General features: G+C 56.0%; 8 protein-coding genes across 11 annotated transcripts; 2 read left to right on the top strand and 6 right to left on the bottom strand.

Annotated features, from left to right (window-relative positions):
- Positions 1 to 23059: 23059 nt before the first annotated feature.
- Positions 23060 to 115671, bottom strand: LOC307108636 (ATP-binding cassette sub-family A member 13-like; the record flags this gene model as incomplete). Its single annotated transcript, XM_079786778.1, has 43 exons — positions 23060 to 23213; positions 24601 to 24738; positions 25591 to 25693; positions 28202 to 28294; positions 34597 to 34700; positions 37073 to 37207; positions 37506 to 37656; positions 43388 to 43497; positions 44744 to 44927; positions 46779 to 47032; positions 47582 to 47738; positions 47974 to 48089; positions 49092 to 49269; positions 49718 to 49772; positions 51764 to 51872; positions 54625 to 54712; positions 55453 to 55571; positions 56689 to 56758; positions 59620 to 59709; positions 63818 to 64040; positions 69046 to 69154; positions 72384 to 72614; positions 72710 to 72867; positions 73625 to 73821; positions 76881 to 77099; positions 78540 to 78720; positions 79516 to 79653; positions 84008 to 84139; positions 85469 to 85538; positions 87006 to 87335; positions 88636 to 88750; positions 91327 to 91633; positions 92580 to 92756; positions 94163 to 94253; positions 96131 to 96244; positions 100429 to 100568; positions 102262 to 102439; positions 103430 to 103594; positions 103754 to 103948; positions 110527 to 110645; positions 112270 to 112387; positions 112893 to 113011; positions 115572 to 115671. The coding sequence occupies 43 exons, from the start codon at positions 115669 to 115671 to the stop codon at positions 23118 to 23120; spliced, it is 6276 nt and encodes a 2091-aa protein (XP_079642904.1). The 3' UTR covers positions 23060 to 23117.
- A 1610-nt stretch (positions 115672 to 117281) lies between these two features.
- Positions 117282 to 121719, bottom strand: LOC307108635 (ATP-binding cassette sub-family A member 13-like; the record flags this gene model as incomplete). The annotated part of the gene is made up of 3 exons (XM_079786777.1): positions 117282 to 117290; positions 117537 to 119094; positions 121283 to 121719. 3 exons carry the CDS (start codon positions 121717 to 121719, stop codon positions 117282 to 117284), a joined length of 2004 nt encoding a protein of 667 aa, XP_079642903.1.
- An 89-nt stretch (positions 121720 to 121808) lies between these two features.
- Positions 121809 to 126363, bottom strand: LOC307108634 (ATP-binding cassette sub-family A member 13-like; the record flags this gene model as incomplete). Its single annotated transcript, XM_079786776.1, has 3 exons — positions 121809 to 121821; positions 122186 to 125977; positions 126287 to 126363. 3 exons carry the CDS (start codon positions 126361 to 126363, stop codon positions 121809 to 121811), a joined length of 3882 nt encoding a protein of 1293 aa, XP_079642902.1.
- Positions 126364 to 128874: 2511 nt separating this feature from the next.
- On the bottom strand, positions 128875 to 155415 carry LOC307108633 (ATP-binding cassette sub-family A member 13-like; the record flags this gene model as incomplete). The annotated part of the gene is made up of 10 exons (XM_079786775.1): positions 128875 to 129045; positions 130221 to 130385; positions 130618 to 130751; positions 132981 to 133111; positions 134938 to 135101; positions 137936 to 137964; positions 139732 to 139874; positions 145821 to 145944; positions 154659 to 154824; positions 155401 to 155415. 10 exons carry the CDS (start codon positions 155413 to 155415, stop codon positions 128875 to 128877), a joined length of 1242 nt encoding a protein of 413 aa, XP_079642901.1.
- Positions 155416 to 156632: 1217 nt separating this feature from the next.
- Positions 156633 to 171012, bottom strand: UPP1 (uridine phosphorylase 1). The gene is made up of 8 exons (XM_079785880.1): positions 170878 to 171012; positions 165617 to 165681; positions 163722 to 163845; positions 162397 to 162555; positions 161913 to 162027; positions 161317 to 161526; positions 160999 to 161145; positions 156633 to 159807 (listed from the first exon to the last, which is right to left on the bottom strand). Exons 2-8 carry the CDS (start codon positions 165658 to 165660, stop codon positions 159638 to 159640), a joined length of 969 nt encoding a protein of 322 aa, XP_079642006.1. The 5' UTR covers positions 165661 to 165681; positions 170878 to 171012; the 3' UTR covers positions 156633 to 159637.
- A 1107-nt stretch (positions 171013 to 172119) lies between these two features.
- LOC307108146 (uncharacterized protein C7orf57 homolog) lies at positions 172120 to 184240 on the bottom strand. 2 transcript variants are annotated; one of them, XM_079785882.1, is made up of 9 exons: positions 184144 to 184240; positions 183849 to 184016; positions 181591 to 181776; positions 179003 to 179114; positions 178343 to 178496; positions 175326 to 175423; positions 174723 to 174928; positions 174354 to 174368; positions 172120 to 173165 (listed from the first exon to the last, which is right to left on the bottom strand). In XM_079785882.1, exons 2-9 carry the CDS (start codon positions 183901 to 183903, stop codon positions 173119 to 173121), a joined length of 873 nt encoding a protein of 290 aa, XP_079642008.1. In that variant the 5' UTR covers positions 183904 to 184016; positions 184144 to 184240; the 3' UTR covers positions 172120 to 173118. The 2 variants fall into 2 exon arrangements, with proteins under 2 accessions (XP_079642008.1, XP_079642007.1); XM_079785881.1 differs by lacking the exon at positions 184144 to 184240 and having other exon boundaries at positions 181591 to 181897; positions 183849 to 183921.
- An 8249-nt stretch (positions 184241 to 192489) lies between these two features.
- SUN3 (Sad1 and UNC84 domain containing 3) lies at positions 192490 to 203422 on the top strand (the record flags this gene model as incomplete). The annotated part of the gene is made up of 8 exons (XM_079786774.1): positions 192490 to 192549; positions 193782 to 193822; positions 194688 to 194859; positions 195270 to 195354; positions 196416 to 196531; positions 198759 to 198926; positions 199822 to 199914; positions 203303 to 203422. The coding sequence occupies exons 2-8, from the start codon at positions 193794 to 193796 to the stop codon at positions 203420 to 203422; spliced, it is 783 nt and encodes a 260-aa protein (XP_079642900.1). The 5' UTR covers positions 192490 to 192549; positions 193782 to 193793.
- Positions 203423 to 204590: 1168 nt separating this feature from the next.
- Positions 204591 to 211865, top strand: HUS1 (HUS1 checkpoint clamp component). 3 transcript variants are annotated; one of them, XM_079785371.1, is made up of 8 exons: positions 204591 to 204729; positions 205380 to 205507; positions 205594 to 205770; positions 205964 to 206071; positions 206955 to 207029; positions 208588 to 208687; positions 209834 to 209953; positions 211591 to 211865. In XM_079785371.1, exons 1-8 carry the CDS (start codon positions 204678 to 204680, stop codon positions 211671 to 211673), a joined length of 843 nt encoding a protein of 280 aa, XP_079641497.1. In that variant the 5' UTR covers positions 204591 to 204677; the 3' UTR covers positions 211674 to 211865. The 3 variants fall into 3 exon arrangements, with proteins under 3 accessions (XP_079641497.1, XP_079641498.1, XP_079641496.1); XM_079785372.1 differs by having other exon boundaries at positions 204598 to 204729; positions 205289 to 205507; XM_079785370.1 differs by lacking the exon at positions 204591 to 204729 and having other exon boundaries at positions 205130 to 205507.
- Positions 211866 to 218774: the final 6909 nt, after the last annotated feature.

Genomic DNA, 218774 nt, shown 5'->3' with positions numbered 1-218774 from the left:
GATGTATGGTTAGGGTTAGGGTTATGGTTAGAGCTAGGGTTAGGGTTAGGTTTAGGGTTAGGGTTGGTGTTATTGTTAGGATGTATGGTTAGGGTTAGGGTCAGGGTTAGGGTTAGGGTTAAGGTTAGGGTTAGGGTTGGGTTAGGCTGTATGTTTAGGGTTAGGGTTATGGTTAGGGTTAGGTTTAGGGTTAGAGCTAGGGTTAGGGGTAGGGGTAGGGGTAGGGTTATTGTTAGGATGTATGTTTACGCCGAGTTGGGGTGCCATCCGCCGTGGACCTCCAGAAGACCTCCAGAGCTCTCCTCCTTCTCCCCTGTATTCTGACACAGGATTAAGCCTCGGGCTGAGGACGTAGCTCATGAATTGGTTTTGCCTTTATTTCTTTCGGTCGTTAAATGTCCTAAAGGGGATGATCAATTTTCTTGACGTCAATATATTTCCCTGACAGAGAAAGTACCAGAAGGGAATTAAAGTTTCATAAAATCTCTAATGTGCACTGTACACACTTCCCTGTCAGACAGGCTGTTTTTAGTAAAGACTTGCAGGAGATTCAGGTTCAATCAGTGGAAATTTAAATAAATTCATTCCGATCGCCGCTTCCCTTCCAGCGATGAATCTGGGGAGACCTGCAGAATTAATCTGAGCTCATTATGGGGCAAGATCCATGGGGCCAACGTTTTATTGATATTAAACCGAACATTATGGGAGGCGGTTACACTAAGTCTCTGGATTGGAAGATAAAATAATAGAACTAAATCAAAGTCTGTCACCTTAAATCGGGACATTTAAATGTAAACCTCTGCTGTTGGAGAAAGGAAGTGCTGCATCAAGGATGGTTTTTAATGCATCGTACAAAGAGGGTAGTAAAAGGCTCTTCTGGTGAAGGGGATGGGCAGCCTGCACGAGGAGAGCCAGCTTGGCTCGGCATGCAGATCATCCAGGTTTATTCCCAAGGCATCGAATGTTACCTTTATGTCGTTTCTTTTTCGATTATTATTTTTTGTTAATTTAACAGAAAATTTATTTATTTTATCTTGTTTTTAAATGTGATTTTTCTGTTCATTTCATGGCAGTGTTGTTTTCTGTCATTTTCACTTGCTTGTTTTTGTTTCTCTGTTAATTTGACAGTGAAGATTGGGTAGCCCAGAACGAGGGACGCTGAGCGTCACTGTCAGGGGTAAACTGGCCTCCAGCACCTCCCGGCTCTGACATTCTAGGAGGAAAACTGCACCAGCCACAGCGACCAGCCAACTTCTCCACCACCTGTGGGCCACAGGCACCCACAAGGTCTGGAACTCGGCCCGGGAGGGAAGCCTCAGGGCCTGGGCTCCTTCCCCTGGGCCTCCCTTCTGGCCCAAGGGTCTGTTCCAGGGGCCTCTTTTACTCCTCCTCCCCGGATAGGAAATCTGGAAAATTACCTGGAGTGAATGCCACTGAGTGGGACCAACCACCAAAGAAAAAGCATGGCTCAGCAAAAAAAATCAAAACCATGACTCAGCAAAAATCAAAACCATGACTCAGCAAAAGATCAAGGTTAGGGTTAGGTTGTTAGGGTTAGGATTAGGAGTTATGTTGTGTCATAAATCAGTGAGTGAGATATAAGACGCCTTAATGAGCCAATTAACCCTTTGCACTCGCTTTTTTCTCGATTCCTTTATTCTACTTGGGATTTAATTTTTTAAATACCTCAGATTTTACAAAGCGCGGCAGTAAAATAAAAACTGGAGTTTCTTTTCATACAAACTTATTTATTTGGATTTTTTATATTTCAAATTATTTATACATTCAATAACCGTCACACTCGACATCCGAGTGCAAAAGGTTAATTAGGAGTCGTTTATTGCGCGAGGCCCAGAGGGAGGTGTTTCTTCCAAATCTCTGAGCAAAGTCACACAGGAAGTTTCCCATATTTATAACTTTTGAGCTTCTGTGTCTGCAGATTTTACAACGAGCTCTGTGTGAGTTATTGTTACAGACAGTTTGTAATCTTGGATACATGAAGAACAAACATTTGGCATAAGAATATGGGAATTATTATCAGTATTAGTCCATTACGTTAGATGGCTAGTTTGCAAGGTCAGACAGTTAAGTTTTTCTCTTTTTCTATTATTCAGACTCAAACAGTTATTTTATAGACTGAGAGACTGTCTAAAAATGACAGAGTTTGCAGAATAAGGGACTATATAACAATAGCAGAGAATTTCAAACAGCAGTTTTTATACAAGATGGAGGTTACTATGCTTCATTCCCCACTGGTTTTATGTAAATGAGTCAAATCATTGACTCTTGGGGGTTGTTAACATTGTTAACCTACTCAGTTTTGAGGTTTTCTTTACTGAGTCCTATAAAGAGAATTAATAATATGGCGCATGTGAAAGTTTTATTTTTAGAGAATTGCTGCCTTAACCTTTTGCACTCGGATGTCGAGTGCAAATTACTCTTTGAATGTATCAATAATTTGAAATATAAAAAAATCCAAATAAATAAGTTTGTATGAAAAGAAACTCCAGTTTTTTATTCTACTGCCGCGCTTTGTAAAATCTGGGATATTTAAAAAATTAAATCCCGAGTAGAATAAAGGAATCGAGAAAAAAAGCAAGCGAGTGCAAAGGGTTAAGCCACGTTGGGATCCCGTCAACCTTGAGTGCCATGGGGGAGGTCAGGATGATGGTATGTGGTCCCCTCTAGGTAGGAGTCAGTCCTTGGGTGGTAAATTTCTTTACCCAAACAGAGTCACCAGGGCGAAAGGGATGAACCAGATCAGAAGTTGGTACAGGCAGAGCGTCTCGGACGTGCTTCTGGATTTCTTCCTGGGTGGACTGTAAAGCCTGTAAGTACTTGAGTAAAAATTGGTTATGGAATTCAGCTTTTATTTTTTTCTCTAAGTTTTGGGAGTATTGGAGGGGGCCTCCCAAATATGATTCCATATGGAGAGAACCCCACTTGGTATGGAGTGCACCTTGCCCTGAGCAGAGTAGAAGGGGAGTAAAGTGGCCCAATTTTCACTGGTTTCTGGAGTAATTTGGTGAGGACATCCTTTAAGGTCCTATTCATGTGCTCTACCTGCCCAGAGATTTTGGGGGCCGGTAGGCCCAATGTAGCTTCTAATTAATATTTAATGTTTTTGCTACATTCTGTGAAATTTTGGGTATAAAAGCAGGCTTATTGTCTGATCCTAAAGTTACAGATAAGCCAAATCTGGGGACTATTTCCTGGAGTAACTTCCTAGCTACTATGGTGGCTGTTTCCATCTTAGTCGGGTAGGTCAGGGTCTGGAAGAGTCACTAGAATCTGTAGAGGCCCCACTGGCTTTAGGGCAGCCTCCTGTGCTGCTTCGTCTGCTTCCTTGACAAATATAGTAGCGGCTGCTACTGCCCGGAGGCAGGCGGGCTACCCGGATGCAATGGGGTCTAGTCTTTTGGATAAGTGGGCTACCGGCCTTTTTTAGGGACTGAGACTTTGGGTAAGAACCCCTTTGACTATGCCCCTTGTCTCACATACGTAGAGGTGGAAAGTCCTAGTTACATCTGGTAGTGCAAGGCCCATCGTCCTTGCTCTGCTCATGTCTGTCTTACTGCCTAATACATTACCTCAAGGATCCTGGCTCTGAATTCTGTTAGGGGAAATGGACGTCAGTGGGGCTCCTCTATCTACTTCCATGCTGAATAGGGGCGAAGTTTTCTTTCAGAGCCAAGAGATCCTTGCTGTCTGTCAGAGGGACGATGAGGCCTGAGCACAGAAGGAGGTGGGCTTGTGACCTGGCAGAGAAAAACTGTAGCAATTAGAATAGCAAGAGTTACAACAAATGGTCTGGTGCAATGGTCGGCAAACTCATTAGTCAACAGAGCCAAATACCAACAGTACAACGACTGAAATTTCTTTAGAGAGCCGAAAACCGACTTCTGCACATGGGCCACGAAGTTTCAATCGCACTGTACGTGCGCGCCCGCACGTGGTATTTTGTGTAAGAGCCACACTCAAGGGGCCAAAGAGCCACATGTGGCTCGCGAGCCGCTGTTTGCCGACCACTGGTCTGGTGGAAGGGAAAGAAAACATTTCAGTTTTAATAACTTCCATTGAAATAGAATTTTTCTCCTTAAAATTACCCTTAGGTTTATTAAAAGGGCTAAATTAAGACTAATTGATCTATTGTATTCAATTTGGCCTGATTGTTTTAAACACAGTAAGGATGGTAACTGACTACCTTTGCCGGAATTTCGTAATAACCTACAATTAATGTGCCCCGTAGGGCCAGGAAGCCAAGCCATCCGGCTGCCGTCAGGCCTGCCTTGGTATCTGCTGAGTTAGGTGAATCCTCACCTGCAGTGGCTCTACCCGGGCCCATGCCCTAGGCTTTAAGGCCCATCTCAGCAGCCCTCCTACCCGTTGTGACCTAGAGTGCGTGGGGGATCCGCAGGGACGCAGAGGCGCCCTTATTGGTGCCCGTCTACTCGGACCAGCCGCCAGCGATGGCAGGGTTTGGGCCTGACGCTCTAGTGCCATCTGTTTTCAGGGCTACCAAGCAGGATGCCAGGCTTTCTCCATGGCACTCTTATTGGCTTCACGTCTTCAGAGTTCAGGTAGGGCTCTTTAAAACATGATACTCCAGTCAAAGTTTCCGGTCAATAAAACCACCATTGGAAACCGGTCTTATTGAATTTATGCAAAGAAATGTATTGCCATGATTTATTAAGCATTGCCAGATTTCAGAGGAGAAAAATATATTGATCTGCTTTAAGATCTTCTGATTTTCCTTGTCAGTCCTTCTTATGGATTCTTCAGAGTAATATTTTTCTAAATGTATTATAACAAAACAGTAACTGTCTTTAAATGGCAAGAAGAAATTTAAAATGTGTTTACACTCAAATAGACAGTCACAGCTGTCCCTGGAGTAGGGTTCTCCCTACTTGACTTGTCCTTAAACTACATATGGTCTCTGGGAGGGGTGACATGGCCTCTCAGAACGAACTAAGGGAGTAGCTGCTCCACATGAGCTTTATTCCTTCACAGGGTCTCACATGTCACAGGACCTCACAGGGTCTGTAACTCCTGTGACAGAGGGCTGGTACTCACCACTCCCCTCCGTTCCATACAGACCTCCCCCACTTTCCTAAAGTTGAGGTTTGTGCCACCCCTGACATGGGCACGGCCACACAGGCCTGCAGGGCAGTACACAGACTGCCACTGTCTCTCAATAGAGACCAAAACCTGATGGGTACTTTTCTTTGCCCATTTGGGCACCTGCCCTTTTGGCAACTGCATTCAAATCTGCAAGAGAAGTAAAGGTTCATATAATATATTTACATAATGAAGTATAACATTGGCACTGCGGCCACTTCTGGCAGCTAAATCTTCTGCTACCAGACATGACACGTGGTAGGGCTATACAAACATCTAGGGATGTGGCTAGAGTCCGTTTTTACCTTCCCACACAGAGCAAAACTGTCCTTGTCTCTCTGGAGTCGTGTCCATGAAGACACAGGCGTCATCTAAGTCTATTATACAGTTTTCTGCAGGCCACTGTCAGGGCTGTGCGTGGCGGCCTGTTCTTTCCAGCCACAAACACTGTCCAATTTCCCTAAAATGTATTCTGGCACAGGGGAAAGTTGTTGTGCTGTACACAGGCAGCTTAACCCCTACACAACTGGGCCTGGACCTCTGCCCAGCAAACTGCAGTCTGTAAGTTCAATCTGCAGCCTCCGGTCCTCCTAACCCTTTAAATTACCAGGGTGGCTGCGGACTTTAGCTCCTTCTCTTCTTTGCCTGGCTCCTGTTTTGACTGCTGCTTTTCTGCCTGTTACTGAAACCTTACTCTGTCCCTTCTTATTATATACATAACCTTTATAAATTTTACACTTTTAAATTAGTCTTCAAACTTTCTTTTCTATGTTCTTTAAAAATGCATAACCGTGCCTCAGACCTTCTATTCAGTAATTTCTTATTCTTAGAAACCTCAATTCTTTGATGATTACCAAAAAGTAGACAGTCAGCATTTCTTAGATTAACATTTATGAACACATTTTAAATGTACTTTTTCAAGAAAATATAACTAGTCTTCTGTGATAAAACTAAGAACAGGTAAATTAAAACTTGTCTAGTAAAAACTGCTATGTTTTTCCTTATGTAATTTCAAGTATATTGTATCAGTCTAATTTAGTTCAAAAATATTTCTTTTTGAGAGAGAGAGGAGAGAGAGAGAGAGAGAGAGAGAGAGAGAGAGAGAGAGAGGAGAGAGAGAGAGGAGAGAGATTTTTGTGTTACCTCAGGGCCCTTGAGATCCCGCAAAACTGCCTTTCAGTTAAATTCTTGAAATATTACATTGGAAAAGCTGTTAAATATACTTAATCTAAATATTATTAAAACTTAAATCAGTTGTAACTTTAAAGATTTGGTAGAATTAATTCCTTTTAATCCAGCCAATAAAATATTGTATTTCCAAGTTTCTCTGCTTGAACATTCCGACCAGCCCAAGAAGCACCCAGTAGCACCGCCCTACCAGGCTTGGAGGCAAACTTTTTTCCCTTGGAAACTCTGTCAGCCAGAGGGGAGATAAGAGAACTGTAAATAACAGGTCTTTTGTTCCTTGAAATTTACTACTTTGTTGCAAAAAGTTAATTTGAAAAAACTCCTCTCTTGCTTTTCTTACAAGCAATCTTGGAACCTAGCTGGCCTTTGTTTTCTTTGGGCTACACCCTTCACAAATTTATACCTTTAAATCTACCCCAGAATTCCAAAATTACAACCTAATACAGTAAAATCACAAATCAGGGAAAAGCAAATTAAAAGTTCTCTACTGTACAAACATAGACAGAAATTTCATAGCGAGGTTGGATGATTCCCTCCTTGACAGAAAGCGAACGTCTCTGGGGTGGGGGGGGGGGTGGGGGGGATCCAAGCAATAGCTCAAAGCCTTGGCAGTCCATCACAGCGTTCAGCCTTCAATAAATCAAACGTTTTTGGCCAGACGAATCAACAGAAGTGCAGAATAAATCAAAATAGCTTTCGCTTTTATGCAGGCTCTCACACTTATATTTATAGACCAGTTAATGAACAGATAATTATGCCAAAACAGACAGACAAACATCCATACTCACACTCTCTCAGCAGACTAGCACTCTTGGGAGCTGAGCAGATAACCAACACACTGCCCAACTCCCCTAATGGACATGGGGGCACTCCCGGCATCCACGCCCCAGAACAAAATTCTTGACCAACGTCTCGGTGAGAACCTACCGGAGGAGTTAAGATTGCATCCAGTCCCCCTTCTCAGTAGCAAAGTGGCTAGTCCCAAGCAAACAAACAGAAAAGTGAACTCAAAATTCCTTAATCGAATTTGAATTCCCTTACCTCAAGGTTTTTTTCTGATGACTCCAAAAGAATGCAGGGACATGTCAGGTGTCCCTTGTCTGGCTGTCACACCACAGAGAAGCGTCTCTGTGGCCCTGGAACTTCATCGGGTGGCACCTTCCCTAGAGATCTTCGGGGCCTGGCAGCCAGCCAGGGGAGGCGTCCATCCCAGGTGTCCGAGACCAGGTGCCCGTAGGCACCTATCGCTTATCTCAGAACCTCCAAATGTTGTGTCCTAAATCAGCGAGATACAAGACGCCTTAACGAGCCAATTAATTAGGAGTCGTTTATTGTGCGCAGCCCAGAGGGAGGAGTTTCTTCCAAATCTCTGAGCAAAGTCACACAGGAAGTTTCCCGTATTTATATCTTTTGAGCTTCTGTGTCTGCAGATTTTACAACGAGCTCTGTGTGAGTTATTGTTACAGACAGTTTGTAATCTTGGATACATAAAGAACAAACATTTGGCATAAGAATATGGGAATTATTATCAGTATTAGTCCATTACGTTAGATGGCTAGTTTGCAAGGTCAGACAGTTAAGTTTTTCTATTATTCAGACTAAAACAGTTATTGTATAGACTAAGAGACTGTCTAAAAATGACAGTTTACAGCACAAGGGGCTATATAACAATAGCAGAGAATTTCAAACAGCAGTTTTTATACAAGATGGAGGCTACTATGCTTGTTATGTTTAGGTTTAGAGTTAGGTTTAGGATGTATGGTTAGGGTTATGATAAGGGTTAGGGTTAGGTTTTCAGGTTAGGGTGAGGGTTAGGATTTGGGGTCAAAGTTAGGGTTAGAGTTAGGGTTAGGAGCTATGATTTAGGGTTTCGGTTGGGGTTAGGTTTTAGGGTTAAGGGTTAGGGTTATGATTTAGGGTTGGGGCTAGGATTAGGATTTAGGGTTAGGATTTCGATTTCAGGTTAGGGTTAGGGTTAGGATATCAGGTTAGGGTTAAGATTTCCATTTAGGGTTACGGTTAGGATTTTAGGTCAGGGTTAGGATTTCAGATTAGGATTAGGATTTAGGGTTAGGTATTCAGATTATTTTTAGGTTTAGAATTTTAGGTCAGGGTTAGGGTTTCAGGTTAGGGTCAGGGTTAGGATTTCAGATTAGGATTAGGATTTAGGGTTAGGTATTCAGATTAGGGTTAGGGTTGGGTTAGGGTTTCAGGTTAGGGTTAGGGTTTCAGGATAGGGTTAGGGTTAAGGTTTCAGGTTAGGGTTAGGGTTTCAGGATAGGGTTAGGGTTAGGGTTTCAGGCTAGGGTTAGCGTTTCGGGTTAGGGTTAGGGTTTCAGGCTAGGGTTAGGGTTTCAGGCTAGGGTTAGGGTTTCAGGCTAGGGTTAGGGTTAGAGTTTCAGGCTAGGGTTAGGGTTTCAGGCTAGGGTTAGCGTTAGGGTTTCAGGCTGGGGTTAGAGTTTCAGGCTAGGGTTAGGGATTCAGGATAGGGTTAGAGTTAGGGTTTCTGGCTAGGGTTAGGGTTTCAGGATAGGGTTAGGGTTTTAGGCTAGGGTTAGGGTTTCAAGATAGGGTTAGAGTTTCAGGCTAGGGTTAGCGTTGCAGGCTAGGGTTAGGGTTAGGGTTTCAGGCTAGGGTTAGGGTTAGGGTTTCAGGATAGGGTTAGGGTTAGGGTTTCAGGATCAGGTTAGGGTTAGCGTTTCAGGATAGGGTTAGGGTTAGGGTTTCAGGATAGGGTTAGGGTTAGGGATTCAGGATAGGGTTAGGTTTAGGGTTTCAGGATCAGGTTAGGGTTAGCGTTTCAGGATAGGGTTAGGGTTAGGGTTTCAGGCTAGGGTTAGGGTTTCAGGCTAGGGTTAGGGTTTCAGGCTAGGGTTAGAGTTTCAGGCTAGGGTTAGGGTTAGGGTTTCAGGCTAGGGTTAGGTTTTCAGGATAGGTTTAGGGTTTCAGGATAGGGTTAGGGTTTCAGGCTAGGGTTAGGGTTCAGGCTAGGGTTAGGGTTTCATGATAGGGTTAGGGTTAGGGTTTCATGATAGGGTTAGGGTTAGGGTTTCAGGATAGGGTTAGGGTTAGGGTTTCAGGATAGTGTTAGGGTTAGGGTTTCAGGCTAGGGTTAGGGTTTCAGACTAGGGTTAGGATTTCAGGCTAGTGTTAGGGTTAGTGTTTCAGGTTAGGGTTAGGGTTTCAGACTAGGGTTAGGGTTAGGGTTTCAGGCTAAGGTTAGGGTTTCAGGATAGGTTTAGGGTTTCAGGATAGGGTTAGGTTTTCAGGCTAGGGTTAGCGTTCAGGCTAGGGTTAGGGTTTCATGATAGGGTTAGGGTTAGGGTTTCAGGATAGGGTTAGGGTGAGGGTTTCAGGCTAGGGTTAGGGTTTCAGGCTAGGGTTAGGGTTTCAGGATAGGGTTAGGTTTAGGGTTTCTGGCTAGGGTTAGGGTTTCAGGATAGGGTTAGGGTTAGGGTTAGGGTTTCAGGCTAGGTTTAGGGTTTCATGATAGGGTTAGGGTTAGGGTTTCAGGATAGGGTTAGGGTTAGGGTTTCAGGCTAGGGTTAGGTTTTCAGGATAGGTTTAGGGTTAGGATTTCAGGATAGGTTTAGGTTTAGGGTTTCAGGATAGGGTTACAGTTAGGGTTTCAGAATAGGGTTAGGGTTAGGGTTTCAGGCTAGGGTTAGGGTTTCAGACTAGGGTTAGGATTTCAGGCTAGGGTTAGGGTTAGGGTTTCAGGTTAGGGTTTCAGGCTAGGGTTAGGGTTTCAGGCTAGGGTTAGGGTTAGTGTTTCAGGCTAGGGTTAGTGTTTCAGGCTAGGGTTATGGTTTCAGGATAGGGTTAGGGTTATGGTTTCAGGATAGGGTTAGCGTTTCAGGCTAGGGTTAGGGTTAGAGTTTCAGGCTAGGGTTAGCGTTAGGTTTTCAGGCTAGGGTTAGGGTTTCAGGCTAGGGTTAGCATTAGGGTTTCAGGATAGGGTTAGCGTTTCAGGCTAGGGTTAGGGTTAGAGTTTCTGGCTAGGGTTAGTGTTTCAGGCTAGGGTTAGGGTTTCAGGATAGGGTTAGGGTTAGGGTTTCAGGATAGGGTTAGGGTTAGGGTTTCAGGATAGGGTTAGGGTTAGGGTTTCAGGATAGGGTTAGGGTTAGGGTTTCAGGATAGGGTTAGGGTTAGGGTTTCAGGCTAGGGTTAGGTTTTCAGGATAGGGTTAGGGTTAGGGTTTCAGGATAGGGTTAGGGTTAGGGTTTAAGGCTAGGGTTAGGGTTTCAGGATAGGGTTAGGGTTAGGGTTTCAGGATAGTGTTAGAGTTTCATGATAGGTTTAGGGTTTCAGGATAGTTTTAGGGTTAGTGTTTCAGGCTAGGGTTAGGGTTTCAGGCTAGGGTTAGGGTTTCAGGATAGGGTTAGGGTTAGGGTTTCTGGCTAGGGTTAGGGTTTCAGGGTAGGGTTAGTGTTTCAGTCTAGGGTTAGCGTTTCAGGCTAGGGTTAGGGTTAGGGTTTCAGGATAGGGTTAGGGTTCGGTTTTCAGGGTTAGGGTTAGGGTTAGGGTTAGGGTTAGGGTTAGGGTTAGGGTTAGGGTTTCATTTTAGAGTTAGGGTTTCAGGCTAGGGTTAGGTTTAGGATTTCAGGTTATGGTTTGGGTTTCAGGATAGGTTTAGGGTTACGGTTTCTGGATAGCTTTATTTTTATGGATTCAGTCTAGGCTTTGGGTTGGTTTTCATGCTAGGGTTTTGGGTAGGGTTTCAGGCTAGAGTTAGGGTTAGGATTTCAGGTAAGAGTTAGGGTTAAGTTTATGGTTTCAGGGTAGGGTTAGGGTTTCAGGCTTGGTTTATTAGGGTTAAGGTTTCAGGCTAGGGTTAAGGTTAGGGTATCAGGCTAGTGTTAGGCTTTCAGGTTAGGTTTAGGCTTTCAGGCAAGGGTTCGGGTTAGGGTTTCAGGCTAGGGTTATGGTTTAGGCTAGAGTTAGGGTTGGGGTTTCAGGCTAGGGTTAGGTTTAGGGTTTCAGGTTAGGGTTAGGGTTAGTGCTTCAGATTAATGTTTCAGGCTAGGGTTAGAGTTACGGTTTCAGGATAGGCTTAGGGTTAGGGTTTCAGAATAGGGTTAGGTTAGGGTGTCAGGTTAGGATTATGATTTAGGACCGGCGTGTTTATCCTGAGACTCTGTGCGGGTTTGCTTGGATTTCTCTGTGTTGGCTTTTTCTAGGGATTTTCCTAGGAAGCCAGCCAGGCTGCCTTGCTGTTCAGGCAACATCAGAGCTGAGACTGCCCACATCTGCAAGGAGGCCCTGGCCCTGCTGGTGGTTTTGCTTTTCATAATCTCCCTGTGGGACCAGCAAAGCTCACATCCTCGGTCTCAGTCACCCAGGATTTAGGAAAATCCTCCTCCAGGTGCAAGGAAAAGGACAGCCAGCGCCGTGGAGACACGCGGAAGGGATGTTTGGTGGGTGGGGAGGGTGGGGGGTAGGGGGTGGCTGCGCCTGGGGGTGCGGGGGGCGCAGGCTTCCTCCACGGTGGTCAGAGACACTGGGCCTTGAGTGCCCTGGAGCCAGCGTTGACTCCACGTTTGCTTCCGCATAAAAGGATGAAATGTATGTGCACACACATACGTATCCCATTGTTCCAGGCATGTGGCATACAATCGGCACATTTCTGAGGTGGGTTATTATAGAGCAATTCTTGTTTATCCAACCCGTTTTCAGAGCATTCATTTTATGTCCAATACGACAGCAGTCCTCATTTCTACAACAGGTTTTTAGAACTCTTCTTGTCCAAGACTGCGCAGAACACCTGCCTTTTTTTCTGTTTTTGTTTGTTTGTTTGTGTGTATGTTTTTGTGTGTTTTTTTCCTGCAGCAAATGTAAACTTGGAGAAGCAAACATATTCAAAATATTTAAATTCTGAATTCTCATTGTATGTTCGGACGGGTCAAACCACCAGGTTGGTTCCCTTTCCCGCGAACAACCTTGCTGGAGCGTAGACGCTGGTTCTTAGGTGTCCACGGGTCCTGGGGAATTCAGGAGCCGAAGGCGCAGTGAGCTGGCAGGTGCCGAGCTGTGGCCTCCAGGCGGCACGGAGCCCCACAGAAGCCCCACAGAGCCCTACGGAGCCCCAGAGAGCCCCACGGAGCCCCACAGAGCCCCACGGAAGCCCCACGGAGCCCCACAGAGCCCCACGGAGCCCCACAGAGCCCCACGGAGCCCCACAGAGTCCCACGAAGCCCCACGGAGCCCACAGAGCCCCACGGAGTCGCACAGAGCCCCACAGAGCCCCTCCAGAGCCCCACGGAGCCCCACGTATCCCTACGGAGCCCCACAGAGCCCCACGGAGCCCCAGAGAGCACCACAGAGTCCCTCAGAGCCACACAGAGCCCCACGGAGCCCCACAGAACCTCCACGGAGCCCCACAGAACCTTCACGGAGCCCCACGGAGCCCCACAGAAGCTCCTTAGAGCCCTTCAGAGCCCCTCAGAAGCCCCACGGAGCCCCACAGAGCCCCCCGGAGCCCCTCAGAAGCCCCACGGAGCCCCACAGAGCCCCACGGAGCCCCACAGAGCCCCACAGAGCCCCACAGAGCCCCACGGAGCCCCACAGAGCCCCACAGAGCCCCACAGAGCCCCACGGAGCCCCACAGAGCCCCACGGAGCCCCACGGAGCCCCACAGAGCCCCACAGAGCCCCACGGAGCCCCACAGAAGCCCCACGGAGCCCCACAGAGCACCACAGAGCCCCTCAGAAGCCCCACGGAGCCCCACGGAGCCCCACGGAGCCCCACAGAGCCCCACGGAGCCCCACAGAGCCCTACGGAGCCCCACAGAGCCCCACGGAGCCCCACAGCCGGGGAAATGGCACGTGGCCGGGAGGTGGGGATGGGAGCGACGCAGCTGCAGGCCCAGGGCCCACGGATCCCCCGGAGCCGCCGGGGGCTGGGAGGACAAGGAAGGAACCCACCAAGACCCTCAGACCGCACGGCGCTGCCGACCTTCACTGGGCTTGGGGAGAGAATAGACTCTGCTGTTTCAACGACCCAGGCTGGCTTGTCACAGGGACCCCGGGACACGGACACGCGCGGAGAGCCGTGCGCTGGTCTCCAGAGCTGATTCCGTCACGAACAGAACGCCTGCCGCCTGCCGGGCGCTTTCCCGGCGGTGAACACGCAGCAGAGGAAGGAAGACACACCTGCAACAGAACCAACTCTGGAGAAGGCAATGGGCAGATAGAGCTGGAGAACAAGAGTGCTGGGTGCAGCGGTTGCAGTGCCGCAGCGTGACCACGGCGGGCACTTACACCAGGGCCTGTGGCAGGTCAGGTGTGGCCGTGTGGACGCCTAAGGGAAGGGCTTCCCGGGCAGAGCAGACAACAAGTGCAAGGCCCTGAGGTGAGGATGAGCCTGGAGTGGCCGGGAGGCCTGTGTGGCCGGGTGAGCAGGGAGGTCCCCGTGGCGTGGTGGCTGGGTCCGGCGCGGGCACATTGGACGGGACCCCTTGTGTTGGCATGCAGGCAGATGGCGGGGAGAGCAGATATGATAAACTGCACTCCTCATTTCTGTCCTCTGCTTCCCTTTTTCAGGCAGATTTAAGCTACTCATTTAGGACAGAAATCATGAGAAAGGGGATGATGCCTCATAGTAGGGAAAAGTCCTTTAGAATCAGAGAGATCTTGTTTGAGCTGCAGCTCCACTATTTCCTGAGTAGCTTGGGGAACCTTTTTTTCTGTTACATCATCTGTGAAATGACAGCACGTCCTGGCAGTGCTGTGGGAAGACTTGACTAGTGAAGGTATAGACAATGCCTTTTCAGGGCAAGCAGCAGAGAGGATTGGTCAGTATGTTGGTTTCCGCTCCCTAGGTATCCCCCTTGCAGGTGGATTTCATGTCTATTTACCTTCACAAGCCCCTCTGCATCCTCAGCTCTTTACCTGGTACATGTCATCACAGTACAAATATTTAATTACTAAAGAAAGAGTGAATGGATGCATGAATGGGTGGATAGATGGATGAGTAGATAGGTGGGTGGGTGGGTAGATGGATGGATGGATGGTTGAATGAGTAGATAGGTGGGTGAGTGGATGGATGGATGAGTAGATGGGTGGGTGGGTGGATGGATGGATGGATGAGTAGATAGGTGGGTAGGTGGGTGGATGGATGGATGAGTAGATAGGTGGGTGGGTGGGTGGATGGATGGATGAGTAGATAGGTGGGTGGGTGGGTAGATGGATGGATGGATGGATGAATGAGTAGATAGGTGGGTGAGTGGATGGATGGATGAGTATATGGGTGGGTGGGTGGGTGGGTGGGTGGGTGGATGGATGGATGGATGGATGGATGGATGGATGGATGGATGAATGAGTAGATAGGTGGGTGAGTGGATGGATGGATGAGTAGATGGGTGGGTGGGTGGGTGGATGGATGGATGAGTAGATGGGTGGGTGGGTGGGTGGATGGATGGATGAGTAGAGAAGTGGGTGGATGGATGGATGGATGAGTAGATAGGTAGGTGGGTGGGTGGATGGATGAGTAGATAGGTGGGTAGGTGGGTGGATGGATGGATGAGTAGATAGGTGGGTGGGTGGGTGGATGGATGAATGAGTAGATAGGTGGGTAGGTGGGTGGATGGATGGATGAGTAGATAGGTGGGTAGGTGGGTGGATGGATGGATGAGTAGATAGGTGGGTGGGTGGGTGGATGGATGAATGAGTAGATAGGTGGGTGAATGGATGGATGGGTGGATGGATGGATGGATGGATGGATGGATGGATGGATGAATGAGTAGATAGGTGGGTGAGTGGATGGATGGATGAGTAGATGGGTGGGTGGGTGGGTGGATGGATGGATGAGTAGAGAAGTGGGTGGATGGATGTATGGATGGATGAGTAGATAGGTAGGTGGGTGGGTGGATGGATGAGTAGATAGGTGGGTAGGTGGGTGGATGGATGGATGAGTAGATAGGTGGGTAGGTGGGTGGATGGATGGATGAGTAGATAGGTGGGTAGGTGGGTGGATGGATGGATGAGTAGATAGGTGGGTGGGTGGGTGGATGGATGAGTAGATAGGTGGGTAGGTGGGTGGATGGATGGATGAGTAGATAGGTGGGTAGGTGGGTGGATGGATGGATGAGTAGATAGGTGGGTGGGTGGGTGGATGGATGAATGAGTAGATAGGTGGGTGAATGGATGGATGGGTGGATGGATGGATGGATGGATGGATGGATGGATGGATGGATGGATGGATGAATGAGTAGATAGGTGGGTGAGTGGATGGATGGATGAGTAGATGGGTGGGTGGGTGGGTGGATGGATGGATGAGTAGAGAAGTGGGTGGATGGATGTATGGATGGATGAGTAGATAGGTAGGTGGGTGGGTGGATGGATGAGTAGATAGGTGGGTAGGTGGGTGGATGGATGGATGAGTAGATAGGTGGGTGGGTGGGTGGATGGATGAATGAGTAGATAGGTGGGTGAATGGATGGATGAGTAGGTAAGTGGGTGGGTGGATGGATGGATGGATGAGTAGATAGGTGGGTGAGTGGATGGATGGATGAATAGATAGGTGGGTGAATGGATGGATGAGTAGATAGGTGGGTGGGTGGATGGATGGATGGATGGATGGGTGAATAGATAGGTAGGTGGGTGTGTGGATGGATGAGTAGATACTGGTCTCCAGTCTGCTAGGATGTCCTTTCTCTGTGCTCTTCTAGCAATTTCCACCTACCTCTCTGACAGGCTGTCTCTTTATTTTGAGGCCTCATGAACTCTTTCTTCCTCAGTTCATGAGCTGCTGCAGTGTTGCTAGCCAATGTCTTAAAATAGGTTAAGGCTCAAAAAAAAAAGAAGAAGAAGAAGGAGCTGGTGTTAGCACAGTACAAATTGGGAGTTTCTTAAAAGCAGTTGGGTACATAATTGAAAACTAATTGAATGTTCTAATCCATATGCATGAAAAACAATTTGCATTGCTTCATTATCTAAAAGCAAAATAAAGATGAGGATGTGGTGGGGATCTGCATGAGGAGCGTTCCTCTGAGAATATTCACAAAAAATACAGCTTAGCTCCTTAGATCTCGGAAATATAGTTTGGAAATACCCAGATGCTGCATAATGTATGTTTTGACATTGATTCAGATTAATAAAAATTGCATTAGAGTAGGTATATCCACATTGTAAATTACAACCTAGTTCCAATCTTAAGCTTGTTTCCCATAGACAAAGAAAAACAGACAGCTCGGTGGTCCGCATAACTCGCATCAAAACCTCTGTGACTGTGAGGCTAGTAGTTCCAGAATCGTTACTGTCTCCGAAAAACAAGAGGAATGTAATGGAAGAAATGAACACCTCCCCCAGTATCAGTCTTCAATCTGGCCGAACCCTGTGCTGGGCATTTTGACGTAAATTTTGCTACTTAAGTGAGATGGAATTCAAATAGTCATGTACTCTCTGCCAGTGGTCTCGCTTATTCTCTTGCTAAAGAGGCCCATTGCAACCACAAAGTGAGACCCATCACTCCTTAATAGTGAGAAAGCCCTGGTGTTCTGACTGTCTGGTTTTCACTGTCCTGGATAAAAATGGTATTTACAGGGAGGCTGATTTCTGATACGCCCGGAGGAACCAGGTACCAGATTTGCCTTCCCGACTTAAACAACTAAAAAGAATGAGAAATGCCCGGCCGGCGGGCATGGCTCAGTGATTGAGTGTCGACCTATGAACTAGGAGGTCACGGTTCGATTCCTGGTCAGGGCTCCATCCCCAGTGTGGGGTGTGCAGGAGGCAGCAGATCCATGATTCTCCTTCATCATTAATGTTTCTCTCTCTCTCCCTTCCTCTCTGAAATCAACAAAATTATCTATAATAAAAGAGTAATATGCTAATTAGACCTGATGGCATCCCAGATGTCCTTCTGGACGAAGCTGGGGCTGGAGGGAAGCCCCGGTCCCGGGTGCCAGAGGGAAGCCAGTGCCAGCAGCCAGGGGAAGGAAGGCCTACTCTTGCACGAATTTCATGCATTGGGCCTCTAGTATTTTAATAAAATAAAATAAAATAAAATAAAATAAAATAAAATAAAATAAAATAAAAAGAATGAGAAATCACGTCTGAAACAATGGTTCTCAGGCGTGAGAGACCCTCTGTGCTAGAGACGCCCGATGCCCGTCAGAGACGTGGAGCTGAGGGTGAGAGGCGGCAGTCACGCCAGCGGCCCCCCATTTCCAGCGAAAGAGGCGCGACTTAGGAATAGGTCCTTCTGATCCCAGGCCCACTTCCTCCCTCCGCCCTGAGCGCCCAGCACTGCCCGCAGCAGGACGAGGGAAAAGCTTTCAACCCGAGGAACTATGGAGAGCCGGCCCCCTGGGAGTGAAGCTGGCGCACTCGGGAGGGGGTGGGGGCCACCTGAGGTGGCGGGCCCACGGACACGCGTGGTCTGCAAGGCTGGGCCAGGCCGTCTGCACGTGCTCTGTGGACCCCGGCACCCTCTTCAAGGGCCTGAGCAAGACTCACTCACTCAGCCACACTCACCGTGGGCTCCAGGGAAGGGACTTGGGAGGAACGGAACCGCCTGGCGTCAGGGCGGGCTGCGGGGCAGCTCTCTGGGGCCAGCAGAAGCCACTGTCCGTGGTTTAGCGCCCCCCCACTCCCCCCCCACTCCCCCCCACATGCACACACATGCACACACACAGCGTGCGGGCCCAGGTGCAGACAGACCAGATCCGAGTCTCCATTAACCTGCTCACACGGCTCTCCCCGGCCCCAGCCGTTCACAAGCTCTGCGGACTCTGTCCCGGGCTAGTCCACACGACGGGCCAGCCTGGACTCACGCGTCAGCTTCCCTAAAATCTCTCCAAGTCCACAGCCCCCAACAGCGGCAGCCGCCTCGGTCCCCAGCATGCCCTCCCGGGTGCTCCCAGCCCCGCAGGCAGGTAACAGTCACAGGGAACTCTGGAGCTCTGACTAGGTGCCCCGGGCCTGCCACCTGCCAGCTGCACGCGACCTTCTCCTGGGACCCCGTCTGGGCAGAAGGCGCGGGTAGGACACGGGGTGGGGGCGGGTGAGAACCCGGTCTCACCAGCCGTCGGGGCACCTGCAAAGGTTCATCTGAAGCAGGTCCCAGTTCTTCCTGCACAAAACCAGAAAGCGAATCTACACCCACAATTGGGTAGCAGATAAATCCAGCACCACAAATGCCGTGGCCAACGTATTCCAATGTCGCCTTCTGCCGGAAAGAAGACGCTCCTGAGACGCCGAGGCTGGTCTGTCACCAGTGAGTCCTGCGGGCTGAGACGTGGTTGAACTCGGAGGACCCGTTCCTTAAACACTGTAAAGAGAAATGGGAGGACTCAGCGAGGAGGTCGTGAGGGGTCGCCTGCGCCATGACCAGCGTAGCCAGTACTTCAGGAAGATGCTGTGACTCCCACCGGAACCGCTGTGCGAACGGGCGGCGCTGCTGGCGTGGGCCTCATGGGAGACCGCCAGCAAGCCCTGCTTCTCCCAGTCCCGAGTCTGTCGCCCTTGATTTGGCAAAGGTGCGTGGAGGCACCGAGGGCATCTGACCGACAGACCGTGACGTGGCGCTTTCATCCGAAGGTGGAAACTGGTGTACGTGGCACGCCCCAGCACCCCTCCCTCCTCCCGCTGGAGGCAGGCCTCTGTCACGGCCCACACCCCTGCAGCCGTGGGTGGGCGCTGTGGGGGTCCCTGGCCGAGGCCACAGCCTCAGATGAAATGAACAGCCGGCAGCCGCCCAAGGCTGGGCCCTCCCCTGCGTCCAGTTTCTCCTCTGGCTGCTCCGAGCACTGCGACGGCTGAGCTGCAGCAGCCACTGCGGCCGGAGGCACGTGACGAGGTGGCAGAGCGGGCCTGACGCCGTGCAGCCACCACATCGCTCCTGGGGCGAAGGCAGGCACCCGCTTTCCCGGAATGGGCTGATGTGCCCTGGCAGCCTCTGTCCCTCCAGTGCTCCCTCTTCCGTGAAGTCGGCTCCCTGCCCCTGGCTGGAAGAGCCACAAGTGACCACTGGGCCCGACGTCTCCCCGTGCCTCCCCCTGGCTGTGCGTCTCAGGGACAGAGCTGGTGGCGTCCTCACCTCTCCTCTCACCCAGCGCCGTGCTCACGGTGCCCACCGTCCCCAACGGCACAGAGCGGGCTCAGTGGGGCTGACTGACAGTGTGTGTGTGAGAGTGTGTGTGTGTGAGTGTGAGTGTGTGTGTTTGTGTGTGTGTATGAGAGTGTGAGTGTGTGTGTGTGTGTGTGAGTGTATGTGTGTGTGTGTTTGTGTGTGTGTGTGAGTGTGAGTGTGTGTGTTTGTGTGTGTGTATGAGAGTGTGTGTGTGTGAATGTGTGTGTGTGAGTGTGAGTGTGTGTGTGTTTGTGAGTGTGTGTATGACAGTGTGTGTGTGTGTGAATGTGTGTGTGTTTGTGTGTGTATGAGTGTGTGTGAGTGTGTGTGTGTGTGAATGTGTGTGTGTGAGTGTGTGTGTGAGTGTGTGTGTGTATGAGTGTGTGTGAGAGAGTGTGTGTGTGTGTGTGAGTGTGTGTGTGTGTGTGCACGCCTAGGAGAGTTCTGAAAGGGCTTTGAACTGTGCAGTGTGTGACATTGAGCTGTAACACCACAAACACCACGGAGCTGAAACAATGCCGACCAACGAAAAGCCAGAGGTGGACATGCGGTCAAACCCGTCTGAACATGTTAAATGTCTGCATCCCACGTGGGCAGGACACGGGGTGACACTCAGACACTGACTGGCGGGGTCGGCGCCGCGTGCACGTGTGAGGTTTCGCTGTGAGCGTGGGGAGCTGCTTTTCCACTCAGACCCACAAGCCACGCTCGCTGTGGCCTCCCGCCCGCTCTGGCCACCATGAAGCTATGGTTTTCACCCGCCTGGCACGGTCTTGAGTTGGCACGACGGCTTGGACACTCTCTGTTTAAATGCCGGGGACAGATCCACCCTGCCTGGGCCCCCTGGGGCGGGGTGGCTGCCCTCCACGCAGAAGGCAAGGCGCGCCCAGAGCCAGTTGGTGTCTCAGCTGCGTGACCTTCACCCCCAGGCCTTAGACAAGCAGTGAGTCCTAAGCCACGGAACACCTGCATAACGCACCGATGTGGTGACCTTCTCACAGGGAGCACAGGGCCTGACCTCTGCCTGGAGCGGCTCCTCCTCCCTGTTGGCTCTTCAGAGGCGCCTCCGGCCAAGGCCAGGCCCGGGCGCAGGCCCAGGAGGAGCCGCGAGCAGACACAGCTGAGGGAAGCGCAATCAGCGGGAGCCTTCTGGGCTGAGTGCCGGGGCACGAGGCGTCCGCTTCCCAAGTGACCCCCTCCCCCCCCCCCCCCCCCCCCCCCGCAGGTGCAGCCCGTTCGGCAGGCGGCCAGGAGTCAAGGCTCAGCTTGGTCTCAGCAGGCGCGTTTCGACTTCCTTTATTGATTCAACAGCAACAATAACAAAGGATAAAAGATTACATCTCCCATTTGACAAGGAGCCCGTGTGGATGGGGAGGAGTCACACTCCCTCCCGTCCCAGGCCCGCGGGTAGGCGCCCAGCCCCGTGCTCAGCAGACAGGCCTCCCAGGAGCACTCCGGAGCCACTGGCTGCCACTCCACTTAAGTGAAGGCGGGCGCCCTGCGCCGAGGCTCGGGAGTGTCCCTCAAAGCGGACTGAGCGGCGTCAGCGCAGACCCCCCCAGAAGCAGGGGACACGTACCGCGGACTGACAGAGAGGCCGGGCGTGGCCGGTCAGCACTCCGCACCTGAGGACAGACTTGGCACAGCGTTCCAGGCCTCCGGAAGGTTGTAAAGGCCGCAGTGAATATCCAGCGCTGCACGCCGTGCTGGCTGTGTGTGTAGCTGGCATGCGCGTCAGAGTCACTGGGGGGACTTATTTAGAATTCAGGTCACGGGGCTCCCCGACGTCTCAGACCCATGGCCGCTGGGCCGGGCCACCTGCCTTCGAACAAGCGCCAGGAGCTGCTGATGCCGCTGAAAACTACTGACTTAAAGGATTTAAAAATGGTGACTATTGATCCAAACTAAGAAAAAGAAAACGCATTTACATCCTACCACTCTGTATACTCCCTAAAATTATCATCTGTGAAAATCTGATAAAACTTTTATAAACGATACAGATTACCAAGTTCAAATTACTTAATTTTGCGAAAGCATGAATCCTTTTTACAGCATCTTTGAGATGAAAAGAAAGGCAATTTTTTCATGTCATGCCACATACCATCACCCAGTGCGAGGGAAATGTGCCTTTAACCCACTGAATTCTCATTTAGACACTGGAGAGCTTACCCAGTAAAAGGATGACAAATTAAGCTAAAGAGAAAATTAACAAATGGGACTACATCAAAATAAAAAGCTTTTTCACAGCAAAAGAAACCATCAACAAAACAACAAGAAGGCCCACTGCATGGGAGAACATATTTGCAAATGGCATCACTGATAAAGGTTTAATCTCCAACATCTACAGGCAGCTTATGCAACTTAATAAAAGGAAGATAAATGATCCAATAAAAAAATGGGCAACAGACCTAAATAGAATCTTTTCAAAAGAAGACAGAAGGAAGGCCAAGAGACACATGAAAACATGCTCAACGTCACTAATTATCCGAGAGATGCAAATCAAAACAACAATGCGGTACCATCTCACACCTGTCAGAATGGCTATCATCAACAAATCAACAAACGACAAGTGTTGGCGAGGATGCGGAGAAAAAGGAACCCTCGTGCACTGCTGGTGGGATTGCAGACTGGTGCAGCCACTGTGGAGAACAGTATGGAGTTTCCTCAAAAAACTGAAAATGGAACTCCCATTTGACCCAGTAATCCCACTCCTGGGAATATATCCGAAGAAACTAGAAACACCAATTAGAAAGGATATATGCACCCCTATGTTCATAGCAGCGCAATTCACCATAGCTAAGATTTGGAAACAGCCTAGGTGCCCGTCAGCAGATGACTGGATCAGAAAACTGTGGTACATCTACACGATGGAATACTATGCTGCCATAAAAAAGAAGGAATTCTCATCATTTGCAGCAACCTGGGAGGAATTGGAGAACATTATGTTAAGTGAAATAAGTCAGTCAATGAAAGAAAAATACCACATGATCTCACTCATTTATGGATAATAAAGAACATTATAAACTTGAACAAAAAGATAGATACAGAGACAGTAAAGCATCAAACAGACTGTTAAATTACAAGGGGAAGGTTAGGGAGAGGTGGGGGAGATAAGAGATCAATCAAAGGACTTGTATGCATGCATATAAGCATAACCAATGGATGCAAAACTCTGGGGGGTGGGGGCATATATGGGAGTGGGGTGTGGGGAGGGCAATGGTAAGATATGTACACATATAATACCTTAATAAAAAAATTGAAAAAAAAAAAAAAAAAAAACAGAATCCGGGCCTGTTTCCTGGACCAAGCTGGGAGGGGGCGTGGCCTCGGGGCCTCAGGCTGGTAAGGGGCGTGGCCTCGGGGCCTCAGGCTGGTAAGGGGCGTGGCCTCGGGGCCTCAGGCTGGGAGGGGCGTGGCCTCGGGGCCTCAGGCTGGGAAGGTGAAGTGTGTGAGAGCCCTCTCCGGCCTCTCCAGCGCCCAGCCATCTGAGTCCAGCGCCCAGCCAAACCAGCGTCACCAAGAAGGGCCCCCGGGACACCCCCCCCCCCCCCCGCCCCGAGCTCACACAGGGGTGACTGTGCTGGAGGAACCACCCAAAGTCTTGGTTATTAATGAACAGAGGTCAGAGTGGAAAATGCAGGAGACAGGGGAACCCCAGGCCTGGTGTCCCCGAGCTCCCTGCGCCGGCCTGAGGACTGACTGGGGCTGGGATCTCCTTCCTCTGAAGCAGCGTCCTGGGCTCAGACAGGCAGGGGCTGTGGCTGGCGGCCCCGGGCGGGCGGGTCAGGAGGGGCTGGAGGAGCCGGCTGCTGCTCAGCAGCAAAATCAACAAACACCTGAAAGGAAGCGTGAACAGGATTGTTAACCCACCAGAACGCTGGCCACTGGCTCCTAAAGGTCCTAACAAGGAAACCTCCCACAGCTCCGCCCAGCTCTTCCTACACCTCAACCCTCTCCCACCCTCCCAGACCCTCTCCCCCACCCTCCCAGACCCTCTCTCTCACCCTCCCAGACCCTCTCCCACCCTCCCAGACCCTCTCTCCCACCCTCCCAGACCCTCTCTCTCACCCTCCCAGACCCTCTCTCTCACCCTCCCAGACCCTCTCCCCCACCCTCCCAGACCCTCTCTCCCACCCTCCCAGACCCTCTCTCCCACCCTCCCAGACCCTCTCTCCCACCCTCCCAGACCCTCTCTCCCACCCTCCCAGACCCTCTCTCCCACCCTCCCAGACCCTCTCTCTCACCCTCCCAGACCCTCTCTCTCTCACCCTCCCAGACCCTCTCTCCCACCCTCCCAGACCCTCTCTCCCACCCTCCCAGACCCTCTCTCCCACCCTCCCAGACCCTCTCTCCCACCCTCCCAGACCCTCTCTCTCACCCTCCCAGACCCTCTCTCCCACCCTCCCAGACCCTCTCTCCCACCCTCCCAGACCCTCTCTCCCACCCTCCCAGACCCTCTCTCCCACCCTCCCAGACCCTCTCTCCCACCCTCCCAGACCCTCTCTCTCACCCTCCCAGACCCTCTCTCCCACCCTCCCAGACCCTCTCTCCCACCCTCCCAGACCCTCTCTCCCACCCTCCCAGACCCTCTCTCCCACCCTCCCAGACCCTCTCTCTCACCCTCCCAGACCCTCTCTCCCACCCTCCCAGACCCTCTCTCCCACCCTCCCAGACCCTCTCTCCCACCCTCCCAGACCCTCTCTCCCACCCTCCCAGACCCTCTCTCTCACCCTCCCAGACCCTCTCTCCCACCCTCCCAGACCCTCTCTCCCACCCTCCCAGACCCTCTCTCCCACCCTCCCAGACCCTCTCTCCCACCCTCCCAGACCCTAGGTCCCCCTAAGCAGGTAAAACCCCTGAAATCAAACCCCAGGGAGGACCACCCTCTGGGCAGGAAGGAATGGCCGTGAGTTCTTGGCTGTCCAGCCTGGAGGACGAAGCTGGGGTTTATCTGACACCCCGACTCTCTTCCTGACCCAAGCACCTGTCTTCCCAAAGTGAGTGCCCACCCCGTTGTAGGGGCGTCCCCCGTGACTGGCAGGTGGGTCCGGGGGACAAGAAGGCTAACGGGTGCCATTTCCCTACTCGGGGGGAGGGGGGGTGGTAACTATGAGCAAACGGCAGCTTTGAGGCCGGGACCCGGGGTGCAGAGAAGACAGTAACAGGCCTCCCGCTCGTCACCCCTAGGGCGCGGGGACGGCACAGCGGCGTGGCCTGGCCCACCTGCTCCAGCGTGGCCTGGGCCAGGGCGTAGTGGCGGATGCTCCCGGTGGCCTTGCTGTCCTCCAGCACCTGGAGCAGGTCGGCCAGGCCGGCCCAGCCCGCGGGCACCTGGTACTCCAGCACATTCGGGCGCTGCCCCTGGAACCAAACAGTTCGCCTGACACACAGCAGCAGCACCGCCCATCCCGCAGCCACCACGCAGGCACCGCCGGGCGAGGGTCACCGTCCTGCCTCCCACGCGGGGCGAGAGGACAGCTTCCCGCGAGGCGCACGACATGCAGCAGCCCCGCTTAGCCCCGCTGGCCTCCCACCGGCCGCAGCCCCAGGCGCCACTGTGTCCGGCCTCTAGAGCGACTGGATGGGGCCCTGCGGCCCGCGTGCTCTGCCTGGCGGACCTCCTCCGTCACGGCGGGAATCGGTGGGTCACAGCGGCCGGCGGCCCCTCCTGGAGGCAGTGCAGGGGGAGCTGCCACCCCTGGAGCCAGGGGCCCGGGGCTGCCGCGACCTGGACTCAGAGGCCGCAGGTCCCGCCAGTCCCGCGGAGCGGCTGCCGTGTGGCTCACTGCGTCCCCGGGGAGCGGCTGCCGTGTGGCTCACTGCGTCCCCGGGGAGCGGGTGCCGTGGGGCTCACTGCATCCCCGGGGAGCGGCCAAGTGGCACAGGGGCTGCAGGGAAGCAGGCTGAGCCCTCGGCCGGTCCCACCCTAGCGCACGGAGGAGGCAGCGTTGGCCGCTATCTGTCCTGGATGGAGGGAGCCAGGCCGTGAGCTGTGCCCAGGACAGGGTGTGACTACAGTCTCCTCGGGCACCCACCCCGGACCCGCAGGGAGTCCCCTTCTCAGCGCCACCAGCTCCCGCCCGCTCACACCTGCAGGAGCGAGGCCATGGCGAGCGGCATCGTGGGGCAGCGCGGGCGGAAGCAGGAAGGAGCAAGCGCGCCTCTAGGAGCCTTCGCGCAGACAAAGGCTCAGAGAAGGTCACTTGGCGCTACCTTGAGCCGGGCTCCTGGGAAGCGGAGCTGCAGGCGGTCGGAGAGCTCGCGCTGACTTCCTCCCGCGCTGACCCACACACGGACGGTGTAGCCGGCCCCGAACCTGAGCAGTGCACAGGGAAAGCGTGTTACTGCTCGGGACCGAGACGGCACCTTCTGAGCCCACTGCTCAGGAGGCAGGCAGAGAAGCAACCACTGCAAATGCTGGAGTCTTGGATGCTCAAAAACAGATTCAGGCCCGGCCGGCGTGGCTCAGCGGTGAGCGCCGACCTAGGAACCAGGAGGTCACGGTTAGATTCCCGGTCAGGGCACATGCCGGGTGGTGGGATCAATCTCCAGTGTGGGGCGTGCAGGAGGCAGCCGATCAGTGCTTCCCTCTCATCACTGATGTTTCTGTGTCTCTCTGCCTCCCCCTTCCTCTCTGAGATCAATAAAAAATATATTTAAAATATATCTATATATATAAAAGGCTAAGTGACCGACTGTATGTTCATCCAACCGACCGGCCGGCTGGTACACATGACACGCACTGGCAATTTAATTTTGTATTTTAATTTTATAATACTATGTTATATATACTATTCTGACATGTAATTTTTTGCAGTAACGTAATTACCACATGAATCTTTCTTCTAATTAATTTCCTTTCAATATGCACAAATTCATGCACCGGGCCACTAGTTTATGTATGTGTGTGTGTGTGTGTGTGTGTGTGTGTGTGTGTATGTATATATATATATATATATATATATATATATATATATATATATTCAGAAATTAATTATAGCCCAGTTATGTAGTTTGCTCTAATTCAACTTATATTGACACAGAAATGAAGTTAATCTTTTTAAAAATCATCAAATCCTGGAAGCAACACCCATTTGATAGAGAGGAAGGTGAAAACGCAAACTGTGAGAGTGAGCGCTGAGGTGGGAGCTGAGCTGTGGAGCGCCCCCCCCCCCCCCCCGCCCCCCGGCCAGGGCTGTCAGGTCCGCAGTGACTGAGCTGGGCCGGGGAAGGACAGAGGGAGGAGGGAAGGGGAGCAATCAGCCAGCACAGCTGTTATTGAATCAGCACCCCCCCTGCTGTGAGACCACCAACCCCAGGAGACTCTGCGGCCCCAGGGAGGGCAGCCCTGTGGAGCCCAGGAGGCCCCGTCGTGGCCTGAGGGCCACAGCTGAGGAATCAAACAGTGACTTCCAAATCCGTGGGCCTCCCAAAGCTACTGCTACACACAGCCCAGGTGCCAGGCCTGGGTGCATAACAGCATCTCCAAGCTGAGTGCAAAGTGCAGCTTCAACGCCGCATCACAAAATAAGAACAGTCACAAGACAGTAACCTAGTCCCTCTCCCAGGCACCAGCAAAGGAGAGTGACCTGAGCCTGCAGCAAGAAGCAGCACGGAGGTCATCACGAGCAGGTCGGGATCAATGGGACAGAAAGAGAAAATCGGTGAGACAAACCCTGATTCTTTCCAATGACCAGCAAGATTCACAGCCGTTAGCCCTACTGACCAGGAGGACGACAGAGACTCCGACTCCAGGATCAGGACTGGGCGCAGGACTACTCCCGGCCTCATGGGAGGGAGGGAGGGAGGGAGGGAGGGAGGGAGGGAGGGAGGGAAGGAGCAGCTGGGTCTCCAGGCATCGCTGTCAGGCACACACTGCTGCACACGCTGCTGAACCCGGCTCAGGACGAAAGGGGAGAGAAACAGACTCGCCACAGGAGAAGAGATCAAACTGGTGGTTTACACCAGCCAGGAAGGAAGTGCCAGGCTGCGGTGGCATCATGAACAGAAGGCAAGTTTCAGGACACAAAGGGGAACGCACACGGACGTTACACGTCACGCGGGAGGGTGACCGACCCAGCAACACCCACCCGGGCCCGGGAAAGTGGCCTTCGCTCCCCAACACGGCGTCCCAGGCCAAGCACCCAACAGGGTTTTCTCCACAAAATAAAGCATATTCCCGACATCTATGGCTATTCAACACATCTCTGCTTGCCAATCAACGTTAAAAACATGGAACAATGAAAACAAGAAGAGATTTATCAACTTAATAAATGAACCTATATAACAAACAGGTTAAACAAGTTAAAAGGAAAAGAGAGACTTTGAAAACAATTTGGGCAACACCGGATTTTTAAGACGTTATATTGGGACATAAAATACTCATGGAAATTGATGACAAAATCGCTAACATTCCAACAAGGAGCGGAAAGAGAACACCGAGAGGCTGAGCCAGGAGAGGCTGCGGGAGGCGTGGGCGCCGAGGTGCCTTCGGCTTCACCTTCAAACGGGAGCACCCATGGCGCCCGGCTCCCGCCCTCCCACCCCGGGGAGGCCTTCCGAGGCCAGCACATGCCAGCCTCACCCTGGGCCAGGGGCACGGCACAGCCTTGCAGGACAGCCTGTCCAGTCTTCATCCCGGCTCTGCCATGGCACTGCCAACCCTCCCGGAGCCCACAGCGGGTCCCTGTCCCCCGGGAAGGAGACAGCAGGGCAGCAGGGAAGGGCCGGGCCCCGAGCTGAGGCCATCATCACCCCCCCTGGGCCTTCACCTCTTTCCGGCGAGGAGCCACCTGGCCGGGCTGGCGGAGAGAAGCGGACGTACCTGTCCTTGATGTGCTGGGGGGAGCCCAGGCACCTGAAGCTGCCGTCCACCATGATGGCGAGCCTCGTGCATAGGGCCTCGCACTCCTCCATGCTGCAGGGAGGAGGGAGCACGTCAGCAAAGCAGCAAGACGCTAGACTGCAGGTCATAGGTCAGCTGGCACCCACACCTGCAGGTCAGCCAGCACCCGCAGGTCAGCCGGCCTGTAGGTCTGTCATCACCCACACCTACAGGTCAGCTGGCACCCACAGGTCATAGGTCAGCCGGCATCCGATCAGCATCACAGGGAGCACCTCTCAGTGGTGGGCGCCGACCCCACAGTAACCAAGCGCCTGAGCGTTTCCAGCCCAGGAAGTGAGGTGAGATCCGCGAGAACCTTCCAGCAACAGCACCAAGTGCGACGCAGCGAGGAGGCCTCCCAAAGCGGTGACATTTATGGAAAGAAACGAGGGGGGGGCAGTTGGGGGTGACCAGGCTGACGGGGGTGGGGGAGTTAGGGGCAATTGGGCCGGCAGGGGGCGGTGCAGTTGGGAGCGACCAGACTGGCAGGGGGGGGGGGGGGCAGTAAGAGGTGACCAGGATGGTGGGGGGGGGGCAGTTAGGGGCAACCGGGCAGGAAGGCAGTGAGCGATTAGGAGCCAGCGGTCCAGGATTGTGAGAGGGATGTCCAACTGCTGGTTTAGGCCCAATCCCTGGGATCGGGCCTAAACCAGCAGTTGGACATCCCCCAAGGGGTCCCAGATTGGAGAGGGTGCAGGCTGGGCTGAAGGGGACCCACCCCCCATGCACGAATTTTGTGTACTGGGCCTCTAGTATAAAAATAAATATGTGATATTTAATATACAATATAACATATGATGTAATATAATAACAATGTAATTATAATTCATTTTGTAATATAAGTTAATACAATTTTGATACAAAATATTTAATGAAGATTTATAATTTTTAATTGTATTCTTATAATTATATAAAATGTAACATTAATTATAATAAGGCTATGGTACCATGCCCATCAACATTTTATCACTCCAGATGAGAAATTTAGAGTAATCCTTACACTATCTTTAGAAACATTTCTGAGAGGCAGGAAGACTGAGAGGGGACGGGGGGTGGAGCTGTTTAGGGACCATATCGCGTGGGGCGGGGACAGTGACAGGAGCGGATAGCACCGAGGAGACATTAACATCTCAGAATGCGTGGCCTGAGGACAGGGAGGGGTGCAGGCCCGGTCACCCTGGACTGACTGTAGCTCCTCTCCGTGACCAAGTGAGGCCGTATTCCCACCCGCACCTCCTGCCCCGGGGTCCCCAGGACCAGGGTCAGGAGTGAGGAGGGAGTCACCGAGGCCGTCCTGCTGGCCACGACAGGCCTTGGACCTGTGGGCATGGACGTGGACAGAGGCATGGACCGAGGCTATGCCATCGCTGTGAGCAGGGGATGCAGGAGGAGCTGCAGCGGTGGGTCCTCTGGGACGCCGGAGTTGTGTGAAACGTGGGAGCAGGAGGGAGTGTGGCGCCCAACCTCAGAGCCCGGGCCTGAGGCAGTGGGGGAGGGCAGGGCGGAGTTTTCAGAATTGGCCAGCAAAGGGGTCATATCAGGCAAGAGTGCATTTGTCACATTTAATTTGTTTAAACGTGAAATTCTATTTTCTGAAGACAAACCAGTACAGAAAGTTATAAGAAAGGCAGAACTTATGGCCACAGCCAATGGAGAGAACTGAAAGTCCCTTCCCCCAAAACAACTCTCAACGGGGCAAAATGAGCACCAGCAGCCACTGAGAATTCTGCATATGAACCAAGGCCCAAACCACCCGAGAAATGCAGCTGACAAGCTCTTAGCCAGGGCAGGAAGGTCTGCTCCGAGGCCTCCAGCTTCCCCACACGGTCCCTGAGAGAGTCAGGCACGAGGACTCACGGCCGAACCACTGGGCAATGTCCACGCCCCACTCCGTGGTCAGTACCGTGACTGTCTTAGAGCCGAGAGGGCAGTCAGCGCCAATGGCTCCAGCCCCGGCCTGAGCTGGGCTCTGCTGGACGACACGGTGCGGTCAGGGTCACACCTGCTGGACGACACGGTGGGGTCAGGCCCACACCTGCTGGACGACACGGTGGGGTCAGGCCCACACCTGCTGGACGACACGGTGCGGTCAGGGTCACACCTGCTGGACCACACGGTGCGGTCAGGGTCACACCTGTTAGACGACACGGTGGGGTCAGGCCCACACCTGCTGGACCACACGGTGGGGTCAGGCCCACACCTGCTGAACGACACGGTGGGGTCAGGCCCACACCTGCTGAACGACACGGTGGGGTCAGGCCCACACCTGCTGGACGACACGGTGGGGTCAGGCCCACACCTGCTGGACGACACGGTGGGGTCAGGCCCACACCTGCTGGACGACACGGTGGGGTCAGGCCCACACCTGCTGGACGACACGGTGGGGTCAGGCCCACACCTGCTGGACGACACGGTGGGGTCAGGCCCACACCTGCTGGACGACACGGTGGGGTCAGGCCCACACCTGCTGGACGACACGGTGGGGTCAGGCCCACACCTGCTGGACGACACGGTGGGGTCAGGCCCACACCTGCTGGACGACACGGTGCGGTCAGGCCCACACCTGCTGGACCACACGGTGGGGTCAGGCCCACACCTGCTGGACGACACGGTGGGGTCAGGCCCACACCTGCTGGACCACACGGTGGGGTCAGGCCCACACCTGCTGGACCACACGGTGGGGTCAGGCCCACACCTGTTAGACGACACGGTGGGGTCAGGCCCACACCTGCTGGACCACACGGTGGGGTCAGGCCCACACCTGCTGAACGACACGGTGGGGTCAGGCCCACACCTGCTGGACGACACGGTGGGGTCAGGCCCACACCTGCTGGACGACACGGTGGGGTCAGGCCCACACCTGCTGGACGACACGGTGGGGTCAGGCCCACACCTGCTGGACGACACGGTGGGGTCAGGCCCACACCTGCTGGACGACACGGTGGGGTCAGGCCCACACCTGCTGGACCACACGGTGGGGTCAGGCCCACACCTGCTGGACGACACGGTGCGGTCAGGCCCACACCTGCTGGACCACACGGTGGGGTCAGGCCCACACCTGCTGGACGACACGGTGGGGTCAGGCCCACACCTGCTGGACCACACGGTGGGGTCAGGCCCACACCTGCTGGACGACACGGTGGGGTCAGGCCCACACAACCTGCTAGACCACACAGTGGGGTCAGGCCCACACCTGCTAGACCACACGGTGCGGTCAGGCCCACACCTGCTGGACGACACGGTGGGGTTAGGCCCACACCTGTTAGACGACACGGTGGGGTCAGGCCCACACAACCTGCTAGACCACACGGTGCGGTCAGGCCCACACCTGCTGAACGACACGGTGGGGTCAGGCCCACACCTGCTGGACGACACGGTGGGGTCAGGCCCACACCTGCTGGACGACACGGTGGGGTCAGGCCCACACCTGCTGGACGACACGGTGGGGTCAGGCCCACACCTGCTGGACGACACGGTGGGGTCAGGCCCACACCTGCTGGACGACACGGTGGGGTCAGGCCCACACCTGCTGGACCACACGGTGGGGTCAGGCCCACACCTGCTAGACCACACGGTGGGGTCAGGCCCACACCTGCTGGACCACACGGTGGAGTCAGGCCCACACCTGCTGGACCACACGGTGCGGTCAGGCCCACACCTGCTGGACCACACGGTGGGGTCAGGCCCACACCTGCTAGACCACACGGTGGGGTCAGGCCCACACCTGCTGGACCACACGGTGGGGTCAGGCCCACACCTGCTGGACGACACGGTGGGGTCAGGCCCACACCTGCTGGACCACACGGTGGGGTCAGGCCCACACCTGCTGGACCACACGGTGGGGTCAGGCCCACACCTGCTGGACGACACGGTGCGGTCAGGCCCACACCTGCTGGACGACACGGTGGGGTCAGGCCCACACCTGCTGGACCACACGGTGGGGTCAGGCCCACACCTGCTGGACGACACGGTGGGGTCAGGCCCACACAACCTGCTATACCACACGTTGGGGTCAGGCCCACACCTGCTGGACGACACGGTGGGGTCAGGCCCACACCTGCTGGACGACACGGTGGGGTCAGGCCCACACCTGTTAGACGACACGGTGGGGTCAGGCCCACACCTGCTGGACCACACGGTGGGGTCAGGCCCACACCTGCTGGACGACACGGTGGGGTCAGGCCCACACCTGCTGGACCACACGGTGGGGTCAGGCCCACACCTGCTGGACGACACGGTGGGGTCAGGCCCACACCTGCTGGACCACACGGTGGGGTTCGGGTCCACACCTGCTAGACCACACGGTGGGGTCAGGCCCACACCTGCTAGACCACACGGTGCGGTCAGGCCCACACCTGCTGGACGACACGGTGGGGTCAGGCCCACACCTGTTAGACGACACGGTGGGGTCAGGCCCACACCTGTTAGACGATACAGTGGGGTCAGGCCCACACCTGCTGGACGACACGGTGGGGTCAGGCCCACACCTGCAAGGCTGCACCCCATGGGGCAGGGCAGAGCCTGCGCAGCCACACTCCATGTTGGTCCCAGGCTCTCCGCACACATCTCGGGACCACAGAACCCAGGAGGAAGCAGGCTGGGCCGGCTCGGAACGCCTGAGCCCGGGGGTCCTTCCCTGCCCACACGCAGATTCCCTGCCCGGGTCAGAACCCTGTTGCTCGAGGTGGCTGAGCACAACCTCTGCCCAGGAGGCGGCTGTGAAAGCGGGGGAGGACCTCAGACTCTAGGTTTTAAAAACGACAGCGACACTCCCTGGCTGCTGTGGCTCAGTGGATAGAGCATTGGCCTGCGACTGAGGGGTCCCAGGTTCGATTCCGGCCAAGGGCACATGCCTGGTTGCAGGCTCGATCCCCAGTGGGGGGCGTGCAGGAGGCAGCCAACCAATGGTTCCCTCTCATCATGGATGTTTCTCTCTCTCTCCCTCTCCCTTCCTCTCTGAAATCAATAAAAATATATTAAAATAATAACAACAAAATAAATAAGAATGACAACATTTAGAAACACACTTGGCGGAGGCGGAGGTCGCTGCTCGCCCACCTCGGGGCGTTTCGGAGACTTACCCCAGGCAGGAAACCCCACAGACACTCCAACGACCCCAAACACCCTGGCCACACCAGCCCTCGGAGAGGGGAGGAGTCAGGTCCAGAGGGGGACATTTATTACCTAAACGTCCACTTCTCCACAAACCTTGGACAAGAAGAAACAAAGAATGCCGTGGGTGCTCAGGCCACGGGCACAGGCGCCATTTCCACGTGACCAGATGCCAGACGAGCAGAAACTCTTCAACGAGGCCCCTGCGAATACGCCCAACGACCAAAAGGAGCCACGTTCAAAGAGCGACAGAGGAGTCCGACACTGCACCGCAATGACATCACAACAGACTCTGAGGGAGACGGACATTCCTCTCTAAAGGAAACGAGGGGCAATCTTTTAGGCGAGCAGTGCCCGCAGGGCCACCCGCACACCTGAGACGGAGGAGGCTCAGTGACCGTGAAGATGAGCCGATGGAGATGGTCAACTCGAGACGAGGGAAAAGCGGGGCTGAAAAGAAAGGACAGAACCCCCCGAACGTGGCACCCCGAGAGGCCTGCAGAGCAGCCTGCAGCCAGCACGGAGGGAGAGCCGGAGTCTGGCCCCTCTCGGGACCTATCAGCCCAGCACCAGCCCACTCGCCGTGAGCGGCTCCGTGTGTCTCACATCCGGGTGCTGCGCGGCCAGGAAGGTTCTGACATGAATTATAAGATGAGTTCTGAGAGGAAGAAACTAGGAGACCAAACTCAGGGGCTGCTGTCTTCATGTCAGCTCATCTTCCTGCTGGGGACGCGGCCTGAGACGGAGGGACCAGCGGGCCCAGGAAGCCCAGAGGGCCCAGCTCTCAGTGACCTTGGGCCACGCAAACAGGAAGCCCGGAGGGCCCAGCTCTGTGACCTTGGACCACGCAAACAGGAGGCCCGGAGGGCCCAGCTCTGTGACCTTGGACCACGCAAACAGGAGGCCCGGAGGTCCCAGATCTCTGTGACCTTGAACCAAGCAGACAGGAAGCCCCTGGGGGCCCAGCTCTCAGTGACCTTGGACCAAGCAGACAGGAAGCCCTGGGGGGCCCAGCTCTGTGACCTTGGACCAAGCAGACAGGAAGCCCGGAGGGCCCAGCTCTGTGACCTTGGACCAAGCAGAGCCCAGGTGCGGATTCCAGCCGTGCCACCCGCTGGCCGTGGCCTTGGCTGTGCGGCTCACCTTCCCTGGGTCAGTGGAGGGCAAAGGCTGCTGCGGACACGGAGGACCCCGTGGGCAGCCGGAGCCCTGCCCCAGCTCACCTGTGCGAGGTCAGCACCACGGCGCAGCCCTCCCGAACTTCCTCGGCGATCGCTTTCCACAGGAACCGCTTCGAGCGGGGGTCCATCCCGGAGCTGGGCTCGTCCTGAGGGAAGAAACAGCGATGGGCCAGGGGCCCGGCCATGAGGAGCCCGCTCTGGCTCCGGGGCCACTGTCCGTGCCGCCTCACCGTGCTCCCCACGGCACCCCATGCCAGCTCCTCCGCGTGGAGCAGAGGGGTGAGCCCCTGATGTTTCTAGAACGCACCCTCAGCTGCGACAGTCTCAGAGGAGACCCCCAAGAAGGACGTCTGGCGGCAGGAAGAGGCTCCACTTGCTCAGCAACGTCAAGTAACGCGCCCCTTCCTGGCACCGGACGGCCTGGCCAAGGCCTGTGGAGCGTCTGTGAGGGGAACGCTTGGCGAGGGGAGCATCTATGGCTGTGCGGTCGGGGAGCCCCCAACACAGGTCTCTCCAGAGCTCAGGCTGCGCTTTTCCTCGGGCGGGCGCCGCAGGGGGTTAGACAGCAGCCCCCCATGTGGTCAGGGCGCCGGCCTCTCCCCGAGACTGGGCAACGGGGCCGCAGCCAGCGCAGCAGGTGCCCATGTGCAGGGACCCGCGGACACCTGACTTCCTGTCAGGCCGCAGCACGAAGGGACCGAGGACACCTGACTTCCTGTCAGGCCGCAGCACGAAGGGACCCGAGGACACCTGACTTCCTGTCAGGCCGCAGCACGAAGGGACCGAGGACACCTGACTTCCTGTCAGGCCGCAGCACGAAGGGACCCGAGGACACCTGACTTCCTGTCAGGCCGCAGCACGAAGGGACCGAGGACACCTGACTTCCTGTCAGGCCGCAGCACGAAGGGACCCGAGGACACCTGACTTCCTGTCAGGCCGCAGCACGAAGGGACCCGAGGACACCTGACTTCCTGTCAGGCCGCAGCACGAAGGGACCCGAGGACACCTGACTTCCTGTCAGGCCGCAGCACGAAGGGACCCGAGGACACCTGACTTCCTGTCAGGCCTCAGCACGAAGGGACCGAGGACACCTGACTTCCTGTCAGGCCGCAGCACGAAGGGACCCCAGTGACACCTGACTTCCTGTCAGACCGCAGCACGAAGGGACCCGAGGACACCTGACTTCCTGTCAGGCCGCAGCATGAAGGGACCCGAGGACACCTGACTTCCTGTCAGGCCGCAGCACGAAGGGACCCGAGGACACCTGACTTCCTGTCAGGCCTCAGCACGAAGGGACCGAGGACACCTGACTTCCTGTCAGGCCGCAGCACGAAGGGACCCCAGTGACACCTGACTTCCTGTCAGGCCTCAGCACGAAGGGACCGAGGACACCTGACTTCCTGTCAGGCCGCAGCACGAAGGGACCGAGGACACCTGACTTCCTGTCAGGCCGCAGCACGAAGGGACCGAGGACACCTGACTTCCTGTCAGACCGCAGCAAGAAGGGACCCCAGTGACACCTGACTTCCTGTCAGACCGCAGCACGAAGGGACCCGAGGACACCTGACTTCCTGTCAGGCCGCAGCACGAAGGGACCCGAGGACACCTGACTTCCTGTCAGGCCGCAGCACGAAGGGACCCGAGGACACCTGACTTCCTGTCAGGCCTCAGCACGAAGGGACCGAGGACACCTGACTTCCTGTCCGGCCGCAGCACGAAGGGACCCCAGTGACACCTGACTTCCTGTCAGGCCTCAGCACGAAGGGACCGAGGACACCTGACTTCCTGTCAGGCCGCAGCACGAAGGGACCGAGGACACCTGACTTCCTGTCAGGCCGCAGCAAGAAGGGACCCCAGTGACACCTGACTTCCTGTCAGACCGCAGCACGAAGGGACCCCAGTGACACCTGACTTCCTGTCAGGCCTCAGCACGAAGGGACCGAAGACACCTGACTTCCTGTCAGGCCGCAGCACGAAGGGACTGAGGACACCTGACTTCCTGTCAGACCGCAGCACGAAGGGACCCCAGTGACACCTGACTTCCTGTCAGGCCTCAGCACGAAGGGACCGAGGACACCTGACTTCCTGTCAGGCCGCAGCACGAAGGGACCGAGGACACCTGACTTCCTGTCAGGCCGCAGCACGAAGGGACCCGAGGGCACCTGACTTCCTGTCAGGCCGCAGCACGAAGGGACCGAGGACACCTGACTTCCTGTCAGCCCGCAGCACGGGTTCAGAGCCCCAGAATCCCGCTCGCGGTCTGTGGCCGAGATGGAAAAGGTGGCGACCGCTGGGCAGAGGACAATCTCAGGTGGAGTTTAGCTCCGGGGAATTCGGGTTTTAAACGCTGTTCTTCACGCTGCAGTCTATTGAATCTTCCATTTGACGAACGGAAGGGACCATCGAGAAATAAAGGTTACTTCTGTAAACTCCCGGGGACGTGTCCGACTGGGGGACCTGACCCCTGAAGAGTTACTCCAGCCCGCCCGGCAGCCTAGGACGCGCCCCCGCTGCTCACCAGCAGGAGAAGGTGGGGCTTGCCCAGCAGGGCCAGGGCCGCGGACAGCTTCCTCCTGGTGCCCCCGCTGTAGGAGGCCACCGGCTTGTCCACGTGGGCCTCCAGGTGTAAGCGCCTCACCAGGTCCCCGGCCACCTGAGGAGAGGAGCCTGAGAGCCACCACTCACGGCCCCCCTCCCGCCCTCCGCCCCCTCTGCCCGCCCGGCTGGGTGGTGAGAAAGAACAGACAGGGCTCACTGGGGCTCCGCGGGGCGCTCTGGGCCTGTGCGCCCTCAGAGGGCTGGGCTGGAGCCCAGGGAGCCTGAGCGCCGGACACCCGGACAGACAGCCCTGAGTGGCAGACTGGAGCCCGCGCAGCCTGAGGGGGGCCTGACGGGGAACAAAGCCCTGGGGCGGGAGGGGGTCTCGGGGAGCAGAGGTCCCGGGGCCTCACCTGGGGGATGTGCGGCCCCGGGATCCCGCGCAGGCGGCAGTAGTAGCGCAGGTGCTCCCAGCCCGTCAGCGGCTCGTCCAGCGCGTCCTGCTGCGGACAGTAGCCCACGCGCACGCCGGCCGCTCCCGCCGAGAACAGAGGCACGTCCTCCCTGCGGAGGCGGCGGTCAGGGGGCTCCACTGGGACAGACCAGGTCTGGCTCGGCCTCCCAGAGGGGCACCGGGGTCTGCCTAAGGGAGGAACTCGCAGCAGTGAGCTCCGCTGGGCAGCAGCTGCGGTCAGACTCCGGCCGCGGCTGCGTGTTACGGGAAACCGTGAGTGCGCGCTGAGCCGCGGTCACGGTGTCTCCCCACCAAGACGGCTCACAGGAACACCTGGCTCATCGGTGACTAAACTACCGTTCGGTGTCAGGTTTAAATTAATATTAAACCAGGAGGGAGCACTGCTCCTTGCGCTGGAACCTTGAGGGGCAGGAGCTTCAATAGGATGTGTCGGGTCACATGCTTCCGTCCGGAGGACGCGCTGTGAGCTGCGCGGGCAGGAAGGTACACACACTGAGTGCTTAACACTCCATTGTGTCCTAATCACCCATTTAATTCCTTGAATACCAATGAACAATTCGCATTACACATCATCCAGGTTGAAACTGTAATGAATGCAAGGGAGCTTTCCTTAAATTAAAGTAGTTGCACAGACATGCAGCCTAGTAGGGGCTTGCCGACCATTATGGAGTGTGCACTCATGGCTGCTTTCGAGAGCAGCGATTTGAATTTCATTTCCCAATTATTTTAGAAACGATGGACCCAGATTACAAAGGAGACAGCCTCCCAGGAATGAGAAAATAAACCATATATTTTTGTTTCCTTTTGAATTCTGATTATTTTGTCCTTTTGTCCTTGTACACAGAGAAGTTACAAAACAAAAAACAAAAACACCACCCAATCAACAGAACACCTTCTGACTCCTGTGACAGCAGGGAAAACGGACCACACAGCAGCCTCACCTCCACACAGCCACCTGGGTCTGCAGCACGATTCACTCCACTCACCACACACGCCCTCAACCAAACTGTTACAGTTCTTGCACACAATTAGTTTGAAACATTGACTTGTTTCCACTGATATGGACTAACCTAAGTGTAACTGTATCCCCTGCCTGCAAGCAGCAACATTGTTACAGCTGATTGCCAATAGGCAACAGTGTTACAGCTGAGAGCCAATAGGCAACATTGTTACAGCTGAGAGCCAATAGGCAACATTGTTGCAGCTGAGAGCCAATAGGCAACATGTTGCAGCTGAGAGACAATAGGCAACATTGTTACAGCTGAGAACCAATAGGCAACATGTTGCACTGAGTGCCAATAGGCAACATTGTTACAGCTGAGAGCGGATAGGGACAGTGGACTGCCTGGCGGTTAAACATGGAGGTTTGACAAGGAGTGAGGCAGACAAGGTTTCCTGTCTCCCACGTTCTTCACCTCAGTTAGGAGAGGGGATCACTCTTAAATGAGAGGAGCATCCTGTGACTGGATAGGAGGCTTTCCTATGAGACGCCACTGAACCTTCATTCACACCGAGTTGTCATCATCCCAGGACACAGACGAGGGGAGGCTGGGAAAGCGGCCAGAAGGAGCAAAGGGACAGGAAGCAGGGCAAAGTCTGTGACCTCTCCCACATCTGTCAGAATGAGCCCAGAACGATGTCACCAAAACACACCCCCCCTAATGTCTCACACTGAGGGTGGCTGGAAATCAGTTATCTTGCAACTGGATAAGTAAGAAGGGGAATAATGAGCATCCATCTGTCCTTTTTCATATAACTACAGCTCTGAGTAATCAAATAAAACAGTGAGAGCAACTCGTTGTAAAATTATTCAAGCTCAGAAGTGAAGACAGGGAGTGGGAGCATCGCCATTCTGCAGTCCGCAGTGAGTGAGTGCCTGCATCAACCAGCCGCAGGCTTCCAAGCTGCCGCCCCAGAAGAGGAGTGAAGACAGGCAGGTGCCTCGGGCGGGAGGAGCAGGGCAGCTCCTGTCGGTTCTGCCGAGGGATTAGCCGAGGGGCTGGTCACCCTCCCTCAGCCCTCAGGCACCAGCCACACGGACAGTGCTCTCTCCAGCCCTGGGCCCGGACCAGCAAGCAGACTGTAAAGAAAGGAGGAGATGGAGAGAGGGACCCTGAGAGCCAGAGGCTCCAAGCCACACCAAGTGCTGGCAAAGGAGCGAGATTAAACTGTGGTGTCTTCGGACGCCCCTGGTAATGAAGCCACACAGAATCTACTGGTGGGAATGGCTAATCATACACAAAATGGCATTTTTTAAAACCAGGAGAGGTGTTACCCAGAGGGGAGACCTGACCGGGAAGGGATTTAATGGGATGGCCTTGTGCTGTTTCTTGAGCTGGAACAGATTATAAAAGAATATTACTTTGTGAAAACGCATCAAGATGTTCTTTTCTATGTGTAACTTATACTCCAACACTTTTTACGGAATTTCAAAAATCTTAAGCCAATTTCATTGACTGTATTCCTTATGCTATACTGTGCATCCCCGCATATACCTGAAATTAATATAAAGTATAAAAGAAAAAGAAAAATATTAAGCCAAGAAACACAAGATTTGAGCATCTAGAAATACTCTTACGTGTAAATTTTTGAAAGACTAAATCAAACTTATATGTGTCATTTAGAGACTATGACACCAGTAATATCACTTATCAAATTTTTAGGATCCAGGTTAAGCTGTACCAAGAATATTTATAAACTTAATGATTTGATCATTTATTTTTTGAAAAATTTTAAGTCATTCAAATCAACAGGTCAAAAACAAAACAAGACTGAGAAAAGCATGGTGGAGAGCTTAATGAGAATGACAACATTTCATAAATTTGGAAACTAAAAGACTTGAATTGCTGAAGAAATTCAATCATTCATTCTTTTTAAAGTAAAATGGTTAAAGCTGAGAAAGTATACAGATAATTTTATAGGAAATCTCAAACATATTGGTATAGGGATAGAATGAAAATACAAATTTTATGATAATTATGACTACTGAAAAGTACTGAAAAAATTTAAATTGAGTTTTTGTAAGAAAATACAAATTGTCAAAATACAATGAAAATAAGAATCCTATCTAATAATAGACAAATATGCAAATTGACCATACCTCCGACACAACAAGCCACGTCCACAAGCCACGCCCACCATCCATTCAGAGCAAGTATGCAAATTAACCCAAACCAAGATGGCTACAGCCACAGAGAGCAAGGTTTCCTAGGTAACAGAGGAAGCCAAGCTTTCCGCCTGCCCTTGCCAGGCCTAAGCCTCCACTCAAGCTACAAAGTTTCAATTATAGAAGGTAAACAAATTCAAACAAATGGCGGCAGAATGGAGCTTGAGAGAGCAGGCCAGGGTTGCCGCCGGCAACAGGGGAAGCAAAGCTTTCCGCACACCCTGGCCGGGCCCACCCGCTTAAGGCAACAAAGTTTCAATTATAACCCCAACACAAATGGCTGCCGGCCTCGGAGGGAGCCCCAGGCTTGGCTCCGCTCCAGGCTACAAAGTTTCAATTGTAGAAGGAAAATAAATTCCAGATACCAGGGCCTCCACTTGCATTGCCAGGGGGCGTGGCCCGCCTGCAAACCACCACAGGCCCCTCACTCAGGCTGCCCCACACCCCAAGGGAACCCCCACCTGATCCGGGACGCCCTTCAGGGCAAACCAGCTGGCCCCCACCCCTGTACTAGGCCTCTATCCTATCTAATAAAAGAGTAATATGCAGATTGATCATCACTGCAACACACAATATGGATGCCCCCATGTGGTCAAAGATCCTGCCCCCATGTGGACACAGGATGGCCACCACAAGATGGCCAGCAAGAGAGGGCAGTTGAGAGGGACCAGGCTTGCAAGGGAGGGCAGTTGGAGGCAATCAAGCCTGCAGGAGAGGGCAGTTAGGGGTAACCAGGCCGGCAGAGGAGGGAAGTTGGGGGCAAACAGGCTGGCAGCAGAGTGGTTAGGGGGTGATCAGGCTGGCAGGCAGAAGTGGTTAGGGGCAATCAGGAAGGCAGGCAGGCAAGCAGTTGGGAGCCAGCAGTCCTGGATTGTGAGAGGGATGTCTGACTGCCTGTTTAGGCCCGATCGGGCCTAAACGGGCAGTTGGACATCCCTCCAGGAGTCCCAGATTGGAGAGGGTACAGGCTGGGCTGAGGGACAACCTCCCTCTGTGCATGAATTTCGTGCACCGGGCCTCTAGTAATTTAATAGTAAGGATTGGAAATGAAAGATTTTAACAACAAACTAATTTTTCTTATGACTCATAAATTTAAAATATTACGTAAAATTCAGCAAATAGGAAAGATTTAAATCCATGAGAAAATAGTTTTTATTGCAGAAAGGGAAGGACAGATCAATAATCAGAAATGTTTATTTATGATAGTAGAGGCCTGGTGCATGAAATTTGTGCATGGGGGGGGTCCCCTCGGCCCGGCCTGTCCCTCGGGGGATGTCTGACTGCGGTTATGCACCCTCTCACAATCTGGGACGCTGCATGCACCAGTGACCATACTTTTCATACAGGTGAAAGGCATCTTGCTGTTGTATGGGCAGCTGCATTTTTTGCCCTGACTATAAAAAGCAGCACATAACACGATCCTCCTGAGGCAGTGGTACCATTTCCCCATCTGATGGGTGGAAAAACTGAAGCAGAGAGAAGTTAAGTAATTGGCTTTGTCACACAGTTATAAGTGTCAGAATCAGGGCTGACGACAAAATGTGCAAGCCAGAGCCCATGCATGTCATCGCTGCATCATCCTGTTTTTTCGTGTTAGAGCAGCCTTGCCAGGTTTCACTGTTTAAATCTAAGAGACTGTTCCCAACATACAGGGTAGGGTCCCTAGGCCTCGCTGGCGATCAGGGCCATCTGTGGGGCGACGGCGGGCGAGGCAATCAGAGGGCCGTGCTGGCACCCGTCTTGGCTGGCGGCCGTGGTGCCACCCGCTCACCGGCCCCACCCCCCGCTGTCGCCACTGGTCACCTCCCTCTGCAGGGCGACTGGCGGGCGGGGTGATGGGGGGGACCCCGCTGCCACCCACCTTGGCAGGCAGCCTGGTGCCATCCACTGGCCGGCCCGCCCCCCCATTGCCGCCGCTGGTCGCCTCCCTCTTGGGGGGCAGCGTGCGTCACAGGACCGGTCGTTCGCCCGTTGTCCTGCCGTTCGGTCGATTTGCATATTAGCGTTTTATTATGTAGGATAACTATGTGGAAAGAAAAAGAACTATAAAATATGAATGCTAAATTGATAAATTAAAGTTTTTCCTTAAAGAACTTTTAATAAAATTGCAAAATAATATTTCCTTGAGATAAGAAATGTTATGTATATAATTTTCAAACCACCACACTTAGTAAAACGAGGTGCCACGTGGGAGTAATCAGACCGGCAGTCAGCGTGCTTTGGCAGCTTCAGGGAGAACAACGGGGGATGGCGTCAGAGGCCCGGCCCAGGGAGGGAAAACGGTCCCCTCATCATGGGGAGGCGCACGGCCTTCTGGGTAGAACATGGGGACTGGCGAGGAGACACTCTGGAGGCAGATCTCTCTCGGAGGTGTGCAGCCCGCCAGTCCCGGGGCTCTGGGGCTGAATTGGCCAGGGAAGGCAGAAGGGCCAGTCCCCCCACACCCACTTCCTGCCCAGACAGCGAGCAAACACCCCGCCACCTGCGCCTCGGCCAGGTCCCCGCTCTCCCCGCCTGCGCCTGCGCCTGGCGGAGTCCTGAGTCCCGTGGCTCCGGGGAGGCCCCCGCCCCAGGAGGGCGTGAGGACATCGGGGAGCAGACCTCGTGCCCGGACCGGCATCGGGCTCCCGGCAGGAAAGGGTGAGGGCTCTTACCCCACGGGCGTCCTGACCACGGCGTGCCCTGCGCTCGGGGCCTCGTCCCCGCTCAGCATCTTGAACGTGGTGCTCTTCCCGGCCCCGTTCACGCCGAGGAGCCCGAAGCACTGAGGAGGGAGAGGACACAGTGCGGGTCAGAGGGCACTGCTCCGAGCGGTCCGGTGCGGTCTGCGCCATAAAGCAGCCTCGTGCACAAAGCGGCCGGCGGCTGCAGAGGTCCTGACAGGCCCCCACTCATCACTGCCCCCAACTCATCACTGCCCCCCGCCGCTCATCACTGTGCCCCTCCGCTCATCACTGCTCCCCTCCACTCATCACTGCCCCCAACTCATCACTGCCCCCCACCATTCATCAATGCCCCCCCTTGGCTCATCACTGCCCCCGCTCATCACTGCCCCCCCTCCGCTCATCACTGTCCCCCACTCATCAGTGCCCCTCCCCCTCCCCCCCACCCCCCGCTCATCACTGCCCCTCCCCCCCACCCCCGCTCATCACCGCGCCCCCCCCCCGGCTCATCACCGCCCCCCCCCGCCCCCGCTCATCACTGCCCCCCCGGCTCATCAGCTGGAGAAGAGCCCCCAGGGAGTGTGGCCTGCATCGGGCTTCCTCCCACCAGCCTCACCGCACCCAGAGGCAGTGCCGCCCGGGCTGCCTTTCCCCAGGGAACACCCGCTCAATAGCCCGGCCACACGCAGACCTCACCTCCCCCTCCGCAGGCCCAGGGTCACGGACACACGCAGACCTCACCTCCCCGCTCTGCAGGCCCAGGGTCACAGACACACGCAGACCTCACCTCTCCCGCTCTGCAGGCCCAGGGTCACGGCCACACGCAGACCTCACCTCCCCCTCCGCAGGCCCAGGGTCACACGGACACACGCAGACCTCACCTCCCCGCTCCGCAGGCCCAGGGTCACACGGACACACGCAGACCTCACCTCTCCCGCTCCGCAGGCCCAGGGTCACGGACACACGCAGACCTCACCTCCCCCTCCGCAGGCCCAGGGTCACGGACACACGCAGACCTCACCTCCCCACTCTGCAGGCCCAGGGTCACGGCCACACGCAGACCTCACCTCCCCCTCCGCAGGCCCAGGGTCACACGGACACACGCACATCTCACCTCCCCGCTCCGCAGGCCCAGGGTCACACGGACACACGCAGACCTCACCTCCCCCTCCGCAGGCCCAGGGTCACACGGACATACGCACACCTCACCTCCCCGCTCCGCAGGCCCAGGGTCACACGGACACACGCAGACCTCACCTCCCCCTCCGCAGGCCCAGGGTCACGGACACACGCAGACCTCACCTCCCCCTCCGCAGGCCCAGGGTCACGGACACACGCAGACCTCACCTCCCCGCTCCGCAGGCCCAGGGTCACGTCCCGCACGGCCGGCCGGGAGCGCCCGTAGCTCTTGCTGAGGTTGCAGAGCACCAGCAAGTCCCCGCCGGTTCTTCCCTTCAGCACCCGCGCCTGCTCCGCCTCCACGTCTGCGTCCGCACAGGCTGTGACTGTGCCCTGGACGGCCGCGCGCCTCCTGGGAGGAGAGCCCGTCAGCCCACACCCGGGACCCGGGACCCGGGCCGGGCCGGTCGTCAGAGAGGGGAGGTCGCAGATGTCCCAACGAGGCTGTCGGGGTCCCCAGGAGGGAAGGTGACGTGTTTGCCCCAGAGACAGCGGGCAGACACTCCGAGCCCCTCGGCTGCATGGGACACCCCCCGACTCGCACTGAGGGCGAAAGGTCCCCGCGGAGCTGCGGTCTGCACACTCCCACAGCTGTAGTCACCGCCCGCCCGTGCGGGCACAGGGAGGACTGAGCCAAGCCCTCGCACAGCGCCCGCTCCTGCGTTCAACGTGCTGTCAGGTGGGTTCAAACTCACTGGCATCTGAGCTGCTCACTCCTCACTCCTCCTGACGGTTAACGGGTGCGTGTGACTCCGGGAATCTCTGATTCCCGTGAGCTGCACTGCGCACCTCCGATTCCCGACGGGCGCAGCCCTCTGGCTGGTGCCTCCACCCTGGGTGCTGCCCGGAGGTGCCGTGTCAGCACGTGACCCAGTGTCACCGGAGGAGCTGGGCGCAGGGGACACGGGCTCTGGACCCATTTGGCAATTTTTGTGTCTTCAATTACTTTAAAGTTACGGGTATTTAAAATAAAATAAAACCTCCACGGCCAGCCCCCAGTGCCCGAGCTCCTCTCCTTGTACTATTTTTCCGTCCCTGGAACCACCAACGGGGAAATCACAACTTATTCCACGGACAGCACCGCCGCTGAGGAAGCATTAGGCCCGGGGCGTAGCCATCACACGATGCCATTTGTGTGGCGCTGAAACGGGGAGGGGGCGGGGACAGAGGAGCCACGGCGGGGACGGGGCGGGGACGGGGCGGGGACGGGGCGGGGAGGGGGCGAGGAGGCGGTCGCCTGCAGAGCGCACGGGCCCACGTCCCAAGGGCCTGAGAGGCTGACAGCACGCCGTCTGGGGAAGGTGACACGCGTGTCCAGTTGGTGAAATCCATCAAGTTCTACACGTGCCTTTAGACTGCTCTCTCCCGTCCCTGGGCCCTGAGCCCCGGCCGCCCAGGGGCCTCTCTCCACCAGGAACTACCTCCTTCCTTCCCTCCTGCGAGCAGGACCCGCCACAAGGTGCCCGCCAGTGTGCTGGCCTCTGTCACCCGTCACCCAGGAAGCTTTATAGGCACCTGTCCCCCCCCCACCGGGACCTTTCCCCCTGACACCCATCCCCGTACACCCATTCCCCCTCCTGACACCCATCCCCCCCGGCACCCGTCCCCCTAACACCCATTCCCCTGGCACCCATCCCCCCACACCCATTCCCCCTCCTGACACCCATCCCCCCAGCACCCGTCCCCCTAACACCCATCCCCCCCGGCACCCGTCCCCCTAACACCCATCCCCCCCGGCACCCGTCCCCCTAACACCCATCCCCCCAGCACCTGTCCCCCTAACACCCATCCCCCCCGGCACCCGTCCCCCTAACACCCATCCCCCCTAACAAAGAGAAGACACAGCACTGATGGCAACAGGACCTGGCGTCGGCGCGGGGCTGGGGCACTGAGCCGTGCACGCCCGCCTGGGAGTGACCCTCACCACACACATCAGCTGCCTCGCCGTCCAAGGGCACTGAGGGCCACAGACAGCAGAGCGAGGGCTGAGCACGGGCAGAGGGAAACTCCTGGGACGAGTGAGGCCGGGAGCAGCGGTCTCACACTGTCCTTCCTCGTGTCCATGACGCGCCCGGATCCACAACCACAGGGAACATGAGCCCGCCCAGCAGCGCGTGCGGGTCGGACGCGGTCCGTCCTGCAGCCTCCGGGACGGAGTCCCCCCTTAGCTCTACGCTGGCGCCCGAGGGTGCACGCCGTGTACCTGGCCCTCTGCACCGCGTCCCCGTGCAGCAGCAGCCTCAGGAGCAGCAGCGCCGTGCCCTGGGAGGCGAGCTGCACGAAGATCCAGCCCAGGAAGCTCATCCGGAAGGGGCTGGCGTAGCTGTCGACGCCCAGGCTGTGGGTCAGGTCGAACTGGATCTGGTTGTAGCAGAGCTCGATCAGGCCCTGGCCCAGGCAGAACTGGGGGAACACGGTGAAGACCCACTTGAGGACCTCGTAGATGGTCTGCAGATTCTGCGAGGGAGAGGGAACAGAGCCCGCTTGGTGCTCCCGCCACGCCCAGCTCTCCTGCGGGCCCCCACCTGCCCAGTCCCAGCCTCTGTCCACTCCCTGCGGCCAGCGCAGTGGGACTGTCCACTCCACAGCCCGCGTCTGCGGACTCCACCTGGCTGGGTGGGCCCCGCCTGGGCCGTGTCTCCCTGTCGGATGGAGTGTCTCTCCCATGCTGTCCCCCCTGGTTTGGGAGGGGGCTCATCTGTCTCCCAGGCTCATGCTGGAGGGGAATTCTCAGGACGAGTATACCCGAGTCACCCAGGCCTGGCAGGTGGGACTCGGGAAATTTCAGACTCAGAGTTGGTGCGGAAATGAGCTAGGACTTTGGGGTCTGCTGGGATGAAATGAACGTATTCTTCCTGTGAGAAGGACGTGGGTTTGGGGGAGTCAGGGTGGGATGTTATGGACTGACTGTGTTGGCCCTAACATCCATATGGGAAGGCCCTGACCCTGCGGTGGCGTGGGGGCGGGCCCGGGAGGTGACTAGGTTTGGGGAAGCTGGTGGCCGACCTGAGCCCTGGTGACGACGGCCAGCAGCCGGGGCATGGTGGTCATGAGCAGCGTGCAGAGGCCCAGGACGAAGTTCAGCGAGACGTAGGCGATGAAGGCGACGTCGGCGCTGGGGAAGAGCCGGGACGTCAGGTACATCCCCGGGAGGGTTGCGTACCTGGAAGTCAGGGGACGCGTGCTCACTGCCCTGTCCATGTGCGCGGAGAGGGAACGGCGGGCGGCGCCTTCCTCACCCGGGGCGTTTCCTGGCTCCCGGGGCTCTCGGCCCTCGTTCCCGCAGCTCCCCCCGTGGAGGGAGCAAGGAGCACGCAGCCACGGCGGCTCAGCCACGCGGTTCCTGCGCAGGAAACAGGCCCAGACTGAGCGGCCGCGCGGCTCGTCACGCCACGCACCCGAACAGCACCAGCAGGAGGACGGTGGCCGCCAGGTTCTCGCGGAAGGTGAAGGCTGGCAACCCGAAGGCCGCGACCACGGCGACGCACAGGCCGACGGAGACCGAGTAGAAGAGCTGAGGAGACAAAGGGGCCGCATGGTCGCACTCCGTGCGTTTATGGTGCACGTCGCAGGCTCCGCGGCCCGGCTGGCCTGTCCCCCGGGCGTGTGTGTCCAGGCCCCGCGCCCCCCGGTGTCCTGGAGATGGACCCGGAGCTGGGCTTGCCAAGGGTGATCCCGGCAAAACGAGACGAAGGCCGGACCGAGGCCACTGCGACCGGTGTCCTTCCAGGAAGGGGAGCGAGGACACAGAAGGCACAGGGCGGCCATGGGGACAGAGAAAGGCAGGGCCTCGGGGTCCCGGAGGCGCGGCCCCTCAGGCCCATCCTCTGCCCGTCTCTCTGGGAAGCTGCTGTCACCGCCTGTGAAGCGGTGGGCGTGGCAGCGTGCGGCATGGGGACAGGAGGGAGCCAGGCTGGGCAGCTGGCCCTGCTGAGTGGGTGTGGATCGGGGCGGCCGTGTCCTCCCTGATCGAGTGTCCCTCAGGAGAGGTGGGGCCAGGGCCAGCCTTTCTCAGTCTGGGCTGAGACCTTACACCTCCCCGGGCTGACGAGTGCGGACAGTCCCACGGCCCGGGCAGGCCCCGAGGCAGTCTGGGAAGCGTCCCTGTCCCGAAGCCCAGGCGTCGGTCGCACACAGGCAGGTGGGGGAACCGGATAGACTCCGGCCGCCGGAAAGGCTGAGACCGCGGCGCTGAGGCACGGACATGCTCAAAAGGGCCCTGTCGGCTGAGCTCCACGCCGGGGCCAAGGCAGGAGCCTGCCAGGAGCCGCGGTGACGACAGGACTTCACCCGAAACGCTCTGCCAGTGAAATGATCCCTGCTGTGTTCACAGTCTGAGGTGGCCAGCCCCCGAAATACAACCACACACACACATACACACATGTGCACGCATTACACACATATGCACACATACATACAGACACGTATATGCACCCAAAACACACACACACACACACATACACACACATGCACAGGTCACGTGCACGCAGGGACTGGGGAGGTGCCCACAGCCTACCATGTCGTACAGGAAGTTGGAGAACCAGTAGGCCCCATAGCCCAGGCCACTCAGGTGCTGCAGCCTCTTGGCTCCAGTCACCCGGTCCCTGACCACGGAGCTGCCGATGGAGGCGGCCAGGACGGAGACGCCCAGCACGATGCAGAGGGCCACGCCGCACTGCCGGATGCTCTCCAGGCTGCGGGCGACAGAGAGCTCGTCAGGGGACCAAGAGCGGGCCTCTGCCTGCCGGCCGGACCAGTGGTGGTGGGACAAGCCGTGGAGAACTTCACTCGTCAACCCCACCACCTTCCCAGCAGCGGGCACTGCTCCCACGGACAGGGCGTAACTGCGGAGGGCAAAGCTGAGGGCCTCTCCGAGGCTCCGTCTCCAAGTCTGCTCCTGACCACTGACCCCGACCCCGTTAAAGTGGAAGGCGTCCCGGAGTGGCCGCTGCGGGGCCGTGGCTTCGGCTGAGGCTGCCCCTGCAGACAGCAGCCCCCAGGGGGCGGGACAGGGGCAGCTACAGGGGCTCACCAACTCCACGTGCCAGCCCCCCTCAGGCAAGCGCAGAGCAGCATCAACCCACGTCACCCAAAGATCTCGTTCCACAGCCGCCCCCACCCCACGTCCGTCCCTCAACTCACATCTTGTCCTCGTTCAGCAGGGCCCCTCCGTACGGGTGGCTGTAGAGCGTTATTCCTGCGAAAGACGGGAAGGTGAGCCTGGGCCCTCCCCCTGCACGGGCGGCGGGAGCCCCCGAGCTGCAGGCCTCTGTGCCCGTGGGGCCTCCTGTTGGCTCTGCCCAGGCTGGGGCACCGGTGCCGGGAAGGGGAAGCCCACAGCGCCTGCTGGACACACATTACGACAGGTCGTGCTGACATGGGGACACCCTGACCCCGAACTCTTCAAGCATCCCCGTGGCCTGAGTGGGCGATTTCCCACTGGTGCCCAGGAAGTTTTAAACATGTGACCCCTGACTATCTAGCCAGGGGCACTGACCGCTCTTCCCTTCAGTCGTCAATTTTAAAAATGACAGCAGCCAACACAATGGCCGTCCAGTCTTGACCCATAAGTATATAGGCCACGTAACAGAGTTCATCGTTTTTCCTAGGTCAAAACATAACTTGTACTTTTAAAAGCTGCAGCGATACCCCATGGACGGCTACGGCACTCAGTCAACCCTTTCCTACCAGCGGGCCCGCCTGGGGCTCCTGGGAAGCCACGTCCACCTGGTCGAGGCCAGTGCCTCCCAGCGGCTTGAAAGTGACCATGCGAACGGGCGTCACTATAACCTCCTTCACGTGGCGTTCCCTGTTCACGCTGGGCTGGCGTGTCTTTAAATACCTCCCCTCCCAGCCCCCACTGCACCTTCCCGCCCCCGTCTGTGCTCACTTCCCAGACCGCCCCAGCCTCCCAGCGCCTCACCGCAGCCAGCCCTCCCCCTGCCCGGCCTCCAGAGGGTTCTCCCTAACGGAAAGCGGGACATGCCACCCTCGTTCCCAAACGTCAGAGCAAGCGTCCGCTGCCGCTGGGTAAAGGCCACACTCCTCTCTGTTGGTCCAGCTCAGCTGGCCTGGCCTCAGACGACCTTGGAGGGGTCACGGCCCCCCCTCGACACCCTCCTGTACGAGGTCACACTGGCCCGGCCTGGACTGGGAATGGACGCCCTGGTTCCTCTCACGTCCTGACCCCTGCCCCCTGCCCAGTGTGTGTGACCCCTCCAGGCGGGCGCCCGACAGCGGTGACCTCTGACCTCTGAGCCTGGCAGAGCCAGCACTGGCCCCAAGCCTGCAAACCTCAGTCTCACCAGGAAGCAGAAGCGACAGGAAGATGCGGCGAGACCAGGGATGCCGAGGATCTAGTGGCTCCCCTCCGCTCCACGTGCTCCACACCCGCTGCCCCGTGGCAGCCTCACGCCTTTCCCGTCCGCAGCGCCTCTGACTTTCATTTTGCTGCTATGACTCCAGAATACAGGGCCCCCAAGTCAACAAGTCCAACGTGTTTTTGAAAGTGGGGGTGAGGGAAACCCGACATGGAGACAGTGAGGAGGGGCAAGGAGCTGGGCGTCGGGGCAAACGCCTCCCTCACGTCGACGGGGCTGGCCTGGCCGCAGCAGACTCGGTGAGTAAACTAGCGCCGGGGCCGGCTGGCGCTTCACCTCCTTTTCTTTCTTTTTTAAAAAGTGAGATGCGTCTGGTAAATGACAGCTTCCCCCCCCCACCCCCACCCAAGCGGAGCACATGGCATCTCCGTAAGCCAGTCACCCACTCTGCGCCCAGAGATGAACCCGTCATTTACCAACACGGGCCTGGAACTGGACCCTGCCGACACAGACGGGCCAGGCTGAGGCCCAGCCCGAGGCGGTTCCCACCTCCCTGCCCGAGGCCCCGGTGAGGGCAGAGGCTGCCTGGACCCCGAGAGCCCTGCCTGCAGGAGGGAGCCGTGAGCGCCCGCCCTGAGGCCAGCCCCGCTGGCGAGAGCTCTCCGTCACCGCATCTCCCTCTACCTCACCGCATCCCCGCACAGCGAGGCCAGCCCCGAGGAGGAGCCTGCGATGACCCGACACGAGCAGGGCCTGCGCCTGCGTGGGTGAGTGCGACCGCGCCACGCCTCAGGCTCCGTTCAGAGCCCCGCTCCTGTGGCTGCGGCGCTGGCTTTGCGGGAAGAGGCCGCAGCCTGAGCGGGCTCACCGTGCTGTCTCCAGTCCTCGGCCGGCGGCAGCAGCCTCCACAGGAGCAGGTTGCTCAGGTGGTTCAGGTAGGAAGGGAGCGCGTGGAAGGCCTTCTGGCTGTACCACACCTAGGAGAGAGGGACAGCTGCAGGCGCCCGGCGGCCCTCCGCGCCTCGCCAGCTCTCCTCAGACACGAGGGCCACGCGGGTCCCTCTGCCTCGCGGGACCGGAATGCTCGCTCAGAGCGATGTCCGTGCACAGCTGACTGTGAGCGGTAAGCGCCCGGCTGCTAATTTCACATTTATCTCAAGCATATAATTCACAGCTAAAAATAGATTAATTTTCCCCAGAACAAATGTGAATGTTGCTCTATAATTGTATTCTCACAGTGAGAAAAGAACTAAACCCATCATTTTTTTCTTTCTCGGTTGGTAAGCTAATGAAATTTGACCTGCAAATTAAAAGTGGGGAAAATGATTAAAAAAAGATTACTTGCAAATTAATAACCGAGTGTGGAACATTATTTCTTAAAATAAAGGGAGCTGAGCATCTGCCGAGCGTGGAGAGTGAAGCCGCCCGCCACTGGGCGGAGGACGGGGAGGGCAACAGACGGGCGCCGTTATTAACGCTGAGCGCACAGGTAACAGAAGAGGTGCTGGCTGAGCCATCAGTGTCCATATCTCAAAATATTCCTATTTCAGAGAATTTCAGAAAACCATCTCCAGGGGAAGGCTGGCAAGTGTCTTGAAGAAGTGAGTGCAGCGCCCGGGCTGGTGCCCCCAGTGGCTGAGGTCCCGGGCACCGAAAGGTCACAGTTGGATTCCGGGTCAGGCACGTGCCCAGCGGCAGGCTCGGTCCCTGGCAGGGGGCGTGCGGGAGGCAGCCTATGGATGTTTCCCTCACACATCGATGCTGCTCTCTCCTTCTCCCTTCCTCTCTCTCTGAAAATAAACATTTTTTAAAAAAAAAGAAGAAGAAGGAAGGACATCAACCAGCAAACTCTGGTCCTCGCTCTGTTGACGGACAGCCCACCCCTCGGGACGCGCCGTCCCCGGGACAGACCGCCGCTGCCGAGCTGGGCCGCTCCCAGTGTGTGCTCGGGGCGGCCACGCTGTCCCAGCTGATGCCGGTCAGGACAGCTCTCAGTCCCCGGCTCCCGAGCCGTCTTCCCACCTCGTCGCACTGTGCCTGGCGCTTAACCGGGGTCCGGTGTGGCAACTACGATGCCCACGCGAACAGCTAAGCGGTGAACTATTGTCCACGTGGTTAAAAAGGACCCCCCCCCCCCCCGGCTCCCCCGGACAACCACTCATTCGCAGCTCGGGAGACGGACCCTGTCGCGTGGAGAGGCCACCGTTCCCCTCCCTCCTCACGTCTTTTCTCAAGGCCGCAGAGAAATCCTGCCGCCATCTCTGTGAGCTCCATGAAGGAACTCCGCTGGAGACCCGGGCGGGAGCCCGCAGCTGGCGAACCAGATGCAGGCTGCGGAACAGTTTGAAGACATCCAGGGGAGCTCAGGTCCCCACGTGTGTGCGACAGACGCAGTTCTGAGAATCAGGGGAGCATGGCTCCTCGCCGCCCCGAAGGAGCGGGTGTCACACCGCAGGCGTGCCGGCCTCCTGCCCCCACTCAGCGAGGCTCCACATGCGGGACTGAACCCGGCTCTCGCCTGCCGCCCCGCACAAGCACCAGCCTGCTTCTGGCCGTTTGTGAAAGTCGAGGGACCGAATGGAGAAAACCTCTGCCTGTGGACACGGGCACCCCCAATGCCCGCGACCTGCCTCCCAACTGTTGAGCTGGAGGAGGCGGCGAGGAACGGTGGTGTCTTTGTCTCAGATCGGGGGGTTTCACGTTTCACTTTTCATTTGTTTGTTTTAAAAGCAGGGTGGCTTTTTTCATCTTAAAAATGACACCGTACAATGGTATAGAAACCAAAGTGGGGGCCCTGGGAGGCTGGGACACAGGCCTGCCACCTCCCCTGGCTCCATGCTCTGGGCCCCGGGCTTCCGGCTGGACTGCACCCACAGCCCCAGCCGGCACCCTCCCCGTCAACAACCTCAAGACTGCAGAAGCCCGAGTCCGACAGATCGGTGCAGAAGACGAAGCTAAGCCCAGAGGAAGAGGAGGCGCGAGGGGAGCGCGGGCCACACACGCCCTGCAGCAGAGGCTGGGGGCCCGGCTGCGGCCCAGATGCCAGCAAAGATGCACCCGTGTCCACAGGAAGGTTCGGGTGAGTGCAACGAAAGGCTAGAATATTCCTAAAGGAAATGAACCAAAGTGTTGCCTGCTGAAGGAGGGGTCGCTGAACAGTCTATACAGCAACTTAATGTTTCATTGGGGATCACGTGTGCAGGTGAGCGGGGCCTGTGGCCTCCCTGTGACAGCCCTGTTGGGGCTCAGCACCTCTAGTTCCCGCAGGTGGGAGGCCTCCGTCCTCCCCACCCTCATCCCCGCACCTGAGCAGCCCTCTGCACATTCTCGGTGGCACAGGGACCATCCCTAAGGCTCAGAGAGGTCCTGCCGAGTCCCTGCGTCTGTGTGGTCTCTGGGCCCCGCCTCTGGGCTCTGGAGGAGGAAGGCTAGTGCGTGGGAAGTTCCTGCCACCAGGGACCCCAGGGGCGCTTCCAGCGGTCCTGCACCAGGAGCCGTCCCATGTGCTTCGGTCTACTGGCCGGTCTGGTCTTAACCAACAGTGGCCGTGTGCTCCGTGGCTACAGGAAAAGGACCTAGTTCTCGCTCAGGGCTTACCTGTTTTGACTCCATAGGAACACACACCGGGATTGGCCTGGTTCCTCCTGAGTCCACGAATGTACCTGGGTCTCAGGTATATGATACCCTAAATGCCTCCGATTGGGAAAAGCAAACAACAAGAACTATTACCTTTGCCAGGTTTTCTGGTTTTGACAGGTGTGAGTTCGCATCTTGAGCAGGATCCGGGCCTCGCCCTCCGAAAGACCAGCCCCCGAGCCTGGGGACAGGGAGCACGGTCAGCGCTCGCCGAGGGCGCGCAGGGCCCCACACGGGCGTTGTCCTGACCGCGCTGATCTTAATGGCCCTGGAGGAGCAGCAGCTGAGCATCAGCCCCGGAGACGTGGCCACACAGGAGGGTCAGCGGCAGAAGGAACGGCAGCTCGCAAGGCCGGGACAGGGAGCTGCTCAGACAGGAGGCCTGCAGGAGGCTCCGCCGTGGCTGCTAGAACTCACCGCCTGCTGAGGACCCAGGTGCCACGTACAGGACGTGGCCACGATGGCCACATTCTAATCGCCACTAAGGCTCCCTTCTCTGCAGACCAGCCATCCCGAGCCGCATGCTCCCTGCGGCCTGCTCTGTCCCCCGCTCCCGCTGCCTCAGTGTGGGTGCGCTCTGTGCGGTGGGGCTGCGGCTGCGATCTAAAGCCGCGAGAGGCTCTCTTCCTGCTCCCCCGCCCCAGACTGGCCCCCGAGGCCCAGGGAATCCACACACAGAGCTCTCCCTACCGCCCACGCGGAGCTGGGACACCCGGCCCGAGGGGCGCCGAGAGAGGAGGGTCTGAGGGACATCGCCCACGAGCGGCTCCCACTCTGGGCGGTGACACGGCCAGGGGATGCCCAGGGCATGTCAGTGGTCGGGGGCCTGTTACCCCCAAAGCGTTTGTGAGACTTCGCGTCCTAAGGACCCTGCGTTGGGCGCGGCCGGCTCTGCCCAGCGCTTCCCGGGCTCGCACCCACCTGGGGCTCTCCCCGGGCGCCAGCAGGTACTCCTCGGGGCGGAGGGCCGACAGGTTCAGCAGCCTGTGGCCCCGGCGGCCGGTCAGGGAGGGGGCCCGGGCACTGGCGTTGGGGCAGCTCTGCAAGGAGAGGGGAGACACTTGTTCTTACCACACGAGCAGCTTTGCTGATGGTGCTGGGACCTCGCTGCAGCTCTCAATTCCTGCTGCAGTCTGTGCTCCGATTTCTCACTCCCTCCGGGGCGCCCCATCTGCGATGACCCGCAACCCGCCGGGGCCTGGGCGTCAGTTCCACGTGGGAACTTGGAAAGCTGTTTGTGGGTGAGTCTGGGCAGACTGTAAGCGCTCGAAAGGGAAAGTGTTGTCTTGCATCTGTGACCGGAGGGGAGTCCGGGACGAGGTGGGGCGGGGAGTCGGGAGAACGAGGGTGAATTAAGGGCGGGCTTCTTTCTGAAGAGCCGCAAGCAGAAGCCAAACCGCTCCTCTCAGGGGACACGCTGCTCAGAATCGGGGACTGACCGCCCAGCAGGGGGAGCCCCCAGGCAGGACCAGGGCGGCGGGCTGCACAGGGCGCCCTGCCTGCCGCCTGGAACCCCATCTCTCGGGGCCTTCAGGAAAGATCACGCACTAGGACCGTCACGACTCCAGGCCGGGACACTGGGCTTTCGCGTCAGCTCTGAAGCCTGATTCTCCTTTTCTGTAACCGGGTCCCTGTTAGCTGCTGACTGTGGCCGACAGGCCAACGCCTGCATTAACTGCCCGTTGAGTTTTCCTTTGAGATGAATTCCAATCAGTTCTCCGAGTGGATCCCGACCTGCGCCTCACAGATGGAGCGGCCAGGCCTCTGCTGGGATCGATGCCCGCACCTCCGCTCAGGGGGCATCAGCGTCGTCAGGAGACCGAGAGGCATCCTGGCATTTAACCCCCGTTCTCAGAACTCACGGAGAGAACCTGTGACAGGGGCCTGGTCTCCAGCCCGGAATGTGGGAGATTTCTCCCCCAGGCAGTTCCAGCTTCCCGTCGTTGGCTGAAGCGTAAACGAGGGGCCGGGGTGGAACCCACGTAACGTCTGTAACGTCCGCGGGCATGAAAGCTCACTCCGTGGGATGAACCTTCCCAAGGGGCAGCTCACCACGTCAACCGAAGCCCCAAGCGCTCCGAGCGAACAGAAACGGAAGTAAACATTGTTACCTGAGGTTTAGGCTTCTTTAAAAGCCAGAACGCCATTGGAACCTACCGGGCAGCCACAGGAACCCGGGGCTTCTGGGTGCGGCGAGGGCTCCGGGTGCCAACAGGAGGCGTTCGTCCTGCGGAAGCAACAGGACCGAGTGAGGCTCAGGCTGTGAACCGCGCCTCTGGGCGAATCCATCGACAGGCACGTCCCAGACGTCGCTGGCTGCGGGACCGCCCCACGCGGATGTCAGTCTGAGGACAGGGCTTCCAGTTCTCCCCGGACGCTCTGCCGTGGGCGCCCGGCCAGGCCCCTGGACTCGGGGTGAGTCCTGGTCTCAAACCCCAGCGCCTTCAGCAGCAGCACAGCAGGCCACACGCAGTGAGCGCGGCCGTCTCCCCCGACAGACATGCTCTCTGTCACCGTTTGGAGAGGAATCAGTGCTCCGGTTCCACGTGCAGAGAGCCTGACAGCAGGACTGTTACGGAACCACCGGCAGCCGCGGTTCAGAACCCTTTTTACTCCAAAGTCCGGAGCTTTTTCCCTGTCGGCCTCACACTGGGATTTCACCAATGTTTCCAAGTCAAAAGTTCCTATTTTCTCAAGAATTGGGCCGGAAGGGAGGCAGCTGACACGGACGGACCGTGGCACAGGCTCGGGAGCCCCGGGCAGGAGCGCTGGGGCCTGGCGGTGAGGCGGCTCCCCCACCCTCCGCTGCGGGACAGAGCACAGAGCATGGAGACACACGTCTGCCAGGGAAAAGAAACCCGTGCGCCTATCACCCGGTGGGCAGAGGGCAGTTCCACCTCGTTTTCTAATGTATAAATGACGTCATGCCTTCCGTTCTACTCTGGGCAGCCACCCCGGTCTCCCGCTGGAGACTCAAAGCGCACGCGGAGACCACGCCTTCCGTGGGACTGCGATGCCATCCTTACTCTGTGACTCCTTTCATCCTTCCGCTCAGCAGGCTGCCCGCGCCCGGCACGCCTCCCATGGCTGCTAGCGAGTGTTTGTAACAGCGAATTTCTTCCAAAACTAGTCCTCTTTGTTCCAACCCTCCCTTGCTCTCCTCCCTGCTCCCTCTTAGGCAGCACACACAGGACCGCCAGGGCCGCCCGGGACTGGGGGTCCCACCGAGAGGCCCCTCCTGCGGCTGCCGGGGAGTCCCCCACGGAGAGCTCCGCCCCTCCCCACGTGGCTTTACAAGTTCAAAGGAGTATCTGACTGGCTAACTCCACTTTCGATTTACAGATGAAAGATCAGCAAGAATGGGCAGGAAAGGCCCATTTCACCTCCGGAATCGTCCTGGGGTCAGCGGGTTGCTAGCCTTGTGAAATGAATCTGATATTAAACCAGCGCCTGTTTCTAAGTTAGCAACGCCCGCACATCTTCAAGTCTGGCCTACACACCCTGTTAGGAAAACGCTCGACAGCTCGGTCTCAGCCAGGCAGGCTTTGGGAGACCGGACTGCTCGGAGGTCTCAGCAGGAGGCAGCGGAATGAGCAGGTGTGCCCAGCATCGGACGCCGCCTCTCAGGAACCGGGTGGTAGCTGGGTCCAACGGGAAGGGAGCGCGTGGGCATCACTGGATTCAGCCACACTTTACACCCACGGAAGGCGATGCCTTGTTGTAAGCAGACACCTTGGCTTCAGGCTCAGACCTCAGCAGCCACGTGTTGCTTGTGCGGCACGGACAGCAATTTCTACTCAAGGAGGTGCGCCCAGCACCTTGCATGAGGCAGCCCGCAGCCCAGGCTTTGACCAAGGAAAAGGAGTGAGGAGCAGGCTACGTGGTTTACAGAGTAAAGGGAGAAGGAGGCAGGAGACAGGCAGAGCGTGGCTGCAGGCTGGGCTGGGGGAGCGTGGGGACCCAGGGCCTTGCCCGTCAGAGACCCTAAAGGGGAAACTGCTGTCTGCACAGAACGGGGAAAGCGTCCTGCTGCTCCTGGCATGGACTCGACGCCTTTTCCCTCGAGAGACCAGCTAAAGAACCGTCTCTCCGATGCCCTTCCCTGTGGCGCGGCTGGGCGGGGCCGGTGGGCCCCAGACCGCGGGTTCCTCCCCCGCAGACGATCTCACGTCCTGCTGTTGCAGTCCCAGGGAATGAAAGCGGCACCGAGAAGCTTTATTTAGTTAAAGCAATTGCTTGTTTTTCAGAAGAAAACAAAGGGAAACAACATAATTAATTTTCTATTAATTCCCCCTTGCTGAGACCATTAACAGCTCTTCAGGCTGCAGCTAATGGCCCCCATGACTAATGGGCAGAAAGTGTCACCATAAATTAGAAAAAGGTATTCCCAACGTGGCATTATTGTCTGGGTTTTATATTTATCACTTGAAAACACGCACTGCTGTCCTTAATACATCATCACAGTTTTCATCTCTCCCCTGTTTGCTCTACCCAGAGCGTTAACGCCGGAGACCAGGCCGTGCCCACACCCGCCCCAGTTCCCACCACAGCGCCGCCTTAATGAAGCTCCTCAGTAAATAACGGCCAGGCAAGGGGGGGGGGGGGGGGGTGTGACCGGCTCCGGCAATGCTCACTGACGGCCATGCCTATAGGATCCCTTCACGTCCTGGGAAGAAATATTCAAAGGACTTCGATCCCAACCTGACGTCACTGATGGAAGCCCCTCAGTTTAAGAAGAATTCCAGCTCATTGTTCGCATGCACAAGTGTTCCCTAAAAGTAAACGGCAGGAATACATCCGCCCAGGTAACTGCTACTTCATGTTTAGCTTCGGGTTTTTTCACAGAAACGGAACACTGTGAATTACTGATTCATGTTTTTCCCATAATATAAGCCAAGTGTTTACTCAGGAGGGAAGGGGCAAGTGGGTAGTTATTTCAGGTCATTTAGGAGTCCACCCCGCTCAGTGCTAACCCACCCGGCTGGCGGGTGCTCCCTGGGGGGACGTGACTACAAGTCAGGACGGAGCCGTCCCGTCTGCGGCTGCTGAGCGGCGGGCAGGGTATGTCTGCGGGCAGCTGGTACTCACAGGCCTGGGGCTGGGCTGGCGCAGGGCTGCTCCCCGTCTCCAAAGGCGCGCAGAAGCACGTGGGCCAGTTCCATGCCATCGCTGTCACTGCTGTCAGGAGACAAAGGACGGGGGGGGGGGGGGGGGTGCGTCAGACGGAGGCCACGGGGCAGGTCTGTCCGCACGTGCCCGCGCCAGGCTGGCCACAGCTGGTTCCGGCAGCTCAGAGCAAACGGCTTGTTCGGTTTTCATGGTAAAACCAAGCCAGGAAGGAGATAAGAAATTTCTTCATCTCCCAAGTTTCCACCATAGGTACCCATGTGCGCACGCACACCTGCCTCACGGTGTATCCTTTTCCCATCTCCTCACTTTATGTAATTTCACCACCTGTGGCGTTTTCCATGGTTTTTAAAATGAATGTCACAGGCTGCATAATATTACGTGGTGTCACTATGTCAACATCTCTGCAAACACTATGTGCCTCCTGGAGAGCGGGGGGCGGAGCCTTCGCCCTATCGCCCCACAATGACACCCGCGGTGCCTGTCGCTGTCTCCGGGTGCTCTCTCTCCAACACCTGCTCCCAGGAGTCCCAGCGCAGAACCCTGGGCGCTGCAGGCACACGGGTCTCCTGGGTCCGTCAGTAGCTCAGGCCACCTGAGGGGAACCAGGGCCCTCGTGGAGGACCCCCAGCGGAAGGCAGGCTATCCTTCTAGGTTGGGGCGGGGGGGAACCCCATGTGAAACTGTCCACATCGATTGCAGGAAACACCCTGATGTGAGAAAATGTAGAGGAACGACCCTGTGGCCCTCTGCACGCTGGCTGATGGGCAGTGGGGCTCATTTAAATTAATGAAAATCCTGGGGAGTATTACACATACAGGTTTATGGCTGTCTAAAGCTTACATCACGTCGGTTATAAAATGCTTTCGAAGTACACACCGTGGGAACATGGATCCCAGAAACAAAGACGAGTGGGCGCCAGCGGCAGGAAGGGTGACTAATGCAGACAGCCACCTCAGGGCTTCGGGAGGAGAACACGCAGGAACCACCGCACACAGTCGTTGCTGTTCAGGAACTGCCCCAGTAGCTTCCTTCTCCGGCAACACAGCCTCTGTCCTCCTCCGCCCGCGGGCTCTGCTGGATCTCTTGGTTCACGGACAGTGGCCACTGGACTGAGGCCCAAACACCTTTCTGGACGGTACCAGCACTCAAGCACAGGGAAGTCCGAGTCGTTGGGCTTGCTGCCCCCACATCCCGAGAGCAATCAAAGCCCCGAATGAGAGGCGACGTCCATGTTTGTGCCGGGTAGCCCTCTACGTAGGTGGGGATTCTACGAGATTCCTAAATTTCCCAGCCCTTCTTTGAGCCTCTAACAGACCAATCGGACCTTTTTTATGCTCAGAATTTACCAAGGGCTCCCTGCTGCCTGCACAGAAGCCTTGTTTAAATCCCTCCGCACTCCCAGACCTGCACATCTTGGGACAAACACCCTCTCCCGGGGGCCACACCCAGCCCAGCCCAGCCCAGCGGAAGCACCTTCTGACCCGGCGGGTCTGCCCCCAGATGCAGCTTCCTCCGAGGGGCACCCCCTTTCCTGCTACTTGGTTGGAAACCACTCCCCACCCCCCACCCCCGTGAAGCACTAAGTTCCTTCCCGTGAGCCCTCTCTGCCCAGGGACCCCGACAACATCTCCACTGGCTTTCAAGCCTGGCTGCTCAGTCTCCTTACTGGAACCCACGGCCCCTGAGCGAAGGGCAGCGGCTGGAACAGCATGTTCTCAAAAAGCATCCGTGGGACAGCTGTGCTGTTAGCGCTGCCCTGAAAGTGGGCCTGTTCTCCACCTCTGCTCGTACGTGCCTCCCCGAAGCTGGCCTTCCCTGGCCGCTTGTCTTCCCAGGGAGCATTGAAATGGAAAAGAGGACGCACTCCTCACACCACGTGTGTGTTCTGCTGAGCACAGCTTTGCTCCAGAGCCGTCACCACGCAAGCACCGCTGCAGCCCAACCCAGAGGAAGTTACAGCAAAGCACCGTCCTTCTCGGGCTCAGCTCAACCCCACCTGTGACTGTTCAGGTGGCTGTGAACCGAATGAGGAAAACCGCCTCTAAAGTGGAGTGGGGGCTGCAGGGGGCCTCAGCACTGCCCAGCCCTCAGTGACAGCCCCAGGGAAGGGACTTGCTTTGTAGTCCAACAACCCCAGCAGGGGAGGAAGGTTTTCTCCAGGCCCAGCAACTCGCTCAGCCAATGGGAAGCTCCCCAACTCAGCCAATGAGAAGCCACCGCCCCCCTGAACTCTCCTTTTCCCTCAGACTGGCAGTCACAGCGCCATCGCCCCTCCCACTTCCTCCTCAGTCTCTGTAATGTTCTTTCTCCTTTGTTTGCTTAACTTGCCTACTGTATGTTCTGGTGTATAAGACGACTGGGCGTATAAGGTTCTCCTGGGTTAAAAAGTTGTCTTATACTCCGGAAAATACGGTATATATATATATATATATATATATATATATATATACACACACACACACACACACACACACACACACACATATATGTGTGTGTGTGTGTGTGTGTGTGTGTGTATACTGTATTTTCCGGTGTATAAGACAACTTTTTAACCCAGGAGAACCTTATACGCCCAGTCGTCTTATACGCCGGAAAATACAGTAGTTTTGCTACAGCCTCCTTATCCCAAACTGCAATTCTCTGTTGCTTCCAAATAAACCACTTTTGCTAATAAAAGTAACTGGATTTTTTATTGTTAAGTCAACATGGTTTATGACTGGCCTAATATGACTCCCCACGGCTACAGCCAGAAATGCTCGGTGATGGAAATGCTGACGTTTACAGCAAAGTTATGTCCCGTAAGTGGGCAGTGTGGCCCCTGCACAAACAGCCCCCAAGTTTCTGACAAATGAGAAAGCACTTCCACAATGAGAGAGACACATTTCCCCGGAAACGCTGCTCATACAAAGAAAATGTTACTGTGACATCTCTCAGAATGCTCCCGATTGCCCTCTTTTGACCTATTAATCCAAGAAAAAATACTAAAGTTTAAAATGCTTTTTCTGGGGGAAAAGTATTGATCCATAAAGTAGTTTCCTTGGAATAACGACTGAGCGCAAGATTTAAAGTTATGGTTTACTTTTTACTGTTTGGTTGCTTTGGTCTAGGGGTCACTGTTTGAAAAAACAAACCAACTGGCTTTTGCTTGTCCTGTTGCCACAAAACTCAAAGCTCGCTCCCCCAAGACTGCTCTGCGGTGCCCGGAACTGGCTACTTTAAGGTGCTGAGGGGGTGGGTGGAACCGCCCTCTCCGACCAGGATGGAAACCTGGAGCCTTGTGGCTCCTGAGGCAGCTCTGAGTGGGACCCCTGCTCTCTCCACAACAGCACTTCCGAGGGGCCACGTCCATCGTGACCCCGCAGCCTGCTGCACAGAGCGGGCCGGCACACCACCCTGAGGGCCTCCGTGCCCTTGCCTCGTCCCCTCCCCGTGACCCTGCTGCAGATGGAGCTCAAACAGCAGGAGGGCAGGGGCGGGAGGGGATGGGGGACCTGGGAGGAGAGTAGCCTGCGTGCTCTCCCCACCCCCGCTCCCCTCCGAGGTGCCTGTGCTGATGAGCAGCTGCGGGGCCTGGGCTCCTGGAGTCACTGCCCCTTCCCCAGGTCAGGCAGCACAGGACTGCGACCGGAAGACCAGCTGCAGAGCCGGGCTGGGGACCAGGAAGCACTCGGAGGCTCCAAACCCCAGGGGCACGTGACCTGGGCCTCCCAGGAGTGGAGAACAAGCGGCCCTGCAGCCAGACGCCCTCCTGCGCCCCAGAGGGGAGAGCGCGGAGGTAGGAGGAGCGGGAGGGAGGAGGAGCGGAGGTGTGTGAACTCCGTCCAGAGACCTGGCTCTCCGTGCCCGCTCAAGGCCGTGGGCTGGTGTGGCCTGGCCGCCGCAGGTCAGCCAGGGGCACTCACGAGGGGCTTGGTGCCTGGGGAGCGGCGGGTGCCCCGAGACACGAACTTGGAGGCCAGGCTGCCTCATTCACCCCGAACGTGGGCCTGAAGACAGGCCCTGGGAGGAGCCAGGGCTGCTCCGAGCGGACCCTCCTGCTAAGACCGCCAGGTAAGGAAAACACGCGGTCCCTAACAGCACCCGCGCTGCTGCGGCTCCATCTGCCCGACGGAGCTTGGAAGTAAAGGGCCCTTCCCCGAAGGAGTAGGCTTCTCACCTGAAGAAGGAAGTCTCGGCTTTCCCGTAGCGGCCAGGCGTGAGCTGGAGGGCAGGGTAGTCGGTGGCCAGAGGCCTCACCAGGAACAGGCTCATCGCCAAGGCCACGAAGAGGACGGGCAGCAGCAGGTCACAGAGCGCGCCCCGCCAGGCCCGGCGCGTGCGGCACAGCCGCTGGGTCAGCAGGGCAGCCACCTGCGTGAGGGTGCTGGCAGGGGCGCCGTCTGTGGGACAAGAACACAAGCCCAAGTCACCTAGGGCCCACAGCCCCGGCTCTGTGACCTTTCACCTGGGGCCCTGGCTCTGTGACCTCTCACCTGGGGCCCTGGCTCTGTGACCTCTCACCTGGGGCCCTGGCTCTGTGACCTCTCACCTGGGGCCCTGGCTCTGTGACCTCTCACCTGGGGCCCTGACTCTATGACCCCTCACCTGGGGCCCTGGCTCTGTGACCCCTCACCTGGGGCCCTGGCTCTGTGACCCCTCACCTGGGGCCCTGACTCTATGACCCCTCACCTGTGGCCCTGGCTCTGTGACCCCTCACCTGGGGCCCTGGCTCTGTGACCTTTCACCTGGGGCCCTGGCTCTGTGACCTCTCACCTGGGGCCCTGACTCTATGACCCTTCACCTGGGGCCCTGGCTCTGTGACCCCTCACCTGGGGCCCAGGCTCTGTGTCCCCTCACCTGGGCCCTGGCTCTGTGACCCCTCACCTGGGGCCCTGGCTCTGTGTCCCTTCACCTGGGCCCTGGCTCTGTGACCCCTCACCTGGGGCCCTGGCTCTGTGACCCTTCACCTGGGGCCCTGGCTCTGTGTCCCTTCACCTGGGCCCTGGCTCTGTGACCCTTCACCTGGGGCCCTGGCTCTGTGACCCCTCACCTGGGGCCCTGGCTCTGTGTCCCTTCACCTGGGGCCCTGGCTCTGTGACCCTTCACCTGGGGCCCTGGCTCTGTGACCCTTCACCTGGGGCCCTGGCTCTGTGACCCCTCACCTGGGGCCCTGGCTCTGTGTCCCTTCACCTGGGGCCCTGGCTCTGTGTCCCTTCACCTGGGCCCAGGCTCTGGCCTCTCGTCCACTGTAAACCCGTGAGCTCTCTGGAAAAGCCTCCACGATGGGTCACTGCATGGCATCAATGGCAGTGACCAACTGCACCTTCTCGGACGGGTGCGGCAGGGAAGGGCTCCGAACACGTGATGTGGGAGTTCTGGTCTGGGCGGCAGGCGGTGCAGAAGGAAAGGAGACAGACCGCCTGCGTGTGGACTCCACTCAGGAAACGTGCCTGGTGTGGAGGGCAGGAGCAGAGGCCGAGGGTGGCCAGGGGTGCCCCCGGCCTGGCCCAGAGACCACCGGGCTGGGGGTCTCAGCCACACCTGCTGGGTGACTTCTGGGAGATGACCTGCCCTCTCCGAATGTCCTTCCCTCAGCTCTAAAAGAAAGACTTGGGACACGTTCCCTCTAAGTGACGAGGGCTGTTACGGCCACACTCACTAAACCACAGAACAGAGACAACATCGGCCTCGGTCACACAAGTGCTCACCACACAGGCTCAGTAAGTCGGGGGAAAGGCTTCGCTCATATTAAGAAAAACGAATTTCCCTCCTTCCCTCCCCCATGCTAATTGGACATAAATGGGAAAAGTAAAAGGCCAAGATAGCTCATGACCACGAATCAACCACCAATCAAATATTCGTGGCTAAACTCATAAAAGCATCCACATGAATAATTTAACGAAGAGAACTGAAATGCTGAACCCAACTGTTGGGAGTGGTGGTGTCTGACTTATGAGTACAATTACGCCCGAGGACGCCGTCACAGCCGTGATGGTGCATCCACATGGGCCCTGACCATCCCGTCGCTTAGGGAAACGGGCAAAGGTGTTTTGGGAGGAGGGGTGTCGGTGGCTTCAATGGTTCAAACATTAAGGCCGACAGCACGCATGGACATGCAGCTTACAGACAACCCACAAAGGGGCCCACACCCGCCTATGTGAGGCAGAGCAGCATTAGTGTCAGCTCACCCACGGGTAAAGACCACAGTGTGGCTCACCCTAATGGTGGGCGCGTGGGAGACCTGGAGGCTCTGCAGGGCGGGGCAGGCGCAGTCTTTCTGCAGGAGACCAGCTGGGTCTACTGAAATTCATCAAGAATATCAAACAAGGGGCAGGTGCATCTTATAGGAAACAGTAGCAAGGGGCTGGAAACGGCTTCCCTGTCTGCCTCGGGGTGGACTGAACCAGCGAGCTCCAGCGGCAGCGAGCTGAGCCCGCCCTCAGGAGACAGCGCGCTGACGGGGCGTGCTCGCTGCGGGCCATGAAGTGGACAAAGCACGTTCGGAGGAGGCGGCCAGCTTCCCTCAGCAATGTCTAACCGCCAGTAAAACGAGCGGTAGGGGAACTATGGCCCCGAAAAGGAGGGTGGAAATGTGAACTGTGTATAAGGAGAGTGTCAGGTGAACCAGGTGTGAGACAGAGCAGCTCAGGATAAACAGCTCACGGAAGACACACGTGGGTGCACGTACTCCATGGGATAAGCCGCCTTTCATGGAACGGCTTCTCCCTCTGTGCGGTGTGACTGCATGATGGTTTGTAGTCAGAAGGTAAAGCAGCGCAGGCATCTTCAACCGACTTAAACATTTATATTTTTATGTGGTAAGAACATGGCTACTTTAAATTTTTTCTTCAAAATATTCTGGATTTTTTCCACAGTGAGTATTAGGGCATCTTGTGATCAATAAGTGCTGTGTACTTACTCCAAAAATGAAGCCTATTTTATGAAATAGAAACTTAATCATTCTGTGTTCACTGAGTTGCAGAATTTTAGAGTTGAAATGAACCTTAAAATTGATGTAATTAAACGTCTCATTTATAAATGCACCCAGTTCAGGAGAGGCTGAGAACAAGTTCAGTTTGGGGAACACAGCCTGGTACTCACTGCCCGTGAGCACGGGCTGGGCCCTAGATCACCATGCTCTCTGAACAACACGCTCAGGGCTCCTGGTTGTGTAAGGGAGTCAGACCGTGACAACGCGTCAGTGAGCCCGAGGACACAGCAGAACGGACTTGGCCGGCGGGAGCCTCAGGGGGCGCCGGCCCGGAGCCCAGCACAGGTGCCGCTGACAGGTGGGGAGTGGCTGGAAGAGGGGAGCAGGGCAGGGCCGCTCAGACGTTCCCAGGCGCCTGTCCTCCGGGAAGAGGGAGTGGGGGAGGGAATGGGGCTCGGTTGGAGGACGACAGCCCGCTGGGTGCCTGCCGCACTGACCCAGGACCAGAGCCGCCTGTCACCACCTGGCGCGCTCTGGCAGCTCTGGTCTGCGCTGCCACCAGGGCTCACGACTCTCACCTCCCCGACCCCCCACAGCCCCTAACAGGAGCTGCTGCTTCCGACCTGCCCAGCATTTGTCTGCCCACGTCCAAGCCGATCCATTTTCATCTGGGCAGACTGCTTTCTGCAAAGCGCCGCCGCCAGCTCTCTGCTGGCTTTCACCAGCGTGGGAAACAGCCTTCCCTGGCCTGTACCACAGGCAGCAGCCACGCTCCTCCCACCAGCTCGCAGGGAGGGCAGTGCCCCCGTTCGAGGAAACGTGGACAAAAGGAAAGACAACCCTGAGGGTTAGCAGCACGGCTCAGCCCAGGGGACACAGAGAACTTGAAACAGCTCGTTCAGGAGGCAGAGGACGACGCCTCGCCGCGCAGGATGGGCTGCGCAAACACAATCCTTCAGAAGCCAACGAGAGGCCGCAGGCCCTCCGCTAACCACTGTGGGCACGGCTCTCCGTCGGCACAAGAAGTAGCAACGAGGACTGAAACACCGGGGATTAAACTGCGGAGAAGACAGGTTACGATGTTAGGTGAAGTGTTGCTGACAAACCATAGAGCTGAGAATGTCAACGCAATCCGGGGCCTCGTGGGGGAGAGGTAAGGCTTCTAAGGAGCCGTGGGGACGCCTTAAAGGGAACACACCATTTCCCAGCTCCTCCCTGCGTTCGAGGACCTGTGGTCCTTCCCACACACGCTGAGCGTGGAGCCTCTCACGGCGCCTTTAGTGACCCCAGGCCCCTCAGCAGAGGAAAGCGTTGCTGCTCTACAAGCGGTGGACGTCGGGTCCTCAGAATCACCGGGAGTGGAAGCCGGGCCTAGGCAGCTGCCGTCCTCACAAGCACCCGATTGTCTGTGACAGCCGTGCTAACAGGTGTGCACCGCTGCAGTGCCCGGATGCTCGGTGAGGTTGAGCACCTCTCCCTGCACCTGTTGGCCATCTGTACGTCTTCTTTTGAGAAATGTCCGCTCAGGTCCTTTGCCAATGTTTAACCAGTTGTTGGAGAGGTTGCTGTTGAGTTGAAGGAGCTCCCCTTACCAGATGGATGATTCCTCCCAGTCCGTGGGTTGCCGTTTCCCTGACTCATTCCCTTTGCTGTGCACAGACTTTGGGGAGGGTGTGCAGAAAGCGAACGCTTGTGCATGGCTGCCGGGAATGTGAATTGGTGCAGCCACTGTGGAAAGCACTGTGGAAGTTCTTGAAAATATTAAAAGAGAATGACCGCCTGGCCGGAGTGGCTCAGGGGTAGAGCGTCGACCTATGAACCAGGAAGTCATGTTTGATTCCTGATCAGGGCACATGCCCCAGTTCTGGGCTGGATCCCCAGTGGGAGGCATGGAGGAGGCAGCCGACCCATGATTTTCTCTCATCACTGATGTTTCCATCCCTCTCTTCCTCTCCCTTCCTCTCTGAAATCACTAAAAGTATTTTTTTTTTAAAGAGAACTGCCCCGTGACCCATTGGGCCCATTTCTGGGTATTTATCCGAGAGAGTCTGCCTCAGGATCTTACAGAGATGCCTGCACGCATGTTCCCTGCAGCTGAGTTGTGGGACCCATCCATCCGCATGTCCCCCGAGAGCGATGGACAGAGAGTGTGGTCTACTGGAACCACGGCCAGCGCGCAGGATGGCCCTTGTGACGGCGTGGGTGGCCGCAGGGCACTGCATAAGCCGGACACAGAGACCAAGGCTGCCTGAGGCCCCCTAGCAGAGGCGCCTGAACTACCCAACTCGCAGCCCTGAGAGGGGAAGGGTGACGGCGGGGCGGGGAGGGGAAACCCTGAGCTTCCTGCTCGAACCTCTCCTTCCGGTCCAGCCACACCGGCCCTGCTTCAGTCTCTCTCTGTTCAACCTCAAAGCCAGGGCGTTGCGGGGGTCGAGGCACTGCCCTCCGGGAAGCCCCCGACGCTCTGTACTCACAGTGGAAGCCGGGAGTGGGCGCCGGGGGCCTCGGGCGCTGCGCCTCCAGCCCCGTCCCTGGGGCCATGTCAGACTGCTCGCTGGGGTCTGGCAGAAGCTTCAGGAACACCTTTGTGAGAATGAAGAGAGCTTCACGTTACCTGTGCTCCTTGCACACGCACCGCTTCCTTCGGCCTTCCTTCCCCACTGGGTCCTTACGAAGATACCCACCAAGCACCCTAACTCACGTCTTCATTCCTCTCATTGGCGTGACCCCAAGGCCACTGAGCTCTGGGCAGGCTGAGAGGCAGCTCACAGGCCGCTAAGGGGGGGGCCTGACCGTGACCCTTACACTCGGGCAGACTGGTCAGACCAGCAGACGCAGGCGGCAAAGCCACGCCCACAGCACTGCCCCATCCCACAGTCCCGCCCCGCAGTGCCTGCAGCTTGGAGGCCCAGAGCTGGACGGGCACGGCTTCTCCCGCGGGGACTGAGCGTCTGTGTGGACCCCCCCCCCCCGAGACCGTCCCTGTAAGGGGAAGGCCTGAGGTCCCTGCTCGGTGCTGGGAGCGCAAGTCCCACCTCCATCCGGTGGGATCCAAGCCCCGGGCCCCATCAGCAAGAACGAGGTGAGGACAGAGGGACAGAGGGACATGAACTCAACGGGCAAGGTCTGCCCCGGAGTTCCCTGTTCTTACCCATTGTCCGCAGACCGTAAACCACCATGTCAGGCCCTTGTGGCCCCTGGATCTGATCTTTGTCATTCGGGACCCGAGCTTCAGCCCTGCGTGCAGGTGGGGGCGTCTGAGCTCACACTCCCCATCTGGCGCCCAGATCCTTCCTGAGACACAGGGGCCCGCTGAGCAGAGCGGGTGGGCGAGCAGAGACGGCCCACCTCACAGCGGCCAGCCTGTGACCCTAAACCCTCCGAGTCGTGGAAGACACACCCTGTGCTGGTCACGGGACGCAGTGCTGTGGGGGCGGGGCGCATGGGCAATGTCTGGACCTTCCGCTCAATATCGCTGCGAACCCAAAACTGCTCCAAAAATGGGTCTACTAACAAACCCACCACTGAAACCGGTCCATGTGCATTGCGTCAGCTGCGTCAGCAGACCGCGTGGCTTCAGGGGGCTGTGTGAGCGGTCCCCTGTGCCGGGGAGCCCTCGGCAGCCTGGCCCAGCCCACGCCTGGCAAACACAGGTCCTCGCGGGAGAAGGAAAGTGTCCGTTTTGTAATGACACTGGTGACAGCAGGGGTCAGATTCACACTTAACCTCGCTGGCTGGGGGTCTACTTGGGGACCATGTTTACGAGACACGCCCCGCGGTTTAGCGTGAGACCTGCTCCCCAGCCGCAGAGTCGGGGTGTGACTGGCAGGCCCCCTCCTCGCAGCGTCCTGGGCAGGACCGCCGATTAGCGGCAAGCAGGCGCGTGTGATCGCGGCCGCGCCAACTGTGGTCGATAGCAGGCAGAGACAGGAAAGTCAATACTTGTTGAGTGTGAAAGACAAGATTGGTGAGTGGCTGTTATAGACTGCCCACACAAAGGAAAGCTCTCTAAGTGCTTAATCTGTTCCCATTTAAGCTATCTTTCCCAAACAGGCCCGTGTGCATCATGCTGTATTTTGTTAAGTACAGTTTGGGATCCTGTGCTTATGGCTGTCCTTCACACAGACAACTTCTTTTTTAGCGTCTGTGTGCGGGAGAGAAAGGGGAGAGACACAATCTGATCAATGGTGCTTATTAGCACCTCTGATGTGCAAAGCACGCGCTCAGCGTAGCAGGTGGAAATTGCTGCCAGAAGCGGGAGAAGCAGAGACTCTCCACGGGAACCAGGCGGCTGTTTCTGCGGCTTGTGGTTGGGCTTCTTGGTGGTTAGCGGCAGGGCATGAGCGGGGCCTGGGGAGCGTGTGCCGGAGGCGAGCTGCTGGAAGACCTGCGCTTTAGGGCGGCGGGAGCACGGCGCCCCCTCCACTACAGTGTGTGACTCCCTGACCCCAAGCGCAGGGTCAGAGCTGAGGGGAGTGGATCTTGCCATGTGCAACTTCATAAATAACCGAACATTTTAACAACAGCAGCAAAGAGGAAGAAGATTAAGGCATTTCCAAAAGGAATGTGGATGGGCAAAGTATAAATCAAAATATTTCGGAGCCCAGCCGGTGTAGGTACGATTTCCCATCAGGGCACATGCCCAGTTGTAGGCTCAATCCCCAAGGCAGGGGGAGGGGGGGGGGGATTGGAGGCAGCCGATCAATGATTCACTCTCATCCCTGATGTTTCTCTCTCCCTCTCCCTTCCTCTCTGAAATCAATAAAAATGCTTAAACTTTTATTAATATTTTGGAGAGCAAAAATGAGTAGTAAGCAGAAAGGAAATATTTAAGGAACACAGCATCAGGAGGGTTTTCAGAAGCTACGCTGAGACGAAACACCTCCCACACTGAAGCCCGCCCAGGCTCTACCACAGAACGCCTGGCCTCAGACGCCCAGGGCCGCGTGCCGTGCCGGGAGTGACGGCAGGAAGGCTGACGCTGAGGAGCCCTCACTGTGACACCCGAGGAGCCTGTGCTCGGTGCTGCCGCTGTTGTTTGGTGTGCGCGAACACTGCGGGATTCGGGGCTCTGGCACCCTAAGAGATGCGGGACTTTAATGCTCCCGACACTGCTTAGAGTGCAAGAGCCACCACCACCCACCCACCCACCGTGTCTGCGCTGCTTCCGGGCAATGCAGGACCGCGGGCAAGCCTCCCAACTCCTGCTTTAACCTCAGCAGCGACCGCTGCGTTCAACCCTCAAGGCCTCTGTAGGTTCTAACAATGGAAAGTAAGACTCGAATCGGGCCCCTCAGAGCCAGCCTCAACCCCACACCAACTGGCCTGGGGTCAGGTACGGCCCAGGGGGGACCTGGTCTGACCCCCACCAGCTGTGTGACCCACACGCGCTGACGTCAGTCCCCGGCAGAGGCCGGCGGGGTCAGCAGTGTGCACCTGCTGGCGCTTGGTTTCTGCTCGGCTTCTCTGCCCAGTAAGGGCCGCGGGGCGCCCGGGCTCCGGAGCAAAACAAGGTCCGCAGTGAAAGGGAAGGCGCCTCCGTGAGGAAACAGCCAGCCAGCCAGCGCCGGCCCTGACAGCGTGGACATCGGCTGCTCTGAATTAGACGCCACGCTCTCAAATACAGAAGTGCTCGCTTCCCTTAAAGAGCAGAAGTCGCCGGTCGGGTGTGTGGCATTCCGAACTGGCCTACACCCTGCCTGACACGTCAGAAGTTGGAATAAACACAAACACAGATGTCTGACCCCCTCCCCACAGCTGCCCACCCTCGTCACTGACGGGACAGGGACAAAGCGGCAGGAGCCCCCAGTACCTCCTCCAAGGTGCTGTCTGCGACCCCGCAGCCCGCCAGGCGCAGGCGGTGCCGGTTCTGCTCCAGCGCCTGGAAGAGCCCCTTGAAGCCGGATCTGTCGGCGTCCTTGGGGAGGGCGTAGCTCAGCGTGCGCCCGCTGCGGTCCCTGAGAAACGCTTGTGGGACGTAGGTCTGTATCAGGGCCGTGGTGGGAGCCGCGTCCTGCAGGCCGTCCAGCTCCGGAGCGGAAGGCTGTCAACAGAGTCGGGAGCAGCCGGCGTGAGTGCAGCGTCCCCAGCACACACCCGCTGAGGTCAGCGTCCGGCCCGGGAGGCAGCCCCGGTCACCTGCTCCGTGAGTGTCAGGCAGAGGCCCTGGCCGTAGGCCTCGGTCAGGCCGAGGGGGGGGCCGCAGCAGCGGAGCCGGCCCTGCTGCAGGACGGCCACGCGGTCGCTCAGCGCCTCCGCCTCGTCCAGGTGGTGGGTTGTGAGGATGATCGTCCGACCTGCGTCCCAGGAAAGGCGGCATCAGAGCCGGCCTGACACAGGCAGTGGAGAGCAGGCAATGCCAAGATGCGCACCGTGTTTAACCAGAGAGAAGCAGCCTGGAGAAGGGACTGGCGCGGCCCTGACCCTCTCCTCTGCAGGCCTCAGGGTCGGGACCAGCTCCCAAGATCCCCCCTCAGAACACGGGGCGCTCAGATGGGCCCAGCGGGAGAAACAGCCCCGGCACAGGGCCTGTGTCCCTGCCCGTCTCTAGGCCTGGAGCACTGTTGCGAGCAGAGGAGACGTTTTATAAAAAGGAGAGCGAGCCAGGTGTCCTGTCTCCTGACGCATCCTCAGGCAAGAGCCTGGCGGGCGCTGGAGGAGAAGTCTCCTCCATGAAGCGGCTGTTGTGTAAGAAAATGGATGGCGCCGTGTGAAGGCAGGAGGGGTGGCCTTTAGACCCGGGACCGTGCGCGTGTGAGAGGATGGGAGCACTGACACCGGGAAGCCCGGAGCTGCGGACACACAGTGCTCTGGGCGGTGGGCGGGGCAGCCGTGAGCAGGCAGGCGAGGTGAGGACAGGAGGGAGGCCAGGGAGCACCAACCCTGCAGACGGGCCAACTGCCAACCGCCCTCTGCACACAGTCCCTGTGCTGGCATCGGGCAGGGTGGACTGTGGTGGTCCCTGCACTGGCATCGGGCAGGGTGGTCTCTGGTGGTGCCGCCTCGCGGTGCAGGGGCCCGGTCCCAGGGAGAGCAGAGCGCGCGGAGCCCCACCTTCTCGGTACTGGAGGAGGATGTCCCAGATGCTGCGCCGGGAGCAGGGGTCCACCCCACTGGTGGGCTCGTCCAGCACCACGGTTCTCGACGTGCCGAGGAAAGCGGCGCCGATGGACAGCTTCCTCCGCAGGCCCCCGGACAGGGCGCGGGCTTGCTTGTGCCGGTGCTGCGTCAGCCCCACGTCCCGGAGAGCCCTAACATGAGAACGGGCCTGCTGCCTTCAGACGCCGCCGCGAGCACCCGGCCAGGTGAGCGCTGCGCAGGCTGTGGGCACCAGCAACCCCCACCCAGGAGCCCGACAAGAGCGGCACCACGAGGGTCCACGCGGGGCTCCGAGGACTGCGGGTCCCAGAAAGCACCAGGCCCTGATAGGACCTGCCTGACACGAGGCGGAGGGTGGTGTCTGTCTCATGTTCCTGCCCCTCCTGACCCCACACGAGCTCAGCTCCCCTCAGCTCCTCGTCACCGTCCCCACGTCACCGTCAGGGCGGGGCCCCCATCACAGACGCAGGGCATGTCCCCGCCTTCCAGGGGCCCCATGACGACGACACCCGCTGGGAGAGGACGGTGCTTCCTCTCAGCAGGTCACTGTTCCGGCCCTTCCCTCCCAGTGGGCCTCTGCCAACACCCCACACAGGGTGACCCCCACACATGTGACCCCCACACAGGGTGACCCCACATGTGTGACCCCCACACAGGGTGACCCCCACACAGGGTGACCCCCACATGTGTGACCCCACACAGGGTGACCCCCACACAGGGTGACCCCCACATGTGTGACCCCACACAGGGTGACCCCCACATGTGTGACCCCCACACAGGGTGACCCCCACACAGGGTGACCCCACATGTGTGACCCCACACAGGGTGACCCCCACATGTGTGACCCCCACACAGGGTGACCCCCACACAGGGTGACCCCACATGTGTGACCCCACACAGGGTGACCCCACATGTGTGACCCCACACAGGGTGACCCCCACACAGGGTGACCCCACATGTGTGACCCCACACAGGGTGACCCCCACACATGTGACCCCCACACAGGGTGACCCCACATGTGTGACCCCCACACAGGGTGACCCCCACACAGGGTGACCCCCACACATGTGACCCCCACACAGGGTGACCCCACATGTGTGACCCCCACACAGGGTGACCCCACACATGTGACCCCCACATGTGTGACCCCCACACAGGGTGACCCCCACATGTGTGACCCCACACAGGGTGACCCCCACACATGTGACCCCCACACAGGGTGACCCCACATGTGTGACCCCCACACAGGGTGACCCCACACGTGTGACCCCCACATGTGTGACCCCCACACAGGGTGACCCCCACATGTGTGACCCCACACAGGGTGACCCCCACATGTGTGACCCCCACACAGGGTGACCCCCACACAGGGTGACCCCACATGTGTGACCCCACACAGGGTGACCCCACATGTGTGACCCCACACAGGGTGACCCCACATGTGTGACCCCACACAGGGTGACCCCCACACAGGGTGACCCCCACACAGGGTGACCCCCACATGTGTGACTCCCACACAGGGTGACCCCCACACAGGGTGACCCCACATGTGTGACCCCACACAGGGTGACCCCCACACAGGGTGACCCCCACATGTGTGACCCCCACACAGGGTGACCCCCACACAGGGTGACCCCACATGTGTGACCCCCACACAGGGTGATCCCCACACTGGGTGACCCCACACAGGGTGACCCCCACATGTGTGACCCCCACACAGGGTGACCCCACACAGGGTGACCCCACATGTGTGACCACACACAGGGTGACCCCCACATGTGTGATCCCCACACAGGGTGACCCCACACAGGGTGACCCCCACATGTGTGATCCCCACACAGGGTGACCCCCACATGTGTGACCCCACACAGGGTGACCCCCACATGTGTGACCCCACACAGGGTGACCCCACATGTGTGATCCCCACACAGGGTGACCCCCACATAGCGGGGAGTGAAGCTACCAGGTCCCCCTTGATCACTTTAACCAGCGGCCCCGAGGCTGAGAAAACAGAAATCTCGTCGCAGGAAGCCAGAGGCTCTCAAACGCAAACGCAGCTGTTACTAAGCAAACCCTCCATTTGTGCTTTCCCCTCCCCCAGCCTCACGCTCACAGCCCGGCCCGCCCTGGCCCCCTGCAGAGGCTCCCGTCCCTCCTGACACCACCTTTCTGCCTGCTGACCGGCCTCCGCAGTCACTTAACCCCTCAAACCCCATCCTCTAACTGTGGGTTCCAAGTCCACACGCTCGGCCGCGTCCAGCTGCCTCCCCGGGTCCCTCCCGCCACACGGAGGCTCCACGTCACCCTCCTCTGCCTCACCGCTGTCCTGGTGGCGCCGCCTTTCGCCTCCCTTTCCCATCGCTCTCCTGTCCCATTTCTTCGCTCCTTTGCAGCAAAACTCCTTCCTCCTCTCCGTACTGACCCATGTGACCTTCCTCCTCAACATGCCACGGAGGTCACCGATGACCCCGGCATTCTCCATCCAGAGGTCATTTCTCAATCTTCACTTCATGGGCCCTCAACAGCATCCTGTGCACCTGACCTCCTTAATGGACGTGCCTCCTCCTCCCTGCTGGTCTCTCCTCACCTCTCCAACCTCTTCGAGTGGAGTGACAAGGGCTCGGGCCTTAGCCTTCCCGTTGTCCACCCGCACACGCCCCGACTGCCCATCACCATCGAACAAAGCAGCCTCCCGCGGGTCCCAGGGCGTCCGCAGCTCCAGTCGCCGAGTTTGCTGCCAACAACACCCCTGACCCAGGCCTGGCGAGGTCTCCCAACTTCTCTTCTCTCCTCAAGGGAGGCCTGGCTCTGGGCTCCGCCCTCCGCTCTGGTCACAGGATCATGTCCTGACCTCAGTGACCCCTGCACGACGAAGCCCCAACTCCTGGTCCTCACCCCAGGGCCCGGCGCCCTGCCTTTCACTTCAAGACTCCCCCTGCACCCGGGTCCGCGGCACTCACTCCAACAGCCCCGCCCACGGCACCTGTGTCCTCGTCCCCACTCCAGGCCACATCAAGTGGCGTCCTCCCCGAGACGCTCCTCCGGGTCCAGTGCTGGTGGCCGTGCCACCATCCCGTTAGGAGCTGCTGGCTCATTCTCCTCTCGGGATGAAGGCACTGAGATGTTTTTGAAGCGTCTCTTCTGTTCCCTTCACTGACTCACAGAGGCAGGGACCCCCCCCCCCCCCCGCCCAAAAGGGACCGCCACTCACTTGTCAACCTGCTGCCGTCGCTCCGCCCGGGTCCGCTGCGGCGACTTGATGGATGCGAAGAGCAGCAGGTGCTCCAGGACAGTGAGCCTGTCCAATAGGACGTCGCGCTGAGGACACACCCCCAGCTCCTTTCTGACCACGGCCAAGTCTGTCTGCAGGTTCCTGCCATCGATGAGGACGGTTCCAGAGGTGGGCGCGTGCAGCCCTGTCACCAGCGACCTGCGGAGAAGACGCGCCAGCAGGTCAGCCCAGGTCACCGGGTTGGGTGCGGGGTGGGTCTGTGGGCATCGTGCTGGGTCTGTGAGCACGGGGGCTGGGTGGAGGAGCATGGGGGCCGGGTGGAGGAGCACGGGGGCCGGGGGGAGGAGCACGGGGGCTGGGTGGAGAAGCACGGGGGCCGGGGGGAGGGGCACGGGGGCCGGGGGCTGGGGGGAGGGGCACGGGGAGTCATGGGAGCTCAGCACCCCGGTGCGTGCACTGCACTCCGATGCCCTTCGTGATCAGCTGTTTGCTGGGCTATTTCAAACCTTCCGAGGACAGGACCGTAGGGCGGGTGTTCCCATTGCTGCGGCCTCAGGGCTTTTGTTTAAACAGTGCCGACCAATCTGCTAACTGGCCCTGGAGCCTGTCCTCTGAGAGCTGCTGGGAGGGACACCCCGAGGTGGCCCAGGTGGCCTTCCTCACACCTGCAGGGACGCGGTCAGAGCACCTCGGAGCGGCAGGGCCGCTTGCAGCCCTCTGCCCGCAGGAGAGGTGTGGCCTGGGGCCCTGGTCGCTACCAGGCGGGACCAGGCGCCGTGGCTATTCCTGAGAGTGGCCCCTGGGCGGCCACTCTCCACTGCACACACTAGCCGGTGCTCAGCGGGGCCGCGGCTCCAGCCAGGCCCATGGAGAGAAGGAAACCCCACGCTTCCCTTCCAGCGGGTCCCACTGAGGTTTCTGAAGCTGCGTGTGTGCTCCTTGCCCGCTCGCTGCCGTCAGGAAGCACCGTCAGCTGCTAAAGGGCAGAGCGCGGCTGCTCCACCATCGCTGAAGGCTCAGCCTCAAAGGGCCTCCGTCGCCACAGGCCGCCCGGGCTGTTTTGTGGCTCGAACGTCTGAGCTCCTTATTTCTCTGGGACAACGAGGCTTGATTCTTTATCCAAATGCATAGCCTTCAGATTCTAAACTAAACATCCAATCTTAAAAAAAATAAAAATAAAAGCCAACCACACAAAATCAGGACATGAAAAACTACTCAGGTGTTTACAGAACTACAAACTCGCTCTGAATGTCACCTTCCCACAGAAAAGCAAACACAATTAAACTGAGGAGAACAATGAAAAGGGCCCTAGAACTTTCCAAGATTCAAGTAAAAGCAGGTGAGTTCATTGTAGGGAAAACAGGAAGAATGAAAGATTTTAAAACCCGTCACCCTCTCCTTGCACCTGCCCCAGGCCTGCAGGGTGGCTGGGGGTGGGGGGGGGTGGGGAGGCCCAGCAGCTAGGCAGAGGGCAGGGGCAGAGGGCAGAGGGCAGGGGCAGAGGGCAGGGGGCAGGGGGCAGGGGGCAGGGGCAGAGGGCCATGCTTCCTCCGTGAGAAAGGGACCGAGCCTCGCTGCTCGGGTGGACTGGCATTTAGGAAGGGGAGCCTGAGCTTTACGAGGTGGAAGGGGACGCACATGACGGTGGTTTTCCCGGCGCCGTTGGTCCCCAGCAGGGCGGTGATCTGGCCTCTGTGGAAGGTGAGGGTCAGGTCCCGCACGGCCGCCTGGTGGGGCTGGTACTCCTTGGTCACGGACACCAGGGTGACGCCGGGGGGGCCTCCTTCCCGCTCCCCTTTCCCGAGCTGCGGCAATGACCCTGTGAAGATGCAAACACCCGGAGAGGATGGCACCCCACAGTGCAGTGACCTAGCGGTGGCCCCAGACATGAATTCTGGCTCCGAAACATGTGAAACATGCAAAAGTCTTCCTTCACCAAAATCAAGAGGCAAATCACATAACGGCAAAAATTAAGTGAAATTCTGATTACAAAGGTTTGTACCCTCATGGTATCCATTCTGTAATGAAATGAAAATAAACACACATGTACGTGCACATACATGCATACACACGCACACTCACACACATACACATACCCACACGTGCATGCATGTGCACGCTCACATATATGCATGCAGGCACACATGTGCATGTGCATATGCAGAGGACAACAGCAAGCAGGTTACAAGCCAAAACGTCCTCAAGCAATAGTCTCGGGAGGAGTGCGTGCAAGGTGCTTGCTGTGCTCCAAATCTAACGAGCGGCTCCTGTTTCCGTGTGGAACGGGGGAAGCCACTGCTTTACAGACTGGCTGTGGAGTGAACGTCCTGAGAGCCTGTGCACGCGGACCCGCCGTCGCCTCCGACAGGGCCCAGGGAGGCAGGACTGGGCAGAGGGCGCCCCCGCCTGTCCGCAGCAGCTCCTGGGAGCAAGAGGGCCCCCCTCCTGCCTGTTCGTGGCAGCTCCCGGGAGGAGCGAGAGGGCCCCCCTCCTGCCTGTCCGCGTCCTCTCCGGGGAGCAGGAACAGGATGCGCCTCCCAGGGAGGCACCAGGTGAGGAGGGGGGAGCCCCAGGAAACCCGAGTGTCTGCCGTGCCCCCGGCTGCTGTACAGACCTGTGTGCCCGACGTCCTCACGGAGGGAGAACAGCCCGGAATCGCGAGCGCACGGCCTCTGGGTGGCCAGGCCACGCGCGCCCTTCCAGTAGGACGCCATGAAGGGGATGGACCACGGCTTCTGGACACCCACGGAGCCTGAGAAACGAGGCCCCGGTCAGACCCGTCCAGCTGTTTCTACTCACAACGTTCTGTAACGGACGTCCTAACTCGTGAACACAAAGCGTTAGTCCATGCCGACGTGTTCCACACACGTGCCATGGGCGAGCCAGCGACAATCGGGCCTGACCCCTCCTCACCTGCACAGGCCACGGCCGGGCCTCCCTCCCCTGCCCCGAGGCCTCCTGAGCAGGTGGCAATAAAGGTGGGAAGAAGGCAGTGGGAGAGCCTTTCGGAGTCAGGAGAAAGGCACTAGAAATAAGTTGGATATTAATGGTGACTTGCTAATTAGACCATCCCAGCTCTAACCTATCTGGACTTTAAAGACACCCCTCATTGATCTATTGATGTAAACGAATGGGAGCCGCTCTCCGCTCCGCATCTGCCCACCCCCAAGTGTGGCTGCGCATCCACCTGGGCAGAGCCTTCCGTTCACCCCGAGCTCGGCTCCCAGGCTGGGCACCAGTCAGCCAAGCCCCAAACTGGCAGCGATGGAAGAAGGCAGGGACATCGGACAGACCCTGAGAATGCGAGTGGCCCGCACGCACGTAAAGAAGATTATGGAACACGAAGCCTGAGCGGCCAGATGTGGCCGTGAGCTGCGGGAGCGGAGCGCTCCTGGCGGCCTGAGGCCGGGAGAGGCGGGCAGGCCTGTCTCTCGTGCAGCAGCACACCCTGGCCTTCCTTCTCAGCGAGGCAGCCCCTAAACGTGGCTGCACAACAGCAGAGAGAACTATAAACCCAGGTGCGTTCTGAACGCCAGATGTGGAGGTGGGTGCTTATCACTCAAAGGTGGCGCCCAGTCCCCCGCCTCTGCCAGCTGTGTGTGTGGAAGTGACCCGGCTGGGTCCTAGCTCCCTGGGGGTTCAGACACTGCGCTGCGCCTGGTGGGAGGGGAGACGCTCCGGACAAGCACCCCAGGGGGGTAGAGACAGCGTCAGCCGCCCGTCTGGGGCCCTGGCTGGAGCAGGCTGGGTGCGGCTGGTTCCGAGGGAACTGCTCCAGTTCAGGAGCAGACGTTACGGGTAGAAATTTGCCGGGAGCTCCCCTGGGGCTGCAGGGTGAGTGCGTGCAGACAAGGCTGACACACGGCCCTCCCCGCGGGAGGCACGGAGCAGGAGCCCGCGACCAGGCGAGCCGGAAGGAAGAGACAGATCCCCAGCCTTCTCCACGCCCCCAAGGGCTTCCCGAAACTTCTCCAGATTTGGCATTCAGGTGTCCTGTCCCAGAGCCCCAAGCGGGTTCATTTAGCTTCTGGAGAAATAAAACAGACGCTCCTCTGAGAGCCACCACGTGTGATGTCCCACTGACTCCCAGGACAGGACTGACGGGACGCCCCATTGCGCGGATGGGGCCCCCTGAGCCGAGCCACCTTCCTCCACGGCTCCCACCAGTTCCTTCACTTGAGTTTCTCCAGATGTGACCTAAAAGTGCCCTCTGCACCCCACGTCTTCTGTGTTTGTCTTAGATATATGTGACAAAATACACCATCTTAATCATTTAAAGTGACGCTGAGCACATTCACACTGCTGTTCAACCAACCTCCAGAACTTCCCCCTCCCCCTCTCCCCCACTCCGCCCAGCCCCGCCCGCCCACCCACTTTCTGTCTCCGTGAATGTGACTATTCTCGGGTGCTGCTCAGGGTCTCCTCAGAAACGGCCAGCAGGACACGTGTGAGCTCGTGGGAAGAGACTCACTAGGAGGGACAGGCGCACAGCATGGATGCTGAGAAGTCCTGTGATCATGCTCCTCTCCCCACCCCCGACGCCTCTCGTCAGATCTCCCCTCCCCAGAGCAGGGCTTTTGCAAAACTTGGCGCAAATCTGGGCAGGTGTCAGTCGAGCTGCCAGAGCAGACAGAATCAGAAACTGACACAGGCTGTGCTGCACACTGGCACCTGCGGGAAGCAGGGCCGGAGGGAGGGCGCTGAGAGAGGGGCAGCGACTGCTACCTGCCTGCCAGAGACAGGAGGGAAGAGGGGGACACACAGGCGCCCCGACATGGGACGCAGGGCAGAGCCCGCTCAGACCCCCAGGGCCTTCCCTCACCATCACTCCTCTCCCCAGGGCACAGCGCCACCGTCATAAAGACACTGCCCCACCCGCTCTGGGGCCTCGTGACGTGCAGGGGTTCGTCCCTGAGCCCGCCCAGGGAGCGCAGAGCCAGCCTCGCGCCCTTTTCTGAGGAGGAGGGAAGGCGCTTCTGGCTCACTCCCCAGCACACCTCTCCCTGCTGCGACGCTGCAGGCGCCGCACCCCACATGCTTGCTCTCTGCGCCCATTAAATCACTCGCATTTTGAAAAGATGGAATATAAAACATATAGTCAATTCCTGTAGTTTAACTGTGTTACAGGAGAAGTGCATGTTTAAAGCAGAAAAATTAACAACGGAAAAAAAATGTCGCATAAGTCCACATAAACAACCATTTGGCATATAAACCAAATTACGATATTTTAAATTTTTAACTAAATACTGAGATATGTCTTTTTAAAATGTGACTTGAGAATGTTATCATTTTCTTTAAATAGTTTTATAAGCTTATAAATTGTCTTATAATTTTATTTGGCTATTTGCAATTTGATTTAAATTCTTATAAATGAAACTCGATCGATTCTCATTGCTTATGTCCTTGGTGTTTAGAAAAACCCTGCCTACCTTTAACAATCATGCTTTTCCTATTGACTCATTATTTTCATGATGCTTATGTCTGATGAACTATGAACGAGTCTGTTTCTCTCCCTAGCAGGTTAACTGAATACTGTGTCCCTTCTCACTGACTGAAATGCAAACCCACCACCGAGTGAGTCGCCCACGAGCGGGCTGGTTACTGAGCGCTGCCATCTGCTCTGCTGAGGGCTGCACTGCTCACATCCTCGTCAATCTATAGGAAGGCTTAATACCATCACCAGCCACCAGTTACTGTCATTATTTTCAATAATTTTTGAACATTATCATTAATTTATATGTCTAGCTATCTTTTGGAAACATTTCATCAATTAAAATTTCCTTTTTTAGTATTTTATTTAAATAACTAGAGGCCCGGTGCACAAATTTGTGCACAGGTGGGTCCCTCAGCCTGGCCATCAATTGAGGCCTATGAGGGTTCAGCCGTGGGGAAGGAGCTGTGGGAGGTTGGCCGGCCGGCCTCCTCAATCAGAGCCATCAGGGGGTCTGGCCGACCGGGAGGAGGGGCCTCAGGAGGTTGGCTGTGGGAGTGCACTGACCACCAGGGGGCAGCTCCTGCATTGAGCGTCTGCCCCCTGGTGGTCAGTGGGCATCATAGTGACTGGTTGACTGGCCGACTGGTCATTCTGGTCATTCTGGTTGTTCTGGTCATTCTGTCGTAACGGTCACTTAGGCTTTTATATATATAGATTTGTGTTTTAGTGTGTTAACATGTTTCATATTAAATGTTACATAACTTAAAGTTATATAAATGTATACATTAGGCCCAGCCAGTGTGGCTCAGCGGGTGAGCATCAACTCATGAACCAGGAGGTCACGGTTTGATTCCCCGTCAAGGCACATGCCTGGGTTATGAGCTCAATCCCCAGTAGGGGCCTGCAGGAGGAGCTGATCCATGATTCTCTCTCATCATTGATGTTTCTATCTCTCCCTCTCCCTTTCTCTCCGAGATCAATAAAAACATATTTTTAAAAAATAATGTATACATTAATTGGAGAAAGTCAGCATTACTTAAAATAATAAACACCCACATTTCCTCTCTCTCTGTCTCCGGTACAGCAGTTTTAATACAACAGCACAGCAGTTCGCTCACACTTTAAGTTCATTTTGTCATCTTACTGTTATATTGTAAATCAGTGAGCTAAACAGAAGACACCTTGATCAATAAGCCAAGTTAACTTGGAGCCTTTATTGTGCTAGCAGTCTCAGAGGAGTAGCCTCTCAAAGTCTGAGCCAAAACATGGAGGAAGCTTTCACTTTTTATATTTTCTAGGTCTCTTTGTCTTCCAAATATGGAATGAGACTTCCGGACCTTTCGTAGGCTTTTTAAAAAAATAAAAGAAGCCTGTGTGCTGGGATCGGGAGGCGGGGGAGGCAGTGCGCCTAGTAACTATCTTGCAGGGAGCTTATGGCCTTGAGCACAGCACAACTCAGATATAACCAGAAGGTACCTGGCGTGGGAGGAACCAGACCCTTACGTTAGCAGAGATTCGAGCAAGCACGTTCACAGAAGCCAAATAGCAAAGTCAGTTAACAGAACAAGGGACCATCTGCTTTCAGTGGGAAACTTTAGACAGCAGCTTTTACAACACAGAGGTTACTGGAACAAGATGGCCCACGCTTCATTACAAAGGGTAGGAGTCTTACCAGGAACCAAGTTGCTCAGGTACCAGCCACACAGAAAGTAAAGGACCGAGTCGACCAGAATCATCCCGCAGACCCAGCCGAGCGCCAGGCCTGCCTGCTCCGGAGGCTGGTGCAGGTTGCCCCACTGGACCCCTGGAGGGAGGGAGGGCAGAGTCAACCAGGGGGAGACGGGTGTTAGTCCTGGAGGCTCTGGCGGAGCTGGCAGCAGCTGGAGCCAAAGGAGGCGCTGGGTTCGATGACACGGGCAGAGCAACCATTAACATTTTAATTTACAGCATTAAAGTGTTTGAAAGGTGCTTCCCTCACTCCCTGGAGAAAGCAGGCATGTTACACAACAAGATAAAGAAGGCTCCTGCCGATCCAGGCCCTACATCACATCATGGTCTGTGCTCTTAGGAAACATATGAACAGGACGTAGAAGGCCTGGGGTGGACTAGGACCATTCTTTCTTACAATGTATTTGAAATTTACTGCTGGGTTAAAACATAGGCTAAGTAAGACACCCCTCTTCCTCAGTTCCCCTAAGGGACCAGCCTTAGGCTCTGATGTAAAACACACGCTGCCACTTGCTGGAGTTCAGTCCGAAACACTCCAAGGACTGACCGTGACTCTCCTCCGCCTCCTCGGACCAGCTGGTTCGGAGCCGCTGCCGGCACCTGGAGGCCTGGCTCGCTCTTCTGTCTCGGCCCAGCCTCCGTGTAAGTTGACAACGGTTCAGCGTGTTTTGCTGAAATGTCTGAGAACTCCAAGACCAGCGCCCAGTGAAAGGGCTAATATACAGCTGCTGACGGTGAGTCCATTTATTGCATATATTTTAAGTGTAAGTGTTCATAAAAACCACATAAACATGTAAGAAATATATGTCTGTCCTGGCTTAGGATGTCAGTTGTCAAAATTTCAAGGTAAGCGAGAAAGGCTGCCAATCCATTTTTTAAAATGTTATTTTAGGCCAAATTAATAGGGATACCGTCCTGGGAGTAAAGCGGATAATCGTACCCTCTCGGCACTGGCTAAGTCCCTTTCTGGACGCAGAGATGAGAGCGGGAGACCACAGTGGAGGCTGACATGTGAACGAGAGAATTGGGAAGAGAAACTGGGAAAGTGGGCAGAGACCCAGGGAGGCAGATTCCAGTCCGACAGGACCCTGGGAGACGGGCGTGCGCACACCCCATTCGGTTGCTAAGGGAATGGGGTGTCGGGGTGCCATGAGGGAGAGCCGGGCATTGGCTGGCGGGCTGACCGGGCAGCGGCGGGACCAGGCGCCGTGGCTATTCCTGAGCGTTCCTAACGCCAGGGCAGCTGGGCGCGGGAGGAGCTGCACAGCCACGCTGAGCACCAGCATCTCCTTCCCAGGGCCCTGCTCTGTGGTGGGGACTCCCTACTGTCCCGCCCCCACCAGGACAACTGCAAAGCCCCTGACACCCGAACCACGGGAGCGGCCGGAACCGCGCATCGTCTTACCTGCCTCCTGCCCTTCCAGGAACGTAACGAAGAACACTCCCTGTCCAAAGGCGGTTGTGGAGAGGAGGCACTGTGCGGAGCGATGGAGAGAGAAAAACAGCCGCTAGTGCGTGACGGGACCGGATGTCCACGGCGCCACGCGCTTCCTCCAAGGACCCGGTAAGCCAGTGTCCGCGCCTGGACACTCAGCCCACCACCAGCCGCTGGAAACGCGTGGGACAAGCTCACTTTTAAGTTAAAAGGGATTATTTCTCTTTCCTGCGCGCCCGCACAGTAATAATTCCCGGTGGGGGCGCATGCGGGCACACGGCCGCGGGGAGGGCATTTCCTGTGCTCTGTGTTGAGCGCGGCCCCAGCCCAGCGCAGGCTGAGGAGGCGCACGTGTCCTGGCCTGGGCGATCGAGCGCCGAGGGAACCGCTGCTCCGCTTCGGGCAGAGCTCCCCGTCGGGAAAGGCGGCTGAAAAGGCGCCTCGCGTTACTGAAAACGTAACGTACCAGAGGTAGACTTTTCCCGGCTGGAAACCACCTGAACGCGCAAAGAGGAAATCAAACTTTGTGTGCATGGAGCCCCTCCACGTGAGGTGGGAGTAAAAACCAGCAGCGGTGCCTGAAATCCACGCCTTTTCCACGTGTAGAGCATACGGGCCCGCCTGGCCCGGGCGGCCTTCATTCCCTGAAACACCTGACTGACACCAGCCCCAAACCGTGGTCATGGGTTTCCACAGGGGAGGCAAGTAGCACACTGATGGGCACCAGGCAGCGGGCACGATGCCGCCCCACAGGAGCACCTGCCCGCCTGCCCACCTGCACGCGGGCTGTGCTGTGGGCGTGGCCAGCGGGGACCGGGCACAGAGGGGCCCCCTGATGCTGGAGAAAGGGATGTGCTCACAGAACACCCGCCCGCAGGCTCAGCACAGGAGCCCCTCCCCCCACGGGCCCACAGGCAGCCGAGGCCGCACCTGCGGGGCGTGGGCCGTGAGTCAGCCCTGCGTGCGCGGAGCTGACCCCGTTGAGGACGATCCTTCCGTCCCTTCCCCGCCGACCACGTGCCCACCGCCAGCGGCACCGCGCCATGAAGGTGAGCTGTCTTCTCCATGAGTCACGTCAGCCCTGAGTGACTCACCGAGTGGAGGCGCACGGAAGCCTGGCGCTGCTAACGGACGCCCTTCCCCTCCACGTGCTGGCACGCGTGGAGCTCCCAGGAGAAGGCGGAGGGCTGACCGCTACAACAGCTATGGGATCCCGCTTCTTCCCATGCAGAGCAGAGAACTAAAGCCGCCGGCTCCCGTGGGTACTGGGGATCGCCCCGTCTCCCCGGGAGGGGCTGTGAGGGAGAAACGCCCATCCGGCTGCCTGCCCCCAGCACATCCCGCCCCGCCCCGCAGGGCCCCGGAGCCACAGCAGGTTCCTTCTGGGTGGCCTGGGGAGAGGAGGCCCGAAGGCCCGCGCAGGCAGGGAAACGCGGGCGTGAGTGAGCGGTGTTGTCGGTGGTGAGCGGTCTCCTTGGGCACTTTGCAGAGCCGCGCACTCACTCACCAGAAGCATCTGGGCGGCCGCACTGAGCCGGCTGCGCAGCACCAGCAGCACGATGTAGGGCAGGAAGCTGGCCAGGTACAGCAGGCTGCAGCAGAGCGCCGCCGTGGCCGCGCGGCGGAAGCACGCGCTCAGCAGGTAGCTCAGCATGACCACCGACACCCCGAAGTCCAGCAGGAAGAGGAACACGATGAAGGCGTTGCTGTGCGCGAAGATGCCGCTGGTTTTCAGGACGACGGCCAGGGCAGCGCTGCCGAGGGCCATCACAGCCGCGTTCTCCAGGAACCAGGCCAGGAAGCTGGTGGCCGGGGGCATCCCCATCATCCGCAGGTACTGCCGGGAGAGGAAGCCCTTAGCACACCAGTGGGTGCCGAGAAGAAGGGTCCGTCCTGGGGGAAGGCCGCTGGCGGGTGGGCGCCCCGCGAGGACATCCAGCCCCGAGGGCTCTGCGCCAGGCACGTCGCCTGCGCCTGCGTGTCATTCTTAGGTCCCCACAGAGGAGGCCGGTCCCGCGTGAGGGCAGAGAAAACTGGCGGCCAGTGCGTGGGAACAAGCTCCTCGCGGAAAACCACAGCTCAGGGAGGTCCCGCCGGGCTGCCCGCTGACCCGCTGCAGGCCACATGCTCCCCGTCCCTGCGGTTCGTTTTCACTTCCTTTCGTGTTGTTTTTCATTTTGCTTGTGCTGGTTTTGTTTAATAAGGACAAAGAAAATGAAGGGGGAAATACTTTTCCTTAAGTTCGAGGGATTACGGCAAAGGTTTTAGAATGACTTTTGCTAAATAATTCAGTTTGAAGTAATTCAATAAAGTTAATTCACTTGTTCATCTATAACATCGCGATACTGAGCATGAAGAAGGATTTCTGGCCAAGGAGCTGGGAGCCCAGGAGACTGACTGTCCCCCAGGCCCTCTGCCCAGGGGCCCACGTGGATCAGAGACCAGGATGCAGGGGGGAGGCGTGCAGAGCAGCAGGCAGCGCACGTGGAGCTGAGCGGAGCAGGGGCACCCGCTCGCTCGTCTGTGCCTAACAAACAGTGAGCAAGTAAACTGCCTGTGTGTCCCGGCCGCGCCCTCCTGTGGCTGAGGCGGGAAGGGTCCTGGGTACTTGCCTTGTGAAAGCAGGTTTGATAGTTTAGGTTTTGACAGAAAGAGCAAGGCTGAGCCTGAAGAATCCCAGCTCCGAGTTAGGACGGGAAGCCGGCTGCTCTGTCGTCCTGGGTGGAATGAGAATGGCTGGGCCTGGGCGGGCGGCTCCATGGGCTGGAGCACCAACCGAAAGGCCGCAGGCTTGCTTCCCGGCCAGGGCACACGCCTGGACTGCGGGTTCGATCCCCAGTGGGGTGAGTGCAGAAGGCAGCCGATGGGTCTCTCTCTCTCTCCCCCGTCCCTCTCGCCCTTCCTCTCTCCAATAAGCATGTCCTCGGGGAAGACAAAAACATACAACTGTGGAGTGAGCACACAGGTTTCCTAACTCCAATGTCACGTGCCTTCCACTTCCTTTCACCCTCCCTCCCGCGCTCCACAGGAAACGCCTACTGAGCCGCAGTTCGGGCTGACGGTGACTTCCGGGACAGGGACCGCAGGCTCCACGGAGCCCAGCAGAGCCGACTCCCGGCCAGCCCCGGGCAGCTCACCTCTTCCATCTGGATCTCCCGCTCGTAAACCAGCCTTCGGACCATGCTGGCCACAGACACGATCCACGTCAGCATCATGATCAGGGGGAGGAAGAAAGCCACGTTGTTCAAGAATCTGTCAGGAGGCACCAGGCGGCCTGTGAGCGCCAGCGGGCAGCTCTGCTCCCATCAGGCTGCGGGCAGCACTGCCCCCTCCCACTGTCCCTCCCACTGTCCCCACGCTGCCCCCTCCCACAGACACTGTCCCCACGCTGTCCCCACACTGCCCCCTCCCACTGTCCCCACACTGTCCCCACACTGCCCCCTCCCACTGTCCCCACACTGCCCCCTCCCACTGTCCCCACGCTGCCCCCTCCCACAGACACTGTCCCCACGTTGCCCCCACGCTGCCCCTCCCACTGAGCCCTGTGGGGAACAGTCTCCATAGGCCATGGCAACAGGCCTGTGACGGGCAGGACAGCTCTTTGGGGTCCTGACTCAGCAGTTGCGCAAACTCACAAGGAGACGCGTCTAGCGGACAGGGCTGTGGCCCCACCGCCTGCCCCTGGGGGTGACTCGCTCCACAGAGGCCCTGCACCCCGTGGGCCCCAGCAAAAGACCGTGGCCTGAGGCTCTCTGGTCCTGAGAAGCCTTGGTCACCAGCATCCGAGGCACGTGACCCACTGTTCACTGCCACACACGCATCCACCCGTGGTTTCCAATGGAGAGAGAGCAGGCGCTTGCACTCCTGGCAAGGCGTGGTTCAGTGTGTACGACACGCATCGCCCCACAAAGAGGCGAGGGGTCGTCCCGACACAAGCAAACACCCCGCCGGTTTAGAGGTGCTGAGCTAACGTCCTTCTCCATCTTCTCAGCTCCCGGCAGCTAACCACTGACTCCTAAACCCAACAGTCACAGAGGGGACCAGTTCGGTCAGGCACATCACCCAGCACCCTCCCTCCTGATCGGATCCTCAGGAGAGCACCCCTCCCCCAGATCCTCAGGAGAGCAGCCCCCCAGATCCTCAGGAGAGCAGGCCCCCCTGCCCCGATCCTCAGGAGAGCAGCACTCCCCCCACCCTCGGACCTGCGCTCCCCCCTCCTCCGGACCTGCGCCCCCCCCCTCCCCCGGACCAGCTGCTCCTGTGGACAGCAGGGCCTGAGCAGTGGGGCGGAGAGCAGCGCCCTTTGAGGAGCGGCTGTGTGCAGGTGGAACTCTGCAGGCTGCTGTTTCCTTTCCTGAGAGCCTCTCATTAGGCTGCCCTGCTCTCTCAAGCAGTATATTAACACTTGAAATTCTCTGTATGCATGAAGCACACCGTAAAGTTGTCCTGCCAGAACCACCCATGAATCACGGGCTGAAGGGAACATTAACTTTTATAGAGTCCTGCTCCCATCCCACTCTGCACTCTTAAAGTAACATTTCCCCACGTACGTCCCTCAGAACATGAGCCATGGCTGCTAATAGATAATAAATGGGAGAGGGAGGGAGAGAGGGAATGGGAAAGAGAGAGAGGAAGGGGGGGAGAGAGAGAGTGGGAAAGAGGGGGGGAGAGAGAGGGGGAGAGGGAGAGAGAGGGGGGAGAGGGGGGAGAGAGGGGGGAGAGAGGGAAGAGAGGGAGAGAGAGGGGGGAAGGGAGAGGTGGGGGAGACCTGTGGCTAAGACGGGAAGTGCTCGGCTCAGTGGAGCTGAGCACCCTGTTCCTCTGGATGAAAGGCCTGGGCTCGGCCCCACCCCTTGCGAAGGCTGCTCCCCTCCATTACGCCAATCGTACCTATCGGTCCTCGCCTCTCACTGGACTATCGCCAACTGCACCCTATTTCTTAAAAAATGTAAAAAAACCACCCTGGCCGGTGTGTCCCAGTGGCTGGAGCATCGGCCCACCCACCCAGGGTCTCAGGTTCCATTTCTGGTCAAGGGCACCTGCTGGTCGGGAAGCGTGTGGGAGGCAGCCAATCGATGTGTCTCTCGCACATTGACGTTTCTCTCTCTCCACCCCCCTTCCCTTCCACTATCTCTCTGAAAAGCAAGGGGAAAATATCCTCAGGTGAGGATTAACAAAAGAAGTTCAGAAAACCTCTTCTTCCCAAATCCCCCACCAGCCACTGCCCACCTCCCTCTCCTGTCTACAGAGGGACTCCTGGGCGTCTGCATGCCATCTCCTCCTGCCCTCCCCTCTCCCAGTGTCCTGGCTAACCTGGCTGCACCCCTCCATGGAGGCTGCCTTGGTGAGGTCCTCAGTGACCCACGTGCCCCCTACACGAACCCTGCCTGAGCGCGCACTGGCCACGCCTGAACACTCCCCCTCCCCCGTGCAGCTACGCAGGCTCTGGTCACGCTCTGGCCTGCTGTGGGCAGCACACCCGTCTTTAAAATCTGCAGAAAAGAGAGCCGTTTCAGCTTCCCTCGTTCCCACAGGCGGACCTGGGAGTCAGCCCTGCGGAGCCTGGAGGGCACTGCACCCCAACCTGAAGGGTCTTTCAAGCCGCCTGCGTCAGAGGTAACGCCGCCTGCGTCAGAGGTAACGCCGCCTGCGTGGCATTATCTCAATAACTGTCCTTCCAGCCAGGGCTCGGTGCCTGAGAAGCGCACCCTAAGACACTGAGCAGACCGGCCAGTCCCCCGATGCTGAGATGAGGACACAAAGCCCAGGAGGTGCCCCACTCCAGCCTCACACTGAGGGACACGGGGACGGGGGACCCCGGTACTCACAGGTCGCTGCTGTGGCAGGGGTACGGGATGGGCTGCACCTGTGCGGCGGGCCCCACGGCCTCCCGCCCGGTCTGCACCCGGATGAGGGCCCTCTCGAGCATGTCTTGCAGCGGCGCGAAGACGTAATTGTACTTGAAGCTGTCGGCTGGCAGGCTCTGGGGGTGGAACTTCCAGAATGGGTTCTCCACCTGGTCCGTCCTCATGCTGTACAGCAGGCTGGTCCGGATGGTGTAGGCCACGCGGGGCGGCAGCGGGGGCGTGTCTGCGCCGGAGCGCCTGCGCACGGAGGAGCTGTTGAAGATGACGCCTGAGGGACAGACGGACAACAGGCCGTCACCACCGGAGCAGCTCGCAGGGAGGCCCAGGAGAGGGGGCTGGGGGGAGGGGGCGTGGTGCGTCTGTCACCAGCGTCGCACAGGCAGCTGGGGCAATGGGCCCAAGGCCTCCGACTCCTCGGCCATCCCCGTTTCATGGTAGTGAACCCGCACAGCGGCACCCCAATGCGCAGAAACGGTGGCTCTGCATTTCTGGGGACTTCCCTCTCTGGGACCCAGGGCATTCCTAAGCACTGACGTCCTGGGGCGTCATTGCTCGGTGACACAGGAGGGGCTTTGCGCGCCTTTGCTGTCTGTTCACACCACGCCTGAGAACATGGGGTTTCCCGTAAACAAGGGAACCATCGCAAGATGGGCAGAATCGGCCGCTGTCCTCCCCCCCCACCTCCCCGCCCCCAGGTGTCAGGAAACTGATAAAAATGGGAGAACTTTAATCAGGAAAAATGTAATTTGTCCTGTGAGACTTCACCCTAAAACCACAGGGTAACCCAGTAAGACAGGTGCGGGGACAGCCCTGGCCAAGGCGGTGGCAGCTCAGGAGCCGGCCCGGCCACCCCTTCCTCAGGCAGAGCCCTGCTGGGGAGAGGCCGCTTCTCTCCGAGCCACGGGAGGCACTTTCAGGGAGCGGGACATGTTGTCCCGGGTCCCAGCTCGGGGAGGGAGGGACGTGCCATCCCGGGTCCCAGCTCGGGGAGGGAGGGACATGTTGTCCCGGGTCCCAGCTCGGGGAGGGACATGTTGTCCCGGGTCCCAGCTCGGGGAGGGAGGGACGTGCCATCCCGGGTCCCAGCTCGGGGAGGGAGGGACATGTTGTCCCGGGTCCCAGCTCGGGGAGGGACATGTTGTCCCGGGTCCCAGCTCGGGGAGGGACGTGTTGGCGCGGGCCCCCGTGAGCATGGTTTGCCACTGGACACTTACTGGCCAACAAGCTGTTGTGCTGCATGAGCCCGTGGGCGGTGGCCTCCAGGGCGGCGGCTGACGGCAGCCCCTGGAAGCGGTCCAGCAGCACACAGGAGGACAGGTTGACCAGCGCGTGGCCCAGGGAGAGGAGGTCGGCGGCGCCCAAGCGGCTCAGCATCCGGCCCAGGCCCCCTGCTGAGGACAGCGAGCACAGGGACATGGCAGCTTCCCCCAGCACAGCGCCTGCCGTCCCCACGGCGGACACTACAAACGCAGGGACACGCAGCTACGTTCCTGCAGGCGGCGCTACTCCAGACCCAGTTCTGTTCACAAGCTAACTCTGCTGCTGCCAGCTGAGTGTGCCTCCCCCTTCCATACGCCTCCCATGGCACTACACTGCCTGGAAGTGAAAAGAAACGGTCCCATCAGCAAAGGCTGGGCACGTGGGGCAGGGGGGCGGAGAGTAAGTCTGGGCAGCGGGGAAGTCACCCGGACTCGCGCGACCCTTGGCAAGCGCCTCCCTGGAGCCCAGGCCTGTGGCAGCCGCTCCTCTGCAAGGCTGAGTCTGCAGACAGTTACGGAGGCCAGCCCGCTGCACTCCGGCCCCGGGTGGGCGGCCCCGGGTGGGCGCGTCTGTGCAGCAGGGTAGCATTGGCAGCATCTCGGCCATGGAGGCTGAACATCAAACATTTTTCAGGACGAGACTCCACGAGGGCTCAGTGACTGGCTCTGGTTTGAGGAGGAGCTGGGTCACAGGAGAGAACACAGCCCAGGCCCGGAAAACAATCGCCGAGGGCTCAGAATCGGAGGGGCAGGGGTGTGGAGGCATCAAGCCCCCAGGTCTGCTCTGGCCGGGGCCCCACAGCAGGAGAGGCCACCGGACCCCAGAAGTCCATCACGGTGTCCCCACAGGTGGTGTGAGCGGTGGAGGGCCCTCCCCTCGTCACTGCAATGCTCACCACACAGGGGTCTCCCCCACGCTCCCCAGGCCTCGCTCCTCAACAGCACCCACACAGACTCTGGCTCAGGACTTCATGAAGAAAGTCCGAACAGTGAACATGCATGAAAACACACCAGCATGTTTTTATACACCCACTACACACACGCGTACATGCACACAACTACACTCACATACACACATACACGCATGTATGCTCACACATTCACATTCATACACACACACATATCCACTCACACACACACATTCACACATCCATGCTCACATACACACACACACTCACACATCCATGCTCACATACACACACACACTCACACATCCATGCTCACATACACACACACACACTCACACATCCATGCTCATATACACACACACACTCACACATCCACGCTCACACACACACACACACACACACACTCTCACATCCACACTCACACACACATCCACGCTCACTCACACACACACACTCACACACACACATCCATGCTCACACACACACATCCACACTCACACACACTCAAACACACTCACACACACACTCATACACACACTCACACATGTCCACTCACACACACACTCACACACACACACACACACACTCACACATCCATGTTCACATACACACTCACACACACACACTTACCATACGTCTGCAGCTTCTCAGTCAGTTTGTCTATGTTGATGTGTAACTGGCTTTCCACAAAGTTTCTTATAAATTTGTTTCTCAGGGCGTCCTAAAGGAAAAGGTAGTTTAACAAAAACAATGGCATCGTTTTTTCTGTGATGATGCTGGGTGGTTCACTCAGTTTACTGTCGTTCAAGAAGAAGGCACATCACATGAGTCATCTGGAAAGAGGCCTGCACACCCCGTGAGCCACGGAGAAGGACAGACGTCACCTCGGAAGCAGAAGGAGCAGCCGTGACCACCGCGGGGAGGACCGTCACCTCGCCGATACGGAAAGTCAGACGCACGGCGCGTGACTCCGGGCAGATCTCCTAACAGCCCTTCCCCGGCCTCTCCCGCAGGCACAACGTGAAGAAGGGCCAGCACTTCCCGAACCCTGAACCCTGTGCCGCTCTGAGCCTCCAGGCTCCTTCCACAGTCACCTGCCGTTCCTCTTTCCCGACTACATCCCCTCCCCCCCCCCCCCCCCCCCCCGCCTCACCTGCCGACGCCTGTGCCGTGGGCCGTGCTCCGGCATGCTCTCCTCACCTTCAGGTGGGGCACTCTCGCAGCCCCCCACCCCTCACCCCAGCCTCAACTATTCACCCCGACTCACTACAGAAACGCCGGCCCGATTCCCGTGTCAGCGAGTTAGTCCTGAGCAAACAAACTGCAGAAGAAGGTGTCCCAGCAACGGCCAGCGCCGACACAGCTGTGCCACCCGTTCCACCACCAGGATGCCCACCCCAGTTCGCCCAGAGCCGCACCTGCCTCGCTGGCTCCCGGCCCGGGGCCACCACACCAGCCCATCCCCGGAGCAGGGCTCCTCTGACCGGGACCCGCTGATGCCTGACTGTGGCTCGATGGCGGGTCGGTCCCTATCGGCAGGGCTGTCCCCAACGCTGCAGCGACATCCCTCCCTCTCTCCGCCAGGGTCAGACCTGCATCGCCCTCTGGCGTGGATGCTCCGCCCTCCCTCCCGCTCCCGCCTCCTCTGCTCTAACAGCCAGGTTTCCGTGATGCAATCTCGCACGTGCTACCCCCTCCTGGCATCTGCTCTGCAGGGACCGGACACGGGGCACAGCCTGCCTGCCCAACACTGCTCCGCGTGCTTCACACGCCCGCGTCGTTCACAGCTGCTGACCACTACTCCTCGTCACCAGCAGGGAACTGGCACAGAGCAGTCCAGGGACCAGCCCCGGTCACAGCGAGGGGCTGGAGGGAAACCAGACGACCGGCCCCCGAGCCCCTGCTCTCATCACCTGAACTGCTCACCTGGGCACGAGAAATAACCAACACAAAGAAAGAGGTGGCCTGTTTCTCATCTAAAGGACACGCGTCAGTCAGAGGGCACATACGCCCCAAGGGCGTGACCTCCCTGACTGGCTGCAGGCTCCAAGGACGGCTCCTTTTACCCTGCAGCCCGCTGACCTTGGAATATATTACGCACTCAGCACAGAATATTAGGAAATGTCATTAACAGACCTACAGTTGGAAAGTATACAAACCACCAGAAAAAGCAGTACGTTAATATGGAGCGTAAAGCTTGAGTAACTATTAATGAATTATTAACTAGAGGCCCGATACACGAAATTCATGCAAGAGGAGGCCTTCCTTCCCCCGGCTGCCGGCACCGGCTTCCCTCTAGCACCCAGGACTCTGTTTCCCTCCGGCTGCCAGCAGGCACCTGGGACCCAGGCTTCCCTCACAGCCCAGGCTTCGTCCGGAAGGACGTCCGGTCTAATTAGCATATTACGCTTTTATTAGCATAGATACCTTGCATAGTGGGCAAAATGCTTGATCTTTACAAAAAGTTCTCGCGCGTGTCCAATTGTGCGTCAGTATCATCAGGCAGCTGGGAAAGCCGCGCCGAGGCGACTGCAGACCCTTCTCTTGGACGCCCCCCCGGCACACGCTCCCCAGCCCCTCAGCGAGGAGCACGCTCACCTGCAGCTGCCCGAGCATCTGGCCGTGCCCACTGCTCTGGGAACTGCTGGCTATGCTCAGCAGTGTCTTGGATAAAGTCCTCAGCTTGTCCACAAACACAAAAGTGTGATTAGCCTGCAAACAGAGCACAGCTGGTTATGCCTCCGTCTCAGCTGGAAGAGGTCAGCTGTGGCGCCCGCAGAGATGAGCGGGAAGTGCTGGATCCCGAGCGCAGTTCTGCCAGGTGCCCCCCTCCAGGCCCTCGGGTCTGGAGTGTGTCCCCGAGACCTCTCGCCCAGACTCCTCCACCCACTTACCTGTCCACCTCAGTGTGCCCTTGCTGTCCTCCTCAGGGTCCCCCACCTGTTCCCCTCAGTTTCCCCACCTGTTCCCCGTGGGGTCCCCATGTTGACCTCACTGTCTAGAACAGTAAATGCCTCCGATCCACCTTGGCTGACTAAATTAATGCCAACCTTCGCTTCCTCCTTAAAAATCCACTCTTAGCTACTCTGCACATCCGCTGTAGGACTCCCGGCCCTGCTGAGCGGAGTGAAGCACTGCTGTTGCTGGGTAGCCAGCACATGGTTTTAGTAAAATAAATCGGTATCGTAAAAACAGGCCCTGACCCTCAAAATAAAGCCCATGCCTTCTTCTCTCAAGATAAAAAACTCGTTCCTTAGGAAATAATGTATATAAAACATACAGCTGTATCCCCAAAACGTCAATTGCAACGTCATGTTTTTAATATTGAAAATATTCTAAATGCCAAAGAGAGAAGATTAAGGAGGATTTGGGAGTCTGATTGCATCGCCTGGGGTCACAGGTCACCCAGGTCGGGGATGAAAGGCAGCCACCACGCTGAGGAGAGGGTGCTTCCTGCCATCCATTTGGCTCCCAACCAGACCCTGCTCCCAGGGTGGCGCTCCAGCTGGGCACAGAGCTGGGAGCGCGTCCCCAGTGCATCCCCTTCCTGGTCCTGCATCTGCGCCCCCCACCCCCTGCTGAGCTGCCCGACACCTCGGCAGTGATGGAAGCTGTGGGCTCCACTTCTCCCTCCACCTTCCCACTCTGGGTGAGTGTGACCCCATTTCCAGGGGAAGTACCAGTGGACCATGAACAGATCCTCCCTGTAGGAACTCATACAACTTAATAAAAGGAAGATAAATGATCCAATAAAAAAAAATGGGCAACGGACCTAAATAAAAACTTTTCAAAAGAAGACAGAAGGAAGGCCAAGAGACATATGAAAATACTAGAGGCCCAGTGCATGAAATTCGTGCATAGGGTGGTGGTGTCCCTCAGCCCAGCCTGCACCCTCTCCAATCTGGGACCCCTCAAGGGATGTCTGACTGCCCATTTAGGCCTGATCCCAGTAGGATCGGGCCTAAACAGGCAGTTGGACATCCCTCTCACAATCCAGGACTGCTGGCTCCCAACTGCTCGCCTGCCTGCTAGCCTGATTGCTCCTAACCACTTCTGCCTGCCAGCCTGATCACCTTCTAACCACTCCCCTGCCAGCCTGACTGATGCCTAACTGCTCCCCTGCCAGCCTGATTGCCCCTAACTTCCCTCCACTGCAGGCCTGGTCACCCCTAACTGCTCTCCCCTAAAGGCCTGGTCACCCCTAACTGCCCTCCCCTGAAGGCCTGGTCACCCCTAACTGCCCTCCCCTGTAGACTTGGTCCCCCCCAACTGCCCTCCCCTGCAGGCCATTTTGTAGAGGCCATCTTGTGTCCACATGGGGGTAGCCATCTTGTGTGTTGGGGTGATGGTCAATTTGCATATTACTCTTTTATTAGATAGTATGCTCAAAGTCACTAATTATCCAAGAGATGCAAATCAAAACAACAATGTGGTACCATCTCACACCTGTCAGAATGGCTATCATCAGCAAATCAACAAACGACAAGTGCTGGCTAGGATGCAGAGGATGCAGAGAAAAAGGAACCCTCGTGTACTGCTGGTGCAGCCACTATGGAGAACAGTATGGAGTTTCCTCAAAAAACTAAAAATGGAACTGCCATTTGACCCAGTAATACCACTTCTAGGAATATATCCCAAGAAACTAGAAACACCAATCAGAAAAGATATATGCACCCCTATGTTCATAGCAGCACAATTCACCATAGCTAAGATTTGGAAACAGCCTAAATGCCCATCAGCAGATGAGTGGATTAGAAAACTGTGGTACATCTACACAATGGAATACTACGCTGCTGGTAAAAAAGAAGGAGTTCTTACCATTTGCAACAGCATGGAAGGACCTGGAGAGTATTATGCTAAGTGAAATAAGCCAGTCAGAGAAAGATAAATATCACATGATCTCACTCATTTATGGAAAATAAAGAACATTATAACCTGATGAACAAAAAGATAGATACAGAGGCAGTAAAGCACCGAACAGACTGTCAAATTACAGCAGGAAGGCTGGGGAGTGTTGGGGAGGGGCGGAAAGAGATCAACCAAAGGACTTGTATGCATGCATATAAGCACAACCAATGGACACAAGACACTGGGGGGGTGGGATGAGGGCATGCGACAGTGGGTAGGGGAGGCTGGGGGAAGGTCAATGGGGGGAAAAAGGAGATATATGCACTACTATGTGTAATACGTTAAACAATAAAAAAAATAATCACAATCAGAAAACAACTGCAAAAAAAAAAAAAAAAGAAAAAAAGAAAAGATCCTCCCTGTAAAAGGTGAGGCCAGTGTGTGATCGGAGTAACGGCCTTTATCTGAAAGTGACTTCATGAAGGCGGGAGAAATGGCGGAAACACTGACTTTGGATCTTCGTGGGAAGGGGGAGGAGCAGGTGGTGAGGCGGGGGCCGCCGGCCATGAGGAGACTCTGCCTGAAGACCACCACCAGGCTGCCGTTGGACAAGAGCGGGACGGAGCGGGACGGCGTGGGACAGCGCGGGGGCCCTGGACCAGCAAGACAAGCCGTGCAGAGCTCACCTGGGTACGAGCCCGCCCCGCCTCCGCGGAGAGCCGAGGGGGAGAAGAAAGGGACAATTGGAGACGGTCAGAGACCAGACCCAGCGAGGAGGGTGCAGGGCCGGAGGAGGCGTCCTGAGAGCGCGTCTAACCACAGGTCTAACCACAGGAGGCGCTCGCCACCACACAGCATCCGAGCCTGCGGACTTCACCGCCGCCTCTTACCCAGCACAGCCCTAGGACGTGCCCAGCATGCTTCCAGAGCTGGGAGCGCCGGTTAAAAGCAGCAGCATAAGCACCAGGCGCGTTAGAAGGAGGAAGAAAATCTCATGTGGTTTCAGGTCTCTTCTCTGCGAAAGTAAAGGTCAGTGGGCAACGAAGCAGAAGCTACACTTTCGAGGGAAAGACGCAACCCGAGAGCTCCGTGTCAGCCAAGCTGGGCCCAGCGGTGCCGCGCACACTGGCCTCGGTCGGTAGCGCAGAGCTCGGGAGGGCTCACGCCACCACCGCCCCAGCTCACTTCGCCACGGGAGTGCAGACTTTTGGTAAATACGCCTCCAAATTACATTTTCAAGGTAGACACAGAAGCTATGAAACACACTCAAAATTAGCGAAACCAAAAGCAGTCCCTGAAAAGAAAAGCATCCCTGAGCTGAGTGCCGCGGGAAAGGAGGGGGTCTGCCGCAGCCTCTGGACACCCGCTCCGGGAAGCGTGGAGCCTCGGCTAGGTGATGCTGCTGGAGGTGGGAGTCGGTCCTGAGCGCTCGCCCCTCCGCGGGTCTGCGCAGGAGTCACCGCATCCTCTGTGGTGACCTAAAGGCACCGCAGGCTCAGACACTGTGGACCAGAACAAGACCCCAAGAAAGCACAACACGCATCTCAAGGAAAGTCCTGCCGTGGTCAGCGCTGAGGAGTCAGCAACAGGGAAGGGAATCAAGCATTTCACAGGCGCGGTGCCTCCGCTGCACTGCGCTCGCCCTCGCCCTTGCCCTCGCCCTCAGGTGCAGCCCCAGCTCGCAGGGAACCCGGGAAGCCCCGCCTACCCCGACAGCATGCCCAGAGGCCACTTCTGTCACCAGATGCACAACCAGCAGACCGGCACCCGTGCCCCTGTGCCCGCGCTCGCGACCCGGCCTCCTGTCCGTCCATCCTCACCTGGCTAGCTACTGCATCCGACACCTCCTGCCTCAGTGTCCCCTCAGAGCATGACTGCAGATCCCACTGTAACGGCCGCAGGACGGGGAACTGGCCAGAATAAGCTGTAATCAACCTAAGAAACCCTAGGGAATCCCACACGCGTGTTCATGACGTTCAGTCTCTTTAAAGGTGCCTTCCAGAAGCACTGCTCGTGTGGCTCATCAGACCCTCGTCCACGCAGCTTACCTTCTGGATGACCTTATTCACCGCCGGGGTGTTGGGTGTGTACAGTATTTTCCCATGTAATACAGGTTTTAGGAAGGACCACACCAAAGCGCCATTTGGAGACTGTAGTATTTCCTGGTAAAGCTTCAAGCAAAATGGTGCTGTCGCAATTAAAAACAGAAAGTGTTGCCAAGATGGGATGCCCAGGTGAGTGGGGGACTCATTTGCATATCCATGTGCCTCGCTTTCCGTGAGTGAGTGACCCAAGTCTGCATTGGGGCAGAGACTCCGGAATGTGGTTCTTGACTGTGTTTAGTGGCTCTTGTCTCATGAGAAGCCTCAGGTACCACTTTCTCATCGATGTTTGAAAGAAACGGAAGTGTGACCTTCACATGTCAAACTGAGCGATCGATGAGAGCACCAGGGCTGGCAGGGACACCTGAAGAAAGGGAAGCCTGGCTCCTAGTCCAGAGAGCCTGCTATAGTTTGGGGACCAGCACAGACTTTTTAAACAAAGTTAGCTGAATTTTCTGTGCTGCACTATACAGAGCTGTGGCATTTACTCCTGTGATATGTGAAATTGCCTTGTTTTCACTCAGATCCTCCATTCCTCACAGTGGTGCGGTGCGGGTTTGCTGGACTCAACCACAGGTAGGAATGAAGGCAGAGCCTGCATCGCCATAGCGATTAGGAATCAAGTGTTGTCAGGCCTGAAGCTGGCGTGAGTGCTCCCGTCCCTGGTGCATGGCCCTGAAGAGAGCATGGGAAATGGAAATGCTCTCTCAGCGTCGATCCCTGATTCCTGACACCCAAGTATGAAGAGCACAGTCGTAGTTATTTCCTTCCACATTCACCAGGTGAAAAGAAAACAAGTTTTTTTACTCAAAAAGGACTATAAACTCGATAGAAATAATCCCATAAAATGTAAAGTAAGAGCGTGAGTACATAATGAATTTAAAGCATGAATTATAGAGCTTGCTCTGACATTTTAACAACTTACACTTTAAATTATAAGCTTAACGTACACAGGAGCGACTCTGATTTCAGAAGAGACATATTCGTGTTTATGTACAGCTGCCACGCCAGCGCTGGGCAGCCTGACTGAAAAGGAAGGATACTTTGCTGACAGTGTTTGTCATGAATGGGTTCTGAATCGTGTCAAATGCTTTTTCTGCATCAATTGGTATGATCATATGATTTTCATTTTGTTTATGTGGTGTATCATGTCAATTGATTTGCAGATATTGAACCAACCTTGCATTCCTGGAATGAATCCCACTTGATCATGGGTATTTTCTTTTTAATATATTGCTGAGTTTGATCTGTTAATGTTTTGTTGATAATTTTGCATCTATGGTGCCAGGTGGACACTGGACTAATGGGGAGGTAAGGGGGGAGGAAATCACTTCATAAATTATATAAATGTCTAATCACCATGCTATACACCTGAAACTGATATACCGTATTTTCTGGCATATAAGATGACTTTTTAACCCAGGAAAATCTCAAAAGTCGGGGGTCTTATACGCCGGAAAATCGGTATTTGGGTTTTAAGCAATCTGATATACATTGTCAGAGATTTTTCTAACCTACCATATTTTCCGGCGTATAAGACCCCCGACTTTTGAGAAGATTTTCCTGGGTTAAAAAGTCGTCTTATACGCTGGAAAATACGATAATATTGAATGTCAACTGTAACTGAAAATTTTAAATTCCAATAAAAAGGAAGGATAAAAGTTAGAGGGTGGAAAAGAAATTCCTTGCCAACCTCCTACACAAAGTATTTTGTATAAAGCAAAGCAAATGGTTAATATGCAAATTAATCTAAGCAAACATGGGTTACAGTTTTCTTACTTGAGTCTTCAGGAATGTTGAATTTTTCTTTGTCACTTTCCAAGAGCTCGTTAACTCTGGGCAAGTTAAGGAACATGTTGGAGTTGCTAAGAAAAGACTCTTGCTCCTGGCAAACCATCGTCACCACAGCCTGGAAAGAGCCGAAGGCTGAACTTGCGGCCGGGGCCCGGGGTGAAGCCTGAAAGCACGTGGAGACACACTTCAGTGATCAGTGACTTGGAGCGATGCCCTCAGCCCTGTGGAAGCGCCCCTCTCCTCCCACTGAAAACTTACGGCGACTAGTCAGAGGGTGCAGGCCCTGCCGAGGCCCGTTCTGTCCTGCAAAACCCATGCAAACCACCACGGGGGGAGGGCCACACACACAGCCAATCCCTGCCCAGCGATGAACAAATATCACTAACACAGACTAACACTCAGTGTGGTCTCTACTGCCAAACTGCCCGACACTGACGTCTCCCCAAACTGTCCCCTGGCTGATGGGCAGCTCTGAGGACTCACTCTACCATCTGCCAATTCCTGCACCCCATGCCCATACCCCCACACATTCCCTCCCAGTCAGCTCCATCCCAGGCAGAGAGAGTTGAATCAAAGACAAATATCACACCACTAACCTCATTCGAGTTTTCCTGTATTTGCAGAAATGATCTGCAATTTGTATGCCAATTGTTTACATGTAAGGAATTGCTTTAATTTGCACTCGGATGTCGAGTGCAAATTACTCTTTGAATGTATCAATAATTTGAAATATAAAAAAATCCAAATAAATAAGTTTATATGAAAAGAAACTCCAGTTTTTTATTCTACTGCCGCGCTTTGTAAAATCCGGGGTATTTAAAAAATTAAATCCCGAGTAGAATAAAGGAATCAAGAAAAAAGCAAGTGAGTGCAAAGGGTTAAGGTTTGTGAAAGCAAGTTCCTCTCTGACTTAGGCCAAGAGGCCCTGGAACCTCATTTGCGCCTACAAGGACCAGGCATGATCAGCCCAGCCTCCTTCTCAGAGACGCCAGGCCTTGCTTTTTGTCGTGCTGCTGCCTCCAGAGCCCTTCAAAGGGCTTCCTGTCCTACATCCGTGGTCTGGGCAGGACTAGATGTGGCAAAAGAAATACAGGCAGAAGAACCGAAGGCCCAGCACGTCTGAATGCTCCCAAGGCCCAGATCAAACACACACCTGCAGGGAGTCGGGCAGGTCCAGCAAGGCTGTGAGGTTTGGGGTGTGAAGAAACTGGGGCAGGTGTTCCAGGACGTGGCTGGCTCTGGGGAGCAGGTGGCTGAGCCTGGAGACGACGTCCAGCAGGGAGCTGAGCACGCCCTTGGCTTCCGCCGGCATCAGCGTCTCGAAGGAAAACACACAACACGGAATAACCACCACCACGCTTTCCCTCTCAGGCGGCATCTGAGCGGCGAGGACCTGCTTGCTCTAGTTCTCTCCTGACCCCTTCCCCACCCCCAGAGGCAGCCACCGACGTCACAGGCCACGCCAGCGGCACCTTACCTTGTAAATGAAGCTGCGCAGGTCCAAGTTGCGACTCATGGACACAAGCAGAGAGTACACTCTGGCCCCGGGCAGGCCACACAGCTCCCTAGTGGCCAACCAAGCCTTCCCGTCGTCAGGAAAGGCCAGCAGGAGACCCAGCACATCCTGGTCACATCTCCCGGACAGAGCCACCGTCAGGGCGCCGAACAGGACCTGGTGGAGGAGGGTCTGAGCGGATGCACCCCAGCCGTGCAGCCCCACTCAGGGGGGAGTCTGAGCGCCCAACGCCCTGAATGCGGGGGTTCACCTGGAGACACACGAGCCCACCTCTGTTCCACTCACACATCTGGATGAAAGCGTTTCTGAAATGTGCGCCTAATTTAAGCAATCGGCCCTCTGATGACTCAAGGGCAACACATGACCACCGTCCTGCACTCGCCGCTGCCCGCCCCGTCCCCAGCCCCCCAACCCTGGCTGCTCTCAGATGGAGCGCTTGCGGCTTGTTCTTCATGTTCAGCTTCAGCCCCTGCCGTCGGTTTATCCCTCTAACTCTGCACAGTTATCAGTGAGAAACTGTGTGTCTCCTCCTCCTTTTGCAAACTGAAAACCAGAGTTCTGAGCTTGTTATAATTTTTGAAAAGGAAAAGCAAACAAAGCCAGAAGGAGGGGCTGAGGAGGACCTGTGTTTGATCTAGTTTAAAAGTGACTAAGGAAATTCATTCGAAGGTGGCTGGTGGGGTGGGACTGGGTGAGACGGGCCAGATACAACCTGGAGCCAACCTCCCACAGTCCCTCCCCAGCGTCTGCAGAGTGAGCGAGGTCCCTCCGGCAGGTGGGGTCCCTCAGCCTGGCCTGCGGGGATGGGGCCAAAACCAGCTCTCCGACATCCCCTGAGGGATCCAGAGTGCGAGAGGGCACTCTGCACAGTTGCTGTCGTACAGGGTGTGGAACGCAAACCCAAGTGTGCAGTAAACCAAATTCAGGGCTGACAGTGCCCCAGCAACAACATAGCCCACAGCCGAAGGTGGAATTGCACGGCCCCGTGAGGAATTGGGCTCCCTCCTCTCTGGTTTGGGGGTGTGTCACCTGAGAATCACCACTACCAAGTCACTGCCGCTCAGCAGCTCCTGCATTAAGCGTCTGCCCCCTGGTGTTCAGTAAGCATCATAGCGACCGGTCGGATGGTCAGACACCTAGCATATTAGCCTTTTATATATATAAATAACACCCTCAGAGGAGCTGAGCTGCTCTCTGTGTGGGTGTAGCTTTCAATTAATGACCTTAGAAATATGACAGGTCATCAAGCAACAGTCAGATTTTACAGACATGAGCTTCCTGTCCGTGCTCATACTCTGACAGGTACAACTTCTGTGAAACATTTGACCCAGCGAGGGCCTTCAACACCACAAGCGACTGTTCAATTACCAGGAGCCTGAGAGCAGGCAGGACTCATCAGATGCTTTCATATCACATCAAAAAATGTCCCAAATGCTGAAGAAATAGAACAGTTAAGGTTAGGGCTCTCCAGAGACATACAACCAATAGGATGTGTCTACAACTTGTAGAGATATTTTTAAGGAACTGGCTTGCACAATCGAGGGCCAGTAAGGAGGCGACCCCAGGCATAGCTGATGCTGCAGCTCAGGCCCAGAGCCATCCAGTCTTTCCTCTGAAGCCCTTCAACTGATTGGATGTAGCCCACCCCCACTAAGGAGGGCTGCCTGCTTCACTCAAAGTTTCTCCATTTAAAGGTTAATCTCATCTTTAAAAATACCTTCTCACAGACATTCAGTTTGGTGTTTGACCAAATATCTGGGTGCTGTGGCCCAGCCAAGCCAACATTGAAATGAACCCCACAATGACTGGGATGTGTAGAAGGACATTTTCAACCTGTGAGGGGACATGTCAGGTGTGTCCAGACCTACTTAACCAATTTTTCACAGGGGGCTCAAGGTGCAGACACACCTTGACCTTCTCCAAAAGGTGGAGAAGTGATGGGATTAAAAAATACCTGAAGGGCCCTAGCCGGTTTGGCTCAGTGGATAGAGCGTCTGCCTGCGGACTGAAGGGTCCCAGGTTCGATTCCGGTCAAGGGCATGTACCTTGGTTGCGGGCACATCCCCAGTAGGAGGTGTGCAGGAGGCAGCTGATCGATGTTTCTAACTCTCTATCCCTCTTCCTTCCTCTCTGTAAAAAATCAATAAAATATTTTTTAAAAAAAATTAAAAAAAAAATACCTGAAGGGCCCTGGCCAGATGGTTCAGTTGGTTGGAGCAACATCTTGTGCACCAAAAGGTTGCAGATTTGATCCCCTTTCAGTGCACATAGGGAGGCAGCCGATCCATCAATGTTTCTCTCTCACATGGATGTTTCTCTCTATGGGGCTATCTATCTATCTCCTTTCCTCTCTCTAAAATCAATAAACATCCTCGGGTGAGGATTTAAAAAAAGAAACTGACCGTTAGAATCACTGGCCAGAATAGCAAGCACTTTTGCAGAGATCAATGCAAACCCTGAAAGTGAGGTTCAAAACTATTTACCGGAGAAAACACCTAAAATTGCTGCCTCACACAACCACTTGAAAACTACAACTAAAAGACAAAACGGACATCATCCAGAACCACAGGAAGGATGGCTGAGTGGAAATTCTACAACTAGAAGGAAAGAGAAAAGCACCCTGAGACTCAGAGGAGCTGCGGAAGTAAAGTGCAGTGGTACAGAGGCACGTGCATGGGAAGGGCTGGCAACTGAGTATGCGGTTGTCTTTCTCAATCTGGAGGGAGACACAAGCTCCCGACTGCTCTGAACTCCAGTTCCAGGCGAGACTCTGGGGACCAGACTCATACGGGGAGAAACTGGACTGTCTGGCAGCAGGTGGAACTCGAGGGCAGCTTTCTCTCAGAGGTGCTTGCAGTGATTACTAAGGGACACTGAGACCAAGGGGCCTCCTAGGGCAGGGCTGACAGGAAGCCACTGCTGTCTGCTCTTGCCCTGTCGATTCCCTGAGACCCCACCCCACCCAAGCTGTGCACAGAGGCTTTTGCATATGAATGGCCTGGCCCTTTGCAATCTATAATTACCTAACAAACTGCAGCTGGGTCAGAGAGCCCCAGAACATTCAAAAGAAGGCCCAAGGCCATGCAGCAGCTTGCATTGCTTCACAGCTGGGCCTCATCTGGGCACCTTCAAACCCCAAACAAAGAAGTGGAATCTGCAGATCTCTCCGCAGCTCCTGCTGGGTGGCCTCAGGCAGAGGCTAAATTTGCACCTCCTTGGAGATCCAAGAGCCAGTGTACCCAGTGGTCTGAGTGGGACCATCCAGATTACAACTCCTCAGATCCATAAGGGACACACTAAGGGGGAAGACTCAGTGAGCACCAAAGCCCCACTGAAGCAAGTCTTGCCCCATAAGGGTGTCTCCAGCACACAAGTTCTCCCAGTGTACACACAGCTGATCCTCACAGCCAGTTGGCCTGGAGGTCAATTTCTCTCAGTGATACCAACAACAATCAAGGCTTAACTACAACAAGACTGTGCACACAGCCCACAAAGGGGTGCACGAAGAGTGTCCACCTCAGGTAATTGGGGAGGCTGAGCCACTGGGCCCTATAGGACACCTAGCACACAAATCCACTCTATCAACACAGGGAAGCAGCCAAAATGTGGAGACAAAGAAACAGGTCACAAATGACAGAAATGGATGAAAGCAAACTACTGAATATAGAGTTCAAAACCACGGTTATAAGGTTTTCCAAGAATCTTCTAGAAACTGCCGATAAATTTAGTGAGACCCTCGAGGATATGAAAAAGGACAAACTAGAAATTAAGCATACACTGACTGAAATAAAGAATAATATACAGAGATCCAACAGCAGACTAGAGGATTGCAAGAATCAAGTCAAAGATTTGAAATATAAAGAAGCAAAAAACACCCAACCAGAGAAGCAAAAAGAAAAAAGAATAAAAAAATATGAAGATAGTGTAAGGAGCCTCTGGGACAACTTCAAGCGTACCAACATCCAAATTATGGGGGTGCCAGAAGAAGAGAGAGAGCAAGATACTGAAAACCTATTTGAAGAAGTAATGACCAAAAACTTCCCCCACCTGGTGAAACAAATAGACTTACAAGTCCAGGAAACGCAGAGAACCCCAAACAAAAGGAATCCAAAGAGGACCACACCAAGACACATCATAATTAAAATGCCAAGGGCAAAAGACAAAGAGAGAATATTAAAAGCAGCAAGAGAAAAACAGTTAGTTACCTACAAGGGAGTACCCATACGATTGTCAGCTGATTTCTCAACAGAAACTATGCAGGCCAGAAGGGAGTGGCAAGAAATATTCAAAGTGATGAATAGCAAGAACCTACAACCAAGATTACTCTACCCAGCCAAGCTGACATTCAGAATTGAAGGGCAGATAAAGAGCTTCACAGATAAGAAAAAGCTAAAGGAGTTCATCACCACCAAACCAGTATCATATGAAATGCTGAAAAGTATTCTTTAAGAAGAGGAAGAAGAAGAAAAAAGGTAAATATAAAAATTATGAACAACAAATACATATCAACAAGTGAATCTAAAAATCAAGTGAATAAAAAATCTGAGGAACAGAATAAACTGGTGAATATAATAGAATCAGGGGCATAGAAAGGGAGTGGACTGACAATTCTTGGGGGGAAAGGGGTGTGGGGGGTGCGGGAAGAGACTGGACAAAAATCGTATACCTATGGATGAGGACAGTAGCGGGGAGGTAAGGGCAGAGGGGGGGTGGGAACCGGGTGGAGGGGAGCCCTGGGGGGAAAAAAGAGGAACAACTATAATAATCTGAACAATAAAGATTTATCTTTTTAAAAAACTATTTACCTAAGTGCACACAGATGTATCCCCGGCGGTGTCCCCAGCACCGCACATCACCCACACGTGCCTCTCAGCATCCTGTGTCCTGACTTAGCTGCCTCCCAGAGAACCCTGCTGCTCAGAGCAGGGACGGCCCAGCTTCTGGAGGCACCGCCAGAAAGGCGCGTCTACGTGGACGTGTGAGTGAGGCCCTGCTACTTTTCTCCGTGGAGAAGCATTCCCTGTAGGCGGCCAACAGCTGGACGGAGGACCCAATGCGACGAATGCACAACTGACTGGCCGTGCCGGGTCCAGGGAGACGGGTATCAGCAGTGGCCACAGCGGCACACAGGTGCCCACGGGACAACCTAGAAAACCAGAGCCCAAGTGTGGCCTCCTCACCGACCATGAGTGCATGCAGGGTCTGTGGACACACACCCTGATCAAAACGAGGAGGTGCACCGTTTCCTTGAAGGGCAGGAATGCGAGCTTTCTAACAGCCTCCCATGGCCTAACCGTCCAGCAGTTAGGTGACCACAGTGACGTCCACTGTCAGGGAGGCAGAGGGGGAGCAGGGACGCAGCAATCAGCGGGCAGCCATTTGCACAGCCATGTCCCCTCTGCACAGCCTTCTCCGAGCACCACCCTCCCGAGATGGGGTGCTGGCGACACCTGGTGGCAGCATGCTTGATCAGGCAGCAGCACCAGCCAAGGCCAGAGCCTGATGGGAAAGGGCCTGGAGGGAGCCCGACCTGTCCCAGCTCCAGCCCGGCAGTCAGCCTCTTCCTTAGCCAGTCGCTGCCCGCTGCCTGGAGGTCCCACACGGAGTTTGATCACAGCTGCATACAGGGTGCTCTCCTCCCACCTCCCCCCGCCCCCCGACCCAGTCACAGGGCCTCTCCTCCCACCTCCCCCCACGCAGGCACTGGGCCCCTCCTCCCACCTCCTCCCCCCCCAGACCCAGTCACTGGGCCTCTCCTCCCACCTCCCCCCACCCAGGCACTGGGCCCCTCCTCCCACCTCCCCCCACCCAGGCACAGGGCCCCTCCTCCCACCTCCCCCCACCCAGGCACAGGGCCCCTCCTCCCACCTCCCCCCCACCCAGGCACAGGGCCCCTCCTCCCACCTCCCCCCCACCCAGGTATGTCGCACTCAATGAGCCGCCTTTCGGGATTTTCCTTCAAGACAGATGCTCTGTGACCCCACAAAGAGCTTGCTGATGCTGTCGTTTGAATGTTGGGTTCCTAGCTTCACTCTCTCTTTCTTAGTACAGAGTCATTCTTCCTTAACTGATCTACTGCCACGGTTTGCATTTAGCCCCAATTAGCCAGAATCCACATGAAATTTAACACATGAAATTGGGGTCCAGCTGATTGTCAATAAAAACGTCCACTTGAAAGCCATCTTCATGGTGACTGCTCTGGAAGGTTCTCTGAGGGAAAGTAAACCTCCACTGGCCCAAGTGCTAGAAGGGCAGCTAGAACACCTGCTGAGACCCAGGGGCTTCCCACTGCAGCAAGATGTTCGTTCGCCAGTCCCTGTCCGCCGTGCGTGCCCACCCCCCAGTTCAGCCATGCATCTCAGCCACCCTGCATCTCAGCCACCCTGCAGTGCCCAGCCCGTCACCACAGCACACCACGCTCAGCGGTCAGGCGGCACAGCGACTCTGTACCTAGAGGAGGCCGAAGTTCCTGTAGACAGTTTGAGACGTGGGGGGCTGTGCGTCGGGGCTGAGAATCCCTGGAGTGAGTACCGTCACCAATTTCATCCTTCCTAACCCAGGGAGGCAACACTGTGCGACTAGGGGCCCGAGGTCGTGGCATCAGACAAGGGCACCTGCAGTTCCCTCTGCCTCCGAGTGACCTGGATCACAGCAGCCCAGCCCAGCGTGGGAGGGGCGGGAGGAGGGCAGGCCAGCAGCCCGGGTGCCCGAGGGCGGAAGCGGCCACACTGTACCTGTGAGCGGGAAATACTTGCTTCCAAAATACTGCTGATGGTTTCAGCTGAGAGGCGGGCAGATCGAAGCTCCTCGGTGAAGGCGGTGATGTTCCTCACCAGATCTTTTACCCTCACATCTGAGAAACGGCAGCGGGAGAAGAACACAGTAACGAACGCTGGGCTGTTACTGAAAACGAGACGCGATGCAAACACCTGGCGAGGCCATTTCCTGCCGCGGCCGCAGCCACAGCCACGCAAACACCACACGGTCTTCCTGACCGAGCCCTGAGCCCCGGCCCGCTCCTCGGAGACGGCACGGTTCACCGGAGCCCAGCAGCCCCGGGCTCGGCTTGCTGCTCCCGCTCTCTCTGAGACCTGCGCGTTTTAGATTTCCTCCGGGCAGAGGTTTCCTTAGGACCGCGGGCCTCCCTCCCCTCCACACACCTACTTATCCTCCTCTTTCCCCAAGAGCAGGGTGGAGGGTGGACTGCGGGAGGCCTCAGCCCGGACACCAATGCCACAGCCGCCTATGAACTGCCAGAGAGAGGAGCCGCCAGGCCCCACGCTGGCCTGGGAGCAGGGCGGGGCAGGTTTGGCAGCAGGATTTGAGGACCTGACTCCTTAACCCCAAACCCCTCAAGCCAGCCGAGCTCTGAGCTGTTATTAATCACAACAGCATGACTTTTCCTTTTTATGTTTTATTTTGATAATATTTTTGTGTGAGAAACTAAACTTCATTTTTAATCACGCAAATTTAGAAGAACCACATACTTACCCACAGTTGCTGTGAAATTGCTAAGAGAAGTCATCAAATTCCCAGGAAACAAAGCCTTTTCGAGCCTTTGGGCCAACCTAAAATGGCAGAAAATTAAAGCTGATTTACACAAGACGCTACGACAGAGGCGGTGCTGGGAGGGGAGCCACCACGAGATGGCGTCTCCACAGGGTCCTCCCACCAGCAGACATGTCTCCTGATACCGTGTGGGCGGCCACTCAGTGACACTGCGCCCCAATCCTTGCAGCAGGGCCCCGCTGGGCGTGATGAGTCTGGGGAATAAGGAGGCACGTTGCCCTGGCCGGGTGGCTTGGGCGGTTGGAGCTTCGTCCTGTGCACAGAAAGGTGGTGGGTTTGATGCCATTCAGGACACATACCCAAGTTATGGGTTCAATCCCTAGTCAGGGTGCATGTGGGAGGCAACCAATTGATGTTTCACTCTCACATCAATGTTTCTCTCTCTCCCTCCCTCTTCCTCTCTCTCTAAAGTCAGTAAGCGTGTCCTCCGGTGAGGATTAAAAATGAAGGGATGGATGGGACACGGGGATGTCTCAGGAACTAGGACACCAGCAAGTCGGAAGAATGCATCTCTCCAGCAGGATACAAAGTGCGCGATTTCCCCTCCTGTGGTTTACACTTTGAGAACATAAGACAAAATTAACCCACTGTAAGGAAGTAATCTGGGAACCTCTGACTACAGTGTCGGGTCTCAGCATTCTGATCTAAGCCGGAGACCACTCACAAAGCCTGAGAGCTAGCGCTGCTCTCGCATCTCACAACGTAAAACAAAGTCATGCAAAAGCCTGACTTGCTTACAAAACACACGTTCTGTGCTCGCTGTAAGTGTGCGGCCCATGCTACTGTCTGAGATCCATAACTGGGAAAGGCAAGGCAGCGCCTTCATGAAGGAAACTGTGGTGCAGTGGGCCCACTGACATACGTGTGCAGGCGCTGCGGGGTCCAGTCCCACGCGGGCGGACACGCACAGTCCCAGGCGGCGGCGTTCTCCAGGTGGCTCTTAAAGTGCTCCAGGGTGCGGGAAAGGTTCCTGCGGAGACCCTCACAGTCCAGCTGACGGGGTGCGGACCACGCCTTCTCCAGGTCCTAGAACACACAGCAACGAGAGTCAGAACGCAGCTGAGTCAGATGTCCAGGTCTGAGCCCACGTGCGTGGGAGGTTTCAGCTCATTTCCCAGATGAGAGGAACAGTGAGGAGCCAGGCAGTCCCGAGAGTGCGGGCGGAGGAAGGCATGGCCCTGGGGCTCCGCGTAGACCACCCGTCACAGGAAGGAGCCTCCAGTTCACAAGCAGTAACTACATGCAGCTCCGACTTCCCACACCACCGTGCGCCACACATCAGCAAGCTCGGGGGCCCACACTGCTCCCCACACCACCATGCACACCCTCAGCAAGCTCGGGGGGCCCACAGTGCTCCCCACACCACCATGCACACCCTCAGCAAGCTTGGGGGGGCCACACTGCTCCCCACACCACCATGCACACCCTCAGCAAGCTCGGGGGACCCACACTGCTCCCACACAACAGCACCAGCAAGCTGCACGGGCCAACCCCATGTACATGAAACTCCGGAACATGGAAGACAACCAGCCTGGTAGAGGTCGTGCAGCACAGGGACCCCCCGCAGAGCAGACACCATGAGCCACCTCACTCCACCCGGCTCGCAGCTCCGAGCAGCACACAGGGCGTCGCTGGCCAAGGACAGGTTTCCTGCCAGAGGAGACAGAATAATTCCTGAACATTTTCTCCGGAAGAAGCTGCTCTCACAGTGTCATTTCTTAAAGACTCAAAGTGATACAAGTTCAGAGATTTCTTCAATCATCAAAATGAACGTGGGACACGAGGGGAGAGCTGTGGCTTTTGGGTTCCAAATGTACCTGGTTACTCAGCTCTCCCGGCCCTTCCCGATGGGCAGAAATGCATTTCCCTCAGCCATGTCCCCACATTGGTCCCTCTGCTGCACCCTCTGGGCAAGTTCTCACTCACTCTGAGCTCCTCTCCTCATTCCCTCCGTTTTCTCTGCTAATTTCTCTCCTGATTCCCCCATTTCCTTTGATTTCTCACTTCTCACCTCATTGTCTCCATATTCTCTGATCTTTCTCTTCTTGCCTCATTCTTTCCATTTTCTCTGACATCCAGCTTCTCTCCCATTCAATTTACTCACTCAGCAAAAAATCAAAACCATGACTCAGCAGAAATCAATACCATGGGTTGGGGTTAGGGTTAGGGGATTAGGATTAGGGCTAGGGCTAGCATTACAGTTAGGGTTAGGGTTAGGGCTTAGGGTTTAGGATTTAGTGTTAGGATTTAGAGTCAGGATTTAGGATCGGGGTTAGGGTTTAGGGTCAGTGTTAGGGCTTAGGGTTAGGGCTTGGGTTTAGGATTTAGGACTAGTGCTAGGGGCTAGGGTTTAGGGTTAGGGTTAAGGTTAAGGTTCTCACCTGCTGTCCCTGAGCAGAGATGGCAGTGCCCTTTCAGTCTCAAAAGGAAGGAGGGTGACACACTGATCAAGGTTAGGGCACCCAGCCTGCATACTCACAGGTCACATCCAAGAATCTCCCCCCACCTCACAGCCATCTCTCCTCCTGACAGCACCCGCTGGGTCTCCTCCCCAGCGCACCCCTGCACCGCCTTCCTCCCTGAGCCGGGGCTCTTCCTAAAGGGAGATGCTGCTATGGGTCCTCCGAAGGCACAGGTCACATCTAGGGCCTCCCCGAGCCACCTCCCCCAGCTCACTCCCCGTGCTCAGCTCTCCAGCCCCTGCACCTCCTGCACCGTGCCGCCTCCTCTCCGACCTGCCTTTCAGGGCTCGGCCTCAGGACACCTGCACGCCCCGGCGCAGAGCCTTGCACTCCTGCCCCCGACTGTGCGGACCTACCAGGGCTCATCCGAGCTGCACGGACCCCCTGCACGCACAGCTGGGCCAGACTGTGCAGGGCTGAGCTCACATCTTGTCCGCTCACTGTTCTCACGCAGTCATTTCTCACATAATTCAAGTATTAGATCGGAGGAGGAAATGATAGCTCTCCTCCTGGTTCAAACTTAACTCCGCGGCGTGCAAGTAGCTACTTTATTTCCAGAAGGAAAGCAACTGGGCTGACGGCGTTCCCTGGATGCTGGAGGAGCAGCCGTGCCCTCTGTGGCCCATTCCAGCCCAAACCCTATCGGTGCCCTCCCTGGGCCGGTCCCTGCCCTCCTGCTCCACAGGATGAAGCGGCAGTTGGGTACGGAAAGCAGTGACAGGGTGTTTTTCAGGCAGGCTTGCAGAGGACATACTTGAGTTTTCTTGTTGTGAAATGTAAAAATTCAAAATTAATTTGCTGTTACTAATGGAATTTCAAGTATGCTATATTAATTTAGCAGCTGCAGTGCAGAATGACAAAATACATACAAATTTAGGTATTAATGAATGTTAAATTCCTTTAAATGCCATCCCGCTAGCTGACTGAGATGTCAAAATAATTGCGCCTCCAGCGTGGCTGGGCTCAGAGTGCCAGTAAGCAGACGGAAGCAACAAGCCCGTTCCCCGCGCAGCTTCCTCCTGGGAGCACGCTCGCGCTCTAGGTGCGTCTGGGCGCCAATGCTCGGCACTGACAGCGCTGCCCAGTTCCAACACCTCCACCGGAAACAGACTCCCTTTCAGAAGACACACCCTCCGTGACCAGTGGTTTTCCTGGGAGACAGCCCTGCATGTCCCTCAGCAACAGCACGAAGGGGAGAGTCACCGCAATACACAGGGAAGGGCTGGGCAGGCAGGACCTCAGTCGGCGAATTAGTTCATTCACAACCTACATGTTCAGTCATTCACTGCAGCCAGGTGCTGGGGAGGACGAGACGGGTGGAGTACGCGGCAGACCCTGCCCTCTGGGAAGAAAGCCTGAAACATGAGCACCAAGTGCCCTGCGTTCAGGGGACCATGGCACACATGGGGGAGGGGAGGAAAGCGCCTCCTCTGTGCCAGGCAGAGGATGTGCACACGGGCAGACGTGGCTGCTGCCTTCAAGAAGCACGACTGTGGCGGAGGAGGGGGCTGTACAAATAAGCACGTTGGCATTGCCTTTGACAGAGGTTTGCTCAAGGCCACGGCCAGCGAAGGGTGGAGGCAGGCCTCCTGGAAGAGCCACCCCAGCTCTGGCCCCTCAGGGCCCCGGCAGCCAGGCTAGGAAGGCTGCGTGTTACTCTCGAAGAAACCCAGAGGCATCCATCTCGCTGAGCTGACAGCCGGCCCTGGAGACGGGGCAGGAGCAGCAGTTCGTCCGGGGCGGCCCACCTGTGAGCGCGAGCAGCACACGCAGAAGCAGCGTCCTCGCTCTCTGTAGGGTCACCACAGCTGCCGGGGGCTCCGAAGGCTGCTGGGAATCCTGACACATTCTGGCAACACTCAGGAAAGAAAGAAACGCCATTAGAGGGTGCGAGTGTGGGCCACGCATCCTCCCCGTGCACGGGGACAAGTGGCGGCACGTGTGGGGCCTCCTGAACCCGCCAGGCTCCGCTTTCAGCCGGGTGCTGCCACGTCAGGACAAGGGAGCTAGAGATGTGAGTAAATGCCCTGGCACGGGCCCGGCAATCCCTGAGCTGCTGCACACCGGTCTCTGCCGAGTTCCTGCCGATGACAGTCTGAGGCACCTGACACCTCTGAAGGCCAGCCTCGGGGAAGCCAGGCGGGAGAGCCGAGCATTGCTCCAGATACAAACAGACATAGGTCTACTTCTCGGCTACAGAAAACCATAGATGAACCGGAAGAGAAGGGGGGCAGAGCCTAGTTATTACTGAACTATGTTTTAGACACAGAAGGACAAACATGTAATTTATCTTTCTGGCCAGAAAAATAAAAAACCACACATGATGGTGTGTAGAGCCATTTACTAATCACCATCAGGTAATATATATTTTGGTCAATCGTGAGGTTTTAATTATTATATTTCAGTTGTGCCACATGATCGTGGGCCCGGGAGCAAGAGTGACCATTCACAGTCTCTGCCCAGCCATGAGGGTGACTTTCATTCTTGCTCAGTAGATGTGTTGTTCTGAGCATACAACGCCCTGTCCCTGTCTCAGGGTCCCAGCCTCTGAGTGAGTGAGATCCAGGCCAGGATGTCAGACGACAGCATGGCTGCAGAGCACCGCGACCTTGCTCATCACAAATGGCTTCGATGGGCAGGTTCCAACCAGCTCCCGGTGAGGCTGCTGGTCCTGCGAGCTGACATGTGGAGACAAGTGCTCGGGTCTCCTTGCACCAAAAGGCTGCAGGTTCATTCCCAGTCAGGGCGCACACCTAGGTTGCTGGTTTGATCTCTGGTTGTGGCCCTTATCAGAGGCAACCGATCAATGTCTCTCTCTCCCCCCCCCCCTAAAAAAATCAATAAAAACTTATCCTCATGTGAGGATTTTTAAAAAAGAAGAAGAAAGGGTGGCCTGGGATGGCCACAGCATCTCTGCGACACGGGAGCAAGTCCTGCAACCTCAGGCAGCGACGACTCCGAGCCTGACACATGCAGGGCTGAAGCTTCTCAGAGCAAGGTTCCCCGACCCACCATTCAGGGGTGGGGCAGTGCTTGGAGTGGGTCAGCCACGCAGTGTTAGGTTGACTCTGACTCTAAAGAGGGAGGAGCCAACCGCTGCCTGGCCCCTCGCGGTGGCCCGCAGTCACGGCTGGAAGCACCATCCCGGTGGGAAGCATGCGGCCTCAGTCTCACTGTCTGACACACATGGACCTGTGGCTGCTCGAGCACGTGAACAGAAAAGCTGTGTACAGACCTAGCCTTGGGACAAGTGGACACAGTTAAGAGGTTTTTACTGTTGAAAGTAAAATAATTTACTTCTGGAAATTTTTGGATAAATTCAAATTGTATTTGCAAAGAAATGAGTCGGACAGTGGAACGAGACTGGACTGGACCCGCTCCAGGGAAGCCAGCTTCGGACAGTAATGAAGCTGAAGCTGAGGACTCGTGCCCTGCTCAGTGCTCCCGGCCTGATCCCTTTACAGCTGCTGAGTAGGAAAACAGCGAGTTAGTGGTAAATACCTCTCATCTGCCAGGACTTCCTGCCAGGACTCAGTCAAAGCAATTAATCCCTTCACGCAGTTCTCGAACCACGGTGACGGGGTGAGGCTGTCAGGAACGGCCATCCTCTCTCTCCTGGCCTTCTCTCCGTTTTCTGATGGGATGTTCTTTCCAGCAGCTGCATTAAGAAACATCTCAGAGACGGGCTGGAGCACCGTTTTGGTGGAACTTACCCACTGAGGGTTGTTCAAGAGAAGCCCTTTCCTCAGGAGAGCTGCCCCGCTCAACGCGCTCCGGGCGGCTCCTTCCAGGCCCTGAGGAGGCACTGCCCGCATCTGAGGGGAGCTGAAAACCGAGCCTCCCCGGGCGAACTCCACAACTGTTCCCACGGCTTTCCGAAGGGCGTCTGCACGCTGAGCCGACGTCAGCCACAGACTGGAAACATTCAAGTCATCCTTCTCTGAGGGACTCCAAAGCGCGACGGCCAGGTCCGTCAGCATTCTCAAGCAGGGCCCTATTTCCGTGCTGTCTCGTGACAGCATTTCATCCAAAACCAGCGTCACTTCGTGAGCATCCTGAGGGAAACCATGAGTGGAAACTGGATTCGGACGTAGGAAGTCTATCTGGTTGGTGATGTTATTTATAGAAATTAAGCAATCTAGGATTTCTTCCCATACGTTGACAGAATCCATGGAAAATATTTGAGTTCCATTATTAATTGCTACCAGAAGATGTTCCACGTCTCCCAAATTGATTTTCCCAGAAGTTAAAAATTCAGCAATTTCTTCTGAAATATCAGAAAACTCCCTGGACTGGTTCTCATAGGATAATATGCTAGATGACATATTGAAAACACCAGAGCCTTGGGAAATATTAGATTTGATCCCAATCATCCCAAAGGCCAAGTCCAGAAATGGCACCAACAAGTCATTGATATTTTCAAATACTAACTGGTCCACTTTTTTCAAAGCAGTGATTTCATTCACAGCATTTCCAACATTCTGTTGCAAAATGGAATACAGAGCATCAAAGAATTTCATAGAGCCATTGGTACCCGAGACACGATGAGTTTCAAACACAGTGGCCATCTTCCTCGAAACTTTCTTGGCAAGCTGGAGCAGCTCCACCGTGGCGTTCACAGACGCGGCCAGAGCCTGCATTTCCACACGTGCGCTCACCAGCATGCCCAGAGTACCAGGCATTCCCAAGAGGGGTTCCAGGACGGGACTTCCGCCACCAGCTCTTGAGATAACACCAAGCACTCTCTCGGCGATGTCTAATGCTGCTCTGTTTCTTAGAGGGAGTGAACGGCTTGTGAAGGAAAGCAGGTCGGTTAGGTTAGCAAATATGGCCTCTCGGAGTGAAGGACACGAGGCACGGAAGTCCTTCCTGGGAGAGTTGAAAAGAGAATCCATAACAGCTGCCATCTCTGCTGAGGCTTCTCGCATGAGGTGGAGAGCTGCCTGGAGCTGGTGGCTGAGCTGAGAGAGGTTTGCAGAACTATTCATGTGGAAAAACAACTGACTCACCTGGGTAAGAAACTCCAAATTATTTTCAGTCTTATTTTTCACAGAAGTTTTACTTTGAAGAGCATTAAATAAATCTCGCAGGAATGTCCATCCTCGGTAATTATCAAAATAAAAGTCTGTGTGGTCTGACATGAACCATCCTTTGATTAGGTGATATATGGTCTCCTTTAAACTTGAAAAAATGCTCATCAATTTCTTTTCTTTCATGGAGGTAAGAAATTGGTCTACTTTCAGAATTTCTAAAACTTTATCCTTTACAAAGCTGTAAATATATATATTTTTAATTTCATGTTTAGCAATGGAAAAATTAAAACATATAGTTAAATTTTTTTGTTTTATACAAGCATTATGGGGGGATAATACTGACTGGCTGCTGATGCTAAAATACATTGCCAATGAAAATTAATATTTGTTCCAAACAAAATATTAAGCTTGCTGGCAAGCTTCAAAGGGATGGAAAAGGATATACAGAAAAAAACATAATGTGACTGCTAGTTTTAAAATTTTTGAATTTTGTCAATTCCCAAATATAAACATTACAGTAGATAAACTGAAAATATTTCAACTCCTCAGTTGCGATTACACAGTTATTATTACAATAATTTGAATTATGACCATGATATATATGCATAAGTATTTAAAAACTAATTTTAATTTCATATAACATAGAATTTCATAATTATATTCATAGTCAAAAAAGATAAGAAAGTATAGTAAGTGACTAATTCCTGGGGCTAAGCAGTTTCTATATACACTGAGTGGCCAGATTATTATGATCTCTGAACGCATAATAATCTGGCCACTCAGTATATATAAATGTATATATACATACATATATATATATATATATATATACACACACACACACACATATATATATATATATATACTAGAGGCCCGATGCACAAAGATTTGTGCAAGAATGGGCCTTCCTTCCCTTGCTGCCAGCACCACCTTCGCTCTGGCCAGAGCTGCCTTTTCACTTTGGCCCAGAGCCACCTTTCCGCCTTCCTCTGGTGCCCAGAGGCCCAGAGTGGTTGGGGCGGTGCGGAACATCTGCATCCTGACCCTGCCCTCTCGGTGCCTGCATATACAAATTAATCCGCCATCTTTGTTGGGTTAATTTGCATACTCACTCCTGATTGGCTGGTGGGCATTGTGAAGATACGGTCAATTTGCATCTTACTCTTTTATTAGTGTAGATATCCTCTCTAATAAAAGAGTAATATGCAAATTGACCATCACTCCCATGGTGGTCAAAGATGGCTGCCCCCATGTGGTCAAAGATGGCTGCCCCATGTGGACACAAGATGGCCACCACAAGATCGCCAACAGGGGAGAGCAGTTGGGAGGGACCAGGCCTGCAAGGGAGGGCAGTTGGGGGCGATCAAGCCTACAGGGGAGGGCAGTTAGGGGTGACCAGGCCAGCAGGCGAGAGCAGTTGGGGGGGGGACCAGGCCTGCAGGGGAGGGAAGTTAGGGGTGACCATGCCTGCAGGGGAGGCCAGTTAGGTGTGACCAGGCCTGCAGGGGAGGGCAGTTAGGGGTGACCAGGCCAGCAGGGGAGAGCAGGTGGGGGGGACCAGGCCTGCAGGGGAGGGCAGTTGGGGGGGGACCAGGCCTGCAGGGGAGGGCAGTTAGGGGTGACCATGCCTGCAGGGGAGGCAGTTAGGTGTGACCAGGCCTGCAGGGGAGGGCAGTTAGGGGTGACCAGGCCAGCATGGGAGGGTAGTTAGGGGCAATCAGGCTGGCAGGGGAGCAGTTAGGCATCAATTAGGCTGGCAGGGGAGTGATTGGGGGGGTGATCAGGCTGGCAGGCAGAAGTGGTTAGGGGCAATCAGGAAGGCAGGTAGGCAAGCAGTTGAGAGCCAGTAGTCCTGGATTGTGAGAGGGATGTCCGACTGCCCGTTTAGGCCTGATCCTATCGGGATCAGGCCTAAACGGGCAGTCGGACATCCCTTAAGGGGGTCCCATATTGGAGAGGGTGCAGGCTGGGCTCAGGAACACCACCACCCCCCGTGCACGAATTTCGTGCACTGGGCCTCTAGTATATATATATTAGAGGCCCGGTGCATGAATTCATGCATGGGTGGGGTCTGGCCAGCCTGGCCAGGGGGAGGAGATATGGGCAGTTAGCCAGCTGGCCAGCTGGTTGAACTCCTGTCCGAGGGGACAATTTGCATATTAGCCTTTTATTATATAGGATAGACACTGAGTGGCCAGATTATTATGCGTTCAGAGATCATAATAATCTGGCCACTCAGTGTATGTTTATTAGTTAAACAACAGTCATCAGTTATTTTACCTTGACATTGCAATAAGATGTTCGCTAAGCCACAATTCACTTCAAAGAGCTTTCACAGGGCCAGGTACAGTGTGGCAGGTGCACTCCGGGAAGGAAAGTGGGTTGAATGAGTAACGACAACATGTACTGCACAGAAGTTGACTCACCTCATCTCTGCACCGATGTCGTGGAGGTCTTTCGGCAAAAGAGATGTTTTGTTCTCAGAATTTTCCTTTTCTGCAAAGGTGAAGAATGTTTTCAAAAGCTGTCCCATGAACTCCACCATGCCTCCTGGAGGGAGAAGTATTCTCTCACCCTTTTCTAACGGTGTCTGGTTCAAGGTGAGGTTAATGAGATTCAGGACCTGAAGGTCAGTGTCACTTAAGTTCCAGGCTGCTTGTCGAGAGCCCACAGCTAAGTTATTGATTGAATTAACTAGGAAGCTTTTCAAAAGCAACCTAGCAACTGAGAAATTAGTTGACTGTTCTTGGTTTACCAGTTGAGCAAAAAGGTCAACGTGAGAATCACCTCCTCTGGAAATGTTTTTGAGATAATCCAAAAAGGTATTAATGTCTCCAGTCAATGTTGAATTCTCATTGGCCATAAGGAAAAAGAATATTTGTATTATTCTGGAGTATTCTTCACTTGCATATTTACGAAGCCAGTTTTTTGTGACGGATGGAAAACCTCCGGTCATTTCTGACGACTGCAACGATGATGAATTCAGGCTTTCCAAAATATGGACAAATTGCACAGTCATTTTTTGAAGAGCCATTGAGTTAATCATTGGAATCTCTTCATTAATTTTAGAGAACAGGATTCTTCTATTGAAGTTGAGGTTTGGATTTTTCATGGCTTGTTCAGACTCAAGCCACAGATCTACAAAGTTGTAAGCTGTTTTACTCCTTTTAATAAAACTTGATAGTGCTTCGAAATGCCTTCCTACAATGTTTGCATCCAAAAACGTCATGAATAGAGAGACTACAGAGCGAGTACTATTTTCTAGGCTCTCATCCCCAGAAAGTGATTTTATCATCCTTCCCAAACTTAAGGGAAGATTCATAAGAGACGCCTCTGCGCCTTCATTGTTAAGGATCCTGTTTAAAAGAGCTAATTTATCAAGAATGTTTTCATCTGATGTAGCTTTTGTAAAGCTGACGTTTCTAAATTTTTCTATAATTTGTAAAGCAACTTGCTTCATGGGGCCAGGGGGACAGAGTCCAGAGGTGCTACTCACGCTCTGATTTCCAGATAGGACAGATGGAAACACCTTCTGCCTAAAGAGCTGCACAGTTTTCACAAGCGAGGCTTTCACGTGGAAGACTTCAGACAGCTCTGGAAGAACGGAGCTCCAGTCCACTAGCTCCTGAATTACGCAGACCATGTTCTTAGTTATTTCCATCCGGGAGCTTTCATTTGAACATTGTGACGCTTCACCTGGGGGAGGCAGGTGGAGGTGGTCAAGTATACTAGCCACTTTGCTGTAGAAGTGGCCATTACAGGCTTCTAACTCTGGATTCTGCTGAAATCCAGATATTGTGTAATTCCGGCACCAAACCACAGGAAGGCAAGTTACAACCTTGGCAAGAACCCCTGGCTTATCTGATATTAATTCAATGGTGTCCAGGAGAGTTTTCATCACAAACATAAAGTCTTCCTTGGTGACATGAGAAATGCCTATGCCATGAAGGACTGTGAAGTCGTAGACATCCTTGAGGGCTTTGGTGATGTTCTTGTCCACCACTCTCTGCAGGAGCCTCACAGCGTAAGGAAGGGCAGAGTACAGATCCACCACAGCAGCCATGTCCTCTCTGGGAATCGGGCGTGACAGCCTCAGCAGATGATTGACATTCCATGAATGGGAGCCGTCTACAAACTTCTCCATCAAGCCAACAAGCAACTTGACCCCCAAACTGTCAGTACCTGATCTACTGATATTCCTTATAAAGTCCATTAGGCTTTCACCACCTTGCTCGAGTTGGTCTACCAGAAGGTCTATGTCGGTCTTCTTTAGGGTGAGCAGGAAAGAAGCTATCTTCTTTAAAACGTTATTATTACCTGGATCTCCTGGAATATTGTGATGGACTGGGGGCATTAGGGAGTTGAACACATCCCTAATCAACTGAATACCAAGACCCACAGTTTTCACTATTTCATGTGGAATTATTTGGGGCAAATTTTGGAGATCATCTGATAAGTTGAAGACAAGGTAACTTGCTAAATGAAAAAATGAATTACCTAAATGATGTATATCCTTTTCCTTTGGACTGGTAGTAAATATATTTAAGAACTTTTCAGCTTTAGAAGAGAAGTTATTTTCCAGAATGTTAGGGAAAATATCTTTCACAAGGTCTTGAATTTCTTTCCCCAGATCTACTAAATGCAGCCAAGTATTTTTAAATTGGCTAGGAATTTCTTCTGACATTTCTATGGGTCTTAGAATTAATTCAGTAAAATGTTTCCAGTTGGATTGAGATGCAAATTCAAAGTCTCTTGTTAAGTTGTTGATAAGCATACTTACTTGGTTTGTGGAATTATTTAAAAGAGTTAATAAAATCTCAAATTGTGGTGCCTTTTCTTTTTCAAAGACTGCAGTAAGTATAACATTTAGAAAGTCAGTTACATTTTTTAAGTAACTATTCATACAATTTATATTTGACTTATTCAACAAACAACCAGATTCCACTGTATTCAACAGCCAAGTAACAAGTGTTAATGTAGAGTTAATTTTGTTTTCCACGTCACTGAAATGCTTCAAAACACTCTGAAGATGGTCTGGTAGAAAACTAGGGTTATAGGCCACATACGAATGATTGAAGATGTCCGCCCATTCAACGCATCCTTTCAGTATGCTCATGATGTCCTCGGAGGAAAAGAAGGAATTTAACATGGCCAGAATATGTAACACCTTCTGTGAAGTATTTACATGTAATAAGCCATCTTCCAGAATAAATTCAGTGATGTTTTGGAAACTATCAGCACAGGACAATAAAGTATGGTCATGTGACACATTTCTAAGAAATAATATTGTTTCTCTTAGGTCAGTGATGATGCTTTCAAAGTTTACTTCATAATCCGTGAGGTTATTTAAAAGGAAGTGATTTATCAAGTGTGTATGTCTGTCTCTGTAGTCTGAGGTGTTGCTTAACTGCGTGAGCACATCGAGCACAGAATACAAAAACTCCCTGCCTGCTCTTGTGCTTAGCGGAAATGCCTTCAGCTGACTCAGGGCTGTGTCCAGGGTGGACAGGGATCTCTCCACCTGGTCTGGGTGAAGCAACTTTACTCTAACCAATGCATCACGTACTGCTCCCCAGATTTCCCTGAGATTCCGAAAATCGTCCCGGTCATGGAGGCCGCCACCTTGAGTCATGTTTTTAAGTAGGTTTAATATGAGTCTAGCAGGGCGATGAATGGGAAATATTCCCTGGCAGCTTTTAGAAATTTCCACATCACTTTCCAGTTCACCCAAAAGCTGGGTAAGACCAATATGAAGAGGAGTGAAAACATTCACATCCAGCTGCAATATCTGAGCTGTGCTTCCCCAGATTTCAGCCCACTTCTGAAGCCATGAAATGGAACAGTGAACAGCCATCCGCTCACCGAACACGCTGCCATCTGCAGAGAGGTTTGAATGAATCTGTGTCCACAGAAGAGTAAGTGGAGGCCCTCCATCTACTGAGTGACTCATAGAAGTAATTTTATTATTCAAAGCAAAGCATTCATTACCCAACAGGGTTGCTAATGAACTGTTGAAGAGCTGGTTCATATACTGAAATAAAGAAATACGAAAATCTTCATCCCCCATTAGCAGCTGTTTGAGGCCAGTCAGAGTAGCATGGATCACTCCCAACTCTGGGCGCTCTGTGGACATCAGGGACTGGGCTTGAAGCTCCAAAAGGTTGAAAACTGAAAGCAATTGTTGACAATAAGATACTTCAGAAATTCCCCCAAGAAGTTCTGTTGTCTCATATAAAAATGCAAATGCTTTGCTGATATTTTGAAAATTAAATTGCTTTATAATCTCAAAAATGTGCTTTGAGGTTTGAGTCAGGAAAAAGAGCAAAGACTCTCTACTCTGAATGCCCAATAATTTGTCAGTGTATTGGTAAAAGGAAGAATAAACCTGCAGAAGAAAAGCTGAATCTGGGTCCTTAAAGACATTTAGATATATATGAGTCAAAATTTTATCAACTTCTTGTTTTTGCGGTTCAGAAAGGGCTGAGAAAAGATCAGATGCATTCCTCACAGCATAGACAGTGTCCAGAGCCTCTGAGACTTGCTCCTGCCTCAGGAATCCAAGTTCGTAGAGACTGTGGATTATAGATTCACTTAGATGAACAAAATTCATTTTCACGGCTGGTGATTCAGGCCAATCTGAGTGAAACAACTTGGAAAAATTAAAGCTTTTGCTAAGAATCCTCTCATTTTCTAGAACAGAAAAATTTGAAAGTGTAGACAAGTTTTCGAATTTAGTTCTCTTTCCTTTGGAAATGTTGTACGTCCACAATTCCAGGAGCTTGGGGTTAATTTCAGAAAGTACTGTTTCCATAAATCTCAAAACATAGCTTGATTCCGTCTTTTCAAGAGTGTGCACTTTTTCAATCACCTCTTTGCCAAATTCCAAAAGTTTCTGAGTATCAATACCAGATGGCTCTCTTCCTAAATTCTTTAAGTGATTTATCCAGGAATGACCTGCATTTAGAATAGTCTCAGTGGGACCGCTGGATGAGTCAAAAGGGTTAGGTAACAACAATTTCTCCAAAAATTCCACAAAAGACAAAAGGAAGTTCAGTTGCTCATCCCCAAGGGCATCCAACTTCTTTTCCTTCATGAGATGTTCCTTTGTGGAATTTAAGACCCTACAACATTAATAGAACTGTATTGGTATCAGAAAAAAAATTAATTAAAGATACATTCAACCTATCAAATTTTCAAGATAATAATCAGATTTATTTATTATTAAAGATCAATTAAGTATTTACTAGACAATGTGTTTTCCCAGTAGGAATTAAATGAATGTGAGCATCTGAACGTGTTTAGAACTGCAGTTGCCCATATTTAGCTAAAAGCCTGCTTGCTGCACAGAAAACAGCCCGTTTCCTCTTATGACTGCTAGAGACAGAACTGCTGCTTATGCCAGAAGAACTCTAGGGTGCGTTCCTCATCACATCTCAATGTCATGGCTGCAGGGAATGTCCCCAGGGCAGCGTGAGTCAGACACTGGCTGGGTGCTCTGAGGAGCCATGTTGGATCCCTGCTCTGGAGAGCAATTCCTGTGCTCTTAAATGCTATGCCTCCCACCATGACAACCTCATGGTGTACTTTTCCTCTACATGTTTATTTTTAAAATGCACACTTTTAAAATAAGAGTTCTGCCACAGTAGCAACTGAGGAGTCAGGACAGGCCCACACTTGTTAACAGAAGCCCTGACTCAGGAGCTACAAGCCCACTTTTGAAAGCCCTGGGGCCCCATGTGTCTCAGACATTAGGAAGAAAACATGGTGCACCTATCAGATACGTGACCACGCCCCCTTCACCCACGGGGCCTGGGGCAGCCCCTTCTCAACCCATTGACGCGTCTGTCCAGTCTGTCCACTGAGAAACCTAGGCATGGACTCAGACCATGTGTGGAGGATCAACAGACACGTTAACACACAAGTGTCTATGGAATGCGTTTCAGGCTTTCTAAGATTTCAGAACTGTAGGTAAGAGATTTGGCTATTAATGCCTTAAAGGGTGAGCCTTTCTCAACTTCTGTAAGTCTATTCCGCTGTGTGACTCGGGCACAGGAGACACAGGAAGATCAAACACAGGAGCTGTTTTGCTCTCTAACGCCTGGGGTCCCGGAGCAGAGAAAACACAGGCTCAATCTAGCCTGGTGTTTGCAGGACAGAGAGTGGCTACTCTGGCCCATTGAACACGGAAAACATTCCCCTTGGAACAAATAGGCTCCACAGTTAGGGACCCACACCTTGATCTGCCGGCCCTCAGAGCAACGCCTGCACACGCACTGGGCACGTCACCCGTGCCGACAGTGCTAGGGTCTGTGCGGTCACATGAGCAGCACGTGGGACAGAGCCAGTGCCATGAGTAGGAATGTGGCCCACGGTTTTTGTGTCCCTTCACAATTTGTACAGCACATCCGCGGCCCCAATCCTAGTCATTCCTCCACGGCCTTCTGAGGCACATCGTCATTTCCATCCCGTGGGAAAAGAAACATTTCAGAAAGGTTTTCTAACTGGCAGGTTCACGCTGTGATTACCGGGCAGGAACGGACGGCACGTGGCCCCCGTGTTCTCATTCCAGCTCCGCTCTCTTACACTGGTGTGCTTCCTGTCCCTCTTACCGACTCATTTACCCACCCACCATCTGGCCTCCCTCACGAAGGGACCGTGCCGGCTGCTACAAGCACAACCCTGAACGTGCCGGGAGCGTAGACAGACGCCACTGTTGCTGTCTCTCTAGGGCTATTGAACACTTGAGACTTTCAGGAGAGTAAGGCAAGGCACTGATTCTCCTTCTCCTCCTCCTCCTCCTCCTCCTCCTCCTCCTCCTCCTCCTCCTCCTCCTCCTCCCGGGATTGATGAGTCCAGGCCTAGAGGTGCTGCAGGTGCCTCCTAAGTGCAGGTGTGCCCGAACCACCTGCAGAACTCATTCATCTACAGAAACCTGGGCCCCGCACACAGGCGAGGCAGCGTTTCTGCGGCAGGTCCAGACCTTCCTACTGTCAGCAAACCTCACAGAGAGGTTTGCTCCACTCCAAGTCTGTGAGCCCTGCTCTAATGCAAAGCTCTGTCCCACCGTGTCCCTCACACCCCACCAGTACAAAAGCACTGCGCACGGTGACTTCAGGAGGGCGGAACGTCAGGTCTAGTAAAGGCCACAGTGGTTTCTTGATTCTGGTGGAAACCTAACAAAAGAGGATCCGGAATCCTCTGACTCGACTTCCCCTCTGGCCAAGATGAAGGGCCACTGGCCATTGAGCCGTGAAAGACAGACAGATGGAAACAGGTAAGCTGGGGGCGACTTGGACTGCACAAGGAACATACTTGACCTAATTAATATTCATAAACCCCTGCACCCGACGACAGAAGTCACGTTCTTTGGAAGAGCACATATATTTACCAAAATCGATCATGTGAGCATAAAGTTCATCTCACCAAATCCAAAGACTAAAACATTCAGAGTATGTCCTCTCACTAAAATGAAACTAGAAATCAATCTTTAAAAGTAATTTGAAAAGCTCCCACACGTCCATAGAAATTAAGCGATCTGCTTCTAAATAACTATGAGTGAGAGAGGAAATCACAATAAATATGAGAAGATTTTAAATGGGAAATATTAGAAACTGATGACAGAGCCCTGCTCATCCAACTGTGTGGAATGTACCTGAGCTCTGTGAGGAGAGGGGATGGCCTTAGAGCATCTGTTTCAAAGAAAGAAAACCTGAACATCAAGAAGCTGGAAAAAGATCAAACTAAATTTAGTAGAAGGGAATAATAAAGCTAAGAGGAGAAATTCATTAAATAGGAAACACATGTTATTGTTCGTCTCTAAACAGATGTCAACAATGTAAAATCTAAAATCCAAATGCTGGCCTTTCTCAAACACCCTCCCCATCGGGTGGCCTCCTTGCACATGCTCACTAGAGACTGGAATTCAGGATCTGGCAGTTTTAAGAATTCGTTTCTCACAGCTTCACTCTTTAACCCTCAGTGTGCTCTAGGCTAAGAAGCCCTGAGAAGGGAGTGTGCCTTACGCCTCTGGAGGTGCCTGGCTGCCGGGGCCCTCTGTTGTCGCGCCGCCCATCAGCAGGAGCAGTCCCGCCTGCAGAGCCTCCGCCGCCTCTTGCAGGGCGCTGCCTCCCTCCAGCGGGCTCCTGAGCACCTGCTGCAGCCGGCCGCCTGCCCGCCACCGCTGGAGCACCTGCACAGTCAGAAACGGGGGCTATTACAACAACAGTAACAGAGAGATAACAGATTCTGGTCGAGAAACATCAACAGACCAGCTAGACGACACACAGCCATTTTTACAAGGTTGGGAGACTGCAAAGCTGGGTAACAATTGCATTGTGGCTGAATTTCTCAGAAATTAAAGACTACAAATTGCAACCATGGATGGGTATAACTTTTTCATCAGGCCCCATTTCTCTCTTTCCTCCCCCTACTCCCATTCCCAGCAGAGAAAGCAGTAGGTACATTTCTAAACAAGTGAAATATGCCCCACACTAAGCTGACATGTTGGAGACAGTATAAATACAGTCCTGTCTTTAAATTGAGGTCATAATTACACCCAGTCACAAATGCACTGGACGTCACAGGCCTCGGGATGACAAAGCCAAAGGCAATCAGTGCTGTGGCTCCACACGGCATCAAAACAGATCGTTCACGCGCAATCACGGAAGGCAGGGAGCACGTGACAAGGATCTGTGTGCGAGGTAACCCTGACTACCCAGCAGTCAGGTACCCGGATAATGCACTGAGCAAGGCGTCGACCTGACCATGCTGATGCTGGGCAGGTGGCTCTGTCTCCTGATCATTTTACTGCCAGACATACTTAGTGCCACCAAGTGGACAATACCATCTGCAGCTTTAAAATGTCTGGTCTACTATTGGAGGTTTTGACCTTTATTCATGACACGTATTAGGAAGAAAAGTTAAAGATGTGTGTCCTTGGAGGAAAGCGTGTGGTGGGGGCTGTGATGACAAAAACAGACCATGGTTCTTGCAGCTGCATGAAGTCCAAGACAGACTTCCCGGGGGCATCTGTGCTGAGGGGCAGCGAGCCCAGGCCGTGGGCACAGGGAGGAGGGCACAGGTGGCCAGGACGGAGGGCCCAGGGCCTTTCCTGGAAGGACACGGGGCACGGAGAGGTGGGGATGGGGATGGCCAGGGTGAACAGCTAGACCTGCTCCCAGCGTTGCGCCCGCAGTCACTGCTGCTCTGGGCACTTGACCCTTCGCGCAGGGCGTAGCGCTCTGTGAAGCGTTCCCACCACAACAAAGTCACACATCAACCAGAGGAGGATGTGGGAGGAGTGGGATGGAGGTGACGCGCTTGAACCCGCGCAGGCACACAGGGGCGCCCCGATGGGCACAGCACCTGTTTGTAGACCTGCAGCCAGCTGACCACGTGGACCAGGTAGGTTTTGGCTGCTGACCAGCGGGTGTGACAGTCTCCAGGGTGACCCTCTCCGTCAGCTTCGTCCTCGGAGGCTCGGGACAAGGCTGAGCACACCATCCGCTCCAATGAGCTGTCTGTGGGAATCTGGCAATGACATGAATAATACTTAGCAGTCAAGCTTTCTTTTTCTAGAATGTTTCTCTTCTAAAAATATCACCGCAGTCTCGCTAAAGGAAAGGCTGGCATTGGCTTAACGAAGAAGTAACACGTTGATAAAGTGTCGCTTAAAATGTCCTTGCACCGCCCAGCCTGCCCAAGCGATTCCCGGTCTCTCAAGGAGAAACCCAAGTGCGAGAGAAGCAGGAAGCGTGCGTACCTCTTTCAGTTCAGCTGAGTAATTCAGGATTTGTTCCGCATGAAGGTCATCAAATCCAAATCGGGACTGCAGGTCCGCCCGGACCTCCTGCGGGGCCCGCAGCAGGCTGCGCAGGGACAGGCTGCGCCCCGACTCTGCGAGACAGCCGGGGTGACAGGTCAATCTCTCAGCCCTGGCAGGTGGCGTGTCTGCAGCAGTTCAGAGAACAGCACCTTCACTTTCAAAGGACCAAATGCCCTTGGGACGATCCAGTAGGAGAAGCAAACGGAAGCTGGCCCTGGGTGCTGCAGCGTGGGGAGGGGCGCCCGCTCCCGGCGGGAATGGCTGCAGATCTCTAAGGGCCATCTGACAACGTAGCTCAAGAACTTTGTGAAATTCAATCACAGGACCCGATAATTTCACTTCTAAACATCTACCTCCAGAAGCTGCCATGTCCATGAAGAACAAGAATGTACAGTAATGTCTCTGTGTTGGTCTTACTATTAAATGTGGAAACCCAGCTAGCATCTAGCATGGGGGAATAAGTTACAGTATGTTCACAGTACAAAATGCTAAGGAGTCTTCACACTGTCCTGCCAGAAATTACTGAAACTCACAGGAAAAAAGTTCCTCCTCTATCAGAGTTAATTAAGGTATAAAACTCATTAGCTGCCCAACCACCCAGAATGGCACACCCAAAATTTAAGTCCAAAACACCCCCCAAGGTTTCACAAAATCTCTGTCAACTGCACACAAAACAGCATGTAAATTCCAACAAGGTCTCTTCTCCCCGCACGCAATGGGCTGGACGTCCGCCCCTGTGGCGGGGACACGTCCCTGCGCCCACGTGGCTTATGGCCATGGGGCCTCCGCACGTGGCCTCTGAGGCTTTAATTAGCGTGGGTGCTAAACTGCTCCAACTGTAACACTGAGAGGAAGCTCTGGACTCCGGCTGCTCCTGGAACCCCAGCCGCACCTTTTCCAGGACTGGCTTCTCCCCATAAACTTTGCTCCCCTTAAAAAAATAAATAAAAATTTTTAAAAATTCTGTCAATTTTCATCTGAAAACCAGCGACGAGGTGGTTTCAGATCCTGACTCTCCAGCCACCTGCCGAGTGCCTGCTCGGGGCACCACAGAGCCCCCTCCACCCGCCCGCGTGGTCTCCAGCTGAGTAATTCCTACGCCATTTACATCGGAGCTTCTGAGGGCACTGGGACGGGCCAGGACCCAGGCCCCTTGCTTCCCGGCTGCTCGTCTCTCTGTGGCATCAGCGGGAGAGGCTGGTCTGAGGTTTAAACGGCGCCGTGTGTCAGGAGGCGCCAGGCCAGGCATTTCCCTCCGGCAACACGACAGGCCATTCCCGGGAGGACAGACCAGAGCCCCTGAAGGTCCTTCCTCCAGCTGAGGTCGCCATTCAAACCCGGAGGTCTGACTCCAGCCTGTGCTGTAACCACTGACCTCTAGGCCCAGAGTACTTGGCACTGGTCACAGAATTCAGGAAAGGAGGGAATAGTCACACAACAGCCCATCAGTGGGTATAAAATGTCAGAGCAGTCTAAAACCGGAAAGACAACTTGGGTTCTGGAAGTCAGGCTAAATGACAGCTCAGAGCACACGATGCACAATTCCCGAACAGAGCACGGCTGGCCCAGAGCTGGAGCCACTGACGGGCCTTCCCGCCCCTCACACACTGTCCTCTGCTCGCCTTTGGAGACACAATAAATGAAGACAATTTGTAGCTGCCTCCAGAAGCTGTTCTGTGATAGTTCTTAGCTCTCACTCACTGAAAGTTAATAGAACATCCCTAATTTTAATTCCATTCGTAACTGTAATGTTTCCAATGGTAAGGTAAGTGGATCGTTGTAATTTGGATGACGCACAGACCTGAGCTTCCTAATGATAACGCGTTTGTTAACTGAGGTCGCGGGAAGGATGCAGCGAGGTGGTCTGTGTCCCCACTCCCTGGGCTCTGTGCTGAGCGTAAGAACCCGTGCTTCCTGCTGCGATCAGCCCACAGGAGGACAAGTAAACACGGCGGCCGGCTTCCCTCTGGCAGGGCCAGCGGACACCCTTCCTGTCTAGGGGTCCTCCCTCCACTGAGGCACCGGCAACCAGAACGGGGGCCTGGGTGGTGGAGGGTGTCATGCGAGGCTGCTCCACGGGCGGGAGATCTGAAGGCGCACAGACATCTCTGCGTGGGCGTCTCCCGGTGCGTTCAGCGGTGCCCGTTCTCAGCCTTCTACCGCTTCTCAACAGAAACCGCTGTTCCTTCCTGCCTTTATAGCTTAAGTGACTTGAACGGCACTTGAGCTCCGTTGGTTGTCAATAAATTTAACGAGTGAACCACTTGAAATACCGTAACCGCTTAGGTACCCACCCGCACCTGCGGCTGCTACTCCGTGTTCCTGCAGGAACGTCAGCGCGGAAATGGTCGCCTTCAGCACCATTTTGGAAACCCTGGAGGTAGCAGGGTTGAGTGGCAGCCGATCTAGCTCTTCCAGAGACGTTAAGGAACTGGAACCAAACAAAAGCAAAGCAACGTGAGCCGGTGGCTGGCACAAGGGCACGGACTCCACGCGTCCATCCCCGCCACCGTGCCAGCCCCTGCGCTGTGGTGGACCACCCACACTCAGCATCCGTGGTGGCTTTCCATGTGGCTCCAACGCCCTGGACTCGGGACTCAATGTAACAGTCCAGTCCCTCCCATGAACACGTGGGCACCTGGGCCACCTCCTGCTCTGCCTGTGACAGAACCTGAGTTTCTGGCGCTTTCCAGCGCTCAGTAGGGCAGCCAGGGTGCAAAGCGCTGTCACCTCAGAAAGAGGTGAGCAGTCAGCCTGGCTGCCTCCAGGTCAGGTGCTCAGCTCCCTGTCTGGAGGGCACCCACTGGGACGCCTGGCACCGTCCTCCACGCAGTCTTAACCTTGGATCTGAACCGTCAGCGACCGTGTTTACCAAACCGCTTCACACACACAGGCCTCAGGGAGTCCACGTGCTTGTAGTGTTAATGTTGTTTTTATAGATCAGTATTTTACTTTATAAATAATTATACTTAAACTTGCAAATTTGAAAATCCATTCAACTGACATGGGAATATATCTGAATTTTAGCAACAAGAGACCAAAAAGACCTAAGAGGTTATGTCCCTGAATCTCCTTGTTAGGAAAGTCTCCCGTGGCCTCCTGTAGACTGCGAGCGCCAGATTACAGGAGCGGTCACTGAAAACGGGTCATGCCAAGGGAAGCACACCAGGTGTGCAAATGTGTAAGTTATAAACCAAACCAACAATTGTCCAAATGCGTCCCACCTTCCTACACTGACAAATGCGCCTTCGTAACAACTTGGGAAGCCACGGTCACATTAGCTAAACTTATTATACACGTGTCATATCTCCATTAGTGAAAAACTCAGAAATAACCACAAGTCTAAGTACATTATGGTAGATGGCATAGTACCAAAAAGAAATGTCACACAGCCGTGAAAATGTTCATTTGAGGACTCTTGGAACATATGAAATGTCAATGGTTAAATAATTTAAATCAAGGAGAATGTGCTGAACAGCATTGCGTACTTATGTCAGATATTTATACAGGAACATGAGGGGCAGGCGGAGATGCAGGAATGCTAGCTGTGGGATGACATCACTCCGGAGTTTTTCTTATCCTGTCCTATAGAATAAACGGCTAATTGCAAATCGACTGAACTGCGAACAACCGGTTGCTATGACACGCACTGACCACCAGGGGGCAGACACTCAACGCAGGAGCTGCCCCCTGGTGGTCAGTGTGCTCCCACAGGGGGAGCGCCGCTCAGCCAGAAGCCAGGCTGACGGCTGCCGAGTGCAGCGGTGGTGGCGGGAGCCTGTCCTGACTCGGTGTCAGTCGGACATCCCCCGAGGGCTCCTGGCCTGCAAGAGGGCGCAGGCCAGACTGAGGGACATGCCCCCACAAGTGCACAAATTTTGTGCACCAGGCCTCTAGTTACCAAATAATTACTTGGAGCCCTGCCTGGTGCTGCTCAAGTGGTTAGACCATCAGTCAATGCACAGACGGGTCTCAGGTTCAATTCCTGGTCAAGGGCATGTATCTGGGTTGCAGGTTCGATTCCCAGCCCTGGTCAGGGTGCGTGCAGGAGGCAATCAATCAATGTGTCTCACATCAATGTTTCTCTCTCTCTCACACACCCTCCCTCAATCCCTCCATTCTATCCTAAAAATCAATGGGAAAAAATACCCTTGGGTGAGGATTTAAAAATACTCAAGAGTTATATGTATTTCCCTTTAAAAGTGAGGAGGAGACACCCACACACCTATAATTCATTACACTTTCTTTGTATCTTACTTCAGGACAGCCTGGAGGAGGCGTGCTGCACCGCGGAGGCCACCGTCCATGGGGACCTGGCTTGCGTCCAGTCTGGGCAGTAAAAGTAGGAAGTCCCAGACTTGGGGCTGCTGGTGAAGGCTTTCCAGTGCCGATATCACCTCCTCGGTCTTATTGAGATCTGCCTGATGGAAGAAGATACCACGGGTTTCTCTTGGTTTTTGTTCATCAGTTAAAGGATGGGGCAAAGTGTAAGAACCTAGAACCTCTGGTGGCAGAGACCAGGCCTGGCAGGTAAGATGTAAAATGATTCTGTGAGGTTGGGCTTTTAAATGTTGTGCAAGCGTGGACAGGGAGAGAGGTAGGGGTCTGCTGTGGTCGCCCATTTCTGTGATTGTGAGGTAGATCTTAGAAGTACATGAGGGTTCGAGTTGGCGTAAGAACGCACACCCACTGTGACTGGGGTTTTCTGTTACAGCAGCTAAACCCGGTCCTAAGTGACTCACCCTGTCACACGGAATACTTCCTCCACACAACATCCCCATCGCCCCTCCCCACGAAGAGCGGGTTTTGGTGGCACAGCCACTGAAAGTTTGGTGTGGAGAAAGGCAAATAAAAAACTGTCTAGCCCTGGCCGGAGTGCTCGGTACTTAGACCGAAGGGTCATGGGTTCGAGTCTCGGTCAAGGGCCATCGCTGTGGCTCACATAGATGTCTGCCTCTCCCCCTCCCGCTCTCTCTAAAAACCAATGGAAAAAATATCGAGTGGAGATTAACAATTATGGCTCTAACCGGTTTGGCTCAGTGGATAGAGCGTCGGCCTGCGGACTGAAAGGTCCCGGGTTCGATTCCGGTCAAGGGCATGTACCTCGGTTGCAGGCACATCCCCGGTCGGGGGCGTGCAGGAGGCAGCTGGTCGATGTTTCTCTCTCATCGATGTTTCTAGCTCTCTCTCCCTCTCCCTTCCTCTCTGTAAAATTCAATAAAATATATTTTTTCAAAAAAAGATGAACAATTAGGGCTGAAAGAATGTTTTGCCAACAGCCTCGGTGAGAAACGGCGCCCAGGCTTCCTTCCTGGAGGAGAAGGGAGGCGGGAGAGGAGGCTCGTGCTGCCGGCTGGGCGCCCAGGCTGGAGCTGTGCTCTCACCGCGGGCGGGGCCGGGGCCGGGGCGGGCGGAGCACCCGCGGGAGGCGAAGCGCAGAGGGGCCTGAGGGCCGCGCCCCGGTGGGGTCACACCGCCCGGCCCTGCCTGCTCCCCACGTGGCTGTCTCCGGGCGGCAGAGGCGGCAGCGCCCTCCGTGGGGCGGGTCCGGGAAGGGCCTCCCTGCGCCCTGGCCGCCCGGGACACAGGCCCCACGTCCGCGGGTCCGGGAGGGGCGGCCACGGCCACTGCGTCCGGCTTAGCCCCGCGGCCCCAGCCTCCGCGGCCCTGGAGGCCCCGCAGGGCGCCTGGTCCTCAGGCCGGGGTGCCCGGGCCGCCTGGCTGCCTCTCCTGGGCGCCCGGGGGCCTGTCCCGGGCTCCCTCCAGGGGTCCCGCCCCGGGTGACACGGGGCAGGTGTCCGACGGCCTCAGGCGCCAGGTCGTGCCTCGCCGGGCGGCAGCGGGGACGGGACACCGCCCATGGCCACATCGTCCTGTCCCCGGGACGCTGGCCCGCTCACGGTCCGGGCCCTGCCTGCCTTTCCCCCCATTTTCCCCCTTTTCCCCCCTTTTCCCCCCTTTCCCCTTCCTCAGTTCCCGGGTTTCCTCAGTGTCCTCGGGAGGGGGCGGCCCCTCACAGCTCGGGGCCAGGCCGTCCCGGCGGCGCAGGCGCAGTCACCGCCCAGAGCTGAGCTGGACCTCCGGGCGGAACCAACGTGCGGAGGCCCGGTCCCCGCGGACCCGTTCCAACGCGCTCAGTGCCTGGAACTGCGGCCTGGTGGGAAGGAAAAGCCAACTGCACAATGAGTGATGTCTTCAACCAATCAGATCCCACCATGACGGGCGAGGCAACTCCTTCCGGGGTCCTGCTTCCTTCCGGTTTCTTCTCTAGTGACTCCAAGCCCAGGTTACCCAGTCAGACCCCTCATTAGAACTAGCGGATGCGACAACCCCTACCTCCGGCCTGTAAATGTGCTCGACCCTCCTCTGGCCCCTCTGGTTCCCGCCTGCCCTCCTGGTTCTGGTCCATCCCGGCGCAAAGACCCCTCAGGGGTGACACCTGGGCCCCAGCGGGAGTGGGGCGAGTCAGAGGGACCCAGACTCAGGATTCAGCACTACCCTGATGTCACAGACCTCACAGCTCCACCCCCAGGGCTCACTGCACCTGCTGCCCCGCCCAGGCCTCACTGCACCTGCTGCCCCGCCCCCAGGCCTCACTGCACCTGCTGCCCCGCCCCCAGGCCTCACTGCACCTGCTGCCCCGCCCCCAGGCCTCACTGCACCTGCTGCCCCGCCCAGGCCTCACTGCACCTGCTGCCCCGCCCAGGCCTCACTGCACCTGCTGCCCCGCCCCCAGGCCTCACTGCACCTGCTGCCCCGCCCCCAGGCCTCACTGCGCCTGCTGCCCCGCCCCCAGGCCTCACTGCACCTGCTGCCCCGCCCCCAGGCCTCACTGCACCTGCTGCCCCGCCCCCAGGCCTCACTGCACCTGCTGCCCCGCCCAGGCCTCACTGCACCTGCTGCCCCACCCCCAGGCCTCACTGCACCTGCTGCCCCGCCCCCAGGCCTCACTGCACCTGCTGCCCCGCCCCCAGGCCTCGCTGCACGTGCTGCCCCGCCCCCAGGCCTCACTGCACCTGCTGCCCCGCCCCCAGGCCTCACTGCACCTGCTGTCCCGCCCCCAGGCCTCACTGCACCTGCTGTCCTGGACCCAGACCAAGTTCCTCTTCCAGCCCATCTCCTCGGGGAGTGTGCCTGCCCCAAAGCAGAGTCCCATGCTGTTGCTGAAGATAAAATCAGGAGATTGAAACCATGCTTTCGGCCTAACCATTACATCTCTGAAGACCATGTTTCAAACTTCCGGCACAATACTTACTGTTAAGAAGCTGGAGCCATAAGGAGAACCTACAACAGAGAAGATTTCAGACACGTTAGTCCCACCAGCAGTCAGAACGCACTTGCTGAGTGGCCGTTTTAGTTCTAAAATCAAATGGTTCAACACAGAATGTGGGCCCACAATATGATTACATGCCTGAATGAAGAATGAACAGCCACTTTCGATTTCTAAAACACATGGATATGAAAGTAAATTCCTGGGGGAAATTGGTAAACCAGATTTCACTAATTTGCATAAAAAGTCTAATTTTATCAATCTCTCATTCCACAGGCATTATGGCCAGTCAAGACAGGACAGAGAACATGAAAGCAAAGAAAGAAAAAGTTGAAGAGGAAAGGCGAGAAATTGTGATTTTTCAGACCTAGTGAGTGTCCACAGAGAACTGAAGAATTACTTGGTGTAAAAAGCCAGGACATTTGTTGTGTTGTGAGTAGAGATTTTCTTTTATCCTGAGAAATGGTTCAAATTGGCAAACTGAAAATCAACCGGAGATTGCCTCTCAAAAAAATTAGTTCTCTCTTTAATAGAATATAGAAAAGCTCATTTGAAAAACACATTAAAGTAGAATGATCCCATAAGAGCACCTACTAATAAGGACTCCATCTTCTGTGTGTGAAGCTGTTCTAGTCCTTGGTAATGCATTTGGTCCATAGTGAAATCTGCCCCTCCTTGCTCCACCCCGGACAAAGGTGCTGGTTTCTCTCTTAGAAATAATATATAACACCATCTGCTTCGTTTTTCTGCCAAACTTTTTATTTCACTTTCTGGTGTTACTCTATAAAGAGAAAAAAATCACTTAAAGAGAAAAATCGGACCTAGCCAGTTTGGCTCAGTAGATAAAGTGTTGGCCTGTGGACTGAAGGGTCCAGGTTAGATTCCAGTCAAGGGCATGTATCTTGGTTGCAGGTTCAATCCTGCGGGAGACAACCAATTGATGTGTCTCTCACATCAATGTTTCTCTGTCTCTCCCTCTCCCTTCCACTCTCTCTAAAAAAATCAATGGAAAAATATCTTCTGGTGAGGATTAAAAAACAAAATGTTACAAAAATGGGAAGTGGGTTCTTAGGGTTGCCAGATTTAGGAAATAAAAACATTCTTAAACTAAAAAAATTGTTATTTACCTGAAATTCAAATTTAACTGAATGTCCTGTATTTTACCTGGCAACCCTGGATGGGGTTGTGCTAAAAAGTTGGGGGTGGAGGAGGACGCGAGAATAGGATATCTGTGACCCCAACATATTGATGAAATTTGTAGGCAATAACTCAGCTATGTCAAGACAGGCAATTGTCTGCCCCCCACCCTTGAGGTCCAAGCATAAAGGATCATAACTGAAGTGTTATACACATAGAAAGACCCATTCAAGTCTACCAGGAGGAGGAACCAAGTGATCAAGGTGTGTGTGTGTGTGTGTGTGTGTGTGTGTGTGTGTGTGTAAGGCAGGATCAGATTTAAAAACAGGAAGAGGGGATGAGAAAGGAAGCAAGTGACAGGAGAAAGCAAGAGGACAGAGAATGGAGAGGGGATCCGCAGAGATAAGCAAGATGAGCTGCAGCCGCTCTGAAGGTTGTGCCCAGTGTGCCATCCCGGGGGAGGTGGGACTCTCGCTCGCCCTCCACAAGCCTCTCTGGGTGCTGGGCCTCATCCATGGAGGGCGTGCCTATTCCAAGACGAACAAGGACCTCCCGGTGCAGTGCAGGGCTGTTATGTGACCGGGACTTGACGGCCCTGCTCAAGCCCGTCTCCAGGTGAGATGCTGACAGCGAGATTTACTTGCCTGGAGGCTTGGCTCGTTCTGCCCAGAGCTGTTTTAAGCTTGTTGCCTTGTCCATCATTTCACGCACGCCATCAGCCAGGTCCTGCATCTCTTGCAAGAAGACCAGGTCATGGATCTTGTGATGGGCAGCTGTGGCTCGGAACCTAGACGAACTCCAAGCAAGCAGAATGAGGACCACAGCAGAGCTCGCCACAGGAGCAAGTGTCCTGGGCGTTTTTAAGATTCCTGGTGCCAAATACCAAGTCGCTTCCAATGAAACCTGTGCCCATTTCCACTCCCACCGGCGGCCTGTCATCCGGAATGGAAATCAGCGTTTTTAAAACCTTTGCCAATTTAAAATTAGAAAGTTGCTCTCAATCCCTTTATTATCTGTGGAGTGTAACCATTTTATATGTTTATTAGTCACTTTTTTTTCCCATTTATTTTTCGCATGTTCTGCAGCCCGCCCTGTGCACGGTGCTGGGAATAAATCACCAGTGAATGGAGCAGACACACGTCCTGGGTATGGAGGAGACAGGAGGTGGGTGCACAGATGAGCCTCGTAGCTGTGGGCTGAAGTAAGCGGCAGGAGGCAGGTCAGTGAGATCGGACAAGGCAGGGCGTGAGGGGAGTGTGTTGCAGAGATTCCGCTCACGGTGGGCCTGAGAGGAGGTGATGCTGGGCTGAAACCTGAAAAGAATAAAATGGTCGGCCAACGGGAAGAAGTGGGGGTTGTGGCCTGGTCAGGGACTATCAGAAGGCCCAGAGGTGGGGAAGGGCTGAGCTAAGGGTGTGTGTGGGGGGGGGGGGGGGGGGGGAGAGGTGTGGTAGGGTGTGGAGAGTGCCCACATGGCACAGAGCCCCCGTCACGGGAGGACTGTGTGTGGCCCCGGGAGCAGGGGCGGCTGGGACGGTTTCCCGGGGGATGGCCGGGTCTGGCTGCAGCAGGAAGCGGCCTCAGGACAGGGTGGGAAGGGGCCCAGTGACAGTCAGGGCCGCTCTGAAAGGAAGCTGAGACCTCCGGGGGCTGGGCGTGGTGTTAACCAGGCCTTTGATCTTCTGTGTCTGAGGCCTTGCTGACCCGGGAGGGAGGCCGTCCCAGGCCCGTTCCTAGAGACGGCAGGGCCTTGCCAGGTGGTTTCCGTGTCTGCACGTCTCACACCCCGTCAGAGGGCGTCGTGGGCACGCGCAGACGGGGCTTCAGGAGCGGGAAGCCAGGGGCCTTCAGGCAGTGGGGGAGAGCGGGCCGTGGTGCCGATGGAAGCGGGGCCTGCGGTCACCACCGGGACACCAGGAGCTCAGGACGGAGCGCGGCAGGTGGCATAGTCAAGGCCTCTGTCCATTTAATGGGGACGCTCACTGTCTTCTTTATGCTGAGACACAGCGTCCCAGGGTCACGTCAGTACCGTCGCCCTCTACTTGCCTTCGGACACAACAGAGCCAGGTCCAGGCCGGAGGGGAGCCTGCCCTCGGGTCACACTCCACCCACCCCTCACCTTTGGAAGGCGTGGCCTCCACCTTGAGTGGGTCAGAATTCCAGAAGCACAGCAACAAATCAGCACCACCCCTCGAGACCCTGTGCTCAACCGTGAACATAACCGTGTCCTAAGGAGCCTGGGGCTGCGGCCAAAGGCCCGTCCTCCCCCTACCCCCACCCCCACCCCCCCACACACACACACCAGGGCCTCTCCCGGGAGCCACGGAATCAACAGGTCACAGGGCGGGAAGGGAGCTTCCTGTGAAAGGAACTGGTTTCATGTTCTTTTCCTAATTATTTCAGAGGCGCCTTCATTTGTCCTTAGACGGGATGAAGAACTATTACTAAAATGAAGATGTTTGTGGCAGAAAATCCTGGGTGATGAGGGGGGGGAGGGGGGGAGGGGGGAGAGAGACAGACAGAGAGACAGACAGACAGACAGACACTATGAACTGGAGGCCCGGAAGCCCCGGAGCTGTGACGGGATTGGCTGGGGAACCAGTCCTCCCTCCTGAGCCTGGCTCTCTGGCCTCTCCCAGGGGAGAAGGCAGAACAGTGAAGAGTAGAAAGAACAGGACGGAGACACGGCCCCTGGCAGGTGACGGGACTTCTTTCTCGGCCCTCAAACTAGTAATGAACCCGCTCTCCAGGCCTGGATCCCACTGGAGAAGAACACGGCAAACTCGAAACAAACACAGGAAATGCAGCCGGACAGGAGAGGAGGAAGCGGAACTCCATTCCCGGTGAGGTGATCGTGTGCGTAAAACACCCCAAGGGATGCGTTGAAAAGTTGCTAGAACTGATTGCCCACATTAACAAAAATTAACGCAGAAAACATGAACTACTTAGGAGCAGACTTAACAGAAAGTGTGTGAAACCGAAGAGTACGAAATCACTCCTGAGAGAAAGTCAAGAAAACGTGACCAAATGGAGAACCAGACCAGGCTCCTGGGCGGGGAGACTCACTGTTGTGCTCTGGCCGCATTGCCACGGTTGTGGGTTCGATCCCTGGTCAGGGCACATATGCTAGTAAGATCCAACCAATGAATGTGTAAACAAGTGGAACAACAAACCCGTGTTTGTCTTTCTCTCTCCCCTTCCTCTTTCTTTCTAAAATCAATAAATAAAAATTTAAACACATTTTTTAAAGACTCAATGTTGTTAAAATATCAATTCTTTCCCAACTCATCTACAGATGAAACGTAACCCCCAGCTGGACAACCACATGCACAAGAATGGACCCCTCGCTCACACCAGACACAGAAGTCGACTCAAATGGCCCACAGACCCCAACAGAGAATCCACACGGCAAAGCTGTTGGAGGAAACAGGAGTAAGTCTTCATGATCAGGGGTCATGGGTCATGCAAAGCCTTCAGATATGACATCAAACACACAAGCCACATAAGAAAACAGACACCTGAGACTTCATCAAAACGAAAAACTGCTTTGCCCTAGCCCAGTGGTCAGCAAGCTGCGGCTCTCGAGCCACGGTTTGCCTCTCTGTTGACTAATGAGTTTGCAGACCACTGCCCTAGCCAGTTTGGCTCAGTGGATAGAGCGTCGGCCTGCGGACTGAAGGGTCGCAGGTTCGATTCCGGTCAAGGGCATGTACCTTGGTTGCAGGCACATTCCCCAGTAGGGGGTGTGCAGGAGGCAGCTGATCGATGTTTCTCTCTCATCGATGTTTCTAATTCTTTATCCCTCTCCCTTCCTCTCTGAAATCAATTTTTTTAAAAAAAGAAGGATAAATTCTTAGCCGCTCTGAGTGGAGAAAGAGGATCCTGCTACTTGGAAAGAAGCCGGGCCCTGGAATAGGGAAAATTATGAAACAGAGGCTGAGGGATAAAGTGAGGAATAAAACGGTCACCCTAGTCAAGCTAAAATAAATCACTAAAATCAAGTCGGCTGAGGTCTGAGGAAGCAATTCTGCTCAGGGACCCTAGCCACCTGCACCCTCCCGCCCTGCCTCACGCCACTCTCCACCCAACCCCGGACGGCCCTGGCCTGCGAGCCCGAAACCCTCCTGGGCCAGCTGAGGGAGGGGGAAGCTCCTCCGTAGCAAAACCAGGAAGGGGACGTGGATTTGCAGAACCATCCCACCCAGGTGGGAGGAACCCTGGGACTTCTGCCCCAGGAACTTTCCGGGGGGGTTAAAAGGGCCTGGAAATTCACAGACTCAATGAGCCGAGATCCTGTTTCAATCGCCCTGAATGGAAACTGGCCTTCAGGTCATCGGCAAACTGAGACAAAGTGGATGTTTGTTGATGGCGACCAAGGTCAACTGACTTCATCGGTGAACCAACGTAAGAACCAATGAGAAAGGCCGTCAGGGGGCAGGGTCTGAAGCCAGAGGTGAGCTTGACCGTGTGTGGGCTTCTTCCTGGGGCCTCTTTCCTCACCTCTTTCTCTACCGCACCCTCACCTCTCACACCTGGGCCTCGGGCACCGGGAGACAGGCACTCCCCCCTGGCTGTCAGTCAAAGCCTCGAGATGCCGCTGCCGTGAAGCCCACGGCTCTCCGCAGGCCGGGAGCCCTGTCCCGAGCTCCCGCTGTCCTCCCTGCGTCCCGCACGCTGACCGGAGGCCTGAAGTGCAGGGACTCGGAGGAAAAGGACAGTGACTCCCTGGCATGGAGAAATAGGTTACTATCAGCCAGAGAGACGCGAACTGGCCACCGGTAACTCCCCCTGCGCCAGGCTTGCTGTGTTGTTTGGCCTGTGCCCGGCCGGTGTGGCTCAGTGGTTGAGCGTCAACCTATCGACGGTTTGATCCCTGGTCAGGGCACATGCCCAGGTTGTGGGCTCCATGCCCTGTGTGGGGCGTGCAGGAGGCAGCTGATCAATGATTCTCTCTCATCATCAATGTTTCTCTCACTCCCTCCCTTCCTCTCTGACATCAATAAAAATATGTTCTAATTATTTTGCCTTTAACACTCATTATTTTGACGCTGTTAGTAGGTACTTGAGGAACAGGTGAAGCGGGTGCACGGATTCACAGAACTGAAGGTGACGGGGCCAGTACTGTCTGGGTGGGAAGCCCCGTTGTTTCCTGTTCTGAGTGAGGAGGGACACCAGCAGGCCTGAGAGGAATGCCGGAGAGCCTCCAGCCCCGAGAGGATTCTGTGCTGCAGTGACGAAGGGGCCACATGCTCACCTGACAGCTCAGGGGAGGCCTGCGTGGCCGTCTTGCTAACTCAGACCTAAAGTCACCACAAAGGATGGTCTGGAATTTAACTAAACGCAGTGATGGTGGGCAGTCACCTCCTAGGCCGGTATCTTCCCTGACAAGGTCAACCTTTACCTTAACTGAGCCTATCTGTCTTTTTGCATCTGTGATAACATACCCTGGAAATGTCTGGGTAACTTGTAACCTCCCTTTCCGGACCCCTTGGGGCACAGCCTAATGTGCCTGGGCGCCAGGACAGAGACCACAAATCCCTTCATTGTTATGTTAATTGTCCCTGCACCCACCTAAGCATGTGTCCATCATTTTACTTTTTATCCAATCCCAGAGGTTTCTCCCCCCTCCCTAACCTATCACCAATGGATTTCATGGAACTCACCTACTCCCCTCCTTTGGCTGCAAATGTATAAAACTAGATGAAAACCCGCCATTCTCCGGAGCACCATCCCAACCCGTTGAGATACTACTTCCCAGCAATTGTCGACAGCTTGGCTCAAATAAACTCACAGGAATTCTTCACAGGTTTGAATGTTTTTACGTTAACACTTCCTCCTCCACACACACAAGAAGACCCTGACTGTCTTGGGGTTATGCTTTCAGACTATTTCCAAATGATGTTCTTTGCATAATGCTTTTATACATAATACCGATCCCAAAAAATATAAGCGCCATTTATAAATAGTGTTCCAGGCTGTCCAAAATTACCTGGAAACATCTCATTTTCTTCTTGTAACTTAAAGATGCTTCACCTTTAAATGTCTTAGCTTAGTCAATGCCAGGAGGTACAGATGAACCAAAACACAGGTCATTCGCACCCAGTAAGTTCAAACCGCGGCGATGAGCCAGCCGCTCCCCACGCCCACCCCCCACAGAGGCTTCCAGACCCTCAGGACCTCGCAGTGAACGCCTTTGACTCTGGTTCCATGAAGGACTTCCCGCTCTTTCTCTGTTTGGTGTTTGACGCCACAGGCACCACAGGTGCGGCCTGGGTGGGGGTCAGAGCTGCACGCCTGTCGCCTGGTGAAGGGCGGGCCAGGCCGAGAAGAAAGCTCGGCGGTCCCTGTGTTCACGTGGCCTCAGCGGTGGGCAGCAGGGGCGCGGCCAACCACCACCCCGGGGGGCGCAGACAAACACGGGCGCCAGCACGAACAGTTAGCTAAGCAAGTCACTCTGAAGCCAGTCTGAACCGCAGAAAACAAACCTTTGCTGCAAATGGCTTTTGCTAGTTACTCAGCAATCACTGTGGTTCTTGAAACAGCCGGCAGCTACTCACGGTGGGAAGGCATTGTCGTGTGAGTCTGAACTTAATAAAGACGTTTCCCTTGTAACTCTACCTTCTGTGCCTTCCGTGACCTCTGACCTGCCCCAAATGAGGGAGGTGTTCCTAAAAGCCTGGCGCCTGTTCTAGCCCCCGCTTCCCCTGGCTCCGAAGAGGATGCTGTGTCTTACCGGAGACGGTGCTCTGTGGGCCCCGTGTCGCTCGTGTTCCGGCACCGCGCCCCGGTGTTGCAGAGGAGGCCCCGCACAAAAGGGAGAACACCCCGGCTGGGCAGGTCCCGGGGCTGCAAGTAACCTGGAGGCGGGCACAAGGAGATGACCGAGGCAACTGGCAGCAGAAATGCAACGCTACTGAGTTAGAATCAGAAGAGTAACCTGTCATATCATGCCATCGCCTAACTAATGCTGCTGTTCCCGTAAAGGAGGACTGAACACTCAGACGGAGGGGAGGGGACGGGGGGAGGGGGGGAGGGGAGGGGAGGGGAGGGGTTTTTAATTTGGGCAAAATTTTGAAGTCTAACGCCCCTTGTATTCTTAAATGTTTAAGTGTAGCTGTTAAAGATCATATAAAACAAAGAAGTTTAGAAAAACTGGACAGAACCCTAGGTTTTCAGGACTAACGTGGCCCCAATAAGCCACCTCAGTCAAGTGCTGCTCACGTTCCCCTCCCCACCCCCCTTGGCACACACTCCGCCCCCTGCCTTTCACTCTCTCTCTCTCTCTCACACACACACACACACACACACACACACACACACACACACACATACGTAGGGAATCTGGAAGCCACTCATCCACACGGCGTGGCCCACAGAAGCTGGTGGACAGCTGCCCACGAGCCCAGGAGGGTCAGCTTAGTCAGAAGAATGAATCTGTCTGCCGAGCGAGCAAACAGTGGCCGTCATTCCCAGGAGGGAAGGAGGGAAGGAGGGAAATGCTGACCCCCAGAACTGCAGCCGCTGCGATACGACGGCGGAGCCCTCCGTGCACTCCCTCAGCCCGAGTCCCAGGAGCAGCAGGAAGGCGCTGCACGCTCTCTCTGGAGGTGAGATCTGCAATGAAGAGGCACTTACAGTTGTCTCTGTGCCGGGGGGGCTCTTGAAAACGAAGTGCTGTCAGGATGACGAACAGGACACAAGGCCAGAGGAATTCCGTGAGGCAAAGGACCTGCGGAAGTTGTTTTTTTTAAATAAAATACTTCCCGTTGAATAAACTGCAAAGCGTTACGGTATCTCCAGCTCTTAAAAAATGGCAAACCGGCCCGGCTGGTGTGGCTCAGTGGTTGAGCGTCAACCGATGGGCCAGGAGGTCAGGGTTCGATTCTCGGTCAGGGCACGTGCCTGGGTTGCAGGCTCGGTCCCCAGTGTGGGGCGTGCAGAAGGCAGCCGATCCGGGATTCTCTCTCATCATGGGTGTTTCTCTCTCTCCCTCCCTTCCTCCCTGAGATCAATAAAAACATTCTTTGTAAATGGCACACTGAAGGCGCCATCGCCATCCCCGCCATGGGTCTCTGGGAACAACGCCTGGAGACAGGGCCCCAGAGAAGGTCACTGGAGAGCGGAAAGGACGTAGAGGCCACGGGCAGGCTCTTCAGGTGCCAGATGTCCAGGTGCCACGCCCGTCCTCCCTCGAACGCCCTGCGGCGCCTGCCAGCCCTTAGTCAGCACTCCTGGCCCCCAGCAAGCAGTGAGGAGCCGCTTTGCATGCCGCACACCAAGGACAGCGCGCCTTTGCGCCGTATCCTCGAACCAGCTGTGACGGAACCCGGCTGGATCCCAGGCCTGCAGACGAAGTCACTTTCCTTCCGCTTGAACAAAGCTTCATACAGACGGAGTTCAAACCCATTTTTTTGTTGTTGTTTATTTGTTAATCTTCACACAAGGATTTTTTTCCCCATTGATTTTTAGGGAGAGTGGAAGAGAGAGGAAAGACAGAGAGAAACATCGATGTGAGAAAGACACATCGATTGGCTGTCTCCTGCACACACCCCGACCTGGTCGAGGAGTAGCAAGATACGTGCCCTTGACGGGAATCGAACCCAGGACCCTTTTATCCACAGGCCGGTGCTCTATCCACTGAGCAAACCGGCCAGGGAAAACCCATTTCTAAATCCTCCAAGTTGCTCAGGGAGCTGGTGGTTTGGGTTGCAACTGAAAACCACAAATAATAAAACATTCGGTGCAAAAAATAAAACCGTAAAAGAATGAAGGAGGGAGGAGCTGGTGGGGAGGCCTCGCTGGTGGCTGGTGCGGCTAGAATATCCAGGAAGCCGGGAAGCCTGTAATTAGCCCCCCCCCCCCCCCCCCCGGGGGCCCTAGTCCTTGGAGACAAAGGGCTTTGCACTGGGCGTGAGATCCCCTTGTGCCCTCGGGGCACGGGGTCCCCACCTCTCCGAAGAGGACGCTTTCCCAGAGTATTAGGTTTAGGGGAAGCCAGTGAAGGTACTATCATTTGTAAAATACGGCAAGAAAGGTGGGTTCACACTAACAGGAGTCCGACCAGAGAGCCCCGAACCTGCAGCTCAGCCCCCCTCACCCCCGCCACCCCCCCCCCCAGGGCCGGGTGCGGCGGGTCCTCGTTCACGCCGTGCTGAGCACAGAAGGCGACGTGGCCGTAGGGAGGACGATGCGGAGGGACTCCCTTTATTGGACCCACTGGGCTCAGCAGCATCTTCCTCCCTGGGGTGGGGGTGGCCCCTGAGGTCCACGCCGCCTGGGCGCGCTCTACCATTTACAAGTCCCAAGCAGTGGGGGCGAGCATGTGTCTCCTTGGGCTCACAGGACAGAGCCCAGCGGGCGGTGCCAACCCTCCGCCACGGCTGAATTGTCCCCCAAATTCCCACGCTGAAGCCCTGACCCCTGACCTCAGATCACCACCTGAGGGGAAACAGGGCTCGCAGGTGCTTAGTTAGGATGAGGTCCCAGGCAGCAGGTGGGCCTCGTCCAGGCGGACTGCTTCCCGTAAGAGGAGAAACCTGATGCCTGCTTTGTCCTTTAAAAACCCGAGCTTCCCATCTGCCGCTGTAACAATCTGTTTTCACATAAAAGGAATTCTGTTTTCTCCGTTGTTAGAGCACTGGCCCACAGACTGCAGGGTTTCGGGTTCAATTGCCAGTCAAGGGCACATACCTTGGTTGCGGGCTCAGTCCCGTTCCCAGTCGGGGTGTGAACAGTAGGCAACTAATCGATGTGTCTCTCTCACATCAATGCTTCTCTCCCTCTGTATCTCACCTCTGTCTCTCCCTCTCCCTCCACTCTCCCTATTAAAAACAAACAAACAAAAACAATGGAAAAAATATTCTTGGGTGAGGATTTTAAAAAAAGACTGCATTTTCCCCAAATAGTTGAGTAAAACTGAGTGTCAGAAAAAAAATAAGGAGAAATTAGGACACAGACAAACACAGGGAAGACCGTGAGAACTCACCGGAGGCTCAGGAGGAACCCAGCCCCCCCCCCCCCCCACCTGGGCTGAACTCTTCTCCACGCGGTACTGAGACAGAAGCATGTGCTGAACTCTTCTCCACGCGGTACTGAGACACAAGCATGTGCTGAACTCTTCTCCACGCGGTACTGAGACACAAGCATGTGCTGAACTCTTCTCCACGCGGTACTGAGACACAAGCATGTGCTGAACTCTTCTCCACGCGGTACTGAGACACAAGCATGTGGCCTTGGTATTTGTTACCGCCGCGCTGACTGATACACTCTCCACGGGGGGAGGGGGCTGCCCACCGACGGCTTTGCCGGGCCGTGGAGAGCCCATGTGTTGGCTTACCAGGACTCCCGTGAAAGGTTTTGGTGAACGAGCCTCAGTCACCCCTTTCAGCACCAGATTCCATGTCAGCGACTTCATTTTTAACCTTTTTTAGTATAAAACCACTGACAGGTCATCATTCCTTTAACCCTTCCCCAACACGTCCAACCCCACTCTGTCACTGCTTAGACTTCCTGTTTTTCCCTCATATGAAGCTGTTCTACTTTTTGGAAATGCACAACTACTACCCGCTTGGGTCCCTCCCGCAGCAGGGAGCTTTTCTGTAATGGAACTTTGCTTTCACTCAAAAAAAAAACCACACACACAAAACAACCATAGCATCTCGTCAGAAAACACCCTTCCATCTTTTTTCCAACCTGCCTATCAGAGAGGTCAGGCTCCTGACTTCTGACGCCTGGGTCCTGCTCACACCCTTGGACCTTTCTAGCAAATCAAAAACAAATAATTGATGACTTGTGATGATACAAAACCAGCAAAAATCTACCTCTAAGACCTACACTGCCGGAAACTGATCAGTCAACAACCTTCATGGCTCTGAAAGGTCAGAGCTAGTTGGCTCACTGCTGAGTGGAGACCCTGTTAGCTGAAGCAGCCTCCACCTGTTTGTCTCACGTAAATCTCTGTTATTGGCGTTTCCTGCCCAAGGCCTATGGGTGCATCCCACAGTCCCAATAAAAGGGATGGCCCGGCCAGAGCAGCGGGTAGTCCTCCCACTGGAGGTGGGCTCCCGCCTGGCCCCCAATATCGCCAAATTAATACTTTTCCAGTCTCTTTTCATTTGTGTGCGGCCTTCTCCAGAACCCGAACCCTGAACCGGAACCCTGAACCACGCGGGACGTGAAAGGGGTTCCCACACTAAACCATTTTTTTTTTATATAAGTTACTTAACTTCCGGGGCTGGATATGTCATTTTCTGCAATTTCAGAAAATACAGAAACTGTGAGCAACGTGTTAACTGCCTCCAAAGGAAACTATTCTTTAACATCAAGGTAGGCTTTTAGCACCTGAATCGAGGAGGGGACAAAAACTTCAAAGAAATGTGAGGGTTTGTTTTATAAAAGGAGACACACACACACACACACACACACACACACACACACACACACGTTCTGAGGTGGGAGGTCCTTGGAGCTCAGGCTGAGGATTTTAGAGAAAACAAGTGGCTTCCCAGTGGTGCTGTGAGGAACAGGCCCTAAGGCAGGAGGCAGACACAAAGCCTTCCCTGGGGTTCTCTAACAGGAGGGGTGTGGCTGGAACTTGGCTTTGTGCTGAGTGGAGAGCCCCCCAGCGTGGAGCCAGGAACCTCTGGGGCTTCCTGGGAGCCAGGGAAGAAGCCAGGGGAAGGAGAAGCCTGGGAGGAAGAAGAAGCCTGGGGGGAAGGAGAAGCCTGGGGGGAAGGAGAAGCCTAGGGGGGAGGAGAAGCCTAGGGGGGAGGAGAAGCCTAGGGGGGAGGAGAAGCCCGGGGTTAGGAGAAGCCTAGGGGGGAGGAGAAGCCTGGGGGGAGGAGAAGCCTGGGGGGGAGGAGAAGCCTGGGGGGGAGGAGAAGCCTGGGGTTAGGAGAAGCCTATGGGGGGGAGGAGAAGCCTGGGGGGAGGAGAAGCCTGGGGGGGGAGGAGAAGCCTGGGGGGGAGGAGAAGCCTAGGGGGGAGGAGAAGCCTAGGGGGGAGGAGAAGCCTAGGGGGGAGGAGAAGCCTGGGGGGGAGGAGAAGCCTGGGGGGGAGGAGAAGCCTGGAGCGAAGGAGAAGCCTGGGGGGAAGGAGAAGCCTAGGGGGGAGGAGAAGCCTAGGGGGGAGGAGAAGCCTAGGGGGGAGGAGAAGCCCGGGGTTAGGAGAAGCCTAGGGGGGAGGAGAAGCCTGGGGGGGAGGAGAAGCCTGGGGGGGAGGAGAAGCCTAGGGGGGAGGAGAAGCCTGGGGTTAGGAGAAGCCTAGGGGGGGGGAGGAGAAGCCTGGGGGGGGAGGAGAAGCCTGGGGGGGAGGAGAAGCCTGGGGGGAAGGAGAAGCCTAGGGGGGAGGAGAAGCCTAGGGGGGAGGAGAAGCCTAGGGGGGAGGAGAAGCCTGGGGGGAAGGAGAAGCCTAGGGGGGGCGGAGAAGCCTAGGGGGGAGGAGAAGCCTAGGGGGAAGGAGAAGCCTAGGGGGAAGGAGAAGCCTGGGGCGAAGGAGAAGCCTGGGGCGAAGGAGAAGCCTAGGGGGGAGGAGAAGCCTAGGGGGGAGGAGAAGCCTAGGGGGAAGGAGAAGCCTGGGGGGAAGGAGAAGCCTAGGGGGGCGGAGAAGCCTAGGGGGGAGGAGAAGCCTAGGGGGAAGGAGAAGCCTGGGGCGAAGGAGAAGCCTGGGGGGGAGGAGAAGCCTAGGGGGGAGGAGAAGCCTAGGGGGAAGGAGAAGCCTAGGGGGGAGGAGAAGCCTAGGGGGAAGGAGAAGCCTGGGGGGGAGGAGAAGCCTAGGGGGAAGGAGAAGCCTGGGGGGGAGGAGAAGCCTAGGGGGAAGGAGAAGCCTGGGGCGAAGGAGAAGCCTGGGGGGGGAGGAGAAGCCTGGGGGGGAGGAGAAGCCTAGGGGGAAGGAGAAGCCTGGGGGGGAGGAGAAGCCTAGGGGGAAGGAGAAGCCTAGGGGGGAGGAGAAGCCTAGGGGGAAGGAGAAGCCTAGGGGGGAGGAGAAGCCTAGGGGGGAGGAGAAGCCTAGGGGGGAGGAGAAGCCTAGGGGGGAGGAGAAGCCTAGGGGGAAGGAGAAGCCTGGGGGGGAGGAGAAGCCTAGGGGGAAGGAGAAGCCTGGGGGGGAGGAGAAGCCTAGGGGGAAGGAGAAGCCTAGGGGGGAGGAGAAGCCTGGGGGGAGGAGAAGCCTAGGGGGAAGGAGAAGCCTAGGGGGGAGGAGAAGCCTGGGGGGAAGGAGAAGCCTAGGGGGGAGGAGAAGCCTAGGGGGGAGGAGAAGCCTGGGGGGGAGGAGAAGCCTAGGGGGAAGGAGAAGCCTGGGGGGGAGGAGAAGCCTAGGGGGAAGGAGAAGCCTGGGGAGAAGGAGAAGCCTGGGGGGGAGGAGAAGCCTGGGGGGAGGAGAAGCCTGGGGGGAGGAGAAGCCTGGGGGGGAGGAGAAGCCTAGGGGGGAGGAGAAGCCTGGGGGGAGGAGAAGCCCGGGGTTAGGAGCAGCCCGGGGTTAGGAGCAGCCCGGGGTTAGGAGAAGCCTGGGGGGGAGGAGAAGCCTGGGGGGAAGGAGAAGCCTGGGGGGAGGAGAACTCTTGGGGGGAGGAGAAGCCCGGGGTTAGGAGAAGCCCGGGGAAGGTACCATCATTTGCATCTGTGTCTAAGAGGAAGTGGCCCTGATAGCAGGAATCCAGTGGTTCGTGTGGAGAGGGACGAGGTGTGAGCAGTGTGTTCCTAGTCAGACTCGGCCAGCAGAGTTTTATTGTCAGCCCCTCGGACCCACAGTCGGAAGAGGACCACGCATTTTGAGGACACGACGTCCTTGCATTAAACTCGGCTCTGGCCCCTGCACTGGCCCAAGTCCTCAGACGTTCACCAAAGGCCAGCTCCGGGTCTCATTTGTGGGAGAAGGAATTGGAGCCCGTCCGACGGGGGTGTGGCCAGGGCAGTCACAGGCCAGACGCAGAGCAGACTGGAGGCACCTGTCTGCGCGAGGTCCCTGCGCCCAAGAACAGTCCCTGCGCCCGAGAACAGTCCCCGCGCTGCGCTGTGACGGCAGGCTGGGGCTGTGCCAGCCGCAGTGGGTCAGCTTCTCTCTTCCACATCAGACCCCCAAGACTGCAGAACTAGGAGGACTCTGAGCAGCAGGCGTTCTTTTATAGTTTCCTTTATGTTATTTCTTGTTATTAATTTGTTAAATTTAAAAATATGCATTTTATTTTTCCTCTTACGACATTTTTTCTTTTTGTTGTTGTCAGGAAATTGTTCAAATGAGAAAGAACGCGTCAGACTGATGTCCAGTCAGACTGGAATATCAAGAGGATACGCTACGCGTTCCTGCAGACGTAGGGCCGGGGCCCCCGCCCCCAGCAAACCCTGCCAATGCTGACGAGGTTGCTCAGACACGGCCATGCAGACGCTCCTGGGGGCCCCTCAACGGGCATCGACCTGCCCCGATACAGGTGTCCTCACCTGCCACCAGAAACCCAGCTCCAGGAAATCCGTTCCCGAGAAACCGCGCAGGAGAAGGGCACGGTCACCGCAGCAGGACCAGGGGGGCCTCAGGCCGGCCTCACAAGGCTGTGTGGACCACGCACGGGTCCCTGATGGGCGGGCAGGGAATGGAGCCGGCACCCAGGCCGACCAGGGCACCTGCTAAATGCTGGGCTTCACCCTGGCTGGTGCGGCTGGATGGTTAGAGTGTCGGCCCGCGGAGGGTCTCGGGTTTGACTCCCAGTCAAGGGCGGGTCCTCAGCTGCAGGCTCCTGGTTGGGGCAGGTGCGGGAGGCAACCTATCGATGTGTCTCTCTCTGTCTCTCCCCCTCCCTTCCATGTCTAGAAATCCGGGAGGGGAAATATCCTCGGTGAGGAATAGCAAAAACAAGTGTGGTCTGAGCGATCCCATCACCTGGATTCCGTCCCAAAGGAGGCGCGTCCACACTCATGATCCGGCCGGAGCGGTACCCCCGGCCCGCCTGGCGCCCCTCCCGGGACCTGGGTGCAGCCTAGAGCACTGGGGGAGAGGCAGTGCCCAGGACTAACGTCCACCTTGTCCCTCCGGCCAGACGACTCACAGGCTAGGGCTTACAAGAAGCAAAGCCATAGGCGCGCTGACATCCCGCCTTTTTATATATATATATATAATTTTAGAGTTCTTCCACGCCACCCTTTTCTGACAAGATGCCGCGGCCCGTGTTCAGCCACTGTGGCCCCGAGGGCAGGTCCCCTCGCACTGACCGAGCCTCCTGGTTCCCTGCAGGGAGGGGCAGCCCCACCGGCCCCAGGTCCCCCCGGGGACCCGACCCGGGAGCGGGAGGCCCTCACTCACCCGGTGCCTGCACCGGACCAGCCAGTTCTTCCAGACCAGGGCTCCGAGCTGGCGCCCCGCCGGCCACATGCCGCTGTCTGGGCGGGAAGCTCCGTCCTCTGGGCGGGGGAGCCCGCAGCCCCGGTTTATACCCGCGGGCCCAGCCCAGGCGAGTGCTCATTAGTCAACATTAGTCAGTGCCAGCAAAGGTGGGTGATGCAAGGGGATTACTGCCCCCCCCCCCCCCCCCCGCCCAGCTGGCATCGGATGTCCCTCCTGCTGTGCGTCTGTTGAGAAATCTCACCTTCCCCGCCGTCCCGGGCAGAGGCTGTGTGCAGGGGGGTTGGGGCGGGGGTGTGCAGGCGGCAGCCCGCGGGCCGCTCCGGGAGGGAGCGCACACTGGGCCGAGCCCCCTCCTTGGGGCTGCCTGGGGGGATTACTCCTCCCAGAAGAGGTGGAAGGGTCTGGCTCTGGAGAACATGGGGGCGATGGTTCAACGTCAGAGGCGCTGCCCCGTCACACCCTCCCACGCCCCGTCCTCACCGTTTGCCCCAAAGGCTGGGACCCCCGTGCGGCGGGGAGGTGCGCAGGCGCAGCAGGGCCCTGAGTAGCGCAGCCCGGCCCGGCCCAACCTCTGCAGCTCGTGGGGGGACGGACCAGTGAGCCCAGGTGGTTCCCGCCTTTTCATCAGCGAGGCGGCTCAGCGGCAGCTGTTGCACCACGTCCGAGGCCGGCGCCTGGGCTCCTGGGGCCCCGCTGGGGTAGGAGGATCCTTGGGCAACCGGAGTGTGTGGTCACCATTTCATAAAGCGCCTCCCCGCCCTGAGGTCCCGCCATGGCTTTGCCACAGGAAACGGCCCAGGCCTCGCAGAGGGACAGCCGCGTCCTGCAGGCCTGCTTCCAGACGGGGCTCACCTGCTGCTCCACTGCGGCCCCATTTCCCCGCTCGCGCGAGGGCCACGGCCTGGCGGGGGGCGCGCGGGCACGCATGCATGGCACACAGACTCGGGTTCGCTGTTGCCTGCGCCCCGTCTCCCTGGCCTCACCTCCTCCAGGCCCATCCTGTCCTCTGAGTGTTGCTACCTGGTTCCCTTTGCAGGTAACACACCTGGCCCTTGTCAGGTAACATGAACAGCACTTCCCATCATGGGAGACTGTCATTATTTCTAAAAACCAGTGTTAGGAAAATCCCCAGTCATGGGGTGCTCCCATTTCGGTCTATACCAGCCAGTTTGCATGCATGTACATGATTGCATGCATCAGAACCAGCTTCAGGACTGTGGGAACGTAGATGTCCTGTTGACCTCCACCTGCGGACAGGACTGGGTCATGACCACCCCAGGGACCGATTCTCGCAGCTGACAAAGGAGACCCCAGCTGCTCAGCTGGCCCGTGTGCACCTGCAGGCGAGGCCGACTGGGAGGCTGAGGCTGGGCCTGCACCTTCCCCAGGTCCGGAGGAAACGTGGAGCAGGCAGACAGGCGTTTCTGAAAGGATCCTGAGAATGGGACTTCCTGGGGACCCGCTCTGACGCGGAGGCTGCCCCCAAGGAGAGCTGGTCACTCGATGTCGGGTCCCCGGTGCTCTGTGCCGGGCAGGTGTCAGCGCCCCAGACCCTGGCCTGTGCACCAGGGCCTCTCCTGTGGGCTTACAGGGATCACAGGACTCGCCCGCGTCCGCTCCTTGCTGCCCTCCCCGCCCCATCCCTTCTCTCCTGCCACTCAACTAGATGCTTTCCATTGAGGTTGGAGTCCGTGCAGAGGTGGCCAGGAGGCCAGCACACAGCGGAGAGAACGGGCTAAATCCAGGACCGCAAGTCCCGCCAACCAGTGTTGCTCAGGGGCTGAATGTCGTCCCATCACCGAGAGATCTACAGTTCACTTCCCAGTCAGGGCGCATGCCCAGTAGGGGGCGTGCAGGAGGCAGCCCGTAGATGTTTCTTTCTCATCAGTGTTTCTGTCTCTCCCTTCCTCTCCCTGAAATCAATTTTAAAAAGAACAGGAAGGGCTGAGGACCTCCGAGTCTCCTTCCCTCCGCACTCATCTAGCCCTGCTTGGACGCACCTCTTCAGACCCACCCAACTTGCTGGGTCAGAGCTGACTAGCTCCCCGGATGAGCATGCCCCACCTTGGATGTAGGAGATTAACATACACACACTCGGCTGGTCCCTCTGAAAGGTTATGCTAATGCAGTTTAAAAATTAAAGTGTAAATTATTCAGCAATTTCAGGTAAAATGGCCTCTTTGTCTCTGTTTAAAAGCTTTATTAAAATTAGGGGCAAAAAGCAATTAGAAGTTTTAGAGTTGAAAGAACTTGCATGACCCAAATGTTTCTTATTTAATTGTAATTTATAAATCCTGAAAAAATAAATAACCTCTTGGGTGATTTAAATAACTCATTTTCTCTGACACTGAAATTCCATCCAGCTAATTTCAATAACTTCTCATGAATCTGAATTAGTCTGTCTCCTCGCTCTAATAGAAAACCATAATTCCAACTTGTAGCAAAAGCGTATTTGTTCCAAAGACAACAAATGGATAGAAACACGAGGTTTCATCTCATGCTGTCTGGTGCCCTCTGAGCTAAGAAAATTAAAGGAACCCTCATAAGTCCACTGGGAATGTTGAGAGGGAGGTCACCCACACCCGAGTGGGCAGGTAGGTGAGGAGGGTTCCTGTCTGTCCCTCTGGACAATGAGGCCTAAATCACACTCTCCCACCTTGCCCCAGTTTCACCTACACCTGGACACCTCGCCCCGGGACCCCCCTCCCCCCGCCCCCACAATTACAAGGTGCGAGACAACCATTAGGCCGGGGCCGTTCTGGGCACTGCCTTCGCTGCAGGACGGACCGGAGGACAAGGTGCCTGAGACACCACTCAGCTTCCCAGATCCGACCTGACTAGTTCCATCAGAACAAACCCAATATTGTCCCCAATTCTCTCTGACCCGCCAGGCAGCGAGAGACAGTCACGGTCACCTGACCCTGCTCAGAGGGGCCACTCTCATCACTGGGGTGGAGGGAGACGGGACCAGGCCAGGACGCCGTGCACTGAGGGACGGGCCCACCTGGGGGAGGAATCCAGGTAACACGTGTTTGAGGGCGTTTTCAAGGTCACCTCGAGTCACCTTAGTAACCAAACTAAATTCCGAGTCCAGTTGTCAGGGTAGAAGTGTCACTATCCCATCAGAACAAGCTCCTTTGTTCAGAGGTGCTCCCTGTGCTGGGCACGGTCCGGCCCCATGAGGTCGTCTCACAGCCTCACGCCCCGCCATGACACAGCAGCAGCACCTGTGGGGTGACATGCCGTCCCACCCGTGGCCAGCAGAGGGCGGTGCAGGCCGGGCTTCGAGCCTCAGGTCCTCCATGGGACCCCTGGTCCCCGACCCCGTCCCTTAGGGGCGCCTTAGCTCCAGGTTCTGGGAGGACGCACCTGAGACCCAGCCCTCCGACTGGGAGCAGCCTCCTTCAGCTTAAATGCTGCCAGCTGCCCAGTGTCTGTGCCCCCTCTGCTGGCCAGGCGTGCTCCCAGGAAGGGGCCAGGTTCCTAGGCCACATGTGCCTGGGCAGGGTGGGAGGGGCCCCCACAGGCCAGGTGAGCCCCCCACCCCTCCCAGGCAAGACAACCCACACAGAAGCGAGCCTGGTCCACGGCACACCGGCTCCGGGGCCACTCTCGGCAGGGCTGAGATCTGACGGGCAACACCCAGCTGAGTGTGGGGCACTTGGGAGTTGGGGACAGAGGGAGAATGGGACAGGAGCCTGGGGCCGAGAGGACAGAGTCCGGGCCCTGCGCCTCGGGCTGGGGTTAGAGGGGACAGGCTCCCCGGGGGCTCTGGACGGCCCCGGCCCTCCAGGGCGCGTCCTCCTGGTCAGCCTCCTGGCCGGGTGCAACGGAGCCACTGCAGGGAGGCGAGGATCCCGCTGCTTCTCCACAGCACAGCCTCCGGGCTCGAGGAGGGCGGGGCTCCTCCTCAGAGGGTCCGGGCGGGTGAATCTGACCCTCTGACCTGACCCTCAGCTGGGAGTGACTCTGAGCCCCAGGGAAGGGCCTTCTATAGAATGCATGGACCACACACACAGCAACACCTGCGGGTCTGACACTGCCCTGCCGCCCCCTCCGCCCCCTCACCCCCACCTTCCGTCACACAGCTGACCGACAGAGCAGAGCCAGACAAGGCGGGGGAGCAGGACAGGGTGGGGTGAGGGGGCCTCGGGCACAGCCAGGAACCACCCCTCCTCCGGTGCTCACAACAGGACCCAATACCAGAGTGGCCACTCTGCTGTGGATTCCACGAGCCACGGCTGACTCACCCGAGGGGACCATTCCCACCCACAGGCCCAAGGACCCAGCTCCGTGGGCTGGCGTGTGGAGCAGACCCCTATGGCAGCATCGTTAGGCTGACACACGGGTTTCCGGAAACGTGGCTGTGTGCGAGGAGCGAGCTGTGTGTGTAGGCAGTGGGATGGGATGCACACCGGTTAGGGGCGCCCACCTCCCGCGCGGTGGAGAGTCTCCCTGTAACTACAGCCGGCCCTCCACACAGCCCCAGCCGCCAGTCACCCCCAACCATGTGGGTGTAGCCTGCACAGGCCATGGGCTGTGGGCCAAGAGAAAGCCCGCGTCTGGCCCTGGCGGGCTGCTCAGCTGGTTCGAGCGTCACCCCAACACGCCAAGGTGGCAGGTTCGATCCCGTCAGGGAGTGTACTGGAGGCATGTTTCTCTCTAAAACCAACTAAACACAAAAACACATCCTCAGGTGAGGATTTCAAAAAAGGAAGCACCCAATGAATGCGTGAGTAAGTGGAACAACAAATCGGAGTTTCTCTCTCTCCCTCTCGATCTCTCTAAAAATCAGTTTTTTAAAAAATCCTCTAGAAAAGAAAAACTCCATGTCTGAGTGGACCTGCGCAGCTCAAACCCATGTCACTCGGGGTCCGCCTGACACGCGTGTCCGTGTGCTCCGGGGGCATGCCCTCCTCGGCCTCCTGGGGCTGCCTCTGGGTGTTGGCGGCTCTCGCGACCGCCGGCTGCACAGCTACCTCAGGAAGTGAGTGTTCGGGCCGAGAATCAGACTTCTTGCTTAGCAAGGTGAAATCAGACAACCATTAGCGTTTAAAAGTCTGAAGTTTCCCCCCAGAAACATTTCCATTTTCAGGGGAACGTTCGTACAGAAAACCCAAATCAGGCCGATCCGCGTGAGCGCGCCCTGGAGCCGGAGGAGGGGATGGGGCGCAGCCGCTCCCTCTCACCACGCGCGGCCGCAGACGGTGGACGGCGGTCTCATTGGCATCGTCTCCGGGAGGCAGGGACGGCGGCCCCCGCCAGGCTCTTCTTGATGAAGTGGCCGACCAGCCGCTGCGGCCGCTGCTGGTACTCGGCCAGCACGTCGTGGGGAGCGCAGATCTGGTCCCCGCGCAGGCGGTCGAGGAGGGTGACGCACACCACGGCCGCTGCGGGGAGCAAAGGTCACGTCAGCGGGAAGGGCGGGACTTCCAGCTCAGCCTACGACACGAGGTGCCACCCTGCCATCCCTCAGGAGGCACCGTGGGGACCCACAGGCATGCTGACAGGTGGCGAGCACAGAGGGCCTGGGCCTCCTCCTGCCGCCACCTGCCCCGCCCTCTCCTCCTCCCTCCGCCTTCGCTTCCCACGGAGTCCCAGGCACATCCCCGGACTGAGCTGGCCCTGCAGGGTGGCCGGGAACGTGGGGGGATACACCCCGATGCAGGGTGGCCGGGAACGTGGGGGGGGTACACCCCGATGCAGGGTGGCCGGGAACGTGGGGGGGGTACACCCCGATGCAGGGTGGCCGGGAACGTGGGGGGGGGGTACACCCCGATGCAGGGTGGCCGGGAACGTGGGGGGGGTACACCCCGATGCAGGGTGGCCGGGAACGTGGGGGGGGGTACACCCCGATGCAGGGTGGCCGGGAACGTGGGGGGATACACCCTGATGCAGGGTGGCCGGGAACATGGGGGGGTACACCCCGATACAGGGTGGCCGGGAACGTGGGGAGCATACACCCCGATGCAGGGTGGCCGGGAACGTGGGGGGGTACACCCCGATGCAGGGTGGCCGGGAACGTGGGGAGCATACACCCCGATACAGGGTGGCCGGGAACGTGGGGGGGTACACCCCGATGCAGGGTGGCCGGGAACGTGGGGAGCATACACCCCGATGCAGGGTGGCCGGGAACGTGGGGGGGTACACCCCGATGCAGGGTGGCCGGGAACGTGGGGAGCATACACCCCGATACAGGGTGGCCGGGAACATGGGGAGCATACACCCCGATGCAGGGTGGCCGGGAACATGGGGGGGTACACCCCGATGCAGGGTGGCCGGGAACGTGGGGGGATACACCCCGATGCAAACCCCAGTCTGAGAGCCGGACCCAGCGCGGGGCTGGTGGTGGCTGTTGCCTGGAAAACCTGAGGGAGCCGGTGGCCACCGTCCTCAGCCCACCTGGTGGCCCGGACTCCCCGGTACTGAGACCCTGCGCTTGGCCACGTGACCGTCACAGGCGGCACCCGTCCAGCGCAGGCCTCAGGGGCAGGGTGGGCGGGAGGCAGACGCCGGGGTGGGGACCCGGGAGGGTGGACCGGGCGGGAGAAGGAGCGGGTGGCGGCCGAGTGCCCGCCTACCTGGGAGGCCGCAGGCGCTGCACATGGCGGCGAAGACAGACGACTCCATCTCGATGTTGCGGACGCCGGCCGTGTGGGCCGCCCGCAGGTACTCCTGCTTGTCCTGCTCCGTGTAGGAGCACAGGGCCCCGTCCAGACGGCCCTGCCCTGCGGACACGAGGAGAGGGCCACGCTGCGGGGGGGCTCCGCCGGGGCGCAGGGGTGCTTTGACCCCACGCCCACCTGCCCTGGAGCCCACACCGCCGCTCCAGCGGGCGTGGCGCCCGACATGGACAACACGCCGGTGAGTCGGAGACGGGCCCTCCCCCCCTCCCGCACCTTCGTAGAAGTCCAGCGTGCACATGGTGTTGCCCACGACCGTGGGGAACTCGTCCAGGTCCGCGGAGCACTGCGCCAGCTCCCGCACCAGCCGCGCGTCCAGGTCGGTGCCGCGGACCACCCGCCTCCCCAGGACCAGCTGCTCGAACTCGGGCTTGAAGCAGGCGTCCACCGCCTGCCGGGTGATCACCACGGAGCCGGGCTCCAGACCTGAGGACAGAAGCCGTGTCACCGCCGCTGGGGGGCGGGAGGGGGGGCAGAGGGCGCGGCCAAGCACACGCAGGAGACCAGCCCATCGGCACACCAAACGCTGAAGCAATGGTAATATTCTGTTTTTTCTTAAATATATGTTTTCATTGATTTCAGAGAGGACGGGAGAGGGAGGTAGAAACATCCATAATGAGAGAGAATCATGGATCAGCTGCCTCCTGCACGCCCCCTCCTGGGGATGGAGCCTGCAACCCGGGCCTGTGCCCTGACCAGAATTGAACCCTGACCTCCTGGTTCATAGGTCGACACTCAACCACTGAACCACGCCGGCCGGGCTCACCAGTAACATTCTAAGAACAGGTAAGGCCCGGCCCCCGGCCACTCACCTATGCCGCCCGACGTGCCGATGCGGATGGCGGTGACGCCCGAGCAGCGGGCGTGGTACAGCAGCTTGAGCAGCTCGTGCAGCATGATGGCGATGGAGGGGATGCCCATGCCATGCTGGGCGGGAGGAAGGGGCGTCAGGCTCCGCGGCCCGTGTGCTGCCGAACCCCGCCCCCCGCCCCCCGGCAGACACAGAGCACGAACCTCAGCACAGAAACCAAAACCGTGCGACTCGGGAGGCGGGAGGCGGCACAGGGCGGTCCCCCGGGACCCACACAGCCGTGGCCGCCCTGGGCGGCAGCCAGCCCCGCACAGCCCCGCCCACACCTGCTGGCTTTCCTCCCGCTCCCGGCTCCCGCACTGACTGCTGGCCGCAGCCCATGGTGCCTCCTCGGTTCTGTCCCATCCTCCCAGCCCGACAGGCCTGTGGGTGGAGGACGGGGGCCTGCAGAGCCCAGGACCGGCCGCTCGGGGACAGGTACTCACGCTGACCGACAGCACGGGCCCCGCTTTGAACATGGCGTAGCGGTCGGTCCCCACGCAGATGTTGGGGTAGTCCTCGCCCGGCCGGCCCAGGCCCAGCTCCGAGGCCACGTACTTGATGAAGGCACTCATCCGGGAGGGGCTGCCCCCGACACACACGAACTGCGGGCAGAGGACAGAGCCGTCGGCGCAGGGCCCGCGCCCCACCCACGACACCCGCGCCTCCTGGAACTCGCTAGAAATGCAGCTCCCTGGCCCCAGCGCGCAGACCGTCTGGGCGCCTCCTGGTGATTCGGGGGGCCTGGCTGGGGGGGTCTCACTCAGCAAAGCCACGGCCTGCCGGAGGGAGCCCAGACCTGCTTCTCCGGGGGCGGGTGGGGCCCTGCCTGCCGGCCTCTGAGCAGCACATGGACAGCAGCTCACAGTCTGGGGAGCCAGCTCCTCGCTGAGCGGCCCAGGCCCCACAGCCCATCTGCAAAGTGGGCTTCTGGCCCCGGCCGGCGGGGCTCAGTGGTTGAGCATCGACCTATGAACCAGGAGGTCAGGGTTCAATTCCCGGTCAGGGCACATGCCTGGGTTGTGGGCTCCATCCCCGGTAGGGGGCGTACAGGAGACAGCCGGTCAGTGATTCTCTCTCACCATGGATGTTTCTCTCTCTCTCCCTCTCCCTTCCTCTCTGACATCAATAAAAACATATTTAAAAAAATGAAAATTTAAAAAAATAACAAAATAAAAGGGGCTTCTGTCTACTACCTCTCACCACCACCCAAGCTCCAAATGGCCAACACGTGGGACACGCCCGGGGCTGGTGGGGGCACAGGAAGTGGCCAGGGACCGGCGGGACTCAGAGAACTGAAGGCCGTCACCCATGTGTATGTAAGAACTCCCTTTTCATTTTGTTTTACACAAGGAAAGCCAGGAAGCACGCCAGCTTAAGGGAGTTAATGGTCAAAGAATTAAGTCTCTGAAGAGGAAAAAGCCACTGAGGCGGGTGAGGGGACCGGCAGGGCCGTGTGAGCGTGTCACTTACGAACCACACGCAGCGCAGCGCTCTGCCTGTCCCGCCCCCGACCATGCCGTGTCCCCTGGCCCCTGAGACGCACTAGGAACCCCGTGTGGGCCCAGCACACCCTGGATGAGCAAGCAGCGGGGCCAACGGGCCGTCCCGGGACCGTTTTCTGCTGCCCGCGGGCTGGTACACACGACAAGGGACAATTCGCAAGAACCCGACAGCCTGTGGCTCGGCGAGCGGCCGCTGTGGGGGCGTCGACTCGGGCCACCGACAGGGCGGCTGGCGGAGACCGATCAGGACAGGCCCTGCTCCTCACCTTCACGTCCCCGAACATGGCCGGCAGGTCGTGCGAGCTGGTGCTGAGGCCGAAGTGGTAGAGGATGTCCTCCTTCAGCGCGGCGATGTTGGGGTTGCAGAGCTGCAGGAGGCGGTCGCTGTCCCTGCCAGGAGAGCGGGCGGTCAGCCGGGCACCAGGTCCCGTGGCCGCACGGCGACGAGGTGCGCGTGGCCCATGGGGGGAAAGACAGGCCCCCCCACGCCAGGCCCCGCCTCCTGTCTACCCTCTTCCCCCCCCTCTCCCTTCCCCTCCCCACACCCAGGGCCCGGTCTGGAGAGTGGATTTGAAACAACCCAAGGAACCTAAAGTGGCCAGGATCAAAAGGTCTGCCCAACCAGTGCGGCTCAGCGGTGGAGCATCAGCCCATCAACCAGGAGGTCACGGTTCAATTGGTTCGATTCCCGGTCAGGGCACATGCCCGGGTTGTGGGCTCAATAACCAGTAGGGGGCGTGCAGGAGGCGGCCCATTGATGAATCTCTCAATATGTCAAAAGGCTCAATCACAGGCCCTGGCCAGTGCGGCTCAGCGGTGGAGCATCAGCCCAGGCACAGGACGTGGGTGTGATTCCCAGTCGAGGGCACGTCCCTGGGTTGCAGGTTCGATCCCTGGCCCCAACTGGGTGGGTGTGGGAGACAACCAATCCGTGTAACTCTCTCACATTGATGTTTCTCTCTCTGTCTCTCTCTCCCTCCTCCCCTCCCTCCCACTCTCTCTGAAAATCAATGGGAAAAATATCCTTGGGTGAGGATTAACAAAATTTTTAAAAAGGCTCAATCACATATAAAAGGTGCAGCCAGTTGCTACCCAACTCAAGTTCACGTCACACATAAACTTGACCTTATTTTTAAAATGTTACGTTCACCAAGGGCAGGAGCAGAAGGAAGAAATGGCCAGACACCAAGTAGTTTTGGTCTGCAAGCCGCCTGAGCTCTGCCATCGTCCCGCAACAGGGAGCAGAGGCAACACTGGGACAGAGACCACTGTAAACCATCCCTTTATTCCGGGAGCGTGGGTGTTCCGACAGGACCTCACTCACAGAAAGGGGCGCCAGGCCGCCTTACCTGTCCCTGTACCCCGTCCTTCTGCCTCATCCATCACTGTCTCCTCTTGCTCCGTCTCCTCTACCATCTTACCTGGCCTCCATCTGGCTTGGGCATCAGCCGTCCACAACTGGGCTCCCACCCACATGCCCCCCCTCCCATTTCCCTACGACGGCGTCCCAATCAACGCACACCTGAACCTTTCGAAAGGCTGGCACAGAAAAGCCGGACACAGAATGTTAAAGAGACAGGAAGATCTTTCTACAAAAGGGGACGCGCTGGCCGGCTGCCGTGGGCGGGTGTTAGACCTCTGGGCTCCGCTCGGTCACCACAGACCCCAGGTCGCCACGGATGCCCAGACCACACCTGTCGGCTCGCCCCCGCCCGGTCCTGACCAGGCTCCGGGGGTCTCCAGGTTCAGGGTGTGTCTCGCTCTCCTGGGGCAGGGAGGCCATGCCCCAGGGACCCAGCCCAGGCTTCTGTGGAACCAGGGCCCGCTGACCTGAGGGCCAAGCAGACGCTCTGGCTTCACACCAGGCATCTGAGCTCCTAGCGCCAGCAGGTGGCTAACGTGCCCCGGGTCCGTGATGAGACCTCAGGGTGCTGTGCCCGCAGAAGGGACTGAGTTCCAGAAGCGTGTCCAGGTGTCCAGTAAACCCCACGGGATGCAGAGCTGAGCACTAAACACGGGGTTCGCAGAGCCCAGGCCGGGCCAGACCGCGCCTCCACCCAGCTCTGCGCCCACCCTCTCAGTCCCCAGCCCGTCCTGAGCGTCCGCTCGCACAGGCCCCTCTCAGAGTCAGCACCACCCAAAACCCCGCCCAGGGCCTCACCTGTGGGGCTCAGGCTCCTCTGCGCCACCTCCCGGGAGGGCCATCCCGGCAGCCACAGCAGGAACCTGGGGGCAACAGGGAACCGTGTGAACCGGACAACTGAGCCGCAAGAACGCTGTGGGCGTCTGAGCACAGATCAAGTCAACGGGAGGTGGTGCGAGCCCAGCCCCGGGGAGCCTGGGAGGGACGAGAGGGGCCGAGAGGAGGCTGGGCAGGGGCTCCTGAGGGGCTCTGCTCCCAGCTGCAGACTGGCTGCCTTCATGGCCTCATTCGGGGACTTGAGGCACTGCCCGGCTCAGTTTGCTGAGGGCATCAGAGCAGAGCCCCTCAGTCTAGGGGCCCCTGTTGAACTGATTGAACTACAGTGACCCCTGGTAGGGTCCAAGGTCACGGGACCGCCAGTGAAGCCGTGTAACCTGCAGACAGTGACAGGCGGCCTCCACCCAGCAGACCCCGCTGCCTGAGCTCCCAGCACGCTCCGGCCTCCTCCGGCCTCAAGCACCGCTCCCAGGGACCTGCCCCGGGAGGAGGAGGACTGAGGCTGGTGCGTGGGTCCTCTGCCCCGCGCCACCCAAGCCCGGGAGGGAACAACCCCATAGACTTTGGGGCACCAAACATGACCTAGGACAGGTCTCCGCAGGGAGGAGAGCTGGGCCACAGCGCGCAGGGGACTCAGCTGACACGGCAGGTCCCTGAGCACCTGGCCTGGCACCTGGGCGGCTCCAGGTTCCCCCAGCCTGTCGCCTGGCGGGGACACCGAGCTTAGAGCCAAGTGGAGTGAGGCCAGGCCACCCAATGCCCAGGCAGGAAACGGGGTGAGTGGAGTCACCAAGAGCAGCCAGGCCCGTCCAGGCCGGGCAGGTTCCCAACCAGGTATCTCCCCAGACACCTGTCAGAAACCGGGGCCACCTGGCTAACACCCCACAGGTGCCTGTGGAGGAAGGGCTGGGTAACTAATTACCAGCTAAACTCGGCCGTCTCAGCCAGGCCTGAAAGCGGAGAAAATGCCGCCAGCTGGGCCTGGAGCTGAGGGGGGCCTGGAGCTGAGGGGGGCCCGGAGCTGAGGGGGGCCCGGAGCTGAGGGGGGCCTGGAGCTGAGGGGGGCCTGGAGTTGAGGGGGGCCTGGAGTTGAGGGGGGCCTGGAGCTGGGTCTGGGCCTGGAGCTGGGTCTGGGCCTGGAGCTGAGGGGGGCCTGGAGTTGAGGGGGGCCTGGAGCTGAGGGGGGCCTGGAGCTGAGGGGGGCCTGGAGTTGAGGGGGGCCTGGAGCTGAGGGGGGCCTGGAGCTGAGGGGGGCCTGGAGCTGAGGGGGGCCTGGAGTTGAGGGGGGCCTGGAGCTGGGTCTGGGCCTGGAGCTGAGGCTTCCCTGCGGTTTCCTCTCCTCCCCGGGCTTGTCCCCCGGCATCTACACGACACTTCTCTGCAGACGCCAGCCTCGGGCCCAGTGAAGGGAGCTGAGGAGGCCAGCGAGTCCTAAGGGGCAGCAGCCCGAGCCCCCACGGGGATTACAAACACACTTGGTCCTCCTCCCATCCCTGGCAGAGCTCCTAAGCCCTCACCACGTCCTGTGCTGAGATGGGAATGGTGGGTTTTTTTCCCTCTTATTGATTAAGGTATTACATATGTGTCTTTACCACCCCCGCCACTCATGCCCTCACCCCCCTGGTGTCTGTGTCCATTGGTTGGGCTTATATGCATGCATACAAGTCCTCTGGTTGATCTCTCCCCCTTACCCCCACCCTCCCCTACCTTCCCTCTGAGGTTTGAGCATCTCATCGATGCTTCTCTGTCTCTGGATCTGTTTTTGTTCATCAGTTTATGTTGTTCATTATATTCCACAAATGAGTGAGATCATGTGATACTTATCTTTCTGTGCCTGGCTTATTTCACTTAGCATAATGCTCTCCAGGTCCATCCATGCTGTTGGAAACGTAGGAGATCCTTCCTTTTTACAGCAGCTGAGTATTCCATTGTGTAGATGTACCACAGTTTTCTAATCCACTATCTGCTGATGGGCACTTAGGCTGCTTCCAGATCTTAGCTATGGTGAATTGTGCTGCTATGAACGGTGTCTTTTGTTATTTGATGAAGTGACCTTAGGACCACACCTGAGGACCCAGCTGGTTGTCAGAACCAAGCAAGTGATGGGAGGACTGGAACCCTCAGCCACCCCCACCTTGGGGAGGGGAGAGGGATTCTAAGTTGAATCAGTGGCCAAAGAGTTCGACAATCATGCCCGAGCAAGAGTCTCCGCAGAAAGTCAAAAGGACAGGGTTTGGCCCGGACGGCGTGGCTGAGTGGTTGAGCCTCAACCTATGAACCAGGAGGTCACAGTTCGGTGCCCAGTCAGGGCACATGCTCGGGTTGTGGGCTCGTCCCCAGTGTGGGGCGTGCAGGAGGCCGCCGATCCCGGATTCTCTCTCATCACTGATGTTTCTCTCTCTCTCCCCCTCCCTGCCTCTCTGAAGTCAATAAAAACGTATTTTTGTAAAGTCTGCTCCGAGAGCACGCTGGCTGCGGCTGAGACACTGGGTGTGCCCTTTGTCCTGAGAGACACCTTCCCGGAGGACTGACAGCTTGGCCCAGGCCCAGCCTCCTGCTCAGCGGGTGAGGCTGGACCCTGGCACCGAGGGCAATGCTGGCTGCAGCAGTTTTAGGGAACATTTCTCCCAACACCGTACACGATGCTCAGACTTCTCGCCGCGGGCAGGATCGCCCGTGTCCTGAGACAGGCCTGCCCTCCGCAGCAGGGCTGGGCTCTCCCTGCAGCAGGAGGGGGTCCCGGACTCCCGGCCAGGACGCCACGTGCCAGGTTCTGCTCTGACCCCTGTGGACAGAGGGCCCACATGCCCACCTGACTACCCCTCAGAGACCTAACGTAACCACAGAGGACGGTCTGACGTTAAAATGTTAGTGAAGAAGCAGTCTGTGGTGGGCAGACTAGGCTGGCATCTTCCCTGACACAAATCAACTATGATCTTAACTGAGCCGGTTGTGTTCTTGCATCTATGTAACAAAACTCTGGAATGTCTGGGTAACTCGTAACCTCCCTTTTTTGCTAGCGATGGCGTCATAAACCCTTTATTTTAAAAGGGGGAGTTAAACCAGGAGGTCATGGTTCAATTACGGATCAGGGAGGTCACATGCCCGGGATGCGGGCTTGATCCCCAGTGTGGGGTGTGCAGGAGGCAGCCAATCAATGACTCTCTCTTCATTGATGTTTCTCTCTCTCTCTCTCCCCCTCTCCCTTCCACTCTGAAAGCAATAAAAATAAATTTAAAGATAAATAAATAAATAAGAAGGGAGTTAACATTTGTTGTGTAACATCGCCCATTAAAGTTCTACCCAGACAGGCACGCTACGTTGTGTAAGTAGCTCACGACCGCCGACGGGAGAATGCCCAGCCTGAGAGCGAGCCTCCTAGAGTTTACGGAGCCAGACTCAGGACAACTGCCGGGCGGCAGCACCCGAGGGCCTGGCAGACGCTCCGAGGCGGGCAGCTCCGCAGCGTGTTCTGTACAGAGGCCCACGCTTCCTTAGGATACGTTCACGCCATCCTCTGTGGTTGCGTGGCCGCTGAGCTTGTAGGGCACCAGGCAGGCCTCCCCAGAGCTGGTCAGGTGTACAGGGGCCCCTTTCCACCCAGGGTATGCCGATGTTTACAGGGTTCTGAGTGAACACAGTTCATATTTCAACTGTGGGGGGGGGGGGGGGGGCGAGGGTTCGCCTTTAGGTAGTAGAAGAAGCTGGAAGTGTCACTTTGTTATTTACTATTTTTTTTTACAATGAGTATTAACTTCACAATCAGGACAGACAAAAACAGTCCACTTGGACAGAAACCACAGTAAAGAAAAATTAACGTATCCGTTGTAACTGAAATGCGCTACATGTACGGGGACCTAGACTATACTCTGTGCCCAGTGAGCCGCGCTGAGTGAAAGCCCGCGATGGGGCCTAGGGAAGGAGGGGAAGTCCGAGAGAGGAAATCCCTGGAGGCTGCCGGGGCCCTGGACCCTGAGAGCGGAGCTCTGGGAGGATGCGGGGCATTGTTTCCATTCGAGGAAATGGCCCATCTCCTGGCCGCTGAGCTCCAGGCCAATGCATGGAACCTAAGGTCTCTTTGGCCCTGGGCAGCAGGACGCGGTGTGTGAGCCAAAGCGCATCCGCGGAGGGCGGGCGGGGTGCGGCGGGTGGGTGTGTGCGGACTTCCGCACGGGGCAGTGGGGCGTGTCCAGGGTCAAGGTCGCCGGAGTCCACCAGAAAACGCGGGGCCGGCGGGAAGCATTTCACACGGGGTTTCTCTGGGAGCGCCCCGAGGGGCAGGGGCCTGGCGAGGCGCCGACCTCCGGCCAGGGAGGCGGTGGTCCAGGGAGGTGCCGGCCCGAGCCGCGCTCCAGGGTGGCCAAGCCCTGACTTAGGAAGGAGCGGTCTGGGGACCCAGTGCCGGTCCCGGGCCCAAGGCCCGCCCACCGCGGAGGGGCGTTGTGAACGGACCGCTCCCTCCCGGGCAGGGACAGGGACGTGTGGGTCCCAGAACCCAGGACCGTCGAGTCTCTGCGCCCCAGGACTGAACGGTGCCCATCTGTCACCGGGCTCGGCGCCTCCTGGAGCCCATTGGACTCTCGGGTCTGCCAAACCGCCTTGTCCCAAACGCAACTGCACTCCCCGCGGGGAAGGGGGGCGGGGGTCTAGGGGCTCCCGAGCCCCGTCCCGCCGGGTTTGGAAAGCGTGGGCTGGGGGGAGGGGGGACTCTGCGGGGGGCCCACCTGCCGACTCCGCCTCCAACAGGTGGAACCTGGCCGGGGACCCACACCCCGCCGCGCCCCGGGTGCCGAGGGCACGGGAGAGGCCGCTGCGGGTGGACGCGAGGAAGCCCACCCTCCCCGCGGGCCCCCTCCCCGCGGGACCCCTCCCCGCGGGACCCCCTCTCCCCGCGGACCCCCCTCCCCGCGGGCCCCCTCCCCGCGGGACCCCTCCCCGCGGGACCCCCTCCCCGCGGGACCCCCTCCCCGCAGGACCCCTCCCCGCGGGACCCCCTCCCCGCGGGACCCCCTCCCCGCGGGCCCCCCTCCCCGCGGGCCCCCCTCCCCGCGGGCCCCCCTCCTGAGCATCCCTTCCGGGCGCCCTCTTTCTCCTTCCTGCAGCCCCTCCCCGCCCCGCGCCCCACACATCCTCCCAGCAAATGGCCGAGGTCTACGCGAGCCCGAGCCCCTCCCGGGAAGCCCGTGGCTCCCGAGAGCGGGGCCGGGCCGAGGACCACTCACCGCGCGGAGCTGCTGCACTGGCCGCGCCGCCGGCGACACACACTCGCGGGGGCGGGGGCCCCGGGGGTCTGGGGGGACACGCGGGGCCGGAGGCTGCGCGCCCGACTGGAGCCGGGAGGTGACCCGGAGCAAAGGGAAATTCGGGTCTGAGTCCGCGGCCGCCCGCCCCGCCCCCGGGCCGCGCCCCCGGCCTCCCCGCCCTTTCCGCCGCCGGTTTCCTCCCGGAGCGCGCGGGTGGGACTGGCCGGCCGCTCCCCGGTCCCCCCCGCCACCCGCGGACCCGCCGGGAACTGCCCTCCTCCCGGTCCGGCGGCCGGACGCTCTGGGGGAGGCTTACCCCCGCGGCCACCGCCCGGGCGGGAGCGCAGGGCGGACGGAGAGGCCCCGCCCCGCGGGGGGACAGGCCGGAGGGAAAAGGTGCGGAGCGGACCCGGCGGGGCGGGAGTGGGGCTGCGCCGTTCCCTGCGCGCAGCGGCCGCCCGGCCTCAGGGACCCGCCGGGGACCTTCGCAGCCGGGAGCCCCGCTCCGGGCACAGCCGGGGGCACAGCCGGGGCCGCGGGCGCAGAGGAAGTGACTCATCCGCCGGCGGAGACGCGCAACCGCCGGGTCCGGCCACCTGCTCCCCCGCACGTACCCGCCCCGGGCCGCGGGGAGGGGCGGGAGGGCGCCCGGCCTGCTGCGCTGGGGGAGCGGGAGGGTGGGGACGGCGGTGGCCCGGCGCCTCCGGGGCTCTGGACTCGTTTCTTTCGTTTCCAAGAGGCGGCCCGGGAACCGGAAAATCTAACACTGAAGACGCCCTTGTCCGGTGAGAGCCTGGTCACTGTGGGCCTGGCAGGTGTGGCTCAGCGGGGAGAGCATCGGACTGAAGGGCCCGGGTTCGGTTCCCGGCAGGGCCCGTGCCCAGGAGCCGACGCCGATCCCCAGTAGGGCGTGCAGGAGGCAGCCCATCAATGGTTCTCTCTCATCATTGCAGCTTCTATATCTCGCTCCCTCTCCCTTCCTGTCTCTAAAAAAAAAAACCCACAATAAAAACATTTTTTTTTAAATAAAGGCCCTATGTATGAACTTTATGTCCCCAAACCTCCAGCATATGGGTATGAGGTTGACTATTATTTTTTTAAAAGACAGTTGTATGTTACTGATATCTGTTCCTCAGTAATTTTCTTCGGGTGGGGATGTTTGAGAATGAGGCTGGAACTGAGGGAGAGGGGGGAGGAGGAGGAGGAAGAAAAGAGGGAAAATAGGAGCCTATTATAATGCTACATTCTTTCTATTCAATCGCACAGCCACCCTCACTTTATCACATCTCGTATATTCCCCAGGGACATCGGTTTGATCAAACAATGTAGACACATGAGCTCACTTAATATCGCATTTAAAAAACTAATTTGAAGCTTCTAGTCAGGTGAGCGAGGGCATGATACATTACTCCAGGAAGGAAGCTAAAATATTTGTGACTTTATTTGTCTTCCTGGCAATCTTTCATTGGGAAATGATTATTTTACTAATGAATGAAATGTACAAAATATAAAAAATGCTCATTACATAAAAACAGCAGCAACATTTATAAAACAAGAGAAGCCAGTCTACTGAAGAATTTTTGCTAAGACTACTAAGTTAAATGTTGAAATTAAAGACATTTTTACTTGAAGGACAAAATGTATGTTTAATAGTATAGATCCCAGTTTATTGAAAAATTAGCAAACATTTAAAACTTGCAAATGCTCCAGTGCTTCTACATTAAATGTTTAAAACTTTGAGGTCTAATAAATTAATCCTTTTCTCAATATAAAGTACATCTCAATATTCTGGAATTAATTTTTTAACAGAAAAATGACCTCTGCAGAGATTACAGGAAGCAATCAAGGGGGGGTCTGAGTTTCTTCTAGCTAAAGTCTGAACAACAGCCTTCAATGAAAATGTCACCACCACAGGTACCCACGTCGGGGTGATGTCAGCTGGTGATGGGGAGGGAGTGGGTCCCAGACACTGGGACTTCCCGGAGGGGAGGGGGAGGCATGGCACCCCAAAGGCCGCCTCCTTAGCATCCCAGAGAAATGCACGGAGCAAAACCCCACCCTCGCGCCGCCTGCACAACAGTGACGTCAAATCTGCTTGAACGAGTTATTTCATGAGAATCTATATTGGTAACGTAGAGCCGGAGCCTTATAAACACAGCCGTGACACGGTCAGCTCATATCTAGCCTTCGGGACGTGATCCCCCACATCCTGGGCTCCGGTTACTTGAGCTCTGTGGGCGTCCCTGTGGCCGGAGGGGAGCCTGGACCTGCAACACAGAGCGCAGCGGTGACGGGAAGTGGAGCAATGTAGCCGATGATCCTGTATAATAAAGAGGTAATGTGCAAACTGACCCTCACACCCTCACTAGATGGCTGGCCGGCAGGGGGGTTAGTGAGGGACGACCAAACAACTGAACAAGCAGGTTGTGTGGGGTGACCAGGCCAGCAGGGGGGTGGTGGGCAGTTAGGGGTGACCAGGCTGGCGGGGGTGGGGGGTGGGGGGCAGTTGAAGAGGCAGTGAGGGGCGATCAGGCTGGGAGGGGGCAGTTAGGGGTGACCAGGAAGGCAGGCAGGTGAGCGATTGGGAGCCAGCGGTCCAGGATTGTGAGAGGGATGTCTTACTGCTGGTTTAGGTCCGATCCCTGGGATCGGGCCTAAAACAGCAGTCGGACATCCCCCAAGGGGTCCCAGATTGGAGAGGGTGCAGGCTGGGCTGAGGGGACCCCCCCCCCCTGTGCACGAATTTCGTGCACGGGGCCTCTAGTTTTAAATAAAGGAAAGCCAGCCCAGCTGGGGGCTCAGTGGTTGAGCATCGACCTATGAACCAGGAGGTCAGGGTTCGATTCCCATTCAGAGCACATGCCCCGCCCGGATTGCGGGCTCAATCCTCAGTAGGGGGTGTGCAGGAGGCAGCCCATCCATGATTCTCTCTCATCATTGATGTTTCTATCTCTCTCTCCCTCTCCCTTCCTCTTGGACATCAATAAAAAAATTATTTTAAAGAAAGTGTATAAGCTTACACGATGTTAAATGATAATTCTTGACGAGGTCATATATTTTGTCAGTGACGAAGGAATTCTATACGTGAAACTGTGCACAAAAATGATGCTAAAACCCTGACTACCCGTGCAGGTGAGGCCTGGGCCCCTGCCTTTCCGTATTGCAGCCCTCACGCCTCACATGGTGTGGGACACAGTGGACATCTCTGAACTAAACTGTGTTTTGTGTGATATGCATAAAAACAAAACAAAATATTCTTGTTGTAATAGTGCACGTGCTTCTTCTCTCGCTGCCCCAAACCACGTGTGTAGGACTTGGATGTTTGGCCAGCGTCGCCCTTGGAGTGCGTGCCGGTTGGGGAGGGACGTCCTCGGCTGCAGGTTGAAGAACTTCCTTGATTTCTGTGCCCAACAGCTGTTGTATTTCAATGCAAACGCCGTTCTACAAACACTCACTTGTTGGAGAAGACACTGGAATAAAGAACAAAGCACGTTTCTTGTTCAATGTAGTGAAGCAGACCACGTTTTAAAAGAATCAGTGCTTCTAATAATGGCTTTAAAAAACTCGCCAAAGGCTGCATTACTGACAACGATACGGCACAGGAACAACGGCCATTGTAAAGCTCAAAAGTGCACTTTTTACAGCAGCTGGTGGGAACCGCTCACGTACCGACCCGACAGTGGAGAGAGGGTGGGTGGGCAACAGAACTGGCCGGCCACGTGGGGTCCCGTGGGGTCCCGTGGGGCCAGGGCCCGGCGGGCGCCAGGACAACGCCCCTTCCTCGGGGGCGGCCCCGGGCACAGGGCTGGCTGGGTGCCCCTCACCTTGAGCCTCCGCAGAGCCTTCCGGAGCCTCTGGGTCCGGGAGCTGCTCGGCATCCTGCCCCTCGGGGTCCTTCGGGGACTCGGGTGCGGGGGGCGGCTGCGGGGTGCTCTTGTCGGCGTCGGCTCGCTGCAGCAGCCACTCATCCCGGTACCCGTTGCTGATGAGTTTGGAGAAGTTGGTGGGGGAACTGGTTTTGTGACCAGGCCTGGGAATGGGAGAAATTAACGACAAGCGGGAGCAACGAGGTTAATGGTAATTCTGAGTTCTCGGCAAACATCCCGACGATAAATTAGATGCTTATTGTTCCTTAAAACGTCATGGACTCTCTCTCTCTCTCCCTCTCTCTCTCTTAAGAATTAGACAACTGCCCATCAGTTGCAGCACAATTTGAGGGAAGTGAAGAGGCACTTCCTGTGAGGGAAGCGGAGCAGCAGGCAGCAGCCAGGGCTGGGAAGCTGCGGCCTCAGAGCCACGTTCCCCGCGTGGCGGGAGCCGCTGTTCTCGGCCACGGGAGCCAGCGTGTGGCTGCCCCTCAGTCACTGGTCACGTGGACCAAAGACCAAACTTCACCAAGCTGACAGCGTGGGCACCCCAGCACTTACATGGGAGGGAAGGAGAGCCGACTTCCTGCCGGATCTCGGGGGCCCGGCGGGGTCCCCGCTTTGCTGGGGGACCTGGAGGTAATGGCGGGGAGCCTCACCTGGGAGAGAAACACACAAACCCTGGTTCAGTGAAAAGCGCTCAGCAGCCCGGCGCCTAGGGAGAAGGCGGCTTGCAGCAGGCACAGCGTGTCTCTCTCTCTCTCTCTCACACACACACACACACAGGAGCCACAATGCCACGCAGTGCGGCAACCCTGTCAACATCGCGGTGACCGAGACCACGGTGCTCACAGCGCTGCTGGAGGGAGACAGGAGCAGCTCACAGCGGGCGGACCGGGTCCTCCAGGGGCTCCGAGAGGGCGGGTCCCAGCTCGGAGGGGGCAGCCCCAGCTGGGGTCCGGGGTCTCCCGGAGCCGTCGAGGGGGAGGCAGAGCGGACCGGGCTCAAGGGGGGCTCCTCACCGTCGGGCCAGGGCCGAGAGGAACCTGCTTGTGCGTCACTGCACAGCCCAGCCCCCACGGCACCGAGCACGCGTGGCTGATGGAGAGGACTGGATCCTGCCCAGCAACGCCAGGGGGGCTGTGGCACGGGGAAGGCAGCAGGTGAGGAGCAGGCGGTCCTGGTGGAGCGGAGGTGGGCTCAGAGGAGAGACGCTCTCGCGGCAGGACCTTGGCCGAGGACCAGGGCAGCCGGGCCGTGGAGGGTGGGGCTGACGTTCAGAAATAGGACCAGGGACCCGGCCAGTGACGGGCACGAGGGGCGATGGGAAGGGTGCTCCCGAAATAAAAGCTGGGACGTGCTGGGAAGAAGGGCGGCTGCTGGGGGAGGGGGAGGGGAGCTATGACACTTTTAGTCAAAGTCCCAGGGAAAGACTGTGACCAGGGCTCAGACAGAGATTTCATAGACAGAAAGTCATACATGGAAAACACACGTGAATCAGACTTCATCCAAATCAAGAACTTCTGTCCTTCCACAGACATGCTAAGAGGAGAAAGAGACACGCCACCGATGGGGACGAGATGCAGGCCGGGCTCAGGTCTGGGAAAGGGCGTCTCCAGACCACACACAGGGGACTCTCAGCCTCCATGACACAAGCTTGATTTTAAAACGGCCAAACCGGCCGGCCAGCGTGGCTCAGCGGCTGAGCATTGACCTATGAGCCAGGAGGTCACGGATAAGTTCCGGGTCAGGGCACGTGCCCAGGTTGCGGGCTTGATCCCCAGTGGGGGTGCATGCAGGAGGCAAGCAATCCATAATTCTCTCTCATCGTTGATGTTTCCATCTCTCTCTCCCTTCCTCTCTGAAATCAATTTTTTTAAATTAATTAATTTAATGAATAAATAAAAATTAAAACGGTGAGATTGGGACAGATGCTTTACCGACGAAGATGTTGGGGGAGGGGGAGCACATGAAAAGATGCAGGAGCATCACCAGTCCCAGGAGATGCCATTTAAACCACCATGGGAGGCACCCGCCAGAATGGATCAAACCAGACAAGGTCAAGGGTGTGAGGGTGTGGAGCACCCAACTGCCCTATGCCGCGGGGAGTGGGGCCCAGAACATGATGTGGCCGCGGTGGAGGCGACTTCTCGTGAAGTTCAACATGCCCGTGCCATGACCCAGCTGGTCGGTGTTTACCCAACTGACATGCAGTGAAAACCTGCCTCCACACGGCCCGTCTGCACCCATATGGCCTGCCTGTCCACACGGCCTGACCGTGTCCATATGGCCTGCCTGCATCTATATAGCCTGACTGCATCCATATAGCCTGACTGCGTCTACACAGCCTGCTTGTGTCCATATGGCCTGCCCCTGTCCACACAGCCTGCCCCTGTCCACACGGCCTGCACACGGCCTGTCCATATGGCCTGACTGCGTCCATATGGCCTGACTGCGTCCACACAGCCTGCTCGTATCCACACGGCCTTCCCGCGTCCACACGGCCTGACTGCGTCCACACGGCCTGACTGTGTCCATATGGCCTGCCTGCATCCATATGGCCTGCCTGCGTCCATATGGCCTGTGTCCATATGGCCTGCCTGCGTCCATATGGCCTGTGTCCATATAGCCTGACTGCGTCCATATAGCCTGCCCGTGTCCATATGGCCTGTCTGCGTCCATATAGCCTGACTGCGTCCATATGGCCTGCCTGTGTCCATATGGCCTGCCTGTGTCCATATAGCCTGCCTGCGTTCATATAGCCTGACTGCGTCCATATGGCCTGCCTGCGTCCATATGGCCTGCCTGCATCCATATGGCCTGCCTGTGTCCATATGGCCTGCCTGCTTTCATATGGCCTGCCTGCGTTCATATGGCCTGCCTGTGTCCATATAGCCTGCCCGTGTCCATATGGCCTGCCTGCGTCCATATAGCCTGACTGCGTCCATATGGCCTGCCTGTGTCCATATGGCCTGCCTGTGTCCATATAGCCTGCCTGCGTTCATATAGCCTGACTGCGTCCATATGGCCTGCCTGCGTCCATATGGCCTGCCTGTGTCCATATGGCCTGCCTGCGTCCATATGGCCTGCCTGCTTTCATATGGCCTGCCTGCGTCCTTACGGCCTGCCTGCGTTCATATAGCCTGCCTGTGTCCATATAGCCTTGCCTGTGTCCATATAGCCTTGCCTGTGTCCATATGGCCTGCCCGTGTCCACACGGCCTGGCTGCAAAGGTTGGCAGTGGCTTCATGACGGTCACCAAGATGGGAAACAAGCGAAAGGTCAGACAAGCCATGAGCGACCAAGGGTCTGCACCACACCCTGGCTCTCGCTGCCTGTGCCGGGAGAGTCAGGTCGGCCGCAGGGGTGCCGGCTACCAAGCTGACTTCCCGGGAGGAAGAGGTAATGCCGGAAACGCAAGGCCTGCCGAGGGCAGGCGGCCCCTCGCCCCTCAGGAGATCCCAGGGTAAAGTTCAGAGCCTGTGATGTCACGGACAACCGGGGACGCACCAGCGGCAACAGCCCACCCCTCTTCAGGGGCCACGCACGCCCGGAGGCATCTGTGAGGGCGCCCTCACCTTTTTCTTCTTGTCCAGCTCCTCGGCCTCTCTCTGCCAGATGGTCTTCACGTCGAAGTCGAACGGCCCCCTTCGGGACTCGTAATTCCCGTTGGCCAGGTCGGGGTTAAACTCTTTGTGAACCATGTAATCGGGCATGTAGGCAGCAAGCCCCCTGCAGAGACCCAGGGAGACCCCCAGTCAGCTGCCCGCTGCTTCCTGATCTCCCCCTCTTACCTTTTATCTCCCTTCCACCCTCCTTCTGCCCCTCCACTTCCCCCCTACCCCACTCCCGCCCCCTCTCTCTCTCTGCTCCAGCTCCCCCTCCATCTCCTCTCTCCACCTCCCCCTCCATCTGCTCCTCCCCCTACAGCTCCCCACCCCCTCTACCTCCCCTCCCCCTCCATCTCCTCTCCCACCTCCCCCTCCCCCTGCCCCTCCCCCTCCCCCTCCATCTGCCCCTCCCCCTCCCTCTGCCTGTCTTCAGGTAGCACCACCCTTTCTCCTTCCCCAGGCCTCCAGCCCTTCCCTCCAGGTTCTGTGAATGAACACATCGCCCTTCTCCAGGGCCGGCTTCCCAGAATCCCGAGGTCAAGCCAGAAATCACAGGTGTTTTCTGCAAATCAGTTCAACCCCTTTCTCCTGTGAGGATGAAGGACAGCACCACACGCAGATACTCACCGCCTCTGGCTGGCCGTGGGCGGCTGGCTGTGGTGGACGTACCAGTCGGGCATGGAGTAGGCGACGGGCGAGCCCTTCCTGGACCCGGGCGGCGCCAAGTGCATCAGCAGATCTCAAAACCAAAGGAGGCACGTGAGCGGCTCCACCCACCGGGCACGCCCACGGCCAGCGGGCGGGCACCGTGTACTAGGTGCTGACTTCTCCGGTTGGCTCCGGGGCTGTGGGAACCCGGCGGCCTGGTCCTCCGCCCCCTGTGCACATGCTGAGGCGGGCCTGCCTGGTGCTGAGGAGGGACATCCCCATGCTTGCCCACCCCCCCTCTCCCCCCCACCCTCGCACCTAAGCAGGCATCTGTGCCCGCCAGCACCCACCCCTTCCCGCAGGTGGGTGGTCGCTCCAGGCGGACATCTGAGGGGGCAGAACTCAGGTCTCCCCGGGGCTGCTGGCGGCCGCCCGCTCCTCTGCCTCCATGCCCTCCCTGCAGCCCGGTCAGTCTGGTCTCCTCGGCCTCTGAGGGGCTGTCCCTGACCCCACAGCAGTTTAGGGAGAAGTCCTCCGGGCCAGGCCATCCCCCTGCCTCCTCTCCGTCCTCCCCACCCCCACCCAAGGGCTTTCCCATAGCTGGGGGCCGGGCGGGGTCAAGGGTTGGTTTCAGACAGCAAAGGGGTGGTAAGAACCGGGAACAATGGCAGCAGCCAACACTTACTGACTTCTGACCATCAGTAAGAAAAGTTTAACTTGTGGTTTTTAAATATGTCTGACTCTGAGAATAGTTACAAGAATAGTATCAGTTCTGCTGCAGGCTTCAGCCAGATCCCCAGCTCACCCTCACCCTCCCTTCTGCCTTCTCCTCTCCCCCTGCTCTGTCAGCATCACACAACCCCCACCTGCACCTCCCCCTGCACCTCTCTCTCTAGCTCCACGCCGGCCTCTCTCTCTGCCTCTCTCTAGCTCATCTCTGTCCCCGTTAGTACCCTCACTGCCATTGCTGGAGATTACGGCGGACACATCCTCTGATCTAATCTCAGACCTTAATCTGATTTGCCGGCTGACCCCTCCTGTCCTCGAACCCCGGCCGGAGCGAGGCGGCCTGCGCTGGGTGCTTCACGCCCATGACCCTGAGGGCTTGCTCTGGCCCTTTAACCTCGCAGCCCAGATGCTGTCACTTTGGTTTCCATCCCCATGACAGCCTCCTGGGGGGCGTGGCAGCCAGAGAACAGTGGTCAGCACCCTCAGAGCCGCCTGTGAGGAGGGCGCTGTGGGCAGCCCCCTCCCCCGGTCAGCGACCTCTGTTAGCCAGCCGGGAGTGCTCTCTCCTGTACACCCCAGCTGGGCTCCCCGGTCCCTCTGCTCAGGACAGTGAGGCTCGGGGCAAGAGCAACCGCGGGGACGGCTCCGCAGGCCGGTCTGCACGGCAGGGAACTCTGCCCGGGCGGTTTCCTGAGGCTCTGCCGCTGACCGTGTGCGACGGCGAATCAGGCAAAGGTGGAGGCAAGTCCCCCAGGGCCGACGCCGGGAAGCCCGACGGAGCCTAACTTCTCAGAGAGCAGCCCGGCCCTGGGGAGAGACACCCCCACCTGCCCCATAACCTCCATCTCCAACGGCCTGACCCACCCCCACCTGCCCCATAACCTCCATCTCCAACGGCCTGACCCACCCCCACCTGCCCCATAACCTCCATCTCCAACGGCCTGACCCACCCCCACCTGCCCCATAACCTCCATCTCCAACGGCCTGACCCACCCCCACCTGCCCCATAACCTCATCTCCAATAGCCTGACCCACCCCCACCTGCCCCATAACCTCCATCTCCAATGGCCTGACCCACCCCCACCTGCCCCATAACCTCCATCTCCAACGGCCTGACCCACCCCCACCTGCCCCATAACCTCATCTCCAACGCCTGACCCACCCCCACCTGCCCCATAACCTCATCTCCAACGGCCTGACCCACCCCCACCTGCCCCATAACCTCCATCTCCAACGGCCTGACCCACCCCACCTGCCCCATAACCTCCATCTCCAACGGCCTGACACCCCCCCACCTGCCCCATAGCCTCCATCTCCAACGGCCTGACCCACCCCCACCTGCCCCATAACCTCATCTCCAACGGCCTGACCCACCCCCACCTGCCCCATAACCTCATCTCCAATGGCCTGACCCACCCCCACCTGCCCCATAACCTCATCTCCAATGGCCTGACCCACCCCATAACCTCATCTCCAACAGCCTCACCCACCCCCACCTGCCCCATAACCTCATCTCCAACGCCTGACCCACCCCCACCTGCCCCATAACCTCATCTCCAACGGCCTGACCCACCCCCACCTGCCCCATAACCTCATCTCCAACGGCCTGACCCACTCCCACCTGCCCCATAACCTCATCTCCAACGGCCTGACCCACCCCCACCTGCCCCATAACCTCATCTCCAACGGCCTGACCCACCCCCACCTGCCCCATAACCTCATCTCCAACAGCCTGGGCCCAACCAGCTTCGGTCAGGGAGACTTCCATTGGGAGGGATGATGGCAGGCGGCCCCACAGCCGTCCCCACAGGACAGAGGGCTGAGCGCCGGGTGCTTACCGGGGTGGCCGCCTTGCTTGGCCAGCTTCACGTACTCTGAGTCCGTGTCCTTGATCCAGTACCGCCGAGTCCCAAGCAGGTGCCTGCTGGGGGTGTCCCGGAGCTCGCTGAGGCCTGGGATCTGGGACATGGGCGGGGCGTCCACAGCCTTCTCAGACCGCTTCACGGGAAGGTGGTAATACCAGTCTAGGGAGAGGAGGCGGCCAGGGTGGGTCACTGCGGGAGGTTCAGGGAGGTTTGGTCCCCTGCCTGGAAGAAGGCTATGCCGGGAAGGTCGCATTGTCCCTGGGACCAGGGGATGGACATGCTGGGAAGGTGAGAGTGACACTTAGATCTCCAGCCTCTGAGAAAAGCAGGTCACCCTCCACATTGTGGGTGGGCCACACCTAATCAGTTCAAGGACGTAGGAGGAAGACTGAGGTCCCAGGAGGACGGAATTCAGCCTCCAGCTCCCTTCAGACCCAGGACTGCAGCATCAGCTCTTTGGGGCCCTGACCCTGCAGGTAATCGGACCTGCCTGCTTCACAACTGTGTAAGCCCGTTCTTAAACTCTCTCTCTCTCTCTCTCTCTCTCTCTCTCTCACACACACACACACACACACACACACACACATTCTGTTGGTTCTGTGGCTCTGGAGAGCCCTGCCTGTACCGGAGGCACACAGGAAAACGGTCTGAACTGACCGATTTGCATCCGCAGACAGGGACTCCATGAGCAAGGAGTCACGGTCCTCTAGTGAAAGGCTCAGACATGCGATTTCTCCTTAGAACTAGAGCCGGGTTCGCCGCCTGCACGTGAATGTCTAACACGGACGTCTTGCCAATGGCCGAAGAGCAGTAATTAGCTGCATCGCCACCGCAGCTGTGAAAAGGGGGGAACCACTGGGGGAGGTGTGAGGAGCTGTGGAAAGCTCCCTGAGAATCGCGCGTTTAGGAGCGTCATACGCATGCAGCTCGTCTCCTGGCCGAATCATTTCTCTCTTGGAGGGAAGGCGCTCAGTTCTTGCTGTATTTTCCCTCTCTGTGTTTTGATTACTAATTAATCCACAGGGAACACGGAGTCCCATTCTTCTCATTACTGGAAGCTGTGGGTCCACCATTTATAACCGGGTGCAAAGGAGCTCAGGGGGCCAGGGCCCTACCCACTGGGCTCCACGGTCACCACCACACAGGACCACAGGGGACAAGAATCATCTTGCAGCTTCTGTCACTCAAAAGTTATGAGTACGAGTATGGCCCCAGGTCACTGACTCCCGTGTGGGTTTCTATGACCACCCTCCCGTACCAGTAAGGAGAGAAAGATCGAGAGGACCCACGCCGGCAGCTCTCCCGTCTCCAAGCACAGAGCTGCGTGGCACAGCCACACCCCACCGGGGCTCCCAGAGACACCGCGGCCCTTGTTCTGGCCACCGAGGCCTCAGAGAACAGGGGTCAGAGCTGGGCAGAGGGCCCACCTGTGAGGGGTGGGGCCACCTGTGAGGGGTGCGATCTCCCGCAGCATCCTCAGACTCTGTGCCTCAGTTTCCTCACCTATAAACCAGGTTAACGCTACCTCGTCGTGCTGTTTTGAGGTGAGATGCTCGTGTATTAAAGAGCTTATTTCAGCGCTGCTTCGTACAGGCCAGGCTGCTCACGGAGGCCCCAGAGGTCACAGGTAGGCTGAGAGCCTGGGGCAGAGAGGGGAGACTCCATGCTTCCTGTACCCCTGCGCCACCCCCCAGGGGTCACAGTCAGAGCTCCGGACTGGAAGGGTTACTAGATCACATGACGGCCAAGCTCTGTCCCACTTCTGAGCAGGAGGCTGGGGCCTGCGGGCCGCCCCACCCTGCCGCTGGCAGCCAGCTCCTGGATCTCCGCCTCCCCCTCTCCAGACCTTCCCGGGATGGGGAGCAACCAACGAAAGGCAAAACAGCCCTGGGCACCAGGCCTCCGCCTCCCCTCCGCCCAGCTTCAAACCCTGCTCAGTGCAAAGCCACAACCTGCAGGGGACCCCGCTTCTGGGTCCAGCCACTCCCAGCAGGGGACATAGTGAGCTCGGTTTTCTGTTTCGTTTTGTTTCTGAAAATGAGAAAAAAAGGACTCTCCCGCCCGCCCCCCACATTTCCCTTTCAGCCTCGCTTTGACACTGGGGCACAGGAGCATACATGGTGCCCCTTTCTTTGGGGGTATCACGTGTTCGTCTATCCACACGCACGCGGGGTGCTGGGCGCGGAGCTGTCCAGCAGCAGAGGCTGGCCGCTCGGCGGCTGGGCACTCACCGCAGGGGGCGTAGCGGCTGGTGGCGCCGGGCAGCTCCTTGCTCGCGTTCCTCATGCCGGGAGACGCGCCGGGCAGGTGTTCGCGATGAGCCGGGAAGCAGAGCACGGCGCCGGGCTGAGCTGCAGAGGCCAGGTCCGCGCCCGCTCTGCCGGTCCGTCCGCCTCCGCCTGACCCACATGCGGGCGTGTCACCGCTCAGGACGGGCGTGCACGTCCCAGCAGGTGTACAGCCGAGGACAGCGGGTCCCCGGGTGGCCCCGCCCCGCCCAGCCCCCGGGCCGCCCGCCCCGCTCACCTGCTCGCCTCGGGTCCCGGTGGGTACCTCCCGCGGCGCCAAAGGCCAAAGTCCACCGGGCGGGCGGCGCGGCCAATCACGAACTCCCGGCGCGGCGCGGAACCACAACAACTCGCGTCGCCCGGGCAACGGCCGGGTGGCCAACCGGCGGGCGCGGCTGGAGTTCCGACAGCCAATCGGGGCAGCCTGTGGGGCCGCAGCAGGCCAATCAGGGACGGGGGCGGAGCGCGGGCCCTGCCAGTCAACCGCCCGGGACCCGAGTGGGTGGGGCCGCAGAAGGGGGCGGGGCGAGGCGGGGCCGGTCTCCGAGTCCTCCTCCCACCCCCTACCTGCCCCGCCCCGAGTTTCCCCAAAGCGGTCCCGGAAAATTCCCATTTATTTAGTGCATTTGAAAAAGGGTGCGGATACAGTGCCTCAGCAAACAGACTGAGCACCAGCTATAAATTATCCTGTAAATGTCTTTTCTCCAACCTTCATTTTTCAGGACTATTTCTGGTCTGTGAGATGAGACACAAAAACCTTTGGCCCCGTTTCTACGGAACAGCGCGAAGGTTTGGCAGGGCGGGACTCGGGGTCCGCACAGGTAGAGGGCTGGGCGTGCATCCTGCTCCCCAGACCGGACATCATCTCTGCACACGGCGCAGGGCCGCCCAGCGGCTGCCGCAGCCACTGCCGTTTTGTAGGGAAAGCTCCCTCCCGCCCTGGCTCCGGACCGGAGAGAAGCCCCCGGGTGGGCCTGGTGGGAGCCGGACCAGGTGAGCGCTGGGAGCTGTCGGAGAAGCACAAGAGCTTCGGTCTTGCTGAAAATGGTTTTTAAGTCAGCACAGCTTAAGGGCGCTCGCTTGGCAACTTCAGTGAAACAGGTGTTGCTTTTATTGAACCAGGAAAGCCTAGAAGTCGAGCAGAAGGCAGGGGACCTAGGAACGGTGATGAGAAGATAACTCGTGGAGGGAACTCGCCATAACTCTGTGGTCCACGCAGCTCTCCCAGAATGTTGCGATGAATTTTCAGGGTCTACAGCTGGCCCCTCTCGTGGGCAGTCAACACTTCCCATGGCCACGTCCACTGCTTGTCCCGCTGTGCATAGAGGTAGTCAGGCCACCGAAATAACAGAGCGTTCTTTTGCACAGGTCACAGCATCCTCCACTGGGAGCTGCGCCCTCCAGGATGGTAACAGGAGCCGGAGCCCCGGGCTACAGGGTCTCTCTTTCTATTCTGAACCGGGTTCACAGGAGAGCGCAGAGCAAAGCCCGCTGACAACCACCCCCCCCCCCTTGCCAATCAAAGTCGAATTCCGAGTTCTAGTGAGAGCACTCCGCCCTTAGGAGAAAGGACGTTTTGACCTTTGGGTATGACTGAAACTCCAAACATTTGCAGATGCCAGATCACATTAGACGCCAGGGAAGGTGCCGGCCAATGGGGAGGTGAACAAGAACAAGCTATTTAGAGCGAGAATAGCTCCGTGTCTTTATTGCCTGCATTTTGCCACGTGTGCACTTTCTGTCATGTAACGGTTCTCCGTGTTTAGAAGGATCCAGCGTCTCCTCAGGTCTGACCTCACCTTGTGCACAATTTTATTCAGTTTTATTTGTAGATGTTTCGAAATGTCTTATATGCCTATCTACATGTAGATGTCTATATATACTGTGTATATTTTAGAATATCTGATATATCTATAAGATGTTGATATATCGAGACGTAGCCAGATTATTATGACGACCTGATGTTTGTAGGCACATTAGCCGTACACTGCATCATAAGGGATATGGAAGCCGAAGGCCTGTTCGAACACCTTTGCTGTCTGCAGTTACCAAGATAAAACGTCTCCAATTCGCACAGGAACACAAGGATTGGACAGTCGAGCATTGGGAAAAAGTCACGTGGTCCGATGAATCACGTTTCCAGTTGCATCATGCAGATGGCAGAGTGAGAATTTCGCGGAAACAGCATGAAAGCATGCACCCCACATGCATGAGTACAACCCTTCAAGCTGGTGGGGGCAGTGTTATGGTTTGGGGCATGGTTTCCTGGCATGATTTGGGCCCTTTAATTCGTGTGGAACAACTTCTGAATAGCACAACACACCTAAGTATCGTTGCTGATCAAGTTCATCCTATCCTGTTGATGGCGTATCCCAATGGAGATGGCTTCTTCCAACAAGACAATGCGCCATGCCACGGTGCTCGTATTGTGCAGGAGTGGTTTCAAGAACATGAGGGAGACTTCACCTTGCTTAGGTGGCCCCCACAATCACCAGATCTCAATCCAATTGAGCATTTGGGGGACGAAGTTAAAAGAGCCATCAGGCAGCTGGTTCCACAACCATCAGATCTCACAGAACCGGACAGTGCTATCCATCAGGCATGGTGTCAGATTCCTCGCATCACCTTTCAACATCTCGTGGAGTCGATGCCAAGAAGAATCGCCACAGTATTGAAGGCAAAAGGTGGCCCAAAGAAGTACTGATGGGGTGGTCATAATAATCTGGCCACTCAGTGTATCTTATGTGGATGTCTCCTGTTTGTGACTATTTTGAGAAGAGAAAAAATGTTTTCGAGTAAAATTTCGATTTTTCAGAGCCCTCGACCCTCCCTGCGGCCTAGTCTCTCTCCGTGGCCCTGTTGTTGACGGACTCGGATTTATGTAAACCCCCAGGACTCACCGTCACTTTGCTCTGCTCACCCTGTGACACATGCCAACCCCAAGCAGCCAAGAGGCCGTCACCCCAGGCCCACTCCTTCCCCCACTGGGCACGGAGCCCGCGACCCAGGCATGTGCCCTGACTGGGAACCAAACCCTGACCTCCTGCTTCATAGGTCAACACTCAACCACTGAGCCACGCTCCTTAGACCCGGCTCTCACAAACCCAAGGGACTTCAACACGTGTTGTTTTCTCTTTGAAATAATCTAAAATACTGGAGGACAAGCTTCCCGTTGGAGAAACGGTTATGGGTGTCGGTACTCTGTAGCCTTTTGGGTTTTCAGCCTCGTAGGGAAAACAAGGCACAGAGGGGGCGGGGTTTCTTTACGTCCCTGCCAACACCGTCTACAGGAAATGTAAGAAGCCTGGGCGCCACGGGAGGCGATAAACACGAGGGGCAGGGGTGGCAGTGAAAGTGGGAGACCCCACTCGGAGCCAGCCTGCCGCCCGACACCCCAGGCTGCCGAGGACCCCGCAAGGGAAGACGGTGCCTCACCAGGAAGCGAATGGTTTCCAGGCGGAGTTTTTTTATTTCTTATTTTTAATATACTTTTATAGATTTCAGAGAGGAAGGCGAGGGAGAGAGAAACATCAGTGATGAGAGAGAATCATGGATCGGCATGTGCCCTGACTGGGATTTGAACTGTGACCTCCTGGTTCATAGTCAAGGCTCAACCACTGAGCCGCCCCGGCTGGGCAGGAAGAGAAATTATAAAAATCCCATTTTTATTTCACCCTTGTACCCCATCAGGTTCTGGGGCCTTCACAGTACATGGCAGGTTGGGCAGGTGCTGCAGTAAACCCCTCCCCCCAAGGTCGTCAGGGCGTGACAGAGAATGGAGGGAGGCCCTGCACCCCGACAGCCATTGTGACGCATCACAGAGGGTGACACAACAGAGGGCGCAGGCACCAGGGTCCGCTCACTCCAGTTCCCCCCTCGGCGGAGAAACACTGCGGAGCCAGACAGAGAGCCAGCCCTGCCCACCCTGTGCAGCCTCCCGGCTTCCATGCGATAAGGACAGAAAGCAAGCGGGCGCTCCCTCCTGCCGGCCGCCTGCCCCGGGATGAGCGGGAGGCCGGAGCCAGTGCAGGGTCTGGCGGGAGAAGCCAGCGGCGGCAGCAGTGGCAGCGCCAGCGTCCAGGCTTTGGTCCAGGGGCGCGAGGGCCCCGCCGCCCGCAGCAGGTGCGTAACTTAGCACAACGAGTCCCACGGATCGGCATTCCTGGAAAGAATGGAGCTTTTCTCCTTTTCCGAGAAGATCATTTCCAAACGTTTGCTCTCACAGCTTCTCTTGACCACAGACCTCGCTGTGGTGGGCCGTCTGTCTACGCCAGTGGTTGGCAAACTGCGGCTCGCGAGCCACATGCGGCTCTTTTTGGCCCCTTGAGTGTGGCTCTTCCACAAAATACCACGGCCTGGGCGAGTCTATGTTGAAGAAGTGGCGTTAGAAGAAGTTTAAGTTTAAAAAATTTGGCTCTCCAAAGAAATTTCAATCGTTGTCCTGTTGGTATTTGGCTCTGTTGACTAATGAGTTTGCCGACCACTGGTCTAGGCCAGACGTCCGGATGAATTACGGCGGCTGGGACGGGGGCTACGGAGGAGAAGGCTCCGTTTAAGAGAAGGAACCTCTTGTCCTTCTCTGACTGGCTCATTTCACTCAGCGTAATAGCAGGACAACAGGCTAGAAACAGACTCCCAGAGAACAGACTGACGCTGTCTGAGGGGAGCGGGTCGGGGCTGCATGAAAAAGGTGAAGGGGTTAAGCAGGCAGGCACATGGGTGATGGCAGGAGAGCCACAGAAGCCGATGGCAGCCCAGGGAACTAGGTCCCTGACGCGAGATGGTTGTATCGCAAACCAGCGAGCTGGACAAGACGCCTTAATCAGCCCGTTAGTTAGGAGTCATCTTTATTGCGCGCAGGTTCAGAGCAGATGACCTCTGTCCAATTCTGAACAAACACAGGAGGGAGTATTTCCTTTTTCTATCCTTCTAGGTCTTTGTGTCAGACAGCTTGCAACCTTGACTATCATATCTAACAGACACCTGTCATATCTACACAGACAACTTGTAACTTCCAGTGCATATCCTATCTATACAGACACCTGTAACCGTGGATGAACCAGCCCTTGGCAGAATATGGGAATTATTATCAGTATCTGTGTCTCAGCCCCTTTAGGTGGCTAGCTTGCAAGGTCAGACAGTTAAGTTTACCTTTTCTATTATTCAAGCTAAACACAAAGTTATTTTGCAGTCTAAAAATAGCACAGTCGACCCACAGAACAGGAGACGAAGAATAACAGAGCAGTTCAGACAGCAGTTTCTCCAAAGGAGGGACCACTCTGCTTCACGATGGCCGTGTGGGGCCGGTGGGGTGAAGCAGGCCGCTCGGGAGCCGCGGTTTGCTGCCCACCTGAAACCCACCGGGACCCACAGTGAATGTGAATGTCACGGGAAGATACACGCAGCACGCAGCCCGCAGCCGTGAGGGGAGGCCTCTGGCCGCGCCCACGCGAGGTCTGCGGTGCTCAGCGGGCGGGCGCGGGACTCCCGACGCGGTGGGGCCTCCCACGTCCCTGCGTGGGACTCGGCCGCGCCGTGGGAAAGGCCACAGCTTGAGCCAACAGCTGTGGCTCGTCTCATGGGAGCAGGGGTGCAATCACCTGCCAGGAGGCGGCAGGGAGGCCCTGTGCACCTGGGTGGGCTGAGCCTCCTCCCCCGCAGCCCCTCCCCCGCCCGCCCTGTGCTGCTGCTGGGAAAGCCCACACCGGGAAGAACAAAGGAACCACCCCCATCCCCCCCAACCCCCCCCACCCTCCCAACCCCCACCCCCCAACACCAAGCCCTGCCAGAAGCGCCTGAAGTCAGAGGACTGAGTGCTGCCAGCTGCTGTGAGGAGCAGTGTGGGTCACCACCCACGAGGGGGGCTGAGTCCCCGCAGGGGGGCCCCACAGGGGGGCTTTGCAAAGCCCAGCCTGCCCAGGATTTGCTCAGAAACTTAGAGAGCCTTGGCCCAGCCTCGGGGGCTCAGTGGCTGAGCGTCGACCTAGGAACCAGGAGGTCATGGTTCTGCTCCCGGTCGGGGCACAGGCCCAGGTTGTGGGCTCGATCCCCAGTGGGGGGCGTGCAGGAGGCCAGGGATCAGTGATTCTCTCTCATCATGGATGTTTCATTCTCTCCCTCCCTCTCCCTTCTTCTCTGACATCAATAAAAAATATTTTTTTAAAAAAAGAAGAAGCTTAATGAATCTTTGGTGGCTATGGTCCCGTGGGAATTTTCGTCTAACTCCGCCCAAGGGGAGGGCTCTCCGGGCTGCCGTGGCCGTTGGACACCATCCTGGGAACGATTTTCTCTCAATCCCAAAGTAACGGGTCAGGAATTAATTCACAAAGGCAGCCCAGCACGAGCGCCTCTGCTGACGGGTGTGGGCTCAGACGCACGCGTGGGGGGGGGGGGGAACACCTTGTGGAATTCCTTCTGTTGTGTTTATTCTTCCAGGCTGCCGCAGTCATGGAAGATCGTCCTAAGTGTGGTGTTTGCCTTGACTGTCCTCCTTGTCGGTAAGTCCCCCCAAGCAGGGATGTCTGTGTGAGGGACCGCAGCGGGATGACACGGAAATCGCCGAAGTGGCTGCGCATGCCTGACGCTTTATTTTATTTCTAATTGTGAAAGCAGACTTTTCTTTAATATATCTTCATTGATTTCAGAGAGGAAGGGAGAGAGATAGAAACATCAATGATGAGAGAGAATCATTGATCGGCTGCCTCCTGCACGCCCCCTCCTGGGGATCGATCCCAGGTATGTGCCCTTGACCTGAATCGAACCCGAGACCCTTCAATCTGCAGGCCAACGCTCTATCCACTGAGCCAACCCGGCTAGGGCAAAGCAGACTTCTTTATTGGAAACTGAGAAAGCACTTTTTTCCCCTTAAGATCGTGTTTTAAAAACAGAAGTTGCTTTAACATTTAAAGTTAAAGTTTGTGTTGCAGACACACCACTGACCTTTTCTAACTCCGAGGGACTCAGCTTGGAGGGTTCTGACACCCAAAGACTCTATCACTCCTCACAGGATTTTGGATGAAATGGCCGAACGAAGGGCGAGCAGTTTCCTGCGTGTCTGTGTCATACACCCCCACCCCACCCCCCTTCTATCCCACCCCCCCTTCTATCCCACCCCACCCCCACTTCTATCCCACCCACCCCCACTTCTATCCCACCCCACCCCCACTTCTATCCCACCCCACCCCCACTTCTATCCCACCCACCCCCCTTCTATCCCACCCCCCCTTCTATCCCACCCCACCCCCACTTCAATCCCACCCCCCCTTCTATCCCACCCCACCCCCCTTCTATCCCACCCCACCCCCCTTCTATCCCACCCCCCTTCTATCCCACCCCACCCCCCTTCTATCCCACCCCACCCCCCTTCTATCCCACCCCCCTTCTATCCCACCCCACCCCCACTTCAATCCCACCCCCCCTTCTATCCCACCCCACACCCACTTCAATCCCACCCCACACCCCCTTCTATCCCACCCCACACCCACTTCTATCCCACGCCACCCCCCCCCTTCTATCCCACCCCACCCCACACACTGGGAAATCGCTCTGCAGTTGATGGACCAGGGGAAGGTAGGGTGCCCATGGAAACCAAGGCTTCAGCCCAGTTACACCAGGAAATGCCCCGGTACCTGGGCAGCACTGAGTGCTGTTTGCTGGGACTGCCAGCACGGGGGTCTCTGGGGTCTTTTCTGAGCACGCGCATGACACCCCTTTTCCTTCCCACGCCCTCTGCCTCCTCCCTCCAAGCCCTTGTGTCTGTCTGCCACTGACCTCCGTCTCTGTCCCCTGCCAGGGTGGGCATAGCCAGTTTATGACTCGAAATCTTTCGACAGCCATTGCGGCCTCCCGGAAAGCCATTCTGGCCCAAGGGAGTGGGTAAAGCAAAGGCCACCTCTAACCGCTGGCCGGGGGCACTGCCAGCCCCAGCTCAGTCACCCCGTTTAAGAACAAGGTCTGGCCGGCCGGGTGGCTCAGGGGCTGAGCGTCGACCTCTGAACCAGGAGGTCAGGGTTTAATTCCCGGTCAGGGCACAGGCCCGGGCTGCGGGCTCCATCCCCAGTGTGGGGCGGGCAGGAGGCAGCCGATCCATGATTCTCTCTCATTATTGATGGTTCTCTCTCTCCCTCCCCCTCCCTTCCTCTCAAATCAATACAAATATATTTAAAACCAAGCAAAACAAGGTCTGTTACCTGCTGACACAGCAGCTGTACCCCGCGGCCCCGGCCGCCACGTGGTGTATGGGAGGAGGCGGGCGGGCGAGCAGAAAGGCCATCACGCTCTCCCCAAAGAGAGCCTGCTCTTTCCTTCAGTCCTGGGTGCGCTGTGATGTTTGGATTCGACTTCAGGATCCCCAAAGCGTCGATCCTGGTCCCCTTGGCCAGCGTGTGGCTGTTTCGAGGGAGGACCGGCTTTTTCAGCACCTTGTGTTGTCCGTCACCCCAGGGTCTGGCTACCCTCTGGACCGAGAGAGAGTCCCGTTAATGCGTGTAAGCGCCGTGCCCATGCTCCCCGCACACTCCCACCGACTGGGTCTTCCCGCACAGGGTTCCGAAGCCACATGTGGCCCAGAGGACGCTCTCCCCAGACGCCCCGGCGGCTCTACACCGTGATCACGGAATACGGCTCCCGGCTCTCCAACTACCAGGTGATGGTGCTTAAATCCTGGCGTGCGCTCACTGAGACCGACTTACTACCAGGCGAGTGTAGGTGCAATGGCCTCTGTTTGCACGCGCCCAGCTCATGGACCAGCGTTCTGTTCAGTGTCCCCCCAGGCCGGTGCCTCTCGGGAGGATGGGTCCCTCTGGCCCGTGACTCCCGAGTGCTGTGGGCGCCCCCCGAGGCTGATGCTGGCTGTTTCTATGGACGCTTCATCCATGCAGGCAAAGGCGTCTTTTGTGGCTTGTTTTCACTCAATTGACGATGGATTGTAAACACGCTCCCTGCCTTTAGGTATTATTTTGTAGCAGCGTTTTATGGCTGACTAATCCTACCTAATAAAATAGTAATATGCAAATTGACTGCACCTTCTCTATGCCAAAGCCACGCCCACCTGCCAATCAGGACGAGTATGCAAATTACCCAACAAAGATGGCGGCTAATTTGCATATGCTGAGGGAGGGAGGAGTGAAGACTGAAGACAACTTAAGCGGAAAGCAAGGTGGCTGCCAGAGGGAAAGCTCGGGCGGGGCGGAGCTGGCCGGGCGGCAGTGGCGAGCGGATGCAGGCGCAGCGGCTGCAATGGCAGCAGCGCACGAGGCTGCAGAGGCCGCTTGCAGGATTCTTCCTGCAAATGGGCTACTAGTAGCACAATAAATGATGTATTCAGCTCTGGCTAGTGTGGCTGAATGGTTAGATCCGTGGTCGTCAAACGCTGCTTGCAAGCCACATGCAGATCTTTGACCCCTTGAGTGTGGCTCTTCCACAAAATACCACGGCCTGGGCGAGTCTATGTTGAAGAAGTGGCGTTAGAAGGAGTTTAAGTTTAAAAAATGTGGCTCTCAAGAGAAATTTCAATCGCTGTGCTGTTGATATTTGGCTCCGCTGACGAATGAGTTTGCCGACCACTCTAACCGCTGAGAGTATTGGCCTGCGCACTGATGGGTCATGGTTCAGTCCCCTGTCAAGGCCGAGCACCTGGGTTGCAGGTTCAATCCCGGCCCTGTTGGGTGCACGCAGGAAGCAACCAGTAGATGTGTGTCTCTCATGTCCATGTCTCTCTCCCTCTCTCTCCCCGTCACCCCGTCCCTCCCACTCTCTCTAAAAATCAATGGGAAAAATACCCTTGGATGGGGATTAACCAACCAACCAACCAACAGGAGAGAGGCCTGGGCGTTTTGTGAAGGAACAGGCAGGGTTCAGGTGGGTTTCTCTTTCCAGGCCCAACGCCGGATGCCGAAGGAGCAACGGGAGCTCTTCAAGTGAGTGAGGCTCTCGGACCCGTGGGCCGCGTTTTTGTAAAATTAGGAAACGCTCATCATTCCTGCGCCTACAGATAATCATGTCACCATGGGAGGTGCTTTCAATAGCACTTATGATTCAAACCGTGGGAAGATAAGAAGCCCAGCGGGTGGGGGGATGTGTGACAGCGCACCCAGACCCGGGAGTCATGAAGCCGTGGGATCATCTGAAAGAGACAATGACTGGGAGGCTCAGTGGGACACCCAATTATAACGGTGGTCTCTGTTTTGTTGCATAGAATAAAATTTGCACGCACACTAAAACGCAACCATGTTTATCTCTCCAAAGGTTTCGTATTTTCCAAATTGCGAACATGGGTTGTTTTACAAATTGGAAAAACAATAGATTTGTGTTTACCTTTTCTCAACAAGAGAAATACTATTGGCTTGTCGTGACCAGTAATTTTCGGACTAAAGGTAGCAGAACCCCTTTGCTGGAGGAAAACCTGGGCTCTCCGGCACCCCTCGCCTGGGGCTGGCCGAGGACCCCGGCTGCTCTGTGCCACACTCCGCGCCGGTGCTCCCTCGGAGGCGTGGGTGTGGGCACGTCGCCAGCCTCAGGCCAGGGCAACAGAGCTCCCGAGAGACAGGGACGTGAGGTTGGCTGAGCCCACTCCCTGCTCCGAGCACCCCAGGCCCTCGGCCCCCCAGGAAAGCCTCCCCGAGTCCTTGCTTGCATGGGTGCTGAGATGCAGTGTCCCCGTGGGCTCCCTCACCCTCAGGTTATCTTTCTGCTCTTTGCCCCACCCCCACCCCCGCCCAGCACCCACCGGAAGCCCTCCTCTCCCTCTTCTCACACGGGCGTGGGGGGGGTCTCCATTCACAGGAAGGAGAGCCAGACTTTGGAAAGCAACTTGCGTGAAATTCTACTCCTCATGGAACAAATCGATGTTCTGAAGGCGTTGCTGAGAGATACGCGGGCCGGTCTGCACAATTACAGCTGGAGCCCGGACGGCGACCCCGTGGAGGCCCCGGGCCAGGCGGAGGTCATGGACAAGGTGAGCAATTTCTGACATGAGCAGTGACGCACTTTATGTCACTAACTCACCTCCTACAGGGCTATAGAACGTTCCGGTCTTCATTAGCGAGCAGAGACAGCGGGGAAGGCGGGGCCCAGCAGGTCCCACAGACAGTGTCATCTCGCTGGCTGGTCACGAGGTCCCTGAGGTCCGGCCGTGCTCTGCGACCTCGGGGAAGGAGGGAGCACAGCTCAGCCGCCTGGGACGCGCTGAGCCGCCGGCTGTGCCGGTGAGACTGTGCAGGGCCCGCCCGCGTGCGGCCGGTCAGCACGCGCATCGCTGTTCTGCAGGCGAGGGGACTTGGGCCACAGCACAATGCGGACCGTCACAGCTTCAGCAGTCTGTCGGCAGGGACTGTTAGCAGAAAACGGTTTTCTAAATTTGCACAGGAAATGTCGAACTTGGTAAATTATGTGCTTAAGAAGCTGAGAGAAGACCAAGTGCAGATGGCGGATTATGCCCTGAAGTCAGCAGGTGAGTGAGCAGGGAAAATACTTCCATCGCGTCTCTGTTCTCTCTCTCTCTCTCTCTCTCTCTCTCTCTCTCTCTCTCTCTCTCTCTCTCTCTCTCTCATTTTGTTATTGGTTTCCAAGAGGAAGGGAGAGGGAGAGAGAGAGAAACATCAATGATGAGAGAGAATCATTGACCAGCTGCCTCCTGCACGCCCCACACTGGGGCTGGAGCCCACAACCTGGGCATGTGCCCTGACTGGAAATCGAACCCTGACCTCCTGGTTCATAGGTCGACACTCAACCCCTGAGCCACACCTGCAGGAATCTCTCTGTTTCCTTATTAGGAAAACATATGTACGATCTGGTCATGTGGGAGGAAGAGAAATGAACACATCCAGACAAGAAAGGAGGGTAGAAATGGTTGTTGATTGCTCCGAGTTGGTGCAAATCTCAGAGCAAAAGCGGAGTCGTTTCGTTAGCGTGGAAAAGGCCACAGAGAAAGCTGGGTTCCACAGCGCCTCAGGGGCAGCGAGTAGGCTCAGTCACGGGCAGTATAACCCTTCACACTTGCTGCACTAAAATCACCAAAAAATCTGCTAGCACTAATCAGTACGGTTAAGTTAAATTCTCTATATACACTTTTCAGATATTGCTCATAAAAGACTGGAAAAAGAAAAATTAAAAACAGTACTCTTGGGAGGAAGAGGGTAAAGGCAGGGATGGGAGATATCTGTAATACTGGCAACAGTAAAAAATATTTTTAAAAAGAAAAAACAATACTTTTCACAACAGTTACTAAAAAAAGACACAGCACATAAAATACTTGGGCATAAAGCCTCACCTGCCACGTGAGCTGTTAAAAGGGGGTCTGTGTGGCTCTGGGTGACAGCCAGCCACACAATAGTCCCATCTCTAAAGCCGTGGCCTCGGAGGTCAGTGTTTGATCACAGTAGCAGTTTCCAAAATGTTGTGAAACTACACAATACGCATGGCCCAGTCATCATTTCCCGACATTATTAAAACCCACACAAGGTGCTTTGAGCTTTTTAACTTTTTACTTTAAAAACCATTTGATAATTTTAGGAGCCTCCATCATTGAAGCCGGGACCTCGGAAAGTTATAAAAGTGATAAAGCAAAACTGTACTGGCATGGGATCGGGTTCTTAAATTATGAAATGCCTCCAGATAGCATCCTTCAGGTAAGAGCTAGACTACGAGTAACCTGTTCATATTTTAGAATTTTGTTCATATTTTTATCATTAAAACATTAATGTCTAAAATGGGAGCAACTCTGAATTTGTCACAGAACCTGAACCTACCTCCTTATATATTCATAGTCATCAGATTACATGAATTTGTTCCTATTTATGGTCAGTAAACTATGATTGATTAATTACTAATGTATTATTTGACGATCAGTAAATTAGATTATGTACTTCTCACACAGGGCAGGCACAGTCCGCCTCTTTACGTGGCTCCCGTGGCTCCCTTTCCATCAACACGTTCAGTGGCAGCACACTTTTGTTGAGGGTCTGTGCCCCGAAGTGCGGTGCTGACCTACGAGCTTTCTGGCCAGCACATTCTTAGGAAGCCAATAGTAACAGGAGGACTTTCCAGATAGAATTCCATGAACACTTCACTTCCAAAGGCACTAGACAGCAACAGGTGGTAGAGCTCTCTTACGAGAGCATACACACCTGGAGGTAGTTTCCAATACGTAAACACTGCAGGGCAAGCCTGTGAGTCTCATCCCAGAACAGTCTAGAGCTAGGAAATGGGACCTCTTTTATTTCCCTTAACACCAGGACCAGCACCATTCTCACCATCACCACCATTAACATCTCCACCACCACCACCCTCACCACCCTCACCACCACCACCACCACCATCACCACTATCACCATCAACATCACCATCACCACCATCACCCTCCCACCACCACCACCACCCCCCACCACCCTCACAACCACCATCACCACCACCACCACCACCCTCACCACCACCACCACCAACATCACCACCACCACCACCACCCTCACCACCACCACCACCACCACCATCACCACCATCACCATCAACATCACCATCACCACCACCACCACCACCACCACCACCCTCACCATCCCCATCCTCACCACCACCACCACCCTCAACACCCTCACCACCACCACAACCACTACCACCAACTTCACCACCATCACCACCACCACCACCACCACCCTCACCACCATCACCATCACCACCACCACCATCACCACCACTACCACCACCCTCACCATCCCCATCCTCACCACCACCACCACCCTCAACACCCTCACCACCACCACAACCACTACGCCATCACCACCACCACCCTCACCACCACCACCACCATCACCATCACCACCACCACCACCACCACCACCACCACCATAACCATCACCCTCACCACCATCACCATCACCACCACCACCACCACTATCACCATCACCACCACCACCACCACCCTCACCACCACCACCCTCACCACCCTCACCACCATCACCACCATCACCACCATCACCACCACCATCACCACCATCACCACCACCCTCACCATCACCATCACTATCACCATCACTATCACCACCACCATCACCATCACCATCACCATCACCATCACCATCACCACCACTACCACCACCACTACCATCACCATCACCACCACCCTCACCATCACCATCACTATCACCAGCACCATCACCATCACCATCACCATCACCATCACCATCACCACCCTCACCACCCTCACCACCCTCACCACCACTACTACCATCATCACCTCCATAATCACCACCACCATCACCACCACCACCACCACCACCCTCTCCATCACCACTACCACCCTCACCACCACCCTCTCCATCACCACCACCCTCTCCATCACCACCACCACCCTTACCACCACCACCACCACCACCACCACCACCACCACCACCACCACCATCTCCATAACCACCATAATCACCATCACCTCCATCACCATCACAGTGATCACTACCACCACTATCACTATCTTCTCCACCCTCAGCACCCCAGCACCCCATCACCACTCATACCAACTAACTGCCTTCTAGTAGCTTCTAGTCCAGTTCGAACACTGAAAGAAAAGATTCTCACATAACAAAGGGCTCTAACAGATAGAAGCATAACGTGAGCGGGAAGGACAATCAACCCTGCAGGTGTCCAAAGTTCTCCTGTTTGACACGCATCCCATGCAGGGCCTTTAGAACAGCGGTCGCCAACCTTTTGGACCTCACGGACCACCAGTGGTCCGCAGGCCGCCGGTTGGCGACGGCTGCTGTAGAGTATCGGCGCAAGCGAGACCTGTGGTCAATAGCGATCAGCTGCCAGCCTTGTGGGTGGATTTATGAACCAGGTAAGAGAGGAGCTCTGTCTTTTTTCCAGCCGGATGTTCACCCCGGAAGGTGCTGGGCCTTTCCCGGTTCCCAGGGCCACGCCCTGATCAAGCTCGCCGGGAAGATCATCCCCACCGCCGTGACCATGGAGCACATCTCCGAGAAGGTGTCTCCCTCGGGAAGCATCTCCAGCGCCCCCAAGGAATTTTCTGTCCACGTGAGACTCTTCCCGAATCTCCGTTCGGAGAGGGCTAGGGTAGAGGCAGGTGGGCCAGGTGGTTTCTGTCACCTAACTTTACTCTCATCAGTCGGACATGTATCATGAAAGCATCGCCATTTCCACGTGTTTATAACAAAGCACGGTGTGTCCTTGTCCCACTTCTTCTGCCCCCGACTTTTACTCTCTGGAAGCTTCCACTTGCAACCGTTTTAGCTGAAAATGATTATTTAGGTTCTTGCCTTCATCTTTGCTTTTACTAATTTCTTGACTTTTCAGGTTTGGTTATTGTCTATTGAGGTTCTCTGATGGGAAATGGTTAGCTCTCTTCCATGGCTCCCCAGCCTCAATGTTTGTGTCTTTATTACTGAGACATAATTCACACGCACGTCATTCACCCATTTAAAATGTACACGTCAGCGGCTTTTGGTATATGCACAGATGTAGATATCCATCGCCATAATCAATTCAAGCATATTTTTATCACTCCACAAAGAAACCCTGTCCCTCGTAGCTACAACCTCCCACCACCCCCTCCCTCTGTCCCCCAGCCCTGGGCAGCCACCAATCTACTGTGTCCCCATAGACTGGCCTTCTGGACGCGTCATATAACTGGAATCACCTGTGTGGTCTCTTGTGCATGGCTTCTTTCACTTGGTATCGTGTTTTCAAGGTTTACCTCTGTTATATAAGGTGCCGACATTTTGCTTTTAAAATTGCATCTTATTTATCCATTCACCATTTGATGGGCCTCTGCGCGGTCTCCACGTGTTTGGCTCGTTGCACAGAGCTGTTGGCCCTGGAGAAGGGTCGCTACTTGACCACACAGCTGCCCTGTGTACGGGGATGGAGACTTCGCGCCTTGCAGCCTCCGTGTCTGTCCCTCTCTCCGCAGGGCATCTCCGAAGAGTGTGAAGGAGAAGAGATCTCCCTAGGTCGGTTTGTGTATAACAAAACAGGAACCACCGTGCAGACATTTGAGCTGCAGGTAACGAGCACCTGGATTAGGCTGCACGTGGCTCTGTCCCTGGGAGGGGGGTGGGGGTTGCAGGATGCAAAGTGGTGACAACTGTGACCAAAGCGGGAGGTAAGCAGGCGCACCTGGCCTCGGTGCTCAGCTCTAGATGCTTTCGTGCATTGTAATGCAGAAGACAGGCAAATGCCAAACTGGGTTCTAAGCCTACTTCTCCTCATTTGCTACCACTTTAAACACACACACACACACACACACACACACGCACGCACACACACACACACACACACACACACACACTAGGGGCCCAGTGCACGAATTCGTGCACGTTGAAAGGAACTGTAGGCCGCGAGGCTGTGGTGGGCACAGGGGCGGGTCTCGGCCCATCCTCCCCACCCCCCTGCCCCTCCGGCTGTAGCCCCTGGTCCCTTCTCTGCTGGCAGCCCCGCTCCCACCTGCTGACGGTGCCGAGTGATGGGGCCAGCATGGGGCACCAGCATGGGTGCAAGTGGGGCCACTGCTGGCAGCAGGTGCGAGCACTGGGCCGGACCGCAGCGCACGGGAGCAAAGAATTTTCAGTAACCACCAGAGGCTCGCCCAAATGACAATGACCGGTGCCCCGCCTTGGTCTGGGGCCCCTGCTCACCTGCTCCACCATCCCACCACAGCTGACACCCGCCATGTTCCACGCTCTGCCGCCTGCTGCTGATGCCCACCATGTTCCACCCACGCCCCCTGGTGGTCAGCGCACGTCATAGTGACCAATTCGTCGGTTGTTTGGTTGTTCTGCTGTTCAGTCGATTTGCATATTAGGGTTTTATGTGTATAGATGTATATCCACCTTCTCCGCCCTTACCTTACTTGTTTGGTTCTCTTGAAACTATTAGGTTAGATAGTCACTGTCTCACCTTCCGTGTGATGTGTTAGAGGCAAAAAGGAAGTCAGAGGGAGAGAGAATAAATACTTAATACCAGATAAGACAGGTAAACTTCTCTTCCTCACCCAATGGGATAAAATACCAGCTGTTATGCCTGGCTGGCAAGGCTCAATGACTGAGCGATGACCTCTGGACCAGGAGGTCACGGTCTGATTCCTGGTCAGGCACATGCCCGGGTTGTGGGCTAGATCCCCAGTGTGAGGCGTGCAGGAGGCAGCCGATCCATGATTCTCTCTAATCATGGATGTTTCTATTTCTCTCTTTCCTTCTCCCTTCCTCTCTGATATCAATAAAAATATATTTTTAAAAAGTAAGAAAAATACCAGCTGTTAACCTGTAACCCTCCTGAAGGTCTTTAAGGCATCCTATATAATAAAACCTTAACATGCAAATTGACTGAACAGAGGAAGGACTGGAGGAACGACTGGTCGCTATGATGCCCACTGACCACAAGGGGTCAGATGCTCAACACAGGAGCTGCCTCCTGGTGGTCAATGCGCTCCAGTAGGGGGAGCACCACTCAGCAGCGGTGGTGACCGGAGCCTCTCCTGCCTCCGCTGCAGGTGGGCAGTAAGGAGCAAGGGGTCTCGGACTGCGAGAGCCCTGGACTGCGAGAGGGATGCCTGACTGCCAGCTTAGGCCCCGGGGATTGGGCCTAAGCCGGCAGGCAGACATCTCCTGAGGGGTCCCAGCCTGGGAGAGGGCGCAGGCCAGGCTGAGGCACATCACCACCACCCCCCTCCCCAGTGCATGAATTTTGTGCACTGGGCCTCTAGTCCTCTCTAATAAAATGGTAATATGCAAATTAACCATCACTCCGCTACATAAGCCACTCCCACCAGCCAAGCCACGCCCACCAGCCAATCAGGGCGAGTATGCAAATTAACCCCGATCCAAGATGGCTACAGCCACAGAGAGCAAGGTTTCCCAGGTAACAGAGGAAGCCAAGCTTTCCATAGCCGTTGCAGGCCTAAGCCTCCACTCAAGCTACAAAGTTTCAATTATAGAAGGTAAACAAATTCAAACAAATGGCAGCAGAATGGAGCTTGAGAGAGCAGGCCAGGGTTGCCAGCGGCAACAGGGAAGCAAAGCTTTCCGCACACCCTGGCCGGGCTCACCCGCTTAAGGCTACAAAGTTTCAATTGTAGAAGGTGAATTAACTGCCACAGAAATGGCTGCCGCCCCAGAAATGGCTGCCGCCCCAGGCTACAAAGTTTCAATTGTAGAAGGAAAATAAATTCCAGATACCAGGACCTCCCGTTGGGTTGCTAGGAGGTGTGGCCGGCCTGCAAACCACCACAGGCCCCTCGCTCAGGCCGCCCCACACCCCAAGGGAAACCCCACCCTTATCTGTGACACCCTTCAGGGCAAACCAGCTGGCCCCCACCCCTGTACCAGGCCTCTATCCTATCTAATAAAAAGATAATATACAGATTGATCATCACTGCAACACACAATATAGCTGCCCTCATGTGGTCAAAGATCCTGCCCCCATGTGGACACAAGATGGCCACCACAAGATGGCCAGCAGGAGAGGGCAGTTGGGAGGCACCCGGCCTGCAAGGGAGGGCAGTTGTGAGGGACCAGGCCTGCAAGTGAGGGCAGTTGAGAGAGACCAGGCTTGCAAGGGAGGGCAGTTGGAGGTGATCAACCCTGCAGGAGAGGGCAGTTAGGGGTGACCAGGCTGGCAGAGGAGGGAAGTTGGGGGCAAACAGGCTGGCAGGGGAGCAGTTAAGCATCAACCAGGCTGGCAGCGGAGTGGTTAGGGGGTGATCAGGCTGGCAGGCAGAAGCGGTTAGGGGCAATCAGGAAGGCAGGCAGGCAAGCAGTTGGGAGCCAGCAGTCCTGGATTGTGAGAGGGATGTCCGACTGCCCGTTTAGGCCCGATCCTGGGATCGGGCCTAAACGGGCAGTCGGACATCCCTCCAGGAGTCCCAGATTGGAGAGGGTACAGGCTGGGCTGAGGGACAACCCCCTGCCGTGCACGAATTTCGTGCACCGGGCTTCTAGTATGAAATAAAATCTCACTGCTTCTCATCAGCCACAGGGAGTAATGAGATGGAGAGGGCATCTCCCACCATATAAAACAAGGGTTTTAGGACACTGCTTGGCCAATGGGGAGGAAGCCACGTTAGAAATGAATGTACCTGTGGAGTTTCATATTTGATTGGATATCTGTGTGTCTCCCTCCCACCGTGGGGTGGCCAGCAGGCAGCACTGTGGGGTGTGACAGTGGCCGTGGCAGTGGGAGCCCGTGGCTGTCCAGGCCACCTTGTCATCTCCTCGCCCTGCACTTGTCCTCTAAGGAGCTCTTTATTCGCAGTGGCTCACTTCTCATCCATTAGAGCCTGTGTGGTTACACTTAAGGCAGGAAGGCGTTCCTTGCTCATTACAACCGGATCCCTTAGGACCCTTTGAGATGGGTTTCTTGATAAGGCATTAATTTTCTCTCTTCTTTTTTTCCAGCATTTAGTGTCCGAGCCCTTATTATGTGTGAAACTTACAATCCTCAGCAACTGGGGACATACGAAGTACACGTGTTTATACAGATTCAGGGTCCACGGCAGCCCTGCGGGCCACAGCTAGAAGGTCCGGCCACGACCACGGGTCCGGAATACTCGTGTTCGTCTTCCTTAGACTTACTGCACTCGTAGGAATCGAATAGTGGGTTCACACTTGTCAGTAAATGTGAATGAATTTTACTAATAAAAACTGTCAGAGTGGTTCAATCTCCTTGTGATGGTTTAGTTTTTGAAGATGAATCATGTTGGAACACTAACAAATGACTTTGTCTAGAAAAAGATGTTTTATTCAATGGTCTTTCTTTTTTTTTTGTTAATCCTCATCCGAGGATATTTTTCCATTGAATTTTACTTAATTTTTTTCCTCCATAGAATTTCAGAGAGTGGAATGGAGGGGGAGAGACAGAGAGGAACATCCATGAGAGAGACACATTGATTGATTGCCTCTCACACACGCCCCAGCCAGGGCTGGGGATGAGCCTGCAACCAAGGTACGTGCCCTGGACCAGAATCGAACCCTTCAGTCCACAGGCAAATATTCTATTCCCTGAGCCAAACCCGCTGGGGCTTGTTTTATTTTTTAAAGTCTACATCATTTCTATTATTTATGCTGTAAGAATTTTAACAAGATCCAGTGAAATTCATCACGAGACAAATGGCAGAATTATCACTTAACATCACTGTTCTTTAAAATTCTGTGTTTACCACCCTTGAAATCTTAAATTTAAAACCCTAATCCAGGGTGGCTACAGGGCTGAGTGGGATCTAAAGCTGCCCTGCAACAGATGTGTGCACCTGAGCGTTCTATTTAATCCTTTACAAATGAACCATTGGTTTTATTTTTGATGTTTTAATACAAGTGTCAATAGGCCCAGCTGGTGTGGCTCGGTAGTTGAGTGTCGACCTGTGAACCAGGAGGTCAGGGCACAGGCCCGGGTTGGAGGCTCCATCCCCAGTGCGGGGCGTGCAGGAGGCAGCCGATCTGTGATTCTCATCATGGATCTTTCTCTCTTCCTCCCTGCCTCTCTGAAGTCAATAAAAACATATTTGAAAAAGAAGTGGCAGTCGGTGTCAACGTTCCTTATCTAAAACAGAACCACTTCTCCCCCTGGGGCTGAGGATCCCGCATTCTGAAGCAGGAGCCCTCCCCTGGGGCCTGACCCGGCCTCCCCACCCGGGGCGGAACCAAGGGGCGCGGGCCGGCGTTTCCGGCGGGACGCTGACGGAGGGACGCTGAGGGCCGGAAGCTGAGGGCTGGACGCTGAAGGCGGGATTCCAGTCCGCCGCTGGCCGGGCTCCCAGACCGGTTCTGTCCCGCCATGAAGTTTCGCGCTAAGATTGCGGACGCAGCCTGTCTGAACCACTTCACGCGTGAGCGGGTCGCGGCCGCCCGGGGGTGTGGAGGGAGCGAGGGGAGGGCGGGCCGACGGCGGAGGGGCGCGCGGAGGGCTTCCCTGGAGCTGAGGGGACCGGGGCTGAGGGGGGCGCGGGGCTGAGGGGGGCTCGGGGCTGAGGGGACCGGGGCTGAGGGGCGGGGCTGAGGGGGGCACGGGGCTGAGGGGGGCACGGGGCTGAGGGGGGCACCGGGCTGAGGGGGGCACCGGGCTGAGGGGACCGGGGCTGAGGGGGGCACCGGGCTGAGGGGACCGGGGCTGAGGGGGGCGCCGGGGCTGAGGGGACCTGGGCTGAGGGGCTGAGGGGACCGGGGCTGAGGGGGGCGCCGGGGCTGAGAGGCGGGGCCGGGGCTGAGGGGCGGGGCTGAGGGGCGGGCCGTGGGCAGTGCTGCCCCCGGGGTGGTTTGGGACCCTGACTGGCCCCCCCCAGGCGGTTTTCTGGAGGCCGAGCTGCTGCCCAGGGGGCGCGAGCGGAGGCTCCACGTGACCGGGAGCCTGGGTGTCCTCACCCCACACCGCACATGCGCTGTTGCCAGGTGACCAGGAGGCCGGCCTGGCCCAGCGGTCCCCGTGCTGGCCTTCAGGTCCCGCCCGGGGACCCGCACAGTGACCCGCGCTCCCCCGCAGGCGTCAGCTGCATGGTGGCCAAGCTCGCCCGCACCTGCTCCCTGCGCATCCGCCCGCACACGCTCAACTTCATCCTGGCTGACTCGGCGGCGGGCGGCGGGGTCAGCATGTGGTGCGAGCTGCCCCAGGTGAGCGAGCCCGCCCTCCCGCCCTGAGGAGCCCCCCCTCCCGCCCCGAGGTGGCCCCTGACCCCGCGTCCGGTGCCCACCCTCAGGAGAACTTCTTCAGCGAGTTCCAGATGGAAGGGGTCTCCGAGGAGAACAATGAGATTTACGTAGAGCTCACGGCCGAGAACCTCTCTCGGGCCTTGAAAACGGCCCAGAATGCCAGGGCCTTGAAGGTCAAGCTGACCAACAAGCACTTCCCCTGCCTGACGGTCTCCATAGAGCTGGTGAGGAGGGCCCCCAGCCCCGCGGGAAGGGATGGTTTCATGGCAGCCCAGGGCCAGCCCGGCACGTGTGCCCCTCCTGACCTTGAGCACACACTGCGTGTGCGACGGGTTTCCGTGAGGAACTGGGGACGCCCACGTAGACCTGGTGTGTTAGCTTTCTTGTCGCCCGTCAGTTCCGCTTGTTCCTTGGCAGGTGTCTGTGTCGAGCAGCAGTCGCATGGTGACCCACGACATCCCTGTAAAGGTTATTCCTAGGAAACTGTGGAAGAATTTACAGGAACCGACAGTCCCAGACTCTGATGTGAGTGATGTCGCAGTCATTTGAATTCCCCGATTTAGCTACGGGCTTTGCAGTCCGTTTTATTTGAAAGTGATACTCCTTTTTGAAGGCTGCTCCAGGAGAATGGAACATGTGCCTTTGGTTGTTTCCGTAAAGACCCTAAAACAGCACGGCATGTGGCAGGGATGCCAAATGCTGCCGGTGGAGAGGGAATGTCCGCCCAGTGGCGGCACGTACAACTAGACTGCACTGAGCAAGCCCTTGGCGTTTCTGTCAGGAGTGGTGGCCTCAGGCACCAGTTTGGGTTTCACAGAAGGGGATGTTTCCATGTCGCGTGAGGAGTGATGTCCGGGCTGTGTGACAGCCAGCTGGGAGGCTCCTTCAGCTCCGCTGACCGAGTCCCAGGGCAGGGAAATAGGGTGATGCCCCAGGGTCCTTTGCCTCCTGCTCACAACTTACTGAAGGAGCGATGATGGAAATGGAATTCTACTAGAGGGCGCCCACCCTCCTGGGAAGCAACCAGTGCACCAGGCACGGTGGGAGCCATCTGACGCTGGTGCAAGCACTTTCCCTCCTTACTTTCTTGAGTGGGAAGGCCTGAGTCTTGGGCATCCCTCAGAGGACCGCTGTTTCCCTGGGCGCATGAGGCCTCTAGCTGCAGGCAGAACCAGAAGTGCCACAGGGACCTGGTCGCTGAGGAAACCAGAGGCAGGAATGAGTTAGTGAAACTCTGATTATTTTTATTTTCATATTTTAAAAAGAACTTTATTCAGACAGTTTAAAAACCCAGGATTCTGGCGCTTTTAAGCTTACACGCATTCCAAACCTAGGTAGTGAGCAGGCACCTGCCAGCACTTGGCTCCACTGACATTCTCATGCTCTGGTTTTCTCATTGGGCTTGTAGGTTAGCATTTATCTGCCGGTCTTGAAGACTATGAAGAGCGTTGTGGAAAAAATGAAAAATATCAGCAACCAACTTGTAAGTCACAACTTCTTTAGACAAGAGCTCTGAAGTGTTTGTGTGGGCTGCATGCCTGCCCTGGCACTCAGCACGCGGGATCCCCTCATCGCCGGTGGCTGAGAGCTACAGCTTCCCGGGTGCCCTGGGAAACCTGCCCGCGTGCTCTCCAGTGGCTCCCGGGAGAGTGTTCACATCTGCCCTCGGGCCTGTGTTTGTACTTAGAGTAAAGTCAGCATGTTCAGCCGCTCTGGCTCCCTTCCCGACGCTAGGAAAGAACATGGCATATCTGCGAATGTCTGTGTGCTTATGAGGTGCTGGTGTTGGCAGTGAGCTGAGTGTCCCGTGAGTCCAGGCCACAACGTTCACTCTAAGCACTCTCATGCCAAGTAGGTGGCGCGTTGCTGTTCGTTGGTCTTTGTGGTCCACTGTGGCGGCGGGACTTGGCACCGCGCGGGGCGGCGGGGCATGTGTGGAGGAGCCTCAGTGTCAGCTGGTTCACCAGCGCACCTGTCACATGTCCCTGAAGCTTTAAAACCGCTGTCCACCTAATGAAGCATAAACTTTTGATCTTCATCCTCTGCCAGTCCTCATCCTTGTCACATGGTCACACCCTCCCTGCAGGACCAGCTCTTTCCCGGTTCTGTCTCCCCATATTGGCCTGGAAAGCACTTAGCTCCCAGACCTTTTCCCGTTGCCAGGAGTCCTTCAGACCCTCCTCTGAGCCGCTCGGTGCTACCAGATAAGTTCCCTGCTGGTGTCTCAGGACCCTGCTGACCTGCTGGCTCCTGGGAAAGGGAGACTCAGCGTCTCTGCGTCCAGCCACCTGTGGGACTCACTCAGTGGGCTGTTCACGAGCTGGCGAGGTCCTGGAGTGAAAGTTGGCTTTTAGAGGTCTTTGGAATTGCAGAGGTTTTCTGAAGCCTAGAAAATGTTTATGGGCCATTTCATCTACAGTTGTGTCCACTTAAGGGTAATTTTCTCTCATGGCTTAGTCTCAGAGCTCATTTTAATTTACAGTTGGCTTCGGGCGAAGCAGTGAGAGCCGTGCTGACGTGCTCCCATGCCTGCCTACTGTCCGGCTGTTGTCAGGCTGCAGGCTTCCTCTGGGGACGCCCTGGGGACCTCAGGAGAGCTTCCGAGCCTGAGAGAGGCAAGGCAGCCGTCTGAGGACCGATGTGTGCAGGACTGAGCCAGCAGGGCCGGGATAGAGGCCCTGAGCACTCGGAGCCTCCCCTGCGGGACCTCTGAGCCCACTCCCTCGTTCCCTCCTCTCATAACCCAGTGTGCCGTCCCCTTCAGTGTGGTTTCTCCTGTGAGGGAGCCAGCCTCCCAGGCCTGTTCACCTGTCCCTGCGAGTTCTCCGCTCTGAGGGCTCCTCCCTACGGGGTTTTCCGAGTCCCGGATCCTCTGGCCTGTCTTCTCTCTGTTGCCAATGTCCCAGTGCTATCTGGAGGTGCTGGGGTTTGTAGGCTCCCTCGTCACCTGGTATGGAAGCTGATGTTTGTGGTGGATTTTTTACTTTATTTTTTTGCTTTCCTTTTCTTTTTTAAGACTTTGTGAAATACTCCACTTGCAGATTATTGAAGCAAACCTCAATGGAGACTTGAACTTGAAAATAGAAACGGAACTAGTGTGCGTTACAACTCATTTTAAAGATCTTGGGAATCCGCCATCAGGTAGGTTTTCTGGTAGATCGTGTTTTGCTTCTGAAAAATTGTTTCACACCTTACCGAGGCCTCTGAATAAATGGGAAGAGTTTAAATTCGGGTAACTGTTTTATGCTTGGGGACACAGGCGACAGCTTGGCTTACTTGCTGCTGTGATGGACGGTGCGTGGAGAGATGGGCCTCCTGGGCACGAGTGTGCCTGGCTGGAGGGTGGGCTCAGGGTCTGGAAAACTGGAGCCATCCCAGCTCTGAAATCCCTGTTTCTGCTACTAAAGATTGCAAGTTCCCACCTGGAGCACAGTTGGAAAGGTAGATGGCATTTCTCCTTTTCTCCTACTTGGGTCTCTCTAACACTTAGAGAATTAGATTGGCAAATGCAGACTTTGCTCAGGCGCGCGGACTGCCTGTCTCAGGTGAGGTGATAGGGACCGCTGAATCAGTGCAGTGAGGGTGAACAACGGCTGATGCCTGGATTGGAGCCTGTGCTGCAGTCACCGTGTGGGTGGGGCGGGTGGAGGGAGAGAGGCCAAGGACCTGGGGGATGCGTTTGCTAGTGACCTGAAGCCCTTCAGTCACGCATGTGTCCCAAACAGTTACGCTAGGCCCTGCCACTCTCAGAATGGGCATGTGTCCCCCCAGGGTTGCTATGCACATTCTAGCATTGCTGTGGGGCTGGGCCTTCACAGTGGAGGGGTGCTCTGGGGAGAGTGAGGCCCATGTGGTCAATGCTTTGGTAATGCTGAGGGAGAGGACTTACTCTGGTCTGACTCATTTTGTTTGTTTTAATAAACAAGAAAGAGGGTTTTCTTACCGTGATGCTTTTCCATAGTTGAAAGGACTTTCTTCCCATTCTGGAAGGAGAGGCCTTGATTAACCGTACGTAAGTGTAGAAAGCATTAACTATACATGTGTACTAAGGGATGTCGTCTCCTTTGACCTAAAGGGGAAGATTGGGTCATGTTTTAAGGCCCTGGAAATGAAGATTTCCTGGAAATTGACATAGTATTTCAGAGTCAGGATTTAATAAATTCTTGCTTAACAAAGGGTCCTATCTCCATCTTGCACTATTTGTCCAGTATGCTAACATAAGGTAACGCAGCTCATTTATTTAAGCAAACAGTCCTCTTTTACATCTAGACGTTCCTGTCATTTTAGCCTCTGAAAACGGGTCTGAGGACCGCAGCCCAGAGCAGATGGCGGAGGTGCAGGTGGACATCAGGAAGTTCCTGCAGTTCCTTGCTGGACAACAAGTGAACCCCACAAGGGGCGTCTGCAGTGAGTGTGCATGTAATGGTTTCCACGTTTCACATGCTCGAGTACCTGTGGCCTCGCAGCTGGTTTGTGGTCTCGTAAATGCAGGGCAGCTTGGTCACGGGGCCTCTGATTTTCCAGGGCTGGCAGATGATTGGGATTCCCCGGGTTCAGAGGTGACAGAGGTGGGTCTGTGCTGTCTCACTGGGCGTCAGCGTGGTCTCTGCACCCAGAGAGGGGCTGCAGAAGAATGTGCTGACCGTTCTCTGTTAATCTGACCTGACACCTGACCTGACATATGCGGAGCCCTGACACCATCTGGCTTGATTTAGGTTCCTCTCACGATGCCTCTGTTTCTTCCTGTGTCTCAACCTGATGCCTGTGTCCTCTCGACCCCTCCCTTGGGTCTGGTTGGCCCATCCTCAGCAGCACCCTGCCTCAGCAGCATGCTCATTCCCTGTACCTGAGCAGCATGCGCATTCCCTGTACCTGAACAGCATGCTCATTCCCTGTACCTGAGCAGCATGCGCATTCCCTGTACCTGAGCAGCATGCGCATTCCCTGTACCTCAGCAGCATGCACATTCCCTGTACCTGAGCAGCATGCGCATTCCCTGTACCTGAGCAGCATGCGCATTCCCTGTACCTGAGCAGCATGCGCATTCCCTGTACCTGAGCAGCATGCGCATTCCCTGTACCTGAACAGCATGCTCATTCCCTGTACCTGAGCAGCATGCGCATTCCCTGTACCTGAGTAGCATGCGCATTCCCTGTACCTGAGCAGCATGCTCATTCCCTGTACCTGAGCAGCATGCTCATTCCCTGTACCTGAGCAGCATGCGCATTTCCTGTACCTGAGCAGCATGCGCATTCCCTGTACCTGAGCAGCATGCGCATTCCCTGTACCTGAGCAGCATGCTCATTCCCTGTACCTGAGCAGCATGCGCATTTCCTGTACCTGAGCAGCATGCGCATTCCCTGTACCTGAGCAGCATGCGCATTCCCTGTACCTGAGCAGCATGCTCATTCCCTGTACCTGAGCAGCATGCGCATTCCCTGTACCTGAACAGCATGCGCATTCCCTGTACCTGAGCAGCATGCTCATTCCCTGTACCTGAGCAGCATGCTCATTCCCTGTACCTCAGCAGCATGCTCATTCCCTGTACCTCAGCAGCATGCGCATTCCCTGTACCTCAGCAGCATGCACATTCCCTGTACCTCAGCAGCATGCTCATTCCCTGTACCTGAGCAGCATGCGCATTCCCTGTACCTGAGCAGCATGCGCATTCCCTGTACCTGAGCAGCGTGCGCATTCCCTGTACCCGAGGAAGGGCTGACTTGTCTCCTTGCTGCTGATAACACAGCCCCTGAAAGGACACGTACCTTGCTTGGAAGTGCTTCTGTCTCCCACGTCTTGTGGTCATGGGTCCTGGCTGCTGGGTTCTGTCGCTCTGCCATCACTCCTCCTCTGGGGCGCTCCATCTGCCTTGTGCCTCTGCGTGGAGTTTGCCCTTCGCCTGGCGGTGCCTGACCTTGCCTTCGTAGACCATCCCTGTGGGGGCTGGGCGTTCCTGGAGCAGACTTCACCTTCAGTGGGTCCAGGATTCAGGGAGCAGCCCTGTGCATGGAGGCTCCATAGTGACGGGTGTCTTCTGTCCCCAGATGTCGTGAGTCACAAGATGGTGCACTTTGACCTACTCCACGAGGATGTGTCCCTGCAGTACTTCATCCCAGCCATGTCCTAGCACTGCTAACTGCACGGAGCCCGGAGACCATTGCCATGACCCGGAGAGGCACGGGGTGATGTGCTCATCATTTGTCAATGTGCCCTCACAGCAGCACAAATTCTGTACATTTCCCTTATTTTTTCCTCTATGATAGTTTAACTAGAAATTAAATTAATGAAATAGTTGAATAAACATGTTACTTCATATTACTGTAACTGGGCAATCAATGGGTCTTCACTACCTGTCACTACTTGAGCCAGTTAAGCAGAGACAGGGTTGAATCATATGTGAGCATTTATTCCAGTACTGCTGACAGTATGGTAGAGCAACAGGTCACAAAAATAGCTCTACCCCCACCATAAGCCAGCTGCTTATATTGGGTAGAAGGATGAAGATTACATGGGGAAGTAGGCAAAAGGGTATGCCAAATGGGCAGTTTACAGGTAATGCAGGCTGGAGGTTTGCAAAGGCCTGCGGGTATGCAAAGGGCTCTGGTTTCTGCAACAGGGCTGTTCATCTTTCCATGATAACAGGCAGCTCTGGGATGGGGAGGATGGGCCGCATTTCCAGGTGAGCTCCCAGGTACTGAGTGCAACTCCCAGCCAGGTTAGAATGTGCCCTCTTTAATCAGAACAAGACAATCACAGTTAACAGAGCAGGATTAATATTTCTTAAAATTATAGCTGGTCCCCAGTATTCTATTTCTGTCCCTATCATTTCCTCACTGCTATTTTTATCATCTCATATCTATGAGATTTGTTTTAGATGAAAAATCTCATCCTGCCGGACTGCATTTGCTTCTGCCTTGATAGCAATTCTTGGGGATGGAATACAGCAAATGCAGGATCTCAAAATAGGAAGAGATTGAATACAGCAGTAAGCTATCAGACTACGAAAAATTAACAGGAGAAAAATTTAAGAGAATTCCCATATCCCAGACAGGTTAGGTAGCCAGGAAGTTAGGTTGGTTAAGTCAAATCCATAAAAAACACAAAACCTTGTATTTTACCTTGGAGATGGTTTCCTTAATTTGTTGAATGTTGTTTTCTATCTAGAATTGTCAGAAAGATTAAGACAGCACATTCCTTTAAATTCCTCACAATCATGGTTATGCTGCAACAGTAAGTAATCTATTGCTGCCTGATTCTCTAGAACTGTGTCCCTCACCTGACTCAGCTCTTGATTTATCCCATGTATAGCCCTGGAAGTGGCATTCAGAGCTTTCACCAGGCTACAAGCCAGTCAGGTCACTTCTGCATTAAGGGGGCCTACCATTACTGGCATAACAAAGATGGTTAAAGCAATATAGTCAGCAGGGCTCCACGGGGGAGATGGTCGTTGCAGTCTGGTGCCACGGCGTGAGAAAGTCTAGTCTGGTTTGGACCCTGTTATGTTTCTGGGACATGAAGACTGTCAGTCGTGCTAAGGAACAAGGCCCCTCGGTGGTATTGGCAGGGATATATGAGTAAATAGTTTCCCACATACCAGAAACCAATAGGCCAGCGGCTTAGTATGTCCCTTTCTATAAGGGAGAGTGAAATGATCAGAGCAATTCATATTGTAGTTACTAGATACTGAAAGACAATAACTAGAACACCCAGTAAAAGACATTCCACACAGGAAGCCACTGCAACTTTTAAAGAAAGCATCCCTGCATCCTATTCCCAGACAGTGGGTCCCAACGTATAAAAGTCCCCATATGTGACTTTCTTCCCAAGATGAATAGAATAATTTTTACATATTAGCAGTAGTTGTCCCACTAGGCTAAAGGTAAAGGTCCATTCTGCATAGGTTCCTCCACTGTCAGCGTCAGAGCAGTTGGAGTGATGAGAAGCATTCCACGTGGTCCCGTCCACTTCTCCTTTGGTTGGCCCATCGTCCTTGCTCTGCTCATGTCTGTCTAACTGCCTACCAGTCTTCCCCTCAAGGATCTTGGCTCTGAATTCTTTCATGGAAAGGGGGCACAGGGTCTCTCCTGAAACTGCTTCATGCTGAGGAGGGACAAAGTTTTCTTTCAGGAGATCCTTGCTCTCTGTCAGAGGGACAGTGAGGCCTGGGCACAAAAAGAGGTGGCAATGGTGTCTAGAAGTGGTTTCCTTGAGTACATGTAGGGCTTGTAATCTGGTGGAGATGAACTGGGTTATAAAATTTAGTATTATTGGGCAAAAGTTAGAATAGCAAGAATTACAACAAATAGTCTGGTGAAAGGAAAAAATATTACAGTTCTAATAATTACCCATTGAAACACAATTTTTCACCCTAAAATCACCTTCATTTTTATTAAAGAGCTAAATTAAGACCAATTTATTTACTGTATTAAGTCTAGTTACAATTTAGCTTGATTGTTTGCATGAACACAGTAAAAATAACTATTGATCATATAGACTTAAAAAGAAAAATGCTTTCTTGGAATCTCATGATCAAGCTTAGCCCTAAAAGGCAAAGAAGCTGAGCCACCTATCTGCCATCAGTTTTGCCTGCAGTACCTATGGACTTGGGTGGATTCCTCAAGTTGAGGTCTCAGGAAAGCGACCTTTGTTCTTACCTGGAAAGACTGCCATGAACCAGGTGACCAAGCAAGGGACCAAGCTTTCTCCAAGGGCTCTTATTAGCTTCATTCCTTAAAGCTTTCTGGGGACATCCAGAGTCCAGGCATGTTAGATATGACATTTCAAGGTCTTTGTTAATAAAACCACAATTGGAAACTGGTCTTATTGAATTCATGCAAAGAAACGTATTGCTATGGCTTACTCATTAAGAATTGCCAAATTCTGTAGGGATAAGGTAGGGAGAAAAATATATAATTTACCAAATTGTTTTCAAAATGCTTCCTTATATCTGAAACACAAAAAGTTTAAGAATCAGCAATACTTTCAACAAAAGTTACAAAAACTATATAATTATTTTTAGTTCATTCAGTCCCATAATCAGTTTTTCTTTCTCCTGATTTTTATTGCCAGTACTTCTGTAAATCCAGATATGCTATAGAGCAAGCAAAGTATATCAGTAACCAGTTACAGACAGACAAGAACCCTCGCTAGCTAAGAGTTTCCAGCTGCTGATGCCTTGAGAGGGAGAGCAAGGAGGGTCCCCAAGGTTAAGAACTCTCAGCAGCTGCTGGGAAGTTCCTGTAATCCTTGCCATGGGTTCAGCCTGCCACAAGCAGCTGGGCCCCCCCAGAGTGGCCTGTGTCCCATCTTTAAACAAACCAAACAACAAAAGACACAAAACAGCAATCAACAGAGACACTCTTATGTACAATATTAGGTGCACCGGTTAATAAGGTGGATTTTTTTCAATAGATGGAGCTACACATATGTTTATATATGCGATTTGATATGTATGCTATTTTGTTGTATTGACAACAAGCTTCAAAACTTCATATGTCAAATTTGCTGATGGTGTTAACATCATAGATATTTTTACACTTAAAAATGTCGAATTTCGTGCCAAAAAAAGAGATTTGCGGGAAGTTTTAATTCATTACTTTATTTTGAAGAAAAGTGCTACTGAATACTTCGGGAAACTTATGGTGAACATGCTCCATCTCAAGATACCTGTGAACGCTGGTTTAAACGCTTTAAAAGTGATGATTTCGATGTGAAAGACAAAGAATGTCCAGGTCAACCAAAAAAGTTTGAAGACCAACAATGACAAGCATTATTGGATGAAGATGCATGTCAAACTAAAAAGCAACTTGTAGAAAGATTAAACGTTGCTCAGCAAACAATTTCCGATCTTTTACAAGCAATGGGAAAGATTTTAAAGGAAGGAAAATGGGTGCCACATCAACTGAACGAAAGACAAATGGAAAACCAAAATGTCATCAGTAAAACATTGCTTCAACGGCACGAAAGAAAGTCTTTTTTGCATCAAATTGTGACTGGCGATGAAAAGTGGATTTATTTTGAGAATCCTAAATGCACAAAATCATGGGTTGATCCAGGTCAACCATCAACATCGAACTGCAAGGCCAAATGGCTTTGGAAAGAAGACAATGCTCTGCATTTGGTGGGATCAGGAATGTGTGGTGTATTATGAGCTTCTAAAACCAGGTGAAACCCTTAATACTGATCACTACCGACAACAAATAATCAATTTGAACCACACTTTGATCATGAAATGACCAGAATGTTCCAGAAGACATGGCAAAGTAATTTTGCTTCATGATGACGCACCATCACACACTTCAAAACCAGTTAAAGACAGGTTAAAAGATCTTGCCCACCCGCCGTATTCACCAGGCCTTGCTCCTTCAGATGATCACTTGTTCCAATCGATGGCACACGCACTTTCTGAGCAATACTTCAAAACATGAAGAAGTGGAAAATTGAGTCTCTGAATGATTTGCCTCAAAAGAAGAAAAGTTCTATTGGGATGGTATCCACAAATTACCTGAAAGATGGGGGGAATGTGTAGCTAGTGATGGACATTACTTTGAATAAAGCACTTTTGATGTTTCTCTTGAAATTATCATGTTTTCTTTGATTACAAAATCCACCATTATTAACCGGCACATCTAGTATTTACAGGCGCGCACAACCTACAGACAAGAGCTTCACACCATGCTCCTTGACTGTCCAGCCACAGACACCTCAGGATGCCCTGCATAAAAACAACCACTGAAGCAGAGCAATGTCTCTCATCCCAGAGTGGATCAGACTAAGGGCTCGGAGACCAGGCAAGGACCACTGGAGGTCTCTTGCCACACAGCTGATCAGGCTGCCCAGACGAGAAGAGTAAAATGCCTTTGGCGCCATACACAGTGCATACTTCCTTACAAAGAAGCCCAGAGAGGGGCAGCAAATGCTTCTCCTGCTGTACAAACACGCTTGATTCCTCCTCCTGTCATACAAAAATGCTTGATCCAATTTAGGTTTCAGGTGATTGCTGAGGCTGCGGCTGGGACTCAAACAGGACAATTCCTGGCAGCGCTACAAATAAAGAGTCCAGGAACTCCCAGTCCAGGCAGCAAACAGGATCCCCAGTACTCACCCCAGAGGAGTCCCTTGCTTATGTCCCTTCGTGGTTGCCAGAATATGTAACCAGACAATCAATGGGTCCGCGCTGCCTGTCAAGACTTGAGCCAATTCAGCAGAGACAGGGTTGAATCATAGGAGCGTTTATCCCAATCCTGCTGGCAGCAGGGAGAGCAGCAGGTCACCCACCCCATCTGCTCTGCCCCCACAGAAGCCCAGCTGCTTGTATTGGGTAGAAGGACGAAGATTACATGGAGAAGCAGGCAAAAGGTATGCCAAATGGGCAGCGTACAGGTAATGCAGGCTGGGGATTTGCAAAGGCCTGCGGGTATGCAAAGGGCTGTCTGGCTCTAGTTTCTGCAACAAGGTTGTTCATCTTTCCATGATAACAGGCAGCTCCCAGATGAGGCAGGTGGGCCGCATTTCCAGGTGAGCTCCCAGGTACCGAGTGCAACTCCCAGCAGGTTAGAATGTGCCCTCTTTAATCAGAATAAAACTACCACGGTTAACGGAGCATGGCTAATACTTCTTACAATTATAGCTGGTCCCCAGTGTTCAATTTCTGCCCCTATCATTACTTCTTTGTTCTCATGTCTGTTTTGTTTTGTTGTTAAGAAATGGAGAGGGAATTATTCATCCAGACCTTACACAGGCCTTTTACTGGAGCTGTGAGCCCTCCTGTACTTGGAATTGCTGACATGGCGCTTCTTCCCCAGGTATCGTCTCCAGCTCAGCGAGGTGTGGCCACAGGCCCTGCAGGACCAACCTGGAGCACTTCTGCGCCTGGGCTCACCTGTCTGCTGGCCTCTGTCCCTGGGAGCCCCTGGCGGCCCGCTGCCCCCAGGTTGCTGCCTAAGGTGCGTTAACAGTGGAAGAGCCCCTGTTCACCTGGATCGCACAGAGCAGCCCTTCTGGTCTTCCCTCGAGAACTAACGTGTCTCCGCCCACTGTGCCGTCCCGAGGAGGACAGGCAGGCAGCGCAGCCTCTCGGGGTTTGCCCTGTGGCTCCTTTACTTGGCTAGTCCGTTAAGGGACATGCCCGGCCAGTGGCAGGGATGGGATTAGAACCCAGAATTCTGTCTCATTTATAGCCCTTTCTCGCACTGTGGCTAAGTGGCCGAGATAATGAGTAATACATGTCAAAGTTAACATCCACCAATCATTTTAGGAACCTGGAAAGAGCGTCTTAGTTTCAAATCTGTTGTGGTGAAGTTAGTTTCCATGCAATTTTTACAACATCGTAAGCCAGCTGTAATTCCCCTCCACTCCGCATGCTGTCGACTAAGTGATACCCATCTTGGGATCTCAGGGATGGCAGCCCAGAAGGTGGGCAGGAGGAGCAGCAGGAGGTGATGGCTGTGCCTGGCTCCCCACCCGATGTGCCCCCCCCCCCAAGCCCTGGTGCCACTGCGCCAGCATCTACAGCACACGGGCCTGTGAGTCAGGAATGTGAGGTCAGTGTCTGGTGACTCTCCTCCTTGAGGACATGGGACCCTCCATTTTGGATTTGTGGGACCCAGGGGTGGCTCCAGCTTGGCCCTGCGGGTGTCGAGGGGCCGTCTGTGGACGCAGGCTGGTCTTGAACCCCACACAGCAGACACTGTGTTGGACTCACATCACGTGGTCGAGATGACCCAGATGGCAAAGACTTCCAGAGGGACCTGTCCTAGTTTATGACATCAGGTATTGCTACTGAATAATGTTTGTTTTTTAAAATATATTTTTATTGATTTCATAGAGAAAGGAAGAAGAAGGAAGAGATAGAAACATCAATGATGAGAGAGAATCATTGATTGGTTGCCTCCTACATGCCCCCCACTGGGGATGAAGCCCGCAACGCAGGCATGTGCCTTAATCAGGATTTAAACCGTGACCTCCTGTTTTATAGCTCAACACTCAGCCACTGAGCCACGCTGGCTGGGCTGAATAATGTTTTTATCCCCTGTGGCTTTAGGGGAACGTGCTCCCAAGAAGAGGACGAAGGATGAGAGCCAGGCTGGAGTGGGTGAGCTGGGGCTGAGGTGACACAGATGAGCAGACACTAAAAACTTCTCCCTGAGTGTGCGTCATGCTCCCTGCACTTTGCACTGGGACGAGGTGAGGCCAGCAGCGCTCATGGCGATTTCCTGTCCCTGACGTG

Source organism: Cnephaeus nilssonii (genome assembly GCF_951640355.1).
Source record: "Cnephaeus nilssonii genome assembly, chromosome: 12".
NCBI classification, from domain to species: Eukaryota; Metazoa; Chordata; class Mammalia; order Chiroptera; family Vespertilionidae; genus Cnephaeus; species Cnephaeus nilssonii.
This window is presented reverse-complemented; position numbering and strand designations above follow the sequence as displayed.

Coding starts and splice junctions, on each gene's coding strand:
- UPP1 (XM_079785880.1), bottom strand. CDS start 165,660: ATGGCCCTCCCGGGAGGTGGCGCAGAGGAGCCTGAGCCCCACAG. Junction 163,846..165,616: donor GAGGAGCCTGAGCCCCACAG/GTGAGGCCCTGG, acceptor CTCTCCTGGCAG/GGACAGCGACCGCCTCCTGC. Junction 162,556..163,721: donor CCATGTTCGGGGACGTGAAG/GTGAGGAGCAGG, acceptor CTCTGCCCGCAG/TTCGTGTGTGTCGGGGGCAG.
- LOC307108146 (XM_079785881.1), bottom strand. CDS start 181,870: ATGCGACCTTCCCGGCATAGCCTTCTTCCAGGCAGGGGACCAAACCTC. Junction 179,115..181,590: donor CAAGCAAGGCGGCCACCCCG/GTAAGCACCCGG, acceptor TTTGGTTTTGAG/ATCTGCTGATGCACTTGGCG. Junction 178,497..179,002: donor CCCACGGCCAGCCAGAGGCG/GTGAGTATCTGC, acceptor GGGTCTCTGCAG/GGGGCTTGCTGCCTACATGC.
- HUS1 (XM_079785370.1), top strand. CDS start 205,274: ATGCGCTGTTGCCAGGTGACCAGGAGGCCGGCCTGGCCCAGCGGTCCC. Junction 205,508..205,593: donor TGTGGTGCGAGCTGCCCCAG/GTGAGCGAGCCC, acceptor GCCCACCCTCAG/GAGAACTTCTTCAGCGAGTT. Junction 209,954..211,590: donor CCCCACAAGGGGCGTCTGCA/GTGAGTGTGCAT, acceptor TTCTGTCCCCAG/ATGTCGTGAGTCACAAGATG.